Genomic DNA, 271790 nt, shown 5'->3' with positions numbered 1-271790 from the left:
TTTTAAATAGCTTAAAATTTGTCTTAAGAATTAGAGAAATAGGCAAAGAATAATCCTTGATAGTAATAATCTGCTACCACTAGTTTTGTGTTGTTTTGTTCTACACAAATTTAATCATTTCTTTGTGTTTGAGCTTGACTTGTTCAGAAATACATCTTCGTCACTGACTTTCAGCCGATCGAACGTGGCCCATCCATTCAGATTCATCCTGGTCTGGAATGAAACTGTTGTTTTGAAGTTGCTAATAGTAAGAAGGGACCTAAATCAAATTCCGCTAGAGCCCTAAAGCAATCGCTTGGGCTGAACCTCTTTTGTTCAGAGGTTTTGTTCAGCCTATGGACAAAAGAGGCTGGAAGAAGCGGACTGAAGCTAGCAGCAGCATGTGTATCTATCCACAGCATCTGTTGGGTTCTGTACTGACACAGGCTGAATGGCCAGTCAGAAAAGAAGAAGTCAGTTCTCCACAAGCTACAGTAAAAGTCAGATTACACTTTGCAAATGCACTCAGTGGAAAACACTGTGACATTTGTTCTGTTATCTGACTAAGCCTGACTGTGAAGTACAGGGGTGGAAGCATCACGCTGCAGAAAACACTGGTGGTGTTCACAGTATAAAAGGCGTCACGAGGAAGGAAGGAACATTGTGTAGAAACATTGTAGCAACATCTGGAGATATTCAGAGGAAAGTTCAAACTGGGGCAGAAAAGGATCTTTCAAATGAACAATGACCCTGTCGAAGTCCAGTGCAGCGTACACTTGCAACAATTTATCACTCTCATTATTTTTGACATTTAGAAAACACTACAAATTTTGGAAACTGACAAAACAAAGTGTTTTAGTTGAATGTGACAATATAATAATATATGTTGAAAGCTGTAAGATGATGTAAATGCATTACTTTTAATTGATTGTGGTCAAATGGGTTTGAATTTTCTAATAATGTTTAATGTGAAGACTAACAAGTTAGCCTCGTCCTTCAGTCGTTTAGACCTTCCCTTTCAAAAGAAACAACAAAGATATTCTTGATTACTCTAAACAAAAAGGAAATGAGAGACGGCAGGGATCTTAATGATGCACAAATTTCATTACAACAATCTGTCAGCACAACTAAGGAACACAAAAACAAGACTCGCACAGAGAAAATGGTTCTGAGTTCCCAGATGATATTTTGCTTTCTTTTATCCTTGCACTGTCAGTCAATACATTCCCAGCAAATCTGTAAAATGTATATCTAAAATAGTTATTTTTCTGATTAGTGTGTTCAGTTGGATCAACATACTCTGTTTCTTGAACTTTCTCTGGTGATGTGAACTTAAGTTTGAACTCTTCGTGTCAGCAGACATCAAGGAACCCTTATTGTGCCTCTAGTAGCTCTTGTGGACCTCTAACAGAATCTGATTGGCGGGCTTTCTTCTAAGCTGGTTTTTGATAGTAATCGTGTTCCTAGATTCTCGTTTGTAAGTCGATTTGTGTAAAATGAAGAAACATTTTGTGCTGCATTCACCTGTGTTTCTCCAAATCCATCCCACAGATCATGTAGACAGCAGCTCTCTAGCATCTGTGGATGTCGGCGTCACACAAACTTCCCATGGGAACCCTTCACGATGCAGATAAAATCTTGATGCGAAGCGTTTGGGTGAGATATATGACTTCACACCGGAGCTAAATGGTTCTGGATTGGTGTACAGATACAGTTCTGAGCTCACAGCTGGGCTGGTTTAACCAAATTGTGGGGAGAAGTGTCACCGCAAGGATTTATAGCTTCTGTGTGGCCAAAAAGAAAATCCTCACCACAAAACATGCCCCATGTTTTCTTTTTTCCTTGTTCAGCTGGATCTCCCTTCTATGCAGGATGCACTGAGAAAGAGCATCTAGATTCTAGAATTAAAAGCAGACTTAGTGGTGCCTTCAAGTTTAACAACTTAGTATAGTGAGAGTGCAAAATGCACTGTCTAATTTGGACAGTAAAGCAACACAAGTCTATTGGGATGAAGAAGGGAAGTCTTTTCTGCTCTGCCTGGGAGCGTTTTGACCTGCTTGTTTAGACTGGCCATATGCAGCACAATGAACCGCCTTGATCAGTTAGAACATTATTCAGATCTTCAAAAGCCTTTAATGGGCTTTTTCTCACTTCATAGCCAAAAGCCAAAAGTAGGTCTTTGAAGTTTTCCAATAAACAAACACAAGGAAGACTGTTTATTTTGGGTTCAGCTGCTGCAGAGCATCAGATCAAATAATTAAGATATCAGTGGGATGTAGATAGGTGCACTGAAGGGTCAACTTTTTGATAGCTTCATGTGGAAAGATTTGTAAAGCTAAAGCTTCCAAGCTTCTGAATGAGGAAATTCTGAAAGCTAAGGGAGACCTGCTGTACTGGACTTTGACTGGGTCAGTCCGGTCCATACTTGATTCAAGATGAAGCATGGACAAGTATATTTTTATTTATCTGTGCCTGCTGAAGAAAAGTTTCTCCACAACATGATGCTGCCACCGCCATGTTTCACTCTGTGTGCTGTTAGCTTTCTGCCACACAGTGTTTTGTATGTATGCCAAAATATTCAATATTGCTCTTATCTGACCAGAGCACATTCTTACCTTTAGAAAATAAGACATTAAATATTTAAGGGTTGGTTATTAAAATTTTAATTCAGAAAAAAAAAATAATTTTATTTTATTTTTATGAAACTGAGGCTTTTATCTTTTAAAGACTTTGAGGGTCACCCACACATCATACAGGCTCCAGCTCTCAATGTTTTTGACCATCAGCACAAAACATATTCACTCATTGGCTTTTAATACAGAGACATTAAAACGTTTTACTGTTTTAGTTTGTGGTTGCAAAGTCAGTATTATAAGTAATTAGATCTATTTTTTGATAAAATGTGTTTAAACACTTTGCCTGCAGAGTTTCCACGTGTTCCTCTCTCACATTTTTATCAATCCACCACAATAACTGGTTTGATTTATTACCATTCTCTTACAGAAACCGGGGACAACTGCGCTGAGAACTGTTATTATACACCTGCTCAACCACTGAGCCATGCACCGCCCCAAAAGTGCAGATAAAAAAAATACAATATGGTAATAGGCCTCTATATATATATATATATATATATATATATATAAAAATTCCCTTCTCACCCTCCGCGGGTGGTCTGTTTCATCCTCTGAGCTCGGGTCCTCTACCAGAGGCCTGGGAGCTTGAGGGTTCTGCGCAGTATCTTGGCTGTGCCTAGAACTGCACATTTCTGGACTGAGATGTCTGATGTTGTTCCTGGGATCCGTTTGAGCCACTGCTCCAGTTTGGGGGTGACTGCCCCGAGGGCCCCGATGACCACAAGCACCACTGTGGTCTTCACCTTCCAGGTCTTTTCCAGTTCCTCCCTGAGGCCCTGGTATTTCTCCAATTTCTCATGCTCCTTTTTCCTGATGTTGTAGTCACTTGGTATTGCTACATCCACCACAACGTGTATATATATATATATATATATATATATATATATATATATATATATTATTATTATTATTATTTTTTTTTTTTACTGAGGGAAATAACATTTAAACGTTCTTCACAAAATTCTCTATATTAAGTATTGTCAAGCTGCTGTAAATCCCGTTAGTACCACAAGGGGGCACTATTAACATTTGTTCCTTGTTAATTTAGCTAGCTCATATTTAGCTAGCTTACACTTGGCTTGAGCTAGGCTTACACTATAAATCACAATAAATATGAGGCATCAAAGAATAACATCAAAATCATAAAAACTATCCTCTCAAAGACTGAATGCGGCAGTTTTTATTTGTTTATTTCCAATGAATTTGTGTGGGTGGGTGAGACGTGATCAGAGTACTGCCCCTCAATTTTACGTAGTCACGCTGAGACTTCTGGGACATAGAGTTCTCATTATTAGTATTTCCAGCCCCTCATTCCCGTCTCCTGGTACAGCTAACAAGATGCCTGCCGTACATCACAAACTGCTCCTTGAGGACGCCTTGCAGGACAGTCCTCAGGTACGCCTGTGTGTTTTTTTTTCTCGTGTGCGAAGACAGTTATCCCTTTTAGTGCGTTACGAGCGCAGCGGTTAGCTTTACGTTAGCCTAGCTAGTATCCAGTACCCACTGTAGGCTGTTTCCACTGGTCGATGATGAAAGCGTCCAGTTGACACATTGTTATTAGAATGTAATCCCCCCCCCCGTGATTAGGAAAAACACTTCTCTACCGCAAACACAACCTCCTATGTAAATATCACACATTTTGTGGCGTGTATTATATTTACAATGCTACCTCTCGTCTTAGGGTTGTCTTCATGTATATAGTGTACATCCTAAGGCTTCTGTCTCAGACATATAGCTCAGTGTGAATACTACTTTTATTTTCCTCTGCGATATGTAGAGTTCGGTTGTATCCTGCAGCAGAGCCAGTTTTGGCCTGATTCTCAGGGTGTGGGAAAAGGTTTCCATCATAGTCTGCAGCAGGGCTGTGTCACTGACTAATATCGCTACGTTTGCAGGATTTCAGTGCATAACAGAAGAGTTAAATCAGCTCTGGAGACCCTCGACTTGCTCCCCGGGCTGTTTTCTCTTGTTTGCTGCATCAGTCTGGCTTCAAACAGTGTTGTCATCTCTACTGGGTTCTACTTTAAGTGCAGCTCATGCAAGGAGACATAAAGATGTCTCCCTGCAGCCAAGGCTGACAATGCTGCTAATAATTTCTTTTTAATATAATAAGTCTTATCTTTCTTTGAGTGCCAAAAGTCAATTGCTGAGAAATGTACACAGACCTAACCCTTATGGGCGTGCACCTCTCTGCGCTTCCTTGCTGCACCTGTTTGCTACCATGACGTGGCTCCGACTTGAGTTTTCTTAGTTTGCATAGACAGACTGTAGTAAAATATTCTTCATGTCTTTATTTTCACCTTAACTCAGCTTGTCAGTTCTTAATTAAATAACCTCAATTCGTTCTCTGTTCCCCTCTTAAAACTCGCAAGGTTGTTAATGTCATTCAACCTTTTCCACATTTTTATGGCTGAAATCTAAAAAGTCTGGTATTCATTTCTACTCCCCCCTCTCCTTTATATGATATTCCTAAGTACAATTCTGACCAGCAAAGGACATCTAATTAGCATCTTCATCATTAAGTGTTTTCAGCGTGCACATTACACTGACCACATTATAAAACACGGTGGTGGTCACATCATGCTGAGGGGATGATATACAGTTTTCATATGGATTAGATTAGATCAAGGCACATTAATGTGTTAGGACTGTAGTAAGACTTGAAAATTGCTGTTCGCTTGCGCTTTCCATCCATAAATTATCATTTTTGGATTTTTTATTTACTGTATAAAAAAACCACTGATTCTTTTTCTTCTCTTGTATAGTTTAACCTAGTGTATAGTGCATATTTCAAGTTTCCCTAGTGTATATTTTTACAAAATAAATATTATTTATGTTGAGTTATAAAAAAAAACAACTGGTTGGATTTCCTTTGAAAGTACTTCCTGAAATTTCTTAAGTCCAGGTCTTGAAACTAATCTTCTCCCTCACTGCGAGTCGGGTGGTAAAGAGATGCAGGGAACTGTTCCCCGTTGGCCCTCTGACGTTCTCCGTGTTGTCCCGCAGACCCGCTCCTTGCTGAGTGTGTTTGAGGAAGATGCAGGGAATCTGACGGAGTACACCAACCAGCTGCTGCAGGCCATGCAGAGGGTGTTTGGAGCTCAGGTACCAAAGCACACACACCGTGTTCAAAATGAAGTGAACTTTGACCCATCCCTTATCTCTTCGTTTTGTTAATTCCTTTATGATACACAAGGGGAAGCTACATGCTGATCTCTTGTAATTAACCTTTCATAATAAGCAACGCCTCGTCCACCTCCTGTCTTTGCAGAGTGAAATGGGACTGGCCACAGAGCAGCTTTCACAGCAGCTTCTCGACTACGAAAAGAAAGTAAGTTTGCAGACACCATAAGCATCAACATCAAAAAGTTCATCCACCAAGTAACGCTAATTAGTCCACCAAGGCAAAGCTGGACAGAAACAAACAACCTAGATTTAATTAAAAGTTTCTAAAGCTGGGGACAGGCCACAGCACTTTGACAGCACAGGTTTTTGAAAAAGACAAGGTGTTCACACAGACGGGCTGGGTGTGGTTCGGTTTGGACGAGTGAAAGACTGAGGTTCACACGCGTAACCACAGAGCCTGCTGCTGCTTCACAGAAGACAGAATTCTTTCAGACCAATCGGGCGCGTTCAAGTCTCGTGGAAACTTTTGTGAGGGTGGAACCAGCAGGTGGCGATAATAGAAAATGTTCTTCTTCAGGCTTCTACCGGGTTATATTTCTGTGACACTCCCCTGTAAAAGGGAAGAGCTGCAATTTCAGACACGGACAAGTAAATATGAGTATTTTGAGTTTGAAGTGACTTTAAATGTCGGCTGTGATGTAAAAACAATGTTATTTGTTTCTCAACAAACAACTGAAAACTTTTTTTCAAATAAACTCTAAAGATTTATGATAATTTATGAGGAAAATATTTCATAAATGTGAATTTGTCAAGTTTAATATGTGAATGGTTCAGTTTGTTTCAAAAAGGCCCTTTAAGAGTTGTTGTGTTTTTGTTTTGAATAAGAGTATCTGTTTTTTTGGGGGGGGGAAGGGGTTTACACAGCATGACTGAAATCAGTTATGTGATAACTTGGATGATGCCCCTGCTGTTGTGAAGGTTAAAGGTTACAGGCTAAATTCTCATTGGGTAGCTGAACGTGGAACTCCCCTGTCATCAGGATCTGGGTCCACAAAAGAAAAGTTATTTCACTAATGCAAATTACATTTGCATAAACCAGGTATGAACTAAGGACACTAACTGAAGATGCCAGATTTTTTTGTTACGTCCCTTTGCAAAAAACAAAAAACATTTTCAAATACTTGTTTATATTCACAAAAATCCCAAAATATTAACACAACTCACCTGATATGGGCCTTTGACTTCTATCTAAAGTACAATATTTGCAAAACAGGCATTCATTAAAATAAATAAAATGAATAAAAATCTGTGGGGCCTCCCCAAAAATTGGTGCCCTGGGCTACTGCCTCTGCAAGCCCTTTCTGAAGTCTGGTCCAGAATATTGTAGAAACGGTGTGTACAGCGTCTCTCTATTCCAGACAGAAGCTCAGTATCGTGACCAGTCTATCATCTAGTGTGGGTGTGATATGAGAAGTGAAATATGCTTCAATTATCCCTATACTAACATAAAAACAACAAACAGAAAGCTGTCTAGTATCCATGAATTTCCTCATAGCTACTGTAAAAATCACAGCAGTTCATTCTGTAGATTTAATATGGAGTCGCACAGGAAAAATGTTTTCAAAAGACACAAACTGCAGATTAATTTTGAGGTATTCTGACAGGAACTGATGCCCAACTTCCCTACACTTTAGGTTTTCAGAGTCAAACAACTCAAACCGCTTCTCCTTCTGTCTAGAATTTTGCCCTCGGGAAAGGTGACGAAGAGGTCATAACTACACTACAGAGCTTTGCAAAAACCGTTGGAGAGGTAAGGCCCCGTCCTTCTTGGCATCACTCTGCGGCGATTCTCCGTAAATCTGTGCTCTCACCGAGCGATGATACACTGCTCCAAACTTATTAGTTGGGTTCTTTATCTCATTTCGGGAGATTTTGCACCTGTGCTCCCCTCAGCATCCTGCAGGGCGAGAAAGAAAAAAAGAAAAAAGAGCCTAATAAGAAGACGGACAGACTATCAGTCCTGTGAGACCGGAACCGAGTGGCTAAGCGGGGAGGTGGATGTGATGTGTGTCATGCTGGATGGATGAACAGAGCGGCGGGTCGATGGATGGATGCGTAGCTGAATCAGGAGTGTGTGCGCAGGCAGAGCAGATGGACTTGTTCCCGTCAGCCGCAGGGGTTCAGGAACCTGCCCAGGACTCACGTCGTCAAAGACACGAGGTGTTGACCTTCTACTCCATCGTCCACGGCGAGGAAACGAGGCTCGGTCCTGAATCTAATCCAGCCAATCCGCTCCCATCCAGTCAAATCAAATCCACCAGCTTCATTCTTCAGACTTGTTAGCCGTCGGCGTGGAGCTTGTTGATAAGCGCAGAGAATAAAAGAAGGATTTGCTCATCTGTGAGATCCTGTTTCCTTTATCAGGGTAAACAGAAGGTTTTTTTATTGTTATCCTCCACATAACCCTCTGCTCCACAGAGTGGAGGCTTTTCTCTGCAGTGAGACCTCTGTGATTGAAAATGATCTTTCCTAGCTTGAAAATGTAGCCTTAAAGAAAAAAAATTTAAATAAACGGGAATCCTCCAAGATGTCTGTTGAGGCCCCGCTTCCTGTCCTTCTGCTGAGCTTTTTTTTTTATATTTTATGTGTAATAATTTTTTTTTCTTTTTTCCAGCTAAACTCGCTCCACTCCGAGCTGGCCAACCAGATGGCTGACAGCATGGTGTTCCCCCTGATCCAGTTCAGAGAGAAAGACCTCACAGGTAGCCAAATATAAAACGGGGAAAGAAAAGAAGAAAGTTTTCCCACATTTCTCTTGGATTATTGAACTAAACTTTTAAACTTTGCAGAGATAAGCACTCTGAAGGAAATATTCGGTATCGCCACTGATGGTAAGCGTCAACTTTTGGTGCTTTCAGAAGCAAATTGCAGGCCTTATTTGCCGATCTAATGTTCCCTCTCTCTCTTTCCTGCTGATCAGAGCATGAGGCGTCTATGGTCAAGTACAGCCGACTGCCCAAGAAGAAGGAGAACGAAAAGGTAGAGTAACCGCGGAGTGCCGATTTAACAAGCTGCAAAAAGCCTTCCAGAGCGGTAGCGCTGCTGTTAATGCAGTGCAAGTGTTGGATGACCATTTGAAACTGTGTGATGTGAACAAAAAGCGACCTGCTGCAGAGCTAAATGTGCTCTAAAACTGCAACACTTCACGTTGAAGAGCAGAAGCTGCAGCTATTAAACATGAGAGCATGTCGTTTTGGGTGGACAAGGAAATGGGAGCTTGCTCATTTGCATTTTTAAGAGCGTGACGGCTGTTTGCATACAATATGCAGGGGAGTGCAAATCTCGATAGCTATCCATGTGCGAGGGGTCCATTTGCATGCTCAGGCCGATTCTGTTTGGACAGCTGAAGACAGACATGGTGAAGGAGGTGGCCTACACCAGGAGGAAGCAGCACCAGGCCTCGCTGCAGTACTACTGCGCCCTCAACGCCCTGCAGTACCGCAAGAGAGTCGCAATGCTGGAGCCCATGCTGGGCTACACCCAGGCGCAGGTACTGACCTTTGAACTGTGTCCCAGCAGCACATTTCGATGATTGTGCATGTGTTCGCAATAAGAGGCAGAAATGTTGTCGTTTCCTAAGTTCCTAGGTTTATTTGTATCGCACATTTCGGCGAGTGCCAAGTGCTTTACGCCATAAAAACATAATGGTGTCCAATTACGAAGCAAGCATTTAAACGTCACTTTTACATTTTTATGAATCAAAGGCAGCTCTAAACAGGTGAGCTTGTTGCACTGATTTTAATGAAGTCAGTGTTTCGGCAGTTTTGTGGAAGTTTGTTCCAGATTAGTGGCGCATAGAAACTGATTGCTGCTTCTCCATGTTTGGTTTTGGGGATGAAGAGTAGACTAGAGAAAGCATGTTCTTATGTCTTTCCCACTTGGAAGTGTCCCAAGATAAATCTACCTTTGTGTCACATGATATTCATACCCCAGGGAAGCAGGAAGTCAGTTCCTGGCCCCTCTGATAAACCTAAAACATTTAGTATGAATTTAACCTTCAATATTAATGTTGAAGTTTTTTTTCCCACCCCAATGAGCAGATGTAATCTACTTAAAGTGATCGACGATGATTTCACAATTTTTACAGCATAGTGTTACACAACTACAGCAATAAATGATTTATTTATTTAAGGGTTTTCGCACTGATTCACTAATATGAAGCTAGAAGCTGTGTCTTATTGGCTTTGTTGGCAAGAAGAAAAAATAAATATAAAGACATTTTAATTGCAGACCCACCCAGGAAATGTGGTGTAATGGCTAACCATGACTCCGTTATCTGTTCACTCACAGATCAGCTTTTTCAAGAAGGGCCTTGAGCTTGTGTCAAAGAAGATGGAAAGCTTTCTCTCCTCAGTGTCCAACATGGCCCAAAAGTAATTAACTTTAATAGTCAATGTGTGCAACTGATGAAGCACAACTTTGGCTCTTAATATCTTGTAAATGTTTGAAAAATCCTTGAATCTTTCCACTTAACGTCACATCACAACCATGAACTTTTATTGTATATATTAAGTCTTAAGAGAGGAATGTACGCGAACGGCTGCCGCACTTTTCAGACTTTCATTTGAAAAACATTTTTGAAAACCATGTAAATCAGTCTCACTTCCTCACAATGATGCACTTCTATTTTAGTCCCCCCACCCAAAAAAAAAAAAAAATCCAAGAAAGCTTATAGTTGCAATGTGACACCGTGTGGAAAAATTCAGCTGTGTGAATATTTTGGATTTAGAATTAAGTTGAGATGTTTTCCCTTTAAAAATGTCATTTTTCTGTCCAGTATCCAGAAGCAGCTGGACGTCGAGGCCGAGACCATGCGCATGGCGCAGAAGGAGCTTCTGTCTGTGGAAGACACCGTGTATATGCCAGACAAGGAAACTGAAACCGTCAATCGCACTCTTATCCAGAAGGCTGGCTACCTCAACATTAGGAAGTAAGACAGGGTGTATGTGCATCCTAAAATGGTCCTAAATTCATCCGTCTTGAAATGTCTTACTCATAAATACATTAATCGCAGGTCTTAACATTTTTTTCGTGGCAGGATTATTTAATCTCGTATGCAAGTTTCTGTCAGGAAAATGTTTGAGTTGCACGTAAACATCCTCATTGCGTTCTGTGACTGCAGGTGGTTGAAGCTACCACTACTAACTAGCTGCTAATATACCCCGTCTAGCTAGCTGTTTATTATGGGTAAGTGCAAATTTATTTCCAGTTGGCAGGACGTTTGTTTTTGCCACAGGCTTATTTCTGTAACCTACCAATATAAGGGTAGGTGCGTTATGTGCAAAAAAAAGAAAATTGTAATTCAAGGTGGCCTTAGAAATTTGTCTTGCTGAAACCTGCAGATACCCTGTAAGATTGATTACCATAATTTTGACCCTATCTGAGCTCCAGGGATGTTTCCTGGTTAGTTGTGACTGATGGTATTCTGTTGGGAAGTTTTTTTCTCTCTCCATTAATATGCAGAAAACATAAAGGAGAGAAACAATAAGTGTCAAAGAAGACGAGGTGGGTCAGGTAACATGGTGACAGCGTGCTCTGCCAGCTTATTGTAGAGCAGATGTATGAGAAGGAAATCTTCCTTAATGGCCAGAGGGGATAAAACCGCAGCGTGGCGCGCGTTGTGATTTAGTGAAATGCCAGCGCTGTCAAACCCCGTCGTTCCCTCATATACATCAAAGCTCTCTGACAAATGTCTGTGACTCCAAAGGAAAAAGGTTTCCCAGAACACCAGTCACTGAACATCAAGTGCAACCTCAGGTTCTTTGATGGGACTGAGGGCAAATGAGCTCTGTCGTTTAATGGTTTCGTAGCATTTAGCGTTTGAGTCACAGAGTCCACCGGGAGCCACGCACCTCGGTATTTATCCAAGATTATCTAAGCATTTCCGGTTATTTCGCAAACAGGACGTGGAAGGAAAAAAAAAGGAACACAGATGACTAATTCATGTGAATCACACACCTGTAGTTTAGAAATCCATAGGTTAATGGATTTCATAAACACGTAGATGACAACTCATTTAATAAATTACAGTATTAATGAAAGTTAATTTCATTTCAGTAATTCAAGTCACTCAGTTCTCTGCAACAAGGGGGGGAAAGTATTATGTAAAAATGACCTTTTGTTATGTGTTCCCTCATCAAAACTATGCCTGGAGTTCCTCCAGACTAGCAGCAGCAGCAATTAGCAAACACCTGATTGAACTGTGCATCTGCTTTGCTCTTCATATGAAGTGCTTCTCAGTGTAAAGCTCCTAAGAACGTCTGTAAACGAGGCAGAGTGTCGGAAAGGGTTGGCGCTTCTTAAAGACACAGAGGCTAATTTGAGGCATCAAATTGCAAAGTCGTGTTTGAGATCTACAGCATTTTTATAACTGAAGGTAACAGCTACTTGATTGTGCTACAAAGTGGCACTATGTGCCTAGAAAAAATATAATTACTCAAGTTCAATCAAAAACTTCATGAAAGGTAAAAAACCCTAACCCTAGCTGAATTAACTCAACAGCCCAGAGTGGTATGGCCTAGTGTAAGCTTAAGTTGTTTTTCTGAGAGAGACTAGAGAGAAGTAGTTGGCATTAAAGGAGCATAAAATATTTGAAATCTGAAGACTGAAAGAACACAGGGCCCACAGGAAAAAATGAAAAAAAGTGGAAAAACTCAATTTAAGAATCTTAATGGGGCAAAAACCTTTTAGCATTCAGAATTTTTTTTGTACCCCAGAAAATTTTCTTTCCACCAAGTTATAAGCATTCCTGTGTCAGTTGTGCATCAGAACTGAGATTAGCACTGAGCTAATCATAATTTATATTACTGAAATTTATCAGGCACTCACTGTGATTTATATTTCAGTTTCCATGTGGAAATTGCTGACAGCTAAATGATCAGGACAAATGACTTTTGCATCAAAAGTGTCTCAAACGTAGTTTTAGAAAGCTAAACAGGTGTTACTATCTTGCATGGCGAATCTTAATGACTTCCTGTTTGTCATGGCTGAAGCTTTATTGCTTAACGCTCTATTCATGTCCAATAAGGCTCTTTGTAATAATAAAACACATCATTAGTTGTGTTCGCGGAGCAAATATAAACCAGACAGGGTGAATCACTGATGAAAACTTGTGCTAATGCTAGTTTTCACCAGGCAGAAATAGGTAGTTAAAAGTTAAAATGTCATATTTGTCAGTATTAAGCCACTGCTGAAATGTAAATAAAAGAAATGGATGGATGATTTGATTACATTCTGTAGATCCTCCCGTTTGCACAGGTTATCACATTAGTCTTACTCATGCTGTCGTCGTTCTTCCCGTTTCCCAGTAAAACAGGCCTGGTGACCACAGCCTGGGATCGACTCTTCTTCTTCACCCAGGGAGGAAACCTCATGTGCCAGCCTCGAGGGGCCGTGGCGGGGGGCATGGTGCTGGACCTGGACAACAGCTCCGTCATGGCGGTGGAGTGCGAGGACAGACGTTACTGCTTTCAGATAACCTCCCCCTCAGGAAAGACGTACGCGTGCCCTTCCCCTTCTGACAATTACAAGCAAGCCAAAAATATGATCAAACTTGGTTTAATTGCCTCCGTTATCGTTCACGCCCCCCCTCCCCCCTCTTCCCTCCCGCAGGTCGATGATTCTACAAGCTGAGAGCAAAAAGGAGTACGAGGAGGTCAGTGAAAGAGGAGGCAGCTTAAACGTCGGTTTGTTTGATCTTCATCACAGAGAGATGCGCTGCTACGAGTATCTGTCACGGGACAATGGAGACGCTGTCAGGCGTCGTTTGTGTGGTTTTCATCATTGTTTTTGCTCGGACACATCTGAGTGGTCTCTGACAGCCGGTATCGGTCGAGTCATTTTAGGGGAAGTCGTGGTGGAACCAGAGGGAGGTCTAATCTGTGTCTGTGTTTGTTTCTTAGTGGATTTGCACCGTGAACAACATCTCCAGGCAGATCTACCTGACTGATAACCCAGAGGTAAATGCACAATTTGAATGTTAAAAATGTTAAACAGAGCAGCAATTATCCCACCATCCCTGTTTGTAGAACACATTGCTGCATTGCTGGCAGTGCGCTGAGTTTTTACACTTCACTTTTTTTCTTTTTTTTTTTAATTCAATAACAGCATGTAATTTTCTTACTGCTTTACAGTTGTGCTCCTTTGTGTTAGTCCATCACATAGAATATGTAAGTTATCAAAGTTTCTAAAAAAATACTTTGGTAAGGTCCCGTGTTGCAGCTTTTAGAAACTATCAGTAATAGCAGCCCCACATTTCTGAATTTCCAGCACAAATTGGTGGCAAATTGTTCAGATTGAGAGCAATAAATAGAAATGAGACAGTTTGGAGGGGCTTAAACATGGCGAGCTAAGCAGCAGATGGAGAATAATTTTAGAATTAACTAATTTAATAAAGCTTCACAGCTTCAGCCTCTCAACACAGCCCATTTTGTCTCATTTATCTTCTCTACCATCCTAATCCTGATTTATGTTAATTATTGAAAAGGCTTTGCTCCTCTTTAGGCCGTCGCCATCAGATTGAACCAAACCGCCATACAGGCAGTCACTCCGATCACCAGCTTTGAGAAGAGACAAGAAGGTGCACCCAACCCCGACAGGTCAGCATCACACTTTAAAACACACTGCTATATTTAGAGAACTGCTTAGTGCAGCCTGTTGTTATTAATGCGAAACTGTTGCAAATTGACATAGTTCTCCTAGAAAACGTTTTTCTGTTGAACAGGATAAAGTCGGTATTGGCCAAAAGACCTTTTTGACATGCTTAGTCAAACATTTCAGTCAACACAAAGATGTGCTTGCTAGCTTTGTGAAAGTCCTAGAAATAAAAGCGAGCTTGCCTTTAGCGAGTTCATTTCCTGAAGCTCAGTCGTTCTTTGTCCTGTCCCTTCAGAGCCAAGCCGGGAGGTGCTCAACCCGCTGGAAGCGATTCCCAGAAAGCCGCTCCAGAACCAGAGGACCTGATCGCTCCCGGGACGCCCATTCAGTTCGACATCATGCTGCCGGCGTCCGAGTTCCAGGACCAGAACAGAGCCGGGGGGAGGTGAGGCAGGGCAGTCGCATGATTATGCTCGTTTATGCATATGCAGGCGGGGGGTAAGGCACTGCTAATTTTCCCCAAACACCGGATTCACAGAGTTGATTACATCATTTCCAGGAAGCCAAGATCTTCGTAATGACCGGCGACGCAGGGGGTTAACTGCTTTTTTTGTTTCGCTGATGCATGTGCTCGCATCGTTACAGGCGGACGAATCCTTTTGGGGAAACGGAAGAGTGTACAGCAGAGAGCGATGGTAACCTTAAGTCTTGTTCCACATGCCCCGTTAAGACACCGTTTGTGTTAAACTGTTGTAAATGATTGTCCGTTTACCTCTGCAGACTCCCTCCTGCAGCAGGTGTTCGCCGTGCGCTTCCTGGGCTCCATGGCCGTTCGGTGCGGAAACAACCAGGAGGTGATCTACGAGGCCATGAGGCAGGTACTGGCGGCCCGCGCCATCCACAACATCTTCAGGACCACCGAGGCCCACCTCATGGTCACCAGCAGCAGCCTCAGGTATTTCTGTTTGTTCTTTTGTGTTTTTTTTGGAGAAATGCTCTTTTAGGGAGGAAATAAACTCTTTATCCTCTGTTGTTTGACATACATTATTAAAAAGCATTCATTAAGCAGTTCATTTTAAAAACCATTGAAAATGCAGAATATCGTCTGAATCTTTTAAGAGTGCAAAACAGGCAAAAATGTTGAAACACGGGGAGGAGGAGATCCTAGATGTACCCACTGCTTACTGGGCATATAAATATTCTTTAATTTCATAAAATAAAGTACAAACTGATGAGATTTTACTTTTTTTTCTTTTCTTGCCACCCCCAATATAATCCTTCCCTGAGTGGTGAGCTATAATCACTCATGTGACTCATTTGCCTTAATAATCACATTTCTAGCATTAAAGCTTAGAGGTATGTAGTTTTTGTCTGGTTTTGACAAAAACTATACAGCTGAACAGCATTAAGGTAGCACCATAGGTTTGCCAAATCAAGCAAACCTATTTCTTGAAATAAGCTACATTAATATTTTCTCTCTTTTTGTAACACAGGGTTTTGTAAAACTTTGACTTATCAAGTTATTTTTCTCTTGATGCCTCTACAAAGTATTTGTATCATTCTTAAAAATGAGATAAAAACATGGTTACAATTGAAAGTGGGGGAAAAAAGAGGCAAAAACGTCCTAAAAGCATTTTATTTTCTCCTTCACAGGTTGATTGACCCACAAACTCAAGTAACAAGAATAAGCGTAAGCTCGCCCTAAAAAATTGGGTCATTGCTTTTAATTAAAGGCTCCCGTCACACTGTCTGCACCACGTTAATACCTTTTATTTCCTCAGTTCCAGCTAGAAGAGGTGTGCCAGTTCGCAGCCCATCAGGAGAACGGGAGGCTGATGGGGTTTGTGGTCGAGGGGAGAGACTGGAGCGACGGGAACGAGGAGGGAGAGCCGTCGTTCAGCGCCTTTGTCTTTGAGAGCAACACGGAGGGCGAAAAGGTTCGGCTCCCCACCTCCCCACAAAAATACGTGTTTTTGCTTTTCTGCTCGAGTTCAGACGCATGCTCACCGATGCTGAAAGTGTGTAATTAGTTCTGCCCTCTTCCTTTCATTCACAGATATGTTTCACCATAAACTTGGCAAAGGAGATTACAGAAGCAAAGAAGGTAAATACCTTGTTATGGGAAACAGAAGACAAATCGAAATCCAGGATGTCATGCTTGATTCTTTTGATTAATTCTATTTTTATTTTTTTTTATGTAAAAGCATAAATGGAGGCGACAGTTTTATATCCGTGTCAAGACTGATATGACTCCATTATGTTTAGATTTTCAGCATTAAAAATAATTTAGTGTGAAGTGAATGATGATTTGAATAAAGACTAAATGTCTCCACTAGAGGGAGCACCTGGAACGTAAACTAGAGTGAAAGGAAGTTTCCCTGGAACTTTTTAACATTTTCAGAACCAAACTCATTTGCGGTGCATAGTTGTGACATGAAAATAAATGTAAAAGTGCGTTAACATTTGTCTCTACTAGTGTTAGACACCTACAGACTCAGATTTCCATCCACTACTGCACCATACTGTTTTCTGAGGAACCAAGTGCTATTTGAGATGCTCGAAGGTTGGAGATATAGTTTTATAACCTAACGGGTTTATAAACATCTCCACATACTTTCTCCCTGTGTCCCTTGGTCTTCATGATTCTGTTTGTTCACTAAGAAACTTCTTAACTAGGCAACTTCCAATGTCAGAGCTGGTTGCATTGGATTTTATTTATGGATATCAGAGTAAAGGAGGCGAAAAAAAAAAAAAAATAAATATATATATATATATATATATATATATATATATGTGTGTGTGTTGACGTCTGCCTGTATCGTGACAAAATGTGAAAACTTACATTTTGTAAGTGAATGTATTTACCCCATAGAATCACTTGCACAGCCTCAATCCAAAGCAGGTGAAGTAAATCGGTCTGTCTCTGTTAAAGGATCCAGAAGCTCTGGCCGAGCTGATGAAGAACATGCCTCTGACCAACGACGGCAAGTTTCTTCTTCTGGAACCCGAGATGGGCGACTTGAACAGCAGAGAGAACCAAGAAGACCTGGAGTCCGAGGCCTAGTCATCGTCAGAACATTCCTTTCTCTCCAGAAAAAAACAAAAACCAGGTATCATTATGACTTCCCTGCCCCCAACTCTAGTACTGTAACACCATCCCGAGAGCTCAGGGTTCATTTCCATTGAGCCTCTGCAGCCACATCTCCAGATTAAGTCATGGCGTTTGACCAAAAACAGAAGTCAAATCCATCTCTTTGGTGTTCAATATCATCTGGTCTATGCTTACACTAGTATGGATCTTTCAAGTTCTTCATTTCCTTGTACACTATTTTACACAGCATGCACATCCTAAGGTCCTGTGCCCTGATTGGTCCTGGTGGTGAATTATTCACCTCAGCTTAGGTTTACTTTTTTTTTCAGCTTCTCATAGCGTGAGGGTGTTTGTGTATGAAAAAAACTTGTAATTAATCTCTTTTGGCAATTTTTCTTTCTTCCCTGAACGAAACAAACATTGCACTTTTAAGGTTAAGCACTAACTAAAACAGCAAAAGAAGCTAAATGCGCGAAAAAAAGAAAGTTTAGACGATGTTGGTTGCTTTTGCTCGCAGTGACTATAGCGGTTTATTATAATCAGCCATAAAATATGGGGCAGGAGAGAAAATGTTTTGCTCTCTCTCCACAAACTTTAACACTTCACCATCTTAAGCATTCCTGGTGAGCTATATTAACATCATGCTTGAAGTAGTTTTCCCACTGCCTGTACAAAAACAAATCTGAGGATAATTCGTCTGCAACATCCTCATCGAGAACCCCCTCCAAAAAAACAACAACTCTACGCTCCATTCCTCTGAGTCGTGTGTAAATATGATTTGTCAGAGTGTCTATTTGCTGTTTAATCTGCGTGTGTGTGCAGGGACTGTTGCGGTTCATGAATAAATGACACCGACTCCACTTGTAGAAGATTAAAGCCTCTGTTCTGAGTGCCGAACAGTAATACGAGAGGAAACTCCACTCAAATTGTCTCCATTAATGCATGAAAGAATGCCCAGAGACGGACGCTTCGCATGTTTCAAAGCACAAGAGCTGAAAGCGTAGTTATCTGTGGGAATGTTGGACGTTTCTTGCTGTTTGAACTTATTTCAGCAGATAAACTGTAAACAATGGAGATTTTATACAGATAAGAAAAGAACCTGACCTTGAATGTTACATTAAATGGTTTTGTTTAGCTTATGTTACAAAACAATGCAAGAGGATTAGAAGCACTATTTGATTTAGGACTGGTTTTTCTGCCATACCAGTTGGCGTAAAGGATGAAAAGTTGGCATACACTCACTTCACAGATGAATTTAACAATAGGTTTTGGCCTTAAGTGACGCATTTGAGCTGTTCTTTTTCGTTCATTTTAAAACTAGAACCATTCAGGGATTTTTTTTGTCCAGCCTTGTCATAAAACCTTCATTCAAAAAAATATTTATCTTGTTGAAGTGGAAAGCTGCATATACCTGGACCAGGGGTTTTCTACTCCTTCCAAAATAAAGATGATCAAATACAAGTGTGCAGGAGGGTTAATATTTCATCCTCTATGTATAGTTTGAATCCTTTGGGGTTTAAAGAAACTGAAGGTACATTCTTGTTTTTCAAATAAAATTTGTAAATCCTTCAACCTCCGAGAACCACCCAAATGCATCCTAAAAGGTTCCAAATTAACCAGACATTCATGTCCAGTGTGAGCATAAGTGATCTTTTCCACCGGAGCTGTACATAGTTAAGACGAAGTTAATTTTGGAAAATGTGCATATCTGCTTTCACAAGGCCTATTAAAGTTTAGCTCTTATCAGGTGATGGACAGACAAATGCAAGGCAAGGAGAAATTAAACCGAAACAGCCAACATGGATTGCAAAAAAAAAAAAAAATCTGACTGAGGAATGTACACGTTGGTGAAGCTGGGGGAAATGTATTTAGTTACATGTACAACTGCAAAAAAAAAAGTAGGAGGTAATGCCTGATCTGGGACTAATTTGTGTAAATGAATTTACAATATCAGTGGAATGTGAAAAGGTAGAGAAAATCGACACCTACTGTAAAGATGGCCTGCTTCTCAAGACTCCAGAAACCACAAGCCACTAAAATGAACCTTCTCAAATATCAAGCGCTCTTTTTCTGTTGCCGGATCTTTATTTGCAGTGTGTCTGATGTTGAAAAGCAAACTTTCGCTTCTCCAGAGTCCTGAGTAATGCAAACTAATGTGATTACCGTTTCCCATCAAGAGGGTTTTTTTGTGTAATGACAAAGCTGCTGTTTGTGTTTTCTCTTTAGCAAATTACTGGCTGGAAGAAATTAGTTTAAACTTTAATATTCCATCCGGAAACTAAAACTTTCCTTCTGTGTGCGACCTGCTGCAGAGCTACAGACTTGATATATGTTTTGCTTTGTAAGTAATTTATCATTAGAAAAATTCTTGGTACTCACAGTGAAGGAGGTACATTACCATAATATTAGCAGGAACGTGTTTCTTCACTCTGTCTTTTTTATAAACGGCTACATTTATTACCTGAAATGCTTTGCACTTAATTAAACCCGGTTTTCTAAAACCATTAATGTTAACATTCAGTCTTTAATAAATATGTAATTTCTTAACCGAGTTATTGCTTGGAGTTTTTTGTTTTTTTTACACATTACTTTAGAAATTTTACATAAAAACAGACTCAGAGCTTTTATTAAAGAAAACATGTAAACTTTGTATTCACACATGAACACTTCATTTATATTAGCTTTAAATATACATCAGTGAACACCCACATGTGTACGAGATGCATTGCAACAGTCAGGAGCTTCAGCTCACACGTGTCGCCTTGATTGTTTAAGTGCATGGAAACCATTAAGGGCTCAACATTAATTACCGTTTGGTTCCTAAATGGAGGACAGCAGAGGTGGGATTTCAAGGACGTTTGAACACCGTCATAAATCCAACATATCTTCTCAAAGCAGCCCACGGGGAGGGTTCAGCCAATTAAACGATGTACAACAGGAAACCAGAGAGCACCTCAAGAGTCCTTGTAGTAGTTGTTGAAGTTGATGCGAAGCAGGAAATCCTCTAAATGGGGCTGATAGCCTCGGTTCACCAGTTTAGTCACCACTGGAGGGGTGGGAAAAAAAAGAAAAGAAGAGAAATATGTTTTATGCCATGAATCACGCAGATTAAGCCAGAAGCTTACATACACTAATTTGCATGAATAACATGTTGATATTTACATATATCTTTTTTTTCCCCTGAAATAATGTTTCATGAGGTAAAATAAAATGGAATGTACTTATTGTTTACTAATTGTTTCTAAGTTTGAGAATTGGATGCACAAGTTCATATTTAATACACATGGGGTCAGAATTCTACACAGAGCCTCAATTCAACTGAACTGAATTGACGTTCAATTCTTAAACCTATGAATTGAGGTTAAAGGATCCTCTATTGAATTCTCCAAACATTCTTAGAGGCTGCACGAAATAACCTCACACTCTGCTTTCCTCAGAACAGTGACTCTGGTGTTCAAGCAATTTTCAGTTTACACCAGACTGGATTAATACTGATTATTCACTCCAGCTTCATTTCATCCGAGCGCAGCAAATTGGGTCAGATGACTGGAACTTTAGCACAACTTGGTGTTCCAAAGGTAAAACGATCTAAAGCGTAAATCTAAAACTACTAACACCAAATTTGCTTAAGGAACCCAACCGTATTAAGGTACAATAAAATCTCAGCTATACACTAAACTGGTTACAAAATTGCTTAAAATCTATCAGGAAGATCAGTAACTGTTACTCTAATTTGTAAAAGAATTAGGAGTAATTTATTTCTGGATGTAAAAAACCTTTTTTTTTATCTTTCCTGTCTTGCCTTGACTGCAACTACAGAGGCCAAATTACATTCACCCAGAGGTGAAACAATATCCTCCAGTCTTACCTTTGAAAAGGAAGTGGGAGTAATACTTAAAAGTGTTGTACGACTGCTGCATAGCAATGAAGCTCGGGTGCACTGCCTCCCCCTGCTGGCTGTCCCAGGGTTGCGCGATGAGCTGAGCCCGAAATTTGAGGATCAGGCTGAAAATGCTGTGGATGATGTTCATGACCGGAGCTGCTTTCTCTGTCAGCAGACCCCTGGAGAGGGCGAGGGGAGAGAAAGGTCACAGAAAGACTAAAGTTAACTTTTTAATGACCTTCGAAGGCGAGACACAACCACGAAACACCTCGGTGTGATAGTAACAACCTCTCCTGAATTATTCATACGCAGATTAAATCATTCATCGGGTTCGCAAGTTAGCCTCGTCATTCAACTGGAATGTGAATGAGTGTGTTATGAGGAGAATAAAATGAGCTAATACAAGATAACCAAAAAGCAGGACTAACTTACTGTGCCTAAAGAAAAAATAATTTAATAATTAAACATCCCAAGACAAACTATCACCTCTAGAATAAACTTCAAATGTCAAAAATAAAACCTAATTTCTGCAGAGACAACAATTACAAGAAGCAGTGCTGTGATGTTATGGGTTATACATTTGCAGTTCCAGTTGTCACCTGAAGATGGCTCTGTTGAGGTAGTCGGCGTGTGTGCGGTGGATGCCGTCCAGGTCACCGGCGGTGGCCAGCTTGGCCGTGAACTCGGTCCAGGACACCTGCAGGATCTGGTTGGCGATGTAACCCTGTATGACTTTGACAAAATGCTGCATCTCGTGCCTGTAGAGCTGCAGCTGACGGAACTGCACCGAGTGGCCCGCGCCTTTCACCAGAGCTGCAAGACATAATGCAGGTTTCACAAATTCAAGTTTAACAACTTTTAGGACCTTTTTAAGAACATTGTGAATAAAATTTAACACCGGTCTAACAACTGTGACATTTCTAGGGTGTGTTTGTGGCTCTTGGCAGCAGCTTTATACTTATCACACACTGCTACAACCTACCTAGCTAGCAAGGCAAGGGTACATCAGCAGCTCAGCCTCAACAGCCTCAAGTCAAACAATGCAATAAAGATGTGCGACTCAAACCTTTGCCTGACAGAAAAGTCATGCGAGAAAAAATAGCAACATAGAATATACTAAATTAGTCCTGCCACTGGGCTGCACAGTGGCGCAGCTGGTAGAGCTGCTGCCTTGCAACAAGAAGGCTGGGTTCAATTCCCGGCCCCGGTCTTTCTACATGGAGTTTGCATGTTCTCCCTGTGCATGCGTGGGTTTTCTCTGGGTACTCCGGTTTCCTCCCACAGTCCAAAAACATGACTGTCAGGTTAATTGGCCTCTCCAAATTGCCCCTAGGTATGAGTGTGTGTGTGCATGGTTCTGTGTCCTGTGTGTCTCTGTGTTGCCCTGCGACAGACTGGCAACCTGTCCAGGGTGGTTTTAATTTTATATACATGAATTTAAGACATTTTAAGACACCCTGCGTGAGAACAAGTGAACACTTCACCCTTTCCCAGTTGAAAAGGGTGAAGAAACATCATAGTCTTCGTCACGAGGATCATTAGGCTGGAAATCTCTTGGAACAATAAACGCAAATTCATGATATCTTTGACTTTACTCATTGGCTTATGCTTTAAGTTACAGCTTGGTGCACACAAATCTGCTTTTAGTTGGTGTATTATAACTTGGCTAAATACAGCAAGTGTTTTCAATGTAGAGTGACCAATATGCTGTTTTTATTGCTGAGAAAAGACAAAATACCAGTCAAAAAATTGCAAGAATTTGCATTTTGCACTATTGAATCTTAAGAAGGTTCTAAGTAGATCTTCACAATGTTAAAGGAAAAAATCAGTGCAAGAGACAAGAACTTTTGAGCGGGGAATTAATTGAAAACTGCATTTACACTCAAACATGATTTTTTTCAGCTGATCAAAAGTTTAAGACCATAGTCTTTAAAAGTCAAAAGCTGTGCAAAAATCTGGATTCCATGTCATTTTCTGTCAAGTCTCTCCAATGTCAAGACCTCCTGATGGTAAAAGCAAAAAAGTTCACTGACTTCGAACGTGGTAGGATAGTTGAGCTGCATAAGCAAGGCCTCTCACAACATGCCATCGCTGCTGAGGTTGGACGGAGTAAGGCAGTCATTTAGCATTTTTTAAATGATCCTGAGGGTTATGGAACAAAAAAGTCAAGTGGTAGACCCAAAAAAAATTTCACCAGCTCTGAGCCGCAGGATCCAATTGGCTGTCCGTCAAGACACGGGACGATCCTTCCCGCTGCTGACTGCAGCCCAATAACCATCAGACGGCATCTGCGAGAAGGGCTTCAGAAACAAAAAACGTCTTCAAAGGCCACGTCTTCTTCAAACTCACAAAATTGCCCGTTTGGACTTTGCAAGGGTGCACCAAACATGGGACATTGACAGGTGGAAGAAAGTTGTCTTCTCTGACGAGAAAAAATGTAACCTTGATGGTCCTGATGGCTTCCAACGTTACTGGCATGACAAGGAGATCCCACCTGAGATGTTTTCTAAACGGCACAGTGGTGGGGGCGCCATCATGATTTGGGGTGCGTTTTCCTTCAATGGAACAATGGAGCTTCACGTTGTGCAGGGGCGTCAAACAGCAGCTGGCTATGTGGAGATGTTGCAGCGGGCATCCCTCATGACTGAGGGCCCTCGTCTGTGTGGCAATGACTGGGTTTTTCAACAGGACAATGCTGCAGTTCACAATGCCCGCCTGACAAAGGAGTTCTTCCAAGAGAATAACATCACTCTTTTGGACCATCCTGCATGTTTCCCAGATCTAAACCCAATTGAGAACATTTGGGGATGGATGGCAACGGAAGTTTACAAAAATGGACATCAGTTCCAGACAGTGGATGCCCTTCGTGAAGCCATCTTCAACACTTGGAGCAACGTTCCCACTAGCCTCCTGGAAACACTGGCATCAAGCCTAAACGATTGAAGTCATCAACAAGAATGGTGGAGGCTACTCATTACTGAGTCCTTTTTTTGACACTTTGATTTATGTTTTGGGGAGTTTTCAGGTTTTTTTGAGCTATGGTCTTAAACTTTTGATCAGCTGAAAAAATCATGTTAGAGTGTAAATGCAGTTTTCAATTAATTCTCCGCTCAAAAGTTTTTGTTTCTTACGCTGATTTCTTCTTTTAACATTGTAAAGCTCTACTTAGAACATTCTTAAGATCCAATAGTGCAAAATGCAAATTCTTGCAGTTTTTTAACTGGTCTTAAGATTTTGAGTGTATTTTCTTTCGTTTTCTTCAATCGAGTCCAGAATAATAAGCAAACTGGATGACTTCAGTTTTATAAGGGAAGCATGCAAAAACCAACTCAAGTTTTGGAGGTACAATCACAAATCACATTATTTGTTTAATTAAAATACTTCATGATTAGTTTATAGTTTTGAATATGTTTATAGTTTTGAAAAACCAGCATTTCTGATGATTTTAGGTTTTAAGAGTTATATTTTTGGGTCTGCAAGTGCTTTTCAGCATATTTATATGCTAGAAATCCAGTTGAGAGTCTGTGGTAAGACTTGAAAATTGATGTTCACAGATGTTCTCTATCTAGTCTGATGGATGAATGCATCCTTTTCCTTCCACTCGATAAATATAGCGGTACTTTCTGTCGCTCTGTCATAAAATCCTAGTAAAATACACAAGAGTTTGTGGTTGGAATGGGACAAAATGTGAAAAGCTTCAGAAGTTGTAAAAATTAATTATTGTTAAATTGATTATTATTATAGTTTTTACAATACAGACATGACATATGGTCACGTTTTTTAGCGCTGTGCAAATATTTTTAATATCATCCGTTTCCATCTTAAGACTTTGTTTTCCTCCTTTTAGTTTATCCGTATCTGAGATTTGTGCACAAAGTGTGGCAGATGAATATAATCAAACCCCATGAAGAAAACAGATAAACGACATTCCTTGTTTATCTTTTATTCAAAGCAGAGGGTTTCACTCCTGCTTTGAATAAATAAAATCACACAAAAAACTCGAACATTTCTTTCTATAAACATTGGAGATCCTGGTATAAAGCAGAATCTTATCCCTACTTTCTGCGAGATGAAGTTTGAACTAGAGCTGCATCAGCAGCTGCCTTTCCCTCACCTGTCCTCTTGAGGTGAAACCAGACGTCCCTGAGGCTCCACACCATGTGTTTGAGCTGCAGCAGGAACGAAAACAAGCGGTTGTACTTGTTCATGCAGCTGTCGGTGATGATGATGTTCAACGGCCAGTCCACCTGGAGGAGATAGATCTATGTCAGACAGGAAAGCTAAGAGAGGTTGAGAGAGGGGAAGGAAATAACAAGGAGGTGAAATGAGTGTTGAGGAAAAAAAAAACAAAAAACAGGTAAAGGCAGAGTGACGGATGACAGGAGAGAAAGGTGTGAATATGAAGCCGCTGATAAAGTAGGTGAGAGGATTGTGAAGGGGGTGAGAGAAACACGGCAACATAAAGAGGCAGAACATGTGAAGAAAGAGGTAAAGATAAGCAGGAGGAGGAACAAGACGGAGAGTCGGCAGCTTCAGAAAACATGAGAGAGGAGAGCTGGGGCCCATATGTGCACCATTAGTTTCTGAGCATGACATGAATCTAATTCCTCTATGATGCTCACCTATTTTGGTGAGAGATAAAGCTCGTTTTCTGCACTCCGAGCAGTTTGTCAAAAAACGACAGGCTGTCACATTCACGCCGGGACGAACACGCCCGTGTCAGGGTTGTCGCCGCGGTACCCGCTCCGTCAAAGCAGCTCACCTTGTAGCGCAGCTCCAAGCAGTTGAGGGAGTCCGGGGCGTGGGGGTGGAAGGTTTCGGGCAGGAAGCGCAGGGCGAAAGTGAAATTAGGAGCGAGGGGAGTGTCTCCGTGGAGGCTGTACTGCAGGGCCTTGCTGAGGATGGAGTTCAGGACCAGTGGGGTCAGCAGCTCGCCTGGAGTCTGGCCGCTGGCCATCTGGAACGTCACAAAGCAAACATTTGACGACTTAAATGTTCCTAATCTTTAGATAAATATACTTTTAGAACAAGTTCTTGTCTTACAAACACACAACTGATTAAAGGCTCCGCTTCCTGTGTGGTTGAAGGTGTCCCAATCAGTAGAATTAGAGCTTTGGCTGAATAAACAACACCTTCTGTCTGATGGGCCCCAGGAGACAGATGTACATGAATGTTCCTGCAGAACAGCCCTGAGGTGTGAGCGACGGCTGCGCTTGTTATCTCACGACAGGAAGCTTAAAAGCCAGCAGTGGAATCAGACAGACAGGGTTCCTGCACCTTTTTTCATGGAGAAATGCTTCACTTTTTCAGATGGAAACAGGGTTTCTCAGGGGTTGTTGTAAAATCCAAAGTTCACTACGAGTTTCTGTTAGAGATTTCTACAGAGATCAGGCTTTAAATGTGGAGAAACAAGAGACCGGGAACAAAGGGAAAACAAAAGCAGTGGGTGGCAAGCAGGAAAGACAGCAAGAAAGAAAAAGCAAGGAAGGAATCCATCCATTTCATTTTGTTATTATTTTTTGGGGGGGAAAAAGTTAAATTGAATGGCAGGAACCCTGGTTAGACAGACAGCACCGATAGCACATGTTATGACAGTGACAGATTTAACAAATAAGTAAAAAGCACATTTTCTTTATAAAAGTTACAGGCTGCTGCTATAAATGCTGTTTTATTCGCCGTAGTAATCTGTGAAACCAGCCTAACAGCATTTAATTATAGTTAGTGAGAGAAAATTAAAACCCTTACCAAAAGTGCTGCTAGCAGCACTTTTGGTAAGGGTTGGACAATAACGGTCCTTATATCTGTGAGTTCACATTTTTAAACACGGCAAATCTACGCTCACAAATCACATGCAGAGAGGCTAACAGTACTGACGGCTCCTTCAAATCTGACTGTAGAAAAAGTGGAGAAAAATAAATAAATAAAAAATCTTGCAACACAGAAATAATTACAGGCAAAAGAGCGTCACCTTTTCAAAGATCAGATCGCTGAGAGACTGGGCGAACTCGCCATCCTCCATCAACAGGAAGTGGCGCAGCGCCTCAAAGTGTCTTTCCACCCCCAGCTCCACAAAGAAGTAGTCCACTATAGCCTTATTCACCAAGGAGACACTGGGAACAGAGTTGACACATCATGGAGAGAAGCATTTGCATTGCAGAATACGAATACGGAAAACCTGACCAAGCAGGAAGTAGGCTGACAACACAGTGAACTATATTAGTGTTTAAATATGCAGTTTGTAGAAATATGTGCTCTTTCTCATCACTTTTAGAAATCTGCATTCATACAGTTGTGTTATTCTGGAGCGACAAGCTCCCAGCAGGGTCAGTTATGCTCTTAACTGCAACATTTAACAGGTTTAAATTAAATAAGACTGGATTCAGTTAAAACTGATCTCAACGTGACGCCAGACTTTTCATGCACAATGATAAACCTTTAATCTGAACCATTAATTTGCTTGCAGAAATAAGCCATTAATTCTTTCCCAACACAAAGAGAGCCTCTCCTCGCGATGCACTCTTCCAGAAGGGGAACTTACTGCGTGATGAGTGGGGCGGTGACAGAGTGCTTTATCAGCACCGGCAGGGAAACCATCTCACTGAGCTGGACAGCTGTGGTGTCTGTGGCTCTGCGGAGCGTCGGGTCCATGGGAAGGCCCCAGGGCCCCCGCGTTACCTGCTTCAGCAGCTGGGACTCGGGGGACAAAGCTGTGAAGGGTTGAGAAGACAGGCGTGCTGGTGAGGAAACGTCTTTCTCACAGCTGCAGGTTACATAACTGAAACAAGATGTCTGGATTTTTTTGTTGTTGTTGTTTTTTATTGAGGCTGTAGTTAGGCGAGTTTCAGACTGATTACAGCAGTAATCACCCAGAAGCAAGTTGCTTCACCTGCTCAGTCGATTCCATCCCTGCATTTATGGAAACCCGGCCCTAATAATTATGTCTGCCGGCTTCGATCGGCGACGTGGAAGAGGAATTCGCTGGAGAAGATGCTGATTGATTTGCTTGCAGCATGAATAAACAACAAACCGGGAGTGAAAAAGCGAGGATGCGACTTAAACAAGCCACGATCTTTCCTCCAAAAGCTAAACATAAGCCTCGTTTTCAGAAATGACCGTCATTTCAGCAAGTCAAATGTATTATGCTCAACACAAAGAGGATGTGCGACAATTGATCCCAGAAATTTAAAATCAATTGCACCCAGTTGTAAAAACAACACCTTGTTGGCAGTTTCACCTCATAAAAAGAAAGTGAGCGAAAAATCCTTTCAGCTGCACATCATCCAGACCCAGAGGGAATAGCTGTCCAAGCACGCAACGCCTCAACCAAGAGAAATATGAAGTTTATTTTCAGCCGTGTTCTGCACTAACCCAGTAAGTTGTAGCAGTCCTCGTAGTGTTCCACCTGGTACTGAGCGGACAGGGCCAAGAGGTATTCCTGCTGGGACTTCTCTCCAGGGGATAACCACAACCCAGACGTCCAACACACCATCCTGTCATCGGTGGGGCTGCCTGAAGGAAAAACTGAGAAAAAATTTAGAGATCATTCTCCAAAAAACAAGCAAATAACGTTTTGCTGCAAAAAAGGGTTTTAATTTGGCCTTCAGAGGACAAGTCAGAAACATACTGAAATCTATGATTATGCTTAGCATTGTATGAAAGTAATCAACTGAAAAGCCCCATTTTATGACATCCAAACAATTTGGATTTAAGAAAAGAAAGTTATTGCTGCTCACCTGAAATGTATTACTTTAAAATGGACTCTTACAGCAGATCAGACTTTAAAGTATTATTTCTTTTTCTCAATCTAGTTAGAGGTCTCATTTAATACACATGCAATCTTTTAAAACAGATGGGCAGTTACTGCAATCAAAAATAAATGTTTTCAGTGAAAAGCTGCACAATGGTTATTTAATGATGGATTGATACTTTATCTGTTTATCTGTTGAATTTACCTGAGAATGCTGAGACATGAACATTAGGTGCTGGATTTAAAAGTGACGAATGAAAAACAAAAGGTATGATGGCTCTAATTTTCTACTTAATTTTCTTCTTGATTCATAGAAATAAAAACTCAACCGAAAGAAACCAACCAATGCCTACACAGAGTCCAATACTTCCTCCATGTTTTAGTACCTTTATCTTCCTCGTCCTTTGTCTTTTGATCTTCTTTTCCTTTCACTACACATCCAACCCCCAGAGCAGAGTCTGATGAGTGACCGTAGGCGCTGCCTGGAAGTGCAGCGGGTGGCGGCTCTGACCCCTGCACCACGCAGCCAATGCCCAGTGTTGAATCAGAAGAGTGACCGTAGGCGCTGCCTGGTAGCGGCGATGGAAGCGGATCGGATTTCGTGACGACGCATCCAACGCCCAAAGCAGAGTCTGATGAATGTCCGTGGGCGCTGCCAGGTAACGCTGCTCGTTTGGGCTCCTCTCCCTGGACCACACACCCAATGCCTAAAGCAGAGTCTGAGGAGTGACCGTAAGAGCTGCCAGGCAGAGGGGCTGATGGGAGTTCTTCTCCAGAGACCACACAACCCGGCTGGAGGACACAATCCGAGGCGTGTCCGTGTTTGCTCCAACGAGGTCTTCCTTCCACTACGTTAGACACAAACTCCCCCACTCTTATATTGGCATCAGAGGAATGTCCGTGAACGCTGGGTGCAGGCCGCGGCGCCACAACATCTGAAACATTTTCCCCAACCTTTATGTGAGCGTCAGAGCTGTGGCCGTGAACGTTCGGCAACGGTAACGGTGCCTCTATTTCGGAAACGTGTTCGCCAACCTTGATGTGGGCGTGCGAGACGTGACCGTGGATATTAGGGACAGGAAGAGGAGGGACACACTCAGGAACATATTCCCCGATTTTGATGTGAGCGTCAGAGGAGTGACCGTGAGCACTGGGGGACGGTGTGGGAGCGCCGACTTCGGACACGTGTTCGCCAACCTTGATGTGGGCGTGTGAGACGTGACCGTGGATATTAGGGACAGGAAGAGGAGGGACACACTCAGGAACATATTCCCCGATTTTGATGTGAGCGTCAGAGGAGTGACCGTGAGCACCGAGGGACGGTGTGGGAGCGCCGACTTCGGACACGTGTTCTCCCACCTTGATATGCGAGTCCGAAGCATGGCCGTGAACGTTGGGGGAGGGCAGGGGAGCAGTTACCTCAGAGACATTCTGTCCAACCTTTATATGAGCATCAGATGAATGGCCATGAGAGCTTCTGTCTGGAACCTTTATCTTGGCAATGGAGAGAGAACTCTGAGGGACTGGGAGAGAAACACCTCCACCAGCTGTATCTCCCCTCTCTGATTCTTTGTCTTTAGTGTCTGCCTCACCTCCCTCAGTCTTAGTTTGATCTTTTTTCTGCTCATCACTTTCCTCTGGTTCTGGTACAGGCTCATTCTGACCCTGGTCTGTACCCAAGCTGGAAGCTTCAGAGTACTGCATCAAGTCAGGCTGCACTGCAGGTCCCCACCGAGGCCTGGACTGAGATGAAGATTGACCGGCGATACCCTCGAGTGGGCTAAAGGGGGCACTAAAGTCATAGTCAACGAGTTGCAGAGCAGGACGGGCATCAGGTAGGTCAGAGCCAATCTCCTCCAAGGCGTTATCCACTTGCTGACTGTCAGGCTTCAGCGATTTAGTGAGAAGGTCACTGATGTCGGAGTCCTCCGAGATGGGAGGAGGGTCTGCTGCCGACGGATTAAGTGGCGGGGATGCAGCTTCTGATCTTCGAATGTCTGCTGACTGCTCCTCCTGAGTGGGAAATTCCTGTAAGCAAGTGTGCCAAGTGAGTTTCTAACAAAGCAGAGATTATGGAAAAATTATTGCCATAATGAGGGAATTATTACATGAGTTTGTTGTGGCGTTAATGAAGGACCAGATGGCAATGCAGCCATGGGAGGGCTCTCCTGGTCAAAGGGGTATTTATCCAGCAATGCCTGAAAGGTGGGCACAAAATCTTTGAATTAAAAAGAAATTAATAAAAAGGTGAAAACCTTGAGAAACTGTTGCATGTTTTTTTATCTGCCTCCTTAGAAATGCGTATTTTTCATTCTTCTGTGCATTTATTTGTCACCAACCTGAATTTTCTGCCTGTCGAGCATGAAGAACTGTTCCCTGGCTCCGTGGAGTCTCATTCGCTGCACTCTCCACATGGCCCGTCTCTCTCTGCGAGCCGCTTCCTCCGACAGACGGCTGTACTGAGCAATCAGCTCCTTTCTATAACATGCGACAGAGGGACGTCCTTTCAGATGCAAGTTTTATCCAGAGCAGCGACAGCTGGGTCAAGAAACTGTGTTTGGCATAATATTAGCCTAGAGTAAAAATACTGCTTCATGGCATGATGGGAAAATATTTAGAAGGAAAAAAAAAAAAAGTTGAGCAATGTGAAAGACTAGCGGAGATGCTGCCAACATGCATGAAATGTTTCCCTAGTGGTGGTTTTTGATATGGGCACCTGCCCAGGGTGGCACTAGTAGTAAGTCTAGCAGCATGTAGTAGTTTACAGAATAAAAACATATACATTTATTATATTTTAAATGATCTTTTCTTTGTGAAGGTCAACTCGAGTTTGCAATATTTTGTCGGACAGAGGGTAGAAATGGCTCTTTGACCTGGAGTCAGCAACATTTACAATCCACAGAAATCCAAAGAAATAGAAATCTTTGCCTTTATAAAACCCAGATACTTTTCTTTATTGTCCATATCCCAAATATATTCTGTTTAAAATCTTGAATTTTACAAATCCTTCCTGAAGGAAAGAGGAGTAGAAAGATGCTAACTGGCTGCTTAAAAAGGCTGCAGATGGCAGGTGCTTCCTCCCTTCAGCTTTGGCACGCTCTGATCTCCAACATGTCGTCGAGCTGAATGACAGCTCCGATAGCATTTGCTCACGCTGTGGCATTAGACAGTTATCCCAACTGTGCAGGAATGATGCATAAGTCTAGCCGCTCGCATATGCAGTACTCGCGAAGGTGACGTTTCAGCATGGTAAACATACAGTGTTTATGTTCATGCCCAACATGGACGGATTGGTCAGCTGGAATAGGCAGAGCGGAAGCTGTCAAACCTGGCTCTCTGCTCCAGCTGCTCCTCCAGGGCTTGCAGTCTCTTTTCTCTGTCTCTCAGCTCTCTGGCAAAGCCAAAGTTGTCGTCCTCCTGCTTCTTCTTGGCTGCATTTCGCCACTGGTCGCAGAAACACAAACAAACGCAGGCAATGCATTGTTTCTTTAAGCTGGAAATGTTTATTTGTATGTTTCTGAGGCCATGTTTTAATCTCCTGCGCTTCCCTTTAGAGGGTTATCTTAAGATTTTTCTGACATTGTGTGGAGAAAATCCACAGCCACAGTCTCACCTCAGCTGTCAGCATGGAAAGTATTTGTGACAAGAGATGAGCCGAGTTTACTGATCCCTACACTGGCCCCAAAACAACAATGTGAAAAATAACATAAATCACTGTAGTTTCAGTGAACACTGCAAAGTAGTTTGTGCTTTTTTAAAAAAAAAAACAAAAAACAAAGAAAACATCTCTATTGCAAACAAAGCCTGACAGTGTTAAAACCTATTGGAAGTCCTTACAAAGGTTTGAATAGTTAAATATTCCCCTTATAAAGTATTATTCAAATTAACTGTAGTCTTTAAAATGAAAAGAATGTGCATTGTGTTGTGGTACAAACTGAACAGAATCATTTGGTGCTAATCTTCAAAGAACTAAGAAAGTCATCCTACATGTGACACCATCACATTCCCCATTTAGAAACCAGCTTCGTTGTTTCTATAAAGGACTGCTTGAGGGTGCTGAAAGTTGGGTTCCGAGTATGAACCGTGAAGAAAAACACCTCAGATAAAGGTCTGCACATCTTGCGAAACTTTCCTCTGGAGTTGCTAACCGAGGCAGAGATCTTTTTTAGGCTTAAACGGGACCACTGAGCGTGGGCGAACGGGGTCGTGTCCCTCCATTTTAGCAGAGCCGTGCGTAGCCAGGAGAGAAGTGAAAAATAATGCATGGTATTTTACAGAGGGTCAGAGGAGTGTCAATCTTTCAGATGGTACCAAAGAGGGCAACCAGCGGGTTAGATTCTATGTGGTGTTTGAGAAATAAAGATGGGGTCTGAAAAAAGGAAAAAAAAAATTGTCTGCCCAGCATGTTTTAAGATGAGCAAATGTCGAGCTAATGTGGACGAGGGAAGCCTGCACCGTATTTATCACAGCAGGGACTTGAGTCTGGATAACCGATGGACTCGAAAGGAGGTAGTATTAACCTATTGGTGTATTTAATTTGTTTCATCTTCATCCCGACCAACAGAGCAACTGCACTGAAGAAAGTGTGTAAAGACTATTGGCTCTCGAACCTCAGACAGATGCAAATTTAACACATACTTTTTAGAGCCTTGCAAAAGTACTGATGTCGTGGTGAGGTGAATGGAAAAGTATAACTAGTTTTCAAATATGTTTTTACAAATATTTGGGTTCTGAGTCAACCACCTTTTACTGCAATTACAGCAGAAAGTCACTGGGAGCAATCAGCAACCAGCTTTGCACATCCAGATATTGAATGTTTGCCCAATGTTCCCAGTAAAACAGGAAAGAGCAGAAGGAGAATTTCTATGAACACTAATTTGCATGATCGTTGATTCATGGTCTCCTTATTCGCCTGCTTAAGAAGATGGTCAAGTCTCGGCTTTGTTCCACTCATTAGGAATGTTCTACAATTTATTTATTAATCTTCCATTTAAAAAAATTCCTGAAAACCTTCAAGCAAAAGTTGCAATAACTATTATTATTCAGAATAAATTTCCTACAAGTAATATTACCTGACTTCTGAAGGCACGTTGGTGCACAAAAATTTAGGATGTAGAGTGATAAAATGTGAAGAAAGTTCAAAGTGTGAAAACATTTCAAGCCACTGCAAAGCTGCAAATAAAGATGGTTAGAAACAGACTGCTGTGTTTATGTAGTTTCAAATAGATATATTTTTGTTTTTGAGGTAATTTTCTGGCCAAACTAACAACATATCATGGTCAGAGAAGTGCAAATAACATTCTGTTTGACCTATTACTAGTTTGCAGATTCTCACAAAAAAAAAAACATATTTCATATTTCTTAGAATTTCTCTTGAACATTCGTTCAGATATAGAAACACAGTTTAAACTACTTCTTTTTTTTTTTAAAGGAAACAAAAAACATGCATTTCCACTTGAACTACCTCCTGCTCCTGTTCCAGGTGCTGCTTCAGCTCTTCAAAGCGTTCCCTTTTCTTGGCCTCCTCAGCTAGACGCTGTGACACCTGGCGCCCTGCAGGAGGTGGGGGAGATAACAGTGGGGCTGTTTACCCCTCCCGGTCGAAAAGCAACTCAACATCCGCATCCCTCCAACTATGCGCCGCAGCACAAAACAACACCGCCATCTGCCTCGCACTCGAATAAGCCGAGACGTGCATAAAGCAACCGAGCAGGCATTCCCCAAGCCAATCATCCTCCTTTGCCAACAATCCTTTACATCTTGTGGAGAAAAAGAGAAAAAAAATGTATTCGAGGAGTTTGGTGAACTCTGTAACTGATAGTTAAATTTCACACTCTTAGGGTAATGGAAGATGCGTCGTCACACGACGGCAAAGTGTGATTAGTGTAATTTCACCTGAACCGTATTTAATGTCACACGTTGAAGGTATATTCAGCCGCTTCATGAACAGGTAGAAGAAGCGGTGCCTCTGAGTGTTTAAGCGTGACGCTAACCTCGGATGCTCTCCAGGGTTTTAGCCGCCGACTCCCTGACCTGATTGATCAGCTCCTGGCGCGCTCGCTCTGCTCGCAGGGCCTAACAATAGACAGGCAAGAAATCATCATTAACAAAGATTTATCCCCCTGCTCCGGAGCTCACCTCTCCTCCCTCCCCCCTCCCCATCTCAGCCTGTCACAGCTGCCAGCTGCAGGCCATACAAACTAGCTCGATGCCTTCAAAAGCAAAACACAAGCTGGAAAAATAAAGCTCAAACGCATCCTTACCTGCTCCTCCCTGCTGACGGCGCTGTGTTTGGCGATCCTCTCCATGCGGCCGCGATACACCGCGCATTCCCTCTCAATCTCCTCCACCTCCTGCAGGGAGAAGGTGACGGCGATGCGAGGCACCGGCAGCTCCGACCAGCAGATGTAGTGCTGGTGGAGGAACAGATTTGGTGAGAAGTTATTGCAAAAAAACAAAAAAGGAGACACGCTGCTTCCAGTGTTAAATTTGGATGACTCATCATGTTGACATCGTGTTTTATAACCTCAGAGTTCATTTCATAAACAAAATATGTTGCACCAGCTGTCGGAAAGTACAACTCCTTTTGCGCCACTAGATCCAAAAGTAAACTAGCGAAGAATCTGGGATGACATACGGGAGGGATTTGGACACAAGCAGCGAGAGAAGTTTGGAAATACAAAATGTTCCCACCCCTTGAACCTTTCCACATTTTGTTGTTTGGTTGTATGTAACAGGCCAACACAAAGTTGAAACGTGAATCTGCGTTTTGCTGCTTTACTCTGCAATGCTTTTCTTCAGCAGGTTTTATGGTTTACCAATGTGGAAAGGTTGAAGGCGTGTGAATACTTTCATATGGTATTGTTGGATTCCTTTGAATTGAAGGAATAATTTGACTCAAATAATCAGATTTCCAAGCAGACGTCCCATCTTTCTACTGTAAGCGTGACTGCATGAGGTCTCATTGATGCATTTCATATTAGTTTGCATTCATTTATGTCTAAATAAGCAAAATGTCTAAGAAATTCTGAACATTACTGAAGTGTTAACCTGTCAATGTATACATTTGACAAAAAAAATTCATGACATTTTTTTAATTCTTAAAAAAAATTTTAACAACAGATTCATCTTACGACACTTCTGTCTGAGTAACACTTCAAAAAACTAAAAATGTTTAATCATTTCTGATTTTTTTTTCTCTCAGCAAATATAATACCAATATCAACTCTTCCTATATATGGAAGCACTTTCTGCTTTGATTGAAACTTCCTGATCCATGTTAAAATATTGACTATGCGTTTCACTTTTTAAAGGGCCATTTGGAAGTATAAAATAAAACATAAACTCATAATTGTGACAGATGGATGAGTGCCTTAAGTAAGCAGAGCCAGTCTGTGCATTTATTAGCAAATGCAAACAACTGAATCCTTGTTGGAAACAAGAAAATAAACACAATCAGTAATAATAACAGTTCATTTAAATGCTTAATGAATTCATTGCAAACAAGAAAAGGAAAGTCCTGTTTGCAGGAAAAATTTATAAATACTAATTAAGCCATGATTATTTTTACACAGAAATCAAGTGCATTAAATTGATCCTCCTCCACATTTGCACGGATTGGCTATGAATGTGCAAAACAAACCTGCGGACAGCAGATTCGGAGGAGGTTTATGGTCTTCCCACAGACATAGACGTCGTTGGCAATGTGTCTCAGGAAGACCGGCACACAGTCCTCCACATCCTTTGATATCAGAGTGTAGCCTTGAACCCAGAAATGTTTGTCTGCAGAAAATCAAACATACCAGTTGATGTCTGCGTGTGCTAAAAAAGAAAAAACAACAACAACAAAAAAAAGCTTTCCCTTGTTGAATGAAATACCTAAAACAGTGGTGGACCTTAAACTTTCTGCTTTTTACTGTGACTCACAGGGCGCGACAAAACTGGCCGCTTGGATTAGCACCTGTAATAGTTAGCACTTAGCTCAGCGATCCAAAGCAAAAAGCAGAGGAGAACATGAATGCACGAGCTTCCCGAGCGCTTCACACGAAGCCTGCAGCTTGCCAAGAAAGCTTTGCTGCTGCTGCTGATCACTTCCCGGCCCGGCAGAGTTTCGAAGAGAACAATGACATCTGCGTGTCCTTCAAGCGGCGGGAGCGAGAACTGTGGAGGTTCACGGCTGGAATTGATGAGGTGTAGCCGATGAGCAAATGAAACGGTTAGCCAGACAAAGCCAGCATGATGGTGTGACCTTGAATGGGATGTTGCGTTACATGCGATGTTTGGACAGGCTGTAATCACTCATACTTCACTGTATTTATTAGCCGGTGTCAACATTAAAAAGAAACAGCTTGTACGTTTGTGGCTTGGAGTTTGGAGTTTATGAATATTAATGCCTGGTTTTCATTGACAGGTAAACATGCTGACGTCTCTTCTGGCTATCAGTGATCAGGTAAACACTTAGGCCTGAATGGAGGAGAATTATTTTAAATAAACGTCCGTGAAAAAAATAAAAAAATAAACATATGTTTTTTGCAAGAGCATAATCTTGCATTGAACAAAGTACAGTGGTTTCTTGGTTTGGAGATGTTTTTTTTCTTTCTTTAAACATCCCTTTCCATTGTTCTGACTGGAGGTTTAGGTAAGTTTAAGACGGATGTAGGGCTGAAACGACTGACCGGGTTAATCGTGTATAATCGACTACTGATATAATTGTTAACTAATTGACTAATCATTAATTGAAGCATAGAGACTCAAAAATGTCATTTGGTGAAACAAATAGCATATTCAGAACAATAATTGAGCCAGAACACCGGTACAGATGTAAACATATTTTAGCCAAGCATTTTTACCTTTGACTGGTTCAGATTTACAAAAGGAATGTTTCTGCATCTTAGGCAATAAAATGTTTATTTTCTTAATTTATTTAAGAAAATAAATTAATAATTTATTATTAATTAATAAATAAATAAAATATTTCATTATTTTAGTTATTGAATTATTTGCATCTTTTGATGTATTTCTAATATTGTATAAAATAAGCTTAGGTGGTTGAATAAAAAAATCTGTAGAATGTGAAATTTTGTTTTATCCGATTAATTAATTGTCAGAATAATTAATAGATAATCACTAAATTAATCATTAGTTGTTGCCCTAGAAAGATGCTATACGTCATGACCATAAAGTCTGAATGAAGAAAACTCACTTTTGAGCAAGTGAAGCTCCAACCTTCCTAACCGTCTGCTGCTCCTTCCTACTATCATTCACAACCAAGACATCAACATCCTTTAGTGTCTCTGCTTGCGGCAAAAACAGAACTTCAAAGCACGGTAAGGAATCCGCTATATACACCTTTTAATGCAGCAGCAGACAGGGCTCCTTCATATTTTCCATGTCAGCATACTTATACTATTTCAGACTCTACTTTCCAGTCTTCTCAGTTCACTTCAGACATGTTTTTAAAGTCCAATTCTCCTGTTTGAATGATTGTCAGATTTCTATACGGTGTTTAAATAAGGAATCTGCAAAAATCATTGACAGATTGACAGACGGAGTGATGGGTTACTGGACAAACAGATGGGTGGGTACTGAACAGATGGACGGATGGACAGGCGGATATTAAATAGATGGATGGATATTGGACAAACAAATGAACGGACAGAAGAATATTGGACAGATGGATTGTTGGACTCAACATCTAGTTAATTGGACAGAGAATAAAGTTTGAAAATATTAATAGCTTCCCATTCTCCATTTTCGGTTTCCAGACTTAAATCAGACCCAGAAAGGACTTCAACTAATTTCCAAATTTCTCCAGACTCCATAGAAATACCAGGGAATTTTTTTTCCAATTCTAAAGTAGCATTCTGACTTCAAAGGGTGAAAAATTTCATAATTTTTTTGTAACGAGCAATGAGGATCAAGTCACATCGGTCTTACTTTACGTTCTCTTGTCTTTCCTATTTTGAAAAATAACCATCAGGAATGGGCCTCTGTGCAACATGGACTCCTAATTAGATGCTGCCAATCACTACAATCAACTTAAAAAAAAAAAAGGTTTTATTATATTCATTATTAGAAGGGCCTCTAATTGAAGAGTCTTTGTTTGTGTGAAAAACAATTACCTGAACTTTGAATTTTTACTCTGCTGAATAAAATGTACTCAAAGCAAAGATTGGACTTTTCTTAATTGTTCAGTGTCGGATTTTGCAAAAGCAATCAGTTTTTATTTTGATGCATTTAGAACAAGAACCCCTTTTCCTGATATTTAAGTATTTCACAGTTCAGACTACTAAACAACAGCTGACTGGCTCAAATTAGCCTTATCAAGAGGAACAAATTACCACCATTTTCCTTAATTACAGAAAATCTCAGCTCCATTTCAGAATTCAGTCTCAGTGACTGAAACGTAAAAGACAGATAAAGACAGAGGACCTGGCATTGAAAAACAACTTGAGTTGAGTTAGAGAATGGAGACCCACAAAGCTAAGAGTGGAAGTTTCTGCAGACCACAGATGGGTTTATTCTTCTCTTCATGTCTTAACTCTGCCCCTTTTCTCCTCTTGGAACCTAATTAGACCAAATGAAAATACTTCACCAAAAGTCCAGCTTTCAAGAGTAAATCTGAGACAAATCCATTTATGAAGCATTTCTGGATTTTTTTCTCTCTCTCCAATCAGCATGGTGTGCTAAATAAAAAGAATAAAGCAATAATATTTATTAGTGTTTGCTCCTGCCGTTTTCTGAGCGGAGACGATTCCGGTCCCCGCCGCAGCTGGGACTGATTCCGTTTCCTGCTTATTATTTTCCAATAACTTCATGGCATCCTTTATAGACACAAGGACAAATCCAACTAGGCAATAAAGGATCAAATTGAATCTCTGTTTTTCTGCTACTATAGACAGTCTGCCTTTCCGCTGTGTGTGTTTGTGTGTGTGCTTCTGTTTTCATACGTGTGAGATATCTCACCCCTGAAACTGAGGTAATCCTCGTTGACCTGGATCATGAATTCTCCACAAACGTCTCGAAACACGCCGCTGTACACCCAGTCGGACACGAACCTGAACGGAGCAGAGCCGAGAACGCCGTTAGCTCAAACGACCCCTGTGCATCTGTGGATTTCAGCGCGTCTCAGCCACGAACCGTGTGTAAGGTTCACAGCAGCTCTTCAACAGGGACAGCAGGATGGGATAGTTCTCGTTGCTGCAGTTACTCTGGGCTTCGTTGTAGAGGTAGGACAGCAGCTTAACACCCTGAGGAGAGCCACATGAAGCGAGCTGACATCTCATCTGGAAGGTTAAACACAGCCCTGATGGATGACAAATTGCAGTGTGTACATAAAAGAGCCCTCACCACAGGGAAGGCGGCCTGGCCTGAGCCCGACGGTCCGTCCACACAGCACAGCTCCGACAGGTACCTTTGGACAAAAAGAGAGAGAGAGAGGGAGAAGGGAGAGGAATGGGAGTTTGTGATGTGATGTGATGACGTCCGTGGTGAGCTGCTTTCTGTCAGAACTGTCTGCCAGCGTGAGGTTGAGGTTAAAAGGAGTAAAAAAACTAAACAAAAAAAAGAAAACAAAGAAACCTTCAGAAGAAAACAGAACATCAAAAAAGGAGGTGTGGTCTTACCTGAGCTGGCGGCCCACTTTGCGTAAAAGGAAGCCGATGGTCAACAGGCTAAGAGTGGGGGGAGTGGTGAGGACACACGCTCTGTAGTAATGCAGGTACTTCCTCAGACCACCGGTGAACGCCTTGGGCGAGAAAAATTATTAGTCACATGCAGCGACTTCTTCCAAAAGTAATTATACCCACGGATATCATTCTTCACATCACAGGAAATGTCGAAGTATTGTATTGGGATTTTAAGTAATAAGTAGATTATGTCTGCAAAGTGGAGAGAAATAATCCTTTTTTTAATTTTCTTTATTAGGGCTGTTAATCGATTGATAAAAATGAACTAATTAGTCGCAATTAATCAGTTTTCAAGGAAACCTATATTCAAGACTTAATTGAAGACTGAATCAATCTTTATTATAAAAAAGGGACTTTTATCGTTTTGTTCTTACAGACCATTTCTGCTTTATTTTGGAACCAGATATAGAAGATAAAGCAAAATTGATCATTCAATATCGTCTTTTTATCCATCGGCTGAGCAAGTGGAAGTGAGGTACAGCAACACAGAGGGACACTTTTCAAATCAGCCATTGTGTTAATTTATTTTATCAAGTTTAATTAAAAAAAACAAAAAAAAACACAAATTGTTAACATGGTAATGGACAAAGCCCTAAATTTTTTTTTTTACAAATAAAATTGTAACAAACGTGGCAAGAATTGGTGTTTAGCGTTTTAAGTCATGACTCTGTGGAAAACCCTTTTGCTTTTATAGCAACTAACAAGTTTTATTCCAGGTTTGTCTCCTTTCATCTTCCCTTCAACTTTGAAGAGAAACTTTCTAGAGAAAATTATCCACACAGCATGATGCTGCCAGCACCATGTTTCATGGTGTTGATAGTGAGCTTAGCTTGATGTGCGTATCAGATTTCCGGTCCACTTAGTGTTTTGCATGTCGGACAACTCGTTAATATGTAATTCTAATTTGACCAGAGGATATTTTGTTTGCTGAATCCCCAACGTGATAAACTGCAAGCAGAACTTATTTTGTCTCTTTCAACGATGGCTTTCTTCTTGCAATGTGAAAATATTTACCACTGCGCACACTCTTGCCTGGCTAACGCAAAGCAGATGAAATGATAAATCAACCTCGACTAATGATAAACGATAACACTCGAACTTTTGTGTATTTTTGTGCTTTTAATAAATTCTGCTGGTCCCCTGCTTTTCTCCTTTGCATTTTTAAAGAGTTTTCTATTGTCATTAATAGACTGTGTCTATTTGTGCTTGCTTGTCCTAAATTGTCCCTTAAGGGACGATTAAAACTTTCCAAATTGATGAACACAACGGGGTGTAACACTGACATTAGCGCAAAATACGAGAGGGGGGAAACATGTGGCCCCAAAGGCATTAATTAATGGTGATTATATAAACATACCTGGAAGACTAGGCCCTTCTTGTCAGCACTCTGGAGAGAAAAGCGACTCAGCCTCAGGTAGTGGGTGCCATACTGGGCCAACTCCCCCAGAAGACGAGACACGCTCTCTGGAGAAGCTCCCGAGACGCACACGCCGGGCCTGACGTCAAACTGAATGCTCTGGTGTAGAAAGCACATATTTAGTAAAAGGCCTTTAAAAAGAGCAGGGTAGTCTAATAAAAATCAGCCATACTTGTAGCACACCGAAAATTAAACTCAGGGGTGTAGGAGGAGTCACCTCCTGCATGACTTCTGGAGGAACAATCGGTGGAGTTCTTTTATTAAATTATATAAGGAGAAGTTTTATGAGAACTAGAAATTGCGTCTCTAAGCAGCGGTCTTCTGGGAAAACAAAAATCAACACGGACAGTATTTTTGCAATCACAAAGGCCACTGCTGTTATAAAAACACAAGTGGTCACCAAAGCAAAAAATAAATAAGAAAGCTTCAAGATCACACATTAACTCCAGATATTAAAGTAAGGTCTAATATTACTGTTGGCCACACCGTGCCAGGCTTTTGTTAGTTTACTGAACGTTCTTGAGTCGCATTTCATTTCTTGAAATTTTGTCTAAAAAAAGCCCAACTTTAATGTAGACTTTTCAAACATTTAACTTTAAGAGTTAGCATCCCAGGTCTACAACAGCTTTGAACTTGAACACGGATGCACAACAGGAAAATATTTAATTATATTTACTATGATGAAGCTGTTTTACAGCTACTTTTCTTTGCTAATGTTAAAATCGCTTATTAAAAAAAGTTACTCTCTACTAGCGAATCTCAATTTTTAGTAGGTCGCAGGCTTTCGTTATGGAAAAAATACACAAAACATGAAATCAATAAAAACTAAACCAATTAATAAAATAAACTCAATGTGCTCACATATAATAGACTGCAGCAGTGCCCTATGCTTTTAGTTGTGTTGAGCCATTTAAAGTGTTATTTGATTTTTTTTTAAATTAATCTTATACATCTACGCGTAAATACAGTAATTCTGTAAAAAAATTTATTTTTATGATAATTTTTCTTGACGTCTCTAACTGCTTTAAAAGTTTGCAAAGTACTTGACCTCATTGGTGAAAAAAGCAGTATCTAATAAAAGGATTTAAAAACCTTGGGAGCTATAGGTAAAAACAGCTTTACATTCTGATTCTCTGATTCTTGTGAAGCGCTTTAAGCCTTTCCACATCACTGTATGTCAGTGTCAAGCATCTCCTGCAGTAACAGGATAAGGCCAGGGCCAGGGGAAATCAGGAGAATCGTGATGTAATTTATGTTGTAAGAAAAGACTACAACCTTCCTAAAACAGAAAAAAAAAAAAAAACTTAATGGGACACAATAAAGCAACTGCTGCTCTCTCCTGTGGTTTAGGTTTTAACATGAGGAACACTGCAATTTACTTCTTTATCATCTAATCAAGTTAATGGCTTGATACGATTTGGCTCGGTTCTCCGGAAGGTTTAGGGCAATGGGCTTTTTTTTTTTTTTTAAAGGAACTGTGTTTGTTTATATCTCATAGACTAATTGCACATTGATTCTTTGTTTTGTTTGTGTGTGTGTGTGTGTGCGTGTGTGTGTGTGAGCTGTACACTGGCAGCGCGTGAAAAAGGAAATTATTGCGTTTAAGTGCATCTCCGAGAGACGAACAAATGATGATGAATTGCACCTGGTTGAGAGGGAAGGTAGTGGACGCCACTCCTATCAGAACGTTCAGGAGGTCGGACACTAATTGCGTCTGGGAGTCCAGGGGCAGCATGAGGATGGGAGAGGAGTCGCTGGAGCTCACGACCCTCATCTCTCCCTCCCACAGCCGGTAGAGCTGGTCAAATGTCTCTCTGCCTCCCTCTGTCAGATAGAAGGACTCCCTTTTTCCTGGTGGACTAGTGGGTCAAACATTACAAATTAGTTTTTTAAAAATTAAGCGTTTTGTTCCTTTTTGTTACAGAAACAAAACGGCTTACAGTGGATTAAAACCCAAATTTTATTTTCTCAGAAAATAAGAATATAGCATTAGACAAGACAAGTAGTCCTGTCACAATAAACTTTGCCGGACGATAAACTGGCCCAGAAATTACTGCGATAAATACTAATATCGTCTTTTTCAAGTCGTTGTAAACAAACTTGCCTTTCAAAATATATTATAGGGGTGCACCGATTTATCAGTCAGCCAATTTATCCACAGTTGTTGTGGATAATTATCCACATTGGTTGTGGATTTTTGGTTTTCCCTCCAAGCTGGGAAACCTGCTTCGGATGATTAGGCTTTAGGTGCAGATGCATTTTTGTTGTAGTTGCAACTGTTTAACAACAAATGCAATATGCAGGTGATGTGGTTCACCACGGTCATTAGGTTTGAATCCAAATCGCTCCCAGACTGCAGCTGTCTCTTTTGGCTTTTAAACCACTGTTCTCTGGTCCGCTGATCCTCACAAGGCGTTCATGCAAGGCTCTGTGGTAGGAAAACACAAACCTGCCAAGTAACCGATGTGAGAGTTCACTTCTCCTCGAGTCCAACTCACAACACACAAACGACAGGCCAAGGCCACCACCACCCACGGTTGTCATAGCGACAAAAGTGATAAAAGTTGAACATTTTTTCACTTTCTTGCGTGGCACCGCATTGTCTACGTATACGAACTCAATAATTCACATTCACAAATTGTGCTGGTCACTCGGCTGCAGGAGGCCATGTGATTGTCGCCTCAGTTGCGATTGTCGGTAAACCAACCTGGGCTTCCTGAACCCCTAAGAGCCACAGCACTTATGATGTACAGTACATCTACATAAGTAGGTTCACATTTTCATATTAAAAATATGAAAAAATACATTGTTTTTGTAGCATATTCTAATATTTAAACAAATAGCTGTAAACCATATCAATCAAACTTGACAGAAATGAATGTGTGAAGGAAGAAAAATAAAAAAGAAATTAGAGAAATCCATCACTCACTGCCCTAATTACTGAAATACCTTACCTTTTCAAATGAGAATCAAATTTACTGAGATGTACTCGTATAATTAGTAAACGGATCATTTACCAGCCAACACACTCCCAGCAGCGGCGCCTTCTGGGGTCAAACGTGCGGACAGCCTCCCAGATGTCAACATCTGGAACGGGGCTCGCCTCTGACTGAGAGTCTGGGGTAAGGTTGGAGGCTGACTGGAAGCCCTCGTCCTCTGACTGATCCAAGTAGTGAGGAACCTGCGCGGGGCACACAACAGATAGTCGGTATAAAAACAGTCATAAATGGAGACGCACCAACACTGTTTTCACTTCCGATACAGATATCTGAGGTTTAGCATCGGTAGATAACGATGCAGAAAAACAGTACTGAACTGACTAATTAGATTTATTTCTTTAAGCAGACATATGTACTGAATTACTACTTTATTTGACAACTCTGCAGCAGTACCACACATTAAAATCCGCCAATAGTTTCACAAACTTCGTCAAAATGGTAAAAACCAACCAATTTGTTCAGTTGGTGTAATCAGGAGTATAACTGCAAAAGTATAGAAACTGCAACAAAACTTTTTACAAATGCTTCAGAAAGCCCAATTAGGAATTCTAAAATATAATGTAAAATAAATAAAAATTGATGTCGCTAAGAGCACAAATCATAAAATTAGACTGAATAGATCTGCCCTTATGGATTGGGCTCATTGTCACAGATAATTGAACTAAAAAATAGTTTTAAAAGGCCTGTCGCGATAAACGATAAATCAATTAATCGCACGATAAATTAAATCTATCGACCTCATTTTAATTATCGGCTTTATTGTCTCTTCCTGCCTTTTTTCTTTCTGTTGATGACACTAAATGAAAAAAGGCTCAACTCCGACGCTCTCCACTGACCCTCCCTTCCTATTTCCTTAGTGTAATGTCCAGCGCACACTACACGAGTTGTCGGCCCATTTTCAAAATCTGAGAGACACATTAGCCGACAGAAATCCTAGGTATAACGGTTCGATCGGGTTCGTCATGCTGTGTGGTGTCCAGCCACATGGGCACAAAATAATTTTAAAATCAGGCATTAATCAATGCTTTACTAGAATCTACCTGTGATGCATGTGGCTAGAGTTAGCGTAAAGACCTGACTGAATGAAAATCATTGTAATCTATTTATGTTATAAGATTGAAAATAGGGGCAAAAAATCGCAAAGTATGAAATATTGTATTAGGTAGTTGGATGTGCCCATCTTCTCTATTTAAATCTAGTGATTACTGAAGGGCAATATAGTAAACAGACTTCATAATCTGCACTCTTTTGGTTGAATGCAGTATTTATTTCCACTTTGGCTTTATGTTTAATTTTTATTCTAGGACGTTTTTTGTTAATGGAGACTGAGAATCCATTAACATTGGAACTGATTTAGTTTATCAGTTCCAGTGTTATGTGTTCTTTTGAAAATAAAGTGTATCCATCTATGGCAGGAAATCGCATGCATTATTAGTCATTTCCATTAAATCAGTCTCAAAAGGTCTTGAAACAATATTATTGTTTATCGCAATAATTTTTTAGACAATTAATCGTCCAGCTAGGCCTGTCACGATAACAAATTTTGCTGAGCGATTGTCTAAAAAAATCTAGAAAATTGAAGCACGTCAAAATGCATCAACACAACAAATCTAATATGACATAAAACAATGCCATACTTGACGGAGTTTGGCTACATCGAGGCTCACTGCAGTAAAAAAGACATATGGAGGATCAGATAGCAGGTAAAGCAGCGCACAGCTACAAACACTCACCCGGATTATTAGCATGACGGTCAGAAAGCTAAACAAATAACCCGCAAAATTATTTAAGTCTTCAAGCTGCGATATAAGACGCTGGTTCTGTTGTCGCTGTTGAACCGCTACACGCTACAGGTAGTAATATTTGACAGATGGAGCGCCGCTTCTGCTTCACCTGGTAGTGACTCTCACACCAAACCTCTGCTTAAAGCTGCAGCATGTAACTTAAAAAATACATTTTACATACGTATTAAAACTTTCGCTGTGCTAACATGACAGATAATCTCTAAAAAAATAATCGATCTCCTCCCTGCTCTGCATAATTACTCCACTCAGTCAGAAACAGCCAATCAGAACTAGCAGTAATCAGCTAGCCGCCATGCTATCAGGAAGTTTTCATTCAGTAACTCTGGATTGTTTATTGTAATGGAACCTGTATTTGCCTTTGAATGTTAGGTTTTATACTTGAATTTTTTTGGCAATGTTGAGAGGTTTTATTTTGGCTCTTTGCATTATTTAGCCTCTTCAGAGCCTTCATATGTTATCAGTCTGTTGAAGATAGTATTACCGATAGCAGTACAATTTGCAGAATGCCTGTTTTGTTTAGTTTTCTTCTTGGAAAAAGTTATTAAAAACAAGTTTTGTCTAAATTAAGGTGAATTCATGGTTCCTTTTTTCACATAATGTAACCGGTAGCGTTTATGATAAAAAAAACCTAATAATTATGTGATCGGTATCGGCAGGAAAAACCTGATTGGCACATCTCTAATAGATACACTTTATTTTCAAAAGAACACATAACACTGGAACTCATAAACTAAATAAACAAAACAACCAAAAATAAAATGGATTCTCAGTCTCCATGAACAAAAAACGTACTTGAATAAAAAGTAAACAAGATAAAGCCAAAGTGGAAATAAATACTGCATCAACCAAAAGAGTGCAGATTATGAAGTCTGTTTACTATATTGCCCTTCAGTAATCACTAGATTTAAATAGAGAAGATGGGCACATCCGACTACCTAATGCAATAGTTCACACTACACCATTTTTTGCCCCCATTTTCCCCTTCTGATAATCTTAGATCGATGGCCGATCTAAGATTGTCTGGTGATTTTGTAACCGATCATCCTGTTATGTATTGTGCTACCGTAGATCGTCTTGGCCGCTCCGATCTAAATCAGGGGGTTTCCCCGACTGGGAGCTTAAGGCTGAATGTGACAGGTAGCCAATCAGAAGGCGCGGATTCTCCTCTGCGCTTTCTGAGGGGAAATTAAGAAGGGAAATCCCAAACAGCTGACACGGCGCAACCCGAAGTCCAGCGGACATTGGAGATGATATGTGGAAACATTAATATTTATTTAACATTTCGAGCAAAGAATATAGAAATGACAAGGAGAGAAATTTGAGCCAAATTGCTACCGCAGTTGATAAACCCGGTAACGTTTCAGCTGCTCTTCGTTAACGTGACATAAATAGGTTATAATGATTTTCATTCAGCCATTTACTTTACGCTGACTCTAGCCACATGCATCACAGGTAGATTCTAATAAAGCATTGATTAATGGCTGATATTAAAATTAGTTAACTGGACTTGTAGCCATTATTTTGGTTACAAGTCCAAAATAATGGCTGTGTGACTGGACACCACACAGCACGATCGAACCGTTATACCTAGGATTTCTGTCGGCTAATGTGTCTCTCAGGTTTTGAAATTGGGTCGACGTGTGCGCTGTACATTACACTAAGGAAATGAGGAAGGGAGGGTCAGTGTCATCAAGAGAAAGAATAAAAGGCAGGAAGAGACGATAAAGCCGATAATTAAAATGTGGTCGATAGGTTTAACTTATCGTGCAATTAATTGATTTATCGTTTATCGCGACAGGCCTACGTCCAGCAAAATTTGTTATCGTGACAGGCCTATTTCTATATAATATGATTCAGACATTAATATCAGGTCAATGCATCCCTAGTTAAAAGTTTGCAAATTTGAACCTGGTGACAATATAAAACAGGTGTAAAGCTAGTGTGCTGCATGTGGGTCACTTACCCTGATAGCCAGTCCAGTAACATCGATATTACTGGGAACAGGTGGGAGGTCCAGTCTGATGTCCATATCTGACGTTCGAGTGTGCTGCAGCGCCCCAAACAACGACAGTCGCGTCTCCTTCTCAAATCTCTCTTCTGCTTCCACTTTCATCTTCAAAGCCAGCAACCCTGTCCTTGGCAGGGAGTCCATCAGCCTCTGAGTTCCACACAGAGTCTCCAGCGTCCCCCACTCCTCCGCACACACCAGACCCCACGCCCTGGCCTCCAGCCTCTGCAGCTCCTCGCTCTGGTAGCTCCAGGGTTGCGGCCTCCGCAGCACGGCCCTCTCTCGTCTCATGTAGTCCCTGCTGAACGAGGTGGGAGGCGGCGGCGTGGAGCCGGCGAGGCACACTAGGAGCTCCAGGACGGAGTCCACTTCTCTCAGACCGGAGGACGCTCCTTCACGCAGCCTCCCCAGCCGATCCTCCAGCGCCTCCGCTTCTTCCTGGCAGCCGGCCACTCGCAAGTCAAAGCACATCATCAGGACTTTGTTCCTGGGAGGGGTTCTAGCTGCGGCACTGGGCCTCGAGGCAGACCCTTTGGTGCCATCTTGAAAAAGCTTAGACAGCAAGGCGCCATAGGCCCGCTTTTTAAGGGCTCGGTGGAAGCCCTCTCTGGAAACACCTCCGAGGGCTCGACGCTTCCAAGAGAGCCCAGAGAGGCTGCAGTCACACAGAGCGCTCAGGAGCTCCGTGATGCTGCTGCTGGAGTTGGCCTTTGTGGGATTGTTTGAGCTCGAATACATGATGGCACTGCTGTCTCAGACACTTGGAGGAGGGGAAAACAAAACATATTTGTTATTTTGTGAAAAAAAAAAATCTCTGAAGTGAAAAGCACAATAGATTACTATGCCAAAACATGTTCATAGAAACTTCCACAAGTCGTTTGTATTTTAGACTAACGGTATGCTAATTTTCAGAAGCATAACTGAACTGTGACTTGCACGAAATGCAACATCCCCAAATATTTCCAACATAAAGTTGCTATATGTATAAGTTCTACAGCAAGTAACGTCAGCCACTTAAAGTTTACAGACTTGTCACAAGTCACAATAATTTGGCTTGTAATGATGTATCTGAACCATTGTTTGTATAAGACTGACATTAAGTGTCTTTCACAGCCATCAACATGTATCTGTCTGAATATGTGACTGCCCTTATCAGAGCAGGTAGAGCTTATTTGAAGTGACATTAAGTCTTCAGTACCCCAACCACTTTGTACAATGTACCAATATCATTGGCAAGTGAAACAGACCCACAGCATAATGCTGCCACCCTATGCTCAACACTGCTCTTAGATCGTAAAGCCTCATCTTAACTCCTTCAAGACACTCTTCTTTGTGTGGCCAAGCAGCTCTGACCATAACACTTTCCTCTCTGGTCCATGCGAGTACCTGTACATTTTTGGTCTAATTTTTAATCAGGCCAAGTTTATTTGTGTAGCACATTTCAGCAACAAGGCAGTTCAAAGTGCTTTAAATAATAAAAATCATCAATTATTTAACAAGCAGGTTCCACTTCTGCCTTGGCCATAAAGTTTTAGGAACTAAGCTTAAAAAATGCATCTGTAGCAGAAAACAAATCGATTTATGCCGGGAGTTTCCTGACGTATAGTCATTCTACCAAGTGAATTATCATATTTACATGACAGTCATAGTCACAATCACAATTAGTAGATGTAAACATCTGAGAAACACTGTTTAATGCAGTGTTTTATTTACCCTAGTGCTAAATGCACACTGCCCTCCATGTATCAGATGTGTATTCCTGGCTCAGCACACCTGAACTCAATTGCTGGCTAATTAACAAGCTTTTGCTGAACTGCAATCATCTGAATCATGAGTCAAAGCATAGCAACATCTCAAACATGCATATATGCTGCTCTGATGGTCAAAATGGAAAAACACGAGTATAATGTATTGTTATTACAAAGTTAAACACAAGACAGCAGAAAAATAGTCTTGCATGTTTAACTTGTTCCTGAAGAATACATGGAAAGCTTCGTAGTAACGCAGGCTGCAGTTAGCCGCTGCTAGCTACATGTTAGCAATGTCAACCGTCGCTTCCTGCAACAAACTGCATATTAAACCCTAGTTTCCTACCAAGATAAAATGACGCGTCTGGTTGTTGTTAGTCCTCCTCATATGGTCCGTTTACATCATTTTCCTGAGAATTTCAACCTCCCATCCAAGCAAAGTAACTGTTTCTCCATCCTTGCTAATGTTTATTAGCAATAGGTTGGTGCGTTATTTTTCCTTTCCCAGTGTGGTTTATGCGGTAAATATGCAAAACTCAAAAAGGCAATTAATCCAGCTCAAAGTGTCTACATTAGCCGTTCTCCCCGGTTTTTACCCAGCAAAAATCAGTTCATATTTGGTAAAGTTACACAAAGTAGCGAAATTTCAAGCTCTCTTTCTCATTCATATTCTACCACCAAACGCGGGCTACAAGCAATTATGTGGAACCCACCCCCTTCAACGTGATTGGATGATTTTGGCTGAACTCCTCGCTATCCTCAACTGTTAGCCACGATGATTGGCCAGACCTGACTGTCAATCACTATGGTGCATTCAGGTAATGTTCGGTAAAAGGCAAAAAGCATCTCGACACCGCTGTCACATATTTTATTTTATTTTTCCAATTCTTGATAATATGTCATAAAAGTTTTATAAATTGTGATACCAGAGTTTTGGAAATAACTACAAAATTACAAGTTTAATTGTTTAAAATGGACATAATAAGGTAATAGCCTTTTGATACAACTTTAGCATTCATTAAAACAAACAACCAAAAAAAAACAAAAAAACTTAAAATTCTTGTGCAATGTTTATTGTCAATTATTGCTCTGAGTAGCTATTAGCCCAGATTTCTCCAACGGGATGAAAAGTCACATTTCTTATTGCAGTTTTCACAGTACAGTGCTTTGGGGTGTTAATCTTAAACAGGGTCAAGGAAGACACAGATTTTTTTTTCTTCTTTTTTTGCCATTTCTTCCTTCTCACAACTATGGTAAGCTTTGTATTGGTTTGTCATTTAAAATGCCGATCTGAAATTGCACTGGTAACATTTCAAAATGTGACAAAGTTTAAGAGGTATGAATATTTTTACAAACTAGTCCAGGCAGTATAATGTTAGTTACATGGTCTGTCAACTGATGAGATAAATCACAAAGCTATCTTTACCTTTACATAATGCAGAATATGGATTAAAATACTCACCTGCTTCTACAATATAATTGTCTTTTGACCCTGATAAAATCTGACCACTAAGACACTACAACAGTGCACAGAGCATCATAAAGCATTGGGGGGCACACTTGTGAAGAGCCCACCGCATTTATTTTACAATGAGTTTTCTGCCCCTCCGTGGACATTTAATTTCCAGTTACAAAGAATTGATAGTTGGCTACATGCTTTTGCCTGTTGGCTGTAATATACATCTTTAAAGTAATTTGCATTTCTTTTTATAGTCTGCTCTATTTTCAGAATATATCTACGTTTATTCTCCATTTTGCGTCGGCCCTGGTTTTGCCTCCATTTGCAGTTCCCTTTGTCTCTGTTTAGCAGTTTAAATCTCCTTATTGTTGATTTGCACTTCTTTGATGGCATTTTGGGTTTGGGTTAGCTCTGTCCCCATGTGGATTTTGTTTTCTTTGTAGCCGGCTCACATCTATTTTCTTCTCAAAATGTATTCTTTTAATGTTATTTTTAAGGCTGTTTTTTGTGGTAGTCAATTTTTCATAACTCAGCCAAAGAAATTGTAATGTCAAGCAGAAGCTCAAAACAGAGAGCACATAATCCCATGGCTCTGTGGGGCTGCACAAGAGAAAACAGAATCCCAGTAAAAGCAGCCCACAGATGTTCATTTTGCATATGCATCTTCATGGAAAAATTATTCGATTTTAATTTGAAAGAAACACGGGTGATAAGAAACAGTGGTTGTAAATCTTTTTCAGTGTAGGAGGGCATCGCAATGAATAACTGAAGCTATGTCTTTTAAAGAAGAAAGAATTATCTTTGTGCATTTTATCATCCAATTTAAAAAAATATTGATTTGTCTTGTGAACAATGGGAAAAGAGAAAGGACGTTACCTTGGCAGGTAAACAAAGGTTCCAGTTCTAGTAAGGATAAAGGATTCAATACAGCAATATTTAAAAAAATTTTTTTTTTGGCATTTACTGGGGTGAATCTAAATGCATACCTGCTAAAGAAGTAGCCATCATATTTTGTCATTCATATATCTTCAGAGTCGTTGTGTTTTGTGATGCAGTGGGTAGGAAGGCTCCCTGGTAGCAGTCAGTCTTGCAGCAAATCTGAAAAGGCCTCTGAATGAAGACTCATCAACATCAGCTAAATTTCTAAATATACCACAGTAGTTTGTCTTGGATGACATCAATCCACTGCAAATCCATCTCATTTGCTTTTGCTGCAAATGAGATGGATTAGAAAGCTGTGCAGAGAGGCGCTGGTGTCAGAGATATCTTAGGATTTTTTTTTTTTGATGACCTACTTTGAACTTTCTCAATCTCTTCTGCATCCATGAAGTCTCCTTTTTTAGCTCCTCTGGCATTTGGGGTTGTATTTTATTTAACATTTGAGCTTTTGATATGCTAATTAGCTACATCAAGTTTTAAAAACAATACTTTGTTGCCTCGGTTACTCTCAACTGTCCGAAAGTAAGAAAAAAAAGTAGGAGCAAAAATCCTTTTAGCTGCACAAAACCAGAAGGAATCGTTTTTATGTGATGTCACAAAAAAATCCATAAAAAGAACAAATCAGAAATATCACAAAGCTACTCCAACATGAGCGACAAAACTCTGTATTACTATTGTATAACAGCTATAATTATCTGTTTTGATCGCATCTGAGCAAAGCACCTTTTAATGTTTGTCTTGACAGGTTGTCCCACCTGAGCTGTGGTTTTCTGTATCTCCTCAAAGACTGCAGTACGACAGCAACAAAATTGAGAAAAAGTTCAACATTTATGAATACTTTCCGCTCTTTAAAAACCAATCACTATAAAGAAATCAGAAGCAGAAATGTTTTTTTTATTTTCCCATTTGCAGTCCAAGTTATTTGCTGCGATTTATTTCTTAAATATGTCAACATACATTTAGAAGAGGGATTATTCTTGGAATTTTAAGCAATTTACAAAATAGTTTTGACTTAAAAGTCTTGTCAGCCCTTAGCTGGACTACTCCAGATCACCTCAACTTTATAACAACCTCGCGTTTAAGAAAAGGGCACGATGGCATCTTCTGGTAGTGTAATGCTGTTGGATATATGTGTTTACACAGTTGTAGAATCATTCTCAGTGGTTTTCAATTATTCATGAGCAGTATTCAAAAATGATACAGTGCAATAATTGTTTATATTTTCTCCAAGTTCTCCCCCTCCTTCTCCTCCCCTTAAGGAGGTATGAATCAAAGCCAAATCTCATTAGGAACTTTGAAACGTGGAGGTGAAAAGCAACCAATTGGGAAATACAAAGATCTCCTGCTGAAGGAGAGGCTGGCAGCTGTGTGCAGGGAAGCGTCCTGGGAAGGAGAACAGAAGCCAGCAACATGCAGATTTTAACCCATTTTTCTTTGAGCATTTCTAGCACAGATGCCGACTTTAAATAATAATTGTCAGCGAGTAGTATTGATTTCCACGGAGTGAAGGACACGGGTTATTTTTTTAAATCTTTTTTTTCACGCCCCAAGTTTAATCTTACAAGTGCAAATAATGTTGATTTAAGCAGCATGTCTTGGTAGAGGTATAAAGAGCTCTATCTTTGATTTACGGCAAGTGGATCGAGGATGTTATGCTTTGATGCTGTACTTGCAATAATCAAGTTTACTCAGAAAACCCCGGAAGTTACTTTATCTCTTGCTGAATCAGTGATTTGCTCACTTTCAACAAAGCCCAAGTAAACGCGGGCCTACGATCCGTCTTGTGTGCGTCAACTCCAGCAATTCATTTTTGTTCCCTCAATTTCATTCATGGCTGTCGGTAGCACTGAATATCTTCGGCACAATTTTATTCACTCCAGCGCTTCTGACAGAGATCCTGCACTGCCATTTACAAATCATTTCATGGCAGAACTTTTGAGTTTGTATTCAGGGCGATGTGATAGGATCCCGATGTGAGAATTAGAGAAAGACCGTCGTAGGGTGTGCCACGTATGGAGACCGGTTTTAAAAGCTTTTCGAATCATAACATGAAGGAATATTTGTGTTGGAAAAATGTGACTTGGTTTAGAGCACTTCTTTTGATGAAGTAACTGCATTTACTTTACATAATTCTTAAACTTCTAAGCTCAAGTACCAACTCAAGAGAGAAATGGAGAAGTAAAAGTTTCCAGACATCTATTAAAAAGGACTTGAACTTTTAAAGGTTGCTCACAAAAACCTTCATATAAACCAGGACTGCATGATTAAGTTCAGAAGTCCAAATTTCTATATTTAACGTTGAAAGGAAATTTAAAGTGGAAATTATGAGTGGGAACGTCTGGTTTCTCAATAACCCTGACCTGAAAATTACATATGGCTGACTTGAAATGAAACCTAATGATTTTCAAATGGAAGAAAACATGTCCACTTCTGATTTATATCCAATTAAATTAGTGATGTGCAGTACTATGCAACCTCCTTTTACACTGCAGTTTACAAAATGAAAAGAAATACATTAATATTAGCTGGTCACAAAGCACTGCAACTCAAATACCGCTGGTTTGCAGACTTACAACTGGAACATATTGGGTTTAATGTCACTTATTGTCAGAGGTTAAAGGTAATTTAAAAAATATCCATTAGCCCTCTCACCCTAGCTCACTGTTGTTTAACAAAACAGCTGATATGTTCGTATTCAACTTGAAAAGCATATTCATGTAGTGCTATCTTTACATTTTATGATTTTGCAGTACTGTGTTACTTTGTCACAAAAAAATCCCATTAAAACTGAGGTCTGTGGTTGTAACAGGGACAAAACGTGGAAAGGTTCAAAGTGTATGAATACTTATGCAAGGTGCTGTAAGTGCCAGAGATTTTGAACACACAATTCACTCCAATGAGAAAAATCGGCTGCCTGTGGCAACTCTATCACCCAAGATGATTGTTACTCCTGATGAATAAAGCATGAGAGCGGTTTCAGTCAAAGCAAATCAATATTGTCCAAGTGAAAGAAACACAGCCAATATGAAGGGTATATATGTCTCTGAGTTTATTCACGGAGGAGTGCATGATGAAACCTGTGGGTAACCGCTCCGTCCACACATACGACTTTTTAAAATTATGTTCATCCTGCACGACCGGATCAGGTACAAGATCGAGAATATTCGAAGCTGCCTCGTACGGGGAGGAAATAAAACAAAAAAACATTGGCTTCCGTTACTGGTCCTGTACCGAAAGTGGAGTGTCCCAGTTTCTTTTGTCAATACAGCACATTCACAAGTTTCAAAATGGGGGGGTGAGGGACAAAAAAAACAAAAACAAAAAAACAGGTCTCGACAACAGCACAAACAATTTTTTTTCGCTATTTTGTTGTTTTCGTCATAGGAACCAATGCATAGGGGTATACAGATAGAATACAGTATTTCAACTTGTTTTACAAAGATTCATATGTATAGGAAACGAAAAATAAAAATAACTGCACAGCAGTAAGAAAAGTCATTTGTCGAGTATAGATAGTCATTTATCGTACACACTGTAGGATAGCTTAGAAACACAGGTCAAAAAAATCAACACCATTGGAACAATTTTTGCGCAATGTTTCAATTGTACACATGGATACCCTTTTTGTCTAATTTTGGAATGTGAGACATTTTCAAGGGAAACCCAGATGCAACTGGTCATTCTTCAACATTTAGTCTTTTGACTTTTTTTTCTAATTTTTTATTTTTTTGCTCTTTTTGCCACCAAAATCCTAGTAAGCACACACCAAAGACATCCAAATGAAATGCACACGTCGAAGCTGCAGCCGGGAAAAAGAAATCGTACTGAAATGTCCTCAGCCTAACGGCACGCCAATGGCTGCAGCGGCGCATCTAGCGTTTTTAGACAGCACACGTAAGATCACAAGTCCAAGTACATTGCTGTGTCTATAAGTACTATCATCGTATTCCTATGTTACCAACAGAATAATTTAGAAACAATATATATATGTCATCCTATCCGATAAGGCACGTTTTTGGTTAAAGAAAGGCTCTGAAAGGAGAAGCTTCTTGCATCGACTCTAGTCAGCGAGAACGGAGTCGCCAGTAAACAACAGCGGAGACGCGAGGATGGAGAGTCTGCAGTCGGCATGCAATTAAGATCAAAAGCCTCCCCTGCTGATTTCATTACACAGAGTGCCACTCCGCATCGCACTGAGTGGGCAGTGCCAAATGCTGTTAGTCAGGAAGCCGGAGCGCCATGCTGAGACGGCAGGCGGGCAGGCTCGAGGTCTGTGCAAACGTCACTCTAGCCAAGGCAGGAATCGTTAACATTCTGGGGTCTCTGGAGCTCGTCGCCGCGTGTCGGCCAAACGCGCCGTCCACCCGTCAGACACGAAGGGAGGACAATTAAAAAGGTCTGCCGACGGCCAGACCTACAATTTTGGGGACGGTGTTTAAATGGACAAAGAAATATCAAACCCTTGTTGCGACTCAGGCCGTACTCTGACATTGATTTCAGATATCATGAGCAATTATATACACGACTGAACCCAAGCACCCTGACATCATCAAAGAAACAACAACAAAAAGAAAATGTAAAAGGATAACAATTTGTTTGCAACAAGCCGCTGCAGTACCAACTGCATCTCTGACAGATCATTACCATCAGCATTAGGCTATTTTATAGCAAAAGAGGCAGAGTTATTAATGATTATTTGGAACATTATTATGGTAATAGAGAAATGGCACAACAATAAAAAACAAAGAACAAAATAAAAATGCATAAATCAATTTTGAATTTTTTTTTTTACATATTGCTCAACTGCTACGATATGGCAAATACATTAAGTAAGAAAAAGCAGGAATCTACTATACTGACGTTATTGCAGAGCTAATATGAGTGGCGTGGCTCCATGGTAGAATACAACTGCTTCTCTTTGCTGACAGCTAAAGAAAACAAAAAGTAATACACCAAAGAAGAAGAAGAAAAAAAATGAATCAACTGAAATGTCTTAAAGAAAACTGAGAAATGTCCCTCTGTGCTTTAGTTGAAGTGGAATGTTTCATGGCACTGTACAATAAAGGGAGACAGGCTGTGCTGTTATCGATTTCCATGAGCACGAGTTGGCAATCAAGCGTAAAGTGGAAAAAGAAAAACAAAAAAAACCCTGCGTATATACATATATAAAAAAACAAACAAAAGGAAATGTTTGCGAAACCTCTGGTAAGCCGTCAGTCACACGAAGCCGGCGTCCCTGTCTGGACCCTTTGGTCTCTGTCGTAAAGCTCGGTGAGAGCACAGGCTCCGGCGGGGTGGGGATGAGAGGACGAGAGAGCGCGGGCGTCGCTTCGCCCTCACGCCCAGGCATCCTGTGTGCGCACGCATGTTCCCCACACAACCCTCCCCCCACCCTCGCTCACAACGCGCACGCTACCATTCACACATCTACGCACACAGGCTGATAAAAACACTGTCCGCACCACAAAGTGATTCCAATTAAAAAGATTTTTTTTTGTTTCTTATAAAGCTTTCTGCATAAAGACTGCACAATAAAAAAAATATATAATACAACTCTTTAACCCTTTTTTTCCCACACACACACACGCACACACACAGAGAGAGAGAGAGAAATTCAAACATCTGATTATCTGCGGTACCAGTGCTCCACAGTGGGGCTTAATTCTCACAGAGACTTTTCTCATACTGCATCCTGGGAGCAATATTCAGTGGAGCATGAGTAAGGGCTCAGACCTTTAAGGTTTGGCAAGTGAGATTTAAGGCGTACCTATGACAGCGGAACCCATCATTTTTCCCCAATCTTTTTTTTTTTTGATGTCTGTGTGCAATTAATTAGTCTTGGTTTACTCCACAGAACCAGAAAGAAAAAAAAGAAAAATATCAAGAAAAAAAACACACGCTCCGGGGAAGCACACATCAAAACGAGTCCCCACTCTCAGATTTTTGCATTTCCATACTTTCTGCTCTGAAAAAAAAAGGAGAAAAAAAGAAATAAGCCCCTGTAGTCACTGGCAATCTCCCTCTATGTCTTGGACTTTTGTCCCTCCTCTCGGTGGGTTAGAGATCAGTCATTTTGTTTTCCAGGGCGGCAGCAATCTGCTGCAGCCGCAGGGTCAGCTGTTTACTCTGAGCGGCCGGGTCATCATCCAGGGATGCGATGATCTGAAAGGGACGACGGAAGGACGGTCATTGAAATGATCGACAGAGCAGTCGCAAATATCAAGAGATGAGGGAGGGGAGGGGGAGGAGGAGGATTTGGATGAAGGACAGCAGAAGGGTAGCGCTGGAATAGCAAAAAAAAAAAAAAAAAAACAATCGGGAAGAGGTGACGAGTGTGGAGGGAAAACGGGTGTCATTCCCCATCAACAGCCACGTCATATTAGTCGTTATTGTTTGTGAGCCCCTCTTAGGGGAGACCGACAGGCCCATTTGTTTATCCGACTTGTTCATTAGGTTTTGTTTATCTCCTCCTTTTTGTGACCTCAAGTGGCGACACACAGTGGACTTTAAAAAAAAAAAAAATCAATTCCCAAAGCAATTTTCCAATTCACATCCCACAGAAATGCTTTCAATTAAAATTTCACACAATCTCTTTTCTGGCATATCAAGAGTGAAGGAGGAGGAAAAAGAAATACATTGGGCAGCGGTGCGTGCAGTGGAATGGCCCTCCGTGGGCGCGATAGGAGAGCTAGGAGGTTCTTACCCCGTCATAGTATTTGCTGGCGTACTGGTAAAGCTGATGGAGAGCCACTTGGGTGTTCAGTTTGTCGGTGTGAGACTGCAGAACATAAAAACACAGTTTAAAAGTAAGAGATTCGATGAAATGAAAGAACTAAATTGTGCACAAAAATTGCCCTTTCCCCTCCCGTGTAGATAATGACTACCTGCAGAGGCAACTTAAAAAGTGGTTCGTTAAAAAAAAAATACAAAAAATTGCCCAAGACCTAAGATATTATAACCACTGTAATTTGAAGTAATTGATTCTATTTAACAATCAGACATAAATTGGCTCATATTTGCTCAAAAAATGTTTCTTATTTAAAAGTGAGGACTCAAAGAGTTCCAGTCAAAATATTAAAGTAAACGGCACATAAAACCACGTCTTCAGATTCCAATATGTTGTTCTTGCTTTCTTCAAAACTGTCTGCAAAAATCAAAATAAAAATGCTCTGTGCCTATTGTAGTTTGTAACACAAACAATTTCTATTCAGATAAAATGTGTTCCAGCTCAAGTCCCAGAGACATTAATGGGACCCTGCTTAAAAGCCACCAGATTTTGATTTAAACTTTCCAAAAAAAAAGAGAGAGAGAGAAAAAAAGAAATCATAATACAATGCAAAGCAAAGTCTCTATGCTTATTGGAAGAGAGGATGGGACACGAGAGAAGAGGCCCAGAGACACACAGGCTGCCATACTAATAATTAGGCACAATGCTTTTATACAGAGTAATCTTTTATTTCAGACCAGACCTACATAAAGTATTGGTTTTTTTTGTTGCTTAAAATCAATCATAAAATTCTTTAAGATTTGTTCTTAAACCAACATCAACCAATATTACACCCTGACTTTTCTCTGGAAGCAGTCATAAAACCTATGATGGTCTGTCTAACCTACCCTGAACCCTTGCTTGTAACAATTGCAGCAAACGTAACATCTGCAAAAATACAAACTCAGGCCTCAACAGCAAAAAAATAAGGTTGTTTTGTAATTTGTTTTGGAAGTTAAATCAAATTAAAAAGTTCATAGAAACTGATCAACTTAGGTAAAAAATTAAACACCTCAGTAATATTTATTACACAGTTATTGTTAGTGGCACCAACCAGTCAAATTTAAAGTTGAACTTATCAGTATAAATCACTGAGTCTATGCCGTGAGTCTTTTTGCACATCCTTTCAAGAAGTGCCAAGAAATTTGTCTGCACCAGTAATTTTGAAAATAACTTGAGGGATGTGGATGTGAACACATCACAACGGGATTAAACAAAACTGTCAAGGTGCATTTTGCAAGAAAATTGCATGCTTTAAAATAAGGCAACAACCGTTGCTGAAAAAAAACCTGAAGATTAAATTGATAGAGAAATGTAATGCCTCCCCTCGCAACGTTTATGTACCGCGTAACATTTTCTCTTTTAAACATGGTGGAAACCCGCTGTGCTTGCCGCCTCGTTCTGGGTTTAAAACATTTAAAGCAAGGTCGACCACGAGCCAAAGATAATGACAGATGCGTCTCTCACCCGTGACACTTCCGCCAAATGAGTGTTCATGTCCTGATCGCTGACAGGGACCATCTGCCTGATGCCCTTGTAGTAGCTGCACACACATAAAGAAACGACAAGAGGTTGTAATCACTCAGTTATGCAACTGCTATTAAAAAAAAAAAAAAATGGTCTCAGGGAAATCTGGAGGATTTTAAACTCGACATGAAAACAGATGGGACAGTAAAGAGCACCACACTTACTCATCCACCATTTTCTTATAGGTGGAGATCTCCTTTGCATAGAGTAGTTTGTTACTTGGAGAGTCCTGTAGACAAAAAAAATGAAAGCATGACTAAAAGGACATACTTCTACATCTCATGTTAGAATAGTTGGAAATATAATTTATTTCATTAAGCAGCGATTTTAACTTTGAATCGGTTTTTAGGACTATTGCATGCAATGAAAGAAAATGAGAATATCACAAAATATCAATTTTAAAGGGTTTTCAGTGCAGACGTGCAACATTACGGCCTGAATAATCATAGGGAAGATTGCTGACTTAACAGAGAGTCACTGACGCTTTCTATAGATCGGGGAAGTCACAAACGACAACTCCCAAAGAAAGTCAAAGCGAATTAATGGAAAGCTCAGTGAAAGGAAAAAGTGTGGTGCAAAAGGGCGCACAAGTAGGGACATAGAAACCCAATTGGGAGTTTGGGAAAAATGCGTGAAGTCAAGATGGAGTCGACGTTTGAAGAGCTACAGCACACACACATATCCCAACTTTGACTCTTCCAGCTGATAGAAAAACAAAACCCAAAACAAAACAGCTCAAATATCCCTCTTGGTGTCCGTATCAGACGTTCACATTCTGATTTACAACCACTGACATACTTGAACCGACCAATGATATTCTAATTCATTGACATGCTCCTGTATATTCCTTCATCTTGCCTTGTACCTCATTCCCTCTCCTCTGATTTGGGCCTACTCACCCGGCTGAGTTTGTGCTCGCTCTTGGTGCAAGCATCCATGAACGTCTGGGCTATGACTGACAGCGACGCGTCCACCACTTCAGACACGTGGACGTCGAAGATGAAGTGGGGATTCTTGAGGATGTTCACCCAGAATCTCAGCGGCAGGCTGGACAAGTGAAGGAGGCAGCAATAAAAAAAAAAAAACAATCACTGTGATTATCACCATTAACACTTTAAAACTTGTGGGAAATCTCAACGGTTAAACTGATGTAAGTCGAGGAGGCGTGCTGTGGGAAAGAGCACTCGTCTGTGGTTTGAACCGACTACAGTAGAAGGTAATAACAGGGGTGGAGAAAAGCCTGCTTTGTATGTGTCAGTGTTATTCAGAACAATAGCCTTTTACTGTCTGTTTATTTTAGCGTTTTGCTCAGAGCTGACCTCCTTGTAAGTCCACACTCCGTCCACGCTAACAAACAGAGATTAAGAAAGCCAAAGTAGCTGCAGCACGTTGACCTTTTCAGCTCCTGCGCAGCTTAACGTAAGGACCAGACTACATAATGTAACGCCCCGGCGCTTGAGCTAATTTCCCTCCTGAAAACGAAAAAAACATAACAAAACAAAAAAAAAAAACACATGCTCAGTGCTTTTCTTTTCGCTCTCCCTCTCATCTTATGAATTCATGAAAAACGCCCGAAAATACGGCAGTTTCCTCAGCTCCTTTCTCCTCCTCCTCCCCATCTCCTCCCAGATCACTGCGAACATCCCCGACATCTGGGAGAGGAGAGACGAGCGGCGTGTAAAATTCATCCTGATTTGGTAATATCTTCTGGGAAGGCTTCGGTTAGAATACAATAGAAGCATAAAAATAGCTGTTACTATAATCACAGAATTAATTTAGCTTGGGAAATAATTACCATGTTTGTTTGTTTGCTATGCTTCGTACACACATTCATATCAAATACACGGCCCCCGGTTGACTTGATAAACAGAACGGGTGGATGCAGAATTGGGCGTAGAGTATAGTAAGTAATTAAATCGCTCATCTCGTGTCCTTGTGCGGCTGCTCTCCAGCCGGCGGCGCGTCAATCACGGCCATCTACATGCAACACGTCGTCTTGTGCGCTTGAGCCTCAGCCGACGCGACACTAATTTATGCACTTAAATGCCACAAGGGAGCGCAGAGATTACAAATGCAAAACCAAGAACGTTCAAATCGCACATTTGCATTCTGCGCTTCCCGGAACAAGTAAGTTTTTATTTCTTAGAGAGTTATTGTATCAGAGAGACAGCAAGAGAGAGAGATAAGAAGAAATACAAAAAAAATAAATAAGTCAGATCGCTGCTGGGCAGACTTCCAGCTGTGTTTTTGTTAGTCAAAGAAGGTCTGAAATGTGGGCAAATGCTTGTACTGTACTGTGTTTCATAAGGTGATGCTGCAAGTTAATATTTTATTACTGAGAAACAACACACACAACTAAAGAAACATTAAAAGATGCATATTAATCCTAGCACATCTTTTTGAAGCATGACCAGGTCCGCTCCATATGTTTATGTTTGTGATGGTCAGAGAGGAAAGGCGCAAGTTCCAAACACCATGTCGTCATGTAGGTCCACCTAATACTTGTTGTTACTATGGAAACTGGGTTCACCGTGGGGTCAGTGGCTTAATAAAACAGGCCTCTGTGTTACGCCATATCATTACCCCAGGGAAACCGAACTTCGTGTGTGGAAAAACATTTCAATAAATCTTTTCACGCCGAGTCCCAAATAAGTCACAGAATAAACCAACAAGACCAAGCAGGTCCAGGTAGAAGTGGACAGTGATCCGAGATAAGTGGGAGAAAGTGGCTACAGCGGTTTACAAGGTAAAGTCACATTTCTGAAGCAATCTCGCAGAATGGAGCAGGGCCCTCTTCTACCGTCAAGTGGACAATGTTCCGCAAACGACAAGGATGATAAATGAGGCGAGTAAAAGCTGGAAAGGTCCTTGTGATTTATACACCGGCTTCTTTTCTGTGAAAGAGAGTCTAATTATAGCGAGCATTTGGTTTAGAAGATGCAAGTTTCGGGGATATGCTGTTGGTGTACGACTGAGTGGGAAAACTATAAAAATAAGTATTTGATGAAACTGTCAAATCTAGGCAACAAGTATTAGGTGGATCTTGCCGTTCGTTTGTGCTTTAATCTCGGGTTGCAGAAAATATGATTTTTGATATTGCGAGTCAGTCTGCCTCTAGTCCGGGTAAGTACGGAGCAATAAAGCAAGCACAGGCTTTTATTGGATACAGAATATCTGTGGGGAAAAAAGAAAAGCCTGACTGATATGTTTTCTCTTAGCAATCAAATGTAATCTGACAACTTTAATGCTTTCTTAACCATTAGCACGATAATCAAGACTTATAAGCCTGAAGTATCTGCTACATTTGAAGCATCAAAAAATGTCAATGTTTTATTAAAAACTAGAAAAATGACGGTTCTTTTTAGAACTGTCATTTGTGATGTTATTTATTTCACCTGATCAGAACAGAACAAGCAGCAGAGAATCTGGTTGAAGTACAATATGTTTCCCATCTTTTTACCTATTAGTCTTCCAGATGTGGATGGTCTCGTCGTCAACATTGTTGTGTTTTAGCGCTTGTTCGTCCAGGAAGTCAAAAAAGTATTTGACAGCTGGTGGGACCACGGCCCCGGAGCACAGCACGCTGCGGAAGAAGTCGTCCACAAACTGCTGCAGCGTTCCCTGAAAGCGGATGGACAGAATGCGAAATGAGTTAGCTGACTGTTATCGACATTAAAGCTCCGAGACGGACCTGAGAGAAAGAACATTTCTGTTCCTTCCTGATCATCTGATAATGTTTGAACCCCCAAAATGCTCCAATGTACAGTTTTGTGTTTGTGTCTGACCTTTACAGACAAAAGTCGAGTCAGGTAGATCTCTGTAATGGCTTTGGTCATCGACTTGTCCTTTATGCTCCCTCGTTTGGATTTGATCTCATCCAGCTCGTCCTGCGGCCTCACCAGATGGAAAACTTTATCGTCGTCCAACAGAGCGTTTCCTGTTGCGGAAAGACGAAAAGTTCACGCTTTTACTTCAGATCCGTTTCGTAACCTCAGTACATTTTTGATGAATAAACATGAGGGGGGAATTTTCAGACAGATTTGAAAGAAAGCAAACACAAGATAAACAGCTCTCATGAAATGTGTCCCCATAAAAAGAATGAAAGAATAAAAATGTATACAGTTTCAGTGTAGAGTGGAATACATAAAACATATATATTAGCATGTTTAATGAGAGTGGGAATATTTTTTGAGGAACCCAAAGAAAACAAGACAAAGACATGTATTATAATCCGAACGCCGTGTTATGTTTGATCTTTTGGATCGTACTTGCATGTGTTCATTGTGTGTGCTCAGTGGCGCAAAAAGTGGGTATGCAGGGTATGCAACGCATAGGGGCGCAGCACCAGAGGGGGCGCCAAAACCCCGTCTGGAGGGGGCGGCGCGCCGATGATGTTTTCCCGTACACTAATGCGCGCCTTATGCTACTTCACCTCGCACACATATCGAGGTAAATGTAGCGAGTTTTACCCTTCACGTATCGTCGCCTCGGGGGGGGGGGGATCTATGTTTTTGCATCCACCTGAATAATGTGTAGTTGCGCCACTGTGTGTGCTGATGGATACTTACGTTCTTCGTGGTTTTCCTGGTTCTGGTCGTAGTTCTGCTGTGTGTGAAGCACTCTGGATAAAACCAACGTGGCATTGTCTCGTACCTGCAACGCGCATATGTCAGAAAATATAACTTTTGATTTTGATAAACGCATTGGCTTGTAACAACACTCAAACGCAGTCAAAAGCAGCACTTTATCGTGATTCAGTTCCATAGACAAAACATTTCCATCAAGCATAAAAAGTATGATACATATTAATGTTCAGCCCCATTAAGTCCATGACCATGCTAATGAAAAAGCCCCCCACTGTGTCCCTACACGGCTTGTTGCGAAATGCTAACAACAGGAACATAGCTTCCTTTTCTTGACTCATTTCCAGAAAGATTTACAGTTCAGGTAAACAGCTATGTCCATGCATATTTTTGAAAAATAATTAGAATTTTATTTCTTTTAGAAAACGTATGAACTACTTTATGCTGGTCTGTCACATAAAATCACAATAGGACACATTGGATTTGGTAGCTGTGACAAGTATTTCAACTGTGTTTCTCCATCCCATTTGTTTGGCCCAGAATTTATTTCCAATCAATGCGACTGAGCAGACACGAACAGTGGGTCTTAACCGTGATATTTAGAGGCCAGTTTCTGCGGCACACCCCGTTATTGACCGCACATACGCTGTGATTAGCGGCACTCTGACACGGGCAATGAATCCATGGCAGTCAGGCCGAGGTCTGAGAACAACGGAGAGGCAGGTAGGCTCAAAGGAGGCCACGCCGCTCTGAAAGATCAGTATTTAAGTAGCCGAAAAGCACGGCAAGCAGGGGATATTACGGCGTGACCTTTATTGTCTCACTATCGATACAGTGGCGAGAAGATTTAGTGACATTCAGTGGGGAACCAAAACTGGCAAGCAGGGAGGGTCTGGGAAAAAAAAGCACAAGTCTAAAGAGAAGAAGTGGTTGAGTTTATCCTATATCCTAGCTAGCTAGCTAGCTAGCTAACTAGTTAGTTAGCCAGGTAGCAACATGGAGAAAAACTCCAAGCTTCTTCATGATGCACACATTTTCTCAACCATCAATTATGTCCACTGACTGCTATCTTGTTATATATGGCATAAAAAGTCCCAGCATATTTGTCTGAATACATGTGTAGGATATTCATGGCGGCAGAATTTTTACATTAAATTTACAACACAATGCTCTGTGGGGGTCATAAGCAGGAGTGAAGAGAAATGTCCTTGTCATGAATCCCCTCTTTCCCCCTCATTATGGTAATTCTTTCCCCCCAATAAGTGACTTGACGGACATAAAATATGGCAAAGAGTCACAGCCGCTGTGTTGTGTGCCATACGTCAACTTTGCACGTAGATTTTGAAGCTATTTAGCTAACAGGTAGAGAGATTTATTTTGCCCTAAATACTTCATATTAGAGATGACAGATGGTGAATTGAAGAACAGATGTATTCCCCTTTTTTTTGTTCTTTATTTCCACTCGTACACGCAACAGCAAGAAATGGTGTAAAATTCAAATCTTTGGCAGTTTTTGTGATAAGAACAAACAATAACTCAATATGTGGTAATGTATTCAGGTCAGAAAATTTGCTGCAGACATATTTCATGCAAATCGCTCCAATATGCAACTCAGACTGACTGAAGTGAAAATATTAGGCTCCCTTCGCTTCTACACACCCACGTTTATCTACTCGTCTCCCTACATTCTTATCAAATCCAAAGCTTTTTTTTTTTTTTTTTTTTTTTTCAGCAGCAGTGATTGTTAAGATACTGCATTTAAAGTTAGGATTAAATATTTTGCCAGTACTCACATTGTAGTGGGCCAGAGTGTTGATGCGCTTCCATCTGCCTTCTTTCTGGGAGGTCAGGTCCAGATCGGATAAAATCTGTCCCGTTGAGCCGGGACGCCACTCTGTCAACGGGAAGGGGATGGAAAAACTTTGGAAAAAAATGTATGTTTTTTTTTTTTTTTTAGCTAAGTACACTAATTACGTTATTCATGGCAGGCACCGAGCTTTCTGCAGGGGTTTCAAAAGCACAACACGAGGAAGTTGGGAGTGTAGAAAAGACATCAGTCTTATGAATAATTTAGATTTAATTAAAATCTGTGTTTTGCACCCTAACATTTTCTGCATCGCTGCAGACTTGACAACACACTTGACGTGCTGGATGCTTCACTTGCAAGTTCAGCAAATATACGGGAGCCATCTTTGTATTAATCGCGAACAAAGATGGCTCTCTATCTGAAACGTCTCGAAAAATTAGATCTACAGCGTGATGCGAGTGGCTTTAATGTTATGGAGTATCTGTGGAGCTTTAGCCTTTTCAAGTTGGTCCCGACGGTGTCTGACTCCACTGGAGAGAAAAGCTCTGTTAAAGGATGAAGGATTTCTTCATGTTGCTGAAATGAAGTTACACCTTCACCAAAATAAGGCTTTGTTTAATCTGAATGAAAATATTTTGGACTTTTTATCATTTTACAACCGCTTATCTGAAGTGTCTGGTGAAAGTGGTCATACTTTGAAACCTTTACAATGGCTGTCACATCGCAGCTTCAGAGTAAATCACACTTCACTGGGATTTTACTGGCGGGAAGCACAAAGCAGCACACGACTGAAGTGGACAGAAAAGCATAGATGGCTTTTCAAGTTTGTTCTTTTATTTCCTTTTTTTTTTTTTTACAAAATTATCTTTAAAATGTGGCATGCACTCTGTATGCGGCTTTGCTAAATTGACACTTTGTTCTTTTCTTCACAAACTTTGTACTACCAGAGGCTGTTTTTGCCCATTTTTTTGTGAGTTAGTCTACATTTAACCAAATTTAACCAAGAAGTCCTGAACTGCAACATTGAAATTTTGTCACAATTCTCTGGACCATTCTACCAAATTTGATTTGATCTAAAATGACAAAAATTGTTGCTCTGGCTTTCAGGTTGTTGAACCTCCTCCCCTGTCTCAATCTTATTTTTATTTTTTAATATTTCCTGTATTATTCTGCATTTACCCAAATAGTGCTAACAAGGTTTTCAAAGCCTTATAACCACACCTGCTTTAAATTTCTCCACACCTGTGACCTGTCTGCCGTGTCCCTTGGTCTGCATGATAAAGTTTGTTTACTAAAGTTCTCTAATAAACATCAGGTGGACATTATTGACTCTATAGATGACTCATTACAGTAGTTGTAATTTTCTTTATGGGGCTGAATACAAATGTCTGAAATATTTGAGATTTTTATTTCTACAAGAAAAAAAAAGAACCATTTTCTTTTTCACGGTTATGAGCTACTGTGTGTTGGTCCAGGTTTGTGGTGGTGACATGACCAATGTGCATAAGCTCAAGAGGGCGCCGTGTCACAGGACTCATTAGTGCCTCTTCTATGCTTACCCAGAGTGACGCTGTCCACTTTGGGTCTCTGGGAGTAAGGCAGGTTCCTGTATACTTGCTCTATGATCTTCTCCTTCACCTGTGAGATGGTGTCACAGCTCAGCACCTTGACGGGTGTCACGTCTGGACCCTCACCTTGAACCAGCACCTGCAGGGTCTGACAGGTAAACACACAGATATATATACACATTGTTACCGAGCAGAAGACAACATGTGTATCACCATGGAGTACTGAGAATTAAAAGCAAGCAGACAAATGTCCACATCTGCAGCCAATTGGGATGCTATCATTATGGCAACCAGGCATTTCAACACACACACACACACACACACACACACACACACACACACACACACACACACACACACACACACACACACACACACACACACACACACACACACACACACACACATAAACACACACGCATGCTGCACTGATACCTGACATGACTTTTGTCACCTTGGCTGGCTAATGACCAGGACTCAGCTGGAGAAAACCCTGACCCACTTCACCTACTACACTCTGCTAGCTATTAGAGATAACTGACCACTCAGTGGACAGGGAGCAAAGAAATTCACAGCTGAAAGCTCATAAAACTGATCTGTATTTGACGTGAACATACTGCGGACTGAGGGCAGAGGTAAAGATTTCGCAGGCAGATAGTGGGGCATCTGCCTGCGAAATCATACTGGTTTTGTTTTTTTTACCCCCCCCTCCGTCTCTCCCTTTCCCATGAAATTTAATCACAGAAGGGGATCCATCACAACGGGAGACGTGTAATTCAGCCTAATTTGATAATTGTCCTCGACGACGCCATTACCCATGGGTCTTTTTGTTTGTGCTGACTTTAACAGAAAACAGCTGTGCTCAGATTAGCGTCCATTATTGAAACACAATACTAAAATGAAAGGTGCAGGCTTCCCCCCCGCCCCCTTACTCCTGAAAGCTACCCAAACGGATGCAGAGCACGCGCAGGTGTCAAGGTCGAGGAAAGGTCGCAGAGGGGGCTTGTACTCCATTCTTGTTCAGACTTGTACTGTGCTCACCTAAACCACACGTTTTACCGCTATACTGGAATGAGTCGCCAGGGATGTTTTTTTTACCTTTTTTTTCTCTCTCTCTTTTAAGAATGAGAACACTGGCAACTGGAAATGGATGTCACATAAAAAGCAGGCTTGTCGCCTTAAGATATCTTCCTGTGTATGGCTACCATGGCAACACCACAGAGCATGTGTGTGAGCATGTTTCTGTAGCCCATCACGCATGAAACACTATGTAATCAGAAAGCGGTGTGTGTGTGTGTAGTGTGTGTGACAGGGTTTCCGAAGATGTATGCGGATGTATGTATGTGTGTGTGTGCGTGAGTTTATCTCACCAGGACAGAATACTCGACATCGTCGCCCAACAGGCCGGTGTCGTTGAGGGTGTACTTGGCTTTCTTAACTCTGGCGTCCACAGGCCCCTTTTCAATCTGGTGCTTGATGGCTCGGAACAGTTTGTATAAGGGCTCGCCTGCGGTGTCCTAGTACACACACACACAATGGCACACACACAGGAATAAAATGACACTTAGGGGAGGTTTTCTCTGATATTATCAGGAAGTTAATCGTTGTCAGGCGACTCGCAAGACAAATTCACAACATTCACGCAAACATCAAACCAGAGAACGCCTGCTTGTTTTCCTTTAAAGAGCTCATTTTTAATCTGGACTTTACCCTGGTAATGACTCAAACATGACAAAGCATGACTTTTATTTTGAAAAGTGTCAGGGAACTTTAATTTGAAACGTTAACAATCACTTTTTCGAGAATGGCTTGGGGTCCATTGGTAATGTGGAGCCGAGCTTTACAATCAATAATAAAAAAAGAGGATTTCATTTTGTAGCTTCAGCATGAGTTTTATTTTGAAATCCAGTTTTACATCACTGCTTTAGTTCAATTAATAGTGCAGACTATGCTTGTGCAGCAACTGTCTATAAAATATCGAGGCTTGCCTTTAAAAACCCACAATCTTGAAAGAATAACATGCTCTGATTTAAATAAGGCAAAAACCAACATTTGCAACTTTCTATCCTAAGAAACACTAAACATTTACTGGGTATGTACGAGCTCCATTTCAAAATGGCTAGTTTCATTTTTCATCACTGCTTTCATTCAATTACTAATACAGATCCCACTTCTGCAGCGTAACTTGTGAGTTATTTAGGTTTTATTTTTGAAACGTTAGTAATCCTGTTTTTATCGCTGGTTTGATGCCTTTAGTAACATAGAACCTACAACTGCAAAACATTGTGAAATATATGGAAATCTATATATAACAGTATTTATAAGCTTTATTTTCAAAGGCTAACAAGCCTGTTTTTTTGCCTTTGGTTTAATTTTGTTTGTCAAACATCACTGATGATTGCAGTATTCTTATCAAAGCAATATTTTTCCTTTTATTGTGAAGAGTATCCACACGCTTTATTTCAAATGTCAAAGGGAAATATCTTTTCTGTTGCTAACATTTAGCAAGAATCTAAAAGTTCATCACCAACATGTGCTTTTATTTATATAAAAAGAGTGCAAAACACCATGTAAGTTGATCAATAAGGAACATATTTCATTTTGAACCAAAATCACTACGTTACTGCTCCTCGGGTATTAATTACATCCCCAGAATGATCCCATGTTAATCACAGTTGCTTATGTTGGTTAACATTTATAACAAAAATCTTCAGTATGTCTTGAAGAAGATGTAACCTCAGATCTATGCCTCGTTTAATAAGCACACATATGAAAAATTGTTGCAACTTATCCTCCATCCCTCCTGCTCATACAGCAGCAGGCGATGCTAATTTATTGCTGTTTTTGCTCCCGCCGTGCTGCAGAGGAGTGACTGAAAGTTGATTTTTAATACTGTATTTTTGTGTGTTTTTTTTCTGATGATGCGAAGACCAATTAATATGCCTTCACCTCCTCAGTCATCAAAACCGATTTAATGGGATTCTACGGTGCCAAACATAAATCCTGCTACCTTCAAAAACTGGTAAAGGCAGATGGACATCCAGTTACAAAGCATCCTTTCCACCACCGTCTCTGATCTGAAAAACAGATGAGATGAAAACATCAAGGTTGTAAATAATATCAGTTTTAATTTGAAATGCATGAGCAGACAACTGAGTGCATGGCGTTGGGATGGATGGCTGATCAGAGTGGAAATTTCATGGACAGATTCAATTATTTACATAAGGGTTGTTTGAGTTTCAGATCGATCAACTAACTCTTAAAAAATTAATAAATAAAGCAACATTAAGGATAAATAAAACGGAACAGCAAACATCTCCATTTTGTGCTCCTGAAAATGCCGAAACACTTGAGCGTTTTCTGAACAGCTAATCAGCATCAAGATATTTTAATCAAAATCTCATGTCAGCGGTCACTTGACGGGCGGGTGACACCCATTGTTAACTTGTGGCATACCTAATTAGATGTCTCGTGTATAAGAGGGGCCTGTGTTTGTACAATGGCCTAATCAACATAATGAGCTTCTCCGCTGGGGAATAATTAGGATGTGCGCTTGCTGCTTGCAGCTAGTCGCAGCCTGCCTCGGCACAGCAGACAGTCCAGATCGCGTAACCCCGTCTCAGAGGCGACGAGCGACTGTTGAGTAATCAGGAGACGAATTGACACCGACGGCATCGTTGCACCAAACAGACAAACAGCCTGGACTGCGCGAGGATGATGCATTTCAAAGAAATCTTCTTTTTTTTTTTTTTTTGAAACAACAGAAGAATTTTAAAAGACTAATCTAGTTAGCAAAGTAAAAAAACGGGGTAAAAAAATTAAGGTTTTAAAGTTGAAATTATTAAATAAAAACAGCATTTGGGAATGTTTTGGTGCAAATCGGATAGTTCTGGTCCCAGGTTTACGTCAAATCATCACAGGCGTGTGTGTCACACTACTTTTTATTTGAGCATTTTAATATGATCCTTTTGCAATGGTGGATTGATTGTATAACTTGCAATTTAAGTGAAATTCAATTTGTATTTACAGTAGATTTTCTCTCCAATATGTACGGACTCGGGGTTGGAGAAAAAGTCACAAATTCACTCTTGTGAAGCTTATTATTGTTTTCAAAGTTCATTGTAATTAACATGACATTTATGTTAAATGTCTGGTGTAGATACTCAGTCATCCCTGACATTCCTAAGTGCTCCAGTACAAGGCAACTTCACATCTTTTTATCCTTTAAGATGTTTCGCCTTTCATCCAAAAGGCTTCTTCGGTTCTGAATGTTCTGGAAGTAACAAGATAATAAATTGTAGTTTGAACAATGGGGCAATTAGGACATAAAAGTCACTGCAGGTCCAACCCTTTAGTCAGCACAATATTCACATAATTGTTCAAACATCGAAACATATCCCAAACGATGCGAGTTGTTTTGGTTAAAGAAAAAAAGAAAAAAACAAAACAAAAACACCTAGATGAAAACTCAGAGTTGCAGAGTAGGTGTTAGAAAGATGAAATCTGACTTAATCTTTTCAGATCGTTAAACAACAACATAAACTCTGAGCGAGTGACTTACATGTTCGAATTGCTGCTTCAATTCTGACTAAAATTCATAAGCCACGTTCCTTCAAACCACGTTGGAGAACTGAATAAACTTTTTGGATGAGAGCTGAAACATCTTCAAAAAAAAATAAAAAAATAGACTTCTAATTAAGCGCTGAGGATTTTCCTGACCTTAATGAGTCAGAATCTACACCAGATATTTCTATCAATGGTGACTAAAGTCACTGTGGATATTCTCATCTTCAAACTGTTTCATACATAATTCATTTTCTAATTAAAGATTTTAAAAGCACAACTCTTGGTAAAAAAAAAAAAAATTCATTGTTATTTGTAGATTTATTGTGAGTTTTACGAGTGGTAATCTGGTCAGAAATAACATTTTGGACGTTATCAAAGATGCTAAAGATGAACAACAGTCATTTGTGGGGACTGTGGTGGGCTCCAAGGACAGAAAAGAAAAACAGAAGGAAGAACAGAAGGAGGAGGACTGGAATAGACCGAGCTGCAGTCTGGCTCGTTCAAAGAGGACTACAGTAGTCAGTGCAAAATTCAACCGAAAATATGGCACCAGAATGAAACAGTTCGATGCATCTTGAGCTGATTCCCAGTCCGCCTCAACTGGCCGACGAGATCGGTGCCAAAGTCTAGAAATGGAGAGACGCCTCACAGAGCTTCAGCACAAAGACATTTAATGATCCGTGAGAAAGTTTGACTAAGTTTATCAGAAAATTTCATATCCACCTATTAGCTGTTCTCCTGACCCTGCAGGGACAAAAACTAAAAAAAATAAAAAGGAGAATACTACTAATAAATCCTGAATAAAAGTGGTGGCAAGCAATCTTGTCAAACGAAAGATACTTGTGTCAAATTTGAGCTGCTGGAAGCACAAGTTAAAAAGTCGGAAGTTTGACGGAAAGCGGCGCGTGCAGTCGGCTCGCACTCACCTGCGCAGCATCAGCTTGGGGTTCTTACTGTGGACGTACTCCTCCATCAGCTCCAGCAGCAAAGTCCTCATGATGTCCGTGTAGTATTCCAGCTTCCCATGCAGGGCCACGGTGAGCAGGGAGGCAAAGTACACCTTGGCCCTGGCGTTGAAGTCGTGACTGCGCTCCAAGGTGCGGATAAACTGCAACACGCAGACACAGGCGGCGGATGGAGTGAATTAAAGATGGCGACGAGGCTTACTCACGCTCAAGCGAATCCTGCATGATGTGCTTTTAAATTATCAAATGACTAATGCCAGGGAAAATTATAATCATCAAGGTAATTTTAGTTTTGCCCTGTAAAAACATTGTGGCTTAGAAATGATCCCAATTAGTGGGAGAAGAATCCCCCTACACACACACGCACACACCATTAACACCTCAGAGGTTGTTTCTGTGCCAGCAATACTGGATTAATAGGAAGCTTCACACGTATCTCCCAGCTCAGTCTTCTGTTATTCTGATGCCGTATCACCATCTAGAACATGACAGCCCTCAATTTAAAGGCCAGCAATCTGACTTTAAGATAGACTCTATATTGACTATCAACACAGTGACAGGAGTTAAGCTGGGTTTTCAAAACCAATGTAGATGGAAGGTGCCAAACTGAATCAAAGTTTAATATGAATATTAACTCCATGGCACAAAAAATACAGTGGAAAGTGATACTTAAATGATTTATCCTTGACATAAAAGCTTTTTCATTTAGTTTTTGGTCCCAGAGGACATTCACAGCTGTGATGAAATACATGGAGACTCAGCGTTAAACTCCAAACTACAATCCTGATTTCTTCCTCTGATCTTTCTGATCACTGCCATCAATCATTTTTGTCATCGTCGTACGCATTGATACCCAAAGTTCAGCGTTCTGTAGGCGACGTCACTCCTTTCATTTTACACTCTTTTTTCCCCCACATATCATAAATTCAAACATGGAACTGAAAACATTCAGGCGTTTCAAGCGAGAACACAACTGAAAATAAAAAAAGTTGCAGATATTATCCGACGCGCCCGCAAAATAACACAGGAGATAAATGCGGGTGAGAGATCTTCCAAATGAAAACTGTCACAGGAACAAATGGTGAGTGTTTCTGCAGCTGTCTGCGCATAAACAACTGCATTATAAATGCACGTCTTCAGCTGTGCTTTGCTGCAAGTTTGTTCTGCCAGAGAGGTGGCACAACCACTGCCTGTCCTTTGAAATTACATTTATGAAAATGAGCAGGAGATGCAGATTTAAATGTGGACTGTTGATTTTTTTATTCATTTTGATGATGAACACAACGAGTCAAATGGTGCAGTAGCATTATAAAGTGTACAGTGCAAATAGTGTGTGTTGATTGTGTTGATAGAATGACAGAAAAACAACAAAAAGAGTTAGTCCTAAACTTCGCAAACGCTAAAAGACTTTAATATTTAATATAGTTGAATATTACCAGGAGTAAGAACTTGGTTTGAGATTACAATGTTGGAATAATCCAAGGTAATAAGCCTAATTTTCCTAGTCTTGATCCATCTAACAAATTGATTTCTCGCCAAGTTTACAGGAGCATAAAAATATTGTGCAAAAAGCCTAGCAGCTCTTTTCAAAGTTTATAGCAAACCACTTGGAAAAAGAAGTAGAGCTAACTTCTAGCATCTGGATTAAAGTGGTAAACTAACCACTCTAGTCTGCTGGAAAGTAACTTTTGGTATTATTACGTTAATCAGAAACGTCTTGGAGTTCAAAAGGTTGGAGAACTGGTTGAGCGCCTGCGACACGGTCGCCCTGCGGGCCTGTGGGATGTCCAGCTTCCCTGTGATCATCACGTCATTGGCTCCGTCTTTAGACGGCAGGAAGAAGACCCGGTCGGTGTAGGTCTTGTAGTCCAGGAAGGGGATTCGCCCCTCGCTCAACTCGTTCGTGTGGTCTTCCATTTCAATCATCAGGTCTGCAAAATGCAACAGAATGAAAATTACTGTATTTTTACCTAATAAGCTGTGGGATTTTTTCCCCTTGTTTCCTTTGTGCACTGCTGATCTGTCTAAATTACGTTGTTAGAGACATTGAAAAAAAAAAACTTCCAGGAAAAATCAATTCCACATTAAAAGACCGCTTTTTCTAACCGCTTTTTGCTAAACCGCTTCTCATACTGATGACAGAACAAGACTAAGAATGAGAGCTGAATTAATTGCAGTGAAAAAAAAATATAATCACAGCAATGAAGCACAGTACTCTTCATCAGTCTTTAATCACATTGTTGAGAATTAGCAGCTGGTTTCCCATTACCGGTGAACTCCTTCTTGCAGCGGTCTCTGACGCTCTCCTCCAGGTTCTCCAGCTGATGCTTGACTTTCTCATATTCTCTTTCGGCCTGTTGACTCTTTCTCCTAAACGCATGTAAAGAGGAGAGGAAAGATGCAACTGCATTGAACAGTAGGTCCAATAAAACATTTCATCTGCGCTGTGCCATGGCGATAAAACAGTCTCAATTTTACTTACCCTATAAGGCTGAACATGCAGCCTGCCAAAATATGTGCCACCCCCCCTATTCACAAATGCACAGAGTTAAGATTCACATGTGTATTTCTGATGCAAACACGAGCAGCGTTGGTGGCCCTCGTAGCTCAGCGTTGTTCCAAACTCGTGGCGACTGTGGGAGCTCTGGCACCACCACCTTGTCATTAACGCCAACGTACAATTTTTACTCTGATGCTCGCACCAGGGTTCACATCTTCATGTGTTTTAGGGGGGGTGGCACATATTTTGGCAGGCTGCATGTTCAGCCTTATAGGGTAAGTAAAATAATCACTTTGTATTTATGAAAAGTGAATCATTAAATGAATTATTACCTTGCTTTAATAACTGATCATATAAAGAACAGAACTTTAAAATCAAGGCTTTTATTATTTTGGGGCTGAGGAAAACTACAGGGCCAGTCAATTTACAAAATCCCGAATTGCTACCTTGGTTTGGCTTCATTACAAGAAATTCAACTTTGTGGCTAGCGCAGTTTGGTAGCATAGCCCCTCTTACATAGCTTGCACAATTAAACCAATTAACATTCATAATTAAAAACTTCTCATAACATGTGGATGAGCAGCTAACTATGTTGCTGCTCCTCTGTTGCTGCCTTAAGTCATGTTGAGTAGCAAACTGTCTGAACTTCAACATGGCTACAGTGCTGTTGAAATGGGCTAATATGATTGGCTTATGCACAAGTTACACCCTCCATGTGAGGTGTGTTCTTATGACTGGCTGAAATAAGGACAATATCTGTTTCCCTGTTAAAAAGATGACATTTGTGGGCTGAGTCAAGTCAGGTGAGTCTCTTAACTCGAAGCAAAATTCACAGACCAGAAGCAGCTGGTAAATCAAGATACATTTGTGTTTGCATCAAAAGTACAAGTGTGAATTTTGCATTGCATTTGTGAATTGTTCTGTGCACGTGTGAACATTGACACTGTTTTAGCTCCGTACTATACAGCAAAAGTTTTTTAAAATTCTGATTTATAATTAAATCGGCAATAATGTGAATCCCAGCTACTGCATTTTACCACATGGGAGTGAGCCTAATTCACCTGTAGCAGTAGACTGAAATGATGATGATGAGCAGCATGGGCACAATAACTGCAGGGATGATTATGTAGAGAGACAAATCGTTCTTCTTCTCATACTGCACCGATCCGATTACCCACTCTCCCTTTCCAAACTTGATCTGTGGATAAACACAGTGGAAAACTCTTACAATGTATAGAATAGAGCACGTTTTACCCAGAAACAATCAGTGGCAGAGAGCGTGCAAAGTAGCACACAAGTATACAAATGTGAATCTGTTCCTGTTTCGGTTGAAATCCATTTTAGTGGCGAGAAAATGAACAAGGTCGGCTTCATGCCAGCAGAAAGCCAGTGTGTCCTACATACTGACCTTCAACAAAATGTTTTTAACTAAATATATCACGTAAATTAATACATTTTATTTTAATAACTGAAGGTGACTCTTCCAAAACCTAATTGCAATTACACAAAACTGCTGTGACCAATCCGTGAAAAGCCTGTGTTATAAACTGGGAAGAAACAATTATTGCTTTCGTTGATTACAATGAAGAAACAAAAAATATTGCTAAAATAAAAATCCCTACTTTAAACCCCAAAAACGGCCAGTACGCCTGGGATTGTTAAAGTGACTTTCTTTACTGTTGGTACAATAAGTTCATCAACAAATATCAATATATTAGGACAGATGATTAAACATAAATATATTGGTGGTTCTAATGCAAATGGCCTATTCAATGATGTATGTTTTACTTTCAGAGAAGTAGGGGGTGCTTATGATTGTAAACAGTGACAAATATATTTCCATAAGAACACTTTATTGTAGTTTTTAATTGCTAAAAGTGCCACAAAACATGAGAATATTTTAAGTCCACATTGCCCATTCTTTGTACAATCAGCAGCATTTGTACAAAGCGTATGCAAAACTGCTGCTGTGAAGCGGCCACCGTTTCCTTTTAAAGCAGACAAATGTTTACACGTAAAATTGTTCGGCATAACATTATGATCCATTTGCTGCCAAAACAGCAGCACTACAAACTGCACAGTTTATCTTCTGACACCTTCTTATCAGAACAAAACTAATACTCACTCTTGTCCATCTTTCTCTTTATGGCATAGCTGTGAGAATAAAATGTTCACTCGCAGCCCAACACGTCCCGCTCGTTAACCGGTACCACTATGAACAAGGCATCATCGGTGCAGCTTCGCCCGTCAGTGATCATAATGTTATGCCTGATCCCAGTGTGCTCTCCTTTCTTTACTGCGCGCATCTTGTACTATTGATAGTCCAGTCATGTTCCTTAACTATGCAGCACAAAACAGCCGCAGAAATGAAACAATAGCTCACTTTTAGGTACTACCCATGGGAGAGATTACTCTATTCATCACAATTGTGGGTTGGATATAATTAAATGTAATTATAGGGGCCTGTAGCTACAGAGAAATTCTTCAGCTGGAGAAAAGGGGAAAAAAAGAAAAAGTCTCAAGATGTATAGAGGACATGCCTACAGAACCAGAGCCAATACTCATAATGAATAGCTGTTCTCCTCTACACCTCTGCATGAGGGTCTGGAGTTTTTGCAAAGAACATTTAATCAAGTAATAATGTTTCTTAGTGCAGATTTGAGGGAGTGTACTTTTTGATTTTCTTCTCATTTACACTTCCACTCCACTGCCAAGGAGGACGTTCTCCGCTTTAAAGTTTGCAGCTGCAAAGACAAAGACTAAGAATGCACAGAGAGCCTGAGTCAAGTTCATACAGGAAATATCTTCATACAATGTGGACAAAGAGTGTACATTTATTTGTTTAAATGCACGTTGCTTTCAGTTTGCTTTCAACGTCTGGTGTTGAATTTGTACGCAACAAAATGGCAAAATGGCCCGCTTTAAACTTCTCCACAGCGTTATCCCTGACCTGTCCGCTTCATGATGCTGTTTGTTCTGTAATGTTTTCTTAAACAACCTCTGAGGTCGTCACACAGCAGCCGTGTTTCTACTGAGATTACAGCACATACAGTTCAACTCCATTCAATTATTAGTAGTCATCAGGCAACGTCTAAAGGTAACTGGTTGCACTCAGAGAAAAGGGAGTTGAATACTTTTGCACGCCCCATCTTTCAGTTTATTTGTGAAAAATGTTAGAATCATCTGTGATTTTCTTTCTACTTCACAATCGTATAACCACTTTGTGTTGGTCTTTCATGCAAAAAATGTATGTTTGTGGTTGTAATGTGAAAAAACATGGAAAAAGTGAAGTGGTATGAATAATTTTGCAAGCCACTCTATGCTTATTATGTAGTAATTATACTGTAAGTATAATCACACCAAACAGTTGAGGGCATTTTCACTTATTAGACCTCCAAACAAGATTTTGGATATGTATATTCATTCACTCAAATAATTTAAGTCCAAAAAAATAAGCATTTCAGACCATATTTAACTGTCAAACAAACAATTTGAATTTGTCCTATTTATTTACTTTAATATTTTTTTGCAGATTAAAACATTGGACAGTATAGTTTTACATCATGCTGGACGTTTCCTCCATGCTTCCGCTTTTGGTCTTGATCCGTTCTTACCATCAGGTCCAGCAGCTCGGGGCGGGTGTCTCTGCGCTGCCGTCTGGAGCGGGCCCGGGGCTTACTGGAAGGTGGGTCCAGGAACAGCTTGTCGTCCTGAAGCGTGTTGACTTGACACTGGACGTCCCCCACAAACGCTTGGGCTTCCTTGGCGGTCATCGCCCTGGAGAACCCTCGACCCTGCAAGAGACGAGCAACAGAAACGTTCACCGTGTTGAGACCAAACAGGACGGGAGAGAAAAGAAATAATAACTACCAATATTAGATAAAGGATGTAAAGAGCAGAGCAAGCATTATTCTAGGCTTTTTAATTAGAAATGGGTGAAAAGAGCAAAACTCTTAACAATCCCGTTCTGTTTAAGGGTTGAAAAGTAATTAGAAGTCATTTAAATTCTTAAGATTATAGTTGCTGTAGGGATAATTACAAGCAGTTGCTCACTTAAGAAAATCAACCTTACATTTCTGTCAAATTAAATCACTGAGGAATCAACAAGTCAAACTTATTATAATTTTAATACAAGGGAGGTTTATGTAAACTGCAACAAAATAACCGAAAAGCTATCGTTTATTTTGATCTTAGCTCAAAACATTTACTCAAAGACTGTTGGCTTTATCATAATTTTTTGGAGTAAGAAAATGTAAACTGAACAATCTGCATAATCAATATAACAATGACAATTCATATCTTTTTCCTGTTTTAAACTTCCTAGTTAAGAGTTTAAAATAAAACATTTATATGAGGAAGATATGAGGAAATATTTAACTCTTTTAATTATGAGGAAAAAATCTGAAGAAATGAGCATTTGTGTATATTTAAATAACAACTAGAATCTCGTTTTTAATCTAAACCACATAAAACCTTCATTTTTATTTAAATATTGTAATCCCAAACTGTATACCACAAATGAGCCAAAGCCTTTTTTTCCCTAAGCTCTTCTCTTACATTTCTATAAGGTCTGCGAACTGCAACACTAATTTGCATTCATCATTTCCAACCAACAACTTAAAGATAACAAGTGCTCCGTTATTTGCATAACTTTTATACGCAACAGAGCCGAGCAGGATATGAGCTGCTAAGTAACGTTAATGTCTCAGAAATGCAACTCAGCAATTCCCCCCACCACATTTTCATTTTAACTCTCATGTCAGATAACAAAGCAATTTCTCTTAATTGTTTCGAGCAAACGAAACAGTTTGAAGGGAGTCGATGCAGCGAGCGCTCACCTTGACGATGATGATGCTGGTCTCGGTGATGACCTTCTTCGTCACGTTCTCGAAGACGGGGTTGGCGTAGTATTTGAAGGACTTGAGCTCTTTCACCCAGTTGTCCAGCTGGATGTAGGTTCTGAAGTCCTGGCTCTGAGAGCCGCTCACCGTCGGAGAGCGGAACTGGATGACCGTGTCGTTCTTCTCGTGGGCGACCTGAGTTGTTTCAGCATGACAGTTTGTGAAAAAAAAAAAAAAGAAAAGACATGAACAAAATGAATGAAGAAGACACGAATGAAAACACACCAGTACAAGCACAGAAAGCTATCGACTGGGATTAGAGATTCAAAAAGTAAATAGTAGGTGTTGAAAGGCCTTTGTTTTATTGTTATTGGGATTTTTTTTTTTTTGCAGTGTTTTGTACAATAAAGAGGATAAAATTATGCACGTCTTTGAAATCATCATTCAGACTCCAATCTGGCACAGAGAGCAGCATCTGCCTCTGATGAGTCACAAATCACAGTCACTCCTCCAAACGGCATTTCAGCGCTTTATTAAACTTCTTTTAGTTAGCTTTTTTTAATACTCTGTCACTCACTGATTGTTTTGATAACGGAGTGAAAAAACCCCAGCAATCTCCGTCACAGTTTACCTTTACAAGAGACGGCAGGTGTGCCGTAATTCACATAAATTCAAACTAACTGTGAGCTTAAATTCTTCTTCTTATTCTCATTTGTATGACTTAAAAGTTGTTTGCCTTACAGCTTTAATTTGTCTACTTAATTTCCTAAAAACAAGTAAATTTGCAGCCTTTTTTTAAACTCATACTTTTGCATTTATTTTGAAAAAAACAGAGCATCTCACTCATTTACAAACTGAGAGGAGCCTGGTTTAAAATACTGAGAGTTCAGTTCAGCAAATGTTGGCTGTAGTGTAATCCAATATAATAACCTGAACAAAATACGTTGTTCCTGATCCCTTTTAAAACAGAAGCACGTTTTGATTAAGAAAATAACTGGAAAGAAAAAAAAAAGTAGTAGAAAAGCTGCTTAGCTAAAATAGCCTCAAATACTTTCAAAGGGAAGCCAAACTAGACAGACATGCAAGAATATTTAAATCTATCTTTATAGGTTACATGAGGGCCACAGAAGAACAAACCAAGGATTCAAACTGAAGATGCTAAAGTTGACCGATAAGCACATTTCCTTGTCTAAAGAGAAATGTAGCAACATTTTGTGGCCTGATGACAGAGAGGTTGTTCTTGTTGGAGATTTTTAGGGGCTGCAGAAAGTTTGTTAGACAGCAGGGGCAACAACAGCCATGAGGCAAAACCAAGAAATGCAGAGAAATCCTAAAGCACTTCTCTTAAACAACTAAATGCTAGTTCACTAGTTTACAGGGAAGATAAATCTTCCAAGCATATTTCAGTTAGTTTGTAAAGAAAAATGCAGACAATATTTTGTAAGTGCAATTCTGGAGATGGGGAAAATGTAATGCAGTTTTAAAGATTTGATTTAGAAAACAGAAATAAAGGCTTTCACATGAAATTCAAGCTTTACTTATATTTTTTGGTAACCCTTTATTTGACGGGGTGTGCATAAGTCTGACATCTTCATGAATGTTTATGTCTGTTGTCATGACGTGTTATTCTGTAAACAATAATACTTTTAATGCAAAGTTGTACTAAAAGTTGCATTAAAAGTCCAATAAAATTGTCAACTTTGCATTATTCGGTGAATAACTGCAATTTTAATGCAAAGTGGATGCTTTTAACGGACGTTTAATACACGTTTCAATGAAACTTTGCATTAAAAGTGTCATTATTTACCGAGTGACACTGTTCGGTTCATGACGGGTGTTTTGTCAGTCTTATGCACACGCTTTCAAATGAAGTGTTACCCATTTTTATTTTACCACACTGCTATTATTATAAACAGGACTATATGCAATGTTTACATTTTACCAATAAATAAATTAAACGATTTTACATGTTATAGTCTAGCTAAATCTAGCCTATGGTTATCTGGGAATATACAACAGTACAATACCGCCCTCATATTTCAACATGGTAATATAAACATTTTCAATAAGGCTTCTTACAGCCGACCACAAAAGCCATTCTACTCTCTGTTATATTAAGGAAATTGGCATTAAAGTATGACTGCTTATGATAACTGATATGCAGACTACAGAGGGCTGCGTTTCAAAATGAAAAGTACAGTGTCTTTCAAAAAAACAGAAAACCACTTGATGGCTAACCACCAACCTGACCTACATATAAACATTGGTTTACCACGTGCCAGCAGCAATAATGTGTGTGCATATTTGGGCTTAGTTGGATGGAGTTGAACCAAGAGGAGTTTATCAAACAGAGCAGCTTAAGCCTTTGAGATAACACTCTACATTCCGTTCTAGGCTGTGCCGGCCAGAAGTATTTTTCCAATCTCTGCCCAGAACCTTGGCCCAAGAACAAAGTGGTAAAGTTTAGCACCGTTGTGAAACTTTAAATCTGCTATTACATGGAGGTCTTTAAATAAAATGAACTGAATCTGTCCAGAAAAACGCTGCCCAGGACACTGATTGGTAAATAGCAGCAAAACCTTCTGGCTCGGATCAACCTAATGAAGCCGGTCAAGGATTAGTTACTTTATGGTGAGATTGAGACAATTTGTCTTTTACCTTGAGCTTAACAGGGTTTATAGATTTAAAGAGTGTTCCTAATTGGTGGGAGAAAAAAAAAGAAGGGATGGAAATCTGAAGGTAATTAACAACAGCAAAGCTAATTTTGAATTAATCGTCAACGAAGGAGCAGAGCAGAGCAGAGCAGAGCAGCGCTGCCAACGACAAGTGACTGGGAAAAGACAAACACTCGATGACAGATCGGATCAAAGAAGAGAAACGGTGATGATGAAATGTAGCAGAGACCTCGACAGATGATGAGTTGTCTCCCTGGACCCTCATCACAGCGGTCTGGATGAGATCAAAACCGGAGCCTGTGACCACAATGTTCCTCCCACCACTAAAAACACAAATCAAACAGAAATTAGGCATGTGAATTCCCAAACACACAGAGTTCAGATTAAACTTAAAGAAAACGAGCGACTTGTAAGAAAACAGGCGTTTTAAAAAGAAACTAAAGCAATTTTACAGTGAATTGTTTCAATACAAAATGAAGAAAAAACAGATAATGGAGAAAAAAAAAACACCAACTGGTTAAGAAATTATCAAACGCTTTATTACACGGTACATTTTTAAGTCTTTCTTATTCCATTTTAAACTCTACTTCTTGGAGTTCAAAAGGTGCAATCAGTCCGAGTCCTGTTCGCTCATTTTTGTCCTCACTTCTAACGGTCTTTGTGACATTTTTCTACACCGCTTCCATTGCAGATATTTAGACATCAGCAGCTCTGGCAGGATGATGACTGTTAGGGCCAGAAAATTGCATCTCCTGAAGCCTTCAAAACAAGACAACACTTTACAGAGAGGCTGTCAGCCGTTGCAGAAAAGCGCTGGGAGCGAAGTGCCAACATATCGATTTTGCTTATAAGATAATGTAGATGATATTCACCATCTGAGAAAAGCAGCCATTTGTTAAAGTACATGTATTTATTCATAAAAATGTGCTTTGCCAACCAGCACATATACACAGATGTACTTTACAAGCTAAGTGAGCACAAACGTTGTTATCGTTTGTGGTCATCTTCAGGATTCGTCACCTGGGGATCGCAATGCCGTTAAGAAGCAGTTTATCTTCTGCAAAACGGCAAAGTGCTAGCAAAAAAAAAAAGAAAAAAAAAAGGTGCGTTTACCTCTTAGACAAACAAAATCAATTGTGAAATGTATAACTTAAAACCCGTTCGAGAACAATTTGCTTCCATACAGAAATACGAGCAGCCTGAGGTGCCTATGCCTTTCGACGAAAGCGATGTCAGGGGTGATGTCTGTAATAGCCTGTTTATAGTTACAAGGTGCTCAAGGCTTTCTCCGACAGGTACAGAGCGCTGAATGCAACTTGTGTGTGTTTTGCCGGTCTGAGTATAGCAGTGTGTCCTTTAATTATCTAAAATGTTAGTACGTGTTGTCCTGGGTCTATTCCTTCAGCTCGAAGACAAGCCCTCGGCTGGAAATGTAGAAGTCTGACTCTTGTGATTTCTTTTTTTCACCCCCTCATACGACTGTCAGGGTTATGCTCCAGATCGATGTTTGATTTCAGATGTTTCTATGGGAGGTGCAACTGTTGCAGCAAGCTGTAGTCTTTTTAAAACATAATCTATAGCAAGTTTATGCGTTTTTCATGCCTTTTCCTCAAATTCTGTAAAGCAAAAGGTTTTGGATCAAAATACATTGCATTTGGACTTTTTACCCCGAATTTACAACTTCAATGTACATGAAAGACTTTTAGAAAAATGGGTGGAGCTTTTTTTTATTTTTTATTAAAAATAAAAAAGCAAAGCAATGTGTTCTTGCCCTATTTCACACATTTTCTGCTACTTAGATGATACTTAGATGAAACACGTTTTTTTCTCATTTTAATGTAAATTAAAAACATTTGAAAATTGAAAACTTGGAACAACTATTAGTGATATTTGGCCCACAGCAGAGCAGATGCCATAGATTTAAAGGACTTCAATACAATACAAAGTTTATGGTAAAAACACTGCAACTTGCTCCTGAGTCCATACAAGCCCCTTAAAAACATATTTTAGAAATCTCTCCAGTAGAAGACAAGGTTTCCCCCAGAAAACTTGCTAAGCCTGGTGGTTGGGGGCTCCAGTCATTCATCCAGCAGCCCGTCATGTTTCTGAGTTAAAAAATGTTTAAAGTTGACAGGAAGTTTGAAAATATATCACTTGATAATTATGTGTAATTGAAAGACTTGGACATTAATACCTGAACATCAACTATAAAGCCTTAAAAAAATAGAAACATTTTAAAAAAGACTTAAAAAAAAAAAGCAATGCTAAGCCTGGTGGGGTGGCCCACCAGGCTTATGGAGATGAATAGACCACTATCATGATCAACAACCAAAACGGCTAAATATGCAAATCCTAACAATCCTAACATGTCAAACAGAACCAGATCATATCACACTGTGACCAAAGGTGGATGCTTTAGTTAAACTGACCAGACAAAGCTTCCTCTGGGCTGATGGTCCGACACCATTGGGTTTTCCACATACTGGAAGGCACCTTGGACAGACGTTATGGTCTTCTTTCCGTACTGAATTGTGACGGGGAGCTTCTCCAGAGGCAACTTCTCCTGTTGATATTCACCTGTCTTGCAGACGATAGCTTCCCCGAATTCCTTCCTGCCAAGACAAGGACAAAGCTCAGTGCAGGCGAGAAGGGTGGGCGGGCTACAAAAGGTCGCTGTGCAGTTCAAGCAAACATGGCAGCAACCCGACAGTCCTGGTTCAAATGCTTCTCTCGGTTATTTTTAAATATTAAGTTTGAAGGAACTTTGGCAGCCACAAGAGTGAAACAGTGGGGAAAATACATTTCTACAGCTAAGTTCAATTAAAGTTTTACATTTTGTGCAAAAACAGGCTTTACGTCTGGATAGCAGCTGGCTATTTTATCAGAGAGATTAATGGCATCAATACAAATCTGAATGCAATCCTTACACAGCACAGTTCACGTCTCCAACTTTAACCAGGACATCCTCCTTGCTGCTGGTGTTCAGAAACTGCCCAGTTATTGTAATGTTCGTGCCCCCTGCTTTAGGCCCTCTAGCAGGGTGCACACCTTCTGGCACTGGGTCCTAGCAAAGGGGGGGGGGAAAAAAAGCAGTCAGGTTGTTTGTCACCAAGTACTGCTTGAATAAGTACACATATCTATCTTGCAAGGATTCAAACACACAAGCGTCAACCCCCAGGCTCATACAACCAGAGGAGCTACACACACAGAGATAACAGTGCTGCGCCGTAAACATGCACGCTTTCTCTTGGGCTCCTTGAACAACCCACACTCGCTCTATCAGAAGCATTCTGCCACAAACCCATACAAACTCCACATCTGCCTCAAAATGCCGCGTAAACAGTTAGGCAGAAGCAATTCCCTTATGGGGGGAAAAGGCGGCGATATGAAAGGCCAGTTAAAAAAAGATGAGCTGTGATCTTATAACGCATTAAAAAAGTGACTACTGAAGTTAAACTGCTGTTTAGCATTTGAATAATGAAAATTAAACTCTACTCCTATTTGCAGCATTTTAACAAAGAAATGCGTATCTAGAAATGAGAATTTATGACCTAGTTTAAGTTTTATGGAGAGTGTAGTGGCTTGCAAAAGTTTTCATATGGCTTTTTCTTATTTATCAAATTCCAATCATAAAAATTATTTGCTTTTTGGGACAAACCAACACACACACACGCACGCACGCACACACACACACACACACACCCCCGCACACACACACACACACACACACACACACACACACACACACACGCACACACACACACACACACACACACACACGCGCACACACACACACCCCCCACGCACACGCCCACACACACACACACACACACACACACACACACACACACGCAAGCACGTACACACACGCACACACGCAAAAAGCAAAAATATGAAGGGTAAGAAAAAGTGTATAGTTTTCAAACGTTTTTATAATTTTTAATAATCCCCTTGATTTTCATACCCCTGAGATAGGGCTGTAGCAGTCATGCTTTCTGGATGCTTATCCTTCAGTGGGCAAATGAAATCTATACTTGATGGGAACCCTTAGCTGTATACAGAACAAGCATGCATATGTGCATCGTATGTGTTAAAATGACCCAGTCAAAGTCCAGACTTAAAACCACAATGTGTCTTCAAAACTGGTTTTTCACAAGTGCTCAAAAAAACAAAGAAAAAAAAACAAAACACTTTTGAATTACCACTTTACATTTAACCAGTATGTTGTTCTCCTCTTTCACACACAAAAATCCCCAACAAAGTTTTTATATCCTTTCCTTAAAACATTTAAGACTTATTTCTAGTCGGGCAGCAGAGTAAAATTTGGTACTTACTCTGTAGGTGAAGTTAATGCGGGACTTTCCTCTCTTTCCCCCATTCACCCATATCTCCACTGGACCCGAGGGGCTTTTATTAGGGCCTATACGTCCAATCTCACACACGACACTGGACAAATCCAATAAGAAAGCTTCAGATGTGAGACAGTATTTCAGGCATAGACCATTTTTTACTTTTTAGGTAATCGTCATCATCAGTCTTGCAAGTCAGAAGTCTACTTTTTCAGCTACTGGGATCAATTAAACCATGTCTGCTCTGCGATGCTCCCTAAAGATCACAGTTTGTAAAAAAGCGTAAAGACTGGATCAGATTGTGAGAAAAACTGTAAATTAAATAACGAAAAGCAAATGGAAAGTGACTGTTTCAACACAACAAGTTAATATTTCAGAAGCGCTGGATAATTGCAAAAATTATTTCAGTATCTTTAGTCGTACTAGCCAACTTTTGATATGTGGTTGCTTATTATGTCGACATCTGTCCACATCTTCAGCAGATTTTAGGGGAAATGTGTTGCAGCTGATTAAAGTTAACACAACAAGCCTCAATCGGGCAAATGAGCAGGCCCCAATATCAGAATGAGGAGCTCAAAACAAGCACACTTCAACCTGACAAGCAAAAACAAACACAAAAAAAAATCGTGTGGCAGCTAGCAACAAGAGGAGAGGAGTGCGGTCAAAGGAACAAAAGTGAATGATTTAAGACCAGAAGACTTCCATCTGGTCACATAAATCCCGGTTTATGCCTCATCGTGCAGATGGCGGGGCGAGGATTTGTCGTAAATGTAGCTCCATCCTGCCAGGTGTCAACTGCTCTGGCAAGAGGCTGTTTTCTGTTTTATAGACCATTTGTATGAAGTGAGCACTTTTAGACCCAGCTGTGACTGAAGTGAATTTGGTAGACTTGGTTAAAGCAATTATCTTCCTAACTGTGCCCTGCCAAATAAAATGCCTACAAGATGAAGGGAATAAACCATTAAAAATCCGTCCAGAACGAGCGAGATCTTATCACGACTGAAATAATGTCATAATTAAGACCGGCCTGGAAACACTTGCCCCGTATGAGGAAGGTTATAAAAAGCAAAGGTCAGAATTAAAAATGTTTTCTATTGATTATTTCAGCTTATTGTTACAATTCTTTACATTATTTGACAAAGACAATTTATTCCTCAGTCTTTTCCAACCATGCAGATAAAAAAGGATCAACTTATACTAAAAATGACACAATGTCATAATTTGACCAGATTACTTAACCATACTACAAAGGACATGACTAAATAATTTTTTTTCTGCTCATTTTTGAGCATCTTAAATTGCTGACACTCTTAGTAAGAACAGTCTGGGGTTCACTACAAGTGAAAATATTTTATTGTGCAAGTTAAAAGAAATTTTGAGTTAAGTCAGAGACCTATATCGAAAGCAGACAAATCAAATGGTTTAATCTTTTCTAGGTATCCATCTAACCACTGTTAAACCGTTTGTAAGTCGGAAACATTGCTTCACGTTGTGCCACTTTTTTAAATGGAGCAAGTAAGAGTTAAATCATTTATATTCTACTACGTTTATTCTCTACAATAACACAAATGTGCATGTTCACAATCAGTGGGGAGTTTAAAGCCTAAAGACTCAACAATCAACATCCATCTAATGATCAATTAACCAAGAAACCATCCACAGAACTTTTATATTATCTAAAATGCTCCAGCTAGATTTTAAACTCTATTTAGTCAGTAAAAGCATCATTAATAATATCAGGGCAATGCAGAGTAAACAAACAACAAAAAGAATAGTTTGCTGAATATCGAGGGACTTTTGTGTCTGCAGGTGCGGTGGCAATTTATGAAAACAAACGTTTGCACACATGGACATCTAAGTGCTTCCACAAACACTTATTCAGGAAAAAACGTAGCAGATGGACAACATGGCAGACTTCATTGAGTGTGTTCAGCAGATTAAAAATAATATTACGGTAGCTTTGTGTTCTTATCAGCAGAAACTGAGTGTCATTTTTGCAGCTGCAAAATTTGAAATGATTTTATAACTTTGAAATAATTTTCTCCTGTTTAATAAAAAAAAAACAGTAACGTTTGAGAAAATTAGTTCGATCTATTAAACTTTGTTTTCACAAAAACAGGAATGTTGACATCATTGATTGGGTAAATTAGTTAAAAACGTCCCCAATCTACACATAAAACACAATTGCAAAAAAGAAGCAGAAGAGGAGTCGGCATACCTCCTACACAATCATAACAGTTTCATAATCGTTTATATAAGCCGTACATTTGCCTGTTAAATCAAATGTATTTCCAGACTCTTATGGTTTGGGTTGTATGGAGTTTTGTCCAACAAAATCTTTAAAAAAAAAGCAGATTAAGCAAAATAAGAGTGAGTGATTCATTACAGTTTTAAGTTTAAATGCGTTTTTAGAGGCGCTTATATGCTATTCTAACCTCATTCTCCTTTATATGCATTTTAGTCAGAGCTTTATAAAAATATTTAACCTGGGACTCCAGTCACCTTGGTCAGGTCTAAAAGTTCACCTGAGAAGAATTTGAATGAAGGACCTGAATGTGATCTGTTGTTTTAGATTTACTCAAAAAAACAATATGCAGTGTCTGTGTCCTTTAAAAAGACTTTTTACTAAACCCGCCAGTATCTGGAGACCATCAGATCAATACGGTTGTATAATAAGCTTTATAACACATGCAGGCACGACACGGCGAGGAGAGGGAAAAGCCTCCGAATGCAGAGATGCTTCAAAAACACAAATTAGGAAAATGACAATGAAACGTGTGTTTGTGGTGCAGCGCACACCGAGCATACTTTACCTGGTGGAGACAGAATACTTTTCTGCCTGATGTATGCAGGGCTTTCCGGCTACTGTGATGTTTTTAATGTCCTCCTTGTAAATACCAAGGTTGGACCCATGGATGGTAATGGAGATGCCTCCTTCCATGGGCCCAAAAAGAGGGACGATCTGCAGGGAGGAAGTTTGGAGAGATCAATCAATGGAGCTTATTTGTGTGGCTCATTTCAGCGTCAAGGCAGTTCAAAGTGCTTTACATCATAAAGCACTTTGAATGTGTGACAGATCAACACACGGTGCATAACTTTGAAATCTATTTTTTCTTCTTTCAAAGTGTAGTGCCTCTTTGAAACCCGCCTCCCCGTATCAATACTCTGTACATATACCTTCATTTGCAACTACAGCTGGAGATTATTGGTTATTCTTTAAAGAAAAATAAAACTCGCAGGTTTCCAGCTTCCAGCAGGAACCTTTTTGATTGATTGTTAAAAAAAAATCTGCGTAATTAATTCATCAAAATTAATTCTTTAAACTTATTAAAACACCTGGATTTATACTTTGATTAAGTTGACTGCAAAGCGACGTGTGCTGCACAGGGTTTTATTTAGGGGTATCAATGTACATAAAATTGTTGACACGTCAACATTTTTTTTTGTTGACCTGTCACATAAAGTCCAAATTCAATACATTTAGATTTTTGGTTCTAGGTAAGAAAAGATGGTGGAGATTTAGGAGTGTGTCTGTTTTTGTGAACAGGTAGAATTCAACCTTTGGGATCCTTGAAAACCTCAATGAATGGTGGGGAAAAAAATAATAAATCAACCCACTGACACCATAAACAATCCTGCCAATGCCATTTATCCGCCTTTCCATCAACCAATATATCCGTTTGTCAGTGTTGTGGCTGCTGACAACCTCTGTCTGAATTACATCAACACAATTACTGGTCTGCGTTTCTTTTGTCAATGACAAAAAGACACCATCAACCAAGTAGGCAAACAAAATATCGATCCAATCTAGACATAATGGAGGAACATTGCAGCATGCTCACAAGGAGACTTCCAAATCTTCTGTCAACACACAGATGAGACAGACAATACACAGCCAATACACTGGTCTAATCAATAATCCAATCCCAAAGATCAATGTCTTCTCCTGCTCAAACGTCCTGGATGCGGTTTCACATTTTAAATGTAAATGTGAGGTTTGCCTGTACTTACGTTGGTGATCTCAGGGTTGGGGCACTCGGTGTTTTGGGGATCACTACAGAGTTTCTTGAACACACACGCCTTCTGCTTGCTGCACCACACACAGTTGTACTTCGAGTCGGCAGACTTGCAGAGGCTACAGTCCTCCCTCCCCACAGAGCAGTTGTACAGGGTGACTGGATCGCAAGAGAAGACAGAAGAACAGTTATAGAGTATTAGTCAGATTCCCCATCTCTCGTTTTTGTTCTAGGTTGCTTAAGAAATGCACCGTTCAGAGTGCTGTCCATCTTGTTCCCAGTCCTCTTGTCCTTCATGTAAAACAGGACGCTGGTCTCTGGTGACTTATCGTAGGAGAACTAAGGAATTGAAAACAGAATGAATAAATACTATGAAATCCAGAGATTTATTACATTTAAACTCTTCTCTACAAACAGTGTGGGCTGCTGCTGCCACCCTGTGCCAAGGAGGGAAAAAAAAAAAGAAAAGAAAAATTATACCCAGTCTGGCAGATTTTCAGCAGAGGAAATCAATGTAGGAGAAAGAACATAGCTTGGGGCAAGATACGGTTCGAGTTTCTCAATCAGAGAATTCAAAATGTGGAGAGACGCAGGCGAAATAACTCAAACGAGTGGAGCCTGTCCATTAGAGGGAGCTAGAGAATATCAAAGGATTAGGAAAAAAAACTGCTAAAGGGTAAATGCATTTCTAATTACGCAACATACAGAACATGCTTGGCGATAAAAAAGGATGTGTTGCAGAAAGAACAGAGGCTGTCCTACGGTATATGCTGCTACTTGTGTAGCGCTATAAAATGAACCACCCCACACCAGCTGTAGTTTAGAAGCTGCAGTTCAGTGGAGGATAATTTCTGCTAACACTGAGGAAAGAAACAAGAGTGTAGTGCAGTATTTACAGCTGTGGCGTACTCACACTGAAGCCGTTAAAACTGTAGAAACGACCGCTCTCTTTTCTGACCACTTCCTCCGTGTTTTTCATCAGTTCGGTGCCGATGGTGAAAATATGATCCTGCGTGACAACAAGGAGGGGAACAGGTGAACTGATGCAGAAGGCAGTGGCTATTATTAGAACAAAGACAAGACTCACTAAGTGATATCTTGACATATTTCAAGTGATTAGCTACATTAATACTGATCACCAAATGAAAGCAACAAATGAAAACCTAAAATTCAGTGACTCAGAAAATTTTAATATATCAGACCAAAAAAACTTGTATTTCCAGAAGTGTCTCTGCAACACAGCTGCGAGCCAAAAAATTGAAAGCCACAAATACCTGAAACTCCCTCTAAAAGAACGTAGAATTGCCAATTTTAATATTTTAACCAATAAATCTGTCTTTAAGCTCTCACAAGAGCTGCAGACGATGCCTCTGTAAATTCTTGGATGGACTTTGATTCATAATCCTCTCAAGGACGCTTTCATCTCTGTTGATTGTGTATCTTTTTCCTAATACACTTTTTCCTTCCACTTAACTATCAAATAGTATGCTTGGATACAGAACTCTGAACCACCAGCAACTCTGTATGAAAACTTAAAAGAAACAAAAGCGCTGTGTTTAATCTGCAGAATGAGTTTTAATTCTGGAAATAAACTTCATAATAAAATGACCTTTTTTTTTGAGACGCACATGCGGGTACATACTATTTTCATCCGTGTTCGCCTATTCCATTAGCATGGCAAAAAAAATATACATACATACTGTTCCAGCCATCACACACTGAGATGATTATACGTTAGTAAATTACAGGTAGCTTTATAGATCTTTCAGCCTCAGACGGTGTCTTATGAAGGCACACAAAAGTGGCAAGTTTGGCCTCAAAACTTGGATTAAGACTTGCTTCAACAGTCAAAGTCTCAATCAGAAGTGATGGCTAAAGAGGCAGAGGGTGCCCACAGTTAATCAGGAGGTAGGTGCTTCATCCCCGGCCAGTCTAGTCCACATGTCGACGTGTTGTTAGCAACACTGGTAAATCTCCTAGTTTCCCCTGATGTATAAGTGCGTCTGTGATAGAAGTGCTTTATGTAAGGCAGGAAGAAAAAAATAAAAAACACGACATAAATGTGTATGAATGTGGCTTGTGTTTTAAAGCACTTTGCGTGGTCAATAATACTATCAGAGTGCTACATAAATACAGTGCATTTCCCATTTCGCTTCGCTGTAATGACTTCCTGTTGTGATTTAGGTGATTAATGGAATTTAGCACGTCCAACGTCTGCTTCCTCTTTTTGCTTTCTTAAAAGGTGGAGTTTTTTTCCCTTCTTTTTAATCAAGAAAAAGCTGTATATTTATTCTTTTACATCTTATCTACTGCATCTATTTGTTTGCTAACAAACCAGTGAATGTTTTGGGTCCCCTTTACCTCGTAGTTCTCCAAATTGATCCCTTCAAAACTGATACTGGTCTCGTGGCCCACTGGGATCAAAAATGGGTCTGGGTTCTCAAACCGAGGACACTCCGATCCCTGAAAACACATCAAAGCAAGTCAGACACTCCCACTTTTAATGATCTGCATTTCAACCATGCAAGCCACTTAACAGACGCCCTCGTCTGCGGCAACAGATAAGTGTATCGCTGGAACATCTGCCGACTTGTAAATTGATATCTTCCACACTCTGTGTTTGTCATGGACGATGCTGGCAGCTGATTGAGGGATTCGTGTTTTTTTTATTAATTTTCAAAAAGCCTCTGTAAAGTCAGTTGCTTCGTCACAATCGATGAACAGATACACGGTCTTACAAAAGTGTTCATATACCCCCTGCGCTTCTCACGTTTTATCAAATTTTAGCCACGAATCTTAATGTATTTTAGTGGAATTGCATTTTTACAGAAATGCAGAATTGCATTACAGAATTGCATTTTTACAGAAATGCAATTCCATTCCACCTTATATTTCCAAAAATATAAGGTGGAAAGAAAATGATGCATGATTTTACATTTTGGATTCTAAAAAGAAATTTCAAAATAGTTTTATTCCTCTGAATAAATATCCTTTTGATGCAATGGCAAGTCTATTGCAGTGTGGCTCTGTCTGCTTTGTACATCTACAGACTGATGTTTTACCCATTCGTCTTTGCAACATAGTTCAGGTTCGGTCCGATTAGAGGGAGAGCATGAAAGCACATTTCAACTCTCCTTTTGATTTTGTCTGGACTTTGGAGTCATTCCATATGTTTTCATCCAAACTATTCCCTTGCAGAGCTGGTTGTATGTTCTAGCTTGCACCACAAATTTGACCAATCACGAATATTTAAAAGAAAACTTGACCTGTCGATTCCGATTTTGATCAGTATCGATTATTTTTGTTTGAAAGTTCACTAAATATAGTGACGAAAACCCTATGTTTGCAACAGTTGGATGACTATTATGAACTAGCCAATGGATCTGGGCCATTGTAACTTTTCAAAGTAACTTTTCAGCAAGATAGGAGCTGGTTTTAAGTAATTAATATCGATCAAAAAGTACTAGTACCACTGGCAGATTATCTCACTTATAACAAGACTTTTTTTCCATAAGTGAAATAATCTACCAGTGGATTTAACACTTTTTCCATCAATATTAAGAAATTATTTACTTAAAGCAGGCTGATGGAAAGTTACCTGTAAGTTAGTTTTGTCTTATTTCAAATGAACAAAAATATTTGCACTAGCAACTACACCAAATATACTTGATAAGATTTTGTGTTTTTGCAGAATAGGATTGAAATAGGTGAACTCTATCTTAACACTGTTTAGGTGACGTCTGAAGGTGGTTTGTTGCACTGGATTTTAGTTTGGTGTATCAGAATAAAGAGGGCTCAATACAAATTCACACCACGCTTTTCATAAGGGGAAGAAATGCTGAAAAAAACCCTCTCTTTAGTGTAGGTATGTGGCATAAGATCCTAATAACATTGACATTGACTGTGGTTCTATTGTGGCAAAATGTAAAACAGACACAGGGCTCTCTTCGTTTAACATGCCAACACACTGTTAGTGATGGAAGACATCAACTCTCATCTCTTTGCTGAGACTGACCTTACGGTGTCCGATGATGTCTGGGCCCACTAAGCTGTCGTCTTTGTCACTACATGTGTGATAACGCGTGTTCCACTGGCAGCCCCACGGACTTGTCACGCATGCCATGCACCTAAAAGACACGGCGATATCAAATGTCAGGGAATTCTGACGAGCATATTTACATTACTGCATACAAACAAAAGCCCGTAAAGAACAACATTTTAAAAAAAAACATGCAAACTCATCAGAGGCCGTCCGGCACAAAAATCTATGCAGCTGACATTGAAATGGATTTCTGCAACTTCACATAAGCAAAGCTCGTTCATCACAAATGCCTCGGTGTGAAAGAAATGAAGAAAAAATATGGGTGGGGTATGAGGGGGGGGACTGGTGTGATCGACTTTCATTTTTTGATTAATGAAAAGGGAACACAGGCAATTTCCTCGGTTTGGTAATAAAGGCACAGAAAAATGCGAGAGGTGCATTCAAAGCCGCCATGCATCACAATTTACAAACAGAGCCTTGATCTCTCATCTATTCATGCACGGTGATAAATTTACATCAAGGTTGTCAAGGCGATGCTGTGTTCAGTGTCACTGTGCATTTTGGTGAGTGACAGAGCAGAACTGATAGGTAACAATCTCACTCACGGAGTGTTTTCTGATTTCCTCACAGTGGCTGCACAGTTGTAGAACTTGAACTCCCTCTCAGCCAACTCCACGGTCTCATTGACGAAAATTCTCACCGAGACGGCCACAAAATCTAAGGAGAGAGCGAAATGTTTAAGTATCTTGTAAAGATAAGCAAGGCAGGGAAAGCACAAATGCCGTGTGAGCTCACCAAGACCGGAGAAACGATTCATTCAGTAAATATATGTTCAATGATTCCACAACCGTTTACAAATCATGACCCAATCTGTAACTTTTTGTGTTGATTTTCTTGGCTGGCAACTTTTTATCTCTTTTGAAAGTGACCACAACTGAGATAATGCCAACATTTTGCAGATGGTGGTTAAATCATAAAAACCAGATTAGCTGAAGCAGAGAAGTAAATTGTTCGGCCAAAGTGTCTGCACACTTTACACTTTAATATTACAGATCAATGCAAAGCAGCTCATTAATTATTTCAACAATTTTAGAAAGACGAGTGGAAATAAAACAACCCAAAGACACCGCATTTGAATTTAACCAGAAGCCATATAACGGACACAAAAACTTGGAGCTTTAATTATTATGAAATGTTTTACTTCAGAATTTGCTCTGGTACAGTAAATAGGGATTAATATAAATCCTTGCCAAACTTTCTAGATGCATATTTCAAAAGCCATGTCACTTTAAAATTGGGTGTTTCTTTACGTTTGCTCACCATATGAGATACAGTACTTTATATTGAAGATTATAGCTACAATGTGGAAACCTTGAAAGCTTTTTGCGAGGCATCTTAAGGAAATGGGATTGGACATGAAAAGGAAAAAGCCAGACCTTGATTCTCTGGAGTTTTCGGGATATCCGAAGGTTGTGGCAGATGACAGGAGACCTGGGCGGTTCCCGGTGACATGGTGCCTTCACTCTGGAACGATCCAACATTACACTTCAGACGGTCAGAGGATCCGATAGAAGGGAGTGCCTGGATGTTGATCTGGATCTGGTTGGGAAAAAAGAAAAAAAAACACACACACACACATAGAGAATGTAAAACCAATTGATTCTTCCTAAAATCAATGTTGTTCATCACATGCTTTGATTAAAAAAAAAAGAAAAGAAAGAAAGACTTGAGTTAATTTCTCTGCTCTGTTAATGATACAAATGCCTCTGAAACAGAAGTCAGAAAACAAGAAACAATTTCCTTTTGAAAGACAGGAGATTGATTGAGAGCAAGAAAGGAGGAGACAAGTTTTTGATGGAAATTCCAGTGAGTCAGAAAGGGAGGGACAGAAAAATAGAAAGCAAAAGGAATGAGAAAAACCATTTTAGAAGCAAAGCACATAAGAGGGGCTCTCAATCTTCACAGTGAAAGGCCCAATCAGCCAGCCTGGATATTAATAAGAAAGTTTGGAGCTTTCTGGATGGATCAATACAGAACAGGAAGACCCAGAGTCTACGGTCGCTGACTCAGAGTAAACAGTTTATAGATCAGATCATAGACATTAGTTTAGCATGCACTGGAAGCCAGCAAGAGAGAAAGAAAAAAACACACACACAAAAACAAGACCAGAGCAAATTAGCGGAGCTGTGTGTACCTTGTCGGTTTTTTTGTTGGAAAGGTTCGGCGGGTAGAAGGATAAAATCTTGAGACATTCCTGCCCGGGGCTCCACAGCCAGCCGTTCCTCTCCTCTGCCCGGCGGCATTCGGATCTCCTGGTGCACCTACAAATGAAGGATGAACAACCGCTATCAGCATCTGCTCCACATCCCGTAAACACCCCCCAACGCCACAGACTCCAGCAGAACCTCAATGGGCTTTGTGAATAATAGTTCGACACCAAAATGACCTAAAAAAAACAAAAACATGTTCTTAAAACAAACATTCACAAGCACAAAGTCATTCCAGGCTCATTGATGGTAGGTTTATTTAACTTTGTGAAGCATAAAACTACTTTATAAAACTGACTGTTTTATCTCTCCAAGTTATCTCTCTAAGAGGAGACTGGAAATGCAATAACCATTTTCTCAAGTTTTGAGACCAAAATAATGACTTCTAAGATTTTACAGTTTAAAGTAATTTTTATGATCATCAAAAGAACATGTCTCATTTTGTTTTCCACAGCCCACCAGCTGGTTGAAGGAAATCTGCTACATTTGCTTACAAAGTAAAAGTTGAAAGTATTTCTGTTCAGGAAAAACACAAACAGCCGTGCAGAACCTGAAGGAGCGCCGCCCATCTGTCCTGTTCAGGGTATACATGGACAGATAACCAGACTAAATAGGCAGAGAACAACAGATTACATTGAGTTCTTTGATAAATAAAACAAAAGAAATGAATATTTTATAAATACATTATATTCAAATACTAAATACATGAACATATTCTTATTCAGTCAGATTTTTATATTGTAGATTATTCTCTCGGTGTGAACTGCTGCTTTTCTGTTTGAAATGAATTTGACCATATCACACTTTGATTACATTTTTCTGTAACTATCATAAAAGTGTGATATTTTGACTCAAAGGTATCATGAAAAAAACCATGTTGTCATTTCTAAACTCAATCCATCTACTACCAATTCAAAAAGTTTCATTCTTCTTTTACCAACAGTGAGGTTTTGAGTATTTATCTTGAAAAATTATTTTTTGAAAGTCAGAATCTTGGCAGTGGAAAAAAAAAATACATTTTAACTTTTAAGGTCAATTATTTCAGGGATAATGAACTTAGGTACTTTTTGAGGGGAAACAACTTTAAGCAAAATAAATAATTTTATTTTCTGACTCAACTAGCTAAGACTTTTTTTTTAAATAAACAACCAGTTTATCTCTTCAACTAATGAATAAAACACATATTTGATAATAAAAGTAACACTAACTTTCTAAAGAAACTTCCTGACCATATCCCTGTGAAACATGACACATTCGCACCTTTTTTTTTTTTTACTTTGCAGACCCTGATAAAAATAGACTGATCAGAGTAAATTGCAGTCTGGCTTCGCTGCATGAAGCTGACAAACAGCTTTAATTCCTTACAGTTCCGTGGACAACACAAGACTGAATATAAACACCGAGGGGTACTAAATGTGTCTGCAATAAAACACACCGAACAAACACCCCACTGTGTTATACAGACGGAACAGCATTCGCGGGTGTTTTGCATCCGTGTGGTTTTGTGCACACGTGCGTGTCTCTGTGACAGAGATTCTCACCTGCCCTCCAGGACACACCAGCCACAGTAAGGATCCCTCAGCTCCACGCATGATTTGCAGTCTGTCTTTTGGAGGCACGTCTGCACCGGCACCTTGGTGATCTTGACAATTACAAAACAGAGTACGATCAAACGGTGCACCTCGGAGATTAGGCGCTCAGCTAGAAGCGCCTTCTGGTTTGCTGGAGGAGTGCTCCTGTCAAAGCACACGGTCATGTTCAATTACTGAAACAATTTACTCGGAGCATTCAGTAAATGTTTACTGTATCGGGCTAATAGAAAGTAACTACCTATGTAATTACCCTATGCACTTACATTAGGCGCCACGTTCTGCTGTCAGTATTCTTCAAGCAAAGTGCTCGCACGAGTCCCTAAATGTGTCTGAAATAGCCTCTCTGTTTTTAGGAGAAAGCTGCACAGATTTTTTTTCTCTCTCTTTATCCCAGCCCTGATACAATTATTTAGCACTATGAGCATCTTCCAGGAGAAACGGTCTAAAAATACTTTCCATGTTTTAAAAGGATTCACATCTCGCCTATCTGTAAGAAAGTTGGCACTCAATTCTGCTTTTGACAGAGCTTGGCAGAGACGCGAACGCTCGCCGCTTCCAACGCAGCTGAACATCGTGTCATTCAAACCTGTTTTGATCAAGTACAAGTCACCCTTTTAACCCTGCGTCTCTCTGCTGTGAGACTGGCGCAAAACAACAGAACGAAGGGGGGAAAAAAATCAAAGTTGGGTTCAGTTTTCAGTCGCCTGTCTACGTACGACGCAGTTGTTTTTGTCGAAATACAAAAGCGTTTGAGATTTAAATTCAGCTGTATGTCAACTGAGAACATATCTGTATATATTCACTTCAAAACATTTTCAACATTTTCTTTGTTTTTTAAAAGAATAGTAATTATCATAATAGTGGTTCATTTATATTAACTTCTGGATAAATTGTTACCACTTCTTTCTTAGATTTTTAAAAAATATATTGTTTATTTCCTTTTAACTCTTCTTCCAGTTTCTTTTTAAAGTCTATTTGGCTGTGAACTCAACAGTTTGACCTCAGCCGCATAAAATCAGTCTAGATCTAAACGCACAACTAGGAGTTGAAACAAAAAGCTGCAAAAACGAAAGATAAAAAAAAATAAAATTATTCTGGGTGAGATTTTCTATCAAAATAAAAGAAAAATGTCTCTTCAATAACCAGAATATTCCATTTGTACTGCAATAATAGAACCTTAGCAAGTATTTTTGGTCTAGTTTCTAGTGCAAATATATTAGTACACTTGGAAAAAGACAAAACTAACTTGCAAGTGACTTTTCAACAAGATATAGGAGCTTGTTTTAAGGTAATTCCTTAATATTGGTGAAAAGTGATCAGTGAAATAATCTGCCAGTAGAACAAGACATTTTAACTTATAATATAGGAAAAAAGTCTTGATCCACCGACAGATTATTTCACTTATAAATAGTACTTTTCAAAAAATTTACTTTTTATTATGCAATATTCACGATGGAACTGTATTTGACTTTAAGTGCTGCCATGAAGCAACAGGCTTCCTCTCTGCTGTTCACCTGCATGAACATGCTGTTCTCTTCCTGCCTAACGTACCTTTTTCTCTGTGGTGATGTAGAGGTGGCTGTGAGGGAGGTCAAAGAAGAGGTTCTTGTTGACCTTCTCCCCGATGTTGTCACCAGGAACCTTTCCGTACTCATCCGCTGTCGCTGTGAGATGTACCTGGACAAATAAGAAAAAAAAAAAGCAACACTGTCAGACATGAGCTTCGTCATTAACCTGACACAAGCTCCCTCTGGGTGAAAGGTTAAAGAAAATGAAAAGCTGAGAGAAGAAACAGATGAAATAACACCACCTTGAAGACCTCTCCCTTGTTGTTGCCCAAGAAAGCAATGGTGTGATCGTTCTCCACGGCAACAGCCACAGCGGTCAGAAGGCTTGAAGAGGTCCACACTGCACTGGCCGTTAAGGCAAATTGTGGCCTGCTGGCCAGAGGGGATGGCAAAAAGTCTGCACCACACTTGAAGGTTTCCAGCAAGTTTTTCTGTGAAAGGTAAACAATTGTACAGAGTTATTACTTTTTTCTCTCAACATTATGAAATGATATAATTGACTGCAAATAAACCCACTTGTTGATAATAATTACACTGCTCACGCGTGTATAGCGACTACTTTTTTTAGTCACAACCTACTTTTTCAATTTGAAATGCAGTTTTAACTTGTTACATTACGTGCTTCATCCAAAAAGACACATAATTCTGCTTGGGTTGCTTATGTGTCAAATTTAGGCTTTTAAAGAGAAACTCGTTCTTTGATTGTAAAAGTACCAAAAACTAAAAAAAAGCTAAAGTTATGCACAATAAGTCAGACATTTCAAGTAAGAATTAGTTCAGTGAGGGCTTTATGACACAAAAAATACAGACTAATGGAAAAAAAATATTTATTTAAATATAGAAAACTTTGAAATTGATTCAGATCAACTTCTGATGTGATTTTGTCCCTCTTTGACAAATAAGAATAAAAAAAGGAGTGTTTTCAGTTGTATATTTAAAAATCCTTTCAGCCTCCAGCAACCTGAAAGGAGAAACACTTCTAGATTATGGATGAATGGATAGCCATTTTAAATTAGTAAGCATGCTTAAATGTGCAATTTGTGTTGAATATTGCGCATTTTGCTTAAGGCTGACCAATTCATGCAATATGCACCTTGTTATTTTCAGGGTTTCTGGAGGTTTCACCAGCTCAAATTTAAGACTTTTTAAGACCCTGGTGAATTTAACTTAAGTCCTATAACTCCACAGAAATGCACAAACTTCATCCAGCCAACATGTGATAAATTTGAACTTCCCCATGAAAGACGCAAAGAAGCTAGCCAGCTAGCCAGGGTGTAGCATTGGCTAGTTAGCGTTAGCCTCAACCATCTCTAGTCACAGAACATAATGAAGATGTGTGAGTGTGACTCAAACTTTTGCCTGACAGAAAAGCTCAGCGAGAAAAAAAAAAAAGAAGAAGATGAATATAAGAGGTAAAATAGTACTGTCCAGACAAAGATTTAAGACCTGGGAATAACACAAAGGCTAACTTACTTTTTTTAAAAAAGAATTTAAGATATTTTAAGGCCTTAATTGTAGATACATAAATTTAAGATGTTTAAGGCTGGGCCATATATTGTAATGACTCGGGTCTGATGGAGTTATGTCAAAGCAGCTAAAGATTAGAGGCCAGAGGAGGAGCCTGAAAGACCTGGAGCTAAGACTTGTATAGTCAAATATATGGCAAAATTTTGCCAATGATTATCAGCAGTGTTTGATTGCTCTAATAAAAAATAAAGGCTTTTCCACTTTAGAAGTGCTATCTGAGAATATTAATTTTTAATGCAACATTCTTTGCTTAATGTCATGTGGAAGGTGCCTGCGCCATTTTCAGTCAAAAACAAACTTTTCGGTCACTGAAAGTCACTAAAATGGCCTGTACTTGTGAAGCGCCTTATCAGATCCGGAGGATCGTACAGCGCCTCACACTGCATTCAGTCATTCACACACATATTCACACCAATCTAAACCTGTTAGGGATATAAATAACTCTGGCCTTATCTGTCTACCTGACACAAGTTTTATTAATGTTAATGTATAGCATCTGACTACTTTTCAAATGCCTACCATCGATGGTATGTGTGCCAGGAATATATATATATAAAAAAAAACAAGTATGTAATAGCTACTGAGAAAATATGCATCTTATACATAGAAGATAGAGATCTATAAAATATGTTATGTTTATAGAGAACTCACCCCAATGTTAGACGTGCAAAACTCTCCAGCTTTTGAAGAGTAGGGGATGTAAACAGCAGGTACCCCTGAAATCTTCCCGTTGTCACTGTAACAAGCGCTGATTATGTCCACCAGCTTCTCGTTGATGGAGTTCATGGGATACATGCACAGAGCCGATTCACCGTCGAGGTCGTCCGAACTTGCCACCATGAAGAGGACTTTTTCCCATTGTTTCTCCATCCCAGTGTACACAGTGGACCCAGTCATGGCCCGCACCAGTTCTTTTCCAGGAGAAGCCACAAAAGCCGCTTGGACTTTGTTGTATTGATTTTCCGCTCCACATTTCAGCTGGAGCTCGGTGTAGGAATAGTAATGTTGGTCGTCTTCGCAGAGACGGGACACGAAGGTCAGGTTTTTGGTGTCCACGCCGTCAGTTCGAGACAAAAGAAAATATATGTGGCCGTCCTCTTTGAAGGCGTGCCTGAAGTCATGAGAGTACTTTATATTAAATGGTGGCTGTATTGTGGAAGCCTCGATGATGGTCTCAAACACGACCCACTCCTTGTATTCATCGAGCATCCGCGTGCTGATGAGCTTTGAACTGTCAGAGTTTCTGTAGTCCTTCCCCACAACAAACACGTTGAAGGTCTTCCCGTCTTTTTTGTAGTAGGACATGACTCCCACCACATTGACGTTGTCCTCTACGTTAGCAACGTAAGTCCTCTCTCCTTTACTGTCGCAGTAGTAAATCTCCTGCTCCACGTTGGACAGGTTGAGGAGGGAGCAGATGCCCCGATAGCGACTGCCGCAGGCTATAAGTGACTGATTGGATGGATGGATTAGCAGAAGCTTGTTGAGATTGGGCATCGGCTTCGTGTTCTGGCAGGCTGACGCTGGCGGTGTGCAGGTAGGCGAGTCTTCTTTGGGGCCCGTCTCGGCACGAGCCTGCAGCTTGAGGGAAGGGCCGAGCTGGTAGATGGAGTTGTTGGCTCCCAGATAAATACGGCCCGTCTGGGGGTCTTGAACCACATTATTAATGGTGGTCTCGGAGTTGAAAACCGGGTGGGGGGCGTTGCTGCTCTCCTCCTGGGCTTGTGATATTGATCGGCATAAGAGGACGAGAAGAAGGGAGACCCAGCTTGCCATCTCTGTTGGGAACAGGAAAGGAGAAAGCGCTTCATTATTAATGAAGTTAAATGCATATATCAGTGCACTCTAAAGGCCACAAACACTGGAGCTCAACAGCATTTGAGTGGTTAACATAACCCCAACACAATAGTGCATATAAGAATTTATGTTAAGGTCAGGGTCAGGAAAGTTTACAATACACAGAATCACATTTTAACCTCTATGTCATGACTTTTTTTATTTTTTGGAAGGGAAAAAAAATGTCTTTGGGAGCGTGGTGGTCCCCAATTACAAATCAATCATAAAACCGGACCCACCCAGCTCCCAGAACCACATCTGGGTTTGCTGCCTCAGGGCCTACAGGGGGTCTAAACCACCACGTTTATGTACAGTGATTATGAAAAGTGGTATAAAAATCAAATATATGCATGAAAAAAAACATTTGTTTTACAAAAATTAATCAGACATGGTTCCAACTAACATTCACAAATGAATGTTAGATTTGAACATTTATACACTTGAACAAATTACTAAAAAGAGTAGCACCTTTTAAACATCGTTAAAGCATCTCAAGACGATGTCAGACATTTATAATGTAGCGTAAAAAGTGCCATAACAGATTGTACCCAGGTTTTCAGATTTTCCACTCTGCTGTCTCAGTTTTGACAGTGATATCAACTATTTATCCAATCTGATCCCATGATTACGTCAGGGGAATTGGTGTGGGAACCTCTGGTATTAAAAATGCCCACACACAATCATATCCAGTGGCTACATTAGCAATGCTTCATCTGGTGAAGCCATTTTTGAACTATGACCCCATGATGCGAAAGTATCAACTTGGCAGCCATGTCTACATATTAGGGTCTTTATTTTGGTGTGAACAATTAAGCCTGAGCTGACCTGTGGTGATGATGCAAATTTTATCCAAGTTCAGTGGATGGAGACAATGGGGCAGGAAATACAGCACATTTTTTTTGTTTGTTTTATCCACACTGAGAACATCCTTACATTTTAGACTTTTTGGTCATTTTTCGGTCAAAACGCAATAACCCTGAACTGGCTAATTAAACACTGAAGAATGTTTGAAACACAGATTGAAGTTTATTAAGCTTTTATTCTAGTTATGAACACAATGGCATTGAGCACCTCTGCTGCATTTGGCTCTCCAAAAACAAATCTATAAAACGCAGTAGTCAAATCCCACTGGCCATATTTATGACACCGTTAAACACAGTTAAAGCGGTAAAAAACATATATATTTAAAGCATTTCTTTTTATTTGTGAAACGTAAAAAAAAAAAATTGAGAACCTAATACTGTCCGTCTTTTCATCTTGTGAACTGCATGTATCACTACACCTCCAGGTTATACACAAAACTGGCTGTTGCATCAGCAACACTAACAGTGTACTGTGATTCATAATCTCAAACATATCAAGGTATTTCTGGAGTTCAGCTATTGGGGTAAAGCCTTTAAAAAAAATTTTAAAAAAAACTGCCTCCAGCTAAGACCATGTGCAGTGTAGGTGTTTGTGTGTGACTCAGATCTGTGTTCCAGTTATAAAAAGGCCATGCTATTTTGGATTTAATTGACTTAATATCAAAAACGATCGCTGTTCTGCTTAGACAGGGGGGGGGGTTAAATAAAGATTAAGGCCAAGAACGAGGTCTATTTAAAGTTCTTGGCTTTCAGCCAGTTTCATTTGCACTTTGTCCCCCTCAACAAACAAACGCCTCCGAAAACAATGTGCTGAGGGAAGAACAGCGTTTTGTCTCAGGAAAACATGATCACACAATATCATGGTGGCGTACAGACAGCATCATGTACCAGGACGCAGCAGGTGCCTGCGGAGCCTTCGCTCACTGCTGTTTGCCCAAGCTGTGGTAAATATGGAACTGCAGGTGGTTTTGCAGCAGCTATTGCCCACACAACAAATTTGTGTCTGTGCCTGAATGCAGTTTCGAGCTTTCACACTCTGTAGTAGCCTCCTTTCTTATTTCACCTTGCCAGTCAAATCCACAGGCGCATTCTGTCAAATGACAGCCCCCCGATGAAACTTGCCAAAGCTGTGTTTTATTGCCTTAACCTGCCGTTGTTTACTCCACTAAGTGGGGAGACCACTGATTAGAAACCTGACTGAAGAGGGGCGGGGGAAGCACGTTAATTTCACCAGGAACACTCATTTGCATTTAAGTGCCCACAAATCGATTCAATGATTTTATTTTACTTTGGAGTTATTGCCACAATCTTTCTTTCCGCCTTTGGCCAATCTCGCTGCGTAAATGTATCAAGCCAGTCATTTCGCAGATTAAAATATTTCCATTAAAATTGAAATGGTGCAGTAAAATCCCTGTCTTTGCTTATCTGGGACAGAAAAGTGTGTGGTTGTTTGTTTCTTACAGCTTTAATTAAAAAGAAAGGGGCAGTCGGTGTTCTGTCAAAGAGCTTTCTTGAGGTTACACACTCCTGCTGTAGTGGGAGGAGAAAGAAAACAAAACAAACAAAAAAAAAAAACAGGTGAACAATAATTTCATTTCAAAGTGACAAAAATTCAATTTCAAAGACATTTCTAGTAGCAATTATGAGCCTGTCTCAGTTTGAAGAGATGCCAAGAAAACTTTAATGTTCAGGTTTTCAAGGAAACGCCACAAAAACTGCAAGAGCTGCAAAACAAGCTTTGCTGCCACAAATTGCCTTGGAAAAAAAAAAAAAAGCAAAACGTAGCCGCATAGCACCGACAAGGAGATGTGTCATATAGGAAATTATTAAAAACAGAGATCTTAAAAAAAAAATAACCGTAAAATGACTGCAGAATTAAATGAAAACGTCTGCGAGCTGCTCTTAGCGGAATAACGTTTGCTTTTAAAGGCAAGTAAGTGCAGACTCAAAACACATCTGGCAATGCTTTCGGTTATTTCAGTGCACAATCTTACAACACACCAGTTTTCCACAACAAGCTGATATTTAAGCTTTCATAAGAGCAATGCATGTGCAATAAGACATTTAATAGGACTGAATGAGTAGACCTCAACATGCAATGTGCAACAACAAAAACTGGAAAGCACTCATTAGCGATAGAAATAGCACAGACATAAACCTGACAGTTAAGTTTATCTTCTTGAAAAATTGATTGGTACGCGTAGCTAGAAACTAAAATTTTAATAATTTTTCTGATTAGCGAGCACAACACAAGTACAGGCAAATACTTCATGCGAAGAACATTTTCCAGTGAGGAATTTCGTTCTTGCTTTGGGAATGCTCGCTTCTCTCAACGCTAAGAGAAGCTAAAATATTTAAGATCTGAACTCTAATCATTTTGTCCGCTTTGAAAAAGGCTTTAGAGTCAGATTCCTCACTCGCCACTCGCGCAGTGTGATGTCTCCTCTTCTTCTACTACAAATTATTAACTCTACACAGCAGAAAGTACAGAAAAAATGCTGCTCGTTATATCCTCTTACCATTCTCGTACAGAAATCTGAGCCAACCTCGGCCAGTTATTGGAGAGATTGTCAAAGATTGAAAGAAAAACAGATGGAAACTTGAAAGAGATCAACCATTATTAAATTGGCCTTTATAAGACAAAAAATCGTATGCCAAACCATCTTGACTGGAAATCAATAAGAAGAAAAAAACCCACCAACCTTGGACCAATGAATTTAAATTGTTGTGAAAATCTATAGGACAAAGGCACAAAAACACTCCAGACGACAAATGAAGGAAAATTGACTACAATAAGTATAGAAAGAAAGTCAGGACTGAGACAAATTAATTAGCAGGACATCATACTGAAAAGTCCATAGTTTGAGATTGTTTGTGTCTAATAAAACTTTAGCTACAAAAAAAAAAAAAAAATGAAAAAATAATCAGAATTAACTGTTACAAACAGAAAATTAGGTTGTTCAAAGCCACTAATTATTTTTTGTCCATGAACAAACCACCCAGGCGTCCCTGTTGCTCAACCTGGCCACTACTTCATCCATACACAAAAAAAAACAAACACACACATTTCCTTAAGCCCACTTATGTTTTCATTAGCTTAATTCTGAAAATGACATTCATAGAGGGGTTTAAAGAGCCGAGGACAGAGCAGTGCGTAATAGGGTTCGTGCAGGTGAATTAGGACCCATTTCTCTTCAGACTAGCCCACGTCTCTTTTCTCCACATATTTGAAAAGCTTCGATGAGGGAGCGTGGCGACTGGGCATATCATTCAATATGTGGCCATTCAAGATAAATAAATAGCTGTTAAATTTAGCAGGGCCTTGTGCCACATCAGCCTCATGCTAATGATGGTTTCAAATGGTCTGGAATAAATAGAATGAAACGCATCAGGCGCTAATAAAGATGGCACATATGTCATCTTGAAAAAAAAAAAAAGTTGTTGCTGAATCCTGTAAACCTCACGGGGGCGTTCAACTGACCCTGAAAAAGGGACCTGATCCAATTCATGTTTGTATTACACAACATTCAAAGGAACATATTAAAGAGGCAAAACTCTTAATTATTTACCAACAATGGATCGTCCCCCAGATTAGGTTCAGAGTAAATGGATCCTGTCCTCTTAAAACACGCAAACTCAGATTAAGGAGAATTGGTCAGTTTAATGATGCACAATGTAGTTAAAGTTGCTAATTTCATTGGGTTTGGGTTTTTTGAATCCATACATTCCTACTTGAAATCCTAAATGTCTTCCTTGTCCTCTTTGTCTTGCCTTACGAATGCCTAGACAGACACTGAAGATGCATCAACAACCAGGTTTTGGTCATAATTAGCCGATTTTTAGCTCAACCTTCAAGCGAAGAGCAGTCGAACTAAAACAAATGAACCACATCGGAGGACTCATTTAAAAAGGTGGTGTGCACACAAGAAATGTGACCTGAAACTGAAGTACGTCGCTTTCCAAGAAAAGTTGTGGATCTATTAAAACAAAAAAACTTGCTGGGAGAACATGTAGTCTCTCACCAAAACTCTGGCCAAAATTAATTCTAGCTTTTGGAGAGAAGAAAAACTGGTGACGGAAAAACTGAAGCAGCCCGGTTCCTCAGATATTTAATTTCACTCCATAATGAAAGCCACAACTATAAAAAAAACTATCTGCCAAATTAAATATTATATTACAGTCCACACAACATTTCAAAGTTTTCTCACATTCTCATTTTATTGGGTTTGTATTTGTTTCTTTTTTTCTTTTTTTTTTTGCCACACCACTACTGTTGCCACCAAAAATTATATTTTTTCAACTCCACTGCGCTCACATCGATTTCTGCCTCGGTGAAATTCTGTTTCCCAACTTTTTTTTTTTGCCATTGTTGATCATAAAACAGAACTGATCCTCTCATGTAAGTACGTCGCGGTTTTCACCATATGCCATATGCAACATAAAAAAAAAAAACAAGTAATACTTCATTTAAACTACTTGTTGTTAAATGCAACCTTATTGTGAAAGTTTAGTGAAGAAATGCTTTAGTGATAAACTCCTTGAGATGAGATCCTTAATGCATCAGGGAATGTGGCGGAGCTCCCTTCTCTGAAGCAAGATTTAAAAACACATTTTTATGAATGTCGGCTTAATTGCTGCACAGCAGGCTAGATGTACAATTTAGGTACTGCCACATAATCTCCGTAGTCTGGGTGTTAATACCACCATTTTGTCAAATGGGCTCAGATACCATGCGCCAGCTGTTCCTGTGTGTGAGCTGTGGTGTACCAGCTGTGGTAATATTTGATGGAAAGAGCGTTACGAAAGTGGGACAACTACAGACTCGCATCTTAAACAGCAGTTTCTGTTGACTTCCTGCTCACTGGTAAATCATTGCAGGCACAGCGCCTTTTTGACCTCACCGGGTTTCCATAGTTTGTTCTTAGAAATAGCCACACACTCCCATGGTATTTTATTATGCATTTACACCATGCACAGTCCTTTAAGTTCACTCGTACACCGACATGCATATTCGGATGCAACCTGGGGCTGCAGTGGCTGCCCAAGGACACTCAGACATGACTACTTTACCAATGAACTACGGTTGCCTAAGGCAACAAAATTCCTTGGCTGGGCAAAGGATATAATGATGGTTTGTGTTAAAATATGCCATTTCTTAGGGTTAATGTAGCATACACAACAGGACATCCAATGATTTACAAAGCAGCACATGAGGTCTGGACAAACAGACTGTGTGCAATAACCAGAGATGGACAGATAAATCGGCTCAGATTGACTGACGCTGGACAGAGTGTTGGAAACTCAAAAGTTCAATATTTTCTCTTCAGTGAATGCAGCATACACAAGTGCCATCAAGCTGCAATAAAATCTGTAGTGCGACAGCTGTTGCAATGAGAAGAAAACTATGCTTGCCATTTTTAATACTGAGTTAAACAGCTAAGTTATAGCATAGGCGCTGTAACGGGGGCCAAGGGGCCATTGGTCCCCCCACTTTACAGCCCTGCCCTGATTGTCTGCTGGTCCCACCAGACATTTTCACAGACTGCACGCAGCACAGATAAAACCTACAGCACTGAGATCTGGACCAAATCTAAGTCTCCAGATCATAACAGTCACTCAAAGGTTTACGCACACGCGTGACGCTCCAGCTCTAGGTCCGGCTAGGGTCGGGATCAGGAACCGGTCTGACACTTGAAAAAAGGCTTTGACTCTGATACGGTACCCGTCTAAACCAGATCTTCCTAAAATGAAATGAGAATTTTGTATTTGTGCCACATCTGGTCCAAATGCCGTATTTATAGAACTGTGGCGACGGTTTCTTCAAGTTTGTGGGGAAAGACGGTTTCTTTCCCCACATGGGGGGAAAAAAATCATCCGATGTCGGGCCATGTTCGTTAACGAGTCCGGACCAAATGCTCACCCACACTTTGCCCAGAGCAGATTAGATTTGCTCAGGTAAAAAATTTATTGCATGAATAATTTTTGCTGTTGTTGTTGTTGTTTTGTTGTCCAAAAGCCAGCCAGCCATCAGTAGCCATAAGTATCAATGGTCACTGATGTTTTTCAGGTCTCTTTTGGCTGTTGAAATTAATTTTTGTTTGTTGAATAACAAGCACATTAAAGTTTAATCATGGTGTTTTTCATTTTGCTTTTAATGGCAGGTGGGTCTGGTTTAAATATATGTGGAGCCCGACGCTTCAAAGGCTCAAAACGCTCCTAACGCTCCAAATGGTTCAAATCGCACCGCGCTAGACCCTATGTGCCTCCACATAGAGTTTGCATGTAAACCAGACATGCCTGACGCTCAAAATGCGTTTGGTGTGAACGCATCATAAGACAGGTTAAACAGTTAAATCTAGTTAAAAATTAAGCAAACATTGTTGCTTCACCTTCTCCTCCTCTGGATGTCTCAGACACACAACCAGAACATGGGAATCTCCATCCTCCAATCATATGTGTAAGCTTTACTTTCATGGGTTTCCCATTTAGCATAATTTTTTTTTTTAAATGTACAGATCAGCTGTTTTAGTGGGCCATGTGCATTACGCACTGTGGTTTAGGTTTGTGCTAGTTTTTTGCAAGAGTCACATGATGCACGTTGGAGATGTGGTTGTGCTCTTGTGGGTCAGGTGCAGTGATAGTGTTGTGCTGCCCTCCGATAACATCCTGTAGGCGCCCCTGGGTGAGCAATTACTTAAGTGTGTACCTCAACTATGTTTTGATCACGTATGTCAGGCTGTGCCTGAAAAGTTACTACTTTACAAACATACTGGACCCATTTGTAGACACAGCACATATTTATTGTTTTGGACCAAGCTTGACACGTTGATCTTTAACCATTAAGAATATGATGTAATGATGACAAAACATTCATACAAACATGTTGTTTTAATATCATCAATCTCTGCATTCAGCTGTTCATGAGGTCGGCTGTCCAACTTTTACATTTTTCCAGACTCCAGTTTTAAAATAGAATAAACTCTATTCCGCCCTCTAATGCTCTGTGTAAAGCGTGTCTTGCGCATTTTCCCCACTGACAACTTTTAACAATTTTTTCCCTGATTATTTTCCGCCAAATCTTTATGACCGCAGCACATTTAATAGCCAGCAATCGGTAAATCAGTAGCCAGACCGCAGCGCATGGTAGACCCGACAACTTTGTTCTCCAGGTGAGGGGAGATCACTTCAGGACAAATTGCGACAAACCCAGAGTTGATTGACAGGTGCCATCAAGTCAACTGAACAAGTGCGCGTGCCTGACATTCAAAATGACGAAACACCTCATGGCCTCCCACCTCAAAATTTAATCCGGTGACGCTGCATTAGAGAAAAAACCATTTGCTGCTGATGCATATTATTGGTTGCTCTTTTGCAGCTGCATCAGAAAGCAAGGCTAATGCTGGTAATCTTGCTTGCCGTTTTATACTTTGGCAGTTTTGCCACAGGAAGTTAATTTGTTCCAACAGTGAGGCAGTTTTGAGGCAAATTGCTCTGGAATTGACTCCAGCAAATAATAAGACTGAACATATGGCAAAAAAAAAGTTGGGCTGTTTTACTCTTGAACTGCTAGAGGTAGTGAAAAATGTTTAATTTCGACTGACTGAAGTTAGACTGCGACTTCTCTCTCATGCACATGATGTAACGTCACCTCTGCTCCTGTACTATGTTTAGTTTTCACGGGAAACGAGCTAGAACTCTGTTAGAAATGGGATTGTTAAAGGGAAATCTGAATGGCCAACTACTAAAGATCAAAAATCCACTGCTAATGTCTCTGGTACGCCTCCGCTTGTAACCGTTCCATAGATATGACAATCGCTTTGACTGATTTCTGATGGATCCAGGACAATTTCATAATACATGCAGCCGTGAGCAGAGCTTTTAAGTCTGCACTTGCCAGGCCAACTGAGCAGCCAACAAAAAAATGCATGACTTAAGGTGGTGTATAAATAAAATTTATAAGACTTAATAAAGTCTTACAGATTACCTCACTAGGCTTGAGGTCATTTGGTTGTACCTCAAGCTTATTAATTTGGATGCAGAGAAGATAAGTCTTGCAAGAAAAAACTACTTACAGACTTGCACAAGGCTTCTGAAAATGTGGCTTTGTTGGCTTGCCAAGTTCCACACACACCTTTTGTTGGCATACGTACCGCAATTTCTTTTAGTCACTTGCTACAAGTTAAGGCTAGTCTAGACAAGAGAGACAGCTCTTGGCAGAGGAAATGACATATAATTGAAAAATTGTAGGTGTATACGCAACACGCACACAACCTCACACAGGTTTTGAACCACATGTTCACACATACGTCCGTGCACCGGCTCAGGCTGAAGTGCTGACGAAGTAATCCCCCTCTGACCACACAGAGACACTCCTCTCCTCAAACTGCCATGCTGCGTTTCTTTGACACAGTGGCACTAAAACCCAACATGGAAGCCCTCACGCCTGTCGTCCAATCCTCTCGCCATGAAGCAAACATGCCAACGTTGGCAGGGAGAGTGAGCCAAAGATCATAAAGGATAAAGCTTCGAAGGGGGAGAATCGGTTGTGACTCCATCATCCGCACAAACCGCTTCAGATTGCTGACCTGGCAAGTAGTAGCCTGACACGAGTGCTGCTCTTGCACACTAAAACAGATACGAAAAGGAAATGGATACAATGGCTAAATAACAGACGTGCAACACGGAAAACATAATAGAATATATAATTCCATGATGGGATCATTCATATTCAACACTTATAAAGATGAGCTGGTTTCAACAGATGCCAGCTCCGACAGTGATGTGCTGGGTATCTTTATAATCAAAGTGCTTTCACTGATGTAAAAAGAGAAAAGAGGGAGTGCAATTAAATTACTGGCCGGTCCCCAGAGGTTTCCGTATTGTGCAGAGAGGGATGAACAGGGAGGTCTCCGAGGATTCTGACATAATGCCTGGGAAAAATATTAATAGTCCTTCAACTTCAACATATTGGCACGCTGCATTATAAAGCTTCAGTGCATTTGATGCAATTTGATGTGATGGTGCAACAATTCAACAATCCAGAAAAACAACCTACCAAAGGAAGCAACACCTGGGTGAAGATCAGCCTTCCAGCAGGGCAACATATCTTAAAATACAGTTACAGATACACAGTCATGTACCAGAACAACCAAGTCAAAGTTCAGATCTAAATCTAATTGAGAGTTTCGGCAAAAACCTAATAATATATGTTCTCAGAAACTCTTCATCCAACCTGACTGAGCTAACGATATTCTGAAAAGAATGGGTAAGTTTGCAATGTCCAAATGTGCCAAGCTGGTTAAGACGTGGGATATGTCACTAGTAAACTGACTTTTTCTTGTGTATCTCGGTGACCTTGATGGTGTAATTGATGTCATCCACAGGCACTGACTGCAGCAAGACTGTCCAATTGGCAGAACCTCTCATTGGCCTGCAACAATATAGCCTGGTAAAAACCAGCCCCTTGTTCTACACTTTGCTTCGTTCAGGGTTTTTGGACCCTCTTCTATTGAGAAATGACTGATTCCTCAAGGCGTGGACTCTGCTGAAGTTTTAACTTCAACTTCACAAACATTTGCCCGTGATGTGTGCCTGCGCCGTAAACAACCATCCTCCACGGCAAAGAGACAAGTGCCGGGCTGAATGAGGGCGCTGTTAGTGGACTGAACGGCTTCATTCGCTTCCTTCACTGCCATTGCTAAAACTACAGGCAGACTGAAGTTTTAAAACAGCGAAGGAAATTGTCGTCATCATTCAAAACATCTCCTGTTCGCCAATCGACTCAGTTGAAATTCTACAGGAGAAATCCAGCTCAATGAGAGAAAGTCTAGATGGAGCAGTGAAATAAATTAGAATCTAGTGGAAGTGTAGAAAGGTAATGGTGAGGCTAAAAATAATATAGGAGAAATGAGCAAACAATTGCTGCATAAAAACAGTCATTTTCTGTATCAACTTTTCCACACAGATATTATGAAAAGGGTATGTTCATGATATACTGCACAGTGGCAGCAAGATTGATGCACCAATTTGTTTTTATGTAATTTGGTTGACAGAATTATAAATACTTTTCCAAAGCAATGTATGATGTCACTTTTTGTAAACCAGCTTTTCTCAAGGACCTCTTGCCACTTTTCCTACACAGTGTTAAGTTTACGAACAAGGTAGACGGAGCACAAGATGGGTCTGGAGCTATGACAGCAAACTGGGAAAATGGGCGTGTCCATCCTTTATTTCCCTGCCACCACCAGTAGGACGGGCAGAACAAGAAGCATTGTTAAAGACGAGACACATGAAAAGGGAGACTATGGAGAGCACTTTCTTTATCTGCACGTCTTCTATTCGCCCTTTTAAAAAAAAAAAAAAAGAAAAAGAAAAATTTTGACATGCAGACACTCTTGTCCAATCCTTACAGCGATGTTTCACAAGTTGCAACGGGGAGGCTGGCGTGACGATGGCAATCCAATTTCCATATGAACAATTACCCTGCCGTCAGGGCTGGCAGTTCATTTATTTCAATTTGACTGACTGGGAGAAGCTCGCTCACCAAAGCAGGCAGCCAGGCCATTGTATTCAGGGCACCAAGCAGAGGCGGGGGGTTTGATGAGCCTGGTCCATTTCAGAGGGATCCAGCTGCTCTGGCCTAAATATGCTAACATCTTTAAAGTTGGCCCATGACCTAAAGAGTATGTGGATGCGCCAGGGTACTTTTTTTAGCCTGTGTCCCAAATTTACTGAGTATTTACTTTGTCTCTGTGTGTCCTCTTAAGTGTGTTGTGTATTTGTCTGCTGTGATGTATGACCACGAGTCAGGGAGGTGTGAGCCCAACATGTGCGCGCGCACACACACACACACACACACACACACACACACACACACACACACACACACACACACACGCACACACACACACACACACACACACACACACACACACACACACACACACACACACACACACACACACACACACACCCACACACACACTCAAACACACATGCACCATCCGTTTAGGCACAGCACTTTTCCTCATTAAGGCTGATAGACTGTTTGTGTGTCTGTTTACTGCTCCGTCACCATTTTTTAAGGCTCCTGCTATCTCCCCTCTGCCAGCTGGACACTTGAGCAGCAAAAGCACAAAACCACAGGCTCAGGCACACAAACTGCTCGAGCCGCACACGCATTTAAATGTGCTTTGTGTGCACCGCTGCGCACGCACGCACGCAGAAATTTCGGTGCCTGAATTTTTCCAGCCACATACTTTTCTCAGCAGTCTCTTGTAATCTTTTCAATCTCTGTTTGTCTTTCAGGCAAACACGCAAACGCAACCTCTGTCTGTCTGGGCAGAATCGGTTAATCTCCCGTCGCTAAACCACCTGCACCCCTCCTCCCTCCAACGGCGCCTCCCCAGCTGGATGCTGCAGCTCTCCAGTGGTGTAGAGTGGCTGTTCGCTGTGTGGACACAGCTGGCGGACGTGGGGAACCTGATTAAACGGCCCAGCCTGGCAGAGGAGAACTACTTTCAGGAGCCAATACATCCTCGCCCCGACATAGCCGCCGCGTCCAGACGGTTGCCGTAATGCACACAAACAGTTGTCGGAGGCGGCCATGCATGCACAAGCTAATTTCCTTGACTCACTCAGTGATCTGAATGTGAAAAACAAACTCTGGAGCAGCATATGAAAACTGTCACTCATGCCAAGACTCCGGTTAGACATATTTTCACTATCAATCAACCCCTTCGTTTTTGTTTTTTTTTTTGATGCATGGATTAATTTTTTTTTAGTTCACAAAATGTCAAGCTTGCAATGTTTGGTTTGACTAATGACTTAAACCTCTGATTAGCAAAAATACGTGTCTATTAATTTTCTATCCACTAATCAAATCATCAACTAATGCTTTCACCCTGAGCTCAATTTGACGCAAGACTGATGGCTGCAGGCCATTTCGTTTTCCACTTCCTCATGTTCAAGTTTCAAAAAAAGAAAAAAAAGAAAACAGGTAATAACTCAGTGTCTTGCTAAAGGGCATTTCAGCAAGTTGGAAGTTCCCTCTCACACACAGAAACTGAAACTGTGAGCTTCAACCGGCCGGAAGGCAGCTTCCTTAATCCATCCACCACCCTGAGGTGAAGCCCTGCTCATCACCCTGCTCTTACACACTGCACACTCATGTTCCAACACTCACGCAGTGACAATTAAGAAGTCAAGCCGGCAGACTGACTGCTGGGAAGGAATCCATTACACACCTTATTGGTTATAATGATTTCACTTCACGAGCATAAACGCCAATGAGCCATGAAGGTATCTTGTAATGTGGTTTAGTCTCAGTGGCCAGCTTTCCTTTGGTTCCAAGGGGAATACTGATCTCATGGTGACGGATTGCTCGCCTCCTCTCCAGCAGATATTTACATGAAACCTATGCAACTCTCTGCATTAAGACACAACTGCTCTGTCTTTTTAGTGGCTCTGACTTGAAGGGGGCTTCGGTAATACGGCTGTTTGTTTTCCTTCCAAAATGAAGGAGCAAAAATGAATCTTGTGTCAGCGCACAGCTAGAGTCACTGTGTGTAATATAAGATAGAATATATGCAGTGATCTGGCAAGTGCTTTCAAATGGGTCGCAAACAAATCTGTAAATCGGTTGTCTCCTCCACAGTCATAGCCAGACAGTTTCATAAAAAAGTAGTAATAAATAGATCTTACTTTCACTTTTATTGTTACCACAATACTACCACAGAATATTGCGATAATACTTTAAGTACATATTGCTCACCCATATCATACGTACAGACATATATGTTACTTAAAAACCATTACTATCACATGACACTGAAACATCACTATGCATATCCAAAGATGTACAGTAAATAAACAGTATGAAAAGTGTATAAAATATCTATAAATCAATTGCAATACTGATAATTCACTAACATTTTCCAGACACTTTTTTTTTTTACCATAATGCAATGCTCCCACCACTTTCTGTGAGGCTTTGGCACCAAACCATTAAAGATTGAGGGCAGTTAGAGTCCATCTATCCGACCAAATCAATATGCAGAGCGTGAACGCCTGACACTTGAAATATAATACCCCACCAAATGCTGCACACAAGCAGTCTGTTGCAAATGAAATACTGCACACACTGATATTGCAATGAGCATTGCAATTCGATAAATTGTGCAGCTCTAATATAAACACATTGGAATGCATTTTTTTTTATCTCTACACAAGCATAGGAGCTTGAACAATAGGGAGAAACTTTGTGTAGCAAAAAAAATCTGAGTCTTATAAATGTTCAGTTTCATATTAGCAGCAACGTTTTTGCCCCCCACACCCCCACCCCCTCCTCCTTTGTTACAGTTACAGTGATCCAACTTGCAGCATACATGCTGAGTCACCTATATTGCATTTCTCCTTGCTTTCCTCTGTACGCCATGATGTAATCTGGCGGCGGTGGAGATGGGTTGATGTTCAGAGCCATCAAAATCACGTCTGCAATGAGGGCCCGGGGGATGCAAACTCTTCATGCAGCATTCCCCAAAACAAAGATATTGTCTCATGCTCCACAACTCTGCACAATAACCGTATGCCACTTCTCCAAACATTCTGAAGCACAGACACATCTAGGTGTCTTTAGATTTATATTTAATTGCAAGCCTGGAGATTTTGCTGCGAGGGCTAGACGAATGTGCCATGCGAGTGCCACCAAAAATTGGTAGGCATTGCTTTTTGTCATGAAACAAGTGGAAAATACCTACCTTAAGTTCTAACTGGGGCGATGAAAACACATCAAAATGTCTTTGATAATATAGAGCATGATTGTTTTTCAAAACAATCGTTCATAAAGCATTACTTTAGTAAGAGTTACAGATGGTGTTCCTTTATTTTCTAAACCTACATTGTCCAAGACTAAAATATATTCAAACAATAAACTTGTCTTCCTATAACCGAGACAAAACTTTGCTTTCTTTTAGTCTGATGACCTCCACTGTGCCACAACAAGTGGAGAAGGAGCAGCATTGCATTAAACTGCTTTATTTAACTGGAAGCAACTGAAAACCGACAACTCTGACACTTTGTGGCATTTTACTGTGAGTACTTTAAAAGCACAGGGAGGGAGGATAACACTGAAAATGTGAGCAGTTTGGAAACTTTAATGCCTTAAAACCTTAGTATGTGTATTTGGAGACTTTCTGGTAGGGAACGCATGATGACTGGTCAGCTGTCTCCGTTTTGCCCAGTGGTGTTTAATGTGCCTGAATTTGACAGTCACACGATGGGAAATGGATTGCTTTTGTTTTATAGAAGGTAGCTGGTATTTTAAATTCAGACAGATTTCAGATGGAGCCATTTAAAATTACCCTATGAAATGATCTGTGTTTTATTAGGGATCTGCTGCTTCCCCTCTCTGAGGTTTGTGACTGTTGTAAAAGGCTGATTAGCATATTGTTGTAAATTTCAGCTAGAGAAACCCAATTCCAATAAATGTCAAAAAAACGTTTTCTAGTTTCCAACTCACGCACACACACACGCACGCGCATCCACAGGTTGCAATCTGAACATAATAATTCTGCAGAGTTTGACAAAACATATAGTTCCAAGATTGAACCGCATATAAGGAGACTATGCTCTGCCAACAACAGTAGGCTATAATCCAAACAATTGCCACTTCCAACTCTCTTCTGCATGCAACCATGCTGCTTGTAACTTTTATGGAGGCAAGTTCAGATACAGGCAGCACTCATATCATAACTGAAAAATCATTATGAGTCAATCATTCCCAGTATGCTACTAGAAGAAAAAAAAAAGATTTTAATAGCTAATTAATTTTTTTCCCTCTATCAGGTCCAGCTTCTCGTGACAGACTGGCACATGGAAAATTTCCAATAATGAGTTGCTGTCTAACAAAGATAAACTCTTGTGTGCGGAAGGCGACTTCGGACAATGGCCGAACCTGATAGTGCCGACGTCGCATGTGGGGAAAGCAGCTTATGACAACAAAACAATGGAGAAAGTTGGCCGTGTATGCTCAGTTCCATTTGCCAAGAAATATTTCTATCAGGCAAGCCTTCCTGGTCGTGTCTTGGTTTTGGTGTATGTAGTGTAGTCAAATATTTGTGTACTTAAAGGAGTTCTGGAGCTTTAGCGGGGTGCTCTGTTGCCTCCCCGGGCATGTCTGTAATACTCTGGTCATATTAAAAAAACAAGATTAAAACCAAATATTCACACAGATCCAAAAAACTGTCTGCAGGTTTTGTAAGTCGTAAACTCTCTTGAGTTTTGTCCCTCTACAACCTCCAACTTCATTGTATTGTGTTTAGATTTATGTGATAGAAAAACAACACTGAATAGTTATATATATATATATATATATATACATACATACTTCCATAGGCATCTTAATTCCCCTTTAATCATCTGCAACAAAATAAAATCTAGTGTATGAATCCAGGTGTTCTAAGAAAAGCCTCAAAGGTTTGCGAGATAACATTACTTAAAGACTAAGGAACACACAGACAGATTGAGGATAAAATTGTGGATCAGTTTAAAGGAAAGTTCTCTCATCTCTCATCTGAAAATGTAGAGTAACCAAGCCACCAAGTCATGGCTGCCCACGTAAACAGACAAGCCAGATAATGAGAACATTAATCAGAGAACCAGCCAAGATTTCCACAGTACCTCTGGGAAAGCTGCGGAGATAAACAGCTCAGGTGGGAAACATGTCAGGAGGACTGGCAGGCACGCATCTGACACATGTTGCCTCAAGCTAATTACAGGGGATAGTAAACATGTTTAGAGAAGGCACCGTGGTAAAATACCACCAATGAACATTTTTGTTCATAGGCAAAATGTAACTGTATGCAGTGGAAAACCAACCGGGCACATCTACCTCAATAAATTGCCCCAACTGTGAAAAGTTGTGGGGGTAGAAATACCAAACAATGTCACTATGGCACCAAGACTTGTCACTGAAACTACAGCAAAAGGTGCTTTAAAAAAATATTCACTCAAGAGAGTCAAATACCATTTTTCAGATTTTTTCTCGTAAAACTTAACCTTTTCTTTTCACCTCACAATCATGCACCAGTCTGTGTCAGTCTCTCATAAAATGAAACACACATTCAAGGTGTATAACTACTTTCGCAAAACATCCAAGGAAAAGGTGGGACGGAGCAGAGAGGGAGGGAGGACAGAAGCAGAGGGCGGGCCATCACACTTTACCGACTGAAATTCAATAACTTTATTGTGCGAGCTGGCAGCTGCCTGTCACTTGTCAACATGAGTCAGAGTGTGGTTGGTGACAGCGTATCGTCGTGACGGGTATATTAACTGATGCCCAGTAAGACTCCAGCTGTTGGTAATGACTAACAGCTATCAGTAATGGCTCTAAAATGAGCCAGCTCTCATCAGCGTATGGAGAAAAGGTCACATTCGGAACTTGGAAGGTAATCTCTAATAGCTGCAAAAATACCTCGCAGAATTAAACTTGAAGTGCCTTTCTGCCGCTGCAGTAGAAGGAAATAGACTGGACTTCTTTTTAATTAGTTGAAAGAAGAAAACTAATCACAGGATGGGAGGACTGTGATAAACGTCTGCATGCCTCAATGCAAAGCTCATAACACAAGAGCGCCTTCTAACTTTCACCCACTCTAAAATATTAATGAAAACCCACATTTGCTTAGACTACCTGCTTCTTAATTGAGCGCAATAAAAAAGAAAATAAATAAATAAATAAAAATGCTCCGTGGGTTGGTGAAATCCCTGCACGGCTCTCATCCCTCAGTCTGCCGATCCTTGCAATCTTCATCCATCATCTATCAGCGCTGCTGTAGCCAGAGGGGAGAGAGCTGCTAAGCAGGGCCTGACTAATGGCTAAACAAATACCATTATCAGGCCTTGGTGGCCAAGCGCTGAGCTACAGGAGCCCCAGAGCAGCTGAGGCTCTTTAATACTTAATCCCTGCCACCCTGCTTTGCTACGGCTGTTCAAAGCTGTGGGCAGCGCAGAAGGTCCCCTAATGAGGAAACGACCACGAAAACGCGAGGAAGGATAAGGTGGGAAAAGGAAGGGTGGCATATTTAGGCTCACGCCGGCTCAATCGCTTAGTGCAAAAACGAAGGCGTGAAAAGGCCATATTAAGGATGAGTGTGGCCCACTCGTCTCGGCCAATTCCCCTCTATATAAAAAAAAAATATTGAGGGAGAAGTTAATGAGCCTGTTACAGCCCCACGCCTCCCCCGACGGGGTGGCTGATTGCACCGCGCGTCTGGAAGCAGGGAGAGCTGGTGTGTACGTTAAGAATGCACATTTCCAGAGGGGACGCCACCTGACCTAAAGCGGTCATTTGCTAATTGCATGTTCACCGACTCAGGAATGCACATTTACTGATGAACATGCTTTCACCCACAAATCAGCGCTCTCAGGCTTGCAATCTATCCCACTCGCACTCGACGTCGCCTTCCTGCATAAACCCCATCACACCCGCCGTAACGTTTCACATACACACACGCGCACGCACAAGCACACGCAAAACACACTCAATCAAGTGTGACTGAGCGAGTGAGCCACTCAATGAGAGTGGGTGATTAGGCCTTCGGAGAGTAGGCCTGACCTTTCCTTCCACATTCAGTCCTCCACGCGCATGTGTTTTTATGAGTCAGTGGCTGTAAGCTCTCGGGCTTGCGCCACTTCACATCAAATGTCACAGACTTAAATGAGACACCCAGACAGACAGGATGATGATGGAAGGGAGGGGCAGAGAAGGCAAAGAAACAATTGAGGTTAAGTAAAGTAAGGGAATGTAAAAACGACATGATTTATTTTTTATTTTTGGATGGGAGGCGGTTTACAGTAGCATCCATGCAAAAGGAGGAGGGAAGGAAAGAATCCCTTCACCAATCAATCTGCTGTCAGACTCCTCTCTCTTCCTCTCGGCATGAGAAGCAGCAAAATATATTTTTACAAGTCCTTGTTGAGTTGAGGGAATTTTTCACAGCCTTCGTGTGTTCACCGACCTCCCCATCTGACACCAGAGATAGTCGAGTCTGCACTTCCACATTCCAGGGTCTCAAGACGGACAGAATGGCAGACAGTCTGAGTCAGGACTCAGGGGGAAAGGGAGTGAGCAAAGGACAAGAAAGTTTTGCTCTGAAGGTTTTACTCAACCGCCAACTGTTAATGGCAATGTTTCCCCCCCATTATATAAATCCTTGAAATTATTCAAAATACTCCAGAATTAATAGCCTCCAGAGGACTCCTGTACGTGCCTGAGGCTTGTTGTTAACTCATCGCACACCACTCTGTATATCATCAACTCCATGGAGAACGGATCGCTGATGACCTTAACCTGGTTTAAAAAAAAAGAAACACACCTGAGGATCCAGCAGAGGCAGCACTTCATGAGGAGACTGAAGCAAACATCTCAGAGACAGTATGAGAGTTTCACTGATATTTAAACAGATTTTTTTTTACATATGATCTGACTGACTTAATGCAAAAGACAAAAATGATATCAAAATCAAATTATATTTAAACTACAGCAATAATTATTAACACTTTGTGAAAATTATGATTTTGATACATAAGCCACGTTTCTTGTGCTTTCTTTAGTTTTCACATAACATTGGTGTCTTTAGTAACGGATTTATTTGTAAAGGCAATAAAAAGGCTAAAACATGCCAGGAGGTAGGCCTGTCGCGATAAACGATAAATCAATTAATCGGACAATAAAAAAAACCTATCGAGATCATTTTAATTATAGTCTTTATCGACTCTTCCTGCCTTTTTTTCTTTCTGTTGATGACGCTGAATGAAAAAGGTTTAGCTCCGGTGCTCTCCACTGACCCTCCCGTCCTCATTTTCTTAGTCTAATGTCCAGCGCACATTACACGAGTTGTCGGCCCATTTTCAAACCCTGAGAGACACATTAGCCGACAGAAATCCTAGGTATAACGGTTCGATCGGGTTCGTGCAGTATGATGTCCAGCCACATGGGCACAAAATAACGGCTGCAAGTCCAGTTAACTAATTTTAAAATCAGCCATTAATCAATGCTTTACTAGAATCTACCTGTGTTGCATGTGGCTATCGAGTCAGCGTAAAGTCCTGACTGAATGAAAATCATTATAACCTATTTATGTTACGTTAACGAAAAACAGCTGAAAACCTACGGGGTTCATCAACTGCGGTAGCAATTTGGCTCCAACTCCTCCCCTTGTCATTTCTATATTCTTTGCACGAAACCTTAAATAAATATTAATGTTGTTTCCACATATCATCTCCGATGTCCGCTGGACTTCGGGTTGCGCTGTGTCAGCTGTTTGGGATTCCCCTCCGTAATTTCCCCTCAGAAAGCGCAGAAGAGAATCCGCGCTTTCTGATTGGCTACCTGTCACATTCAGCGTTAAGCTCCCAGTCGGGGAAAAACCCTGATTTAGATCGGAGCGGCCACGACAACCTACCGTAACCCACCACACACTGCAGGATGATCGGTTAGATCGGTCAACGATCTAACCGATAAAATTGTCATAATCTTAGACAATCTAAGATCTAAGATTGTCTAAGATCGTAGACAAATAGAGAAAACCGCCACCGGATGTGCCGGTTTTCTCTATTTAAATCTAGAGATTACTAAAGGGCAATACAGACTTCATAATCTGCACTCTTTTGGTTGAATGCAGTATTTATTTCCACTTTGGCTTTATGTTCTTTAGTTTTTATTCAAGTACGTTTTTTGTTAATGGAGACTGAGAATCCATTTTATTTTTGTTTTTGGTTGTTTTGCTTATTTAGTTTATCAGTTCCAGTGTTACGTGTTATTTTGAAAATAAATATCAGGAAATCGCATGTATTATTAGTCCATCCATCCATCCATTTTCTTTCACCCTTGTCCCTCAGTGGGGTCGGGAGGGTTGCTGGTGCCTATCTCCAGCTAACGTTCCGGGCGAGAGGCGGGGTACACCCTGGACAGGTCGCCAGTCTGTCGCAGGGCAACACAGAGACACACAACCATGCACACACACACTCACACCTAAGGGCAATTTGGAAAGGCCAATTAACCTAACAGTCATGTTTTTGGACTGTGGGAGGAAACCGGAGTTGTATTATTAGTCATTTCCATTAAATCAGTGTCAAAAGGTCTTGAAACAATATTATCGTTTATCGCAATAATTTCTTTAGACAATTAATCGTCCAGCAAAAATTGTTATCGTGACAGGCCTACCAGGAGGTGACTTTTTTCACAGGCACTTTACGTACGTAACCATTTAATTTATTTTTATTAATTAGTTATTAGTGAAAATGTCCTGCTTAGTTAGTCTTGAGCAAATTCAATCTTGTGAGAGGAGACAAACTGCACGATGTTCTGGTACAGTCATAATAACTAGTTTAGAAACTAACTGCTGGATTAATCAAGGATGGAAATTGGCAATTTACATGACCTACAAATATCACCGCAACCCTTCATCAATTAACATTTAGTGAAGCAGGAGCACTCAAATAATCAGAGGTTAGTCAGAGCAGTCTGGGGGAGAAAACAAGAAACTGTAAAACGATGGTACCAAACTGCAGACGTTTCATCAAAATTACGGCCAGGTTTATAAATAGGCGAGAGAAAACGGCTCACTTTTCCTCAGTCCTGGGGTTGAGGGGGCTGGGTTATAACTCATTATTACACTCATTATTAACCTCCATGTGAGGAGTTTTGTGTCGATGTTTCTAACCCGTCAGGCCGGCTGACCCCTTTTCAGTGGTTAATTGGAAAAATGCAATGTTGCTAAACGCAGAAAACGTGGCTTCTAAAAGGTATATAAACGTGGCTTCTAAAAAAAAAAAAAAAACTAAATTCACGCTGAGGCAAACAGGAATGACTTGATAATAGCAGGCTGTGGTGTGTGTTGGTAGTGGTGCGGCAAGTTTCCATCTGTCTCGTCTCGCCCTTATCCTCCCTTCCTTTTGTTTTTCTTTTTTTTCTTTCCCCACCGCCATCGCAACAGATCTCAGAGGAGATCGGCGCTTGCCGCTGACGGGCCGGAGGACGTGTGGCGTGATGCCCAGGTTAATTAAGTTTGAAATCGTGGCGATGATCACTGGTGCTGCCACTTGGGCTGCCATCCTCCCTCTCTGTTAATACCATGGTGTTCAGCTTGTCTGACAGGTACAGGGGGGTGTTTGTTTGCATAAGTCTGAATGAGATAGAAGGTTATTATATGTGAAGAGGGGGAAAAAAAGAGAAGAAAAACAAGGAATGGGAAAGCGTTGGTTCAAATTTAGGCAACCAATCAATTAGGGATTTGTTTTTACCAGCTAAAGATTGCAGTTGTTGCTCATTTCTAATAGATTTCAAAGAAAAAGGCAATACATGAGCCCGACTTTCATCCAAGAATTGAATGCATACATACCGGCAATGCAAAAGTAATTGAGTAGCACATTATAAAGTGCTTTGGGGAGTACAGATAAGCTTTAGAAGGCACTAATAGGAGCAGACCATTTACCATTTAATTTATATGTAAAGGTAGTGAGCTGCCGGTGGAAGCAAGGGATCTGTCCACCTCATAAAGCACAGGTGAAGTTCAACCACAATGCCATGCATATGTATACACTCCCCTGCTGATAAATGGCTATGATTAGGTTTTTATTTTTTGTACACCCCTCTGATTAATTGCCCAATCCATTTCTAATCAAATGCAGATGCACAAAGGTCAGAGGGCGTCTCGCCGTCTAAAAATAAGCTGCTTTAATCGGGTTGCAGATGGCTTGAGTGATAAGCGGCGTTGTGGCAGTTGGGACCAGTTTGTGCGGCAAACTGAGAGGTGTCAGCGATAGCATCTGTACCTCATCTCTGAAGGGGTCACTGTGCCTTCCATGTCATTCGGACGCCTTGACATTTTGTCACGTAGACCCTCAGGTGAGAAGGGAAGAAGAGGACCGTTGCTGGCAGAGGTCAGGCATCTGCTCCAACCAGAAGATAAATCATCGCTGGCAAGATTGTCATTAATCTGGGGATTTTAATGATGCATTGGAACCGGTCGAAAAAAACAAGAGCTTGATATACAAGTTAGAAGGTGTTGTGGATTTTCTCTAATATAGGCAGATTGAAAATCATACATACATGATTCTCTTCTTGTCAGTATTGCTATCCATCCCCAAAATCAGCTCCAATGCGTGTTTAGGATCATTGTCTATTTGGACCACCCAGCTGCCTCCAAATTTAAAGCTTCTGACCCAAAATGTGACGGAAGATGAAAGGAAATTTATGAAGATGTTTAGTACCAACACAGAAACCACCAAGGCTCAAGCCCAGTATAAACTGGGAGATGTTGGAACACCAGTCTCAGTGTTCCCAGTGAATCCAGCTGGATGAATGAAGAACCAGTTTCGAAATCAACACCTTTAAACACATCTGGAACTCACAGCTGTTCACGTAGATAACTCAAATATCGTCTAAAGAAAAGGTTTTACTGTCAGACAAAGCAAAGAGAGCGGTTTGGTCACCATGACAACAAGCATGAGCTGAGACAGAGAACTAAATGCCAAGAATGGTGGTAGCAGGATCATAGTTAGGGTTGGTTTGGTAGCCAGTGGAGCTACTGGGAAAATAATGAAGTTAAACCACTGATGATTAAAATTTTCACATTTTCAGGTGTTTAGAAGGCAAGTATTAGATTTAGAAAATTCACACCAAAATCCAATTATTATTTGTACAGTTCATCATGTTTATGTTTAATCAGCCCATCCCGGAAAGCAAGGCATCATGAATAATGCCCAGGATGGTTCTATGTAAATGTCTGACCAGCAGTGAAGGTGAACATGCCAAACACAATGACAGAGCCGGGGACAGAAATTCAAGTCCGAGGTCTGCAGCTGAAGCCAAGATTTCCGTCTACGCCTCCTGAAACTCTTAATTAATTAAATCTGTCTCTTCTTTTGGACTCTGTCACCACAAAGCATTCGGCCCGTGAACGTTGAGCCAGGGGGGGAATTATCAGCTCTGGCCATCGCAAAACGGAGCATCTCAAGGTCAGGGCCTCTGTTCAATTACACTTTTGATTCCAGTCCACCTTTCTTTCTCCTCTACCACTTATCCACTCCTCTCTCTCCGAGTCTGCCCACGCTGTCACCACTGAATTTCACTCCAGGGCTAACCCCTTATTTCCAGGACAACCACCGCTTTGACACTCATTCATTTCCAATCTTGCAGAGTGGTGGGCTGAATAGAAATTGACGATTCAATTTTTGGAATGAAACTCAAGAAGCCTTTTGGAATCAACTCCCCCCCTGCACCATCCTGGGCTTTTTTTTTTCTCCCCCCTTTTGCTTGGGTGCCTGCTCTTCTGCCCCCCGCCAGTCGCTATCTCCGTCCTGGTCTGCTGAGTACAGCCAATTTCTCGGCTTGTATGGAGACGTGGGCGAGATGGCTACCTCAAAGCCCAGTCTAGGAAAGAAAAAAAGATAAAAAATGCCCTGCAGCTCCCACACAGTTCTCTCAGACACCTTTTCTCCATGCATGTTCCTTCTCATCAACGAGACTCCCATCAAACGCTTTAAAAGCAAAAGGTTTATTCTCAGCATTGCTCCCAGCAGGATGCTGTGTGGCAATTTAAAAATGATCTATGCAAATGTAATTTCTCTGTGTGTCATCCAACACAGCCAATTAATGAGTAAGCTTCCCCAACCCTACCATAAATTAACAAGGCTAGATATAACAGCTAGATTAATGTGTTTTTCTGGCACTTGCCTAATTGCTGGAAGACTCCGGTGGGGCAGGAGTAAGAAGCCTCGTCTCTATAAGTGACAGAGCGGCTGGAGACAGTGAGGGATAAACCGCCGGATTATTTATGTGAACTCTGTTGTCTCATCCGCTGGTTTGCAGTGAGGAAAATCCAAGTGTCAAGAGCTTGGCTAAGATACCCTGTCGCCAAGGAGCTCGAGTTTAACCCATCAGAAATTACAAGTATCAGTTGCTAGATTGGATTGAGTCCATCCTCCTAAAGGAGGACATTGGCTTTGGTCAGAATTAGCTACTGGAAAACAAATCCATAAACCGTCGTCGAGGCACATGTGCGCCGATGGCGAAAGTATTAATGAGAAATGAAAGCTCAAGGCAGAGGGGAAAGAGGTAAAGGAAATGGAGTGGATGAGTAACCCTCTGTCTAAGTCATGGGAAGGATAAAAAAAAGAGAGTGGGAAAAAAGGGAAAACAAGCTCAAGGAGCCAAAACAGCACATCACCAACAAGGAGGCCTTTTGTTTTTGCTTCTTTCAACTGATTGTTGGCTTCACAGAGGGTGAGACGGCTAATCCGCTGTGGAAACTAGAGCTGGGAGGATTTGCTCTAAGTATCCTTATTAGTAGGGACGTACAGATATGAGGGGAGCTGGGGTGGGTGGTGGGGTAAAGGTTGAGTGGATAAAGCGGGGAGTAGAATGAGTAAGGAGGAAGCCAGCAGCAGGGGAGTGGTGTATTCTGAATACAGTGTAGGTGCCATATGAATCTTTAATATGGAGCCTAATGGTTTGGGAGGGAAGAAGGGAGGAGAGGAGAATATGGGGAGCGATAGGAAAAAAAAAAAGAATCTCAGAGGAAGTTACTGAACTCCCTGTATATCAATAGACATTAAAGGGATAGTTCTGAACTTTTGCAGTAGATAATTCTCTTGGCTTCTTTCAGTTCATTTAGTATTTAGTTCTGGAGGCTCAGATAAATGGTTAGCCTGAGAGGGGCCAAGACTAAAGTGGACTTCTTTTTCCATCTTAAAATGGCTCCAATCTCTAAATTGTTGTTGCGTTGAATGGGAGTACCAATTTATGAACCTTTAAACTGGAAGTAGGCAAAGATTTTTCCCACATGGTCAGACAAACAGCAGTTACTGTCAAACTCGATCGGCAAAACGAGTTTCATCTACTTCTGGCTGTAACTGGCCAATAAAATGTGAGGCATTATGCTCAAACCTAGAGATTTTTATTTATTTCATGTATTTATTTTAGTGTGGGAACCTAAATTCAAGTTGTAATTCTTCTTCTGGCCTTCACACATTTCTTTGACTTCTGTAAATAAATATTTAGATCCATGTCATACAATATTTCAACAAAACTGCCCTTCGAAAATCCTGAACTGTCCCTTTACGGCAATCAAGCCTAACTCTCCACACCTTTGCTGTTACAGCAGTGTCTCGATTAGCAGCAGAGGATTGTCACAAAGGACAGGCTTCCCTTTGTTGTCCAAAAAGAGAGACAGAGAGAGAGCGATGGGCCCGATATGCAGATAAAAATAGATAAAGGATCTTTCCAGGTGATAAATTCCCTAATTGTTTTTATAGAGCACACACTCTGCTGGAAGCCTGGCCATGGAAGACTGTTTTAATTACACACGCAAGAGCCTAATTAGTTGTATCTGTTATACCAGAGGCTAACATGCACGCAATTAGACCCAAATCAAAAGGACGGTTCTTTCAGACGAAGGAATCTGTGCCTCTTTGTTCCTGCCCAGAATCCATCAAACAACAGAGGAAAGTAAAGACAGCACTCAGCTTCCCTAAGCCGTTGGTGCCGAGATCAGCCGGCCATCTTTAAACTAATTAAATATATTTCCTTGTGTGAGTGCTTGAGTGAGTGGCTGCTTGACTTGTCAGTGTCTCCATCTCTCTGGCTCGCTAGCTGATGATGATTGCTTGAAAAAAAAAAATAAAAATGTTGATGCAATCACAACAGCTCAACAACACTGCCAATAACTGTGGCCTTCATGAAACAGTTTGTGGATTAAAGCTGGCAAAGTATGGCCTATGGAGCCTGATCCACCAGCTGTCTCTTAAAGAAAGAAGAAGAGATGAGAGGAAAGCACCAGCCTGGAGTCTGCAGAGTTTCAACGACACCATGAGTTTGCTCTTTTGGTTGCAGCTATATTAATAAACTGATAAAGTGTTTCCCAAGGGAGTCAAGATACAAGATAAAAAAAAAAAAAGAAAAGCATATGACAGGAGTTCAAGTGATTTTTTATTTTTTCGAAGAAATGATTGAACATTAAACTTAGTGGGTGAAACTGAATCACCAGGTCCACAGCGAAAACCATAGCATGAAAACCATTTCTCAAACCCGAAGGTACTTATACCCTGGGATGAAACACTAAAAGTAAAAGAAAAAACTTTGGCATATGACCTATAAAAAACTGAAGCATTTATGCTGTGATTATCCCCGTCTACTGTGCGAACTAGAAACATTTTAGTGAGCGCATGGACATCTCCGGGGAGGCTCTACAGGTGAGTGAAAAGGAGCATGCATCTCTTTGCTTCATCTCAGCGTGTTTCTCCGTTAGCCGTTAACAACTGCAGGTCTACTGTTCTCCACAATCACTCGCATCAGTATAAAAGAAAGTAAGGAGAGTGAATCACTGAATTAGCTGCCACTAAATGGAGTCCTGCAGTGCTTTTCACTGTCTGATATTAATGTTAGCACAGGTCCCTCTACTTGCACCTGTGCACCAAATCAGCTACAATTTTATTGCTTTGCTGTGATTGCTTTTAATGGTATGTTTTAGCATGTGGTGTGTGAGCCAAAGACTCAGCAATCATACCCCTGTCGTCTGGTCCAAAGCGAACTTCAGGTCACAGCTGATTTCTTCAGGCGGTGATTGGCTCCAGGCGCGGATGCAAACCGACATATGTTTCCCCCTCTTAGATTAGTCGCATTTGTGTTACTTCTGACACATTAACCACACCAAATTTGTCATTTACTCATTCAGATTGAAAATTTTAACTTTTAAAAACACACATACCATTATTACTCTGTGGTGAAAATAGGATTAAACTGAAAGGAAAATTCAAAATGTACTACTTGTGTAAATTTTGATTATAATTAGATTGGTTTGGAATTAACAGTACTAAGTTTGTAAAAGCACAAAAAAGAAGTTATATTAATGTATTTGTAGATAAATAGAAAAAGGAGATTTATGAACAGGTCAAACTTGAAATTTTTTATTGTAAGAGAACCTTTAAGAAATAAATACATTGTGATTTATTTGTAAAAAAAAAAAAAAAAAAAAAACGTTCTCCCAACACTGTAGCAAAAAGCACAAAATATTTGAATGCAGAAGTGTAAAGGAATGTAAATGAAACTGACAGTTTAAAGACTGCATCAAACAAGAAGGACTTGTTCGGTGTTGCGGTAATATATGCAAACTAAAGAAAAATATGAACTCTTTCCCAGCCGTAGAGTTCTCTGCTTGTGGTAAGAACGCCGAGCCCTGTTGGATGTCAAAACCACCTGCACAACTTTGTCACCACATTGGTGGTTTAGGACAATAACCTCTTCCTGTAAGATTTTGCTGGCACAACATGAAAACCCGTGTAAAGTCTGAGGAAGAAGGACCAAAAAAAAAAAAAAGAGAAAGAGACGCTGACTTGTCAAATCCACAAAAAGTTCTTCCGGTTAATCAAAAAAGAGAACTTAAATGATCTGCTCTTCCTGTCTCACAGAACATCACAAAGTTTTACAGAACATAAACAAGAGACTCATCATCGATCATCAAACCCATAGGAAGAACTACAACGTTGTTCATCTTGATAAAAACGAGACTTGCGCACCGATGACAACAGGTACAAATAAATAAGTAGCTGTACAGATGAACATGAGAGCGCGCAAAGGGGGTAATGTTCATAAGTGGCACCTGGTCGAGCTGGTCCTTTTCCTTGATTGGTTCTATTCTAGCTCTGCAGAGGACCTGCTGGGCTTGTGGCCTGGCAATCCACATCCTGAATAGCACCCGACAAGTCACATCTGATTGGAGCAAGGGATGGGGCAGCAGCGGTGGTGGCTGGGTGGCGGAAAAACTGATTGTTACCATGGCAATTGCAGACCAAGGATCAGGAGGTTAGATTGCATGGCGAGCAGCCCTCGATAGCTACATGGGGGCGTGCATCCGAGTTATTTTCTGCGGTTTATAATCACCGTCGACCAGCAGCTCAAGTGGTCTGTGCACACATGGGTATTTACATGCAAGCATTCACAAGTAAGCAAGTGTGCGCTCAGAAGAATTTTCTCCAATCTGTCTCGGAAACTCATCTGGCCTAAGCTTCCAACTGGCAGTGAAATCCTAAAATCCTTCCCGCATCTTTGCCATGAGTGACAATCTTCTTTCACTACATCCTGCGGATTCCTACTTTCAGCAGGAGAAGAAGAAGAAAAAAAAAAGGAAGAAGGGAGAAACTTATAGAAAGCAGCTTGTGTGAATCTAACAAGAGAATCTTTACAACCCGCCACGCAGTTAATCCGACATTGCTTATGTTTTCGTCTTTCCCGATCAATAACCGGTACGTACGCTGGCAGTGGCTCTCGGAGTTATGTAAACATGTATTTGGGATGAAATCAATGCCAGCCAGCTTTAAAATAAAGTCTAATTTTTCTCTGCGATGTGCCCATTTTGCCTCTCCCCTCATCAACTTTTCAGAGTGAATTTTTATACAAAGCCACTTAATGGAGTCAGGCGTGTCTGAGGGACGCAACTAACAATTATTTAAGCAATTGGTTATTCTACCACAGACGATTAATCGATTAAAACAAATTGGCACATTCTGCAGATTGTTACTCAACCACTTCTACCTTTTTTCACAAGATTAAAAATACATTAGAAGATAAGTAAATAATTGAAATGTTTTGTTGAATAAGAATACACAATGCAGTATTAGCATTCTTTTACAGTATGCTTCATCATTTGTAGCAAAGGACGCATCTGCATCTTTACTAACGTTGATTATTTTTTTGGATAGAAAAAGGTGCTTAATGGGAGATGTTTTTGCAGTATTTGATCTGCCACTTGAGGAGTCCTGATAGAGCAGATTTTAAGAAAGCGTTTTCATCTTAAATGCAAAATGTATGCATTTCTTCTGCACAGTATTGGCTTAGTTATTAGTTGTGTTGTCCTTTCAGCAAATGGCCATTTTCAGAGCCTGTTTACTCCAGTTAGCAATTAATCATTGACTAAATTAGCTGATTATTTTAATAACAGATTAATCACGATTAACTCAATTGCTTCTAATTTGTTTAGAGTTCCTTTCTGGGTGGGCGGGCGGGTTGTGTCGATTAAGCTCGGTTAATCCCTGGTACAATAACTACCAACGATTACGAGCGCTAAAGGAAGAGTGTTGAAATTAAAGTGCAAAGGGAGGATAGGGTCGACAGGTGACAAGAGTGCATGAAATCAGTTACTGCAGATTGGCTGGGATTTATTTCTATGTAAGAGACAGCCTGAGAGAGATTGTCTCTGAGTAAATGTGTGTGAGGGATGCAGGAGTGTAGACAGAGTAGCTGAGGCCAATCCTTAAAGGGTATCAGATTCTCAGAGAGTCAGAGTGGCAGAGCACTAACAGACAACATAGCGCTCCTCCGGGGAGACGGATCCACAGCAAGCCTTTAAGATTACAGAGAGAAGCGAGGCAGCAGGTCACGTTTCCTGGGCTGAGGGGAAACATTAACAAAACAAAATCAAACCCAACCTGCGATGAATTTGCTGCCGCTGAAAATAATCTCCGCTGTTCACTTGTTGTGAAGAAGCAGTTTTTTAAAGCTGACACAGTTCACCCGAGGGTCACATTAGCAGGGAGAGAGGAATTGTTTTCTGCTAAATCTAGTTCCGCGCTGCTACAATGACTCCCCGACATCAGGGAAAATACCAGGCTCACACTTTCACTCTGCACAAATTAGACATTTTGTTTTCGCTTCAAATCGATAACTGGAGGAAAAAGTGCCCTCTTATCAAATTTAGCTTCTCTTGCTGAACCAAATTACTTTTCCATTTAGATCACTCGCTAAGTAAATGAAAGGTTAGCCTTTACAAGAGGGAGTAAGAACCACAGAGCTGTGAAGTAGTAGCTTCCCCTTTAGCAAATTATAATATCAGACCAAGGTAGCCTCACTAATTATGAAATAAAGTTTTCAAATGATAATGTGAATTTGCACAGCACAATCTGAGAAAATAATTACCCCTCTGCCAAATTATGAATTTACTGTGATTAATGTTGGGAAAAGCTGAATTCGACTTCATTAGACACATCAGTGCTTGGTTACTGTCAGACATGTGAAGGAAGCTTCAAAAATAAATCATGAAATCCTTTAGGGCAAAAGATCTCAAAGCAACTAATCACACCTCAGTCTGCAGAGTGTAACAAAGCTCTTTCTCAGGCTTTGAGACTCCAGTGAACCAAAGTGAGGGACTGAAAGCCACAAAATCTTGCATTCATTAGCCTATCAAAATTACTACAAGAGAGCATCACTGATTCATGTAAGAGTCTCAAAAATCTAATTATTCAACAACAAGAAACACGCAGGGTAAAAATGGTAATTATGTCAGAATTACAAGGTGAAAACCTCCACTGAATAAAAAGAAAACGCGTCAGTTTCAGGGTGAAAAATGAACATAAGCACACCAGTAAGTCTGCTTCTAAACAACACAAGTTTTGTAATTGGTCTAATGTTCAGAACTTCTCTTAAACAGACAGTTCATGTTTGAATTCCCTCCTGAATTTAAATAGTTAAAAAAAACTCCACAGCAATTAAAAGACTAAAGGGAATCATTTCTAAAGCTCGATAGCAGCTGCTGCCATTAGCACAGTCAGTCAGCAGGTTAAGAGAGCAAATAAATGGCGAGGCTGGTTTGGACAATAGTTTTATCCCAGAGTAAACACAATCACCTGAAGTAAGTTTTGGTATCAGAGATATAAGATAATACAAAAACTGTTGATTTCTACAACTAAAAATGCAAAAACAGACAAACTCTCTGAAGTGTCAAGAACTTCGATGCTTCACACAACTGCGTTTTTGTGAAGGGCCATGACCTTGCACAACTCAAGAGATCGTTTAACATTTTGCTACCTTAGTGGATCACTTGAGATCTCTTTACGCCTTGCATGCTCAACGTCCCAAACCGAGGAAAGTTTAAGGGATTACGGATCTGGACCTTTTGTTCTCGTTAAAGCGAATCAGAAAACCGAAACAAAAGACAAGTAACCCAAACCTTCGCGTCCACCTTTTAGATGTTAAAGATTTGGTAAACAGGACACATACAAGTACGGTAATTCCTCATGAATAAACAAATGATCTGACAGACTGATATGACAGAGATGCATGAGCTTTCATGTGTTCACTGAGCGTCGCACTGACAACGTATTGGGAAAGCATAAATCAAGAGGCAGCTTATGACTGCAGGGTGGACATCACAGAGGGTGCTTTTTATAGCAGAAATATGGTTAATATATAAGCTCTTTATCCTATACAAGGCTGCAGTGTGATTTTTTGCCTGACACTGCGGCGGACTGAAATCCTCTTACTTTCATCTGGATGAGGTCAGCAGCAGAAACGGACAGAGTTCAGACAGACGGGGTCTGATGGGCCGAGGCAGAGGGGACATAAAAATAACGAGAGAAGCATCGCAAAATGCAAGGGATGAAGATAACAGGTGAAAAGAAGGAAATGTGACGATATATAAAATGTCAATAAAGTTGTAATTCTGAGAGAAAACACCGGAACAGGACCAGAGGGATCACAAACTTAAGTATGGTTAAGCAGACTGTATAGTGTTAAGAGTAATACATATATTATCGCGCACTTTACGTTTTGAAAGCTGTCGGAGCTTAAAAAAATTAATGTTCATATGATTACGTTTTTACTCCGAGTAGTCTGGTTTGCTGACACTTAGTCTACAGGCCAAGAGGATATTTCCCAATCGATACCGAAACTGTCACAAGATGCATTATGACACCAGCCACTGCAAATGCTGAATAAGCTTTTTATAATGAAGTTATTTACTTTAAGATATTCATGATGTTTTCCAAGTTGCAATGTTTGATTTTAAAAAAAAGTATTTTAAAAAGCACTACGACATGAACTGATTTATAACCATTTGAAGATTTAACTACATGTTGAATCTGCACACACAGGCCAATATATGACAATACCACATAAAATAGAAAAAAAATATTTAAGTATTGCAAAATATTGCCATAAATATGGTCAATAGTACATCTAATTCATGACAATAGGAAAAGTGCATCTAAGTACCTGCTGTTTAAAGTGTTTTTAAGGTAAATGGTGGAAAATTTTAGTCTTTGTGGTTTTAATGCAAGGAAAAAATTGGCAAAGTTTGATTTTTCTTTTCTCCATCACTGATCAGCAAGTTGAATACTGTCTGGTTTATCAGCAATTTTGTCAAGAATGTGATTGATAGAACTACAACTAATAGTTTATAGAGAAAAATACATTTGGAAAAACACTTGTAGGTTAATTGTAATTCCTAAAACCAACCACAAATCAGTAGTACATATATAATAAGATTAGAAAAAAGGGAAGCTTGTTTTTACCGTTAAAGATCTCCTTTAAAACTCCTCCTTATCCACAACCTAAACCAACAATCTCCTGAAGACTGTATTCACTCTGGATAAAACATGTCAGTGTTTCCTGTTACTAAACATTGGATCAAACGGACATGAAACTAGTCTATTTATGCAGCAAATATGTGTAGCATGATGATGCAATTCAACACCTTTAATGTTTCTCCCTAGAATCCCTGAGTAGATGTGTAGTCAAGTCATTTAAGGGCAATTTTCTCTAGAAATACTGAAACAATCCTTAGCAAAAGCGTGCTTCCACTGACAGATTGTAAAATTTGATTTTCAAAACCATTTCATGTCCATCTAAACTCAGAGGCATTCATAAAGTCTCTAGTCTTTTCGCAGGTGGTGGTTCTACAGCTACTGTCCCAACTTCTCTCAAACTCCCACTGCTGGTATTCTGTCTGAGCCGAAGGCGGATGTTTCCTGTGCTGAAAGCAGAGGGCGGTGGGGGGGTTGCTGGATTTCTTTCTGGATCGTAGGAAATAGTTGAAAGACAGGAACAACCTGTTGTAACGTGGCAGTGCAAATATGCTAAATCAAAAAATATATTCAGTATTTAGACAAAAAAATTGTCCTCTGCATTAATCGAATAAAGAAACTCGCTTCCTTTGGCCAAATTAGAGCAAGAGTGCTGCTCGGATGCATCTGCACACACAGACATCTTCTAAAGAGCTGATAAACTCTACTTTGTCCCGTTTCCCCATCGGGGTGGTTAACTCTGCTGCCCCGATCACTGACGGCGCCTCTTTTTCCCCTCTGCTGGGGCCACAGGGTCTTCTGCAGAAACGACAGGTCACCAAGCAGCATTTGAAGTCAAGCTTTGATAAAACGAGACCTTCTTTTTTTCGCTTCATTGCTCAGATCTTCTGGAACCAGTCTGCTCCAGTACCTCCCACTACCCCAATCCTCCTCCTCCTCCAACATCTACCCTCCAAGCTCCTGCTATCTTTGCTCTTGGAAATGAGGCAGGCAGGCGAAAGGGGCCCCTGCTACTCTCCATTCTGGGAGCACGCTCACACGGCCCTGACAACTATCTCCTCCCCGCGACAGGCAATCCCTCTCTGCAGGGCTGCCCAAAGAAAAGTGTTGATGCTAACAAAATGCATGACAGCCACTCACTTATGTTAACAGCCAGCGCACACGGCAGAGCAGCATCCCTCCGCTTGAGTTTGGTTTTATTTTCAATCAACCCGTCTAACATCTGAACTCTGCATTCCCGTGGGGGGAAGACGACAGTTGACAGTGAGCCAGACGACTCCGCTCTGCCAGAGATTTCAACTTTTTGTCCCGCAGGGAGCAATGGGTGTGTCAGCTGGGATATAGCATAGAGAGAGAGGGGTAGGGTGGGGGGGATGAAGTGGGGGGTTGCAGTTTAGCAAAGAGTGGGAAATTGAAGAGACGCAAGAGAAGAGACCCATCAATATCCTGTCATGGCTGCCTGGGAGAGCTACTGCCGTAGAAATGCTGAGATAACACAAGACAGACAAATTCATTTCCTTGATTTTTAAGTCAGACAGGAAAACAACGAGGGGGGAGGGGGCTTCACTGAAAGTGATCGGTAAAAAAAAATCTTACTTCAAATACTGCCAGAGGAAAAGAATAATCAGATAACTGGAGTTGTAGATGTTTAATTTATTCATCGTTGTGATGTTTATCCAACCTTACAGACACAATGAGAAATCAGATGATGACAAAAATCTAGTCTAGTCGTCTAGTTTAGGTTGTTACTATAGGGGTAAAAAAAAGGCCTCAGTTGGCCATTTGTCAGGAGAAAATGTTGATCCAATTAAACACCAGCCACAACATATTGATCTCGAGTGTATAAAATAAATGGTTTAAGAATACTGTAAGCAAGTAAAGAGCAGTGAGAGTCATCTCAAACTGCTGCAATAAAAATAATGGAGGAGAAAACTCAAAGTAGAACAAGGATCTGACAGGACAAAAGAAACACAGCGTCATTATTTTGACATTTTTTCCTCTGGTTAAGGTATTAAGGGTTTGTAATTGCTGGCTGCCAACAACAATGTGATCCCAGCAGGAATGTTTAGGCAAAGATACTTTAGTTAAGGTTGCATTTCTAACTTAGCTAAATGTGCTAAACGCAAATTAAAAGCATTGAAAACAACTTTAAAGGCATCAGCATCATCTGTCCTTGGTATCATTTGACTACAATAGAAAATTACTATTTTATTGAACTGCTTGTTTCAACTTGAGAAAGAAACACTTAAAAAAAAGAAATAAGCAAAAAACTCAACTCTTTCTAAAAAAAATAATAGGAATTGTTCTCGGAGGGGAAAATACATGAAAAAGAAAAAACTAAGGTTTCAAATAAGCCTGAAGTAGAATTGATATTAGTGGCCTGAATTTCTCTTAAATTAATCACTGCAGACAGAAGCACCTTAAAGGATGCTTAGCTTTTTTGCATTTTTTAAAAATGTTTTTGTACTTTCCTGTTATTTATAATGAATTTAGTGGCTCTCAATGACCTATCAGTGCAGCCAGCGTGGGAGACATTTGCTTGTGAGAAAATAAATTATCCAGTTTCAGCAGTATGAAAGGAGAAATGACAGTTTCCATGGACCATTTATCATCAGCACTTACAATGCAGGTTCAGAAGATGGTACTGGGAAAATAAAATCCATATAAATTACCCTCTTTTCAAAAGTAGAGCTTTAAAAGTAAACTACCGCTGCTTAAATATAACCCACTCCTATTAAAATGCATTAGAGCGGCATTCTGAAAAAGCGTGAACTTTAAAAGTATGTTCTTCTGACTCATTCTGATTTGCACATTCGCTCCAGCACCAAACATTGGACTGGATTTCTGCTTCAAAGCAAGAGCTCAAATCATAGCAGACTGAAAGTGAACCAGCGCTGCTGTTGTTCGACTGTTGAGCAACATCCAATTATCTTCTTGCTCTGTGGTTGCTTTACTTGGCTTTATCAGCAAAATTGTAGGCGTATGGGTTTCTAATCAGGAGGAGATTGTGATCATTTTGCTATTTTAGTCGTGGCTTAGCAATCCAGAGGTTATGTTGATAAACCAGATAGCTCTGCTGTAGTGCACTGAGAATTAGAGGCGGGCGGAGCTGTGCTATAAAAATCATTAAAAGAAACATGTCAAAGATCGAACCTTAACATGCGCTCATTGCAATTTCAGCACAAAAACACTTGAGAAATTGTTTTGAGAAATAGTACAAACAAAGTACTGTTTTAATGCACTTTATTTCTTTTTAGCAATCACTGAAGTTTAAGTTGTGACTGCTTTTCGGTCGTAGTCTACACCACGGTTTTAACGAGTCGTGTTTCAAAACCACCAACGTTTTTCGTCGCACAGTTCCTGAGCTATTCTTAGGACTTATTGCACATAGAAGTGCAGGGAGTTAGATGTGCATGTCATAAAGCTTTATGGGATGAACTCTCCCCATCTTCTGCTGGAAGCTGGCAGCCAGTTCTGTTTGTGAAAGATGGGAAAAACCCCTGAATGTGTCCCCGTTTAAAAACACAAGGTTTGCTGAGGATTGTTATGTACTGCTCATTTTAAAAGGTAATTTATTTTTCTCTAAAAGGCAATGGTTATGACAGTTGGCAAGTTTAGAACCGGTGAAATAAAAGAAGTACCCCGGGCTAGCTGCTACGACATATTACTGGGCAAAACAAAAACAAGCTCTCGGTTTTTCAGCCTTCCGACACAGCATCACAAAAGGGAAAGCAGCAGAAAGGAGCGTGCCGACTGTTTCCTCTTCAATTGTTTGCCAACACAAACATTGACAGCTAAATACATGGAAGCAACTGAATGCATTTAGGCATCTAGACATGGCGAAGACGAGCTGCCGAAGCTCAAACCGAGCATCAGGGCGGAGGGGAATAAAGGAGAGTTACCTCATTGGTTCCAGCGTCAGTATTCCCAAAACCGCTCATCTACTGGGATTTTTAACACAGCCGCCATCATTCATTCTGGTTTACATGATGTGGTGAAAAGACTCTAATGTCGTTATAGTGGTAAAACAGGAACACCTTGTTGATGTCAGAAGAGTGGGCAGACTGGTTTGACGAGACAGAACGTTAACAATAGCTTAAATAAACCATTTGTTATAAGCAACACGTGAAGAATGCTACCTCAGCACGCACGACATTTAAGCAGATGGGCTACAGCAGCAGAAGACCACTCTGGTTGGCACTCCTGTCATAAAACACGAAGGCAACAATCAATCCTCCTTTGGATCAACGATTCTAGTTAATAGCTAGAGATGCATCACATTTTTCAATATACTAAACCTAAAGGCAAAAATCTAAAACAAAAAATCCAAACCACTTGTAGTAGTTGGTGGTTTATGGAGGGATACGGCGTTCTTGTGGGTTCTACCACATTTTAGATTGGTTAGAAAAGAATCTTATGAATCATCCAGCTGGCTCTAGAGTCTTTTTGCCAACAAGTCACTTTTGAAGCTAAAACACCAATAAACTTGTTTTTCTTTGGCACTCTTATGAGTTTTTAATCGATCCAAACAACCAGACACAGCCGTTACTGCATTTAAAAATTGCAACAATATACGATGCGTTTTCAGCAGTAGCAATTGCAGAAGTTTTGTTTAAGATTGTGAATAGCTTTTTATTTATTCTGTTATTTTTGCTGCATTTCAACCCATCAGAAATAAAATTAAAAAACACCATTATTTTCCATGCAAATATGGACAAAATGTGTGTAATAGATGTAATGTTTTTGTTTTAAAATAAGCAGCTTCATCTAGTAACAGCAGCTAATATATTGCTCAACGTCACATCATACCATCCCAGTTTCATCCCAGTTCAACGTGTAATCAAGCAAGAATTCAGCTTCACTCTTCATGTCAATTCCTCATCAAAATGTTTATATAAATACTCTACAAAGGTCCTGTGGCACAACCCAAATGTGGTTTGATATCTTAACAGGTGGTGCAGGCAATTTTTGATCTAATTTTCTAAAACTTAAGACTAGAAGAAAAAAAAAGTCCAATCCTGACACAAAAGGCTTTTTTAAACTAAATTAGAAAATAATTTAAGCTTCCTCACTCTAAAAATGGCCTTTGAAATAAATCTTAAAAGAATGTAATATCAAAGGTCAACCTGATCTCAGTTTCTCCACTTTATCTGTCCAAAAATGTACAGACATCTTGTTTTTTATTTTTTATTTTGGAAATCATTCAGCCAGCCTCAAAACAGCAACAGTTCTACGTCTCCTATCACACATAAGATAGCATATCACAATAAGAGGGCTTCTAGGGCCCACTCTCATCCACAACAGATCCCACTGTTGTGGATTTATCTCTTTTTTTTTTCTGGCGCTGACAGAGAAGCACATTCCAGTTTTTGAAATAAGCAAGACTGGGCTTCTCGAGAATGCCGATTGCAACACAGCGCCTTCTGTTTGCTAAGCTGAGAGACTGAACCCATTGACTAAAACATCACAGAAATAATGAACATGTCAATTGTTTTGATCAGTACAAGCAGATGGTAGGCCAACTAACAACATATCACACTTCAAAAAGGCTGGGTTTGTTTCATTTTTGTTGGACGTAATGTTGTTCTTTTTCCTTTTGGCTTTGTTACCACATTTGGAGAAAGAACTCAAACAGATTTCTGTGTTTAGTCTTAATTAATCTCTGTAATTAATTTTTAACAGCTGCGATGGAAGAAGTGCTCAGAACTTTTAAGCTTAGGAGATGTGCTAAAACGAAACTACACTTTACAAATGTCCCATAACAAGTCATGTTGAAATATGTTAACCCAATCGAAACAAGCTTATAAAGCCATTTAAACAATCTGTATTTATACTTACTTCTGCATACTTGTGTTGACAAATTTAGATTCTCACCACTTTGACCACAATCATCAGAACGTCCTGTAGCTTAAAGCCCAAAAAGTTTGAGATCAACTCCTATCTTGACATTTAAAGACAGCAGAGTATGCAAGAAAGGTAGGTATACTTATGCACCATTTGATCAAATAAACATTTATTATAAGATAGCCTAACACCATGTCAGATGGATTGAAAGAATAGCATACTTCTTTCAAGAGCAAAACACTGATTGATTAGAACTTTTTTAACTGGTCACGTTGCTGTAATGGTATATTTTCAGAGATCATTAAAGGAAAAATGAATTAAGAAGCTGCAGCTTATCCAAAGTGTTGTTTCCAGAGTCCTTACAAAGTATAGAAGTATAGATAGAAATCGCATCACTCGTGGTTGTGGTTGCTTCTGGTCGACAGAACACTGAGTGGCCTCAGGTTTAAACATTTTAAGATTTATTTGTGAATTATGAACCATCATAAACCCCCCAGGTCATTAGAGACCTGCTTAGCTGGAGAACTACACAAAGGGAGGAAGTATTTACTTTCTATGCGTTTTAGCTCTGAAACCAACTCCCTGAAAACCTGATGGCAGAAACAGCTGACTCCTTCAAATCAGAAGTAAAACATTAGAGCTTACCCCTATAGGTCAATAATTATTTAAGCCTTGCGTGTAGACAGAATACACAGTGACAGCCTGTGTATTCAAAGCACAGCTTTTATACAACTATAGAAGCATGAAAAACAAGAAGCTACGAGACTTGAATTAGCAACGGTAAAATAAAAATATCACCAGTTTCCACCTCTACCTGAAATCACTCTAAGCATTTCAGGTTACTAAACCAGCCAGTTGAAGGTACAGACAAGCCGTCTACCACACAGAATATGTTTCCAGTCACATTTTCAGACTCCCTCAGAATGCAATCAGACAAGGGAAGGGTGAACTACATATTTGAAAGATTCTACACTGGAGCAGTGACACCAAGAAAAAAAAAAGGTGGGAAGGAAAACTAAGCTTAAGTCAGAGCTATCTGGCTTCCTTTGATCAGAAGGAATGGTGGATTAGAAAGGATTCTCCAGAAGTTTCTAGTTAATCCCCGAAACGTTTTTATAAAACCCGCCAGTAAACGTTACAGCAAACTGAAGCCCTGTGCCAAGGTCAGATTAGACTTCGGCAGAGCTGAGGCCCCTCACTACATCAAGCAGAAGCTTTTCTAGCCAAGACCAAATCACTCCACACCATTAGGTCACCGAACACTGGACAGAACGGTCTTCTGAAAAACACAGAAATAAACCATTTATCTTTAGCTTCGCTTTCTTTGCTTCTCCTGTGATGGATACTCTCACAGTGAACCGAGCAGGTCAACTTTTCTTCTGCATGTTAGTGCAACTTTGAGAGAGAGAAGCCGGCGAAGACAGACGATGAAACATTTCGCTGGGGGTGTTAACTGTTGAGAAGCGCAATGCTCTGCAAGCAAAACCCCTCTGGCCTCCTTTGAACTTTAAGTTTCACATCTCTGGAAACAATCGGAGATCGTGTCTGTGACATGTTTGCACGTGCCTTTGTCCTCAGAGAGACAGCATTATGTCTGTGGGGGTGAACTAAGGCATAGTCACCTTTTGAGTCGTCAATCACCTTCACGTACAGTAAATGATTTTTCAACAAGCTCCGGGGTGATGGATAATCAAAACGAAAAGGTGGGCCGAGCGCTCCCGATTTTCCAGTGGATGACAAAGGAAAGAGATGGTCCCGACATCAGAGCACGCTTGTTGTGCAATGCACGTTTTTTCATTTGGGTGCCAACGTTAAATGTAGCGCCCTGGGCCAAACACAATGATGGATTCCCTATTCCGGTAGCTTCCCTTGTTTTGAAAAGAACAGTCAGGATGAGAAACAATGCGAGGGAGGGTGAACGTCTGGGGACAGAAACCCCATCTCGAACCAGAAGCTGCCAAATAGAGCTTCTTCATCAGGGCTGGGGGTCCTGAAGGGTTGGACGCTCCAGGCAACAAATGCTAAAAAAAGCTGTGAGCCAGGCAACACATCTGTGCAGCTGGGCTCTCTCTGTGGCATCATGCAGAGAAGCCCCTCGGTGAAGAGGAGCACTTAAGTTTGGAGGCCGACAGACGAGTTCAGAGAAATAAAATGACTGAGGGAACTAGTTAGAGAAAGATGAAACAGGAATGTTTGTGGGGGCAACTGCGGCTTCTGACTCTATATTTGGAAACCCAAACTTTCTCTTGCCCTCAGCGTCAACGACGACGATCTGAAACCAAACATGCCGAATTCACCAAAAAAAATTCGATGCAAATCTCTGTGGCAATCCTGCTCTTTTGTTTCTCCAGCTGTAACGCTCACATGTGCCCCATTCGTTTTCATTCAGGCATAATTAAAGCCCTCTATTTTTTGATGGTGATCATAAATTGAGACAAGTCGACGTCTGGTGAGATGACTTTTTATTGCTCCATGGCTCTGTTGTGTCAGCTCGGGCTGGAGGAATTTATTCGGCACTGACGCAGCAGTTTGCGCTGACATTTACTTAATGTATGATGCTGTTTTCTTCTCTTCTGCTCCATACATCTCTGCTTCTCAACGACACTTCCATTCTGTAGCAATCAGCACACTTTAAAGATTTAGCACAATGCGACGAGACTTTATGCAAAAAAGTCGCAATAAAAGAAAGGTTAAAATTTCTCTTTATGCTAGTGATTAATTGCTTTTTGCTATGCAATTTTCTGTCAACGCATTTTCTGTCGTAATTGTTCAGTTTGGATAAATATTAGCATATTAAGTGAATTAAACAAAGTCAGACAAAAGGCAATTTTATATGAATGCATTCAAACTTAGCTTCACTTTACAAACCAGTTCGGTGTCATGTGTAGAACATGACGTCTGTCAGTTGTGGTTCATATTATTATGCCAAATTGAATTTATCCATTTCTCCTGTTATAAATTAAATTTGCATTAATGTTGCATTTTGCATCCTAAATCGAACCTGTCAGTTGTTTTGTTTAAAACAGAGCACTTATGCGTCTGTAAATCCCAAATAAATAGAAGCAGTCTAAGCGTTTCCTGTCTTTGTCTTTCATATGGAGGATGTGAGTGACTGCTGCAAAGCTGTCAAGTCTTCCCAATAAATGTGCAAGTCAGGAATACATTTCTGTAATGCTGTAATGCCAACAGTAGTAATCCAAATGAACAAAAATAAACTGTTCAAATCAAAATACTACATTATGTTTTTGACAATATTCATATTTATTGAGCTATACTTTTAGTAAACATAACAGCTGCTGAGATCAGGTTTTAGAAACCCAGTTTCAGGCCAAGCATCATTAAATACGCACTTTCTCACAATTAAGGAGCTGGAAGTAGCCTAAGAACATCATTTTGGTTTAAATTGGCAAAACGCTAAAAAGTAAAACACTTTCATTGCATGCTTGCAGGGAAATGTCCAGGAATGTATTTTATTTCAACCAAGCTTATTGCTGTGATGCATCATGGGGTCTGTAGTTTTGTCAGAACGTAATGACCCCCCAATTCCTCAACCAGAACTACCAAAATGCAGGATAAATGAATACAACCAAAACATTTAAGTGGTAATGAATAAATAAAAATACAAATTGATCCCCAGATAAATGAAAAATTCTGATCTACTATAGAAAATCTGTATTTAATACTTAAGATTCTAAAATTAAGATTTTTTCTTCGGCAAAACTTTCCATATGGTTGCTTCTTCTCGTGTTCAGCTCGGTGCACAAACACAGCTTGTATGTTGACCGTGCATCATCTGACTTATTTGTTGCCCATATTTCAAAAGTAACACCCAGACACTGCCAGACATTGTGATGACCAAATTTGCATGACCATTTTTAATACACTCTTGTCCACTTTCTGGAGATCACTCTCGTTATCGCGCGTCCCTGCTTCTCCGTTCCTGCGACGTATTTGCGGATCTCTGATTTATTGGTAATTACTCAGTGTCGGAGTTTGTGACATTGCGCCATGACACAAACAATCTCAGCTTGCTTTTTAACAAGCAAAGAAAATAATATGAGAAGACACAATTACAATATGGTCTCCATTGCAATATCAGCCCCTACTTACGCCGCATACATGCACAGCAGCCTTGCATAATATGAAGTGTGACCTTAAGCTTTATCGCTGCAATCATGACCCTGTCGAGGATTTCCATTAAAGAATATCTGTCTCATTAGATTATGGAATGCAATCTGTGCAGAGCGCGATAAAGCGGTACCGGGTCACACAGTCAATATCTTATCATTATGTAACAACAGGGAGTGCAGCCACTGCTCTCCACACTCGCACAAAAAACTATTTCTGTGCCAGATTACAGTCAAAACTGACAGCCCTCATCAATTTACGGAATGGGCCTTGTCACAGTAAACCGAGCCACGTCTGAGAAGTTGGTATTTTGGAAACTGTACAATAAAAAGGATCTACAAATCCTCAAGACGGCTCTCATGCAAACCATAAATTCAACCATTTCGATCTCATCGTCACATACTTTGAATACAAATGGGGAATGTTAGTGCAGGCATGCTACATTAAGAAATAATAAGTGAACAAACTAAAACAGCAGCAAGGCAAATGGGTCTTGTAGGCATGTTCCCGAAACATTCTTGGGCAAATGGCAACTGCTGTGTCATCCCAAAACATCTACTTGATATTTACCATTTTTACATCACTGTGTTGAGGAAAATGGCCGTAACTCTCCCTTTTGAGAGGCAAAATGCCATGCAAATGGATGATTGCTCCTCAAACACTGCCCAGCAAATCACTTAATGCCGTGGGGAAAATGGGCGGTTTTGTCTGGTCTAACGGCTCTGTAGCGATGGAGGAGAAGATTGTCAGGGTGTAATTCCAGTTTTGCTCTCTGCCAGCACAGCCCTTCCTTAAAACATTTCCGCCATGATTTAGGGATTAGGAAAAAAAAAAAACACCATTCACTTCCTAATTCTACCTTTTCACCCATTTGTGCTGCTATTATTTTTTAGATTTAAAAAGGCGGGAGAAGGAAGATGCCTTGTGCAGTGGCAGTGGATTATTGGTGATTTGCTAAATCCCATCATGAACGATGGGGTTAAGACATGCTACTCTGCATTGCATAACGTACAAGAGCCGCTGCACATTCTATAGTTGAGAGCGACCCACTGCTGAGCCCTCACTGCATTTCTTCTCATCTCTTCCCCCTGAGTGCTAGACGCTCCTGGGGAATTAACCTCGCAGTCATTATGCCGGTAAGGGTCAGTGAATCTATGGCATGTGTAGAAACACCAGCAGTTCTCCGACTTTTGTTGTCAGCTTCAGGCATCCTGTCTGCATGCCTTTACTCACAGGCACAAGTTCAGATTTCAACCCATATTAGGACTTTGTGCTAACACATATTATCCCATTCCTAACCAAAACTTAATACCCAGCATACGTTTAAATCCCTAACCCCTAAAAGGGGAGTCCACCACATTAGGGCCAGGCTTTATTCCCCCATAAGGCCTATCAGTCCTTAGAAGGTTAGTGAAAATACCAGAGAAGGTCCTAAATAGGCCACATAACACTCACAGTAACCTAGTCACTAAATATATTTTATAATCAAGCTATTAAACATGAAATTCATATTGGTAACAATGCAACTTCATTATACATACAGAAACCACCGTAAAGTAGCCCATAAATTATCATGTGTAATAAAGTAGAATGACATACGGTAAAAGGTTCATCACAGCTGCTTCTGGATTGGATTAAGGACTGATTAGGAGCAGACATTTCAGCAACTTTATTTTGCTTTTCTAAAACTTAATGTTTTTTTTGTGTGTGTCTGTGTTCAAAATCATTGTCTTTTATCAAGATCCTTAGGAAATTTCTCAAATCATACAGTCATATAAAATCTGTCATATGCTGTTGTTATGGTGTTGTAAGAGTCATTTGCAATGACTTTTCTCGTCTAAAAATTGTGCAAAACAAATCCAATAGTCAAACTTTTGTCCCATCTGACCAAACTCTTTTCCAGTATATTATAGACCAGCCCAAAATCTGCTGCAAAAAGCAGTAAGAGCTTCTTGAACTTCTACAAGGCAACTTGAAGTTTTAGTAACAGGCTTTAAGATGCCTTTTAGTCAGCGGGTGTGAACTGAGGTCATGATGGTTGAGAGCATTACTTGTTGCTTTCACGGAAAAGCTGTCCCTGCTAACACCGAGACTGTTTGCTAGGGCCTTGGATCGCCTCTTTAATTATTGTTTTGAACTCTCTTTTTAGAAATCCTGCAAGGAGCTCCCAAGTATGACCCCACTGAACAAACTCCCTGACGGTTCTCGGTGGAATCATAAAAGTTTTAAAATGCATCTACGCCCAAAGTCATTTTCAGCTCTTTGCTTTTACACTTAATGAGATTTTTCTTGTAGGATATGTTGGCATTGAGAAACTTTTCAATAGGTAATGAGTTGGAACTGAAATAGTGGGTTATGTTTTATACTGATAATCTGTAATTTGTCAGTATTTAGAAAGGAATCCTCCAAACTACTCTCTTGGCTTCTTATGCCTTCCTTCACGTGTCCAATACTTACCCCCTCTTCAAGACACTGTTTTGATGTCTTCACATGTGTTGATTACTTCAGTTGTTGTTGATAGATGGTGTGAATTTCATACCAGTAGCCCCTTTAGAAATACATTTACAGAGAAAAACGTTGACATTTTTGATAACTTACTTTGCCTGCAGTAAATACATTGCACATCCCTAAGTGAACATTGTCATGAACACTGTGGAAGCCCACACACTCAGGCTCGCTGCCCAGTCACCAATCAGACTGCTTAATAAGGACTGCAAATGGTCCCTCCAGCACCGACGGCACAATAACACAACCCATGATATTCTCCCTGTAGACAAGAGTTTAACTGTCTCTGTGTCCAAGTGCAGGGCTGCAGTATCAGACAGCTTAATGCAAACGCTCCACTTGAGTCAGAGCTGGATTCATGAGGGGACGGGACTTGTCTGGCCGTCTCCTAAAAGCAGCACCATTGTGACTTTTCACAGGTAAAATGCCCCTCGAGATAATGAGCCTAATGAGAGTCAGCAGGGTAAACAATAGCTTCAGGCAGCGATTGTAAACTCCAGCATCAATTTCTAATTGCCATTGTTCTCTTCTCTTGGTTGATGGGGATGCAGCGGTGCCTTCTTTTTGCCTTAAAAAACAGGGGACATACAGACCTTGAAGTGGAAGAATCAAACAAATGGAACTATAAACCCACTTCAGCTTCCATCATGAAAAGCTTTTCAATACACCGCCCGCCCATAGTAATTTTCCTCCCTTCTTCGTCGAGTAAGGTGGCAAGATGAGCAAACAGACATTCAAGCACACACTCACCCCCCAGGGTATCATTATCCCAGACACAAGAGTTGCCGCCAAAAGTAATGGAGCTCTGGGTCCACCTGGCTCATGGCAGCTTTTACTTTCTTAAATTGAAATGGAAGGAATGGGAGAGGCCTGAACACTGTTTATAAAAAAAATGCTGCCAGCGGCTTTACTGTGGGATTATGAGAATTGGCCCAGAGTCAGGAAAAGGAGGGAGGGGTAAAGGGGATCAGTCGTGCCATTTCTCTCCCCCCCGCCCCCTGTGTTGGCTGGTTCTGTACTGTACTGAGCTGAGCTGAGCTGGGTTATGCTGGGTTGGGTCAGGTTTTTTTTTTTCTTTCTCTCGTTTCCCAGAACACAAGAGCCCTTTTTTCTCCTGCCAATCACAACCAGATGTGCCCAGACTGGTTTTAAGAATTTCAACTCCTTGCGCCGTCCTGTTTTCAGCTGCAAGAGAGCCACATGAGTTACAACAGATGGACAACAAATTTAGTAGGCTGAGGAACATGCGCTCGCTCGCGCATGCACGCACGCACACACACACACACCCCTACGCACGCACACAAACACACACACACACACACACACCCCTATGCACGCACGCATGCACGCACAGTACACACACACACACACACACAAAAACATACTTTCACCAAAGCCCTGTAATCACAAAGGTCTAAAAGGAATGCCACAGCCGGACTGGGTTTCAATAACATGCTTTTCAACAGTGGACGCTTGTTTCATTCGTCCTTTCCCACAGGATGTCTCTGCAGTTCTAGGAGATTCGACATGACAGGGCAGATTTACAAGAAGAAGGTAGAGGTCTTCTCCATAGATACCTGGTCCTATCAATTATGCAAAAACAGAACCTTCCATACCCACAAAACCTCCAGCAGGTAAGGTTGCAGCCCTAAAAAGCAGAAACACAGTACAGAACTGTGCCATGTGGGTGCATATTAATATTTGACTTCCTCTGGAATGTTTTTGCCTGCAAAAGACAGTGGGAATGCAAATTTGTACCCTGCGGCTATATGAAGCGCTGATGTTAATGACAACATCCGAGAAGTACAGACATCAGTTCAACTGTGCTGCTGCTGTTTGAGCGTAAATGAATCTACGAGGGGGTCATGTGTTGTGTACACAACCAGTAGGAGATGATGCAAAATTAACTATTCATTACAGAAAACTGATTAGGGAATCATTCTTCCACACAGGTTATAAGTTTACGTTTCAACATAGCACCGTAACCTCTCCTCCTCCTCCCCCTCCACCCTGTTCCCCTGTGCTCCGGAGGATCTATTCTCTCTTCACTCTATCTCTCCCTCTGCAGCTTCTCCGCCACAGATCCACCTCCAGCAAACACTATCAGCGAGTACCATCTGTTCCCTGCCGCAAGTGTAAAATTGAGCTGCTTGAAAGTCATCCGATATCGATCGCAGCCACATTAATTTCATAATGTCACATACAGTGGGTCATGGTTCACAATCGCGTCACGGAATCTGTGCAACCGCTTGTGCCACCGCTCATGACTTGCAATCAGTGCGACCGACTTCCTGTTGGCTTGTGATGTTTGGGTGTCTGATGCGAGAGTCGCACGCAACATATTTGGTGGTTTTTGTGTGTCGCAGTTGCTAATTGGGAGGATAGTAGCATCCTCAAAGATCAAAATATAGCAGAATGTGTTGTTCACACCTGACAAGTAAATTAGTATAACTTTTTATTTCAGCAATTTAACCAAGCAAATCTGATGTGGAGGTGTGATATCCTCTTGGAACTGTTAATGGTTTGAGTAACAGGTTTTCGTTATTATAAATAAAACTAGGGGCGGCAACACAACACTTAAAAGAGAAAAGGTGTTTCATATCTCTTGATGGAGGTAGAAGTCTTAAATAAAAGGTAAATTTATTTAATGAATGAGGAAAAAAACAATTACTGATCACAGATCAGAGCCAATAAGGCAAAAAAAAAAATGGCCAATTTGATTGGAGTACGTTTACTCTGAACCAGATTTTTAAGACTTCTACTCATTTTACAACCAACACTTAGCAAGTGAATCATGATTAAAGGTTAAAAAAAAACTGAGAATGAAGTAATGCCATTAGGCATGTATTGATGGAAGCCAAATAACCCTGATCAAACCTTTTTCTTTTTAATGATCAGTACATTGATTAGCTGTACCCATTGCAGGGACAATTTGCATGGCCAGTCTCAAAAACAAACTGCATCAAAACAGAAATTAAAAAACCTTCAGATGGAGATGCAATGTGTACGTTTACTGAAGATGTGCGAGCCAGATAAACAAACATAAAGATGTCCTACAAAACCCATTCCAGGGACAAAATATCTGCTAAGAAAAACACCACTATTGAGTTTGTTCAATAGGAAACAACAAAAGTAATGTACACCATGTAATACTGATGGAATATGTGTTATTTTGGATAAGGATAAGGAAAAGAAGTTCTGATCAGGACATCTCTACATTTAAATGAAAGACAGACCAAGAAGCTTTAATTCTGCAAATCTCTGAGCACACAAAAAAACAATAAGCCAGACTTGAATGCCAAAATAAATTCAATACCATTGCCAGTAGGCAGCACAACATGACTGGTATTTCATAAATCATTCTTTTTTTAACAGCATAAAAATCCCCATCAAACTTAATGGAAATTGCCTGAAGCCGTCACGGGCTTGCGGGCACACTGACCAACAAGGCTCGTCGTCCTTAAGCGGATCGGCGGCGAGGAAAAATAAACCCTCAAAAGCACTGGCAGAAATGTATTGAACACAGAAGAGTAATTTAGTGGAGTCTTGCAAATCCCAGAGGATCTCACCCATGACAACCTCGACAACTGCAGTCACACTCAAAGGTGCCACAGTGCAAACAAGACGCGGAGCAGGAGCCAATCAGATGTGTTGCTGGTGTGCAACTCGTTTCTTCCCAATTGTTAGCTTACACCAAGTTAACTTCCATACACATCAGGCACTCTATGAAAAGGATCCCTTCAACCTGTCAAGGTGAGGATATTTTCTATACGTTTCCAGGTGTCTGCAAGTAAAACTGGTTTCAAACATTGACAAACTGGGCTGTATTTGAAGGCCACCTCCATCTTCTGACTTGTTCTCTTTAAAACAAACTAGATATGCAGCTGACCAAGTGTTTTGCTGTTTCTTTGAATCCCTATGATTATGTACGGTCATAGACACAGCCTGTAGGATTTTATTCAATGACCGCAAACTTGGCCATAGTAAGTAATTGGAAGGAAAATGATGCATGAGTTTTAAAAGTGTGGCGTTTAAATGTATTTACATCCATTTTTATTTGGTTTCTTTCTGTATTCCTTTGAATCGACTTCCATCCATCCTCCCATCAACTGTGAGCAATTGTCCTACAACAAAGCCTCCCCACAGCATGAATCTACTACTACCATGTTTTAGCATGGATATTGGTTGTATTTAGGTTGAGTTACAATGTTAGTTTTCAATCCACACCAAAAACTTTGACTTTGGTCTAACCGATGTCCATAAATGAACAAGGAACTGATGTCACAGGATTTTACTTAGGCAAATCAGATTGAACGCAATTGAAAGTCACACTTTAAAGATTTCTATGTGATGAAAATCTGTAAAATACCTTGTGTATTATACATTACAATTTGTATTGATACTATACATCAATATAATACATTAACTCATGTTAGTTTATCTCACAAAATCCCTCAAGCACAAAAAGTACAGAGCTGGCAGCTATTTGAGCCAACAGATCCACAGTCACGTGAGAAACTGCACTGGTTGCAGAGCCGAAATATGTAAACCACTTTACAGCCTCGTGCTTAAAGCACATTAAGACCTAATCTCTATGGAGCTACACAGGCTGGTGTAGATTGCTAGCAGAGGAGGTGGGAGGGTGTGAGTTGAGTGGAGGCAGGCCAGAGAGGAGTTCGTGCCCTACAGACTCCTCTTTAGTAGATGGTCCATTGTGGTTGACTGTACAGATCGATAGATCAGTTCAATAGATCATTAAGCTATCCCTATGCTCCTGAAATAACACAGGGATCAGAGTGGAGATAAGAGGTTGGATCAATGCCGTTTGGATGCGATGCTGGAACAAGAATGGGGGGCTATGGAGAATGTGAGCGTGGTGAACTCACAGCAGCGTCTAGGAAATTAAACGAAGTTTCACATATTGTGAAATTCACCTTCTTATCTTTTAAATAGATGTAGTTGTACATCCACAGTATCCTCGCAGAAGAAGGTTAAAGGTTTGAGACATCTGACTCATGCTGGATGATGGTCAGCGCAGGAGAACCTGAGGAGCAAATTGCTGCAATCCAAAACGACTCCAACCTTCACAAATTTCAGAGCAGTGCGAGCAAACAAAACCGTGTGGATTTTTCCACCCCATTACTTTTTGTATCAGAAAGTTAATTACGCAGAAAAATGTATGTACTGCAATACAATCTCTGTGCAAAATCGCATGAAGACGTGAACCGTGATTTGTAAACTTGACCCATGCGACTGCATGATGCAAAGCTGGCACAGTGGAAAAAGCCACGCTGCAGTGTTTGCTCGAACCACAACGTGGCTTAAACTCTGTTTTTATTTAAAGCCACACATGTTTGACATGTTATACATATCCTGTAAATTAGTCCAGGTGTCAAGAAAACACTCAAAGTTTCTCCAAACAGAGTACAAACACTGTCTACTGCAGGTTAAAGCTGACCAAAAATAATTTATATGTCCCTAATGGGAAAATGAACTATTCACTTTCAATTAATTGTGGTGTTGAAAGCCTCCATGAGGCCAGTTTGGTAAGGACAGTTAAGTAGAACCGTAGGTGATTAAAAAAAAAAAAGAAAGTCCCCACTCTCTCCTCAACTAAGAGCTACAGCTCCAGACAGTGTTTAAGCAAATGGTAAATTAATGAGGGTAGGTAATGACAAGCTGCAGGAAATGATGCGACCAAAAGCCGTTGTTTCAGTTCAGTCATTAAATATTTTCATTACATTGTGAAAGTGAAAATCTGAAATTAAAGAAATAGCTGATTCGCGACCCTCCCCCACCTTCCTGTTGTGGCGTAGCGATGAGCTGGTTACCAGGATCAAAGTATACCAAGGCGTCAGATCGTGTCCTTCGCTTTAAAGTCGTTTTAACTGGATACCAGACAAAGTGTTGGAGTGGCCACTTTTAACACCTTTTGTGTGGAGCAAAGGATGGAGCCCAATAAAGACTTATCTAAGCAAAGCTGTACCATCTTAGGATTTAACAGAGTCCATGTTTGACATTTTTAATGCAGTAGGGCAATACCTTAGACTACTCCAATACTAAGATGTACTAGTATTGGAGTAGTAGTAGGATATTATTGAGATCAGTTTTTTTCTCATAATATGAATGAATGAATGTCTTTTGAGGATGTTTTTTCATATCTATACTGTGAGATAATTTTTTTATTCAAGGTTGCATTACAGATCTTACACTAAGCCTATTTTGGAGAGCCTGACAGAGTATTTTTCTAAAGCAACCATGTGTTTGGTGGATTGTGGGTAGGGAGTCTTCATGGAGCAGGACTGCTTTAAAACGTTGTTAATGTTGATGTTTGACCAGGAGCAAACATGTCATTGGTCATATTACAGTTAACCACCTCAAGTTTGACCGGTCGAAATACTTTGGACTTTGAACAAGAGATGATCAAATGCAGTCCAGATGCCTAAAGAAAAAAAAACTTAAGGTCCTTTAGTAAAGAGTTTAATCAAACACAGAATCAAATGCCATTTTAGCTAGAAGTGGTACCAAAATATTTTCTCACAGTGCTTCCAATTAGACAAAGTTGTTTTTTGCCATTTTGTCACAGCTTCTTTTGTCAACCAGCTAACCAAAAAGTCACACTTGACATCAGCTGGATTGTGCTTTGGGAGGTGAACTTGACTTTGTGATGATGACAATCAAATTTAAATATCCCAAAATCTTGTGCCAAGCTTGCTACACCCCGAGTGAAAAGGTCAGCAGAGTTATTAAGTTTCCACAGCTAACCTGATGTACAAAAACCTGATGAAACTCATTAACAGCAAAGGAAGCACTACCCAAGGAAACTTTACTCCACGTTCAAATGGTTTCTCTGCAAAGAATTTAAATGATGAGAGAATAGCTCGTTCTGTAATCGTTTCTCAGATGGGGGCAGAACAGAAATATCACAGACATATAGATTCCAGACTGGATTAAATCACAACCCGGCACTGGCAATTCTGAAATTGTGCTACCTGTCGCCTGAGATGTAAATCTTCCCCACAAATGCTGAAATGTAGGACTCACTTTTATAATGGAAAGTACAAGAAGTGTATAAAGTGAAACCTGTGGATTTGATACAGTATCCCTGAAAAGTCAGAGACCTGTTAAAATCCTGGGCTTGTGAATTTAAAAAAAATAAATAAATAAGCTCGCGATAAATCTTGAAGGTATTTTTTTGGGCACCAGTGACCTTTATTGAAAAGTAATTAGATGGTAAAGAGAGGAGAGACAAGGGGAAGACATGAAGCAAACGCCCCAAGATCGGAAATCGAACCCAGGACAGTCACACTGAGGACTACAGTCTCTGCACAACCTGCTCTTGTTTTTACAACCGAGCCTCCCAGAGCCCCCATTATTAATCTTTGAAGGAAAAAAAAAGAAAACATAACATTTGTCCTGTACAATTCAACTAAAAAATCTGTTGGCAAACAAAGGTGGAATAACCTGCTTGCAAATGTGTGTGAACATTTAAACCAAAACTTTGTGGAGGCGTCTTGAAATCCGTTCTCAAAACTGTAAGACATTCCTCCATAAATTTATGAGAGCTTTAAGTCAGGCCTGGCTCTTCAGAGCAAACGACTTCAATCTTGTAAGCCTACTCCTTATTCCAGACACACGAACAATACTGGAGCTTGTTATCACATGGAGAACACAACCAGTCTCTGCTGGAAATTCCCTCAGCTTACTTAGTTTTACCTCTGGCCTCATAGTACCCTCCCTGGCCAATCTTATTTTTATATAATTTTGGAGAAACGTCCAGCTTTCATAACGTCATAGTTATCCCAAAATTTTCTACCAACATTAATGACCTTGAGTGTACCAGGATATATAAATAATGATGTGGAATTTCATCTTTCTCCTGACTGATACTTTTATAAGATAAGATCCATCTCTCATATATATGAAAACTTTTTTTTTTTACATAGACGTTAAAAATGTAAGAAGGTCAGAAGGTGTTTTAGCAACATATTAATTAAGGGGATTCATATGTGCAACCAAGTTATTGTAGCTTTTTGGTTTACATCTCTAAATAACTTTTTCTTTCATAGTATCATAGTGGACAGTGTAAAATAAAAGTCAGAATATATGTGGCAAAGGTTTTGAAATGATTTATCGCAAATCCTGGCATTTTAAACAGAGGTGTTGAGAGCCACCATATGTTCAGACGCTGCCATGTCAGTTAGCAGTAAAAGAAATCCCCCTCGCTTTTGGTGCGGTGTCATAGCATCGACATTAAAAAGGTTGGCATTTCAAAACACAAACATTTCACCAACAGGGCTAAAAACCATTAAATTGAAACTTAAGCTGCCATATTTACGTAATATGGATGAAGTGGAGGTTTAAAGCATTAGCTCAGCTGTGCATGGGCAGCTTCTCTGTAGGTTGAGTGCAGGAGAGCAGCACCTGAATAAAATGAAGCTCAGCCAGGAGGATTTGACAGCAGAAAAATGGATTGAGGTTTCAACAAAGGAAAAACAGCCAAAGCTTTTGGTGGATAGAAATCACATAATCCATTTTTTTTATTTCACCAAGGCTAACATTGAGTATGTTGCCTCTTTAGAATTCACTAATATAGACTACTCAGCAGTAACTCATTTACATCAGTAGCTATCTGGCAAACCAAATTAAGAGCATACATTATTCTAAACAGCCCTAGGCAACAGTAGTGCTGTGTGGCTCTGGCATTAAAAGATGCCTGCTATCAGATAAGGATTTAATTATACAAAGCTAAATATTGTATTGACTGCTGGAGAGTTAAACAGCTTAAATGAAAGGAGGTATTAGCGTGCTCTTGCTAATGTCTCTCTATATGCCAAGGGTCCGTGTAAACCCGCTCTTATGGAAAATCTTTTCATAAATCAGCAAGATTCATTCCTAAAAGGTCAACGTCTGATGTTTGTTCATTTTTCTCATAAAAAAAGGGGCTGAAACATTGATTTTGGATTACAGCGGCATCAAAATTTTCAAAATTTGATTTTGCATTACATCAATACGTCTGCCCTGTTTGTAAACAGAGAAAGTCTGCGGCTTTGGATCAGATCCTCATTATCGTCTTTGAGCAGGACTCGTGATAAGAGCCTGAGGACTGGAGTTTCCTGTTCCCCGCCTGATGCTGCTGTGGCATCTTCCTGTCTGGGTATTTTGGGTCCAGACCAGCTCGTTGCAAACCTAAGAAAATCTGTGCACAGAAGCGTGCAGGGGAGGAGGATGAGTGGCTCGGAGCCACACACAGACGCTCCACCTAAAGAGGAACAGCACGCCAGCCCCGGTGGACATCTGTTTTCACAGGTGTGCTCGCCCAGTGTGATTAAGATTGGCGCTACACACCCACCGAGGGATGCCGCGCTGGTACGGCAACACCATGGGTGCTGGGGCATGACTGCGAGGCACTGGGAACAGTTGCGTTGTTAAGGGGCAGATGGAAACGATGATGAGAGTTTGAGTGAAAGAGGACAGAGCAAATGGAGGAGAAAGCGGGATGCGAGTTACGAGAACAATCACAAAGCCTATTTGCTGCAGACAAGTGTTTAGAAGAAACATCATGTACGAAAAGTGGAATTAATTCAAATGCATGCAGATTATCCTCTCCCATTTCATTCTTGTGGTGAGAGGAAGAGATCACATGAAAAGACTAAATACAAGCAGCATCCAAATGTTTTTCAGAAAGAACACTTCATGGTCTGAAAGGAAGCCCATTCACTTCCTGGAAAAGCCTATGTGATATAGGTGGGCAGCGGTTTTTGGCAGAACCAGCATGCCTGGTACCAAATCCTACAGTGCACCTGCTTCCATGGCAACCAGAAGATGGATTGCTTTCCCCTTACAGCAGCAGGCCGCTTCATGCTTTAATGTAAAGCGACAACATGTCCAAATTAATTTGTGCGTTGTCAATAAAATAAAAAAAAGAGAGAGATCCCCTGACCAGATTTAATTCTAAAAAAAAAAAAAAAAAGAACAGAAAGCAATTTTCCTATCCATGTGGGCTTCCACACCCACGCTCCCCACCCAAACACGCCCCCCTACTACCACACCATAATTTTCCAGGGGGTTTTGGAGAACTTTCAGCCACTTCAAGTGATCTCACTCCTGAAGTAGTACGAGGCAGCGACAAGAAAATCCTTAACGAACGAGAAAGCAATTCCATTTCACAGCAGCGAGGAACCGAGGAGGAGGGGAGGGAGAGTCAGTCACTAGCTTCTAAAGAGAAATAGAAGCCATGGATAAAAGCTGCTCACCCTAAGATATCTCCAAAAACAGGAAAAAAAAGAAAGCAAAAAAAAAGGAAAAGCAGAAGACAGACTTAACACCGAATCATCCTGCTGTACGTCTCTGAGGCTTACCTAGCTGACAGTCAACACCCAGAGCTTCACACTGTATGTAGCTTATTAGCATTCGTGAATGCTACTTTGCTTGTGCCCCAACTAAACCTTTTTAAACCTCTATCTGCATCCAACAGAGCAACACCATATTTTGGTGCAACAATCTGACAAACAAGGGATGAATCAAAATAAAAACCATTATTATGCACGCTCACGCTGGGTAATAAAGTCTTTGTTTTTACAAGAGAGCTTAAGTGGTGGAGGATAAAACCTGTTGCTAATCCTTGGTTTAGGGAACCAACAGCAAAGCGCAAGACTGATATCCATGCAGGCAGTGTTAGGATGGACTGTTGCATGATGCGATAAGCTACAGGAAACAAAACATACAGTACCTTCCTAAAGCACTTAAACCCCTAAACTTTTCAAAAAGGTTTACCAGAAAACAACAGGTAAGGTTGGGCTAATATCATCATCATCTCAATGAACGTTCAATTCATTTGAAAATGTAGAAAAAATGATATTCCAGACCTACCAGGCAATGGCCGTCCATTTAAAATAACAACCTGAGCAATCAGAGAAGCAGCTAGACAACCCCATGTTTTCTCTGGATGAACTGAAGAGGTCAGAGGTCACCGTTATTTGCCACCAGCCATGTAACACGACAAATATATGGAAGAAAGTGATGTGGCTTTATGAGACCAAAACTGATTGTTTAGGCCCAAGTAAATGGTAAAAATCACTAAAGTTAGTGCGTTTCAGGTCACGTTGGACACTCCAAGACCTTTTACACCAAGGCACAGTCACATTAGCAGACGTGGAGTAGTAGATAATTTATGAGTAAGGGCTTTGCCCAATTGCACATCAACATGTGTCCAGGGGTGGGCAATCCTGGTCCTCGAGGGCCGGTGTCCTGCAACTCGTAGATGTCTCCCTGGTCCAACACGCTTGAATCCAACAGCTGAATCACCTCCCAAGTGCAGTCAAGTTCTCCAGAGTCCTGCTAATGACCTCATTATTTGACTCAGATGTGTTGAAGTTGAGATACATCTAAAAGTTGCAGGAGACCGGCCCTCGAGGCCTGGAGTTGCCCACCTCTGGGCCAGACAGATTGGACTTGAAACTTGCACCCTTTTTGTCAGAAAACCTCGTTTCTCACTAACCTACAGCAACCAAAAAATACTATGCGAGGCAGAAAACTGACACACGTCATCGTCACGACAAAATGAATTCAGACAAATAATAGGGCAATTCTGTAAAAGAACCAATTACTACTTTAATGATTCATCCTCTCAGGCCCTAATTATAAAGTCAAAGCTACAATGGAACAGCATAAAATGGAGCACATTAATGTGTTAGACTTTATCTAAACCAATCAGTATCATTTACCTTCCACTATGGGATGAGGTTGATGGTTGCAACACAGCAAATATGAAAAAGTTAAAGGGTTATGAATTTTCTCCATCCCTTTATTGAGTCTGGGGTTTATAACAAGCCAGCCTGTGTTCTTGTTTGCATCCCCAACCCTTTATAGACATTTCACCTCTGCCATCAACGAGGCAACGACAGGCACCATCCCCAGACCTCTTTTCACAGCTCCAGTCTGCTTTTCCTATTCATAAGCCTCTCTCTCAGCAAGCAGTGCAACTTCTGTCAGGCTCTAGATGTGAGAAATGTATATGTTTGTAAGTGTTAATGTGTTGGGTCAGCACCGCACAGAAGGTTCCGAAAGAGTCGGAAGATCAGAGACCGTCTCCCTCCCACTAGCTCCGTCCTTGTTCCACTGTTTTTCTGAGAAAGCCATATCACAGTACTGCTCAGCACCAAGCGAGTTTAGGGGTACAAAAGCAGGCCTAATTCCCCTGACAGTGGAATTGGTTTACTTTAGCAAGGGTATCAAAGCACTTCATCAGTGAGAGAATTTTAAAATTTAATATCTCAAAAGCCCAACCGAACCGTGTGTGGAATACAGCGGCAGGCTCTCTGTGCGTGGAAGGGCGGATAATGGAGAAACAAACAGATAAAATAAAAAGACAAAACAACAAAGATGAATGGAAGTGGTTTTGTAGAAAACTGATCTGGAAGGAGGTTACTTCAAACAAAGAAGCTCTTGTTTAAAGGCGTAATTAGCTTCGTCCAGTGTGTCCTTTAAAAAGACAGCCAACAGATTATTCGAAACAATCACAGACGAAAAGAACTTTATTTAAAAAGCTAAAATACTCAGGAGTAAATGCTGAAATCCTTGTGTGAGCGATGTGTGTTTGTGGATGGAGAAGACACGGCTTCAGTTCCACAAGAGGGTGGGTTTTATCTCTTTATTTGGAGTAGATGTATGCTAAAATTGGCTCATGACACCACTTCATAAGGAGTCCAGGGTCAAACAAAGTGCAGCGCTTCAGGGCACCCCCACAGCATGGCAGACTGGGACTCTCAACAACTAAAACACAAACATTTAAATAAATCTAATCCCTTTCACCCTGAAACACACCAAAATTCCCACAGACAGTCAAGCTCAAAGTCTCTAGACAAACAGAAGACCCTACTCTCCTTTAACCGAATGAAGCTGGTCTGTGTGAGCGACACATGCACACTTTCATAAGTCATGTGTATAATAGTGGACCGGCTCACCTCCTGCTTCTGTCTCAGATTCTCTCACTCGGTCTGAAACTCAGGAATGAAATTCACTACAATTCACCCATGGAGCAAAGAATTCAATCAGGGATGAAGACACAGTGGAAGGAGCGTTTGCACGGAGAAAATGACCTGCTCGGCCTGCTGGGAAGAGAGGAAGGTCATGAAGAGAAGCAGCTAGCTTATTGGGAATTTCATTGTCCTGATCGGATATGCGCTCTCATGGGGCAGTTTACTAGCTACATCTTCTTTTACCTTCAGAACTGCGTCAGTTCTTTGTGACAAATGCAACTGGGTGTCTAAAACATTCCTCAGAGATTCTGATTCATATTTACATGTTGGCATCTCACCGTTGCTGCCGATTTGTCAGCTGCACGTCCACAACGAAAGTCTCCAGGTCGATCACATCGCAACGCTGCTCTACTGGACTAAAGTCCAGTAGACTTTAGTCCAGTAGAGCTACATAGTAGGGTCATTTGGGAGAATAATGAACATGTCCTGTTTGGGACACCAGTTTAATGTTAGCTTAGCTCTATGACATGAAATAAATAAGGTACTTCCATCCACACATCAGCCACTCCTGGATATTTCACGCAACATTCTCTGTAAACCTGGAAGATGGTGGCGCTACAATATTCCAGTAGACAGAAAGCCTCTAGGGATGTTTTCAAACCTGATCGTCTGGTAGACTTGGTTCGACTGGCGACTAAAATTGCAACATTTGTTACATTTTCAGCTACTATGGTTCACTTCCACGCTGCACTGTGTCAAACGCTTCAGATCGATTGAAAAACCTGTTCAATCCCTTGTCTGAGGTGGCGTTGCTGAAGTAAACAGCACAAAAACATCTGGAGAAGGCAGAAGCGCAACTTCTTTCTTAAACAAAAATGGAGTAACATCAGATTTTTGTGATTGTAGGAATTTCTCTTTTGTCTTTGATGAAAGGGCATGAGCAATTTCTCCCTCTAGAGTTAGACTCTTGGTTTTGTTTTGGTTGCATTTACCCAGAATGACAAAGAGTTGATTGGTTGATTTGTATAAACATTAATAAAGGCATATCCGTAAACAAAAATGACAGGCGAGTGTAAAAGCCCTGGTTGTCTGCTTGAGTCATCTTGACCGTTGGGCTGTGAGGGAAATTGAGCGCCTATTTTGTTCTCAACACACTGCTCACAGATTGCATAGCTGGTGTGGAGCAGTGGACGCAGACAGTCTGCCGACCTGAGTGACCTCTGGAACTACCTGACCTTTCTAGAGCTAAACAAATGTGCAGTGAGAGCTCCACAAAAACCCTTTCCCCCCCCAAGGTGATGCAGAAAAATTCAAAAATGGACTGGAGATAAAAGAGTTTATTAACAGATAATAAACAACGGAAGGTAGTGAGGAAAAATAGAATGAGAAATGGGAATAAACGAATAACTGACAGCAAACGGTAGACACCAAAAGAAGTTGGCACTCGTCCATGAAAAGACAGCTGGCAGCGACATCCTTCACAAACCTGGCGACGCAAGCGGCATGATGGTAGCAACCTCAAGAGACGCTCAGAGAGAGGGAGAGAGGAAGTGAGGAACGGGAGGTCTGAAGAAGGGGGTGGTGGCAGTAGATAACGTGGCTTCCGTCTCCAGACTGCTGTGCTAATTAACACAATTCCACATACAAGGCTCCCTGCTGGCCTCACAGGCTGGCCCCTGCCTTGTGCTCCTACAAGAAGGGACAGAGTGAAGGCTGTGATGTCGTGCGAGGGGGAAGAGCTGGGGGAGTGAGAGAAATGAAAATGGTTGAAAGGTGAGGTAAGGTCTGGTGGCCTTGTCTGAAGGTGAGTCAGCTCAGCTCCCCTGCCAGCCTTCAGCCTGGCTCATCTGGCGTAAAGATGTGGAGGGAATGAAGACGAATGGGCTGGCGAATGGGGATGCTGATCAACAGCACAGTCACTCATCGCCTATCTCCCTCTGTTGCTCTCAACACCTAGAGGGAGCAGGAAAGAAAAAAAAGAAGAGACGAAGAGGGACAGAGCAAAGCAAGGAGGCCAATGAGCCGGCACCAGCCCAGTCACAACACCACGGACACAAATCCCGGTTCTGTGCCATTAGCTCCAGACTGTCATAAATCAGACAAAGCCAGCCGGCAGGACGAGCGAGAAGGCCAAACAGAGAAGTCAAAAAAACAACAGACGCCCAGCACTGATGTGGCAGGGAGGAGAAACAAACAGCAACCTCTGGACAGATGAAGCATTAGTAATGAGCATCTGCAAACTTAGACAGCTCAACACTTTAAAGCTGGATATTAAACCTATTATCCATTACAGCCTTAACTGTTTATATTTGGTTTGCATTTCTTATGCAAACCAAACATCCTCCAAGTCAGAGGGTGGTGTTTATTTTAGTATGTTCACTTATGTTTGTGTTGTTCACACAGATATCAGTTTAAATGTGTACCATTTGTTTTGGTACATGAAGAGCACTTCTTGTTTATTCTTTTTCTACTGAAATGTATGTTGAGCATTGGCATCATTTTCTCAACAGTGACACCTTGTGTTTAATAGAGTGCCTACGGACTGTGTGATTTACTAAAATATATTGATGCTGCAATGTAGTTGCTTCAAAGCCTTAATCTGTATTTTAAATTTGTCAAAGACTATTTAAACAATTTTTTGGGGTAAAAATACTACCAAACTGGTGACGTGACTTTTCCCGTTTTATCCACAACTTCCTCTTGTTGTAATTATTTTCTCTTGTCACTTCACACCATTATTTGTTTTAGGAAATACCTAAAGCTGCTGCTACCCAACATGTTGTTGCTAAGCAACCAACGAGTGAGTGAGTTAGTTGATGCCACTAATCCTCTGAGCTGGCAGCCTTTTTATTTGCCTACATCCCCAGAATGCCGTGCTGATCTGGATCATAGTTCAGTAAATGATCAAACATTCTATCGCAAGTATTTTCTATTGATATTGATTATGTTATTAGTTTTGTGGTTCTTCCCTCCTTTGTGGTAACTAGCTGGTTAGTTACATAAAAATCTATATTAAATTGTATGGCTTAAACGGACATTTGTGACACAAATTAAGCAGATTTCAAGGGGAAAAAATGCTTTGTAAGCTCCTAAACACAGATTTAAACCCATGGTTTCTGTTTTGCTTCCTAATTAAAAAGCCTGTATTATCATACAAACAATCTAGATTACACTGATATTAGCAGATTAGTTATTGTGTCATTATGACTGTCACTCTAATTTATGATGTACATTCAGAACACGAAGGCTAGCGTTTTCATTAACGCGGATGTTGGTGGAACAATTACCATTTCTGCATGTAGTAATCTCAACAGGGGATTTCCTGACCCAGATCTCAACCACACCCAACTAAGGCATGATGCCTTGGCATACACCCTGCTGGCAGAGCAACATCTGCTTCTCTACTCTAAAAGTTGTACACATAACTTCTATAAGACACTGCTAAAAGGCATCTGCTATATAGGAACAAGGAAAAGAGAGTTTCTGGAGGGGTGTCATGCAAAACCATTTGATTCCATACAAGACTGTGTGTAGGAAGCAAGGCTTCGGATTGGCACAAAGCGGAAGCAGAGCAGGCTTTTGCAGAAGGATCTGGCATGAGTGTGCCAATCCTGCCTCACACAGCAGCACACCATGGGGAAGCTGAACATTTTTACGGTTGGATCCAATTAATTTCATCTCCACACACCACACATTTCAACATGCTAGGAGCGTTAAGGAGAGGAGGTGGAGGTTTCAATAAGGTGGAGGTGCGCAGCGAGGCAAGTGGGAATGCAAAATAAAGAGGAAGAGGAAAGGATGAGCCAAGGTTGGGGAATCTTAGAATTCCCCGTTTCTTGCAAGAGGTGAAGAAAATGCAATTACACATGCCCTCTCATGCTTTTCAGGCAAGTATGGTGTGCAGACGTAAGAGGTTAGTGGTGGGGTTTGTGGCCGGTGGCAACCTTCATTGCCATTTTCTATGCTAATAGATGCTCGTTCTGCATTTTAACAGACATTTGGTGGCACCGCTCGGAGCGTGGAACAGCGGAGGGGTGAGCGCGCAGCATATCTGTGGGTTGAGGAGGAGGAGGAAGAATCTGTCGCCTCGTGTCTCTGGAGATAGCGGGAATAATGAAAAACTCTCTGCTGGGACTTCAAAGCAAACGGCTGGTCATTTCCTGTGGTGATGGCTGATACGGGCCTGCATGCTCAGGCAACGTGCACGCACACACTTAGTCACACATTCCTGTTAGCAAATCCTCAGACGGTGAACACCACTTCCTTTGATGGTACAGTTGGGCCAAAAGAGGAGGAGGAACAAGGCTTTCGGACAATGAATAAATTTAAAAAGCCTTTGTGTGGCCCGGGCAGGATCGTCCAAGTCTTTCAGTCATCGCCTTGGGGTCAGCACTTATGCAATGTGGGTGTAATGCCAGAAACAAGCCTGACGTTTTACACTGCAAAGAACAGTTTCTACTCAAAAGGCATTAGAAGACAAACATATCCTCAGTTTTTGTTATTCCATCTGCCAAACTTCAGACATTTTCTTGGCAGACAAAAACAGCAGCACTAAAGCTCAGGTATAATTAATCATGTTTCATTAAGTTATTCTAATTTCAGAACTCTTGGCACAGAACAGTTTACCATAGCCTCAAGAACTGATGTTTAAAAAGTCTGATTTATTCATAAAATAAGCAGTGTCCTTCTGGCAGAGCTTCTCTTAGGCTGTCAAAATCAACGCAAAGAGAGATTTAGAAGATTTGGCAACCAAAAGTGTGGAAAAGTGTGGATATCTGCATGTTGCTCATCTCATCTTCGAAACAGACGCAGTCTGAATGGTAATCTACTGGTAATCTATGTCAGGACAGAGGGCGGCTTGGCCAGCATGCTATGCAGACATAAACAAGCCAGCAGCAACCATTTCTGGCTTATCGCATTTCTTATCGCATCATCTCGTTCTGTTATGAAAGTCAGAATTCCCTGCTGTTTTTTTCACGGTACATACTGCATGTGTGCAAGTTTTCATTTAGAAACAAATCCATGCAGGTCCTTTTAGCCTTACATGCTGGTTAAAAAGAAAAATCTAAGGGCTCACATTGTGTGGCTCATTGAGAACAAAAACACAGAAACATCTGGTTCTGTTCAAAATGCCAGGAATTCTTCTGCTGCTTGGTTTATATTACTTCCTGAGCTCGAATGCTAGCTGTGCAGGTCAACAGATAAACTATGCCCCCCAAACACAATGCCTTGGCTTTTCAACGTGTAACCGAGGAGGTGTAATCTGACAAGCGATAGGGGTTTACACAGAGTTTGCACTCAGTGTGGATGAGCCTTAAGCAGGAAGCTGCTCTGATTGATGCCTTCATACCTGCTGCAATGAGCAGATCCCAAAGAAAGGCCGTGTTTGAGATTTTGTTAGGGCAAAAACATTCACCCCTCCCACTTGTTTCCACTAAGGAAATCCCCACCAGCAGAGGGGCAGCAATGAGAAGACTGAGACCAGCCAGATTTAAATACACAAGTCAAAGGACAAAGAACCTGGAAGGCATCAAGTGACTAAAAAGAGAGCATTCAGTTTTTAAAATGAGGTTCTCTGTAGTTATTTTATCAGTAGAAAGATGTTACGTCACAGAGGATTTGTAAAAAAAAAAAAAAAAAAAGTAAAAAGAAAAAAAAGAGAAATGTCAGAGTTGTAGAGAACCAACAGCCAGTAAGTTGGTTGATCCCAGGAATTCAAATGGACTCAAGCAAAAAGTGTTCATATCTGTGGGATGTAATTAACATCTACATCATGGCAAGAGACTGTTAGGCTTGACGTCATTTTCTCAACCAATGAATGCCCATCTGACTATTTAAAAATGACTTTGTCCGAGTCTTCTGGCTGTATGACTCTTGTCACAATACTTTCAAAATAAAAGACCTGGAAGACCACAAGAATGTAGTGTCTTTGGTGCTACTGCACAAATGATCATTTGATTCAAAATGAAAAACTTTACTCCATTTCTGGCGACTGTGCTGTCGTCCAGATGTCTCTCAAGTCTAGCTCGGACTTGGGATTTGGTAAACAGACACACATTAAAATAGAGAGAAACAGCTGATGGATATTGTACACTGCAATGTTTATAGCTGGTTTTATGACTTACAAGCTGTGAGCGGTACTAATAAATTTATATTTACAACTTCACCATATTTTATAGACATGGGAGCCATATTGAATACTAAATTTGGCACTGGTCAACAACTTTCACTGCTCAAATTTCAATTTGGAGGGTGTTTTTCTTGCATTTCCAACTGGGAAAAAACTACTTCCAAATATTAAAAGGTATTTTTACTAGTCTCCGTAATTGCATCACAGTTGTTCGGCTGAGATAACAGAGCTGCACTTAACTAGATCTGCTTAATACAGGTAACAAAGCAGCTACTGATAGCTTCACAAAACCTTACTTAAGACAATTAAGTATCCCTTTCAGGTAGGAGAGCAGAACAGTACTCCAGGGGGACAGTCCTGCCTGTTTTAGATCTGTCCAACGCAGCTCATTGAAATAGCTGAATTATTTTCACAGCATCTCACCAAGGTCTGTAATAATGAACCATTTATTTTTTGAAGTTGTGTTGAACTAGGGGAAAAAAAACTAACGGGCAGAACAGCCATTAGGGACGACTGGCACTGGACACCACTGCTGCTTTTAGTTGTATTGTAGGGAGAAAAAAAAAAAAGAAGCTCAAAGTAGTAGTTGGAAGATGTGCTTTTTATTTTTCAACCGCAGTAAACAATACTGTGTTCTGCATTTTGTTGTGAGAGCCCAGAGAAAGCTGCTTTTGATTTCAAAACAAAAAGATCTACACGCTTTCAGGTCGGCTCTTTTTGCACACCAGGCTAGCTATAAACCCCCATACGTCATCCTTCCTTTACATTTCAGGTTGTGCTTGTTCCAATTCCCCCACCCCATTCTCTTATCTCCCGTGTTTGACAGAGTGATGTCTTCAGCCAAAATCACCCTGTCTACTGCGGTTCCCCAGGAGATAGAGTGCCAGGGATGTAGACGATTCAATCAGAGAGAAGTGAAAGAGCAGATCACAGACAATACGCCGCGGCCCCATTACCCCCAATACCCGCTTACTGCTAGCGACGCTTAGCCCGGGCCCCCACCTAATGGGCCATAATATCATTTTACGCCATGTTCCAGCTCCTTATGCCAGATCTAAACATAACTGTGTCGCCAAGGCACAATAAAAACAGATATATTTCTTTATTACTCCTCACAAAGCATATCACCAGACCTGAGCACCCCTTCGAAGGAAACTAATATCTACAGGAAGCTGCTCTTTTCCTTGCCTCATTTAGAGCAGACGCGCCGTTATTACTCTGAGCTGCACTCTGCCGGCCTCACACTCCCCATGCCGTTCACTCAAAAAGTAATGGATGTTTTATTATAATAAAATGAATACAATATCTTCGCCATAAATAGCGTACTTAAAAAGGCATTTTCTCTGCCTCCAAATATGTCTGGATGTCCATCATGCCTCAGGCTATCAGGCGCTACATGTTTAATTCAGAGTCACAGCCAGTTGCGGCTTGTGTGACACTGTATAGATGAAAACAGTAACACGTCCAACCTTTGCTCACCTTTGACTTTCCGTTCTATTCACCCAATAATAACACGGTGCACCTTCTAACAAGAGGTCACGGAGACTCATTACTTCGGTTGAAAGCTGAGGAAAGAATTATCGCCTGGGTTTTCTGCCCATTCATTTTCTTCATGTCCTGGGTTAGATACAGACATGCGATGAGCAAATTCAGGCAATTTTACATTCAAGCAGTAGACAGTCAGAGACTGTATACAATAGTTTAATATGTCTGCAGTTTATTACGGCTGCAGGAGAGTGAGAGAAAGCAAGACTTAAAGATAACAGGAAAGCTTGACCGAGCACAACCAAATAGCAAAGTTCTTTTAAGCTTCCAGCCTTTGACATGGAAATATGCTGGATTTGGAATTTGTTGGCAGCTTTTTGGGAATTACAGTTAAAGTAAAGATTTACTTTCTTTAGCCAATATTCACAGGAAGTGGGGTTTACATTTAGTAAAGTAATATAGAATACTAAAGTCAATTTAGATAGAAAGTCCAAAATAAATATTTTAAAAGTAGCAGAAAGTAAATGTTTTAAATGACAATAGATGTAGTAACATTGCCTCACCATCCTATACAAATAAATATTGACTACTAAAACCACTTGAAGTCCGGCAAAAATGTTCTAATCTGCAATTGCAGGAAGCATAAGCACAAACAGGATTCAGATTTCAGATTTATTCCTATCCCAAATTGGGCAATTGATGTTGCAGCGAGTAAAAAAAACATGAGACAAAGTATCAAGGATAAAAAAAAAAATGACTAAAAAATAAAAAACACCAATATTGCAACAATATTGTCACTCTTTGGTGATGAAGTTGTTACTGTGTGAAAACAACTGTTATTTTTATTATCAAAGATTTGTTGAAAACTGAAACTAGAGGAACAGAAAGAGCCGTTAACAGCTTCAAGAAAGAAAACAGTTCTCTGATGTTCAGGCTGTTACAACAAGGAATGAGACATCAGCAGATAACAGGAAGCCGAACGTCTTACAGCAGAGTTGCTCTGTTTTTGTACATTTTGACAGTCTGACTCCACCTGCCAGGAAGCACGCTGGAAAAACAAATGTCTGTTTGTTGGAAATCTCAACAAAAGTAAAGGACCACCAACTCCACACAGAATATATAAAGAAAAGGCAGCTTTATTTATGTTAAATGCGCCAATAGTGCAAAAATATATATATCGCATTTTTAAAAAAAGTCTTCCATCATGTTGTATTTATTTGACATATTGGTGAAATCATATCAAAGACTATGCATGAAGTGGTATCTCCCCTAGTCTGTAGCAGCAATAGTATTGCTAATTTTTGTGATAACAATTACAACTGATCTACATTATCCTGACTCCTTTCTTTATTTTTCATCGTTGCAATGTCCTCATATTTTCTGCAAGCTTCTCATCCAGTAAGATATGTATCTGACGAGGGCACAAAGGGCAGCAAGAGTCCCTGCGACTGGCCAAATACATGATTGGTATGCAGAGTTTGAATGCTTGTCGCTCGATATACAACACCTCATCAATAACTGCATCCAAGCACTCTTTCTACAATAATAATTTTGCAGACACCGTTACCGAGATGATGATTGAAGTTCAGTATATTGAGAAACTCTAGTCTTTTAAAAATGGAACTGTGCAACAAAAAAAAAGGCTACCCAAGACACCTGTGTAGTTACCATAAAGTAATGATTTAACAATCTGGTGTAACCATCAACAATGATATTAATTTTAAATGTCTTGTTGGGAAAAATCTGGTTTCATTTATAAATGCCAATGCCTTAGACCATGGAGGATTTTACGTCATTTGTGGATTTTTTGGGGATACGGAAAGAGCTCAACAACTTTGAACTTTTTGAATATTCATTGTCATATTAGGTAATTTGTACGTCAAATTTATGCAGAAAGCAGGAAAACCCCAGCTTGTATCAACTCAAATCTGTCAAATAAAAATACAACAAAATCTCAATTTAGAGAAGAACCTTTTTATTAACAAATAATCCTGAACTACACAAGGACCGTAACACCATTATCCCATACACACACACACACACATATATATATATATCCTAAGGTCAGACCAGGCTATTTACACTATGAGGCGGATGAGACGAGCAAAATCCAAGGGGTGATGGGATGTGCGTGTGCGTGTGCGTGTGTGTGCGTGCGAATGTGTGTGAAGACGTATAGAGATGGAGGCAGACGAGAAGTTGGGGGAATCCAATCTCTCACACTGAGGAGCAGAGACAGGTGGGCAGATATGCCCCAAACTGAGGATAACCCCTGCAGTATCCAAAAGTGAAATGACAGGATTACAGGGGCATTAGGAAACCTGCTGAAACTGTTTATAATGCTGTTTATGGTTGGAAGTCACGCTGGCAAAAGAAAAATAAATAAATAAAAAATGTTTTACTAATGAAAATATGGACAAGCTTCTTCTCAGTTATTGAGTGGAAAATTCAAGGACAGGAGCCTCTTGCTCCATTCACAGCGGTGAGTTGATGTTGCCCACCTGACAGATTCTTAGAACAAATATATTTATATACAACAACAACAACAACAAAAAGATGCGTCTTTATCACAGTTTTCTGCCCAAACCTTTTAACACTTGTGACAGTAAACATAAGCCCCACTATCCTGGTTGAGAACGGGATTATTGTTGTGTCAACAAACCCCCATAGATAATAGTAATTACTGCCCTGGCTGCTGCGCCATCAGACTGAGGCAACTTCACTAGCTGACAGCTTGGTCCTAATTACCGAGAACCACCAATTACGAGCTTCATTTCATTATTTATATTCCACGGAGCGACCAAATAAAAGAGACTTCAGTTACTCCGAGCGCTCACATCTCTGGCAGCTGCAGAGGAGCGTCCAGAGACCTGCTGAATCACTCTCACTTTTTTGTTTTTTTTGGGGGGGGTTCCTGATGATAAGCTAGTAACCAGGCAAACAGAGAACTGATGGTGCACATATATGCAAAACAACTGCAGTTCCAGAAGGGAACTGCAGTGACTTTGTTTTTGTCAGCCACAGGAAGTAATTTAGTTACATAGAAAGTGCGTTATCTACTCCTCCACTAGCAGTTTAAACCATTCCACAACTTTATATGTGCAGAAATGAAACGACAAAACCGCTCCAATTTTAAAGCCGTCTCCAAAAATATTGAAATAAACACCGGCTTCTTATCGGGTAAGTGTATTCAACCACACTGATTTGCACAGATGTTCCCCATCACCCCGACTGCCAAGCAGCGTCCAGTGATGGCTGACAGGAGGGAGGCAAGGAGAGGGCTCGGGGCGGGGGTGTGAAATTCGGCTATTCCTGCTCCAGTGATTTCTCCGGAAACTTGGCAGATCATTGTGGAGATTTGTACGTCTGTGGATTTGACATGAGACTGTTTGAGAGGCTCGTCTGGAATCCGTCTTTCAACGAGCCATCCCTTCGTCCTCCCCTCGCTGCTCATGTTATGTTCCTATAATTCCTGAAGGCCACAATTCCCAGCCTAACAAAAGCTGCAGATGTGGCGATTATCTCGGGGGTATTTTATGGCTCGTACGATCCACTGAAAGACGACTGTTATTACACCTGCTGATTAAAAAAAAACAAAAAACAAATAGACACGTGTGTGTGTGTGTGTGTAGAAGCTGCAAAATAGGCAGAGCAGACAAAAAAGAAGAAAAAAAAGCATCTGCACAATCTATTCAGACATCTGCAATTGCACACCTTGTTGATCTCTATGATTCAGTGCAAATTCAGTGATTCACAGGATGAGCTGAAACGGAAACTCGCACTCAAAGCTGTAAAGCATGCAGAGGTAACACACTCCAAAGAGATAACCTATCACCAAAACAAAAATAATGGAAACATAATTACAAAAAAGGTACGTTCCACTGGAGAAATCCAAAGCTCTTAGCATGTAGATGACAGCTGCACGGGGCAGGCCTTGTTTGCACGGACTGGAGAGGAGCAGTATATGTGGCCTGGAGGCCGGATCCGTTCCAACTGTGCCCTGGCATGAAAACGATCAGCGCGGTCCGACTCGACAGCTTGGATATTTGCAGGGGGGCGATGGAAAACTGGAACGTTGCAGCACCGTGTTGGAGGTGGGGGAGGTGGGCCGGCGGGCGGAGGGGCGGTGATGAGTCAGGAACAAGGTGGTTTCTATTATTTTGGGTCCGCAAGGACGTGACATTTCCAAAGTCTGATGAACAAGACCGAACAGCAGCGGGTGAAAGAGGTGCCATTTCTGTGGGGGCCAGAGGCAGCCAAGTTTATCCACCAGCACATGTGTCTGGAGGACATATGAGCATTTTTAACCATTTCCAGACATTTATTAGGCATCTGTACACACTGCAACATTCAAAACCTGCATGGTGATGATGCATCTTTAAAGCCTGGAGTTAGTTTATGTAATTATCATTGGAGACAAAAAAAAAAAACAGGTCTGAGGTTGTGCAGCTCATGGAAGGAAAAACAAAACTAAGAATGAAAGTCAAAAGACAATGACGAGCAGCCCTGCAAGAAAAAAACAACTTTTTTAGCATGACAAGTTTATTTAATCTTATCTTGTTTCCATTGTCGTCATCATCCATCTTCACTTACAAAGAGTCACAGTTTGGGATCTTCCTTTATACTAAAGAAATGCAGGAGGTTTTCACAACCAAAAATCATTTTAAAAAGTGATGCAATGACAAACCTGCTGGTTATGGGAAAATCTTCAGTTTAGCCTGCTTTGATCACCGACAAGAAAATTAAAAATCTTATCAGTGTGGTTGATGTTACTGACTGAAGACTCAAAGTTCAGTGTTTTTAGGATCAATGACAAAGTAGAAACAAAAAAAGTGGACAAAGAGACGCAAAGAGATGTTTTAAAGCAAACCATTTTGTAGGACATAGAGGCACGTCTGAAGTTTGTTAAGCAGATAACAGAAAAAGGTGAACGGAGAACAGAAAAGGCGCTTTGTTCCATCTCTTCAAACTATAAATCTGTCCGTCATCCTGGCAGCCTTTAATAAGTCTCAGTGGTAAGGTAAGGCTCTTCCTCTGAGGAACAGACGGAGTGTCATTTTAGCACTATGTGCAACACTAACTTGAAACAGCAGTTTAAAAGGTCAAATCAAAAATCATTAATACAGTAAATCCCTATTTTACACAGATTGGACTCTCAAACACACACTGCTCCTAAAATAAATAGATTTTCTTTTCTATTACTGAAGCTACTGTGGCTAAAGCGAAAGCAAAATCAGTTAAACTCTGTATCAAGCCATGTCAAAGAAACAGCAAGAACCAGAAAATCAGACAACAAATTTTGATCTGTGCAGCTCAATTTGAAGTTTCACAAGACAACACTGCCCCACGAACGGCTTCGATTACCATTTGCTATACAGAATAACAGGGAAAATGCAATTTTTTTTTAATTTAAAAAAAAAAAATGTAAAATTTACAACATTCTGTTGCACAAGAGAATAGAAAGCTACAGGCCCCACCCTGTCCCCAGGGGGTAAAAAAAACAACATTTGTTTGATTTGGTGCATGCTAATTCGTTCATCCCCAACGTAGCTCTTTGCTCGGGGTTGAGCCGATGCAAAGCCTCCTGGGAAAAATGATTGACACTTCTTAATCCTCATGGATAGCAAAAAGCATGTCATTACCATGACATTTATACCATCTTCTGGGACATGAGATGAAGAGTGTAAACAACAAAAGGGATAAACTGCGAAAACTCCATAAATAAGGAGTGCGAATGTTTAATGGGATGTATTTTTGGGTCACACGTGTAGTTTAAATATTTCATTCTGGTTGTGCTCGCTTAATAGAACGGGGATGGAGAGATGCCTGCGCTCTGGCACCTGGGGTAGCCAAGATTTAAAATTATCCAACATTTTATTTATCTGTAACAGAGGGCTGGCTGGTGTACACAGAGGACTGCAGGAAATGTGATGGAAAGTGGAGCACAACAGTAATGACCAAAGCAAACAGCTGATAATGAGGAAGATGCATGGAGGGGGTGGGGGGGAAAGGAGTCATCTGTCAAGTTAAGCACTACACAGATGAGTAAGAGGCATCCAGAGAAATCAGCAACTCCTCAAGCTTTCTGACAGCTTTGGGACTTAAACATCACAGAAACTGTTTGTGACAAAGTGAGAAATATCAGACAAGCCTCGATATATCAGTCACAATTATGTCGCGACGTTTCTTCACCTTAATTCATCTCTTTGACTTGGATGAGCGGAGCGGCGTTTCTCCTCTTCAATTAAAACGCGTAAAGAAAAAGTTTTAACAACGCTCTCCATAAAAACTGTTACAGCAGCAGTTAATTACTGGGGATCTTCAGCTAATGAGCATCGGAGCACACTTAATTACTCATATCCCTTCATAAACAAACAGATCTTAATAGAGCGCACGTAAAGTTTCACCAGAACAGACCGAGTTAGTACTTTGAGAACTTGCCTCAACTTGTAGGACACAGCTTGGCTTGTAATTGGGCCATTGTTTGCTGAAACGGAGCACTGACCGTTTATTGTCCAGCAATGCTCCACATCCATAACACAACAAACAAACAAAAACACCTGCTGGTATTTTGGAGGTAGCTCCTGCCAGCAAACGTCCCAGGTGAGATGAGCTGCTATCTGCTGGGTAACAGAACTACTACTTCTTCTTGATGCTGTTCAGAGCTTTTAATACAGATAAACAACAGGGAGCAAAACGGTTAACAAGTGAAAAGAGGAGGCTCGACTGATTACTGGGTTCCTACGCACATTTCAGGTAACAACACCATACATCTGGACATTATTTTTCTGTCTGTTAAAACTCATTTTTCAAAGAAAGGAAGGAAGCTATACCACCTTAGTTTGAGAACTGCATGAAAAGGGATAAAGGTAGCTAAAAACGCTTTAGTTTAATAGTCACCATTTTCAAGTTGTATTGATGTAGAATTATAATTTAACATCTAAAACTGGGGAGCTTTATCCCTTGAAACTGTGGGATATAAAATGAAGTACTGAAAGTACTTTTTTTTTTTATAGTTTTTTTTCTCCGTCCTTATTCAGACCTGAAAAACCACCATTTCAAATTCAATACCTTTTCAGACAGCATAGGAACCCTGTAATTATACCACCTCCACACCATTAGCTCCACACCCTGCTGTTTACTCAAAGCAGCTTGATACACTGAGGCCTGGCCTGAAACTGATTCACCCATCAGGAGAAAAACAGGAGCTGAAATGCTTTTTTTCCCCCTCCCCCCTCCCACCTTGGTTGCTACCCAATGGGAAACCCTAAAAATTACTTTAATCCAACTGTGTTTTAGTGAGGACAAAGGGTGTGAGAGCAGAGTGTGAGCCAGAGAAAGTGAGGAAACACAGGGACCAAGTCTGCAGAGTCTAGCAGCAAAAAAAATAGCTTAAGATAGAGTATACAAATTGTGACAAGTTTTTATTAACAAAAAAAAGAAAAGAAAAGTGTGACGGGCAGAGCTGGTGATCCAGAAAACAGCTAGACTCCGATGAATTTTTCTTTGCTCAGAAAAAAAAAAAGTAAAAGAATATAGCAAAGTGGTGCAAGTAAATGAGAGGATAAGTGAAAATAAAACGACCTTGGGTTGCTACTCACTAGAGAGAGGCCGACAGGGGTGCTGGGTGCGTCTTGGCTGCTGGAGTGGAACAGAGTAGGGTGCAGCGGCGGCTGCACAGTGTGCGCTCGCTGGACACTTCAATCACAGGTAGCCGCAGCCCCGGGCGAACTTGGCCAATTAGCCACACACTGCCGCTGACCCCCGGCTTCATTAAGGGCTCGGGCTCTGGAGGGGGAAGAAAGAGGGGAGGATTAGAAGGTGAGAGGGGAGACTGTCGTTACTGGCGACGGTTTGAGAAGACGCGTCTACACCTTATGCTTAAGGTGGGACTGAAGGTTACAGCTGAACACAATCAAGTGTGGGAAATGGACTCAACTCCGCATGTACCCACCCACCTCAAAAGTCACACTCCCCACGTCCATGAGGGTTTACACCTGCAGCAAAGGCGGTGGAGGTGAGAGTTGGAGCTACAGAGGCCAGAGGGCAACGCCACACCCCCAACCCTAAAACACAGCTGCAGTGACAGCAACAGGTGTGGTGGCCGGCAGACATGCAATTATCAGGCTGAGATTCTGCTCTTCATGACAGAGACAACAGCGGATCAGAGGGAAGATTAGAGTTACAGGGGGAGAGGAGAGGAGCGGGACGGGACGGGAGGAGACCGAGATGAGAGGGAAGAGGGGAGGATGCACTACTACGAGTCCCTAGAGGATGGAAGGAAAAAGAGTTTCTGTTCTGCTCTTTTGATCGGCAATTCCTCAGAAACTGAAGAAAATGCAGATCAAAAGCCAGCCCCGCGCTGTCAATCACAAGTTTACTTTCACACATCAGCAAGAAGGTGATTAGTTTTGACCTTTAGAGGACTTTCAATGATTTTTTTTTTCCTCGATTATGAAAAAATAAAATACACCTCACTGATATTTAGTTGCATTCTGGCTCAATTCTGGTTGTATATCTGAATATAGCTTTTCTTCGAAATAGTAGAGCTCAATCAAACCGTTTAGGTTCCTGCCAGAGATTTAGCTTTTAAGCAAAGGTTATGCATTTTCAGCACAGTTACATTTGAGGCCAACATGGAGCAGGCCTCAGGATCATCGTCTTGTACAGACGCCAACTTGGATCAACCATCTGTTTGTTGAGTTTAGGTGCCTACAACTCATCCACTTCACTATTGCAATTCACTACTACACCTGGAAGTAAACAGCAGCACACAATGAGTTCATGTTTTACGGCTTTACTTTGATCTTCAAAGACTCTTATTATGTCCAAATTGGTCACCATTTTCTCTCGTCTGGCCTTTTACAGTAAGTTTTAGACTACTGGTCAGCAACCTCTCAAGTCTATGATGATGTAAGCGTCACTTTCCTGTGGATCGACCAGACGGATGCATCCTCCAGATTATTATAGAGCTCAGATACGTACCATCAGGACAACAATCCCAAACACACATTAAAACTGGTTTTGGATTGGATAAAGCAGACCAACATTAACCTCCTGGAATGGCTCCAGCCTCAAATGTTTTGACAATTTATGGACTTTGCTTAAAAGCTTAGTCCCAGGACATGAACCAAATATAAATGTGCTCCACCAATTATGATTAAAAGAATAGTATGCAGCCAGATTTATATCAGTAGCTTGCTTATGGCTGTAGAAAGCTGGAAGCAGCTCTGATGTTTACTATGGAATACTTATCAGAAATGTAATCTGTGTGAATATACTGTATTTATTAAAGGGCAGTATTATGTATTTTCCAGGAACATAGTGCCATTTTGGATTGGATTTTAGTTAAGACACTCCGTTTTCAGTATGTCATCACAACGTGGCTCCTTTATTAACCCTTTAACGACGTTTTTACCAGCATTGCACCGAGATGTAGCTCGTAAATTGATCTCTACTGATTCACAGTTCCACCAGCTGTTTGCCAATTGCTCCAGGTTAGTCTGAAGGAGCTGAGTGAGGGAGCAGCGGGGGTATGCTGCTCTATCAGGTGATAGCTCGGAAGCTGCAGCAGCAAGGAGGAGCTTCGTCCTCGAAGGCAGTGCTCTGTTCCACCAAGCGTTTTGAACATCTGAATGGTTTGCTCAAACGTGCATTAAAGAATCAAGGCAACACTCCAGCTATGTTTTTAAGGAGGTCATAACATAACACAATTTAAAGCTCAAAAAAGTTGATTTCGCATACTATTGCCCCTTTTTGTGAGATTTCAAACCTGGGATGGAATAGGGAACACACATTATATGGCTCAAGTCATATAATTTCTTCATCACCAAAACAGGTAAAATGCATAATTAAAAGCACATTAATATCCCATTTAAATCAATAATAATAATAAGTGCATGCATTCATTTACCAGCATTGTATACTTTAGGGTTCTGCAGCAGGAATGAATTTACTCAGGGTAGTGGTCTGAGGAGACCTCATACAAGTTTGCACGACACTTATAAAAAGCCAAAGCATCTCGTGTCATTTCAGAGTAGGTGGAGCAGTTTGTGGCCACAGTTAGGCTCGGCAACAGTTAGTCATATACAAATGTTTTTCTCCCTTACGAAAGCAGAAATCCACATGGGACTTGTGCCTGCGTCACATTCACTGTGGAAACCTCAGAGGTGCCGTAGGAGTGGGGTGCTTCATACCAGTGTTCCTTCTGATTACAGGGCTTTGACCTAGCTAAAAAAAATGTTTATAAGGTGGGCTACCAGAATAGTAATAACTACTGTCAGAACGTTTTTATGCTCGGGTGGAGGAGATACCAGGCCTTTATTTAAAACAAGCCCAGGATAAAAGATCAATGGCCCAAGTCAGAGCAAGAATTGGAGGGAAAAGTTCGCAAACATGGTGGGAGATTATGAGGGGGGGAGCATGTATGAGTAAATGAGGTGGGGGGAATGGAGAGAGCGCCAACGAAGAGGGATCTAGCTCATCTGGGTGCTAGTGGCTTATTGATCGGAGAAGACACACAGCTCCGAGCCATTCATCACAGGCCACTCTCAGGTCCTTAGATAAGTCCTGTGATAGTGCCTGCTTGCCGAGCAGCTGCAACTGGCCATATCCATTATCGCTCAAACGAAGCCCACTACCCTGGGAATAGGCATGGAAAGGGCTGCCGGGTGACATGGCAGAAGGAAGGCTGGATTCAAAATAGAAACGAAGCCTGTGGTTAAGGGCCTGTGGCTGAGGCTAATGCCTACAAAGGCAAAAGCTGCAGTAGAAGGGCTGGAGTTTGATGAAAAATCGTGCCCTAACAGCCACAAACGAAATGAGAAATTCTCTGTTTGCACCAGCAGGAGGTGGGAACTTTTTTTTTTATGGCCCTATTGTTTCCATTTCTCGGTCAAACGCTATTAGCAAAGCTGTTTTGTAGCAGATAGTACACAAACCAGCCGAGCGACAGGCAGCTCTGAAAACCGCTGAGTGGTTCTGACTGTATGTATGACTGAACGCGAGTGTGTATGTGTATAAAGGAGAATTCCCCAACTGGGCAGGTGGGGATCAGCCATAATGAGCCATGCAGGGAAAGAAGACAGAAAGGGAGGGCAGGAAAAAAAAGATGACAGGAGGAGTGATGGCGACAGGCTCAGAGCCAGAGACAGGGCCCCAAAAGAGCAATTACAGGAGCTCCAGAGAAGGTGTGGGCCTCGTCCCAAGGCATGGTTTCAAACAGCACAAAGCCCTGCCAGACATGTACTCACAGGCAAACACACACAGACACATGTATACTGGATTTATATACCGTTCTTATGTCAAAATACTATAGTTTATATACAGAAGTTTACTTTGATGCCCAGGTGTCCTTCTCTACAAAGGCCAGAGTTTAAATAAGGGTATTAAGGAGAGGAACAAAAAACAAAGGATGGATAGATGGTGGTCAAGTGCATTAAACACAGACGAAAAATCCACATCCATTCATCCGTTAGATGGATGAATGTATAGATAAATAATTTGAAAGACGAACGGACAGACAGGCAAGAATTGATCGACGACTGACAAATTGATGGTCTAATGGTAGGATACATGGATAAACAAATAGCTGGATGTGTGAATGGTAGGCCTGTCACAATAAACAATAAATCAATTAATTACATGATAGATTAAAGCAAATGCAACAATTTTCATTTGATTTATCGTTTTTCTCATTTTACCAAAAACTGCATGATAAAAGTCGGCAGTCTGGTGCTCTGGTCTTTTTTGAAAGACAATTTTGTTTACAGAGACTTCATAATTAATTTCATTTGTTGTGGTTTTTATTATTCATTTTTGGATATTTCAAATGAAGTCTCTGTAAACAAAATTATTTCCTTATATGTTTTGTTTATTATTGTCATTTTGAGCAACTTATTAAGAGATGCACCGATTGATCGCATGACAAATGAAAATAAACTACATTTTTATTTGTCTTCCAGTTCCAGTATTTAAACATTCAATAAAATGTAATGTTTATTGATCCCTGAGAATGTGTTCTTGCCTTCATTAGCATTAATTGAAAATGGTCTCAAAACAATATTATCGTTTATCGCAATAAGCTCTAGGACAATTTATCGTCCAGCAAAATGTGTTTTCGTGACAAAAAAAAAATCGGGCAGACAAGTGGTTGGATTAATGGAAAACTGAAACAGACAGACAGATCATTTAATCAATGAAACGGGGCATAAAGTCTTAAAATATGAATCAAATGAAATGGCTGTTAGAATCCGTAGGAGCAACAGAGACGGGGTGAAATGGGAAGTAAGGAAGCAGGAGGGAATATTTTCAAGTGTAAAACATCAGCTTGCTACATGCTGCACATGTTTGTACCGGTAGAGTCTGTGCTGCTCTGAAGCGGCTTCCTAACACCAAGGCTGAAAAAAAAGCCCAAACTAGAAAGGCTCTGGTCCGCACGCCGAAAACTTTCAAGTGAATTCTGCTGCGACTGGTGGGCGCTAAACAACAGTGAACGGTCTGGACAGCCTCTCACCATGGTTTCCATCACAAACAGGGCTCTGAAATGGCTTCTGAAGGCAACCATTTTTGGCCTTCTCCACTCCACCACTTAAAGGAGAATGACAAGACGGGGAGAGCAGACGCAAATGACGGGAGAACGAGAGAAGATATGCAAACAGATATGTGGGGGAGAAGAAATTAAATTAAGAGAAAAGTTCTTGCGCACCGGTACGGACCATTGATTTCCCATTCTCTTGGAAAGATTTAATGAGCTTAAATAGGAGGCTGGTTTGACACTGCCACAATGACTCTGAGAAAGCTCCCTGTGAGAGGAAATCGTTCAGAGGCTGTGACGGCTACCAGAGAGAGGGGAGGGAGCGAGGAGGGAGATAAGATGCAGGGAGGGAGGGAATGTTTTCATGCCAAAGTAGGAGACATGAGGAAGACAGATGTTGGATTATGCTTGGGAAATGGTCCACGGCTAGCTTTACTTGTCTAGTTCTCAATGAGCAGGGGAGACGGGGGTGGGAGGGAGGGAGGTGAGGATGAAGGATGAAAGGGATTAGAGCAAGAGAGGCAGATGCTGAAAGAGGCTAAAAGGTGGTCTACATTCAACTGAGCTGCCAAGTTATGTAGGTGCTTACTCACAACAGGCGCTCATTATAACCCAACGATCTCCGAGGTGATTGACAGTTCCTGCTCGACTGCGGCGCTTCACCTCATTACTTCCTGGATGACCTCCCTACGAGCCATTGAAGAGATGCAATTGCTTAGCAGCCATCTTGTTTTCCAACCCTCCCCTCTCACTATCGCACCTCCGTAGGCAGGAGCGCCGTAGCAACTTCCGAGAGCAGAGTCCTCGGGCGCTTCACCGCGCTCTGCCGCTGATGAGGGCCCCAGTGGGAATCATCAGTAGCCGTTTTATGAAGCTGTCTGGCAGAGTGAACGCGCTCAGCGTCCCGCCACTTTCATTTCTTTTTTTTTTGCAGGCAATCACGGTAATAGGAAAGTGGACTCAGGCATAGCTGTGAGCCGGTACCGAAGGGATGAGGGCTTCCCTTCGCCAACTGTTGGATGCCACAGCGTGTTCAGTGACTTCCTTCATCCAAACTTAAATTAAGAGCCGCTTTACCCTGGAGATGCACTTGCTCCAGATGATAAAAATGGGAACATCTCTGATGGAAGTAAGTTATTGGGTCACTCTGTTAAAGCATTGCAAAAGTATTTATCCTGAGATTAATTTACACAGATTCCCTCTTCACTAATTAGATTACAGACATTTTTTAAGGGCATCAGAGTAGAGGTGGTTGACTATATATTTACCGTATTTTCCGCACTATAAGGCGCACCTAAAAACCGTCAATTTCCCCAAAAGCTGACAGTGCGCCTTATAATCCGGTGCTCCTTATATATGGACCAATATTGAGCCAAAGCAGGTCTAGCAACTACGGTAAGCAGCCGGCGACTTCATTTTCGTAGAAGAAGAAGCGTGCGGTGCATGCTGGGATAGTTGTCAGAACGCTGGTTTGTAATCTATTAATAAAGTTTGACTGACCTATCTACCTACTGATCGTCTAGAATCAGGTCGTCTGCAGGTTATTTAGCCCCACGTTCGCTACAAACATGCTGTGCGCATGTGAGTGAAGCAGAACCCGGTTACAGATGCATAACGTAACTCCAGCCTCTACTGTAGCGTCTATTTTATGCGCCTTATAATGCGGTGCGCCTTATATGAAAAAAGTTTTAAAATAGGCCATTCATTGAAGATGTGGCTTATAATCCAGAGCGCCTTATAGTGCGGAAAATACGGTACTTAAAAAAATAGTTCTAAAACTATGTACCCTCGTTTTTCTTCTTCAGAGTTGAGCTCCACGTTGTGTTTGTCCAACACGCAAACCCCCAGTAAGAATCACGTTGAAGTTTGTGTTTGGATAATGACAATTTGAAAATGCTCAATGGGAGCAAGGTTTCCCTCAGAAAACTTGCTAAGCCTGGTGGTTGGGGGGCTCGGCGGGCATTCATCCAGCGGCCCATTGTGTTTTTGATTTAAAAAATGTTTAAAGTTGACAGGAAATTTGAAAATATCACTTGATAATTATGTGTTATTGGACGATATATAATAATATCTGAACAACTAGAAAGTCTTAAAAAATGCAAACATTAAAAAAAAACTTAAATAAGCAATGCTAAGCCTGGTGGGGTCACAAGTAAAGCCTGGTGGCTCGCTAGGTTTATAATACCCTGGGGAGTAAACCCTTTTGCAACTCTTGGTATAAAATTGCCAGCCTACTGATTGATATGTTTCAGTAACACAATTCTGTAACTTTGTAATTGAAACATATTTGCTTTGTGTAAAAACCAACTAAGAAAAAAAAAAAAGTTATCATGAGACAGAATGGGACCCGGTACTTCAGTTTAATACAACAGGTTTCTGCGAACTGACTCGGAAAAAAGCCTCATTTCCGCAAAAATAGCCAATAAAACGTGAGTTTTCAATTAAAGCATTGATTTATAACAAAATTATTCAGGGCAATTTGATGCTAGCTACATTCAGATTTAATTATGCAAGATCTGCAGAGTTTGCATGTGCAGTGAGGCAAAGAAGAGTTCCTCCGTACTTTACACAAATTTAGATTGATTGCTTATATCTGGATTTCTGCTGGATACAGAACATTTCCGAAAATCATGTAATAAATTGTGGTTTTGATGTTTAGTCATACATACCCACACGTGGAATAGATAAGTGATTCTGCATAAATACAGCATTTTGCAAAATAACATTTGAACCTTTTTTTCCTCTAGTTTGTCCAATAACTACAAACTTAATGTGCTATCTTGATTTTACAAAATGTGCATATCTGTGTAGTGAAAACAGTAAGTTTTCTTATTTTTTTTAATTAATGCAAGTGAAAACAAAACAAAAACAAAACCTGTCTAGAGTTCATTTCTACTCTGCTCCTTTAAATCCGGTACCCTTAAATAAAATCAGTGGAGCCTATTAACATCAAAACTCCTATAATTGGTAAACAGAATCCAGATGGCATCAACTTAATCCAGATTTTAACAAAACACTTTTTCCAAGCTATTTCATAATTATAGATTACTTTCTATGACAGAAGCCAAACCTAATGAAATATTTTAAACATTGATGGTGAAAAAAACGAAACAAAAAAAGGCAGAAAAACTTAGCCAGTAGGATTTATTTATTTATTTATTTTACCAAAAGCTGTATTTCAGAAGCCTGCGTATGCATTTAGCACCAGGACGTTTCAAAGTGTAGAGGTGTTTTTCTTCCAACAAAAATCTGTTTCCCAAATCAAGAGCACAAAGACAGAGTTCATCAGTTTCTGACCCTGCGTTTTTACTTCACCTCAAACTTTTGCTCAAGAGCTGATAACACAGCTGGCTGGCAACGTGTCTCAGAGTGTTTACCCAGACGGATGCATAGTAAGCAGTACAGCAGCGACTGTGGGTGCTGTACACAACTGGCAGCAGTGCTGAGGCCATGTTTCGCAGGGCATTCGTCTGTGACTCGCAGCAAATGTTATGCTGAGTGGGGGACATATTTTTAAAAGAAAATGCATCTTAAGCTGAAACAATCATGTGGTTCTCTGGTGATTAATTATAGCAAGAGGAAAAACAGCCCATATGAGAGTTCCCCCATTTGCTTCTGAAGAACTGGAGCGGAGGCACACAGGCGTGTACTCCCACACAAACTGGAAATGGCTAACAGGAGCAAAAACAACTCGAAGACAACGTGCTTTACCGTTTCAGATACCCAGAAACAACAGTTTCTGAGCCAGCAAGACACAAGCTTTCACAGTGGAGTACTTTGGGTAGGACGCCATCGGGTTCAGATTTATGCTGGACACCGGACCAGTAACCAGACCATTTATACTGGTTTTATATCTATATATACGGACTGTGGATAGAAGGTCATTATAGGAACAAAAAGCTATACTTCATAATTGCACCACCGCACTTGTGTCCCCTCAGTGAAATTGGCTCTCCAGAATATATTCCCTCTCTCTTTATCTCTCTCGTCTGGCAGAGAGGGTGATTTTGACAGGCTGACTGTCTCTGCTCATGCAATAACCACCCTCCATTTGTATCTGAGGAGGGTGCATTAACTGGACAGCGTAATCAGCCCGCACAGGAAAAGCAGCGAGCCTCACCGACCGACTGCTTTTTACCACTCTGGGCTGTAACAGCTCGCCATTAGGCCGCAATTAGTGCAGCTCATTTGGGGGGAAAGCTGCCCCTCCAAAGCCCCTTGGGCTGCACAGTGGAAGCGAGAAGCAAGACTTTTCGTCAAAGTCTATTGTTGAGACAAACATTCAAGAGAGATAATCTGATTTGTTAACATTCTTGATGGTTAATGCAGAGGGACTAAAAAGTCTCACACGGTACCACGGGACATTGCTCCAATCCAATTTGAAGGTATTGACACTGCAAACAGCTAATCACCAGACAATGCAGATAAGAGAATATCCTACAATGTAGGAAGGAGAATAAGACATAAATAGTCCTGTAGTGATGGTAAACTCCATGTGAAGGAAGCAGTTCCACAAAGTTTAGCACACACAAAGATGTTCCCTTTCCCTTCCCCAGGGGATTTGAAACAATGATGCGAAAATGCACGTTCCTGTGGTCATTTGTGGCATGCAGGCAGTGGGCAGACACAGATAAGAGTTTGGATCGGTGGCGGCTGACACGCTGTGATTATCTCTGGCTGCTGGAATTGACCGTCCATCAATCCAGGCGACCAAGACAACATGGGGCTGGGCGACTTGATTGTTATCTGAGGCACGATTTGTATGATTTACTGACCTGAGTCAAAGGAAAACAAGTATAAGTAGAGGTGTTTCTGATACTTTGTATGATTTCAATGCCAGCATTTGCAACTTGGAAGAATAAATCAGAGTCTAAACATATTAGGTGACATCTCACAGGTTGTAATTAGGAGGTATGAATGCCACAATTTTCAGATTTTTATTTCTAAAAATTTTAACATTCATCTTTTTTTTCCCTCTCCTTCCACATATAACCTCTCAAAAATATACAGAAGTTTGTGGGCTGTGATGTGACAAAAAGTGAAAAAGGTCAAGGGGTGTGAATAAATTCGTAAGATACTAAGCAAATGCTGCAATTTTATAGGAGGATATCAGACAGATTATATTTCCTCCCCCCCACCACCATCAACTTTTTCCAAACAATCAGAAAGTACCACCTGACTTTCAAGGGCTCCCCTCTCACGTTCCAATCTGCCTTCTTGGCTCCCTTCGCCTCACCTCACACTGCACATTCTGGACATGAAAGCAGATCTGCAGACCAGAGAGAACCACAGGAGAGATGGAGAAAGGGATGGGTGGATGGAGGAAAGCGAGAGATAAAGACGGAGCTTGTCAAGAAGCACATTCTTTCTGCCGAGTGCCATCTGGAAGTGGAAAGGTAGATAAACAATGACGTGAGCTGCATTCCACCTCTCTCCTGAAGCCAGAACAGACACGCAGGCTCCACAATGCTCGAGCGCCGCAGCCACTGATCCCGTGCCGTGTGCCAGGCATTGTCAGGGATTGGGTCTTATCAATCGTTGGCCAGATCCTGAGCAGAAGCGCAAGGCAAACAAAGGGAAGGGGAGAGAACAAAAATGGAGGAGAGTTGCGACCGACAATGAGAAACACAAATGAGAAGATGGCTGGGAGCCACCCATCCACACGGCCTGGACCGGCTCCATTTAATCTGGTCAAGTTTGTGCAACCCCCCCAACAAAAAAAGAGAAAAAAAAAAAAAAGAAATCAAAGGACCCTCCTCCCTGCTGAGTTGAATTAGACAACTCCGAGCTAAGAGGAACTTAGCCGGTGAGCTGAGTGAGACAATTTGTGGTTTATACAGCATTATGTAAAAATGTGCAAAATATTACAACTGGGAAACTCAAGACAACTTCGTCTCAATAGGCTGGAAGAGTTTGAAGCCAAACTGAGCCTTACTTCAGATTCTTTCTAACTTCACATTTTTAGGTGCCCTCGGGTTTCCAATATATCAGAGTGGTGGTGGACATTTTTATCATTCCTTTCTGAGGAATGTTAAGAAAATAAATGTAAAATATGCTAGTTTTAAAACTTAGCAACATGTCTTGATTGAAATAGCCTAATTATAGTTTTCGGATTAATATCTTATTCTGCCCTATGTTACTTGTAGTTACAGCAGATTGCCTACTAGATCTTTTGATCTGCCTTTTGTCTGTGTGGGAAACAATCAGGAGAAGTTCCAGCTTCACACTGATCTGTGAAAACCCATAAAACAGCATGAGTTCAGGCCAGTGGAGGAGAAGCTCTGCTTCCACACTTTGTTTAGATCAGTGGTTCTTAACCTTTTTTGAGGTACCGAACCCACCAGTGTCATATGCGCATTCACTGAACCCTTCTGTAGTGATAAATAAAATATGATCCCTCCTCCCCAAATTTAAGACATAGGGGTGACCCAACTAGACTCTAGTCAGCCCAAGATCACTAAGTCTTCTTAAAAGGTAGAGTCTCTGAGAACAATTCTTCAAAATATAGTCAGTGTTTTCAGCACAGTTGAGCTGACTGTCCAGGAACGACCCAAGGTATTTAAAATTTGCCACAGTTTCAACAGGTTGGCCATCGAGACAAACTGAAATCACTTTAAGGTCTTGTTTAGATCATTTAATTAGCTCTACATTCTTAAAAGAATGAAAAATTAATAATAAATAATAAAGACTTTGCGGTATTCTGATTTAGTAACGTAATTATATTAGTTGTGTTACCACCCCGACGCCACTAGAGGCAGCAGCAAACCCGAAAAGATGCGACTAAAGAGCAGATTTTGCTGAAGTAATTAAAGACACAAGTTCAAATCCATGCTGAGTGGAACTCCTTCAATCAGTGCTCCTCTGCAGCACTGATTGGCTAAGTAACGTGATCCTCTGCAGTAAGTGATGGCAAAGCGGGGCGTCATCACGACTTTACACAAGTGTGTCTTTACCTACGCGGCAGAGGCTCCGCCGAACCTCCGAGACCAACTCATCGAACCACTGGGGTTCGATCGAGCCCAGGTTAAGAACCGCTGGTTTAGATAAAGGTGACAATTGATGTTTTATCTTGAAAACAAATTGTAGGGCGTTTCTAATTTTTAAGAGGTTCCGCAGCAGCTCCTGGTTGGATGAGAAAAGATACGCCTTATTTGAATAAATTAAAGACAAGAATATGCCTTTACTATAAAAGCTTGTACACAGGAGTAACAAATCAGATTTGCTTTTGCAACTCTCCAAAGACGTCTTTGCTTTTCTTTCTTTCTTCTTCTTTTCCATTTGTCTCAGGTAAATGAATGTCTGTTTTAGTGTGTTTGAAGTGTCTGTGTTGTCAATGTGATTTCATACTTTTAAATGTTAGAATGAACTCTGAAAATGTATGACGTGGAGCTTTGGCTGTCATCTCTGTGTGGCTTTTGTTTCCACGCATGGAATCATTGAATCCGGGAGCACAAGAGAATATAACGAGCCAGAAGTTAATGATTTTATTCTCTTAACAGGAACTGTTCTTCATAATTAGAGAGAAAAACAACATTTGAAATGTATCTTATGCAATGCAGAGGGAAAGATGGAGGCTACTCAATATCAGCACCTGGTGTATGAGCATTAGATGGTTATTGCTATTAAAGTATACTAGGAGTTTAAAACGTTGACCTTTTAAACTTTTGTCACGTCATTACGAATGACTTTTACACTTACTCTTACTTGTATTTAGTAATGGAGTGCTGTTCCTCCCCCACCTATTGCTGAACTCTGCCAGTCAGTTGTTGAAAGGAAGCAACATAATTTTCTCTTGGTTACAAAACAGAGAGCAAAATTAGATGTTCTAACCATTTCTAGTGAAATCTAAAGTCGTTCTAAGGAAAGTAAAAAGTCAGCACACTGGTGGCAAATAACTGTCGTACTTTTTGGTGGCAAAATGTCATTTTTTCTCTTAAACAGACGCCACTGGATCCATGTGATGGATGCTTCAACCTCTGTTGACAATTATGAAATATTCACATTTTTTTTACTCTTTTCATGTAAACATCTCAAGTCAAACTATTTGAAAAGCTGTGCATGAGCACCAAAGGAGAAAAGTTTCAGACTGATCAACATCAAGATCTGGAGAACGAGTTTGGGCCCGTTAACTGAGGCATACTCGGGTTTTTAATAGTTAATAGTTTCAAAATAACTAAAAGTGTCCAGAATGTATTTGCTAATATGTCCTTATAAACTACTGAGAATGTATAAATGGGGTACTGTCCTTCCCCTACCTATTGCTGTGGACCACCGGCAAAATCAGAAGGCTCCAACACCTAGCAGAAGTACTGATAAATCCTACATCACATGTAAATCTTTGGTTAGGTAGCAGTGTGGTTGCTCTGTAGTACAAAGAAACTGCGATGGAGGGACAGACAACATGCAAGTCATTTCTGAAAACTGAATGCTAGCTGTTAGCAGCTACTGATTAGCATTACTAGTGTTATCAATTCTCTAAAAAATTTGTGAACTTTTCCAAGAAAGTTGTGAGAATAAACTAGGTTGAGATTTTTAGGTTTACTTGAAACATTGTTAAAATCTCAATTCGGTGTCATGTCACGAGCAGGGTAATAATCAATGTTTGATTTTATTTTAGAAGCACAACAAAGAAATGTTTTCCTGTTTTAAATGCAACAGATGATTTTGTATATTTTGGTTTTATTTTTGTGTTGACAAAGGGATACTGTGGTGTTCTGACTCCAGGTTATCCTTCAGTGAGAATCTCACTCAAGCCCCTGCCTCCCCCTCCTCCTCCTCCTCCTCCAGGCAGCCTGTCGGGATGTTTCCTGCAGGGACTGTGGCTCTTGGGACCACCCTGTCCTCAAAGTGTACCAATCCAGACCAGAGCTAGATTTCAGGGGAAAAGAAGCCATAGCTCTTAGTGGGTAAAACTACTAAGAGAGAAGGACAAAATGAAGAGACTTTGACAGATTTCCCTTAGGCAGCGAGAGGAGCTGCACCTGTGTGCCCTTCGTCTCTGCTCAGTTTAGTTTCCATCTCCTCCGACTCTCAGAAGCAATAGCCTGTTCGGCTCTGTTGGCGCTGGCGGAACAACAGGAGGGAGGGATCAGGTGGCTCGGGCAAGCAGACGAAAGAGAAGACCTGGGAGGAGGGCTGACAAATGAGTCCCGTCAGGTAAGATTCACAGATGTGAAGGGATGGGAGGGGAGGAAGAGGCAGGAGGTGGGTAGACTGAGGGGAGACTGTGTGTCAGCTTACATCGGTTCATCAACAAACATCCCTAACCCTTATTAAAAATCACTGTTTTCAGCAGACAGAAGCCAGTGTGTGCTGCTTACCGAGTCAGACTGAGAAATAACAAAACAAGGCCTTCATTTCGCTCTCACTGTGACCAGTATCTGCAGAAATAATGACTGCTATCACACAGGAGTAAGCAAGGAAAAGGAGAACGCGGGAAGAACTCCAGAGCCTTTGTTAATTGGGTCAGATGCATAACGCATTAATAAAAATGACTGATGAGAGAGGGGGGGGATGAGAAGAGAGGATTGAAAGACAGCCAAAACACGCACAGCACAGATGAACCTGCGTGGAGGCGAGAAGACAGGAACCTCTTTTGCAACGGACTCGAGAAAATAAAGAGAGTTCGATTAGTTTAAAGCAATTTTTACCAAATGAACACGCAACCCCTCAGCTGGACTCAGACCTTGATAAATGCCCACTGTCTTGGCTGTTATTAAACACAAGAGAGACTGGTGGGTGCTTGTGCCAGCCAAAACTAATTAAAGCCAAGCAGATGCGTCTGGACAGTGGTACGCTGCACACTCACTATGTTACACAAATGTTCCCTTTTTATGCATGCTTGCACACACATACTCACAAAAGGAGCCTTTAGATGGGTTGTTAACCCCGTCCACAAAGTAATCACTGCAACCTGAAGAGACATCACCCAGGTAACTAGACGAGGAGAACATAAAATCAACAGGATCCCTGCCTCTGTTTCCAACGTTGCAGTATTTGACTTCAGAAACTTGGCGCAATGGCTTCTTTCACCTCCCCAATTACTTATCCCACTAAAGCCAGCAGACATTTTTGATTCCCTACCTTCCATCCTGCAGGTGATGAGGCAGAGCTAACGGCAGCCAAGTAATCTTTCAAGATGCACATGTTGTTGCTTTTGTTAAGGAAGTGCGTCATGTGCTGAGCCTACAAAAGATGGCTTGTGACGCTTTCATCAACCTCTTCTCTTTCCTTTTCCTACTTTTCAGCCTCATACTTTGTGAGCAAACACCTGTGCTTTTTTTTTTTTTTTTTTTGCAAAAGCTATCATTACACCAGCCTACAGGCATGAGAGCTGAACTCAAAATTGCTGATGGAAGCCCCCCTAGCGGAGTCAAAGCTGGAGATGAGATTGCGCTGGGGATACGTTTTGGGAAGGGTGGGTGATGGAAAGTGACGGTGCTTTTAGGTGCTACACACAAACAAGTACAGAGATGCAGAGCAAAAAAAACCCGCAAACCTCCATGTTCCATCTTCACTTCAGCTGCTGGTTGCATCCAGCCATAATAAAACCTATGTAGGGTTGCATCAACCACGGTTTCATAAGAAGCATAAGCAAAAAGTAGTGAAAAAAACAAATCACTAATTTGGTGCAGCTAGTCCCATCTGTGGATAAAAAAAGGGACTTGTGAATACAAATGTAGGCTAATGCCCTTCTCAACCAAAGGCTCAGGCTGCATTACAACCAAACAGACAAGTCTACGGTTGGGGAGGGGAGGGCTATTATGACCTGGATCAGACAGGCATGGACAGGGGAGGGGAAAAATGTGCCAACACGTGGCACCACGGATAAAAGTGATGTGCCAGATATTGCAAGTAGTAGTTGCATGGCGCTGACAACTTTGTACGTGCTCTTGGTTTCAATAGCAGCTCACAGAATCAAGGGCGATAAGAGGGCATGACCAAAAACAACAGGTGAAACCATCTCAATATAACCAGGCTTGTTTGCAAATTGAAAAATTCACCACGGCTCCCCCAAAGGGCTGTGCTAAAACCCTTCTGTCGCAAAATATTAGAGTGTTGGCAGAGTCGGGCGCTGGCCGTCCGCTCCGAGAAGAGACGGTGGGTTAGAGTTTATGCTTAAAACGTCTCCACCACTGCGGAAAGACATTTTCCAGTTAAGTCTCCTAGCTGTCAGAGCGTAGGCCCCGATGCAAAAGCTAAGGTCGTGTTGTGGGTGAGAATGCGGGATACGGTTGGATCAGAGCCAGAAATCATTAGCAAGCAATGTGTCCGACACAACAGACAGAACATGGCATTTTCAAAAGCATAAAAGAGCCTCAAGTGTACGGCGGTGAGCAGTGCTAGGCAGCTGTTTCATTCAGGTCTTCTGATAACAACCCCCCTGTCCAGACTGGCTAATGCAAGGCAGCACGAATACAAATCACTTCTTTGATGGTCCACACTGAGCTAAGCAAAAACTGGTGAACTGGCACACTCTCGCTCATTTCTTAGCCGATCAAACCTCTTGTGGATCAATGTGTGGAAAGAATTTCAATGTACTAGTCTGCATTTAGATTAATGTGCATCCTCACAAAAGAGCTTATGATAGTATGGTTAATAAGAGAAACACTTCAGCTATCAGGAAGAGCCAGCAGGATGAAAAGACAAAGATCTAGCTAATGGCCTTGGCCATATCATTAACCACACGGGCCTTTGCAGATACAGGATCACGCTGTGGCTCCAGCAACGGGGATAAAGCAACACGTTCATTATTCACAAGATAACATCCTAGGGATACCTTAAATGGGATGAGTTTTGCATTAAACCACCTTTCTGAATAAGCACGCAATTGGCACATCGATTATGACTTTAAGCAATAAAGATTTAGGCAATTTAATTCTCCTTCTCTACTTAAAGAGAAAGGTTAGGTTTGTTAAAGGAAGATTCAGTGAAGTTATCAGTTCTAGATCTCTTCACCTGTAGTCGGCAGATGCCATATCACAGCAAGCTTGTAGAAATGTTATTAGAGTTAGACAGCAAACAGCTTTTGAGATATGGGACACTATTTTAGAACAAACTAAATATGATCATATCCAAGAAATAGGGAAAGCTATATTACATGTTTATACTTCAGCAAGTTTGTTAACATTGTCTTACGCAAATAATGTTCATGTTACTATGCCAAATTATGCTGCCTGAGGCTTCAACAATCAGCCATCTCAGCAGCGCATACATTATAAAATGTGATGAATTAACTGAGATTAGAGTTTTTTTTAGAAAGCTGAACTTCTGAAAACAAACCCAGGCCTAATTATTAAACCGACCTGTATGTATAAGAAACTATTTAAACGGACAGCTGAATTTATTCACCTCAACGTGACACATTGTGATGTTTTAACATCGCACAAGAAGTTGTACGAGAAGATCTTGTTACACCCCATCAATACTGGAAAATCTTCACAACTAGTCCTTTACTGCTCAATGAAAACTACCAAGTAAATATTATGAACAGATGGTAGGAACAACCACATGACCCCAGCATCACAGGACTTTTGTTCCATTTTTAGTTTTTTGGAAGATTTCTTGGCAAGTTGAGTCACATTTCAATTAAAAATTAGTGGAACAAACAAGTAAAACACCGCTGAGAAACCATCTGGCTTTGAGAGCCGTTTGAGCCTAACAATCAGTCATAGTTTCAAGTAGAGTGTGTGGCGCTGTGCTGGCTCACCTATCGCACTCTGACCATTGCAATCACCAAAAACAACAAGCCCTTACATCTGTGACTCTGGCCCAGTCCCATTAAAAACCCATCACAACCACTACAACCATGCTACGCTTACTGCTCACAAAACCCATTGCTATAATTGGTTCCACTGCACCCTGTACCGACTCCAAACAGCCCAGGCTGCAAATGCAAACTATTCCACAGAAACCGGAGAAGAACCATATCCCAGTCATGTCTCGGAGACAATCAAGCATGGCAAATTATTTCCAAGCAAAGAAATGAAAACAGACGCTTTGTTTTCAATCAGACAACAGGAATAAGGTATGAAACAAAAGAAAAAAGAAAAAAAAAAGACGACATGAGGTGAAACCAAAACAATGTTAATCTGTTATGGAAGACTGGAGGTGATGACAGCTCGACTGTGGACCAATGGAAAGCTGTGCGATAAGAACACACACTTCATCAAGCCACACAAGCGGACAGAGGTGCAACAGTGAAGCAGATCTGTTGTTTCAACGCCACCACAGTGAGACCCACAACCATGTCATTACCTAAGCCAGAGGCAAAGAGCAACACCAGGGCTTAGTACGCTCAGAAAACATGACGGTTAGGAGAGTGTTTTTGTGACGGTGACAGAAAAACAAACAGAGAGAAAGGGGGTAAAAAAGATAGATTTGAATGTGTATGGGAGTAGAGGTGAATGTGTTCTACTGAAGATCAATTCTGCTTTGAGCTAGTATCTTGGCAATTTTTGTAATACCAGAGGAAGAGACTGTCTGGACCTGGATGAGACAGAGAGAACACTGGTAAATCTCCTGGGCTTCTAGAGCAACGCCAACGTCTCTTCATCCGCACGAATAAAACTTGTGTATGAAGAGGAGAAAAAAGTTATTTATGAGCAAAAAAAATTACCAATTATCGCCAGCGAGAGACAATGGAAACTCGCAAGCAGTCATAATTGCTTGTTGGTGTGACAAGACTACAGATAAAGAAATGCTATAATTGATATTCTGAACTGACTTTTGTTAATTAAGGCACTGATTATTCTGCTTAACAGACATTGACAACTAGGAGAGCAGCACTGCCCTTTAGAGAAGATGCTTGGCACAGTGATGAACTAAATTTCTTCATCGACATTGTTTAGGGAGCGAGCTGTTGTCCGGGGAATTCTCTGACATGTAAACAGAAAACAAAAACACGACAGTTAATGCCAAAAATAGGCACTTCAATTTGGTACATGCAACAACTGTCCAATTTTATTAACCGACTTAGACCAAGAGTTCGACAAACTATTAATTCTTCCTTCACTTTAGGGTGCTACAAAAATATTCACACCTCATATTTTTTGCGTGTTAAAACAATTACATTTTTACCCATCAATCTTAAAATATTCAGTCAGATTGAGAGCATCTGTGAACATTGACTTTTTAAAGTATTGCCACAGTTTCTATATTAGATTTTAAGTCTGAACTTTAACCGAGTCATTCTAAAACATAAAATATTTTTTGATTTAAACCAGACGTCTCTAACAATTTTTTTTGTCCTGTATTTCACTCCCCCCACATTCCTATCAACTTTGACCTCCTTCCCTGTCCTTTATTCAAGTTGTAGCTGCATCATGATGGCACCACCACCATGTTTGGCTGTGGAGACGTTGTGTTAAGGTAAAATGCAGTGCCGGTTTTGCTAGTTGTACAGGTCAGACAGATATATCTAACCTGCTATGCCTGTCAGCTATAACAGGTCAGGACTTGTTACTGCTTTCTGTTGATGGTGGCTCACTTCCATAATAGCCAAAATATGTAGCACAATTACATTTTGTCCTATCAACATATTCTCTCATCTAATTATTACATTTTATTTAGGGGCAACAGAGTAATAGGGCTGAATACTGATGATTTTTAAATGTTATTTGACAGAAAAAAATATGATTTGAAAGAAAAAGAAACATTTATAGAAACTATTGGAAGTGTTACGACCAAGCTGGTGATCTTACACACACACCATTAAGTTACAGGCAAGATGCATTTACTGATGTTAAGAAATGTCTGGTTTTTAAGGTTTCACTGGACCCTTACCGGCTAGAACCACAAGATAATCCAGAAAAAAAAATGATAACAAGCAAATAGTATTTCTTAAGAGTCCTACTCTTCTAGCTAAAAAGGCAAAAACTATTTTATACCTCCAACAGATTTTGCAACAACAAAATTAAACCTTGAAAGCGACTTAAATCCTTATGTATGAAAGTTTTAGATTGAAAGGTTTGTGAATTAGCGAGGCTGGACAGCGAACAAAAGGCGTGCTCCGAGACGGGGTCCTGGGCATATGAGGGAGGCAGTCGGGGACAGCGCACTTAATGGAAGTGACAGTCAGCAGATACGCACCAGTCCGCTCAATCCGCAATTGCTCCCACTGCCTTCTCCAACAGCCAGGAAAAGAAAAGGAAAAAAAAATACCCCCATCCCATCTACTGATTACATACAATGCATCCCCCCACCATACTGAGAGAGAATATAGGGAGGTGGAGCAGGGGGAGTGAATAGACAGAATGTTGCCCGGACCTTCTCTCAGATAGTGTGGTTATCAGTAAGAGAAAGAGGGAGGGAAACAAAAAGGAAGTTTACTGGCGTTGTTTTATCTGGAAGGGCATTAAACCGAGAGGCACAGAGGGGACGTGACTGCCAGAGTTAAAAAAAAGACCATTCAGAGGAAAGGAAACACTAACTGTCCAAAGTCAGGGAGCCTTTAGATGTATCCTATCTCACCAAGTCAGTAACACGCATGCACCAGCATACATGCACAGTTTACCCTTGGCTCAAAGTCATCACATGGTCACTGGCTTTGATAGGAGTCCGAGGCCCGGAACAAGCTGCTAACGACCCAGAAAGCTCCTCATCAGGTGACGGGTGCAGCTTGATATGCAGCAGGAGAACGGAAACTTGTAGTGGCCTCAGATAAAACACTCAAAGAGGGATAAAAACAGAACTGTAAGTAGGAAAACTATTAAGACTGAAGCAAAAATTAGAAGAGATGGAAGGGGAGGCGGCGTGGCAGCTGGGGGTAAATCCGTACCCCTGTGTGCCGTCCTTGACCCCGTCAGAAGAGACCGAGGCATGCAGTGAAAAAGATTGCTGGCCACAACACCCGCCAGGTGTGGGTTGGAGAGGGATGAGAGGCATGTCGATGAGGGTACCCCTCCCAGCCCCGACGAAGCAAGCACAGCAGCCTGATACCCTGCTGGATTCAGCTAAATCAGAGAACTTAGCCAGTGACCTCTCCACAGGCTCTATACCTTTTAATGAGTTCTCTGTCTTTGATTTGTCTTAGCGCTTGCAGCGGGAGACAGATCACGCATAAGTCTCGTCACACACACATCAGAATTACTTCAAAGCTACATGTGTCCATCCACGGCTTTCAAAGTTGGAGACAAAAAAAAACGACGTATGCAGTCGAAATAATGAACACACCGAAAATCCAGAGTGACCAAGAGCCCTCATGCGCACGCACACAGGCACGGGGGAAAGGGTACCAACAGCGATGGACTCGTCAACAACTGCCCGCGAACTAGCTGAAGTCAACTAATCAGTTCACACAAGGACAGAAAAACCCACACTGGCATAAGCCGAGCAGAGCTCAAGGAGACAACACCCACCTTGTTAAGAGAAGGCCAGAGTAGGTGCAGGTGAGATTGGATCCAGACATGCTTGCTCACAGATAGAATTGAATTATTGATCAGCCAACAGATTGTGTTATGAGAAATTCATGGATCCACATCTTGGCTGCCCAGTTCCCCCAGGCTCCAAAGCGGTGTCTGGAATGTCTATCCATGTATATATTCTGTGTTTGTCCACATGGCCATAGCCAGGGGAAGCAGTCTGCCCCGGTCAATGTCCGAATTATTTCCAGAGGCCAGAATGAGCTCACATTTAAGACGACTTGGAGTAAACCATGAATTGATCAGGCCGACCGACATGATTCATTCAGAAGGAAGGCCTCAGTCTCACTCAACCGTAGCGGAGGAGCTTTAACTACTCACAAATAGTTCCTTCTTCCTGAGCGCTCAGCTAACAACACAACCTTCAGCTCCTAATTCCACCAGCAGAAATGGAAGAAGCATGATTTCAGAGCTGTGTTTGAGTCTGCTGCTGCTGATAATGCAAAAACACACACACACACACACAAAAAGTCCGCTAAGCGAGTACTCTGGTGTTCACAGCATCACCAGACTGAAGAAGGGCTGAGTTTCTCACACGGGTGCTGCATCTAAAACCTGACTCTCCTTCCCAACCTTTCAACGGTTACTAAATCCTGGACGGGATGATAATACAGGACAGTGTGACCAATTCTTTCCTGAACCTTGTCATGTGGGCCTTTGAACCCACAAGCATGTGACCAATACTGGCTTCTCAATACCAACACTCAAAAAAGTTTGTGCATCTGAACTCAAAAACATACACTGGTTTTCACAAAATTCACACAAAAATAAATAGGATGATCAAACTTATTTTAAAGAAAATAATTCTTAATTCAGTAGGATGTCAATTATTGCAAATTAATAAGGTGCTCTGTAGTTTTTATTTTAGTCTTAATACATAAAGAATAGCGCAAATATAACTGCTAAATGTAGTCAAGTGTATTCAACAAACTCATAGCAGAAGTTGGGGGAGCAATGTGCTTCTCAGCTAACAAACATTTCTGCTACACTGCCACATTTCTTCACATTAAAAAAAAGACATTAAACCTTATTGTTCTTAAAAACCTAAACAGACTCATGCTTACTGACCACAGTATAAAAATATTTGTTAAAGAAAAAAGTTAAATCACCGTGCCCAATTGAAGCATGGATTTAGTAATCCATGCTAAATACATGGATTGCTCCTCACTTAAAGGAGGATCTCTTTAATCCCACTTTGTCTAGGGTATCCAATAGAAGCTGGGTTGATCTCAGGGAATTCTGGATAACAAGTCAACACCTCAAACCACTCCAGAACCATTTCTGGCACATGGCAGAGTCATTATCCCACTCAAAGAGATCAAAACCATGTGGGGCAGATGATAAGCGACAAACTCAAATGCACTCTGTTGGTGCAATTTTCTCCGAGAACCCACCAGACCAACAGTCGCCCATCAATTGGATCAGAACCACATGGGCCAGCCTTCACTCATTTGAATGCTCCTCAAACGCTTTTGAAAAGATCAATCTCGGCTGTACGATGTTTGTATGAAGTAAGCACTTGGAACCATCTTATTGCTGAAATGTGCTACACAAATAAACTTGACTTGCACCATAAAATACTTGTGGGTTAGCCATTCCTCCTTCTAACCACATTTGTTTTAATTACAAAATGCTCACCTGCTGCTGCCAAGCGTAACCCCGTCCACTAACGGGTACCGTGATGTTGTAATCTGCTGCTCTTCACACCACCTGTTGTAATGTTGTGCCTGATCAGTGTATGACCAGGTCTTGGCAAAAGTGCACTGCTATAATCTAGTCTAATCAGATTTCCTACAGAGGAAGAAAATACACTTTATGCACGGAATTAAACTATATTTAATAATCCCACCGGTTTTCAGTAATTAGGATTTGCTTTGTTTACATCTTCTGTGGAGAACAGATGTGTGGTTTTAGCACGCTGCTCAAGGGGGATAATGTTTTGTTTTCAAGTCGGAAGGTGGAGAGACGCATAGAAACCTATTGGGAACGAGATGTGACTTAGTTTTTATCCATTACCCAAAAGAGGCAAGCGACTCCATATTACTAATTAAACAACAGACACAGAGGAATGTGTGATGAATTCCTGACAGCAGACAAAGACAGGGACTTGAGATGAAGTAGAGCAGAACCTGGTTAAACATAATAAAAGAAAAAAAGCTGGCTAAGGGAGAAGCACAGACACGTTAGTGTAAGTGTACTGTTGATCCCGACAAGAACAACAACAAAGAGACCTTAATGGAGGTCCAGAGTGCAGGATAAATGGCTATCGGGGTCTGGTTGGAACACCAATTGGCACCAGTCAACAAGTAAACAAGCTAAAGTGAACATGCTGTCTAACATCCCTGGGTTTGCTACAGTCTGTTATTAAGCTGCTGCACACTGCACACTTGTCCATATCCATTTGAAAGAGGATGAGGGTAGATGGGGTGGGGGGAAATGTCTCCTGGTGAGACTTGTGCGTGATTTGGGGATGCAATTGGCAGAATGTATTCCGTAAACAATGTAACTGCAACTTGTTTTCAAAGGAACCACTAGAGAGAAAGCATCAGGCTATTTGCTGTGTGGCACAAAAAAAAAAAAAAGAGAGAAAGCAGAGAGAGACAAAGTCTTGGTAATAAGGTTCTGTAACCCCAGCAGCACATCCACTATGGCTAATGACTGTAATTAAAGAGTTGGGCTTCAAAGAAGGACGTGACGTGGGTTCGGCTAAGACGAGAAGCAGGAAAGACGTAGTCGCACCAGATTGAAGCGACCACAAGGCTGAGTTTTAAAAAAACTAACAGGCGGAACATATCCAAGACTGAGTGGTTGGCTAGCATGTGTTATGAGAGCTTGTAAATATTTAGGCATTCCTACAAGGGCATGTGGCTGCAGCTCTGATGTCATTTCTCCCAAGACTACCATTTGCTTTAGTTGGAGACTGAACAGCCACGGCAGTGCAACTGTAAACAGATCTGTGAAAAAAGGGGAAGAGTTGGAAACAATGTGCTGCAGGATAAAAATAAAGTACACTAATAATAACCTTTGCAAATCAGACTATTTAAGAAGAAAAGTGGGAAAGAAAAACAGATTCTGCGTCTAGATAATACGCAGACACCACCGGAAACACAGAACGAGCTTCCCTCTTTCCAGCTAAAAAAAGTTGAGAGGGGGGAAACAAAACTGGGTAGCTTTAAGGCTGCCCAGATGAGTCAGTGAGGAATAATGCAAGTCGTTATGGCTGCATGAATAGAGTAGCGAGGCTACGGGGCAAGAGCGGACACCTAAGACATAGAGCAATGATGACACCTCCACAGATCTACATTTCAGTAGACAGCTTCACGCTCCGAGCAGGTTCAGGACGCCAGGAAAGATGTCCACCTAGAGCACAGACACACTGAGTAAGAAGAATAGCTTAGAAAAAAAAAGTAATGGAGCAAAAAGAGGAAAGTCTCATAAAGAAACACCAGGTGAATTCTGCATTGGCGATGTTGCAGGGAATTTCTAGACATGATTTCGTTTGGACACTTAAACCCTGTTTTAGCACAAGGCTCATGGTTGGCTGATTACACCAACAGTACTTTGAATTTTTTACCGTTTTTGATGAGCTACAACCACCAACAACAGCATGCTTTTTTAAATAGACCAACAACAACAACAAAAAAAGAGCATGACAGAAATGGAATGAAAAGGAAAACATTTCCCCCCCCCCATCTTTACAAATTCTTTAATCTCAAAATGTCAGGCAGACATTTCTACTAACCCCTTTTTACTCCGATACTCCTGAAAAAAATTCAGTAGAACCCACAGAAAGACTTGCGATAAATCTGGGGGAATAGTGTGTTGACGTCAACTCCTCTAATCTGCCTGTGATGGCAAAGTGGCAAAAAGAAAGCAATACAGAAAGCAAAGGCAAAACCTTAGATGATGCTTTGCCACAAGCAAAGCATCATCTGGACATATTTTCTTCAGCAGGGACATAAAACAGATAATGGAAAGATAGACCGAATACATGGACATCATGCAAGAGGCTGCAAAGGACTTCTGACTGGAGCAGATGTTCAGGTCAGTCACCTTACACAAACAAAAGTCAGAACTATAACAGAATAGTTTTTTTAAAGTATGCTCATGCAGAATGGTAATCTCGCCGCCCAGTCTGCTTGACTTTCTGGAGTAACTTTGCAAAGAAGAAGCGCTAAAGTTTGAACTGTGAAGTTTGTAGACTTGCAGCTGTAGTTGCAGTCGTGGTTTTTAAAAGTTTTGATTCCAGAGAACTGAACATGGATGCATTCCATATATTTTGTTTATTTGTTAACAATTTAAAAACCTGTATCCTTCCCCTCCTATTGAAAATGATGCGCTACCACGTCCTGGTTTAAAAAGATCTCAGTGTAAACAATGAAATGTGGAGTTCTGTTATGACAAAAGGAGTACCAGTACTTTTGCGTGTCATTGCAAATAATGCTGCTCTTTATTATCATCAAACTACAACTATGTACACTCCAAAAGCGCTATTAGCCCACAGGCATGCCCCAACACGTCAAGGTCAACACAGAGGTAGAATACCTGACTCACTCTAATGCCTGCTATAAATCTGCATGGCAAAATGAAATGTGCAATGAAAGACGACAAAGCTGGCCTCCGCAAAGGCCACTTTTCGCTGTTTTGGTGCATTTTTATTTGTATTCATGCTTGCATTGTACTCGACTTTTTTTTCTGCTGAATCACTCTCCAGCTGCTCCCAGGAGCCAATTTCTCCACGGGGATCAATAAAAAGAGATTCCCTTAAAAAATTATTGCAAAGTCTAGTTAATTTTTTGCGACCGACGGGTCACTGGCAAAATGTCAGTCTCTGAGGTTGAGGCTATTTCTTAGGCAGTATTATTACTGCTGCTGAGACTGCAGCCACAGTAAAACGGTCTGTCAGTTTACAGATGAGAAGCAACAGAGCCAGTGGCATTTAACTAGATTCTCAGCAACTTTAACAATGGCTGTATGAACAGATTTTAATGGGTCCCTCTTGGATCATAGGCTAGCGAAAGGCCACTATACCCACCTCATTTAACAGAGACAAGGACATGATACTGGAAAAAAAAAATCATTATACTATTTCATTATAAAATGTAATAAAGCATAACCTTGTCTATATTCTCTATTATCCCAGCTTGATAATAAAAGGATGAAGATTTATTTCAGGGAAAAACGAGATTTACCAAACAGCCTGGATTTGTGTAAAGTGCTGCTATGCTTAGAAACCTTGTGTTATCTTGTCTGCATTAGTATTCATTATTAGATCCTATTGAGATGCACGGCAGAAAGGTCTGGAGACTTCCTGTTTTCCACAAACAAGCGCAAGTAAGTGGAACAAAACATCTTTCTGCAGCCTTAGCAAACTTCACAATTTAACTGAAATGACTAAGGGACATACATCCAACCAGCAGCAGTGCTGACCGCCTCCCCCATGACCACTTCCACCTACCAGCAGGTTTCAATGCAAGCCAGAAATAATAAGGACAGCATATGGTCTCATGATCCAACACTGCTGATGCTCTTCTACAACTCGGGTCAGCAAAATCAACTTTTTACCCCGTTTTATTTTAAATCAGTTACTACCCTTGTATATTTACCGTATTTTCCGCACTATAAGGCGCACCGGATTATAAGGCGCAGCTTCAATGAATGGCCTATTTTAAAACTTTTTTTATATATAAGGCGCACCGCATTATAAGGTGCATAGAATAGACGCTACAGTAGAGGCTGGAGTTACGTTACACATCCACTAGATGGCGCTGCAATAAACGGAATGTCAACAAAACAGTCCGACTCCGGTCGGCGAGGAGAGCCTTCTGCGACTAGGCCGGGGCATGGCCGGACAATGGTCACCCTTGTCCGTTCGAGCACAGCATGTTCGTGGAGAACGTGGTGCTAAATGACCTGCAGACAACCTGATTCTAGACAGTCGGTAGGTAGATAGGTCAGTCAAACTTTATTAATAGATTACAAACCAGCGTTCTGACAACTATCCCAGCTTGTACCGCGCGCTTCTTCTTCTACGGGCGAAAATGAAGTCGGCGGCTGCTTACCGTAGTTGCTAGACCTGTTGTGGCTCAATATTGGTCCATATATAAGGCGCACCGGATAATAAGGTGCACTGTCGGCTTTTGAGGAAATTGAAGGTTTTTAGGTGCGCCTTATAATGCGTAAAATACGGTAATTTTGATTGTGTTATGAAAGCTTTACTAGGATATTTCAGCAAAAATATGAAAAAAAAAAAAAACTTTCAAAAATCCAAATTTTTACCAAAAATTAAAAAAAAGCTACATGATTCCAATACTAGTTTTATGTTTAGATATTGAAAACATAAAAATTCCAAAACATATATTTAAAAGCAACAACTTTCCACTCTTCAATGCAGGAAATGCCTGCCAAGGAAAAGCACACAAGATGAGTCGTCCATGCTAAGGACCGCACAGTGTAATATCCATGTCATTAGTACCATCAGTCAATAAAATTGAATACTAGCAATCTAAAAAAATAAAAATGTTGTCAGAATGTGGCCAATTACAAACTGAAGTTCTGATCATCCAAGCCTGTCAAAAATAACATGACGTCTTGGAGTATAAATAAATTAACACTAAATATAAAATTCTGTTTTGGGTGTATCTTTTTCATTTGAAATGAAAACCTTAGAAAATCATGACACGAGGACAAAAAAAAGTTTTTCAATTCTATAAGATAATATTGATCTGCATTGGTTAATTTTATTATAAAGATATTCCAATTACTTAGCCAAAACTTACATATAGCTTTTTTTTCTCTTAACCAGCTCTGCCTGAGGAAAGAAAGGTCAAATACTGAAATAACATTTATGAAGAAGCTGTTATGATGCATTAAAGGCATCAAAACTAAGATTCAGTCTATATGACAAAATATTCAGTCTATATGGAAGACCTAAGCCAACAGAAAGTACCTTGATGAATTTTTTAATACAAAAAAAACAAGTAAAACAAAAAAAATGCTTTGATGCATAAATGAGGATGGTAATAATTAATTCTCTATCAGATTTAAAATTTCTGCAACATCTTTCTCCTCTTTTATGCAATCCTTAGAAACCAGAATCTGAATTGGAGAAAACTAAAAAACCAACAGCAGTCACTAATTTGCAGCACCACTAATTTTATCGTGTAAGCCTGCTCTCAAAGTCTTACTTGCACCAGACATCCCCGTCTCTCTTCCAGTTTGTCATGTTATCGTATCTCTTCGCTATCTGACATTGTGACCTTCGTCTCCAGCTGCTGCCACTGAACTGACCCCTTCATGCATCTGTCACTTACCATTTCTGGCTGAGCCTCATTTTCAGTGGTTCATAATTAATCACCAAGTGTACATGAAAAAAAAAGGAGAGAGAAAAAGCAACAGAGGGCCAACAGTTGACAACCACTAGCCTATTAACATCAACCAGCTGGACATCATATTAGCTGTAAAGCAGAGGTGATAATTAAAAATGATCTTGGCGGGAGTAAATTGGTCAGTTTGGAGGATTAGCTGTGAAATGACTCACATGAATGAAAATGAATTGCATCCTCTGGTGCCATTGCTGGGATTAAATGCCACTCAGTGTGGAGAAACCCTTAGTTGAAGACTTAAAAAGTGCGGTGATAAAGCATTACAGGTGGAATAAGTAGCTCTACACAGTTTCCATTATTCTGCAGTGAGTGAAAGCGTAAGTCCATTTCAGCCCCAAAGCCTTCTCAGGCAGATGTATCAGCAAGCTGCCAAATCCTTCACAGGCACCCTCAATTTGCACAGAAATGAAGCGTCGACTCATTTTCAGTATGTTTCAGTTTGAGGGATCTGAACCGTCTTCTCATCCTAAGCAAAGAGAGGGTGACTAAACATCGCCTGCCACATTAGGCTAGATGAAGCAACCAACTTCCCTCTGAAGTGTTAAGCAGGTAGTTGTTTTGATAGTGAATCACGCTAGGCTTAATTATAAAAGCAGCAGATAAACTAACTTTCTGCTCTTGTCTTTTCTGGAATCGAAGCAAGAAGCCGTCTCCGTGCAGGGCAAACGAGCTGATCTGAACGGGGTCGTGTTTGCAGAGGAGTTTTCATTTAAACCTATCTGTGGCAGCAGGCAAAATGGCTTACTGTGTGTGAAATGTTGCTTGTGGCCTGAGTTGGTGGGCTGGATGACATGCCTCCAGTAAACAGACACCATCAAAAGCCAGTGTCTGTTTCAGCCAAAGGAAAGTGGCTCAGAGGAGGCGGACTGAGGCAAATGTTTGTTTACTGTTTCTATCATTGGGTTTCAGTCTTCGCTGCTGGCGACGGTCCACACTGCCATTTACAAAGAGCCCTTCTCGCAGCCATGACAATGACTGATGCGCCAAAACAACTGGCCAGAGATCCGAATCGGACAATTTTCCTTTTAATGATTGGTGATTGAGACAGGTCAGACGTCAAAGAAAGGGAAAAGTCTGCATCAGCCACAAACAGCCTAACTGAAGAGTCTCCAAGATCCTTTTGTCATTAACACACCACACAAATGCTCCTGTTCAGTCTTTCGTTTTAAAGAAGTTTGTTTCCTCCCCCCATGACAGAACTCCTGTAAAACATCCTGACCCACGGCTCTTCAACTAACCAATTAAGGCAGCTCTTGCCCCAGGTGACTCATTTGGCTTTTTCAGAAAGGTATTTTCAAGATTCATTACGTTTCTCTTACTCATGCCCCAACAGAGGAAGGGGGAGTAACTACAGCTCAAAGGTGGGGGGAAGCAAGAAAATCCACCGTGAGTTGAGAACCATGATGGGTTGACTGAGCTGTGCGGTTGCTGGTGGACATGGGGATAAAACACAGCTTGAATTGTGAAAGTGCCAAAGTTGTTTCAGCAGCAAAAGTAAAACACATTGAGCTGCATTTGACCCTTCAGCTGCAAAGGCTGCTGGACCTTAAAGTGAGCTTCATCTGCTGATGTTTGACGCTGAAGTGCCAGGTTTCTCTGTCACAAAGCCAAATTCACAACCTGGCGCTGGGGGACTTGAGATGAGAATTAACACAATCACAACTCCGAGATCCGTTGTACGTCTGCTTTGTTTACTCTGATCTCAAGTGCATGAGAGGACAGGAAACGTGCTGAGTGGAAAGGGTAGCGCGTGTTTAGCTGTGTGAAGTGCATACATTGCATCAGAATGAGAGGCATCTGTAAAAAAAAAAAAAAAACACTCTAAGAGACAGTTCGGGACAAGGCCTTCATTTCCAAGGGCAAGGGTGGCAGCAGTAAAACCCAGCGGAGATGAGATCAGAAATCCACCTCAGCGTGGCGCCTCCTTCACCACCGGATAATCCTTAGACATGAAAAGACGGGTGTATCTCCAATTTAAAAGAAACCTTAATTCCCCTCCCCATAATGCCAGGTTGACACACCCTTCAAGCATATGCCCACACTCCCTTGAAAGCAATGTGTACATAAGGAAAGCAAGAGGAACAAGGTAGCACACATGCACATCTAGTTTGCACCACACTTCTTTTATGCTCAGTGAATGTATAAAGTCTGCTCTACTGAGGGGGGAATTACCAAACAATATCGTGAATTAGATCTAAAAAGGTAAAGCAACGCAGCAATAATTTAGATTATAAAGGGAGGCTTATCTAGCAGTGGAAAAGAACCAGTGGCCCTCAACAATGATGGAAACGCTTGTCATGTCTCTGCTTGTCCAGTGCTTTGTTCCTGCCTGTGTGCAATGGACAGGAGAGAAGGGATAGCTTGTTGTTTATGAGGATTAAGCCTTTATTTTCCAAATGAAAATGACAGGAGTCTGTAATCCGTGGCAAGGGACACAAAAGAGAGAATGGATGAGTATGAATTCATCTGACCTCAAAAAAGAAATGCTACCAAGTCCCAGAATAGGCCACATGCATTCAGGAGACAGTTTACACTCGGTGAAAAAAAGAGACGAAAGAATTTAAAACTTTAGCCCACTCCAAATCCCGTAAGAAAAGACAGCATCTAAGCAACCTTTGATGTACAATAAAGAAATAAAATACATCCGTTCATAAGTAGTCTAAAGGCAGTTACGGTGCCTTGGGGAAAAAAAGTCTTTTTACCCCCTGGAACATTTTACATTTTGCTCATATTACAACCACAATCTTCAACGCAGAGTAGCGCTTAATAATAAAGTATAAGGAATATTATACATGGCTTCCAATAAAACTTGAACAGTCTGATGTGATTTGCACTGTCACCTATTTCATAAGTACAGCCCAGTTTAAGCATCTAGTCCAGTGTCTCATGTAATCAGTAATAAATACAGCTGTTCTGTGAATCCAAAGAGGTTTGTAACAGAATATTGGTTTGCAAACAGCATTATCTGAAATAAAAGAGGAGTGTAGCAAAAATGCAAACCTGACCTCTCTCTCTCTCTCTCTCTAGCATACTGATGGGCCAAACAAGGCGGCCGTTGGTAACTCTGGAGGAGCTGCAGAGATCCGATGCTAAAGCAGGACAATCTGTTGATGTGACAACTATTAATTCTGCTCTCCACAAATCTGGGTGGCAATACAGAATCTGGGTCAAGGAATAATTGCAATTTGCAGATTTTATTTGGCTGACCGTGAGATGCTTTGCAAGCAAAAATGGGAAAAAGACACAATGTTGCTTCAAAATAAAGCAAAATTTTCCTTTCAACTTTAACATTACATCCCACTAAAACATAAAAATACAGCAAATCTGAAAACGTACACCTGGCACGAGAACTTTTGTAAGCTACTCCATGCTACATTTCACCTGAAAGTTTAATTCCAGATCCAGCAGCCTTTTACCCAAAGGGAGAGAAATATGAAGGCGAGAAAAACTCAGAAATGCTCGATTTGTTTTCCCGTTTTCCTTGCATTAAAAGAGCATGAGTCTGTGCTTTGGGAATTGTTTTGCAGACTCCTGAAACCCCTTGCATGACCTGAATGAGAAACGTCTCCCATTCCCCTGTCCTGAAAAGAGCGTCTATGATGAAGCAGTGTGGTACGCCCGTCTTCTTCACCCTTGTGGGGAAGCAGGAGAAAACATTTATCACACTCTCCTCTGCACAGATAAGGTGTCTCTATTTATTCAGAGCAGAAGAGATAAACACTGAATGAAGCATTGTGGGGCACGGAGAAAGAGAAAGACACACTAAACAGAGGCGGGGGAGAGGGGAGAGGGGGGTTACTTTTTGAAACTGCTTGCGTTCGTCTCTGTGTGACCAGATGGCATCTCTCTCGGTGCAGGGAAGAAACTGGAGGCTGACCCCCTGCTCGAACCCCCTTCCAGACACCAGCAGCCACCTTTCCGGCTTTCACACAACCCCTTCCTGCGCTAATCCATTCCCACTACGAGACTGTTTGCATGAAGTTATTTAATTGGAATAATCTCCAGGAGGTAGATCATCCCACGTACAGTAGGCATGTCTAGAGGAACAGGATGATGATTAAAAAAAAGATGATTTAAACAGGGCAACAAGGCAGTACAGTGGTTTTCTGAGGGCAGCGCCAGGGACTGAGAGATACAGACTGGCAAGAACAGCATTTGAGATTCAACAGGGACATCAATAGTGCCTCTGTTCCCTTGTACTCCACAAGAGAGACAAGACAGAGCGGATACAGAGTAAGGAGAAAAAGCAAACATGAGGCATGGCTCTCTACTACGTCTGTGCTCTCGGATGCTGATGTACGGCTCGACTGTCCAGAGGTGAGGAACGCGGCTCACGTGCCCATTTCTCACAGAAATTGCCGATCGCGCAGGGACAGATGGCCCCTTGTGAGGTGACTGGGCAGATGCCGCGGCTGTAGTGCATCTGACGTTAAATGAATGGTTTTAGGGAAGCACATGTCTTCTGGGACTTTTATTCCCTCTCCTTGTTCCATCAATCAGCTGTTGAGTCTGAGAACAGTCAAACAAGTTTTCACCCAGACAGTCATGAGTGCAACTGTGAAGAACTACAATGACACAGCTCATTACTTGGGCACAAAATGACTTAAAAAAAACAACAAAACATTTAGATATGCAGCACAACGTTACTGGTGCGTTTCATGGTAAGGATGGGAACAAGGCATGCTTGTTTTCACAATGTTTTTTGCCGTCATAAAACAGACTACTGCCTGTAGGACTTGAGCCTTCAAGGGATGATAGTCATATTGCCCATTTAGTGGTTTCACACTTAGAGTTTTGGTCTTTTCATACCTCAGTTTTCTACAATATTTGGGTATTTCTTATTTGTCATACCCCAGGATTGTTTTATACACTCTTTGACAACTGATGATTGCTCGTAAATCTCTATAATCTGATAATCAACAGGACATAACTGTAGTTATTTGACTATGACGGATACTATGCATCAGCAGGAGGTCATTTTAATTTGCTCAGGGGTCGTAATCTCGTATTTCATAAAGTCTAAAGCAGTGCTGGAAGCACAACCAGTGACCCAATCAAAGACCTCCCTGATGTAAGCCGTAGACTGGAAATGTTTTATTGGCTTTCTACATTCTATTTTGTCTGCAAATTCATCAGAACAACATTCACTGAACTTATTTAACCCTGGGTACATATGTCCTCAGGGAGCTATTGGCGACTTCAATCTTTTTGGCAAGACGTTTCTGGTCAGAGGTCAGAAATTTATCCTCTGAATGTGTTTGCATCTGTAACGTTTTGGTTTTTAAACCCTCACCCTGCCTGCCTTCATCAAAACAGTCATTTTGGCTAACAGCTGACAAGAGCCGGCAAAGAATCCACAAGACTCTGTAAACAAACTTACTTTTAAAACTTTTGCAACACTGACCAAAGCTGTCAATTGCAAGAGAGCATTTGGGGTAGACCCTGGGAACTGACAGCAAAGATGACAATGGATGCAATATAGTTGTAGGAACGCATTAATGTTACAGCCAGTAATAATGGTCCTCGAGAAGGGTGGGATTGTTTGCTTTTTAATATCTTCAGAAACTAATATGCATTTAATTTCACTGTAGGAGACAGTTGAGTACTTGTGAATATTTATTTCCACAAAAAAAAATTACAAAACCAATAAGTAGTAAGTGATACGCAACGATCAAGAACATGGATACGAAATGATTTGTACACTGGTATGAAACAGCAAAGGTGCGAACTGATCCGAAGCCACTTTTGAGACGGCAGTAAAACAAAGTAGAAGTGTAACGACATTCCTGGGTTTCCCTGTCTCCTAAAGCTAACTGGCATTAAATGTGTGTTCACGCTCTCACTTCACAGAGATAGGAATTCATACAAAGTCAAAAGGGGGTGAAAACAGCAGCACTGACGAGCTTTTGTCGGAACTCACCTTGAAGGTGAAAGAGCGGAGTAGTTCCACAAACGCAAACAGTCCAAAGAGCCAAGCGAAGAATCCCTCTAACGAAATCTGGCGACTTTTATTTAGAGAAATGTCCGTAAGGAAGTTTTACATCTCCTCTCGCGTCCTGTGAGTGGGTCTGGGGAAAAAGGCACTATTCCGCTGGAAAGGGGAGGGGGGGAAGAGGAACCAAAACCCGGGTCACGCTGTCTGACCGAACAGTCGCTGCTGTTTGGAGACGGCGCGGTCAACTCCTCAACAAAAGAGTCTCCGGTTGGAATAAGAGGACTTTCTCCACGCCCAGGTGCAGAGTCACATGGTAATTTCCAGGTATGCGCGCGCGTGCCTCTGACCAGAGCCTAGAGGCACGGTTTGCATTGGCGGCAACACACCTGTGGGATGCGACTCTCACGCACTCGTCCTGACCCTCATCGCGTTCTGGAGCCCCGGAGGTTTGCGTACAAAACGGAGGGAGCGGACAGGCGGACAAGGCAGGCAGGCAGGCAGGCGGGGAGGGAGGGTTGGAGAGAAGCGCGCAGGAGAACAGACGACAGCGACAACGGGAAAGAAGTATCCCCCTCTCCTTTACTCCAATGCACGCTGAAGGCGAAGCCGCTGTGTGTGGAGGAAACCAGGAGAAGGCTACAAGTTGTGTCTCCTGCTCGCCGACATGCACACACGCACATAGAAAATACTTCCGCGGGTAGGGAAAGGCAGCGGTACGGAGGCAGGCAAGCCCCGCGCTGTGGCTCCCAAAGTGTGGCACCGGATTCGGCTTTCTGTGGGGGCGTTTCCAGGTCACTTCAAGCAATAAAGCCTAATATTCATTATGAAAAGTAATAGCTTTTACTTAACCTCCACAATTCAGCTGGCGGTGCCAGTGTCCGGTACGCTGTTGTATAATTTTAGTCAAACCAGTGTGAAGGCTTTATGAAGTTAGAAAAAAAATTAAAAATGCGAAAGATATTCAAGTATCTGGTGTGACAAATGAAAACTGTTTGAGAGATCGCGTTAATCTTTTGGACAAACCTTGTTTGAATCCGATAGAAACTGAACCTTAACCCTTTACTGTGTGTACAGTGGATGAGCAAGCTAAATTTACAATCTGTTCTACTGGGTGTTGTCCTTTTGGTTCTCTCCTGACCAGAAGCTCCCTTTTACACGTTCAGAAGGTCTTGTCTGTTCGGAAAAGATTGTTTTAGGTTATTTAGAGTCAGAGTGACAAATTTGGGTACATCTGGAGTCCTTTCCTGTCATCTTTTTTTTTTGTTTTTTTTTTGTATCTCCTCAAATAATCCTAATTATTTTTCCACTGTGATTTAACTAACTTCAAACGGGGTTGGTTACGTGTCTTTTTTACAGTACACTATGATTGTGCATGTATGTCATATCTATGTTCAGCTCAACAGTGATTGGCTCCAGCTGGATAAACGGTCTTTACGTCACAGTGGGAGTGTGAACGCTACATCAAGCAGCAGGCTTTATATTGTAAGTTTGCTAAGAAGTCAGTGTGAACATTAACTTCATTAACTTCAGTTCAGGTTATTTTTGCAAACGCAAACAAGTCATCTCAAACCATTTCACAAGACAAAAAGTCTACACAATCAAGTCTGTTGTGCACACACTGTATTAGAAATTGATTTATTTCTGCACTATGTGTATATGGGTGAATTTTTGTGTATATTTTGTATTCTGAGCTGAACAACCCAACATTTGAGAAAATTAAAGGTTTAAAAGTACTGTCTTGCAGGTAGTTTATTTTCATTTGAGTAGATAAATCAGAGCTTTGCTTAATACAAACCCTTTCATTGCACCACTTTGTCCCCCGTTCAGAGTGTCTCCAACGAAGTCTCATCAAGTACAGGGAAATTTGAAAGTCATGTTGATAAATATATGCAGACTACATAGATTTAAGCATAGCAGTACATTTTTACAATTAGCAGTGTGCATAAACACAAGGCTTTGCAAACATAAATCTAAAAAGGGTGATTGAAACTGGGCTCTCATAACTCTAATTATCCCACTTATGTTTTTTATCCTCATGTCAAAATGTTGGATGCAAAGAAAAAAAAGGTTAATGGAGGTATTGGATTGTGCTTATGAAATAATGTTCCAGTGACTTGTATTTATTTCCATTCCTCAAATTTTGCCTGCAGACAAAGCTTTTTGAATAAGACAAGATTTTATTGATAGCCTGATGACCATTATGTATTTTTTCTAGAATACAATAGTTTAGACAAGATTATTATTGGATTGTGGAGTAAAAAGAGTAAAAGTTCCACATCAGGTCCTTGTGCTACTTTCTTCACTTGCCAGATTGAGGTCATGACCTCGGATATTTTGCTACACATTCCCACAGCCTCTAATAACTAGCATAGAAAAATACACTCCAGAGACGGTCTGTGTCTATCCAGAAACAATCTCATGGTACTCTGGAATAATCAGCAGGAATCACTCTGGACAGCTCTCTGGTGTGTATTGCTCTGGATAGATATAAACCAGTTGCCAGTGGAGGCTGCTGACAGCGAGGTCTTTCAGCTTTGCAAGGGAAGACATAACGGTTGTCACACGGTGATCTTGTCTGAATCATCCAGCAAGTTTCCATTTTGTTGTTGTGGCAGCAACAGAAGCCTCAGCGTCGGCTCGCTTTAAAACAAACTGACAGTAATGGGAAATTAGCTGTCAGTATAAACTATACACATATGTTGTATTTTAGGTGACTGGATGTAATGATGTTAATTGCACTTTTCTTGGTATGTAAACAAGGAGCATACACACACACGCACACGCACACACACACACACACACACACACACACATAAATCAGTGCTGATTAATGCAGTTCTGGGGGAAACTGTTTGGTTTTAAAAATACTTTTCCAAACCAACCGTCTTCATTCATTTACATTTCACATAGCCCCATGTGCCTGTGTCCTCACAAGAGAAGGTTTAGCAGTCTGAATAACGCAAATTATTTGTGTGTGCTCTGTACCTCGACTGCTGAATCGTTAATCAGAAGGAGTAGCTATAATTTTGGAGCTCTTCAGTTTTTATAAGCTGTGAACACTTAACGGGCTTTGAATGAGCCATATGTTCACGTCATTTGTAGTCTGATTTTTCAGAGATTTATGGCAAACTCAACCTGCAAAGAACAAAAAGTGGGATTAAAAATTGTGTGCTGATGACCACATTTTGATTGTTGCTACTGCTAAAAAGAAAAAAACAAAAAAAAAACAAAACGAGTTTCCTTGGTACAAGTGCTACTGGTGGGACTTGGTAACCTTAGAGTAAATTCTGATTCAAACCGCTTATAAGGGAAAAACAGAAGTAAAAAGCGAACAAAATGATTAGTTGTTGAAGCACACAGATGTTTACTTTAAACAGGAACTAGAAAAAAGCACAAGCACCAGTAAAATGTTGACAACACTAAACAAGGAACCAGAGCTGGTGGCTCCTCACTTTACCTCATGTGCTCAAACATAGATTTGGGAATGAAGCCAAACTTTAATTTAACTGTTGACAGTTGAGCAAAAATATAACACAGCTAAGCCTTTAAAAAAAATAATTGAACATTTTTAAGTTGTGCTGTAATAGAGTGGCAGATATTTCAACCACTTGCTATATCACCACCATATACTGTGATAATGTAGCATATCACTGTGGTGGAACATGTTACAAAGGATTTGAGAACAGCAGGATTAAAGCACACTGACTGTAGGATTATATGAATGATTTTCCCCAGTTAAAAGTTTTTTTTTTTTCATAATACTAAAAACTGGCACCGTGAGTTTTCAAACTGTGACGTGTCAGATTTTTCAGTGATTTATTGGCGTGTAAATGGGTAATAAAAAGCTTGAGGACGGAGGGGACGTGCTAATTACCAGGCTCAGTGACAAGCTAACTTCTGTCAGCAGTAATAGCTAAAAACTGTTATTTCTTTTTAATGTATGTGTTCAAACACTAACATAGGTTGTGTGTTAAAAAGGATTTTAGCAACCAAGCTAGTGACAGTTTACCACTACAGTTACTGCTGTGATTTACGTGTGCAGCGGCCATATTGCGGTTTGATTTTGGGATTGATGAGAAACCAAAACACCTGGAATTTTTACTTAACAGGACTTCCTGTCCAGTGTTTTACCTTGAAAGACAAAAACAAAAAAAGTAAGCTCTAAATAGAAATTAAATCCATGCGCAGCAACACAAGAAATAGGAAACAATGACAAGTCATGCCATGTTACCAGTTTAATACACCTGCCTGAATGTTAGAGTAATGAAACTTTTGCATTTAGCGAGGTAGTACTTGCAGAAAAGGCTTGAGAATAACTGTCTTGAAGGGCACCGGCTCTGTCAGATTATATGAATGATTTTCCTTGATTAGAGTATTTTTCTCATAATGTAAAGAGAAAAAAAGGCTCTTTGAGTTTCCCAACTGTGGCGAGTCTTGGTGCTGTGGCTCAGTGTCAGATTTTCTGAGTGATTTATGAGCATGCAAACGAGCCTGTCTGCTGAATTGAAGGAGAAGTGCTGCCTTTGCCTAGTGGGCCCTGGAGCAAACACTGGAGACTGCGTGGGTTTTTGAGTCAGTCCCTAACTGCTGACACAGGCACCGAACTGGCGGGGGATTCACAGAGCAAGATGGGGGAGATGGCCTTCACAGGTCTTCACACTGACTGATGAGATCAAGACGAAAGTAGGCCAAGCCAGACAAGTGTCAGGCAAACAGACAGCCAGAGACAAGAGTGAGAGAGACAAACACCCTCCTATCACACATAGAGCCCGGAGAGTGGAAAGTGGCGGCACACAGCCGGGTTGTTTTGGGTCTGAGTTCAATATGTCCAAATCTGTTTGTCTAAAGAGTAACGAGGCTGCTGGATCTCTGGGCATGTTAGCCCAGGGGAGTCTGGGTAGCAAAGGAAGGCCAAGTCGAGGCTCTTTAAATCCACTGGAGTGGAACAGAGTTTTACTTTGTTCTATTAGATATCCCGATGACACTTTGATCAATGCGCCTACACCTGCCTGCAGCGTCCCTTTATGTTGCTCGAATAGTGATGATCCGCTATTATGCCGGTGTCAAACACGGCCATTATTCATACAGTGTCCCTCAGCCGGCCAAGGCACTAAAATATTTGACTATCAACACATTATATGACCTCATTTACGATGCAGTCTTCCAGGTGTCCGCAATGATGTAGTGGTCATAACACATTCAAGGTTCATAGTTCGCAATGTTTGCCGTAAGGACAGACTGCCCTCTGTTGGTCAAACTCAGTATTGCGTTCTTTAAAAAAAAAAACAACAAAAAAAACCAGGTAAATAAAGTTATCCTTTAATGATCCTTTGTTTTATTTATTCACTCTGCATGTAAAAAGATAAATTACTATATATCTTTTTAGAACGGTTTTTCTATATTTACAAAGTTCGATATTAAACGTAGCTCTTGGACACAAACAAGTACAGATTCAGATCAATTTGCAAACACGTGTCAATAAAATCAAATAATTTGAGGTAGGACTTCCCATAAACTGTACAAGATAAACTACAAATGTTGCTGAACTTAAATGTACATAATTTATTTATTTTTTTGCATTCTTTGGAAACTTATGCAATACCATAAAATGGATTACATGACGATCAAAGTGCGTCAAATAGCTTACATGTTAACAAGGTTTAGTCTTTTATACAAATATGTCTATAGAAGAACCAGGGAAGCAGCCAAGAGTGATCATAAACTCAAGTGGGAAAAACTTTTAACTTCCTAAGTTTTAGTCAGCTACTCAAATCTCCACAAATACAATCTTTCTGGCTGAGGGACAAAAAGAAAAGCTGGCTATAAGAAATCCTGCGTAAAGTGTGAAAAGAAAAAAGGCACTTAAGATGCAGCAAGAATGTAGAAACTGGTGACCCAGACGTAAACAAACAAGTCAAAGCCCAGACATAAATCCAGCTGTGAATCTGGATTGGGGGGATTTTTAAATTGATGCTCACATCCCTGTCCAGTCCGACTCTGCTCAAACCATTTTGCAAGTTAACAGGCAAAAATGTCCATATCTAGGAGTCTAAAGTCAACTGACGTACACCGAAAGACAAGCAAGCAAACTATATCCTTACAAATCGTTGACAAAATTGGGGATGAACATAAACACACATTTCAGACTTTTATTTGGAAAACAAGGATTTCAAAATATGTCCTCTACTGCTATTCGCCGCCCTTATCACATAAAATCCCAATTAGATGCTCTCGGGTTTGTGGCTGCACAGCGACAAAATGAGACACGGGTTCAAGAGTGTGATGCAACTTCTGCGCGAGTGCGTTATGGGTTTAGCTCATTTGTGGTATCAAACTGGAGGCTGCCAAGAGATGCGTTTGAGGCAGATCATGAAATGCAAGGTCAACAGATGGAGCAGTTCACAGACACAGGAACTTGTTGTGGGGGTGCTGATGAAGGTGCGAAGACAGACTGACGAGGGAATGAGGAGGGGTGAGGGGAGGTTATTCGGAGCGGAGGCAACACCCTTTTACATGACTTGCTTTATTAACTGAGCGGAGAGCACCTCCAGCTGGATGACTTAGAAGCTATTTGAGACGCGTGGAAATGGAGAGAGGGACTTTAACCTAGCTGTGGAACGCGTGAAAGGCTTACATACTTGGCAAAGGCCATGTGCGGCAAGGAGACATCCGGTTTGGCATAAAACGGACAGGCAGGCTTATGGTGTCACTCTTGACTCAGTCTGGGAAAAACTACAAGCTGGGAATAGCAGGGTGGCAGCAGTGTGTGGGTTGTTGTGAACAGTCTGCAAGTGTTGGACAGAGACAGAGAGAGAGAGAGAGAGTGACATTTGAATGAGTAGAATGACGTCTGAAGATGTACCGCCATAAATATAGGGCTAGTATGGGCCGGGTGGTAAATTTCGTGGATCAGTAAAGCACAAAAAAGTGCGTCTTTTTGACCCAAATGTGTTAGGCAGAAACCACGTTAGGCGCAGCGGGCCGCGTTTGTCCGTCTCGTATCAGATGTTCGCTCACACTCGCTAGGCTGTCATTTCACCCAAGCAAAAAAAAAAAAAAAAAGAAAACGTCATTGTTTTCCTCCTCCTGCTCTTAACACAATCTAATCACAGCTCTATCGTCTCCAGGTGGCCCCAGTCTAGAGAGACAAAGAGACTTTTAACACAACTAACCGTCTTTAACACGGCCCTGATCTGAAGCAGACCACATTACAAAATGACCCTCTCCACGTCCGGTTAAAAGCCCAAACACACCTGCTTCCACTCACACGCTCTCAGCAGGCGTGCGGCATCAATTACGCCCGCCGATCCGAGATAAGACGGAGATACCACTTCCATGATAAGGTCCGTCAATGTGTGATTACAGGAGAAAGCTGGGCTGTGTAGATCAGGATGGCCAGATTATTGGATTTAGCAGATGTCTTTCTTGTCCCCCCTCCCTCCCACATGCCCAAACAGACCCTACTTTTAAACATGGACTAGACAATGACAAGAGTGTGACACTTGTTTTATTAGCTTTCTTTATGTTTGATGGTTCAGGGGGAAAACAGCTTTCGGCAAGCTAAAGTCTGCAGGCTCTCCACTGAGCCCCTTTTGGGATGGCATGGTAGCCACCGGTCTGTGCGGAAACAGCCATCTGCTCAACTCTATTTTCATCCCCCCTCCGCATGCCATTAGGAAAAGCAGCATGCTGGAGGAACTTAAACCACTCCTAAAAAGTCCTAATTGTTCAACAAGTCAAATTTTGAGCTTTATATAACAAGCACCACCAAATGGCAAGGCCCAGATGATTACAAAACCTGCACAGAGTGGGCAGGGCTGCTGATAAAAAAGAAATTGAATGTGGCTGAAAAGCCATTAAGGCTCCAGGAAAATAAGAGTTTATTACCGTCAAGGTTATTAAATGACCATAACCCAAAATGCCCTCAAATGCACTTTAAGCGTGGATTTTTAAAAAAAAAAGGCCGGTTTTTATGAATTAAACTTTGCTGATGTGGTGCGCTTCTTGGGTTGAGAAAAAAGAGAAATTTGTGCGTTCCAGACTGAGGATGAAACAGAAGCTGGCGGGATTCATTTGAGATTACTCGGCGCAAACATAGTGTAATCCCCTTATCTGCGTACTTACCTGTCCCTGACAGTGATCCAAGCCTACCTCTATGAGCCTCATTGGCCTGACATTCTGGCACGGGCAAATCCCTGTCTAATGTGTCAGCTCAGGCAGCTTTAACACCTGGCACAGCAACGCTTATCTGCCAAGCACCCAAAAGCACCTACATTATACCACTGGAGCTTCACAACAAGTGAATAGGTTCCTAATGTCCACAGAGTGAAATTACTGCTTGTGTCAAACACGCTGCATGTAAAAGCTCAGTCCGTTACCAAGGGGCTTAAGACCTGATTTTCAGTACATGTACAGAATGACACCTGCAGCCGCAGTCAGCATGTGAATGCTTAGGATTTGCACGAATGTCATATTGATTTGGATCCTTTGGTCGTTTGAACTGTAGGTGTTACGATGCATATACAATATGGAGTTGCTGCAGTTTTCTTAGGGTTGAAAGTTGTTGAATCCTTTTCACAGCAATTTGTAAAAACTGCTTGGTTTTTATCTCGCTTCACCAAGATAAAGCCTCATTTTTATTGTGTATAATCTTTGGTATGCAGAAGATTGTGTGCAATCTTTGTGTACGAAAGATTGTTAATTGTAGCAAAAAAGCTCGTGGTAAAAATGCAATTTTACAAGGAACATTAATGTAAATATTAGACATATTTCTTTGAACATGAGTGTGTAATTATTGTCTTTATGTAATAAGCACTTTGAAAATAAATTGATAAAAAGACATGTTTGAATTAATAGAAATGTTAGGATTGCTTAGTAGGAAAGGGATTACTAAACAGAAGTGTCGAACATTGTAACTGGTTACGTAATACTTTATCTCTCGTTCGACTAGAGGGAGGTTAGCAGGCCTGCATCACTGAAGTGATTCAAAATCATATGAAGACCGTAAATGGACGTATCTATAATGTTATTGGATTTAAAAAAAACAACATAATTTGGTTTTCTATTCAGAATTCACGTGTTATAGATTCAAAGACAGGTAAACATCTTGAAAAAAGGTGAGAATATTTTTCGGAGTCCGACCAGAAGAAGGGCGCTTCTCTGACGCAAGTTTAGAGGAATGACATTACGTCATTTTAAATTTATTTATTTATATTTTAATTTAGAGCTGTTTTATGATATTTTGGTGCTTATTGAGGAGCCACGCCAGCTTTGTTCTCGTTCAATTCTGCCATCTGGTGTCGATGCACCAATACTGGATTTGGGAAGCCGTTTTTTAAGTGAGCCTGATCAGCTTTGCTCTTGTCTACGCTGCCATCTGGTGGCCATGCTCTAACATTGCATTTTTAAAAACATTGATATGTAAGAATATGTGTGCGGGGACAATTTCAAACTTTTGAATTATAAACACAACGCTTATCTCTATTGTCAAGCTAAGTGCGAGTCAATTGGTGTTTTAATGGTGAGATGAAAAAATATCGTGTCAGTTAGACACTATACACGTCATTTACGTTTGGACCCAGAATGCACTGCGCCAAAATCCACAGTCTTAAAATACGTTTATTCGTAAAACAAACAAAAAAATGCGGTTAATTTTTATCCACTGGACCTCTAAAATGGTCAATGTTGTGGAGTAAGGAGGTAAAAACGCAAGTACTTTAAACTGTTCACGAAACCGTGAGTTAAAATGGTATGTAGCAACTTGACTACCCCTCCGCTCAAAGCCGTACGTCAGCTTTGCGCAGTGGCAGTATCGTAGCCTATGAGGTTTATCCGAGGCGCGATTATTGCTAGTTGAAAACTTTACCCAATACCCCGCCTTGACGACTTGAAATATAGTCGGCAATGGCAATTTTTGACGGTCTCTACGGAGGCTGATTTTCTTGTGAAATGATTAAATTTTACTAGCTTAGAAACATGTGTATCCAAAAGTAAACGTTATCTTGAACAGATAACAAACATAGTTGAATAACACTATGGATATTCTGTGTCAAGAATATTGTTTTCTTGACACAGTAACTTAGGAACTCGCTCTGATTGATTCCGAGGCTGTCGAACCTTTAAAGTTGTGACACCGGATGTGACGTTATTGCTATTTGTACTTTCTTTTCGGTAACTTTTCTACACTGGCTCTGAATGAACTAAGAGATTTTTTCCGACGTCTATTTTATTCTTAGATCCGACGCTACGCCATGCTTCTTCCAAAGTGTCTTAAAGCGTTAACAAAGCGATCGGCCGCTTTCGACCACTTCCTGTTTTACAACAGATGTAATTTAATCTCTATTCTTAATATCTGTAGAGATTAATCTTTGCTACTTGTTTTAAGAATAGAGGAATATGACTATGACTGACAGATAATTATAATAATTTAAACTACTTGTATATGTTGAGACCACGCCCACCGTAAAACCGTGAGCGAAAGAGATAGAGCCCAGACTAAAGAGTCTCTGCCGGCAATCAACTCGTCAGCTTTGCGCAGTGGCAGTATCGTAGCCTATGAGGTTTATCCGAGGCGCGATTATTGCTAGTTGAAAACTTTACCCAATACCCCGCCTTGACGACTTGAAATATAGTCGGCAACGGCAATTTTTGACGGTCTCTACGGAGACTGATCACACTGTTAAAAAAAAACTAAGAAATGCTAACTTTAGAACACTTTATAAAATGTAAGCAACGAAAATCTGTAATATGCATATAACGTTCTTTGTATTTCAGAAACTACAGTCTCATGTGAATCAGTTAACATTTAAGTTCTGCTGATGGTGACCTGTAAATAACATACTTTGCTTAAACTAACATCTTGTTTAAACTAGCCTCTTGTTTATTATTTTGGTTTCATGACGTAATGGCATGCGCTAAAGTTGTTTAAGTTTGGCACAATTTAGCTCTGTAACGTGTAGTAGAAGATAAATGGACCAATAAATGTCCCTCTTTATTATCTTTTCCATTTGTATGACTTTGAACATTTGATCATTTTCAACATTGTCTATTTTATACTAAACCAAATCTCATTATTTCTCAAGGTAATGACTTTGATGTTTTCAATTGCATTTCTCAATCATCAAAGTCTTAGTGAAAGATGAAGCCATGTTTTCAACCATGAGTTAAGACGATAGGGAGTGAATATAGTTCCCATCCGCGGATGTCAGGCTGCCATCCATGCGCAGTGGCAGTATCGTAGCCAATGAGGTTTAACCGAGGTGCGATTATTGCTAGTTGAAAACTTGACCCAATACCCCGCCTTGATGACTTGAAATATAGTCAGCAATGGCAATTTTTGACGGTCTCTATGGAGACTATTTTCGTTGTAAATGTAACTACGTAATTATCTGATAAGTACTTTGAAAGTAATGTATTCAGTGAAATGTATTTCTGAATAGTGATGGGCCAGCCAGGCGACACAGAAATCTCTGCACATGCGCAGAGCAAACACGATGAAACCCCGTGTCGGTGCGCATATCACTTTAAGGAAAACCACGTGACCACTACAGTTCCTGTATGTTTGGTTGCCAACGCGCCAAATTGAACTTGTGAAGGAGGAATAGTGTCGACACGTTTGTGGGTTTTGTTGAATGGAGATACTTTGTGTTCTTTGCTTTGTGTTGGTTTTTGGCTCGTATTTGAATACTGGCATGAATCAAGCGAGGAAGAGGAAATTTTCTCCCAAATGAAGATGAAGTGTAGTCACAAGAGCATTTTTTTAACCATTGTGGGGAAAAAAAATAGATAAGTTGCCTAATTCTTTGGCCTACATCAAAATTGTCTGGAAAAATTTGATGAATTTTAGTATTTTATAAAGTGAACAGGGAATTTGCTTAGTTTGGCTGCTGTCACATTGTTGTTTTTTAGGTCTAAATTGCATTTCTCAGTTTTAAGGAAACGTTGGTTGTAATCACTTTGACACCAGCAAGTAGCAGGGATGTCATTTCTGTAAATTTAATTGGTCATGTTTTATTATGTGTTTTCTTGTAAGTGATGCCTAATATTGTCAAGTTATATTTAGATGTGATTATTGTTTATTTTTCAGAGATCCTAAGTAAAGACGAAGCAATGTTTACAACCATGAGTTAAGACGATAGGGAGTGAATATAGTTCCCATCCACGGAGGTCAGGCTGCCATCCATGCGCAGTGGCAGTATCGTAGCCAATGAGGTTTAACTGAGGTGCGATTATTGCTAGTTGAAAACTTTACCCAATACCCCGCCTTGATGACTTGAAATATAGTCAGCAATGGCAATTTTTGACGGTCTCTATGGAGGCTGAATTTTTTTGTTAAAACAATCTATACACACTTACTTGAATTGTTTTAAGTGCCTCCCTTAAGTAATAACGTTGACATTGAAGGGCAACAGTCTACAAGCTGTTTATTGCATTTCAGAGACTATAATCCCTTACAAGTAATTCACATTAAGATCTGCTAATGTGTACACAACCTGAGCATAAACCTTTTAAAATATTTAGTGACATGTAAATATCAACATATTTTGCTTAAATTTATCAAAACAAATTTCTATGGTGTTGGAGAAAATATTTACATTTCAAATGAAGTTAGAAAATATAATTAAGTCTAAAACAAGGCAGGTGACAACAAATAACCTCATTTATTTTTATTTTTTTGGTTCTATGACCTAAAGGCACAATCATTTGTACATGCGCTAAAGTTATCATTTATTTAAGTTTAGCACAATTTCGCTCTATAAGGTGTTGAAGATAAATGTCCAAATAAATGTCACTCTTTATTAGTTCCATTTGTATGACTTTGAACATTTGATCATTTTCAACATCAATGTCTGTTTTATACTAAACCAAATCTCATTATTTCTCAAGGTAATGACTTTGATGTTTTCAATTGCATTTCTCAATCATCAAAGTCTTAGTGAAAGACGAAGCCATGTTTTCAACCATGAGTTAAGACGATAGGGAGTGAATATAGTTCCCATCCACGGAGGTCAGGCTGCCATCCATGCGCAGTGGCAGTATCGTAGCCAATGAGGTTTAACCGAGGTGCGATTATTGCTAGTTGAAAACTTGACCCAATACCCCGCCTTGATGACTTGAAATATAGTCAGCAATGGCAATTTTTGACGGTCTCTATTGAGACTATTTTCGTTGTAACTGGAAATATGTAATTATCTGATAAGAAATGTATTCAGTGGAATGTATTTCTAAATAGTGATGGGCCAGCCAGGCGACACAGAAAACTCTGCACATGCGCAGAGCAAACACGACGAAACCCCGTGTCTGTGCGCATATCACTTTAAGGAAAACCACGTGACCTCTACAGTTCCTGTATGTTTGGTTGCGAACAGTGTCGACACGTTTGTGGGTTTTGTTGAATGGAGATACTTTGTGTTCTTTGCTTTGTGTTGGTTTTTGGCTCGTATTTGAATATTGGCATGAATCAAGCGAGGAAGAGGAAGTTTTCTCCCGTGTGGGGTAATTTTTGATATGGTCACGGAGAATAAGGTAAATTGTTATTCCTTTCTCATTTCCACTTTTTATCATTTTTCTTTCGGCTTATTCCAGTTCCTTTCTATAGGATATTTGAATTAGTTGACGGTGGATTAACTTTTATTTATATTGTAGGTGAAACGTAAGATTTACTCCCAGGTGCTGCCTTACTGTAACCGGAGCTCTTCCACAATGCTGAGGCATCATCGTGCCGGGCATGAGGGGGGATGATCCGGTTAAGACTCCCGTGATAAACCCCGGTGCTTCCAGAAAGCAGGCGATTGAACTGGACCTTCAACTCAACCATCTGCTCCCAGGTCAGGTTCGTCATGGTTGTTAACTGTGTTTATTAGTATTTTAATGTTCTTGCAAATCACTCCATGTGATTACAATGAATTAGTAACACAGATGTATTTTATTTTATTTTTTTTTCCTATGACAACCTGTGGCAGCAGCTGAACATGGAAATCGAAGAGAGCAAGGCCAGTTCAAACGTCTCCACCGATGCCGTTATCGAGGTACAAAGATGCATCTCAGAGGCGAACACACCGAGGTCACAGGATCCACTACAATGCTGGGAAATGCAAAGGCTACAATTACCCTACATTATACAAACACTAATTCCATTTCTATGTATGCCGTTCGTCATCTGTGCCTTGTGAAAGGGTGTTCTCAAAAGCAGGAGAAATGGTTTGTGAACCGCGCAATCGCCCAAAGCTGTTACAGCAGCTGATGAAGTCTTATTGTTTCTATATATCTGTATAATGCAATTCATAAATGATGTTTCTCTTCAGTTCCACATTTGATGTCCGGTAAACTGTTTTGAGCCAGTTCGTGTCGTCTTGTGAAAGCAAAGAAGACAGAATATCTTTTCATCAACATATAAATATTTGGATGACCTATAAGTGCCGAAATATTTCTGTCTAAAGTCTTCAAGGACAAATAGACTCTTATTTTTTCAGTGTCTGAGGTTTGGACATTGCATATCAATTTGCAGCAATGGACAATGCAAACTTACCTGCACGACACGTTGAATGCTGAGTGATATTAGTAGCCATTTCGGATGCCATTTTGCCAGATTTTCACCAACTGAAGATGAAGTGTGTGGTCATATTAGCATTTTTTTCAGCAATTGTGAATAAAATCGACAGAATGCAAATTGTTGAATTCTTTGGGCTTCGTGCTTCTTCATGTAAGTTATCTTAAAAAAAAAAAAAACCCTTGATGAATTATTGTGTTTAATAAAGTGAATGTGGAATTGGATTAGTTTGGCTGCTGTCCGTTTAATTTTTTTAAAGTCTAAATTGCATTTCCTGAATTTTAGCAAAGATTGGTTTTAATCAGTTGATACTTAATATTGTCAAGTTATTTTTAAATGTGATTATAATGTTATTGCTGTTTACTCTTCAGAGCTGCTGAATAAAGACGAAGCAATGTTTTCAACCATGAGTTAAGACGATAGGGAGTGAATATAGTTCCCATCCGCGGAGGTCAGGCTGCCATCCATGCGCAGTGGCAGTATCGTAGCCAATGAGGTTTAACCGAGGTGCGATTATTGCTAGTTGAAAACTTGACCCAATACCCCGCCTTGATGACTTGAAATATAGTCAGCAATGGCAATTTTTGACGGTCTCTATTGAGGCTGAATTTTTTTGTTAAAACAATCTATACACGGTTACCTTAATTGTTTTAAGTGTCTCCCTTAAGTAATAACGTTGACATTGAAGGGTAACAGTCTACAAGCTGTTTATTGCATTTCAGAGACTATAATCCCTTACAAGTAATTCACATTAAGCTCTGCTAATGTGTACACAGACAACCTGAGCATAAACCTTTTAAAATATTTAGTGACATGTAAATATCAACAAATTTTGCTTAAACTCATCAAAACACATTTCTATGGTGTTGGAGAAAATATTTACATTTCAAAAGTAGTTAGAAAATATAATTAAGTCTAAAACAAGGCAGGTGAGAACAAATAACCTCATTTATTTATTTTTTTGGTTTTATGACCTAAAGGCACAATCATTTGTACATGCACTAAAGTTATCATTTATTTAAGTTTAGCACAATTTCCCTCTATAAGGTGTTGAAGATAAATGTACAAATAAATGTCACTCTTTATTAGTTCCATTTGTATGACTTTGAGCATTTGATCATTTTCAACATTAATGTCTATTTTATACTAAACCAAATCTCATTATTTCTCAAGGTAATGACTTTGATGTTTTCAATTGCATTTCTCAATCATCAAAGTCTTAGTGAAAGATGAAGCCATGTTTTCAACCATGAGTTAAGACGATAGGGAGTGAATATAGTTCCCATCCACGGAGGTCAGGCTGCCATCCATGCGCAGTGGCAGTATCGTAGCCAATGAGGTTTAACCGAGGTGCGATTATTGCTAGTTGAAAACTTTACCCAATACCCCGCCTTGATGACTTGAAATATAGTCAGCAATGGCAATTTTTTGACGGTCTCTATGGAGACTGATTTACTTGTGAAAGTTATTACATATGGCACTTATACAGCGTTAGATAGATATCTTACAAATTTAAAAAGTAGACTAATGTTAGCTACATGTGTTTATGAAAGCAGGCAGAATGTGTATAAAAATTTTTAGTAATTGTATTTTATTGTGAAAATGTTTGAATCACATTTGAAATGTTCTTTTTTACATTTAATAATTCCCCACTGCAACATGAAGAATGATTAATATTACAGCATTGGTTTAACTTCTATAATACTGATTTGTATCACAGAAAACTTCATATAATAATAAACATTTCCACATAACATCTCCGATATCCACCGGACTCTCAGTTGCGTGATATGTCAGCTGTTTCGGATTCCCCTCTGTTCTTACGTCACCGCGCTTTCTGATTGGCTACCTGTCACATTCAGCAGGTTGTATTCTCGTTCCCAGTCAGGGAAAAACCCACAGGCTGCGAGAAAAGGGCCAAGACAACCCAAATTGGGTATATTCAGGCTTTAGCGGGAACACCACCATGCAGAAGTCTTATCTGAAAATTAAAACTTCTCTCCCCCCCACCCCCACCCCGGCCCGCAGCAAAATCTCTAAGTCTTGACCGGTCCGCGGTAATAAAAAGGTTGGGGACCACTGATTTACATCATGTTTTCTTAAATCTTTGACAGGTTGACAACCAGTGTGGTATTGATGGGGAGAGCCAATATGGTCGCCATCATGATGACGTGACTGTGCCAGAGGTAGAGCTTCCAAGGCCTTTGACTCGGGTGGAAATTGAAACACTACCAGATTTATACCTGCATTTCATAAAAATAGCGGTCAACTTTCGGCATTTATTTTGAAATATGTTGGTCCTGTTTACAACTATGATTTTCATGATCCAAAGCAATTTTTTGTATGTTCCATCTTATAGTAATTAACAAAATTGTTTATTCGACTGCTTTACATTTAATTTATAAGTTGAAAATATGTGTAGTTATATATATATATATATATATATATATATATATATATATATATATATATATATATATATATATATATATATATATATATATATATATATATATAGATGACATGTCAATTTATGGTCTTAAATTGCAAAATAAAGTCTGCAAATTGTTTGTAGAATGGTTTCATTTTTATACATTTTGGCAAGATTTAAAGCCTGAAACCGGAACAAACACACATTGTGATACATTGTGCTTCCTAGAACACACGGGGGCGCTCTAGATCCACAATAAAGGAGAAGAGACACGCAGAGGAACATCGAGTTAGTAATGCTGAATGTTAATCATCATTTGAAACTCAGTTTCTTTGTAAATGTTCTAAAACCGAAAATAATATTAGCGTTGCCATGTTTTAGCATCTTACAGAGACATAATTGCTTTGCTATTTAATTAGAAAGAGATTTGCTGTAGTCAATCACCGTAGCGGAGGACTTAATCAAGGCTTACCAGCTGAACTCAAAAGACTCTTGTCTCACCCCCGAGAAGGCTCTCGTAACTTTGATGTTTTTGTAAACAGACTTAATTTTCCTCTTTATTTTCACTCTCACTGTTTACTAAGGTGAAAATGAAGGATTTAATGTCATGGTATGAAACCAGTTTGGCTTGCTAAACACACACATACATATATATATAACATTTATTTTTTATTTTTTTACACCAGCCTGCAATTTCTCAGTTTCCAAGTAGTGGTCTTTTGGTGTGCTACTTTGCTAAATGTATTTAGCGTGCTGTCGTTCATAATGAGTCATTGTTTCAGATGTTGGAGTGCGGTTATAGAAAGCCATCTGTTGGTTGTTACTCCCCAACTTCAGCACCGAGACTGTGAAAAAGAAACTGGAGCAACTGGTCATCTTCATCCAAAGTGAAATAAGAGAGAAGAAGAAGAAGAAGAAGAGAGATTTATATTTTTCTAAATTACTCAGAAAGACTTTTGCATTGAATGTTGTGGCAATCTGGGAAGCATTTCCCTTGGCTTGCCCTCTGTCATGCAGACCCAAAGAGCAGTGATCAGTGAATCTTTTAAGCGTTGTATATTTTGTGTGTGTGGTCCTCTTGACCCGATTATGACCCGGCGGTCGCTCCACGTTCAGGATGTAATTACGGTTTCAGTAACATGAGATGAAAATAGACGGCTCTTTTATCGGGTCAGTGTCTGATCTTTTTTTTTTTGCAGAGAATTCCTCGGCCTTCCAGAGCGATATGAAAGATACGGCTCTCCTCTGCGTAAACAGGAGCCTAATAAATGCCAAAACATAAACAAATACATAGCACAACACGACAGGACTTGTTCCTAGGTAACCATGTGACAGTGCTCAGGATTGCTATGGAAACCAGTGTATCCTTCCCCCAACACCCCCCAACTCTCTTTCTAAATCTCTGTGTCTCTCTCTTCCTCTCTAATGTCTGTTTGGAAATATGTGATAAGCTATTACCTTTAATGTGTCTTTGCTTCAGCGTTTCACTTTTGATTACTCTTAAAGTTTATTTTTCTGGAGGCAGCGGCACTCACTGAGGAATTCACAAATGAAAACCTGCTTTTCATTACAAAGAATAATAACTTATCATAATGTTGAACTCTGTGACAAAACCGAAACTATTTATTACAGTTTCTATTTGTTTTGGATTTTTTTTTCTTCAGATGTCTGTTCAGTAAGCTAATCTACAGCCTGCTTTTAAAGCTGGTGTCATATTATTGTATTGTTTGTTTTTCGGCACAGTGGGTGTTGCATTTCCATTTTCTAAACAGAAAACCGCACTTGTCTTCAAAGACCAAAAAGATCACAGCCGACTCTATTTAAAACGCAGGTGCAAATTCTAAAAGGGATGCTTTGATTTGTGGCCAATTACGAACACCCTTGTTGCTTCACCTTTTGTAGCAGGTTCTCTCATTTTCGTTCCCTCTGCCGATTCTTTTGTGGGGGCGGAAGGTATTTTAGGGAAAAAGCTAATACATTTAGAGATCACATGAGTGAACAGGAAACTCCAAAGTTATTTAACAAACCCAATTAAAGTTGTTGCAGTCCCCCAAAGCTATCTGCCTTTTTAATCTCTGCATGGTGTACAAGGGATTGCCCCTAATTAGTTGCCTTCTGTGACACCATGACATGGAAAGCAGCTACCTGATTGTATTTCAGCCTCAATTACTCTGTAAACCTTACAGGCAAGCCAAGGAAAACTGGTCTCTTCCACTCTTTATCACTTTTTTGGAATGATTTCTTTTCCCTTTTAAATTGTCTATAAAGTGTGGTGTTTGGTTTTGGGGTACAAGTGCTCCAGTTGTATTACATTTGGCACAAAAAGGCCTGGCTGTCTTATTGGTGAAAGCAGTTCCTGCCTTAAAATAATCTGGTGCAACCTTCCAGGTCCCTACAAAGCCATTTGTTTTAAACTCTTCAGCAGAATTCGTTTGCATTAGGAGAGAGAAAAAAAAAAAACATACTCCAGACTAGTAATAAAATAAGCTAACTGCTTAGCATAAAGGCTAAACAAATGGCTAAATATAAAACTATAACTTGCAAACATTCTGGACTGAACTTTAATGTGTTTTTACTTTTGGTTTGTTTTATATATGGGATGTATCTTAATTGTTATTTTTGCTGAGTGGTGACAGATGAGGTCTGAGGACAGATGAGTGGTGTAGCTAGCCTACAGAGTTAGCTACCTGTAGGCTAGCTAACTCCGCTGTTTGACACATCTGTTTGAAATGAACACTTCCTTTCTTTTGTGGGATTAAGTCCCCAAAAAGTTCAAGTTGCCTACTTTTTCAGTGACTGTCTGCACGGCAGACTATGGTATATGATTAATAACTAAACCGTTATTTTTTTTCCCTCACAGCTACATTTGTTCTTACGGTCTACAGCGACAGTGCTCAGTGTGAAGCGTTTTCCACGATGAGATACTTTTTTTTGAAATTATTTCCTTTGCAACACATTGGTTTCAGAAAATAAAGGGAATAAAATTAATTTGGAGAAAAACAAAAACAGATTTTGTTAAGGAACAGTCTTTTAGCATATATGGACGACAACATCAACCTGGGACTTTCGTAAACCATTAGAAGGTGTTGTGTTTTTTCGAATGGTTGATGTTAAGTGTAAAGTAGCTGAAATGTACAAAGTTTGCAAACTGCATCATGATTCAAGACACTGGTTTAGCTTGTTGGTCTTGTAAAGATCGATCGTGTCTGTGGGAAATGCTGTTTCAATCAGAGATGCATTGATCTACTCCTTGTGTTGCGGTCATACGGTTGGCTAATGTGGCTTAGCAGTAAAGTACACTGACTTGTCTTTAACATCATCCCTAATGATTGACATCGTTCTCAGATTCTTAATTATCTGTCTCTCTCCATGTCACATAGCAACAGACCTGCATGTAGTCCAATGGATTATACAAAGCATTCAAAATAAAAATTTTTGTAACTTAGTTAGTGAGTAAATATCTCATCTGTGTCACGCAGAAGACGCGTGCCGTCTCAAAAAGACAATACATGTGAGTCATTGCATATTTTTGTTAAGAAATATCGAAACCCAACATCATCATGATGACACACTCTGTTGATAAGAGTCATTGTTTATGCGAACAAACTAAAATCGGTGAGAAAAACAACTCGCATGCAGAGCCATCCTCTAGACTCCAATAAAATCTTGTGACTGATCAAAGCAGAAGCAGTGCTGTGAACCAACAGCCCAGCATTAGACAAAAAAAGGTCTGGCAGCTTTTCCTGATGCTGTTACTGATTATGCTGCTGCAAATTGTTACAAATGAGTTGGAGGTTCCTAGAAGAAACCTGTAACATAAGCATCATCGCCTCTAAGGGAGAATCCATGCAGAGTCATCTCCTTCAGTTAAGCATAAATGTTAAGGAAAATAAAGCATCAGTAGATCTATAGTTGGTTGTAGTTCTTTGATCAAGAAGACTGTGAAGTGAAGATTACTGACTGCGTATTTGTGCTGACTCTTGAGGAAAATAAAATTGGCCCTACTGGGCAATAAAGGTCAGTCAGTCTAATCTAGTTGAATCATTCAGACCCTTTAGGAATAAAAGTCCTTTGAAATAATCCTTGCCATTCTTTCCGCTAAGTGAAACTATCTTGTGAGCCTGCTTTGCTTTAATGAACATTATGTTTTTCTAACGTAAGCTAAACCCAGAGGGACAATTACTGCCTATATTTAAATACAGAAGACATATGTTGTGAGTCTGATTGACGGAGCAATCTTTAATCGTGTTACTGAACCAAGGACAAATCCAGACAGTTCTTTAATCTTATTTATTCTACAAGAGCAGAAGGTCAAGAGATCTCTAATAGAAAGAAGATATTGACCTCCATTTTGCAACATCAAATTAAATGCGTTGTCTGACTCTTTGAGCGTGTGTGACGTGTTGTAGAATGAACAAATGTTTGATGTCGTTTTATACAATCTGAGGCTGCAGCATATTTTGAAGGATCTTTCATTGGTGCTTAAAAATACACTTGCACAACAAACTCTAAGCTAAGCTAAACTCTGTTGTACTCTCGGTGCCAACTCAGATGTGCCAACATGTCTTTCTGCCAAACATCTTTTGTCAGCAAGAAATCACTAATTGGCTTTTCAGTGCAACAAATTAGTTAATGAAGAGGTGGCAGTGATGACAAAAAGGAAACCAAAATTTGGTCTACCACAGTTTGCTCTCATTTTTTTCTTATCTTCATTTCTCCAAAAGAATAAATACTGAGAACCAACCGAAAACAAAGACCGCCTACTGGCTGCAATCAAAGACAAGCTTAGTGTGATCCTTTTGAAAAACAAACACTGCAGACTTATTTTGATTTTTTTTTTATTTTGCAGCCTTTTTGTTCCATGTACTCTGAAAAATGTGCTAACCTCTTTTCGAGGAGCAAATCATGTCTGCTTGTGTGGATGTTAACGATGCGTTGAAGCTACAAAACACAGGGTCTCGTTTTAGAGCAAACGTTTGTTTTGTTTTTTTAATTGCTGGGCTTCGTGCATTGGAACCGTACAGAACCATGGAACCGTGAATTTAGTGAATGGAAACGATGCACCTTGAGGTTCTGCGTGTTTACTTTAAGAGTGCTCACAAATCCTCTGCAAAATTTTACTGAGGTTTTACCAAACCGATCCCGCTGATGTTTGTAAGCTCCTGAATAATTGGATATTCCCCACATTGGCAACTTTTAACATGTTAAATGTTAATATATGTAGAGAACAGACCCTGGGGTCTGAATAACTTTTAATTAACCATATTACTGTGTTTTGACTCTACTGCTCATAAACCTAGTAATTACTGCAGACAGACTTTTCTTGCATTTTTTACTGTTGTTTCCCCAGATTGTGCTAAGATTAATTATACAAAGAAAGATTCGTCATAAAATGAAAAACATTTACAGAGCACCCTGAGCATCCTCATCATGAAACTGTAATGCAACAGAGTGTCTTCAGTCAGAGGCTTCTTCAGATGTACTACAATACTGACTGCAATAAGATGTTCTTTCTGCCCACAGCCTCCAGCATCTACAACAACTCTGCAGAAGTTTGCATATTCTGGTTTACAGCAAACATTTAATTTCCCTTTGGGATTAGTTAAGCATTTTTGAATTGAATAATTTCATAAATTATTGTCAAAGTCATTTGGTTTCAGCATAAATAACACAAATGTGTATGTACTTTAGTTTATTAAATATCAATTTTTCCTGCTTTTCAATAAAAATAAGTTGTCATAACAGGAAGAAGTGTTGAGTCATTAAGTCTGTATGTATGTCAGTTAAAGAAACACAGTAAATCCGTTTAAAACCATGAAAACATTAAAGCATAAAAACAGTTGGAAAAACTCAGATTTGTATTTTTAACGAGAGTCAAAGTGCGTCTTTAAGGGTTTCTTAAAATGTTTAAAATTCAGATCAAATGAGAAAATGCAGATTGTTCCAGATACACAATCACCTCGGCTTCAACATGCTTCAATATCTTCCGAAAAGGTTCGAGCCTTTCCCGTTCCCTCTGCTTTTAATTGGATTTCGGTGACAGGGGTTTTTGCCTGTAACAAGCGTCACTAGACTTTAATCATAAGTAAAGTACTCAGAAGTTTTATTTAATGGGGAATTACAGTGTGACCAAACGATGACCCTCCACCCTCACCTTTTACTAATAGTGCAACTCCATGTAATCCTCTGAAAAAAAACGTTGTGCGAATTTTGCACTACATTGTATTAAGTTTAGTTTGGATAAGTGTTATACAGAGAGAGAGAGAAAAAAAGGACTCAGCGTTTCTGAACTTTTCCAAAGTCATTTCATACAAACTTCTTCTTCCAGGAGACAAAAATCCTCTGAAAGTATTTCTTCCACAGATTTAGACCTTCCGAGGTATTCTGACCCTCTGAAATGAGACTGAAATTGAGGAAGAGCATTTACTGAAAGCAGTGAGCTATTTCCCGTAATCCCTTAGAAAATGGTTGATTTAAAATCCTTTATCTTTTTTTTTTCCAGAAGAACAGCTCGAGTGAGTCTGTGGAAGTGTGCACGCTCTCAGCTCACACACAAATAAGTGAAATACAGAGAATCATTTCTTACAAATATTAACATGTTATTAAATATCAGTCTAGGTTATTGGGCTACTTAATATGAGCTAAAATGAAAGGGGGGAAATAAACTAGCACCTAGAGAGAGGTTATCCCAACCCATGTTGAACTTTCCTTACTGGAAGTTACTGCATCCTGCTGCTGCTTTAAAAATGGGAATATATGTGAATGTTATGCAATATGTAAGGGCTTAGAGTGGCCGCTAATACTAGAAAAGCACTGTATATGCTTCTAAATATGCATTACATATCACACAGTCTGGTGGTTTTCTTCATAAACCACTCAACTCCGTCGGAAGTTTATTACTTTGTTAAAGAGCGTAACTTGAACCCTGTTTTAAATCAGAAAGAACTCAAATTAAACAAGAGTTCAGCCCCGGTTAACGAACTCCATGGTTGTTGTTTTCATTTCTTTTGGCTGTTCCCTGCGTGTCTCGACCGGTGGCTCTGCTCCTTGACACGACGATTATCTGTATGCAGTCGTTTGCTCTCAGCTGCACGCTTTCCTGGCCGCAAAACACATCCGCCGCTTCCCAAAGACGCAGGCATGTGGAACGGAAGAAGATGGTGGAGGTAAGAGAGTCGAGACTGTTAAAACTGAGCTGAGCAAAGGAAGAATTCACTCCATATTTAAAACGGTTTTAGTCAGAATTGTTTTCTAATTATGCCTAATTTGATATTGTTCAATAAAATTTGTGCTGAAATCAGCAGCATGTAGGTGGCTGAAAACGTTATGGCATGTTCAGGTTTGATTTGTCTTTCTATTTCCACCATTGTTTTTTATGGTTGATTCACATTTGAGTTTATTTCTTTGTACTTATTTTTTTATCATTCATCTATCTGGATTATGTTCTCTCACATTTTAGTTAGTTCCTCTGTGTTCCTTCTCTGTTTATGTGTCTCAGCGCAGCTGTTATCCATCACCTCGTTGTCCTCTGCCTGCGCTCTCCCTCAGCTGCTCCCCCCTCGTCATTCTCCTCGTCTTCCTCAGTATATATGTAACGTTTCAGTTTTGGCTCCTTCCATGATTACCAGTGATATTTCCGTTACTTGCTCGCTCCCCGCTCCTCTCTGATTTGTTGCCGTTTTATGTAAGTTCTGAGTTATTCTCGTTTAAGAACACCGTGTTCTTTACATGCCCTCTCCAGTTTTGCCTGCACTCTTGTCGTACGATTCACTCCACCGTTAAGGCGGAAGATGTTTCAACTTTTACGTCACACTGTCTTTTGAATAAGAAGGGGAACTTAAACTTTAAAAATACAGTTGTCTTTTTTTATTATGGTGGAGAGTTGCCAAACTGAAAGTGTATGAAACAAGATCACAGGATTGGTTGCTGCTGTACAAAAATACAAAAAAGGTTGCAAAGCTGCTGTGCTCTTCCTTTGTTAATCTAATAAAATGTAGTTTTCTGTAAAAATCAAAAATGTTTTCACACTTTACAATGAAGTTAACAGTGAACAGAAAATTTTTATGTTTCACTGCTCCACCTTTATGCTCTGAAACTGTGCTCTGACGGTGAGTTTGGGTTTTGGATGCAGTTAGAATATCTATTGAGTCGCATATTTTATGTTGCGTATTTTCTGTTTAGTCATAATTATTTTGTGGAAGCAGTTTTTACTTTGACATTAAAGGATTTTCTGTCAAAGAAGCCAAACAACTGTGTTGATCATGCTTGATTTGTACAAAGAACAAAAAGGAAAATCAACCAAGTGGGTGAGTACGTTTTATAGACACTTTATCTAATCTAAAGGCAATAGAACAGAAACAATTTTATGACAAAAAAAGAGTCAAATTTTGAACAAATTATAAACCCCTTCAAGTAAAAGTGACCATCTCTTGCCCTCATAAAATTATTTCAAAACAGCCATCCTTTTAAATCGTCTGATAGATCTGCTAGTGAAGCCCTGCTGACTGACTCAGCATCCCACCATGTTTTGTTGAAGAAAGAGACTCTTATTGATGTCAACTTCATCTGATGGGGGTGGCGGAGCGGTCAATGAAACTACTTGGTTTTGACATTTGTTTTCCAAAAGCTCCTCTGTGTCGACATCGGCCAGTCAGCTCTATCAAAAGGTGGATCTATCGAGTGTCGGGGAATGTCGATGAAGGAACCAGCATGCAGAAACAGGGTCTTAGCCGGCCCTGGTATTGGTTTCTACAGCAAACCTTTTTCCCTCGCTCTTGTGCATGTGTCAATTATTTCCCAGAGAGCGGGCTGATCTGTGTCTGGCTCCAGGTCTGGCTGGTTAGGTCACGTTCACCCACGCAGAAAACCCGGGAGGTATAAAAGCATTAGTTCAAGATCGGCATCCGTAGCAAATCTCCTGCCATACTCTGTCTTATTCCGCCGACCAAATGCATAAATGACATTATTTTGAGTGCAGAAGCCCTGCATTGCAAAAGAAATTCAGAACGCATAGGAGGGGATTTTTTTTTCTTAAAATGTTGCTGTTTCGATTAAGCCAGTTGTCTCATCTGCCGGTTGTTATAAATATCAAATTGCTTTTAAATTCACGTGTTGTGAAAATGAACGAAACAAGGTGGTTTAAACCAGCTCGGACAGTTTAGGAGGGGAAAGTTGGTAGCAATCAGACGACGCTGCAAAAGAGTTAGGAAAGATATCGAGTGGCCAAAAGTCCTTTAGTTTTTTTATAAGGATGAAACAGACATTTATAGGAATGAGTCGTCTCGCCTCCATGATTCTAGCTCCTTTCATTACCCATAGTGCTGTGCTTTTTGCAACAGTATTTATTTAAAAAAATAAAACAAATTTTTTTCTGTACAAGTGAAAACATAAAAAAGAATAAGTTACATTTATTGCTCATCAAAGGTATACTTTGCCATGCTGTATCAGTTTCTTTTTGCCAGCTGGAGCAGAATAACAATAATTTAATAATACTTTTAACCTTAGGAGTAATTTTTAAAAGTGCTTGGGTGGCGGTAAAAAGTGAAAAAAAAATTTTCTTGAGAAACTTTTTGAGAAATAACTTCTCTCTCTCTCTCTCTCTCTCTCTCTCTCTCTCTCTCTTCCTCTCTCTCAGAGTCACATGTAGAAAAGTATTTTGACTTGGAGCAGCTTGAGATTTCTTGAGGAGGCTTAAAGAAATCTCAAGCTGGAAGCACTGGAGTTGGTTTGCTCAAAGAACAGAGCAGCTCGCGGGAGCTGTCATTTCCAGAAGTCATTATTTCCACAGAGGTTACCTGGAAAGCACACAGGACATGAGCGTTAAGAATCTCCAAGGTTAGTAAGAGGTTCGTTAAAAGGAAACGTAACTCTACGGCTCTTTACAGTCCCAGCAGCCCCACCAGGAGACTGCAGTCGTTGTGTGAACGCTGCGTCTTGATGGAAACCTGCAGTAAAGAAACCTTCTCACACACAAACACACACACACCCTTTTACTTGTATCAGTCCGAGGACTTTGTATTGACTTTCATTCTGTTTGGTCCCAAAAAGGCCTGTTGGTCCTCAGAAGGTCAGTGGATGTTTCACATGAGGTCCTAAATAGATAAGCAAAGGCTTATCTATTTGTATTCGTATACCACATTTCAGCAACAGGGTGACTCAATTTAATTGATTAAAAGGAAGATAAGGCAACAAACATAAACGAGTATCCACAAACTCCAGAACCATTACATTTAATCTCACTGGTCAGTTTTTATGTTTGCACCATTTTTAATCAGATCTTCTGCATTTATTTGAATACTTATTTCTCTGAAACAGCAAAAGGAGCTAGCATTTACCTTCAGTTTACTCTTGCAGCTCAAACCCTGACACTAATTAAGAAAGTGGACTTGTGTGTTTAATCCTCTCTAAACCAAAATGAAATCCATTAAATCAGACTGTGTGAAAGAAGACAAGGTGTGAAGAAATGTCTTTTGGGGGGAGGGAGTTAATGTGAATTTACTAAAAAGGTGTCAGTCAGTTCTTGGTGTTACTGGGTCTCCTTTGACTACTGAAAACTATTTTGCCAGCAGTATTATATTAGGGTATTTTTTTAATAAATATATATTGACTTTTCCTTATATAGCCACAGAGAAAGTGTTTATGACTAAAACAGTGTTAAAACTTTGTCACAAAGTACAATGCATCAGTAAGAGCTGTCTAAATGCTGCTGAGTTTTACCTCTAAAGTGTTTTTTTGATGGCAACAGGTTTATAGCATTTCTTTCTCCTAACCCAATCATCGGCTTAGCATAATGTTGCACAAAAGCAACTGAATGAAGATAAACGCTTCATAATCACTCTAGCATTCAGAGATCGCCTCGAGGGTCAAAGACGCCACATTAAGAGCCCAGAGCGTCAAGCTTTACTGCCTGAGGTGAACAGGAAACAAAGAGCAGGAGCAGCAGATTGGCTGATGTTTCAGCCGAGTTGTCAGCTCTGGTTTGACTGGTGTCTCCAAATAGCAGCCGGTTTCCTGATTATAGAAAGAGACCGAGGGAGTTTTGCCCACTGCTTCCCCCCCTTCCCAATCTGTACTTCGGTCTAACACGGGTCCAGGCTTCGACAACCGCGCTGAAGTCACTGGGTGAGATAAATGGGCTCCTCCAGGGACAGATTGCTGTTAATTTTAGAACACATTGCTGCCCAATCACTGTCTCCCTGTTGGGCAGCCAGAAGCTACGTTGTAATGTGTGTGATTACTTTGACCCTCCGGGAGGCACGGGGGGGGGAGGGAGTAGCCGGGGATTGGCTTAGCGAGTACGTAAAGGCAGGCTTGTTAAGATATGACTAAAAATCGCGACGCCATACACTCCGAGGCAAACGGCGACGTATCGGCGCAGCAATGCTATCAGTGAGGAGCCAGATGGGGAGCAGGGAGCTAATCAAAACGCTGGTTTTCCAGCTCAAATATCCAGAGACCCATTTAATGGTCAACATCTCGGCAGTTTTAATTAGGAAATGCAGCTGGGTAATAATTTTGGAATTTCAAGTGAAGATTTTGTGAAAAAAAAACAACCAAAAAAACATAAATATGTTTCTAAAAAAAAAAAAAAGCCAGGTATTATTGCTGCATAGCGAGGACCAGGCTGTCACAGGTGGTAGTACGGATTGACAGGGAACATTGAGAATGATAGTAAGCAGAAGTTAAAAGTTCTTCGAAATGCATGTTCTTTCACTGACTGCGAGGCACCTCAGTGTCCAGTCGTGCATCATCAGTCCTAACCTGGAGAACAATTTGTGCATCTTGCTGTTGCTGAATGTATTTAACACTTTCATGCATGAATTATGATCCTTTGTGTCAGAACCTTTTACAAATTTAAAAAAAAATTCTTAGAGCATAAAAAGGTAGGAAAATTTGTTGTTTAAAAAAAAAGAAAAATTATTTAATTTTTTAGGTGATCAATTGTAATTTTCTCCCAATACAAAGTTGTTATTTGAAAACACATCAGTAGTATTGTTTTTTAGTGGTTATCTGATGTCACAATATTCTTTTTTTACCTGCAAGAGTTGTCTACAGTAGCAGGAGGGACTGGGTCGATTGGAATGCTTTTTTAGTCTGACCACCATATTGCATTTAACAAAAATAATTTCTTGCATTTGCAGCTGATGGCCAGTAGTTGATAGTGTATTTTATGATGCATTAGTGTCCACTTCAGTGGTCTGTGTGCATTTATAACATAAAAATCCACAAGAAGCACAAGAAAATGGCTTTTAGACAGCAGTCCACTGTAGCGACCACTATGCATGAATGGGTTAATTTCTGACATGCGGATAATGGTGTTAGATTTAAGCCTTTTTCTTTGTGTATCCTTAGAAGTCTTTCCAGAATTGGAGCTTGACTTGGTAAAGTCGGCAAGAAGACTCTTGAAATAGCTTTCTGTTGTTTTTCCAGGAAGTTATTTGCTTTTATCTTGTAAGTGCTTCGTAGGTCCTGCTGCAGAGCTTCCTGCTGTTTCTGAGAAGTAATTATTTTGCTGTGGTTACCGGCTGTGTGGAGTTTCACTGTGTATCTTGTCTGTTTTCAGGAGGAGCTTCTCTTTTTCTTTTTTTTAATACTGAGAGATATCACTGTCTTTCTTTTATAATTTTGAATTAACGAGTCATCTTTATTGTAACGGTTCTCGTAAATGAGTAGGCAGTTGTTTGTTTTGGATGATTTCCATTATATGTTTTTATTAACATTTTTTAAAAATCAACCGAATAGAAGGGAAGTTTTAGCCAGTCTTCCCCGATCACATCACATTCTCATATATCTATATCAGCTTAACAATTCTCTGCCAAACACATATTTCAACTTTTGCATTGCGACGAGAAAGACAACTTGTGCACCAAATTTCAGTTTCCTCAGCAGTCTTCCTAAGACGACAACCCGATATCACAAAACTGGAAACTTCTGGCTCACGCTTGAGCTCCGATGAGTTTAATTTAAGCAAATGAAAAGAATGAAGATTAGAGGTTTTTTTTTTTTTGTTTGTTTTTTCAAATACCAGCTCAATGATTCGAAACGTCCCTAAACGAGGCCACAGCTATATCTGTGCTCCAGTCCCTTCTGTTTGCTTGGCTGCCACTCATGCAGCCATCTGAGCCACTGGCTCAGTAAAGAAGACCCAGGCTGACTCTCTCAGCTCACTGCCTGGGGTTGTCGTCTGCCATCCATGCTGACATGCGGAGCTCAGGCCAGCTCCGAAAGGGTGGATGAATAATGACCAAAGGCAAGCCAGAAGTTTCCATTTGTGCACAGAGCCCGTCTTTCTAGGACTCCAGACGGAAGCGGATTATCTCAAAGACGCTTCCACTTCACCTCAACGTAGGAGAAATCAATGCCGCTTGTTGGAAATGAAGCAAAGCATATTTATGTTGATTTTAAATGCAGTTTCTCACAGTCAGATGCATGAACTATGTTCACTTTTTAAAAATGTGTTTAATCGTTATTTAACCGGGATTATTTCCACTGAGTTGTAAAATTTATATATCAAGATGATTCTGGTTCTTGCAGCAGCCTGATGGTTAACAGCTTAATCAGCATATGAACATTCAGCTCTCAAGTGGTTCTTAATCTTAAAGTTGAAATATACTTGGTGGGCAATCCAAGATGTGTGCAGCCCTGACAAAGATGAAGGTGCAAATATTTTAAAGGCACCAGCACCCTCACACAGGGCACTCATCAACCTGATGAGTGCAAAAATAGGAATTACATAACAATCTTAATCCTACAAGACAGCAAGTTTTAATTTTGTCAAAGAAGATTCATTTTTGTGCACAACAGAGTCAAGCATTAGTAAAAATTGTGTGTGGTGTAAGTTTTTTTTTCTTGCGCTAAAAGATAAGCAAAATTTGTTTTTTATTTTTATTATTATTATTATTATTGAAAGGTGTGTCATTTTAGAAAGGCAGTCATGAACGATAAAGATGAGAAGTTTTGTCAGCACAGAATTACATTCTTGTCCGTTGCATTTTGAGACGAGTTATTTATGGAGATACTAAAGAGAATGGGACCAAGCATCGACACCTGGGGGACGCCTTTATCCACGCGTGACAATGCACAGTTTGAATAAAGATATGAAGACCTACATCTTCATAGAATTGGCTGCATTCTTTGTAACATTCTTACCCACATTATTAAAGAACTCAGGTTGAACGTAAAGAAAAAGAAACACTCATCTGTTGTTTATAGCTGCTTTTCCTCGCAGGCCACCGGGGTGGGAACGGGAGTGCCTGAATTTATGTCACATGATTTATACCACTGTGACATGAAGGGCTTTCCACTTTACACCAGAGCAGAGTTAGAAGCTTACAAAAGTCTAGGTGCTTACCAATTTCTTTTTGTTAGACTACATGTACTGTGTGTTTAAGGTCAGAAGGCATAGATGCTTTCTGACCTTTTGAAGTCACGTTGCAAAGGGTCAGTAGTTGGTAGGATAACCATACAAAGACACGACTGATGAGGCCACAGGTAAACATTACATGAACAGAAAAAGGAAAAGACAAACATGTTTGAGCAATAAGAGTTTGGTGATTGTTCATCAGTATTTACTAGTAAAGAAGTTCAGAGAGCGAAAGAGAGGACATGCAGTGGTCCGGTACTGGGAATTGAACCCTGACGACTGAAGCCTCCATATCTACCGACGAGCCTCTTGGCATCTGGCGTTGAATTAAGTATTTCAGAATCATGTTAGGTTAGAAGATAAAACGTATTTGAAGGTTTATATTTTGACGACAGATGCTATTTGCTTTCAGTTGTTCCTTTCAGGCTTAAGGAAACCCAAGCCAATGCTGACTAATGCGATCCTTGTTTGAACTTTAAAAATGAATGCAGCTTTTTTACAACCTGGAGTTTTATTTATTTATATATTTAGTTATTTATTAATTAATTTTTTTGCCAGAAGTCTGACTGCATCTATTCCATTTTTTTTCCTGTTTAGTATTTTTACGGTTTGCTTTTGACTCCAGATTCCCTTCTAACAAAACATAAAATTTAATAACTGACTGCGCACTTCCACCATTGTGTTACATAGGTGACATCATTTTAATTCAGAGGGTTTACGACGTGCATTTATTTATAGAAGAATCTTTTCAGCGTCGAGTTACACTGTAAGCAGTGAGTCCTGTTTCAGTCGGATCAGAAATAACGTCCGGTGGGGAAGCTGGAAATGAGCTTATAGCTGTTGCTAAGAAACTGCCACGCTTACCGGTGTTTGACAGAAGTAATTACACTACTGGAATGTGATCAGTGGTAAGAATGTATTCTGCATGTGACGAGGCGAAGAGTGCACTGAATGTTGCCTCCTTCATATTTGGCAGAACCAAAGTAACAGTGATGAGGAGTCAGCTTCTTCAGCCACTCAGACCAGCAGCAGCAAAAAAAATGTTAATGTTATAGTATTTAAGAGTATATTTTTGGACAAAATGGTTATTTTATTGGTTGAACATGAAATCTGACTGAATGCTAGCTTTAGGGGAGACATTGTTTAGATTTATGTGAATAATGATTTGGGTGAAACTGAATTGCTCTAATAATGTTTCCCTTGGAGGAATCTGGGTCAACCAGTGTCTGTAGGAAGATGTTTTCATTTAACATCGCATTGTTGAGTTTCTTTCCTCGACACAACTCAGAACAAGTTTTAAAAATTGATAGAAGCTGCAAATTGGCTCCCTCAAGTTTTGCTTTTTGGGAGTTTATATGTTCCAGTTCATCTCTGTCAGACTGCAGCTGATTTCAACGCTTCACACATTTACATACATTACGTTTAGGCAGCAAAGGTTAATGGAGAAACAGTTGAAATCGATGTGCAAATAAAGGAAATTTGACGTGTGTGTTATGTAAGTGCTGCTGGTACAGCGGAGGCCAGTGGAGGAGATGACTGTGATCATGTATAATGACTGCTCTCAGATCAGGGGAAGTGTTAGAGCTCAAAACCTCAACTGTGACTGACGTTGGCTTTCTTCAAATGTACTTGTTTCACCAGGTGACACATTCCTGAGCTTTGAGCAAAGGGTTCTTGGTGCTTTTTGTAAAATCCGTACCAACACACTCTTTTCAATCATAAAATTACAGCAAAATAACTTCATGTCAGTTTATTAGAGTAGACAAAATGCTGTCCTTAAACAAACCGAGAAAGAAAAGAAAAACTGTTAATGCAAATAAACAAGCACAAATCAAGCAATTTGTAATTTCCAATTACAGTGGAATCAATTTCTTTTCTTTGGATTATTGATAAATGAGATTGGGTAACATTGACAGACTGAACACAGAGTCTTGAGTTTTTCAAAAGCGTCTTATCATGAGGAGAGTGGAAATAACCCCCAGGTGGAACAAAGTGGGCTCTCAAAGACCCAGCTATTTCACTCACCGCAAGAGGAAATAGATCCAGAATGATCAAAAACAGCAGAGACATTGTGGGAGGTGAGGAGGGGGGCAAATGATCATGGCCAGAAGGGGTAATAATGTTCTCCCTGATACCTCTGAAAGGTAATACATAGTTGATGTATTGAAAATGCTGCACAAGGCGTGTTTGCGAGACCTGAGTCGTCACAGATGTGGTTACTTAGAAGGTGTGAGCAAGAAAGATAAATGGAAATTAGAAAAAAAAATCTTCACTGATTAACGTAAAAGTCAACTTAGATTCAATTAGAATAAATAATTTGCATTGTTTAATGGAAGGTGCTGTTCACATCTCATCATTGTGACATCTATTTAAGCTTTTGTCTACATTTTAAAGCTGCAACAGAGAAGCACAAAGCAAGATGAAAAGTAACTTTTCTTTAACTGCTTCCAAATATTGCACAATATATAGAAATGGAACCAGCATTGCAATCAGTGAGAAATGCTTGGCTGCATTAGTTTGATAGGATACAGTATTTCAAGTGTCATGCAATCAAGCTCAGTGTGTGAATAAAGCCCACCTGATTTATATCTTTAGTGGCTCAAGCGTTAAGTGGTGTGGATATTGTGTAACAGTAAAGGACAAAAATGTCTCAAAAAATGTGGGATAATTGTAACAGAATCAATATTCTTGTCACAATTTTCACCAGTGGCAGAGCAGTTTAAAGTTTTCTGAAAACTGAACATGTCAGGATCCCGAGTTGTTTTTCCAGGTTTGTTTATTCTGAGCAATAGGATATTTAGTTAAAAGCTGACAAAGACAATCAGGATGTAACGCAGGATGTTATGCTATGTATGTCAGCACATACAAGAACATATACAAGAACTTTAAAGCAAATTCTAAAATCAACTCTTTCTCAGTCACTACTTGCCAGTTCCTCCTGCCTAATCCTGTTATTTCCCCGTTCATTCCCTGCCAGATTTTGCTACTGGATTCCAGTTTTTGTTCTGCTCTGGCTTCCTGTGATTTTTTTTGTAATTTTTTTGGTCCTTTTTTTCATTAACCCATTAACTCACTGGTCACAATAGTGACCAAGAAATTTCTTTCACTTTCAAGGACTCCAAAAAGCTTCCTGATTAAATTTTCAGTAAATGTTCAGCAAATATTGAAAGTTTAGAGTGTTTGGATAATACTTATGCAGTATCACATGTTTAGAGTAAATTATCACATGAATAGAGCTGTTTAAATCTTGGTTGCACCTTGGCAAGAATAAAAACTGCCACAAACCTCCCAAAGAAGAGGCTAGCAATGTATGTTTAAATAAACATACAACAAATATTTTTGGTGCACATCATCTTTAAAGTGTCTAGTTTTGATATACACCTTTGCATTTACAAAAATGTGTTTGGTGTGTGAGCAGGATGTGTAAACATGTTGACGATCACAATAGTGACCGGTGGGATATGTTTGACCTAGGTCCACTTATTTAAATACATACCATATTCTTCCAATTCCTAACTTCTTACTTTTTAAGATTAATTTTGAGTGTGGTTCTTGATCTGTTGGACTTAGTGATGGTCAGACAAAGCATATAACAATACAGCTGTGAGAAAAATGGAATCCTTACTGATTTTGACAGTGGTGGCTTAGACATGGACTGTATGGGGAAGATGGGCCATTTTCCATGCCTGATTTTGAATGCATATGATCAGTTCATGGGAAAAGAGGTACAAGGCCAGTAGGTCATGGAAATAGATCTCAAATGGACACTTCTCTTCAAGTTATGACAAGATGTGACCAAGACACTTACTGGTCAGTCAATGCAAGAATCGTTTCCAGAGATGTTGCTTTTGCACCACCCATGCCTTAGAGAAATTCATGGCTTTATTGCACATTGAGTGCTTCAAGAAAGAACATGGAATGTAAGGAGGGGATGAAATTACCCAAAATTGAAGAAAACCAAAGTCACCAAATGGTGAGAAGGAGCCATACAACTGGCCTTTGATTCCAGGCTTTGGGGTCTGGTATCTTGAAACTTTCAGGTGTGTCCCTGGTCCAACACACCTGAATTAAATGGATCACCTCATCAGTATTCAGTCCAGTTCTCCAAAGTCCTGCTAATCACCTGATTCAGGTATGCTGAAGCAGAGACGGATGGAAAAGATGCATGATCCCGGCCCTCAATTCTATTGAGTCTTACTGTATGACAGTGTGACAAATGTTCATAATTTTCAGAAATATAAATGAAGGCCTCTACTGTAGAGGTTATCTTTATGATCTATGTTACTGTGATGACACTACAACTGACTGAAGTTCAATATAATTATGCATAAACACTCAAGCACTCAAATTTACCTTGGTTTAGAATTATTGATAGTCAAATTTATACTTTACAGAGCAAATGTTGCACTAAAGTAATGCCGTGGCAAGATATATTCCAATAAAGAAACAATGTTCACATATTATGATCATGTCTATTTGGAAAAAGCACTTTTAGCTCGTCTTACTATAAGAACACCTTATTATCCCACCGGTCACAATTGTGACCGATCATTAAACACACTTTTTAATATATTTGTCCACAATTTTTAAAATTATTTGCCCTTGATTACTTCAAAGGGCTATCAATGACATCTGATTTTAATATTTTCATGTCTGGGAAAAATTTGGGATTAAATGGGTTAAGACATTTAACATGATCCATCCCCCTAGCTCCAATCTGTATTTTGGTCTATCTATAACTCACAATTCACCACAGAATCACCCTGCTTCTGTAGTGCTTTGAGTAAAGCGTGACTTAATGTCGAACAGATTATGATGGTGCAAGAATGATCTCCATGTGAGAGGCAGAAAATTAAATAATTCAATAATTTCCTTCCAGTACTCCAAGCAATTTGAGCCAGACTAATAAAGTAATTACCAGCTTACTCACCAATCAGCAACCTATACTTATTGCCTTTTGATTGGTTCATCAGATAAAGTCCAGATTAAGAGAAACATCAACGTTTGGGCCAGATATTTTTCCAGCAGGGTGTATGTCGCATACAGTCTGTGGACCCTGGAAGGAACAGGGGAGTTAAAAGGTTCCCTGCAATTTATTTTTTCCGTTTGGGTCCTTAGCAAGATCACCCAGCCGTGGAAAGCAGTCCCTGCATTTGGCTTATTAAAGTAATATCGCTGGCAGAAAAGTGGCACTTAAAAGTTGCAAATTATTATTGTTAGCGGCCAACTAAAAGTGCTTGAAGCAAAATATTATATCCACACGCAAACTTCTGGCAAATGAGTGTTTTTCCCCCCACACTAGTATGTTTCAATATGACAGAGTTAACTCCTCAAATTTGTATTTATTTCTTTCCAGAAACAGACCCTCAAACACTGAGCCTTATTAAATATTAATCTTTCTGGACAGCATGTTCTCTGGTGTTCTGAACTCCAGCTCAGCAATGCACTACAGTGTGAATCCAAATGAATGCTGCAGCGTCCATCTGCCTTCAGCTGTGAATAAAACTCAGAAATGTTTTAACGGGCTGTTTGTATTGTTTATTAGAGAATTCAGATGGAGGCTGGCTAATTACGCTATTGAGGAAATGGGGCGGGGGAAAAACACAAGGTCATGACCTTATTTCAGATGTGCAGGCTCACCTGTTTTGTTCTCTCCTGTCAGTCCGAGTAGACGGATATTTCATGACGAATTTGATGCTTCCCCGCTAAATGTTGTTTTATTTCTGCTTATGATCTCTGCCTAAGTCCTCCATGACTCCTAAGCCAATCAAAACAGGGCAAATAGGATCTACTTGCAAAAGCGATGGTGACAGAGGGGCAGCCTCTCCAGGCATGAACAAGAAGCAAACCAAATAATCTTCCACAATGAATAGAAAAAAAATCAGTGTTTTCTACCTCGGCTTCTCATCAGGGCGATATGATTTTTATTTATTAATTTTTTTAAAGGAATGTGGATTGAATTTAAAATTAGCTCACCTGCGGCTGTTCTTTCAAACTGCAAAACAACATTTCATGGACGTACCTGAGGACTGCAGTGAAAATCTCCTGGACCTGGCTGATGTCTCTTCTTGGAGGGCTAAAATAATAACGTTTGACATGTTATAGTGCACAACGTATTAAACGGTGTAAATTACATGCTGAAGAGAATTGTGTAAGCGTTTCTATAAGAGCAAAATATGTTACTGAAAACTCTAGAACAGGATGGACTTTGAATCTTCATTCTTTTCTCAATAATTTAACTTTAAATCTTTAGTTGGCATCTGGTTTTAAAAAAATGTACTAATTAAGAATTACAAGATATTGGTTTCAAATTTCTATGCCGCTGCTTGAACTTTTTCAGATTCTGCTTTGTTAAAGCTACAAACTTTACTCAATTTTATTGGCAACCGAAACGATAAACCGACACAGAGCAGTGAAAGTGGGAGGAAAATATAATTTTGGAAGACACTGCAAGTCAAGAAAAACAAAAAATTGTCACCAAGCTGTATGTCAGATTACTCAAATATTCAGCGTCAGAAATCTTGGAACATGGCTTGTCCGTCTGGCAAGTGTTTTTGTGGACTGTTTGGGAAAAGGGCTTTGCAAGTGTTTGAATTGCTGTCATATGGAAACTTCAGATCAGAAGCAGATCAAGGAGCGGCTGGAGCTTCTTCTGCAGAGTGTTATAACTTCAAAACCTCATCTTTACTTACCTGCTGTTTCCTTTTTCTCAAAGAGGAAAAGTGAAGCTTATGTAACATTGACATTTTTTAGCTTTATGTCATCTTGTAATGTTATTCCCTCATTAAAAACATGATTCTTTTTTTTTCCCCACGTATGTTTGAGGAATCTCCCATGGCAGCCATGATGGGGTGTCTAAACGTTTGCTCATGCGAAGCGCTCCCTGTTTCTGCCTCACAGAGAGCCCCTACCCCACAGCGCCCCCACAGACTAGCGGCAGCAGCAATTAGCAAACACTAGGTGGAACTGCTGGTCTGCGTAGCTCATCATACAATCAACTTATCAGGCAAAGAACGACTGTAAACGGCTGATGGAGGAGCATTGCTGTGATGACGTGCTGAAGGCAGAGTGTTATAAAGAGCAGGAGTTTCTTAAAGAGACAGAGGCCAATTTCAACACTTCAAATCGCAAATTCCAATTTCTTTTAAGTCATGTTTGATCTACACATCACAGTTAAAACAACTGGAGTTAACGGAGGTACTTGATTGTGCTATAAAATGGCACAAAGTGCCTGAAAAATACATAAAAAATACATTTAAAAATCTAAAAAGCACCAATCTGTCACTCAGTGATTCTAAAAAGTGCAATAAAGAACTTACATCTGTGCTTAATGTTTTATTTGCAAGTCTGAAGCAACACATGGTGTTTGATTTTTTTATTTTTTTTATTTTTAAGATTTTCTTTTTTGTAGGTTAATAAAAAAAAATCAGCTCGGGGCAAAAGAAATCAGCTTTTGTTGGGTTTTTTCCCCCCCTATTTTAAATCTGCTTGAGGAGATGCTGATGTAAACAATTTTTTCTTTGTTTCCCAATAAACTGCTCTGTAATTCTGAACACTTATTCGTATTGTTGCTTTTTTATTTTTTTCATAATAAATCCAGCAATAAACATGCTTAGTCAGGAATATCGTTATACCATCAGGAGAATAACTTGAACAGAGCTCTGAATGGAGCCAATGAACTGGCAGCGTAACAATGGCAGGCTGGAGTTTGTTTCCTGGACCTGCTCTTTAGACAAAGTGTTTCTTGGCAGCTCAGAACGTGGAATACTTTATGAAATTGCAGTACATTTGAGTTCAGTTCAAAAACATAAAATAAACCATTGAGACATTTGTTTGAAATTACGATCAGTTCCTTTTCTTACATAAGGCAATCATGCCTTTGTGCTCTGACATAGAAAATATGTAACACAGCAAATCTTGTGGAGCAAATGGACTATGATTAAAGTATTTAAACCCATAAACCTTTGTACTTTTTAATAGTTTTTATTTTGAACCCTGGAGGTAAACATCCGATCATCATTTGATTTATGCAGCAGGATGATCTGAAGCAAAACAGCGAGACAAAATGAATGTTATATGTTACGGTTTCGTGAGGCCAAGGACAGACCAGGAATTATAGCTTAAACAGTTTGTCAATGAAGAAGAAGAAGAAAAAACTTCTTCTGGGATCAGATGGAAAATCCAGAAAGTTTATGGTAGGAGTGGTATGAAAACGATGAAGGCCTTCGTACCACTGAGGCTGTTGTTTGTCAGGCCAGTCGTGACACTGAATTCAACAAACATTGAAGATACTGAGGTATGATAAAGAATTTGAGAAGGTTTAGAGAGTCTTCAGGGCTTAAATAACACAAAGCAACACCTGATACTCTCAGCTCCTCTTTGTTCCAGGGAGTCGTGTGAAATGTTTTCCAGACGGTCTCATTCATTTCGAAATAGTCGATGCCTTCCTCTGCGATGTCAGGTTGCTTTCCTGATGCAGGAGATGCGCTGATTAAAGCAGTTCACTGATAACTGATATGAGCTCATGACTTATTGATGCTACAACTTTAAAAGTCAGAGTCAGACTCACCTACGCTCATGCATAAATCCAGCATATAGACCGTATGTGTGAATCACTCCTCACCCGTCTTCATCACACAGACATACTCAACGACTAGCAAAAAAAAAAGCAGACGCACCGACATGTTTGTAATTTTCAGACCTCTATTACATAGTTACTCCTTATCTTTTTTGGCATTATCTTTGTTTTCTGCTTTGTATGTTTTAGCCAGGATTTTGTTGCATCCTGTTCTGCTTTGCATGATTAAGAAAAACGGACTTTGACAAAATGGTGACCAAAATTAAGCTGGTCTTGGGCATGAATTTGTGAACCAGCCAAATTAAAACGTCTGTATCCTCTTTTAGGTTCTGTGGAAAAGCATTTTTCTCTCTCGCAGATGGTTTTGTTGTCTAAAGACCTACTTAGTGAGTTCATTTATTAAGCAGAAAAATCTATCCAAACCAACCTCCCATAAGTCATTAAGCAACTCATTTTTGGAAAACATAGTTTGGTTTTACAAGCCACAGCCAGGTCTGATTTATGCCAAAAATGTAGATTCAAGAAATCAAGCAGACCCTGTCTGTATGATAATCAATCCCAAAATTTAACGCAGTCAGATCCGAGCTAAATAAATTTAAGGAAAGATGAGAAATGTACCTAATTAATTTCTTTCATCGCAATTTCAAACTATAAAATAATCAGTTCATAATCAATAATCAATAAAAAGCTGAATCAGATTCATTCTAGTCATTCTGACTGCATATGGATGTGAACTGCTTTTTGTTTTGAAGAACGTTGCGTAACAAGTCAAAACGTTTGTAGATATTTACTAATCTAATGTATAACCATTATCTGTGTATTAATTCAAAACATCTGCTTCAGTTTGTCAATTTGTTGGCAATTCTGTCTATGTAAGACTTCCTCAATCAAAGAAAAGGGAAAAAAAGAAGGCGGCTAATTCAATTTATTAAAACGAGCTGTTCATTTGGTCTTCAGTTAAACATGATACAGATCATGTTTTTTTACACAGAGTTATATTCAGTGGAAACACAAAGACAATTTCTCTTCCAGCCAATAGAAATAATTAGCTACATGCAGGCTACTTGTTGCGCTCTCTCCAGTTTTCAGCCGTTTCAGAGCACACACTCCCCGTAAGAAAAGGTGACATCAATGGGTTCAGACAACCCTTAAGATGAAAGCTGGAAGCAAGATCTGTAAGGGTCGCATTCTTCGGAGGGTTATAAATTACCCCTCTGGCCGTTTTTACTCCGAGGGTGAAATCAGAGCAACTTTTCGAGCCGCTCAACAATACGCGGAGCTTATAAAGGTCTATTTTTATTTTCCAAGAAATCCCAAAGCAGCTTAATAGAGAGAGTCTCGCAGTGTCCTCTGGTACTTGAAGCTCCTCCAACTACTCCTGTAATTTCATGGTTGCAGCCCTCGCAGCTTCAGAAGCTTCGAGCAGATTTAATCGGTGCGTGTATTTGAAGTCTACACACGTGACAAGGGTAGATGGAGATGTTTTACAAATTCAAACATTCTCAGTTTCAAATATGCCATCAAAATAGTTAATTTTCTTTTCTTTAACTTCCAACAATAAACTATCAAATGTTGCAGTCTTATCCTGACATCCACACATGACCTTTGTGCTTTTATATTCTTTCAGCGGATTAATATTTACACCCCAGCACAAAGCAGCGATTCCACGCTCTGACCTCGTAGCTGTATGTTAAATATGACAGCAGATCGTCAGCATGAAGTGGCCAGCTGTTGTTTAACGGCTTTGTCATTGTCCTGGTGGCTCACTCCCGATAATTAGCTGAGGGAAAGCAGAGCGTCTTGTCCCTTCCAAGGCTGTTTGTTGATCAAAGGCCTGTGACGGACTCACTAATCTCCTCTGACCGGCTCGAGGGGAGCTGTTACATCAGGGCGCAGAGTGGCAGCTGACACACACAAGGACTTTTAGCGAGGCCAGTATGTTTTATATCACTCTGAACGAGGGAACGTATTGCACTTGTGCTTGTTTGGGGGTAAGACCTGTAATGCTTGTTAGAAGTACCTGCCACTTCTTCTTGTATCTACACTGGCGGTTTACTGGACTTTGGTAGTTTTGGTGGCTTGGTCAGCCATGGGACGTGTCATGCAGAACGTGTCATTCATTTAGTGCCCACCAAAGGGGTTCTGAAATGTGTCCATCCATTGTCTATGCTCCCTCATCATTGCAGGGAGGCTGGTGTTTATCTGCAGCATTCATTGGGACTGTTTACACCCTGGACAGGTCGCCAGTCCATCACAGAGACACACAGGGAAAAAAAAAACACTCACTCACACACGCACACACACACACACACACACACACACACACACACACACACACACACACACACACACACACCCACACACACACACACACACACACACACACACACACACACACACACACACACACACTACACATGTACAGGGAGACTCAATACAGAAAGAGCCCAGGCTGGGCTTCGAACTTAAGACCTTCTTTCTGCAAGACAACAGCCTAGAAAATATCATGAATTTAAATTAAATCAAATTATACAGGAGATTTGAACCTTTTGTGATTATTAATGAAATTACTAATTGATAGACAATTGATTTAAATACACAGTTGTTGGGTTATGAATTGGAAGTGGGGATAGTTGGTTTAAATTGACCTCAAGTAGTAGCAGATTCTTTAAAAATATTTATTTCATCCAGTGTTCAACAATTTTGAAAAAAAGCAACAAAAAAAACAATAAACAAAACAAAACAAAGAATCCCACTTTTTTTGTAATTTTTTATACATATAATCACAAATATTGTTTAAAAATATCTCCCAGAAAAATTCACTCCCAGTGTGATCACTCTATGTATTTTTACTGTCCACCTTTTTCTTAATTTAAAGTGGCTCTAAACATCCATCCCCAAATCACCGACAGTTAGATCAGAGACAAATAATTAGGGCAAAAACTAACAAACGATCTTTTTGTTTAACAGTCTTGCCATGCTATGTTAAAAAAGAATCCATATTACCCATAAAAATCATCACTGGATGTTTACATTGATATCTGCAGCAGGCATTGCTGCAGATATCATTAGAGCAAAACTCCAACTCAAGAAGGAACTTGTTTCAGACATGGACAGAGCTGCCTGAACATTAACTCCACTGCACAGCGTAAACAAGAAATTGACTCAGTTTGTGGGACAATGTTCAAGCTCCATATCTGCTAAGCTACTATTAAAAGTGGGAAGAGATTAAATCCCATTTACCCTTTCAGTCACCTGTTGGTTCTCTGGATTTGCTCCTATCTCTTTTTATTGCTCTTTCTAAATAAGGGTTGCAGCAAATATTTGCTTTTACACAACCAGACTGCGGGCTGACCCGCCGTCTTTATGGTACGTTTGCTGCGAGTTTGCACCCAGTTTTATTCGGTCTCTAATGGACTCAAATAAGCTGGCATTTTAATAACGTTTCTGTTCCCATTAAAGTAAGTTGATTCGAAATCTCCTGTTTTATGTCAGATAATTCCTGCAAGAGAAGACAGGAACAGAATGTGTAAATGGGATCATTAAAAATTTCTGGTTCATATGCTTCTTGGCTGACATGAAGTCGTAACGGCACCTTCCAAGGAAAACGTCCGCACTCCTCATTAATGCGGCCGGCTGAACGTGGTCAACTGTTCTGGACTTCATGAGCGTAAGTCGTAACTCGTCTGCTGGAGTAAATGCGCTTCGCGTGTGGAAGCCGACCGTTGAGGGAGTGAGTGACATCATTTGTGCAGACGCCGACTCTTTGCAGGACGCCCGGCTTTTAATGCAGCAAATGTCTAAATCACAGGCCTTCAAAAGCACCTTTAAAGCATCAATTTGACTTAATGTTGCATTCGAGTCCCGACGTTACGATATGAAACGATACGATCATATCGTTTGCAAATAACTGACGTTTTCCGTTATTTACTGTTTTTGTGAAATGTAGCATCTTGGCTACTAAGATCCACACCAGGTGTGGGCAGCCAGGTGAGTCAAAGTCCATCCACCTGGCCAAATATATTTGAGCAGCCCTCTGGAAGTGATATTACTGGCTTTGATTTTGAGGATTGGGAAACAACACGATCTAGCTTCCTCCACCTCTATGACCTACAGGTAGTGGTATTTTATATCCACTCTGCGAGGCATTTTTTTTCTGTTACAAATGGCTTTTTTTAATCACTTAAATCTCTTCAGAGTTTTGTGGGAACTGATATAGACAATCGGGGTTGGCAGTGCTGGTACGGTTGCCCACATGCGTCCTGCAATAAAATCTTCTTTAAGTCTTTCATCAGGAACAGTGTGTGAATTTCTCCTCCACCCCCCGCCTTTCCCCAATGGTGAAACCCGAATAATCTCCTGCTCTCTAAGGTCTGGCAAAAAAGTCTGTTTTCTATTGTTTCTCTCTCCGGCAGCCTGTCAAAGCAAAAGGAATCCTGACATTTCCCCACAGATCTGAGCTATGCAAACACCTTTCTACTTTGTCAGTGTTGTCACAGTGCAGCACAATGATGAGGGACCTGTCAACAATTCGCCAACCGCTGAATACCAATGCGTGGCTACCAAACGGCTCCTCTGAACCCACACCCACTGGTGTGTTCAAAAAGCACGACTGCCGTGCCAGGGCCTTAGGAGCAGGGAGGAAACGCTGAAGGTGCAAACTCCTCGTCATCCTCACGCCCGGAGACGCTACAGGTGAGGGGGCTTTGTGAGAAGAGCACCACTGCTTTCCTGTGGATCTGATCAGGAAGGGATATCTGGTCTCTTGACTGGCTGCCAAAGTTTTTAAGTGTCTCCTTCTGGGTGACAATGAAACGAGAGAGATTTTGTCCTCAGTTTGACATCATGGCAATAAAATATTTCCCTATAATTCAGTTATTCTATTTTAACCCGTTTAATTAATGTGAAGAAATTCAGATCAGTTCTTTTGGAGGCGTCACTAACAAAGGGAGAAGTGTGCCGTCATAGTGGCGTTTTTTTCATGCACGGTTCATCTAAAATAACTGAAGTTTCTCCCAGAAATAGGATTTCGCATTCCTGCTCAATGAAACGGCTGATTGGACGATGAGTCATCTTGATGCCGCTTCAGGCAGCTGCCAGAAAACCGTGGCAGGTGCGGACAAATGTCGTTTTTCTTTAAATCCACCTTCACTCGCCTTCAGTCAATTAGTAAGACAGGAGGAACACCTACTAAAGGTTGCTAGGTCGAACTAACTCACTGTATCCATCTGAACTTCAATTTGGGCCACACTTGGCGTGCGGGTGTTAGACATGTGCTTCATAAGGAAGGAGGTCCTGGGATCAGATCCCAGCTCAGCTTCCAAGATCCAATTAGACGTTACTGAACTTAAAATACTTTTCCCTCTGGTGTTTCTGTTACCTCTCTAGACCCATGAAACTTTCATTGTTCTGGATGGACATCTACAAAATCGGTAATTGTAGCTGTTTCCATCCATCCATCCATCCATCCATCCATCCATCCATCCATCCATCCATCCATCCATCCATCCATCCATCCATCCATCCATCCATCCATCCATCCATCCATCCATCCATCCATCCATCCATCCATCCATCCATCCATCCATCCATCCATCCATCCAATCCGTACCTTAGATTCAAATCTGAGCTATCGTCTTCCTGTGTGGCTGCAAAGACTCTACTTTGTGAACATTTAAAGCATAAGAACAAACCAAAAAATGTCCTTTCCTGTTGTTATTATTAGCTTGTTTCTGAGACGATTTTCCTCACACTAAACCAGGGTTGGGTTGTGACACATTTTGCACCTGTTGCAAACGCTGATTGTGCTCAGCTTCCTTCTTCTGCCGTTGTTTCGCTGAGGAGCGGCGTCTCGTCTTCCCTGGTGGAAACGCTGCTGCTTCTCAGGCGGGCTGCTTGTAATTCAGATTCATCCACTCGGTCCCTCGGTTTGCATATCTGCTTAGAGCCGCTATGATTATTCATGTTTGGTGTCTGCTCGAAAGAATAAATGTTAAATGGGGGAGCTTTGATGTTGACCTCAGAGCACTGCTTCTTTATTGAGAGAAATGAGTTTCTCAGTGATTCTCTTTAGTTTTTTTTTTTTAATCTTGTAGTGGAAAAACATGTTCATAACAGAACCTCAAAACTATTTTTGAGGGATTTTATTGACTAAATGGAGCTGGCGTTTACCAAGTTCTAAAATGATTTGAATCTAACCTTGTCATAGTAAATGTTACAAAAAATTTTCTCAAAAATTGTCAAAATCTTTCTTACTTGTACTAATCAGCTGCCTCAGCTTTAACTGATGTCAGATTATAGTCCATGGTCTATGCAGCGAGTAATAAAAAGTCACATTTATCTTCATAAATAAGTACAAATATTTCCAAATTAGTACCACAAACACTTTGATTTTTATTGGGGGAAAACAATCACAAAAAGTATCAAAATCCTGGAGGGATTGAAAAGATGTTCAGTAATGTTTAATTTTAAGAATTAATTGATACAGTTTGTGAACAGGTTTTATCAATACATTCTGGCACAACGGACCCTCTAAGAGCATTCATTATCTTGATTTGGCCCAAAACGAAATGAGTTTGACACCAATGTTTTACAGTTTTGATTATGTCTGAATGAGGCACTGAAAATATTAGACATATTATTTTGCATGTCTCATTCTTTGGCCCCACATCCTGGTCCTGCAAGGCCACCATCCATCATCAAAACTAAACATCCTTCCATTATTGTAAAATCTTCCCCTCCAGCAAATGAATGATTTAACATTATTTTATATGTTAGCAGTTCTCTTTGGAGGCCTGTGTTCAGTATCTTTATTGTGGCTGATTTCTCACACCACAGGTGTGCCGGTCACTCTACTTACATGTGACTTTTTCTGCCATTCTGGAGCAAAGGGCAATTGTCATTTAACAACTCTGTGAAATCAGGTCAGTCGGGATTTGTCGGCCGAGATTAAAGTTATTCATTTTCCTAAACGTGGAGCAGCGAAGCTTTGACTTGGTATTACCATTTTAATGATGTGCTCCTCTCCACATGAACAGTCTGGGTGCAAAGCTTAATTCTCCAACCAGTTAAAGGTCAGTCGCAGTAGAACTTGTTCCAAAACACAACGAATAGACAAAAAGGTGAAGGAATTCAGTGGCTTTGCATTTGTTTCCCTCTTCCTGATGGTCAGAAAAATAGTAACGTGTCACGCATGTCGTCAAGTATCTCAGTGATTGCTTAATGTCCTTCAAATAACGCTCGGGCTACCTCAAGTGTCATTTATTTACATGCTTCAAGCACATTCCCAGGACTGAGTGGTATTTCACGGCCCGCTTCCACTGAAGCCCAGGCATGAAATAAATTTTACATGAGCTGAAGCTAATCCGCAGAGGGCTGATTAGGTGCTAAAAAGGGAGTAATTCACCAGATAATGAACACAGCTCGATAAAAATGTTCCGCAAATGTCAGCGATGACGCATAATCCTTCAATAACTGTCACGTTTCATTTTTTTCTTCTCTTTATTCTCTTTTTTTTCCTTTACCGTTTTCATGCAACCCTCCCTATGCCCTTTCTACTCAGTAATTCAAAAAAAAAATAAAAAAATAGATGAGGTGCCAATCAAACAGACACAGATGAATACACAAAAAAAAAAAATACACACATCATGCATCAAACGGTCGTTAGACATCGGCAGCAATCAGGGCGAAAAGAGGCTCCAAAAGAAAAGAGTGACGGAAGGGTTTTACAATCAACCCTGCTTTATATTTTCACGCCTCGGCACGCACAAATATCTTGACATCTAGTGCTGATGGGAAAAATCGGCAACCTGCAGGTTTCTGTGTTGGCCTATAAGGCAATAAAAAAAAAAAAGTAAGAAAGCAAGCCACTCTGAATGGAAAAAAAAGTAGGTTTTTTTTTTTACATCATTTCAAACAGACAGAGTGGCACAGTCGGTAGCTTGGAGAAGGGAGATAATGATTGGCTGTGAAAAGGTCCAGGTTGCACTCTGCTATCTTCCCAAGCACAATAGGAGACGTACTCCCATCCAGGCTACGATGGCGAGAGTCCATTGTCTGCTGGAGGCGAGGCACTCGGCTGACAGTGTGACAGCAGCTATTGTGTGCCAGTCCTGAGATGGGTACTTTCTAATGTACTGGCAGGGCAGCAGCAGCCCGTGGTACCACTGGCCTGTCAGCACGGTTCTTGGGCTTGGCCTCACAGGGCAGATATGACATTTAGCTGACTGTTTCCCTGCTGGTCCTTCCTTTGGGACCTGGAGGAGACAGTGACACGGCTCACTCTCGCAGTTAGAGAAGTCCACCGTGTGCGCAGTGTCACTTGTGACCTTTCCACATTTATGTCACAATATTTGTCGCCTTCATTTGTCTCCGGCTCACTTTGATGAGTTCTCCCGCTCCCTCGCAAGTCACAATGCTTCGGCTCCTTCCTGACATTAGAAATCAATATTGAAATGTCAGCTTTTATATCCTCGTCTCTGTGTGAGTGTGCTTGTGTGAGCCGTAACGCACCTTTGCGAGATGATGCAGGTAAAACAAGATGGGGAAATTTTCATCTGTAGTTGATGATTAAACAAGGATGACAATAAAACGGCAAAAAAATTTTATTGTTGTTGAACAAAGAAATTTTCAACAAACTATTTTTTTTACATTTTGTTTAGTTACTCCCACAAACCTCAGTGTATTTTATCGAGATTTTATGTGATAAGCCAATACAAAGGAATTAGCATGTGGCATACAAATACGTTTGTGAGCTGAGCTCAGATTTTCGAGAACTTTGAACTGAATGATGAAGTTTTTTTCACTGTCAACATGCTAGTCGCTCAAGATGCTAGTGACAGCTATCCCGCTAATATTAGCCTTATAACTAAAATAGCAATTTTAGCTATTTCAGTTCTGTATAGCATCTGGAATGGAGTAAGTCAATGTAAGTCAACATTGGCAGCATTTAAGCTAACCTTAACATTTTAGTTAATCTTAGCTCACACACTCATGGTGGCATGTTGAATTGAGGAAGTCAATGTTAGTCAAAATACCCCACGTGGTTGAAGATTTTGTCTGATTCTGTGCTTAAACAGAATCAATATTAAAGAGAAACATGTGATGATTAGTAAAAAATGAAGTGGCACAACTTAAAATTAGAGAAATATGGATTAAACCTTTATTGGTCTGTCACAGAAAGTCATGAAGTATAACTTTAAATACTTATAGGAATATTGTTAGCAGTCCAGTTCAAAATTGAAATGATTATTGGATTTGTTAGTCAATGAACTACATTAAGATTTGTATTAGCAACATGGCAACATGTAGAACAGTTCAAATGAGATGGATAGTTTTTCAAAGACTCGGGAATTAGGTTATGATAAATACAAATGTGTGTTCCTGCTTTGGCAACAACTATGTACAAAATGGTTTAGTTAGCTTGCAAAAGCAAAGTTTAGTGAAAGGAGGCAATAAAAAGGAGAGGCACGAGGGGTTGCTTCCAATCAGATTCAAGCCGGGAAGTCAAGGAGCTCATTATTGCATGATATGCATATTAAACGGAGATTATGAATGTGAAAGTGGGCTCAAATGCTAATCCTCTTTAATAGGTGCACAAGTGTTGATTACCAGAGGAAAGTATGGTGACTGTTTCTTCCACCTGTGTCTCTGTGATTCTGAACAAGACAAAAGGATAAAGTTGAAATCAAAAGCTGCATTTGAAAATATGAGAAAAAATAAAAAATACCAAAATAAAAATTGAAGCCCTTTCTGTTCAAATAGGGGGAAAAAAACATGTTAGCATTTTTGTATTTTCAGGCAGATGTTTTGAAAAGTATTACTTAAATTATGTTTTTTAATTAAAGGTTTTACGCCATATTTTCTGATTAGTTTAATATATATTTAAAAGTCATTTTTACATTATTGTCTGTTACATGAATGTTATACTTTTGAAAATGTTTATGGCATGTAGCTCTTTTTTAATTGAATATGTTGTGTAAATTTAGGAATCATGTGATTTAATCTTGTATTATAGACTGCAGATGAACACATTTATATTTTTGTCCGAAGCTGTATTGTTCACTGAAAAACCAATAAAATGAAAACACATAGAGGTTATGTAAGGATAACTCCAGAAAAATAGGGAAACCTTTCCAGCACCGAACAGCTCAGGCTCAACATGGGCAATCCTTTCTGCTCTCTGGTTGTCATGGCAACGCATGAAAAACTGAGAGCGCTGCTGATGTGTAAATGTACATTTTCCCTCCTCATTTAATGGCTTTTTTTTTTTTTTGTGATGTGCCTCAACCGTTTTCTTTTTTTCAGACATTCATTCGTTATTTCTACGCTCAAACATTTCTCTAGTCATCTGTACTGAAACTGTGTAAAGAAACATGCCAGTAAAAGTCCAGGGGAATGTGAGACTTGAGCTGGACTTTCCTCCAAAGGAACTGCATGTTGAACGAGTCTCATGGTGGATTTTCAGGCAAGCTGTTTTATTGATGCTGGGAGAGCCCCATGCAGAGCACAAAAGAACAAATATTTAATAAATTGCCTCAGGATAAAACGTGGTAGTACAATATTGTAGGATTTTTTTTTTTGCTAAAATGACATAAAATGTGAAAATAAGCTTTTATTTTGTGATTTTTAAAGGGCATATTTTACTTAATAAATTCTATACAGTGAAAATGTTACTATAACTTAAGCAGCTCCTTTACATTCAGTGAAGAACTTCAGCAATGATAAAATAAAGAATAACCAAAAACTAATTAAATGAGTAATTTTCCAAACAAATAAGTTAGCTTTGATTACAAGTACACAGAACTGCACTTACAATACATTTAGCAGGTGGTATTGTTACTTTGTTCATAAATCTGACTTTAAACTTTGGGTACAACTCAAAGACCGCAGGATCTTTAAAGCACCATTTATGAATTAAACTAGCAATAGCAATATTTGTGCTGCTGTAAGATAATAAGGACAATACAACAGCTCTTGTAGGAAAAACCTTCCAGTTCAAAAACTCAGAAGATGGCTGAGGAAGCGTCAGATATTTTCTGAAAAGACTCGTCTAGTGGGCGTCCCGTTACACCGACAAAAGTCCCCTTTCAAAAACAAGAAAAGTACAAAAACAGAGTATATTTTTCTTAAAATAAGAACAATTTTCTAATAGAAACAACCTATACTAAGAACAAATATCTTACAAAAAGAAATTAAAAATGAACTTAATTTAAGATATTTTATCTTAAGATTTCAGTTTTTGCAGTGTACTTATGTTTTTTTTTTTTATCGACACTTGCTTCCTTTGTTTATCTCACACCAGTGCCATACCATCCGAGTAATAGCTCGATCGCATTAAGTAAGGAAAATAGAAAATATTGAGTTGCATGGTTGAATAATAATAATAAAAAAAGAAATATTATACTTTTCAGTTTGGATGATCAGTGAACGTGAATGCTGAAGATTTGTAAAGCAAGTAAACAAAGCATTAAGTGTGTAAGGCAGGAGTCAAACTTTGCACAGTAGAATAGAATGTAATAGATGTGTAGCGCTTATAGTAGATCTACAAATGAGTTAAAATTAATAAACACAATCACATTCTTGTGAAAAACAAGTTGTGTGTGTGTGTGAGTGGTAGTTTGTGTTGTGTAGTTTTCCATTATCCTATGCATGATGTCAAACATGAAAAATATCGGGCAATTATTCTAAGGTAGTAGTTGTGAACTATAAGCACTGTGTATCCAAGTTTCAATGTTTTGATGATCCATCCATCCATTTTCTTCTGGTTCATCCGGGGTCGGGTCATGGGGGCAGTAGCTTCAGAAGGGAGGCCCAGACTTTCTGTCATGTTTAGTTCCAGTCTTTGAACCCACATGCAAGAACACAATCAGGAGATGCGTATTTCAAAACAACAATATAGTTTATTGTAGAGGGGAAGGGGAACGGGAGTGAGTGTGGAGCAGGAATCAGGATCGGAACCACCAGGACAGCCACTGTTAATGAGAAGTAGAGGTAAGGCTCTGGTAAACAAGGAGTCAGATCTTATGGCGGAGGCTTACTTTTGAGCAGCGAGAGTTACTTGTTGGAGCAGATAGGAATCCGGAGGCGGCGAGGAGAACCAAGGGGCCGTGGGAGGACGGACAGGTAAGATGGCTGTGTGGAGGGCGAGCTGACGACTGACAAAGGTCCGGAGAATGAGAAGCCGGGAGGCTTTGGTCACGACCAGGTACGTACTGCTGCGTCACGATGGAATCCACAGAGAACAAAGGACCAGGAAGGGAGTGCTTGAGGAAGGCAACCAATTGGTAATACCAATGGCGTCGTGGGGAAGCAGGAGTTAGCATAAACTCCATTCTTGAGAACCACTGGAGAACCTCAGGCAAAACCTGACAAGGAGGACAAACACAGACAGGACTACTACTGGAAGCTTACTCAGAGGGCCTTTCACTGGAACGTTTGATTACCAGGTTAAACAAACACTCAGGCGACGACGTGTCAGCTCGCAGCTTCTTAAATATCCACAGTATCTGTCCTCTAATGCGCCACAAGTGTTTCTCCAGGTTCTCCCACGCGCTGCTCCAGGGGCTCTGCTCACAGGCGGCATCTGGTGGGGGAATGTGGAAGCAGCAGGCTTCCCAAAACAAAAGAAACAGGAACCAAAATGAAAACAAAACAGAATCCGACCTGACACTTCCCTCTCCCCAGCCACTTCTTCCAGCTCCTCCGGCGGAACCCCAAGGCGTTCCCAGGCCAGCTGAGAGACAGTCCCTCCAGCGTGTCCTGGGTCTTCCCTGAGGCCTCCTCCTGGTGGGACGTGCCCGGAACACCTCACCAGGGAGGCGTCCAGGAGGCATCCTTACCATATGCCTGAGCCACCTCAACTGGCTCCTCTCGACGTGGAGAATCAGCGGCTCTACTCTGAGTCCCTCCCGGATGACCGAGCTTCTCACCCTATCTCTAAGGGAGAGCCCAGCCACCCTGCAGAGGAAACCCATTTCAGCAGCTTGTATCCGTGATCTCGTTCTTTCGGTCATTACCCAAAACTCATGACCATAGATGAAGGTGGGAACGTAGATCGACCGGTAAATCAAGAGCTTCGCTTTTTGACACAGCTCTCTCTTCTTCACCACGATGGACCGGTATAACGCCCGTTTCACGGCAGACGCTGCCCCAATCCGCCTGTCGATCTCCCGCTCCCTTCTTCCCTCATTTGTGAACAAGATCCCCAGATACTTTAACTCCTCCACTTGAGGCAGGATGACCCCCCTGACCCGGAGAAGGCACTCTACCCTTTTCCGGCTCAAGACCATGGCCTTGGATTTGGAGGCACTGAGCCTCATCCCGACCGCTTCACATTCGGCCGCGAACCGCTCCAGCGACAGCTGAAGATCACGGTCTGATGAAGCCAACAGGACCACATCATCTGCAAAAAGCAGAGATGTGTTCCTAAGGCCACCAAAACGGATCCCCTCAACACCTCGGTTGCGCCTAGAAATTCTGTCCATGAAAGTAATGAACAGAATCGGTGACAAAGGGCAGCCTTGGTGGAATCCAACTTTCACTGGAAATGAGCCCGACTTAGTGCCGGCAATGCGGACCAGACTCTGACACCGGTCAAACAGGGATCTGACAAAGGGCACGGTACCCCATACTCCCGGAAAACCCCCCACAAAGCCCCCCTAGGGACATGGTCGAACGCCTTCTCCAAGTCCACAAAACACATGTAGACTGGTTGGGCGAACTCCCATGCACCCTCCAGGACCCTGCTGAGGGTGTAGAGCTGGTCCAGTGTTCCACGACCAGGACGAAAACCACACTGCTCTTCCTGAATCTGAGATTCGACTATCCGACGGACCCTCCTCTCCAGGACCCCTGAATAGACCTTACCAGGGAGGCTTAAGAGAGTGACCCCCCTGTAATTGGAGCACACCCTCCGGTCCCCCTTTTTAAACAGTGGAACCACCACCCCAGTCTGCCAATCCAGGGGAACTTCCCCCGATGTCCATGCGATATTGCAGTCGCATGAGCCAACACAACCCTACAACATCCAGAGCCTTGAGGAACTCCGGGCGGATCTCATCCACCCCCGGGGCCCTGCCACCGAGGAGCTTTTTGACCACCTCGGCGACCTTGTTCCCAGAGATTGGAGAGCCCAACTCAGAGTCCCCAGACTCAACTTCCTGAAGAGAAGGCATGTTGGTGGGATTGAGGAGGTCTTCGAAGTATTCCTCCCACCGGCCCACAACATCCCGAGTCGAGGTCAGCAGCACACCATCCCTACTACAAACAGTGTTGGTGCTGCACTGCTTCCCCCTCCTGAGACGCCGGATGGTGGACCAGAATCACCTCGAAGCCGTACGGAAGTCTTTCTCCATGGCCTCTCCAAACTCCTCCCATGCCCGGGTTTTTGCCTCAGCGACCACCCGAGCCGCATGCCGCTTCGCCCGCCGGTACCCATCAGCTGCTTCCGGAGTCCGACAGGCCAAAAAGGCCCGATAGGACTCCTTCTTCAGCTTGACAGCATCTCTCACCGAAGGTGTCCACCAACGGGTTCGAGGGTTGCCGCCGCGACAGGTACCAACAACCTTGCGGCCGCAGCTCTGATGAGCCGCCTCGGCAATGGAGGTACGGAACATGGTCCACTCAGATTCAATGTCCCCCACCTCCCCCGGAACGTGTTCGAAATTCTGTCGGAGATGGGAGTTAAAGCTCCGTCTCACAGCGGACTCCGCCAGACGTTCCCAGCAGACCCTCACTACACGTTTGGGCCTGCCAGGTCTGACCGGCTTCCTCCCCCATCACCGGAGCCAACTCCCCACCAGGTAGTGGTCAGTGGACAGTTCTGCACCTCTCTTCACCCGAGTATCCAAGACAGCCGCAGATCCGATGAAACGATGACAAAATCGATCATCGAACTGCGGCCTAGGGTGTCCTGGTGCCAAGTGCACATATGGACGCCCTTGTGCCTGAACATGGTGTTTGTGATGGACAATCCGTGACGAGCACAGAAGTCCAACAACAGACTTCTGGATTTCTGGATTCTTATCTCTTATTTATTTTCTGAACTCGAGTGGTGTTTTGATGATGATCCCTAAAATTAGGAAAATATAACAACACATTCTCAAGCTGCTAAACATTTCCATGTAAACCTGCCCAGTGTCTGAAACCTGTTGAATATTACAAACCTGTCTTGAAGTGATGTGAGTCGGGCAGAAACGCACCAGATTTGCCCAACCTGTGTGATCACAGTAGGAGTTTACCGACGTCTCTCTGCTTTCTTGTTGCTTCAATTTGGACAGCTGGCTAACGGTAGCGTAGTTGCCATGGGAACATGCTCAATTTGTAAGAGAAAGAAGTAAGACAGAACATTTTCTCCATACAACAACTCTCTGAGACCGGGGGGGAGAAACGGCAGAAAGATCCTCTGACGCAGGCAGGAAGCTGCGGCTCACCTTGACAACGTTAACTTCTGCCGCTTGTGTTTGAGGAAGGAGCAGAGTGGGGCCGAGGGTTTCTGAATGAGAGGCCATTTTAGACTTTAAAAAGAGCTTTTTGCTCCATTGTCCACGTGACCATTGACTAATTGCTGCGTTGTTCCTGTGCTGGTGACCTCTGGGAACTCTGATGCTAAGAATAGCCGCCATGCCATGCTTGCTGCCAAGTTATTGGAAATAGGAATATTCAAAACATTCTTGTGAGCAGTTCAGGTTCATCCATAATTTCTGCTGCCTTTGAACTCCAATAACTAAACCGGATTTCTGGATTCTTATCTCTTATTTATTTTCACTTTCTTTATAAACTGCAGCTTTTTGGTAACTTCTGGCAATCTGCAGCCTGAGTCACTCTCTCAGACTCTTTGTCAGGCTCAAACCCTTCTTACGTTGTTGGAGAGTGGGTAATGTACTAATGTATATAACCACGGCACATTGTTGTATTCTTTATGTACAAGATGGAGCGAGTACACTATCTACTCTGAAAAATCATTTCAGACTAGGAAATAAAATAATTTCTTTGAGTTGCCATGAAGTTAGTGACGTAAGAAAAGAGGGAAAGCAAAGGCAGGCAAAGCAAATACTTAGTTTTTTGTTAAATAATTCTTTCATTTTTAACTTTTATATAATTTGTCATATTCAAAACAAACTATTTTATTGATATTTCTTGAGACGCATCAACACAAAGTCACTCAAAAGCGGTCATAGTAAATCATCTCTTTTCTGATGACACAAACGCTAACTATTAGCGACAAACAGCTTAGCTTTAGCGAGATAACGCTTCACATTTTAAACGGATGTCAGCCTCTGTTCTTAAAGCTCCATTTATGATGAAATGCATTGTCAGTGAAAACCTGAATACTCTGCCAACCCTCACACAGAGCCTTTCAGCTGCAGTCGGCGCTGATGGGAAATCCAACCGTGCCAGCGAGATACATTCGCAGCTCATGAACGAGGCTGCATGGGTAGATGCACTCGGAGATCATTTTCATGAAAAAGTGCGTTTTCTGCTTCAAAATATTACACCTTTCCGCACACACACACACACACGCACACACACCCACACCACGAGGAGAAAATAATCATGTAGACTTTTAGAGTTTCCCTGTTAAAGCTGAAGGAAGATGACAAAGTAATGAAATGTCCAGAAGCAGAGCTGTTATCCTACCTGCTGAGCGGATGGAGCCCCCGCGCTCACACCGGGGCTGGAGTACGGATCCGAAAACATTCTGATTTATCACAATTTCCCTCACAAGCAAAGGCTGCCTATTTGTTTTGTTGTTTGTGATGAATTCGGAGCCATCTTCTGGTCAACCAACCAGTGCAGTGAGGATAAACGAGCATCACTGTCAAGTCTCTACCTTAAAATAATCAGCTGTGAGAAAAGTGACATGGCCTAGTCAAACTCTGTGACGGGCGACACAAAGACAAACTGTAGAGGTTTGGTCAGATGATGATTGTTTTTTATTTAAGGCTTGTGTTTAGACTGTTCTACAATTTGTTGTTGTTGTAGCTTTAAATTTGACATTTCAGAAATCAAACCATGGAGCTGTAACTCTGCGTTTTGACTGACTGCTCTTTCTCATGACCCCGACTCCTAATGCAAGCTGTTTCTGTTTCCCTTTCTTTCTTTTGCCATGTTGATTTTGATTATATATATATAT

The 271790-nt window shown here is 40.6% G+C and overlaps 3 protein-coding genes, 2 long non-coding RNA genes and 7 other non-coding genes across 15 annotated transcripts; 9 read left to right on the top strand and 3 right to left on the bottom strand.

Annotated features, from left to right (window-relative positions):
* The first annotated feature begins 3854 nt into the window (after window positions 1–3854).
* appl2 (adaptor protein, phosphotyrosine interaction, PH domain and leucine zipper containing 2) lies at window positions 3855–20038 on the top strand. Its single transcript, XM_008432788.3, has 21 exons — window positions 3855–4010; window positions 5622–5720; window positions 5887–5946; window positions 7480–7551; window positions 8416–8503; window positions 8591–8632; window positions 8722–8780; window positions 9145–9291; window positions 10092–10174; window positions 10579–10731; window positions 13109–13297; window positions 13413–13455; window positions 13703–13759; window positions 14304–14398; window positions 14692–14841; window positions 15042–15091; window positions 15177–15351; window positions 16050–16086; window positions 16178–16333; window positions 16453–16500; window positions 17329–20038. Exons 1-21 carry the CDS (start codon window positions 3954–3956, stop codon window positions 17458–17460), a joined length of 1992 nt encoding a protein of 663 aa, XP_008431010.3. The 5' UTR covers window positions 3855–3953; the 3' UTR covers window positions 17461–20038.
* tubgcp6 (tubulin gamma complex component 6) lies at window positions 6897–51499 on the bottom strand. Of its 3 annotated transcripts, XR_014087832.1 has the most exons (26): window positions 51128–51499; window positions 48989–49793; window positions 45239–45402; window positions 43867–44080; window positions 42162–42320; window positions 40742–40863; window positions 40467–40530; window positions 40257–40366; window positions 40083–40174; window positions 36760–36899; window positions 35381–35530; window positions 35111–35192; window positions 34582–34670; window positions 32446–32561; window positions 31457–31595; window positions 31226–31315; window positions 29504–31145; window positions 28739–28891; window positions 27909–28077; window positions 27339–27480; window positions 26133–26327; window positions 25485–25617; window positions 21970–22183; window positions 21356–21549; window positions 20298–20533; window positions 6897–7698 (listed from the first exon to the last, which is right to left on the bottom strand). XR_014087832.1 is itself a non-coding variant. In XM_081607858.1 (25 exons), the coding sequence occupies exons 2-25, from the start codon at window positions 49769–49771 to the stop codon at window positions 20442–20444; spliced, it is 5448 nt and encodes a 1815-aa protein (XP_081463984.1). In that variant the 5' UTR covers window positions 49772–49793; window positions 51128–51499; the 3' UTR covers window positions 20134–20441. The 3 variants fall into 3 exon arrangements, 2 of the variants coding, with proteins under 2 accessions (XP_081463984.1, XP_081463985.1); XM_081607858.1 differs by lacking the exon at window positions 6897–7698 and having other exon boundaries at window positions 20134–20533; XM_081607859.1 differs by lacking the exon at window positions 6897–7698 and having other exon boundaries at window positions 20134–20533; window positions 28739–28879.
* Window positions 51500–56204: 4705 nt separating this feature from the next.
* Window positions 56205–215677, bottom strand: plxnb2b (plexin b2b). Of its 2 annotated transcripts, XM_008432784.3 has the most exons (37): window positions 214723–215677; window positions 180063–180249; window positions 104990–106116; window positions 103054–103242; window positions 102795–102920; window positions 101193–101293; window positions 99579–99705; window positions 98821–98983; window positions 97990–98101; window positions 97358–97469; window positions 95704–95805; window positions 94256–94351; window positions 93594–93681; window positions 93338–93501; window positions 92140–92288; window positions 89312–89423; window positions 87905–88041; window positions 87407–87589; window positions 85207–85300; window positions 82300–82497; window positions 81076–81255; window positions 78523–78659; window positions 77231–77331; window positions 76663–76892; window positions 74923–75104; window positions 72441–72507; window positions 70801–70947; window positions 69422–69578; window positions 67849–67949; window positions 66041–66125; window positions 65258–65409; window positions 64933–65093; window positions 62372–62519; window positions 61637–61701; window positions 61413–61488; window positions 59883–59957; window positions 56205–59341 (listed from the first exon to the last, which is right to left on the bottom strand). In XM_008432784.3, the coding sequence occupies exons 3-37, from the start codon at window positions 106112–106114 to the stop codon at window positions 59237–59239; spliced, it is 5547 nt and encodes a 1848-aa protein (XP_008431006.2). In that variant the 5' UTR covers window positions 106115–106116; window positions 180063–180249; window positions 214723–215677; the 3' UTR covers window positions 56205–59236. The 2 variants fall into 2 exon arrangements, with proteins under 2 accessions (XP_008431006.2, XP_081463983.1); XM_081607857.1 differs by lacking the exons at window positions 180063–180249; window positions 214723–215677 and having other exon boundaries at window positions 104990–106463.
* Window positions 215678–224528: 8851 nt separating this feature from the next.
* LOC145552084 (U4 spliceosomal RNA) lies at window positions 224529–224669 on the top strand. Its single transcript, XR_014088033.1, has one exon. It is a non-coding gene; the product is annotated as a U4 spliceosomal RNA (small nuclear RNA).
* Window positions 224670–225262: 593 nt separating this feature from the next.
* On the top strand, window positions 225263–225403 carry LOC145552083 (U4 spliceosomal RNA). The gene has a single exon (XR_014088032.1). It is a non-coding gene; the product is annotated as a U4 spliceosomal RNA (small nuclear RNA).
* Window positions 225404–225950: 547 nt separating this feature from the next.
* On the top strand, window positions 225951–226091 carry LOC145552086 (U4 spliceosomal RNA). Its single transcript, XR_014088035.1, has one exon. It is a non-coding gene; the product is annotated as a U4 spliceosomal RNA (small nuclear RNA).
* Window positions 226092–226913: 822 nt separating this feature from the next.
* Window positions 226914–227054, top strand: LOC145552089 (U4 spliceosomal RNA). The gene has a single exon (XR_014088038.1). It is a non-coding gene; the product is annotated as a U4 spliceosomal RNA (small nuclear RNA).
* A 276-nt stretch (window positions 227055–227330) lies between these two features.
* Window positions 227331–229509, top strand: LOC103478761 (uncharacterized). The gene is made up of 3 exons (XR_535844.3): window positions 227331–228261; window positions 228382–228563; window positions 228702–229509. It is a non-coding gene; the product is annotated as an uncharacterized LOC103478761 (long non-coding RNA).
* LOC145552085 (U4 spliceosomal RNA) lies at window positions 227755–227895 on the top strand. The gene has a single exon (XR_014088034.1). It is a non-coding gene; the product is annotated as a U4 spliceosomal RNA (small nuclear RNA).
* A 238-nt stretch (window positions 229510–229747) lies between the features above and the next one.
* LOC145552088 (U4 spliceosomal RNA) lies at window positions 229748–229888 on the top strand. The gene has a single exon (XR_014088037.1). It is a non-coding gene; the product is annotated as a U4 spliceosomal RNA (small nuclear RNA).
* Window positions 229889–230590: 702 nt separating this feature from the next.
* On the top strand, window positions 230591–230732 carry LOC145552090 (U4 spliceosomal RNA). The gene has a single exon (XR_014088039.1). It is a non-coding gene; the product is annotated as a U4 spliceosomal RNA (small nuclear RNA).
* Window positions 230733–266530: 35798 nt separating this feature from the next.
* Window positions 266531–271749, bottom strand: LOC103478759 (uncharacterized). The gene is made up of 4 exons (XR_014087831.1): window positions 269821–271749; window positions 267100–267266; window positions 266695–267021; window positions 266531–266628 (listed from the first exon to the last, which is right to left on the bottom strand). It is a non-coding gene; the product is annotated as an uncharacterized LOC103478759 (long non-coding RNA).
* Window positions 271750–271790: the final 41 nt, after the last annotated feature.

The sequence above is a fragment of the Poecilia reticulata genome, chromosome 6, assembly GCF_904066995.2.
Source record: "Poecilia reticulata chromosome 6, P_reticulata-male-v2, whole genome shotgun sequence".
Lineage (NCBI taxonomy): Eukaryota > Metazoa > Chordata > Actinopteri > Cyprinodontiformes > Poeciliidae > Poecilia > Poecilia reticulata.
The sequence above is the reverse complement of the archived record's forward strand: the minus strand, read 5'-3'. Positions and strand labels throughout refer to the sequence as shown.

Coding starts and splice junctions, on each gene's coding strand:
- tubgcp6 (XM_081607858.1), bottom strand. CDS start 49,771: ATGTATTCGAGCTCAAACAATCCCACAAAGGCCAACTCCAGCAGCAGC. Junction 42,321..43,866: donor CTACCTTCCCTCTCAACCAG/GTGCAATTCATC, acceptor TTTCTACACCAG/AGCATTCAGTTTGACGTCAG. Junction 34,671..35,110: donor AACCCTGGAGAGCATCCGAG/GTTAGCGTCACG, acceptor CACCTCCTGCAG/GGCGCCAGGTGTCACAGCGT.
- plxnb2b (XM_008432784.3), bottom strand. CDS start 106,114: ATGGCAAGCTGGGTCTCCCTTCTTCTCGTCCTCTTATGCCGATCAATA. Junction 82,498..85,206: donor ACAACTCATCATCTGTCGAG/GTCTCTGCTACA, acceptor GAAACAACTCAG/GTCGCCCACGAGAAGAACGA. Junction 77,332..78,522: donor ATTTCAGTCTACTGCTACAG/GTGAATTAGGCT, acceptor ACATGCGTTTAG/GAGAAAGAGTCAACAGGCCG.
- appl2 (XM_008432788.3), top strand. CDS start 3,954: ATGCCTGCCGTACATCACAAACTGCTCCTTGAGGACGCCTTGCAGGAC. Junction 13,298..13,412: donor ACCTCCCCCTCAGGAAAGAC/GTACGCGTGCCC, acceptor TCCCTCCCGCAG/GTCGATGATTCTACAAGCTG. Junction 15,092..15,176: donor GTGTACAGCAGAGAGCGATG/GTAACCTTAAGT, acceptor TTACCTCTGCAG/ACTCCCTCCTGCAGCAGGTG.